This window comes from Rana temporaria, chromosome 4 (genome assembly GCF_905171775.1).
Source record: "Rana temporaria chromosome 4, aRanTem1.1, whole genome shotgun sequence".
Classification (NCBI taxonomy): Eukaryota; Metazoa; Chordata; class Amphibia; order Anura; family Ranidae; genus Rana; species Rana temporaria.
Window position 1 is genome coordinate 106030041 of NC_053492.1, and position 288358 is coordinate 106318398.

The following is a 288358-nucleotide window of genomic DNA, read 5'->3' on the forward strand; positions in this document are numbered from 1 at the left end:
GATACGTAGTCTTCTACATATTTTTGTTAAAAAAATAAAATAAAATTGCAATAAGCGTATAGTGATTGGTTTGCGCAAAAGTTTTAGGGCCAGATTCACAGACATTTGCACTTGCGCCGCGTATCAGTGATACGCTACGCCGCCGTATCTTACCTGGCGGAATTTCGAATCCACAGTGATTTCGCGCCGTAAGTTACGGCGGCATAGTGTTTTTCTGGCAGCGTATTTGAAATTGGGTGGGTTGGGGGCGTAATTCATTTAAATGAAGAGCGTCCCAGCGCCGAATGAACTGCGCATGCTCCGTTTTGAAGATTCCCCCCGTGCTTTGCGCGAAATGACGTCGCACCGACGTAATTTTTTGAACTTAGACGTGAGTTACGTCCTTTCCTATTCACGGACGACTTACGCAAAAAAAATAAATTAAAAATTTGACGCGTCGTTTTTTTTTTTCACTATAACTTTTGCGCAAACCAATCAATAAACGCTTGTTGCGATTTTTTTTAACGAAAAATATGTAGAAGAATACGTATCGGCCTAAACTGAGGAAAAAAAATGTTTTTTTATATATTTTTGGGGGATATTTATTATAGCAAAAAGTAAAAAATATTATTTTTTTTCAAAATTGTCGCTCTATTTTTGTTTATAGCGCAAAAAATAAAAACCGCAGAGGTAATCAAATACCACCAAAAGAAAGCTCTATTTGTGGGGAAAAAAGAACGCCAATTTTGTTTGGGAGTCACGTCGCACGACCGCGCAATTGTCAGCTAAAGCGACGCAGTCCCGAATCGCAAAAAGTGCTCTGGTCTTTGACCAGCAATATGGTCCGGGGGGTAAGTGGTTAAAGCTGCGCAGTGCCGAATCGCAAAAAGCGGCCCGGTCATTTGGCAGCCAAATGGTCTGGGGCTGAAGTGGTTAAAAAAAGGGGAAAAAAAAAAAACGTTCACATCTATGATTTTTTTTCAGCCGCTGTGTTTTTGGAAAGAGTCTTTTTTTTAAAACGCACAACAGTGCGTATTTGGTTCAGTAGACGTAAATGGAGAAGCTTCAGAAAAAAATGTAGTGCATTTTTTTGCCACGATTTACATTTTTTAATCTGTCAAAAAAAAGCCTAAAAAATGCAAAGAGCATAAAAAAAACCCCGAAAAAAACACATAAAAAGCATGCGTGCAAAAACGCACAGCAAAATACTAATCGAAAGCAAACTGCATAGACATGGACCATTCCTTAGGGTTGGTGCACTTTTAGGGTGCATTAACACTCAGGGGATTCCCAAGAGTAGGCAGCCCCATCTCTCAGCTAATTGTGCCCACTGATGTGTAATTGCTCATACCATGTACCCAATAAATCAGCCCTGGCATTTCAACTAAGCAGCCAGACAGAGACAGAGATTGGTATGCACAATGCACTGCACATGACCAGTACTGGGGTTACCTAGGATGTGGCTTGTCATGTAACAGCAGGCGGGAGAGGAGGGATGTGTGGAGGGAAAAGGATCAGGCACTGTATGCACAGACGTACACACCCTACACTGCTAACAGCTGAAAGGACTACAGAGGGACCACTCACTGTGATTGCTGTGCATACTTTACCTGGAAAAGTCCCTATTTTTTCCATACACGTTCCATAAAAGAAGCTCTCCTTTTCGGGAGAGGAGCATCATGCATTTTTTCTAAGCGACTAAATGCACTGCAAAATGTGCGTCTTCTAACCGTGTTTGGGGTGCCATTAACAATTAATGGCACGGCAAGTGCGATGCATGTTGGCAGCACTTTTTTGCGCATTTATGAAACCCGTAGCAAACACGGTTTCCTGTGAATTTTGTCGTGCGTTGAGGAAACGTGAAGTGTAAATGCACCCTAAAAGGAGAAAGCTATTTCTGAGCTCTTTCTTTAGAAAACGCATAATGTTCTACAAATACCTGAACTAAGGATGCACCGATACTGATACCGCTATTGGTGCCGATACCAATTATTCTCACAAGTACTCGAAAAAAGGCCCGATACCCGAAACTAATACTCTGCAGTGTTATTTGCGACCATACAAAATGAATGGGTGCAAATCGCACTGCAAAGAATCGCATGCGTTTTGAACAGGAATGCGGTGCAATTCCTGTTTGAATCGCATGCCGTTTCCTGCACTGCTCCTGTGTGAACCCAGGCTGAAGTCACTATAACACATGCACTGGCCTCCAAGGCTTAAAGGGGTTGTAAACCCTCCTGTTTTTTAACCTTAATGCAATCTATGGTGAAAAAAGATCTGACAGTAACCGGCCCCCCAGCCCCCCCCCCCGTTTTACTTACCTGAGCCCTGGAATGTCCTATGGCGAGGACGCGCTGCATCTTTGCCCAGGGTTCTCGTGTCTTGAATGGATAGATTGATAGCAGCACAGCCGTTGGCTCCCGCTGCTGTCAATCAAATCCAATGACGCGGGCACCAGGGGTGGGGTCAAGTTATACATTTCGGCGACTATGGACGCCAAATGAATGACTCGGGAGTACGCCTGCAACAAATAAATCCCACCCTAAGTCCCTGTTGTGACAGCAGGTCGAGAATCTGTTCCCTGCACCCACTGTTACAATTAGTCAGTAGGGATGAGCCGAACACCCCCCTGTTCGGTTCGCACCAGAACCTTCAAACGGACCGAACGTTCGTGCGAAAATTTAGAACCCCATTGACGTCTATGGGACTCAAACGTTCGAATTCAAAAGTGCTCATTTTAAAGCCTAATATATTATTGTCGTAAAACGTCTTTGAGAACCCGGGTCTTGCCCCAGGGAACATGTATCAATGGAAAAAAAGTTTTAAAAATGGTTGTTTTTCCAGGAGCAGTGATTTTAATGATGCTTAACCACTTAAGGACCGCCTCCTGCACATATACGTCGGCAGAATGGCACGGCTGGGCACATGTACGTACAGGTACGTCCTGTACTAGTACCCAGCCGTGGATCGCGGGCGCGCTCCCGCGACCCGGTCCGAAGCTTCGTGACCGTGGGACCAGCGGACCCGATCGCCGCTGAAGACCCGCAATCGGTCTCCGGAGCTGAAGAACGGGGAGAGCCGTGTGTAAACACGGCTTCCCCGTTCTTCACTGTGGCGGCTGCATCGATCGTGTCATCCCTTTTATAGGGGGACACAATCGATGATGTCACACCTACAGCCACACCCCCTACAGTTGTAAACACACTTCAGGGAACACATAACCCCATCAGCGCCCCCTTGTGGTTAACTCCCAAACTGCAACTGTCATTTTCACAATAAACAATGCATTTTAAATGCATTTTTTGCTGTGAAAATAACAATGGTCCCAAAAATAAACGCTCATTGTGATTTTTTTTTACCAAAAATAGGTAGAAGAATACGTATCAGCCTAAACTGAGTAAAAAAATTGTTTTTTATATATTTTTGGGGGATATTTATTATAGCAAAAAGTTAAAAAAAATAGCATTTTGTTCAAAATTGTCGCTCTATTTTTGTTTATAGCGCAAAAAATAAAAACCGCAGAGGTGATCAAATACCACCAAAAGAAAGCTCTATTTGTGGGAAAAAAAGGACGCCAATTTTGTTTGGGAGTGACGTCGCACGACCGCGCAATTGTCAGTTAAAGCGACGCAGTGCCGAATCGCAAAAAGGGGCACGGTCCTTTAGCTGCATGTTGGTGCGGGTCTTAAGTGGTTAAATAAAAATAAAAAATAAAAAAATGAAAAATTCCTTTATTGTACCTGCTGGGTGTCTATAGTATGCTTGTGAAAACGTCTTTGAGAACCCGGGTCTTGCCCGAGGGAACATGTATCAATGGAAAAAAAGTTTTAAAAACGGTAGTTTTTTCAGGAGTCCTAAAAAAATAACTTTTTTAAAACTTTTTTTCCATTGATACATGTTCCCTCGGGCAAGACCCGGGCTCTCATAGAGGTTTTCACAGGCATACTATAGACACCCAGCAGGTACAATATTTAAAGGAATTTTTCATTTTCTTTTTAATATTTTTTTTATTTAAGCATCATTAAAATCACTGCTCCTGAATCTTTAGGTGCAAACTACAGAGCACACGGCCAGTACACACCAAGTAGCTATAGGTGCAAACTACAGAGCACACGGCCAGTACACACCAAGTAGCTATAGGTGTAAACTACAGAGGATACAGGCAATAAACCACGTAAGAATACTGCAGCTAGCACAATCACCTGCCTGCCAGTAAATTAGGAAGAACTGATCTAGCTAAACTATACAGTGTATAAATATATGTACAACACCTGGGATGTATATATATCCTCTACACACTGTAACATTAACTGACTAGCCTGCCTGCTCTATCAACCTGCAAAAAATGACACTCTCTCTGTGCTCTCTTAACCACCGCAACACACTACACAAGGCCGACCTGCAGGCGGCCTTTTATAGTGTGGGGGGTGTACTAAACCCCCTGAGACATAATTGTATGATGATGGAGGAGGAGGGGAGCACTGACCAGGGGTGGACTGACCATTCGGTGACCGAGGGCCCCAATGCCACTAGGGGGCCCCATAAGGGTGGCCAGCCTCAGTAAAACTTGGGACAGTATGTGAAAATCTGTGTATTTTTACATCTGTTCTTGAAATGTCTGAGACCGACATTATTTTGATGTAAAGATCTCGATGTTATAGCTGCCCCGCCTCTGCACTGCCCCCTCAGCCAATAGGAACACACTGTACACGCCCCTTTCCGCAGCGCGGCTTTTTTGACACAGAAGCAGGAGATGCCGACTGCTGGAGGAGAGAAGAGGAAGGCGGGGATACAGCCTGCAGTGTGGGACGGACTGCTGTCTGATAAGGTAAGCTGGCTGAGCTTTACAAAATGGATTCTTGTCAGTGGATTACCCTGGTGAGCAGAGAGGGAGTGGATTTTTTCTAATTAAAAGCCTTTTCCTGACAGCTGCCTGCCACACCAAGCACTAAGGTGCAAAGGTGTGTGTAAGGGGACACTGATGGAAGGTGGCACACTGTGGGGGGGGGGCTCTGCCATAGGGTGGCAAACTGTGGGGGCTCTGCCATAGGGTGGCACACTGGGGGGCTTCTGCCATAGGGTGGCACACTGGGGGGCTCTCCCATAGGGGGCCATTGCCGTAGGGTGGCACAGTGGGGGCCACTGCCATAGGGTGGCACACTGGGGGCCACTGCCGTAGGTGGGACACTGGGGGCCTTTTCCATAGGGGGCTCTGCCGTAGGGTGGCACACTGGGGGGCTCTGCCGTAGGGTGGCACACTGGGGGACACTGCCGTAGGGTGGCACACTGGGGGCCACTGCCGTAGGGTGGTACACTCGGGGCCACTGCCGTAGGGTGGCACTCTGGAGGGGCTCTGCCATAGGGTGGCATTCTGGAGGGGCTCTGCCATAGGGTGGCACTCTGAAGGGGCTCTGCCAAAGGGTGGCACTCTGGAGGGGCTGTGCCATAGGGTGGCACTCTGGGGGGGCTCTGCCATAGGGTGGCACTCTGGGGGGCTCTGCCATAGGCTGGCGTGGAGCTCATCCTGACTGTTGTGCTCTATATGTTTTTTTGTTTGTTACTTACTCCTGGCGTGACGGCCATCTGTAAACCCGGGGGCCCCATAATCTTTTATTGCCTGGGGGCCCCATGAGTTGTCAGTCTGCCCCTGTGAGGAGCTCTGTATTTGCTAGCAACATTGCTTTAATTACACAACAGTAATTACAGGAAAATGAATCCTCAGAGAATAACACAGCGCTAATGATCTCTTGGAGGCTCTCCATGGAGCACAAAGCTCTCCCAAGTCATTGGGCTGTTCTGTGGTTCCTGCACTCCTGCATCTTATTAATCACATATTGTTTATGTATGGAAGAAAAAAACATAATTTCTCCACCTAAAAACTACGTGCTTTCTGTAGAATCTCACAAGCATCAGGATTTTCAGTCTGATCTTGGCTAGATACCATTTAAAATAATTTCTCCATGTTCTAAAAATTTGTAGAAATAAGCCTTATTAAGTGAGCCCATGAGACTAATGCCGCGTACACACGGTCGGACTATCCAACGGGAAAACCTCCGTCGGAATTTCCTATAAGACCCCTTTCACACTGAGGTACTTGAAAACTGGCTATAAACCGCTGAGTGCTTTTGTGGCACTTTTCAGGCACTTTAGCTGTGCGCTTTTTTGAGGGTCATGTGACTAAAAAAACTGCTGCAAGAACCATTTTGAGGCAAGACTAGTAGAGGAATACTCCCACGCGATCACTGGAAGTGGAAAAAACAATGTATAGCACAACTGCCGTAAACATCGATAGGTGGATCCGTGACCAATACTGTAAGTGTGTGCATATAATAAGTGATGTTGCGCTGTTTTTGTTGAACTGACATGTAACCAATATGTCACAAAATATGTGTATGTCGATCAGCTTGATGAGCATCGATTGACTAACCACCCACATTTGCTATTTATGTAATTTTGTTTGTTGTACGAATCATTTGTTATTTGCTTGATTGTATGGAATCTGTTATTTGAATTTATTTGCACGTTTGGTTTACACAACCACCTTGTGTGCACACCTTTTATCATTGCCTTTTCATTTCAAGTATGTTTATTATTTTGTGACAAATTGGTTACACTTCAGTTCAACAACAGTGCAACATCACTTATTATACACAACCATTTTGAGGCGCTTCCTATTAATTTCAATGGAGAGGGGAGCTTTTGAGGCTTTATTTAGCTCTCCAAACATGCTTCAAAGATGCTGCTTGCATGAGTTTTTTCACCTCCCGGCCAGCGCACCACCCCAGTGTGAAAGCATTCATTAACCTGAAGGGTCTGGTATGGATTTTGCGGGGGACCCCCACGCCCTTTTTTTTTTATTATGGCATGGCGTTCCCCTTAATATCCATACCAAACCTAGTAATGGACTGGAGGGGGGACTTCATGACGTTTTTTTTTTCAATTATTTTTTAAGCGTATTGCTGGGAACCGGCAATACATTACAGCCGCAAGCAATTTTACATGACATTTTTACCTTTAGAAATGTAACTTTGCTGCAGTACTGTTATAAACATTGGAAAGATGTACTACTTTACAGGCAGACTAAGAGGAACCCCCCCCCCCCCCCCCCCCGGAAAAATATTTAAAGGAATATTTCATTTTTATTGTTTAACTTTTAGCATTCTTAAAATCACTGCTCCAGAAAAAAACGGCTGTTTTAAAAACCAAAGGGCATGGTATGGACTGAATCCACGCGGTTTTCAATGTTTTTTTTATGTATATTGCCGGGATCCGGCAATACATTAAGCAATTTTAACCACTTTCCAACCAGCCGCCGCAGTTACACAGCCCAGGGCGAGCTGTCGTAACTATATGTCTGCTTGCTTTCAAACCACTAAGGGGTGGGCTTAAATCCATGCGCATGCCCGGCTGTGGCAATGACCCCTGGGCACTCGCAATCGCTCCACAAAGAGACAGAACGGAGATCTTACAATGTAAACAGACAGATCTCCGTGCTGTTAGGGGAGATGAGACTGATCTGTTGTTCATACTAAGTATGTACAATGAACAGTCTCCTCACCCAGGCAGTCCCTCCTTGATGGCCCCCTAGTGGTTAACCACTTCCCTGTCAGTGTCATTTATACAGCAATCAGTGCAATCAGTGTATTTTTATAGCACTGATAGCTGTATAGATGGTCCAAAAAAACACTCCCAATAAAAATCGCAGATCACCGCCATTACTAGTTAAAAAAAAATATATAGAATCAAAATGACATAAATATAGCCCCTATTTTGAAGACACTATAACTTTTGCGCAAATCAATCAATATACCAGGCACGATATTTGAAGGAATGTTTTAATTTTTATTGTTTCACTAAGCATTCTTAAAATCACTGCTCCTGAAAAAACGGCCATTTTAAAAACTTTTTCTTTTTGCATTGATACATGTCCCCTGGGCCAGTATTTTTATGGAAATGCCTTGCATATAAGCCTCTAAAATGAACACTTTTGATTTTTCACATTCGTGTTCCATAGACTTTAACGGTGTTCGCATGTTCGCACACATTTTTTGTCCGATTGCCTTTTCTGGTGCGAACTGAACTGGGGGTGTTTGGCTCATCCCTGCTGGTCAGTGGCAGGAAAATCCCACTTGCATTGGGGGTCAGTGGCAGGAAGAATAAATGCTCTCATACTTTGCTGGTCAGTAGCAGGAAGAATTTTTCATACATTGGTGGTCTGTGCCAAGTAGAATGCTCTCATATAATGTTGGTCAATAGTAGGAAGAAAGCTTTTATATAGTAATGGTAAGTGGCAGGGAAATGCCATTTTACATACACTTAAAGTGGAGTTCCAATAAAAATAGGAACTTCCACTTTTTGGAATCCCCCCCCCCCCCCCCTCCTCCGATGTCACATTTGGCACCTTTCAGGGGGGAGGGAGGAGCAGATACCTGTGTAATACATGTATTTGCTCCAACTTCCTGGCATAGATCACCGCGGCGATCGCGGTGACCTATGTCATGTCCGGTGCCTACACTGTCCTCCCCCACTGTCTTCTGGGAAACACACAGGTCCCAGAAGACAGCAGGGACCAGTGAGGACGCGCAGCGCGACTAGCGCATGCACAGTAGGGAACTGGGAAGTGAAGCCTCAAGGCTTCACTTCTTGATTCCCTTACCGAGGATGGCAGCGGGATCAGCCGAGAGCCGAGGGATTGATCGGCTTAGGCTGCCGACATCGTGGGCACCCATGACAGGTAAGTGTCTATTTATTAAAAGTCAGCAGCTGCAGTATTTGTACCTGCTGGCTTTTAATATTTTTTTTTTTTGGCGGACCTCCGCTTCAAGGTGATCATCAGTGTAAAGCTGGATACACACTATACAATATTCTGTAGATTTTTTCCTTCAGATTTCACAAAAAACATATAATATGAGGTCAAACCTTAATGCCTTGTACACACGATCGGTTTTTCCGGTGGTAAAAAGTCCGCCAGGAAAACCGAGAACCTGCTCGGTAGCTTTTTCCCCCTGCACACGGCCAGGTTAACCAGCAGGAAACCTACCATGAGAGCTTTGGTCGGGAAACCCGGCCGTGCGTATGCTCCACCGCAGGTTTTCCCCATAGATAAACGTCTGGCTTAGAAAACGGGAAAAAAAGAACATGTTCTAATTTTTCCGGCCAGGATTCCCAGCGGTTTTCCTGTCGAGAAAACTGCGATAGAGCATACACACGGCCGGTTTCCCTGGCCAAAAGCTGTCATGGCAGTTTTCCCGACGGCATAAGAGTTTCAATTTGTATGCAGTCAGGCAGGCCTTTGCACTACATGGTTTTGGTAAATCTAATGATTAAAGTAATGCCCAGACACAAAGTAATGATTACAGTATGCCCAGACACACCTGGCACACCCTCTGCGCATGCATATGGCATAAGTGCTTACTCACCTGAGAGACAATTAAAGATGCTATTGACTTTTTTGAGTGGTGTTGTCACTGGAACTATACAGATATTGCCAGGAGGAAGATTAATCCACCAAAGCTTTGAACCAGTTAGAGCGTTAGATGATGTTACAGTATGTAGACATTACTTAGAGACAGAATAATCTGCCAAATATTTGGGCCAGTCTACCTGTATACTGCATACTGCTGACCCAGGTGGCATGCCCCAAGTGCCTGGCCCCTAGCATCACCCATGACCTCATATTTACTTTATTAACCTTTAGATATTATCAAATCTCAAATTGTAAATGTATACTATGTCAGTCACCTGCATCCTCACACCTTCTCAGATCTGTCTAAAACTGGATTGTAAGTTGCAGCAATGGAAAACTCACTGCATGTCCTTATTATATTATGGGACGGCTCTGTCTTGTCTATTTGCCTGTCATTATGTAGAGTCAAGATGAGAGAAAAAGGGGGGCCCAAATTATGATGTTGCACCCAGGCCCACTTCATTCAGAAAACAGGCCACCTGCTGCGTGTCTATATTCTACCATGCAGCTCTAGCTGTAATGCCGCGTACAGACGGTCATTTTTTGTGATTAAAAAAAAACGACGTTTTAAATCATGAAATAAAACAACGTTTTTAAAAAACATTTTTAAAAACGACATTGCCTACACACCATCGTTTTTTCACAATGCTCTAGCAAAGCGAGGTTACGTTTCACCACTTTTTTCCATTGAAACTAGCTTCTGGGCATGCGCGGGTTTAAAAACGTCGTTTTAAACGTCGTTTTTTGGTACACACGGCCAATTTCTGTGAAACAAAAAAAAATGACGTTTTGAAAAACGACACAAAAAATTCGAGCATGTTCGAATTTTTTTTTGTCGTTTTTCAGAAGACATAAAACAACGTTTTCTCCCACACACGATCATTTTAAATGACGTTTTCAAAAACGTCGTTTTTTTTCATCACAAAAAACGACCGTCTGTATGCGGCATAAGATACGTCACTAAAGAAGCTACAGAACTCACAAAAGGTGGTGTTGCCAGAAACTTAGCAGGAAGGCCAAAGCCAACCATGGCCATTAGATTTTCACCAGCATCAAAACCTGCCACCTGTGTAGAGCTACACCTTCCTTTGAGCAGCATAACCCTTTGATGACTAAGCCTATTTCTGACATTTGGTGTTTACAAGTTAAAATCCGTGGGCCAGATTCAGATAGAATTGCGTACGTTTCGGCGGGCGTAGCGTATCTCAGATACACTACGCCGCCGTAACTTAGAGCGGCAGGTCCCGTATTCAGAAAGAACTTGCGCTCTAAGGGCCAGATTCACGTAGAATCGCGGCGGCATAACGTATCGTAGATACGTTACACCGCCGCAAGTTTTCATCGCAAGTGCCTGATTCACAAAGCACTTGCGATGAAAACTACGCCCGCGGCCTCCGGCGCAAGGCGGGCCAATTCAAATGGGCGTGTGCCATTTAAATTAGGCGCGCTCCCGCGCCGGACCTACTGCGCATGCTCCGTTTCCTAACTCCCGCCGTGACATCATTTTTTCGAACGGCGACGCACGTAGCGTACTTCCGTATTCCCGGACGTGTTATGCAAACGACGTTAAATTTTAAATTTCGACGCGGGAACGACGGCCATACTTTAGACAGCAATACGATTGCTGACTTAAGTTAGGACACCTAAAACGACGACTAACTTTGCGATGGGAAACTAGACTAGCGGCGACGTAGCGAGCGCGAAAATCCGTCTGGGATCCGCCGTAACTCCTAATTTGCATACCCGACGCTGGTTTACGACGCAAACTCCCCCCAGCGGCGGCCGCGGTACTGCATCCTAAGATCCGACAGTGTAAAACTATTACACATGTCGGATCTTCTGGCTATCTATGCGTAACTGATTCTATGAATCAGTCGCATAGATAGAAACAGAGATACGACGGCGTATCAGGAGAAACGCCGTCGTATCCCTTTTGTGAATCTGGCCCTAAGTTACGGCGGCGTAGTGTAACTGGTCTGACGTAAGCCCGCCTAATTCAAAGTAGGCATGTAGTGGGCGTGTTGTATGCTAATGACTCGTGACCCCACGTAATTGACGCTCCTAACGAACGGCGCATGCGCCGTCCGTCAAAGTATCCCAGTGCGCATGCTCCAAATTACGCCGCAAATAGTCAATGCTTTAGACGTGAACATAACTTACGCACAGCCCTATTCGCGTACGACTTACGCAAATGACGTAAATGACGCAAAATTTTACGCTGTCACGACGTCCATACTTAACATTGGCTACGCCTCATATAGCAGGGGTAACTTTACGCCGAAAAAAGCCTTACGTAAACAACGTAAATCAATGCGCCGGGCGCACGTACGTTTCTGAATCGGCGTATCTAGCTCATTTGCATATTCTACGCGGAAATCAACAGAAGCGCCACCTAGCGGCCAGCGTAAATATGCACCCCAAGATACGACGGCGTAGGAGACTTACGCCGCTCGTATCTAGGCAACAGTGAGGCGTATCTGATTCTATGAATCAGGCGCAGAGATGCGACGCCTCACACTCAGAGTTACGACGGCGTATCTGGAGATACGCCGTCATAACTCCTTTCTGAATCTGGGCCCCTATTTTTTGCTAGAAAATTACCTAGAACCCCCAAACATTATATATATATATATATATATATATATATATATATATATATATATATATATATATATATATATATATATATATATATTTTTTTTTAGCAGAGAATCTAGAGAATCAAATGGCAATTGTTGCAATATTTTATGTCACAAGGTATTTGTGCAGCAGTGTTTTAAATGCAACTTTTTTGGAAAAATGTACTTTCATGAATTAAAAAAAAAAATCAAAAGTAAATGTAGCGCCCTCTTGCTTTAAGCATGGATGTTACGCTAAAGTTAGTGGGAATGGGAGAGTTACTTTGCTCCCATTCGTGTTTGTCTAAATTTGGGACTTCTGTCATCCCAGAAATGTCCACTGGGTCAGACTGTGGTCAAGGGGTGCAATGTGGTATTGCACCCCTTGACCACAGTCTGACCCCTTGCCAGCAGTTGGCGCCAGAGGTGTTCTGGCAGAGCAAGTTTTCCCCAGCAGCCAATTGGAGGAGTTTTCCCTCGCGGGGCATGCTGGGGGAGAGTATCTGTGACAGGGGTCATGTGTTAGAAAATCTTTGCGGGGTCCCCGTTCCAGGTGCGGTATCCACCTTCAGGGTACGCGCAATCCATGGACCCTGCCAGCGCGGCCCACCTGGCCAAAGCTGACAGCTGCATCGAACCTCATCCTGAGGAGAAAAGGGACCCCAGTGTTCCACTGGGTCCCATGACTTGAGAGGATCCCAGTCTGGGATCGGGCATCCGGACCACTGACAGGTATGTTTGCTGTCATCTGGGGGGCCCATATAGGAAAAGTCAACTGGGAGGATTCGCTCTCTTTATTCACCTAAGTCCTTTATTGAAACTGGCCTGTGGCAGAGGCCCTAGAGCCGGGTCTGTGAGAGAGACTTGTTCCTCCCAGCTAGTTCAGAGTGATGCTTCGGCTGCCGGGCCTGTTATAGGGGTCTGTCCGGGGGCACTTTACCCACTCCGAGCAGAGTGGCGATGAGTTACTACAATTGGTACTATACAGAGCAGTATTGATTGCTCCATTGAATATCCAGGCCTGATACCGCAAGGTTCTCTTCTCTTTCCTTCATCAACCTTGACTTTCCTAATACGTGTTGATGTTGGCCGTGTTTGGCCTGGGCAATAAAGCATTGAAAACTCTTTTATTGACTGTCTGAACCTTCGCTCATTGCCACTGTTCTCACAATTGCACCCATAGACACCGCCAGGGTAACTTAGCAGGCCGATCCCAAAATCAACCAGCGGCTCCTTCGGGGGTGAGCGCTACATAAAGTTAGCCCTTTTTTTTGTATAATGTGAAAGATGATATTACGCCGAGTAAATAGATACCAAACATGTCATGCTTTATAATTGCACGCACTCGTGGAATGGCGACAGGTTAGGGTTACAGAGGAGGTCTATGGCTAGAATTATTGCTCTTGCTCTAACGATCGCAGTGATACCTCACATGTGTGATTTGAACACTGTTTACATATGCGGGCGCGACTTTGTATGCATTTTTTTGCTGCGTGAGCTCGCGGGGACAGGGGCGCTTTAAAAAAAAAAAAAGCTTATTTATTTTTATAATATAAAATTGTGTTTTTTAAAAAAATAAAAATTGATCACTTTTATTGCTGTCACAAGGAATGTAAACATCCCTTGTGACAGTAATAAGTGGCGACAGGTACTCTTCATGGAGGGATCGGGGGTCTAAAAGACCCCCGATCCCTCCTTTGCACATTAAAGTATTCAGATCGCTGAAAACTGCGATTCTGAATATTGTGTATTTTTTTTAAATCTGGCACCATTGGCAGCCGAAACCGAGGACGCATATCTTCGTACACTCGACGGGAAAGGGTAAAGCATCACTGCATGAGCATGGGACAAAGCAAAAGCTGATCGTGCATGTCAACATTGCCCCCTGCTGGCAGATTGTATCACTGACAGAAGAATGTTACCCTTAGTATGGTTTTGTCTTCAATAGTTCATGTTGCTGGACTGACATACAGAAAAATCAATTAGTGTTTAAAAGTAACATTATTAAAGGGTACCTGTTGCCAACAAAAAAGAGGACTTGAACATACTGTGGCACTGATGAATGATATGTCAGGCGTGACAGTTTACGGATAAATATGTCAATTTAAATCGGCAGTGGCAGCAGAGATTTGGAAAGGCACAGACAACATTCCTCTCATCATAAATTAATATGTAAACCTGATTTTTGTGATCTTTTGGTGGCAAAACAATCATGTATGGCCACTTTAAAGGGGTTGTAAAGAATTTTTTATTTTTTTTTTAAATAACAAACATGTTATACTTACCTCCACTGTGCAGTTCGTTTTGCACAGAGTGGCCCTGATTCACGTCTTCTGGGGTCCCTCGGCGGCTGTCTCTGGTCCTCCCCGCAAGAACTCCACACATCCATGCGAGCCTGGTGTGGAGTCCTTGCGGGCATGCTCCCGTGATACAGTGAGCTGATATAGCCGCTCACTGTATCACTCGGCCACGCCCCCCGGCGTGCCGCGTCATTGGATGTGATTGACAGCAGCGCCAGCCAATGGCTGCGCTGATTTTAATCCATCCGCTCTAGCCAATCAACGGCCAGGCTGAGCGGCGAAGAGGATGTCGGGATCGAGCGCGGGACTTTTGAGGGGCCAGGTAAGTATAACGGGGGGCGGTACTGCCTGATATTTTTTCACCTTAATGCATAGGATGCATTAAGGTGATTTTTTTTACCTTTATAACCCCTTTAAGATACAAGGTACAATACGTTAGGCATCCTCTGCAACAAAAACAAATTCAATTTGATGAGATACTTCTAAAGGGATGCAGACACTGCAACTTTTCTCATCAGAACACTTACAGTACACCAGGTGATTAAAATGATCCAGTCCCTCGATTCAGAATCAGTCTGCAAAGAACATTGAAATAAAGAAAAAGAAGGAACTGAACTGAATTCAGAAGTACCACACAGGGATATCAGATATTATTAAAAATAATGTGATTATTCTACAAATCAGTAAATACAATTTAGAATAAGACCTTAAAAGGTTACAGACTGATACAGAGCAAAATTTCAGTTCCAAATGGTAGGCCTAGCACCATTGCCCAAGTAGGTATTTTCTGAATCATTTATTGAAAGGCATAATGTAATTGCGTATATTTTCCAGTATCATGGCGAATGGTGGAATGGCATCCCATCACAACGCATTTCACAGACTCGGTTTGCTTCTTCTGGAAGGAACAGTAGTATTACTATGAAAATCATGCAAGAAGGAAAGGTATTTTTAGAATTTGATAAGACTTGTCTAAGCAATCTTCATATAACAATATATCAAAGAGGTATCAGTACATACTTGATCGTATTTTTATGCTATCTGTGCATGTGCAGCAAGCGGAACTAGCCTAAAACTACTCTCCAGGTGAAAATATGGGAACAGGGGCCCCCGCACAATGGATCATATATCCTATTAAAAGATCCATATAGGGTATACAAATAGGTAAATCCATAATTTCAACATAAATAAATATAATTTGAAAACGTCTGTTATTGCAAAATATTTAATTATATCATAATATAAAGTACATCCCAGTTCCTCATCTCAAATGCCTATATTCTGCAACTCAACACCTCTTGGTGACACAAATTATTACTTGAACAAAAAAGTGCCCCTGTACATTGTGTTTGCATTAAATCATCAAAAGTAGATAATACCATATAGAACAGGGGTGCCCAACCTTTTGAGGAGAGAGTGCCACTTAAGCGACTTGGTAACTTGTCGCAGGCCACAATGAGCAGAGTGGGCAGAGTACAGGCCCATGTCCACTCCGCATATGCAGAGCATACAGGGGCACAGCCCACTCTACTCTATTGGCCCTCTAATCCGATATTCCCAGATGGAAGGGGACAGATCTGCAGCGCAGTGCACCTGTAGCTTTCCTGCGGGTTAGCTGCACTTTGCCATAGACTTCTATTATATCCTGCAGGTGTGATGCACTTTCTGAAGTGCACCAACCCACAGGTAATAACAGAATTCGATGGCTCAGTGCAGGTAACCCTCAGGTGTTGTGCGTTGCACCTGTAAATCAGTTTGAAAGCAGCCCAGTAACCACTGCAGAACAGATATGCCGATATACTGTGATTTTAGTATTAAACATACCTTTAATAACAGTCTTTCATTCAGGTATCGCCAGCTGTTGCTGTCCCAGGCAGAGAGAATTTGGTATCACGCCACCTGTGACAGGAGTTGGCGCTATACATGTAGCATCAGCTTATGCCAATCCGCTATTCCAAAGCAGGAGGTCGCTGGCCACATCAGAGGGCTCCGCAGGCCACATGTGGCCCCCGGGCAACTGGTTGGGCACCCCTGGCTTATGCCAATCCGCTATTCCAAAGCAGGAGATCGCGGGCCACATCAGAGGGCTCCGCGGGCCACTGGTTGGGCACCCCTGATATATTAGCAAATATACATAAATAATTGAAATATTCACCACATACTCCTACCCAGCATTATAGTCACTTACTCCTATTACAAGTGTCAAAGGACTCCCTTGCATGAAACCACACTGATTGCAGATGGACAAACGCTCCTCTCCTTATATTGCAGCCCAGTATTGCCGATATATTGCATACACACCTGTAATTATGTAAAAAAACACTAGGTGGCAGACAACAATTACAATGATATATGTGGTTTCTACATTTATATGAAAGCTTACCCTCAGCTTCCAAAAAAGCGTATATAGAGATCACACAAAGGGGGGACTGATCACCAATGCTGCTCTACAGGCAGACAATATCAATTCATGAACTTCAACTCCCAAAAAACGATGAAGTCATCTATAAGTTGTCCTTCGCTCGCTCGCACCACTTTTTGCACCTGTCTCTGCAAGGGCACAAAGAAAACACCACAACATTACCCCCACTATCCGAGGCTTTGAAAATAATGGCAGATTCAGGTAGGGGAGGGAAAAACTGCGGCGGCGTAACGTATGACATTTACGTTACGCGGCCGCAAGTTTTACAGGCAAGTGCTTGATTCACAAAGCACTTGCCTGTAAAGGAAAAAGTTTTTAGAGGAAAGATATCAATTGTCAAAAGCACCTCACCCCAATGAATACTGAGAAGAAAAAAAGGCAAAAATAAGGTACCACAAGGACCCAGGGGCTATTGAAATGGTGCAGATAGAGATTCACACAATCAAAGTTTTATAAAAATAGAAAACAATTTATTATAAACAATTATATGACATAAATATATTATTCTTGATTATATACATCTTGTGAAATCAAGACGAGACATTGTTTTGGTCAGCTCTACATGTTTCACTCTTTGAGTTTCCTCAGGAGCTTTAGACAGACAATGCTAGATAACAGAAAACAAGAAAAGCATATAATTAAATGACTGTAAAGAAATTTTTACATGTCAAAACATACCGGTAGATATATACGTTATGATTAATAATATAAACAGGGAAAAAGCAATTGGTCATATTACATAGATTTTAACAGAAAATGCATACTCAGGGGTCTCAATCATAAATAGACAGGGGCACTATGATAAATTTCGAAAAAGAGGACTTACCAAGATAAAAATAAAAATCAGCATGAAAAAACAACAATAGATCACGCAGGAATAGCTGATGCTTCAAACAGAACCTGAAGACACCTTGAGAGAACCATAGCAGAATACTAAGCCCTCAAAGGGTAAATATCTGAAAAATAGATGACACATATGTATACACGTGTGTCCAAATATCTCTCTAAATTAATACAGCAAAGAAGTATAATCCAGAAGGAAGTAGTTTTATAAGAATACCTGTCTGGTTTAGACACAGAGGCTTATTTAAATAGAACCAATTCGAAATATTCCACAGTTGTGAACTAGATTGAGGGAGGGCATTATCACTGCCAGTTGATCTGGTATTCGTCACAGTGGACAATAGCTATATAGAGAAAGGAATATATATGTATATGAATAATGTATAAAAAAGTAGATGTATGCCAAAAAGAATCATACATCAAAAGAATTCTGGATAGCAAAGAATCATAAAACGAGCCAAACCGACTTGTGAATAGATACCTGATTGGGAAAAGTCCAAGGGGAAGGATGCTAGCCTCCTGGATCGCTGAGAGGGATATAACCACTCCTCACACGGCGTGTGTCTGGTCTGACAGCTAGAGCGCCCTAACACGGCGCTGGGCTTTAAATTCGCCACCTCGGCGGTGACTGACAAATCAGACCGCCGCAGATGCGGACACGTGACCACGACGTCAGTGCAAAACAAACTCCCAGCTGATACACTCAGCTGTTCCTGGTGTAGCGAATCGCGGGGCGGCACAGGCGGGGCCACATTACAATGGACTCGATAGGCGGCCTCAACGCGATCCGCGCCATTTTGGATGCTGGAAAAATTGCCAGTACTAGATTTACTGGGAAACAGATGGATAGAAAGCGCGTTAGATAGAAGAAGCGCTGAAAAACCAAGACTGGAAGGCATGCACTGACAGATTAGGTCAAAAAAGAAAAGGGACCTGCAGGGAGGAATAGAAAGGGGATTGATTAACCCTATTAACCCTTACAGGTCCCTACGTGTCCATATGGTTCTCCTAGAGGGATACAGGCCCGGAAGCAAGATAACAGCACTCCTGGATGTCCTTGTCATTCGGCAAAAAAACATTGCCAAAACAATACTGAAAGAAAAAGACCCATAGTGGTCTATATATGCTGTGGTACTGTTGATTTTACATGTTCATATAGGAAAGTATATAAATCCAATGAGGCACCCTGTATTAATGAGATCCATGAATAGGCAGATACTGCATACATATTTTCTAAAAAAAATTGAAAAGCATACATGCATGATTACACAAAATATTCCTGTACAAAATATACAGTAATTATGAGGTCGAAAAATCCTAACAAAGGTTTCTAGAGAAAAGAAAAAAAGGGGATACATCAAGTAAGTAAATGAAAAATAATACAGAGACAAATAACTGTGAATAAATGAAATAAAATATGAGAAATGGCATAATGGATACTGTATAATAAATAATGAAAAAATGAAATGAAAAGAAATGTAGAAAATAAATATAAAAATATAAAATAAAATGCAATGAAAAAGACCTTATAAAAAAGGTTTGAAGCTTAAAGCTTCATTAAGCCCCGGAGCGGTTAAGGCGGACAACGAATATATCCACTTGGCCTCTCTCTGGAGTAATATCTTGTCATAATCACCCGCTCTCTCACCAGGGGTGATATATTCCAGAGCCGAAAATTTCATTTTATGACTGTTAAATTGATGGTGGATGCCTGAATGGCGGCTGATGGGAGTTTCCATTTTTTTCTTTGAGATAATGGAAATGTGATCCCTTATTCTATGAAAAAATGGGCGCTTAGTTTTTCCTACGTAAAAGGCTCCACATTCACATTGCATCAGGTATACTATACCTATAGATTGGCATGTCACAGAAAAGGTAGGTTTTAACAAACGTCCATTTGTTAGCTTCACGATGCTAGAAGCATGAATGTAGCAACAAAAAGGACATTTGTGACAAGGTCTGGATCCCCTGGGTCCACAAGGGCGTGTATTCCCAACGGAATAATGGCTGCGGACCAAACGGTCCCGCAGCGATCTTGATTTCTTGAAGGTGATCTGTGGACGATCCTGTATGTGTTTAGACACAGCATCATCACTGAGCAAAAGGCACCAGTACTTTTGAAGAATAGAGCGCACCTTTTGGTGATGACCAGAGAAGCGCGCAATTACCCGTATGCCAGGGTCAGTTTTAGATGTTTTTTGATCATGAAGCAAAGAGCTTCGTTTATTCTGTTTTGCTCTTAAATAGGCTTTTTTAGGCCCTTTTTACTGTAGCCTCTTTCTTGAAATCTAGTTTGCAGTATCTTTGCTTCATGTTCAAAGTTAGAATCTGTGCTGCAATTGCGACGTAGTCGCAAATACTGTCCATAAGGGATATTGGAGATCAGAGATTTCGGATGTGAACTAGATGCATGCAGAAGTGAGTTGCCTGCCGAGGGTTTGCGGAATAGAGATGTCTCAATCATTCCTGCATCGTCAATTGAAATTTGAATGTCCAGAAAGGTTATAGACAATTGATTCATCTCTGAAGTGAATTTAAGATTGTATTTGTTATTCTCTAGACTTTTCAAAAATAAAACAAGATCGTCTTTGGGGCCTGTCCAAATAAAGAAAATATCGTCTATGAAACGCCGCCAGAGTGGAATGTGCTCAAAAAATGAATGCACATCATCTGTGCGTAACAGGTTCTGCTCCCACCCCCCCAAGTACAAGTTCGCATAGGAGGGGGCACACTTGGTCCCCATTGCTACTCCTTGTACTTGGAGGTAGTGGGAGCTGTCAAAAAGAAAAATATTGTTGGAAAGGGTAAAATCCAAGAGTTCCAAAATAAATTTATTGTATGCCGGTGAAGCCTCGGAATTCTCCGAGATGAAGCCCTCTACAACTCTCAACCCCAATGAATGGGGGATGGAGTTGTAGAGGGCCTCTACGTCCAGAGCCACCAACCAGGAATTCTTAGGGATGTTAATCCCATCCAGAGTCTTTAAAAGATCTGTCGTGTCCTGTATATGCGAAGCCAGATTTTCCACCCAAGGTCGGAGATATTCGTCAATTAATTGACTAGCTTTTTCAGTTAAGGACCCATTGCCCGAAACAATGGGTCTACCCGGAGGATCAGAGGAGTTTTTGTGAATCTTAGGCAACGCATATAGCGTCGGTGTCCGAGGATTCGTTACATTTAAGAATTCCCATGTGGATTTTACAATAAGGCCCTGATGATAAGCCAAATTTATCAGGTTTTGATAGCGCAAGGTAGTATTCCTGAGATGAGTCTCAGATACCTTTTTGTACCACTCTTTATTGTTGAGGATCTTATAGACCATCGACTCATAACTTGATTTATCTTGAATGACAATATTTCCACCTTTGTCAGATGGTTTTATGACAATTGTGTCGTTAGTCTGTAAAGTCACAAGAGCAGATTTTTGTATCTCCGATAAATTAGAGTGGGGCAAATGGGACCAATTTGTCCTACCTATTTCTTTTGTTACCTGATTGGTAAAGGCCCATATGCTGGGGTTACCTTGCAAGGTAGGGAACATTCTTGACTTCGGTTTGTAATCCCTGGGTTTGGAAATCATGGCTGATGTACTTTCTAAAGAGTTAGACTGAGAAACTGGGGGGGTGGCCACATCAAGGAGATCCGCCTCCAGAAGGTCGGTCTCGTCGATGCCTCCCTCCTCCCAGAGCTCTGTCAGTTCCTCCAGAGCTTTAATATCTTTTAAAGTCATCTGTTGCCAAAGGGGATTCTCGAAGTTTGTGGATGAAACTGATGGTTTTGGCTTGTCAAACATGACTTTTAGCATCAATCTACGAGAAAATAAGTGTAAGTCTTTAATTAAATCAAAACTGTCAGTATTCTGCACAGGACAGAATGTCAAACCTAGATTCAAAACATTGATTTGTTCAGTTGATAGTTCAACCGAGGATAGGTTGACTACTTGAAATCCCCTAGAGATGGTATGTGCAGTATCTATCAACTTGACAGTTGTTTCTCGTCCGCCACCGGTTGGGTAAGTACCCGCGTCGGACGAAAATCCAACTGTGTAGGATTCGATACAGGATTGCTCTGAGATGGACCTGCCGAAGGAATTTTCAATGCACTGAACATAGTATTAATCATACCACTAGCTGGATCAGATACTGCCGATACACTTGCTGAGGTGGCTTTGGCAGCTTGTGCCCGCGTATTGATGGTGGTCCTGGACGTTGATTTGGAGGAATTGCCTTTTAAGCTTCCTCTACTTGGTTTAGGCTGAAAAAAACCATGAGGTTTCACCTTCGAGACCTGATCAGTTGTCTGAGTAGAGACAATAGAGGACAGAGAAGAGTCAGAATCAGTGATATCATTGGAAACATCAGAACGTTTAGTTTTAGGTTTGTCCCCCTTCCGTTTACGGTATTTTGAAACAGAGCCCCAGTTATATGCTTGGGAGTTGTCATATGACAACTTCTCTGGTAAATTTTTGTTCTTTATTTTTCAATAATACTGAAACATAGGTCTCCAAATTGCTTTTGAGGGTGGTTTCCCGGGTGGGAAAAATCCCATCCTCAGTAATACTTTTATTCTCACTGTATAGTTTTTCTATGTCCCTATCTAGGGAGTCCAAGTCCAGAGTATATCTCTGGCAAAGGAGTCCCATCATTTTGGAGGAGCAAATTTGAAGATTTGCCTCCCATTCGGTCTTGAACTCTTGGTCCACATTAAAGATAGTAGGAAAAATTTGAATTCTTAGACCCCATGGGGTAATGTTATCGTCTGTATATTTCATGAAGTACCACTTATTCCAGAACAATCTGGACTTTCTCTCCAACATCCTCTGAAGTCTAACAAAGAAACTGTCCATTGACAAACCGCCACTGGTCTTGTTTTGTGACCTGTGGATGTCAGACATTAATCCACTGAAAGCATCCCCACAGTAATTGGCCATGATTAATGGAAAAAAAAGAGAAAAAGAAAGGAAAAAGAGAAGGAGGGGAACATGTAGAGCTGACCAAAACAATGTCTCGTCTTGATTTCACAAGATGTATATAATCAAGAATAATATATTTATGTCATATAATTGTTTATAATAAATTGTTTTCTATTTTTATAAAACTTTGATTGTGTGAATCTCTATCTGCACCATTTCAATAGCCCCTGGGTCCTTGTGGTACCCTATTTTTGCCTTTTTTTCTTCTCACTTGCCTGTAAAGTTGCGGCGGCATAGCGTAAAAGGGGCCGGCGTAAGCGCGCGTAATTCAAATGATCCCGTAGGGGGCGTGGATCATTTAAATTAGGCGCGTTCCCGTACTGCGCATGCTCTGTCTGGAAAATTTCCCGACGTGCATTGTGGTAAATGACGTCGCAAGGACGTCATTGGCTTCGACGTGAACGTAAATGGCGTCCAGCGCCATTCACGAACGACTTACGCAAACGACGTAAAATTTGAAAATCGCGATGCGGGAACGACGTCCATACTTACCATTGGCTGCGCCTCCTATTAGCAGGAGCAGCCTTTTACGGCGAAAACGACGTACGCAAACGACGTAAAAAACGAGCGCCGGCCGCACGTACGTTTGTGATTCGGCGTAAGTATGCAATTTGCATATTCTACGCTGACAACTAAGGGTGCGCCACCTAGCGGCCAGCGTCAGATTGCACCCTAAGATACGACGGCATAAGAGACTTATGCCAGTCGTATCTTAGGCTACAGTCGGCGTATCTAGCTTTCTGAATACAGAAAGTAGATACGCCGGCGCTACTTAGCAATTACGCTGCGTATCTATGGATACGCAGGCGTAATTGCTTTCTGAATCTACCCCAATGTCTTTATTTGATTTGAAATAAATCAGAGCCCTGCATTGTGCATATCATAAATAAAGCTGGAGAAGGTCTCTTATTTAACAACTGTTTCATTTACTTTGTGGCTTGCACTAGGAGTGCCCAGATGTTCGAAATACTTTGTGAAAAAAGGAAACTTTTCTGAATTATTTTTCAACATAAGGACTGCATTTTCCTGATCCTGCCCCAGGTTTCTCCCACCCTGTTCTACCTCTCCATCTCCAGTGTTATCATTTGATAAATGGCCTTCATTTTCTTCCAATAACTGAATCATACCCTGATCCAGATCCTGAATCCAGATCTCTACTAGAGAAACCCTCCCACTGTTCAAGAGTTTCACATCCCTCTTTCCAATCCTTATCAAAGGGCTACAGTATTTATAAGTACATTTATGAAAAAGATTCAAGTCAATTGTTATTGATGAATATAGATTATTACATCCTCTCCTTTTAAATTTTTGGGTTCAAACGCATGGGTATTAAAGCACTATGTAACTATAATTTCTTTGTATTACTAGGTATATGTTGATATATATGCTCCTGAAAAGATGTCCAATTATTCAAAATGCGCTGAGCTGACATGTGGAATGTGATTTCCTATTATGCAATTATGTGAAAAAGAACTGAGAAACCTATACTAAAGTATTAGATATGGTGTTACATGTGTTTTTAATATTTGTATAATAAACTCTATGATGTTATAGTAATACTTTTGTAGTGCCAGTGTCTATATGCCCTTAAAAGTCCTCTGCTACAAACGACTGGTCTACTATGTACGTCACGCACTTCTGAACCCTGCACTTTGTACATCACGCACTCCTGAATAGTTTCGAACATCGGGTGTTCATCTGTTCGCAGATGAACCAAACATATTGTCCGTTCGCGGGAAATTTGAGTGCCGCAGAGCGCCACATAATACACTGTGAGATCGCAGTACATTGACGGCTGCTGATTGGCCATAGCATGCACCCGACCTGCATGCTTTGGCCAATCACAGCGCGATCTGCTGTGAGATCCATGATTGGCCAAATGTAGGGTGCCTTTGGCCAATCGTGGTTTAGGGGGCTAAGTCCATGCCCCACCCTATATAAGGCTGCTTAAACGGCGGCTGTATGTAGTGTGATAAGTGGAGGAGATTGAGAGAGCTAGATTAGGCAGGTATGTTAGTGGCATACAGTGTGTAATATATATATACTGTATATATATATATATATATATATATATATATATAACAGTTAGACGATATATACAGTGCAGGCAGTGTATTAATATATATATATATATTATTGCTGGGAGCAATCCTATTAAATTTTTTCATAAACGATCTAGAGGATGGGGTAAATAGTTTAGTCCCTGTATTTGCGGACGATACTAAGCTAAGCAGGGCAATAACTTCTCCGCAGGATGGGGAAACCTTGCAAAGAGATCTGAACAAATTAATGGGGTGGACAACTACATGGCAAATGAGATTTAATGTCGACATTTTTTAAATAATGCATTTGGGTGGCAAAAATATGAATGCAGTCTATACACTGGGGGGAGAACCTCTGGGGGAATCCAGGATGGAAAAAGACCTGGGGGTTCTAGTAGATGATAGGCTCAGCAAGCTGCTGCTAACAAAGCAAACAGAATGTTGGCATGCATTAAACGGAGATTAACTCCAGAGATAAAACAATAATTCTCCGTAGACTATTCTATTGCAAACATTTACTGCCCAAATAAGAACCCCATGAGATTCCTTAGGGGGGTCATTGGGATGTTTATGGACTTTAGGATAGGCAAGGTAGTTGTGGCGGGTGATATGAATCTCTGCTTGGATCCGGACCTCGATTCTACGTCCCGTGCACAGCGGACTGGAGATGTACAAAGAAAATTACTTAAAAAAAAATTACACCAACTCCAATTGATAGACGTTTGGAGAATTCAGCATCCGAAAATACGAGATTATTCATTCTACTCCGCTGTGCACGGGACGTACTCTAGGATCGATTTTTTTTAGTGGATCATAGCTCACTGGATGTAGTGACAAGTTCGGGAATTGGGATAACGACCCTGTCGGATCATGCGCCAGTTTCAATCAACTTAAAAAACGAGGGAACCCCTAAAAGTAACACCAAATGGAGACTTAACGAGGATTTAATACAGGACGAAGAGGTTGTAGTAAGGATAAAACAGGAATTGGAATGGTATTTCAAGACAAACTGTTCCGAACACATGTCGGAATCATTAGTTTGGGAGGCTCACAAGGCCTATATCAGGGGCATACTGATCGCAATAGGATCAGCGAAAAAAAAAGAAACTAAAAAAAAATATGATGACCTATACAAAACTATCTTGGATCTTGAACAGACCCATAAACTAACAGGAGAGCAGGAAGCGGAGCGCACCATTATCTTAAAAAGAGAGGAATTAAGAGATCTCATTGAACATGATAATAGAGCGGCATTCTACAGACTTAAGAAAGAGAACTATCAATTGGGGGACTTGTCCGGTAAATACCTAGCAAAAAGGTTTCAAAACAAATTTAAGGGTAATTATATAGAAAGTATTCAAACAGGCAAAGGGAGTAAGGTATATACAACATCAGAAATAGCAAGAGAATTTCAAGAATACTATGGGAAGTTGTATTCGATATCACAAGGGGATACCTCAGAAAAAACAAAAAGGAGAAGTGTCAATATAAAAAAATTCTTAAGTAACACATGTTTAAATAAAATATCAGAGGACAAAATTAGTTTTCTAGAAGAACCTATAACGGAAATGGAAATCCGTAATAATTTAAAGGAGTTACCAAAGGGGAAAAGTCCAGGCCCCGATGGGCTAACAACTGCATACTATCAAAAGTTCAGTGACATTCTGATCCCCAGGATGTGCTCCTATATAAACGGTATTGGTTTAAATTGGGATATTCGTCAAGAGGCTTTGGAGGCTGCAATAACAGTAATCCCTAAGATAGGTAAAGACCCCTCCCTATGTTCTAGTTTTAGACCCATTTCGCTATTAAATGCAGATGTAAAATTGTTCGCCAAAATCCTAGCAGGGAGAATGAAAATAATTATGAAAGATTTAGTACATACTGACCAAGTAGGTTTTGTCCCCGGGAGGGAAGGTAGGGACAACAGCATCAGAACACTTCTGTTGACACAGATAATAAAAGATAGTAAATCCCCAGGTCTACTCCTGTCTATAGATGCCGAAAAGGCTTTCGACAGGGTAGACTGGGGATTTCTATTGAACACATTGGAATTTACCGGGATCGGTCCAAAAATGATGGGGTGGATAAGCGCTCTGTATAAACACCCAACGGCAAGAGTCAAGGTGAACGGGACATTGTCAGGGTCATTCGAAATGTTCAATGGGACTAGACAGGGGTGTCCCTTGTCCCCTCTTTTATTTATTTTATCTTTGGAACCATTGTTGGCCGGGATTAGAAATAACCCCGACATCAGGGGGATTCAAACAAATGATGGGGAACATAAACTCGCAGCGTTCGCCGACGATATCTTATTATTTATAACGAATCCAACTATAACACTCCCGAATCTATTAAAAACCCTCAAATTGTACGGAGACGTATCTAATTTCAAAATCAATCCTCTAAAATCAGAAATCCTTAATATTAGCGTGAACGCACAGGATGTACGGAGATATAAGCAAGAGTTCCCATTTATTTGGAAAGATACCGAGATAAAATATTTGGGAGTCAATATTACTTCATCCCCTGACTTAATTTACCTGCAGAATTATATACCATTATTAAATGATATTAAAAAAGACTTAAAGAGAATTGCATTGAGACAAAGATCCCTACTAGGGAGAATAAATTGTTTTAAAATGTTTACACTCCCTAAGATACTATATATAATGCAAATGTTACCAATCGCATTACCGGGTGCCTATTTTAAAATACTAAAACAGTTACTAAACAGGTTCATTTGGCGGAACAAAAAGGTGCGCATAAGTATGGAGGTGTTAATTAGAGATAAGGAACAGGGTGGTCTGGGGGTACCGGATATTTACACATATTATAGGGCTATACACATGGCACGGGTGATCGATTGGGTCAGTGATAACAAAGAGAAAAGGTGGGTGAGAATAGAAAGTTGTTCAAATAAGTCACGGTTAGGAAAAGAGATTTGGATACCACCACATCTTAGACAAATAAATCTGCACATGCACAAAATCACATTGGCTTCCACGTTTATATGGGATAGGGCACATAAAAAACATAGATGGAGTTATAACTCCCCACTAATCCCTCTATATGACACAAATTTTTTTGTACCAGGGAAAGTGGACCTGTTTGGTAATTGGATTAAAAAACCAGATGCACAATTAAAAGACATATTAATAGATGGCAAAATTCTTACCTACCAGGAACTAAGTAAAAAAAAAGATTTGTTTGAGTTGAACAGGTGGCGATACTTGCAGTTGACGCATTTTGTGGATTCCCTCCCCTCCCCCCTGAGATCAGATAGACACTTGCTCCCTCTGGAGCGTTTGTGTTTAGCCCCAGGGGGAAGGGGCGCGATTTCCGCAATTTATAAAATATTGATGGGATTGAAAGACCCCGGCCCCCCTCCTTATATTAAAAAATGGGAAGAGGAATTGGGAACGGGTAAATCTGAGATAGAGGTTAGGAAAATATTAGAAAGAACCCATACGACCTCATTTAATTGTGCACTGATCGAAATGAATTTTAAGTGTTTAGCACGATGGTATATAACCCCGGCCATAGCACACCGTTATCAAGACGACACCTCCAAAAACTGCTGGAGGGGCTGTCTTGAAGTGGGAACTATGTCACATATATGGTGGACCTGCCCAAAAATTAAAACTTACTGGAATAATGTATTATCGGTAATTGAGGAGATAACCGGAATTAAAATACCTCCTGATCCATGGGTCTGCTTGTTCCATGGGACAGAAATGTCAACTAAACAGTACAGGAGTACTTTACTTCCTCACGTACTAGATGCAGCAAAGAGTTTGATTCCCAAACAATGGAAGGACCCTATGAGCCCGACAGAGAAGAGCTGGTTTTGCAGAATCAATGATATATATTATGCTGAACAGCTCAGGTATATGGGAGAGGAAGGAGAAGGCGGATTTAAACGAAAATGGCAGGACTGGGTTAACTTTAAACTTGCACCAAGGTATATTGACAGGATGATATGATGATTTGATATAGTGTAGGAAGATTATTGGGCAAAGAGTGATTCAATAAGAGACTGATTTCCGGAGATAGGGGAGGGCGGGTAGGAGGGGATAAGGGTTGGGGGTGGCTTAAGGGTGGGACGAGGGTTCATTCGGCTAGGGGAAACTAATGTATCTATTTATGTATTTAAGTATTTTTTCCTTTCTCTTCTTTTGTATATTAACCTCTTGCCGACCGCGCTATAGCAAAAATACTGCTACAGCGCGGTCGAGTTACTGTGACAGGACGTCCATGGGACGTCCTCGTGCACTTCCGCGTTTGCGCGTCCCCTGGGGCGCGCTCGCGGAAGTGTCCGTGCTCGCCGGGTCTAGAAGACCCGGCGCATCACGGATCACGGTAAATTGCCGCGAATCGCGGCTGTTTACCACGTGATCGCTCCGTCAAATGACGGAGCGATCACTTGTAAACAAACCGGCGTCATTTGATGACGCCGGTTCCTCCCTCTCCTCTCTGTACCGTTCGGTACAGTGCGAGAGGAGAGGAGAGGAGGGGGGGGGGGGAGCGCGGGGTGTCAGCAGCTGCTGTGGGCTGGATCTGTGACAACTGCAGTCACAGATCCAGCCATCCCTCCCTGTGCAATACTCTGCAGTACCAGCCATACTCTGCAATACCCCATACTCTGCCATCCCTCCCTGTGCAATACTCTGCAGTACCATCAATACTCTGCAATACCCCATACTCTGCCATCCCTCCCTGCGCAATACTCTGCAGTACCATCAATACTCTGCCATCCCTCCCTGCGCAATACTCTGCCATACACCATACTCTGCCATCCCTCCCTGCGCAATACTCTGCCATACCCCATACTCTGCCATCCCTCCCTGCGCAATACTCTGCCATACCCCATACTCTGCCATCCCTCCCTGCGCAATACTCTGCCATACCCCATACTCTGCCATCCCTCCCTGCGCAATACTCTGCCATACCCCATACTCTGCCATCCCTCCCTGCGCAATACTCTGCCATCCCTCCCTGCGCAATACTCTGCCATACCCCATACTCTGCCATCCCTCCCTGCGCAATACTCTGCCATACCCCATACTCTGCCATCCCTCCCTGCGCAATACTCTGCCATACCCCATACTCTGCCATACCCCATACTCTGCCATCCCTCCCTGCGCAATACTCTGCCATCCCTCCCTGCGCAATACTCTGCCATACCCCGATACTCTGCCATACCCCGATACTCTGCCATACCCCGATACTCTGCCATACCCCGATACTCTGCCATACCCCGATACTCTGCAATACCCCATACTCTGCAATACCCCATACTCTGCAATACCCCATACTCTGCAATACCCCATACTCTGCAATACCCCGATACTCTGCAATACCCCAATACCCTGCGCAATACTCTGCAATACCCCAATACCCTGCGCGATACTCTGCAATACCCCAATACTCTGCAATACCCGCAATACTCCGCAATACCCCAATACTCCGCAATACCCCAATACTCCGCAATACCCCAATACTCCGCAATACCCCAATACTCCGCATATATAATGTTTTGGGGTTCTATGTAATTTTCTAGCAAATAAATTGTGATTTTTCCATGTAGGAGAGAAATGTCAGAATTGGCCTGGGTGCTCCAGAACGCCTGATGGCGCTCCCTGCATGTTGGGCCTCTGTATGTGGCCACGCTGTGTAAAAGTTGCACACATGGGGTATCGCCATACTCGGGAGGAATAGCAGAATGTGTTTTGGGGTGTCATTCGTGGTATGCATATGCTGTGTGTGAGAAATAACCTGCGAATATGACAGAAACAAGTTATTTTTTTTTTTTTTTACAGAATTTTCGGTCGTTTTTCTTTTATAGCGCAAAAAATAAAAAACCCAGAGGTGATCTAATACCACCAAAAGAAAGCTCTATTTGTGTGAAAAAAGGACAAAAATTTCAAATGGGTACAATGTTGTATGACGGAGTAATTGTCATTCAAATTGTGAGAGCACCGAAAGCTGAAAATTGGTCTGGTCAGGAAGGGGGTTTAAGTGCCCAGTGGTCAAGAGGTTAACTGATATATATTTAAATTACAAAAAAAAAAAAAAAAAAAAAAGAAAAAAAAAAAAGGGAAGAAAATGAAATGAATAGATTAATAAATTTTCCAACCATGATGCGAACTAAGGAGACTGCGAAATGAACGCAAATTGATTGAATATCCTGATAGTTCTCTGAGGCGGAAAAAAAAAAAGGGGAAGAAAATGAAATGAATAGATTAATAAATTTTCCAACCATGATGCGAACTAAGGAGACTGCGAAATGAACGCAAATTGATTGAATATCCTGATAGTTCTCTGAGGCGAAAAAAAAAAAAAAAAAAAAAAAAAACAATAATTCTCCTGCTCTACAAGACTCTGGTCCGGCCGCACCTGAATTATGCTGTCCAGTTCTGGGCACCAGTCCTCTGAAAGGATGTACTGGAAATGGAACAAGTGCAAAGAAGGGCAACAAAGCTAATAAAGGGTCTGTAGGATATTAGTTATGAGGAAAGGTTGAAAGCACTGAACTTATTCTCTCTGGAGAATAGATGCTTAAAGGGGTTGTAAAGGTACATTTTTTTTCTCCTGAATAGCTTCCTTTACCTTAGTGCAGTCCTCCTTCACTTACCTCATCCTTTGATTTTGCTTTTAAATGTCCTTATTTCTTCTGAGAAATCCTCACTTCCTGTTCCTCTGTCTGTAACTCCACACAGTAATGCAAGTCTTTCTCCCTGGTGTGGAGTGTTGTGCTCGCCCCCTCCCTTGGACTACAGGAGTGTCAGGACACTCTCTACGTTGCAGATAGAGAAAGGAGCTGTGTGTTAGTGGGCATCCTTATGCCGCGTACACACCATCACTTTATGTGATGAAAAAAAACAACGTTTTTAAAAACGTCACTTTAAATGACCGTGTGTGGGGGAAAACGTCGTTTTATGTCTTGTGAAAAACGACAAAAAAAAATTCAAGCATGCTTCAATTTTATGTGTCGTTTTTCAAAACGTCGTTTTTTACTTCACAGAAATTGACCGTGTGTAGCAAAAAAAAACAACGTTTTTACACCCGCGCATGCCCAGAAGCTAGTTATGAAGCAAGCTTCAATGGAAAAAAAAAGTGGTGAACGTAACCTCGCTTTGCTAGAGCATTGTCAAAAAACGACGGTGTGTAGGCAACTTCGTCTTTGAAAATTGAAGTTTCAAAAACGTTGTCTTTTACTTCACAGAAAATTTCGTTTTTTTTCATCAAATAAAGTGATGGTGCGTATGCGGCATTACTCTCCTGTAGTGCAAGGGAGGGGGCGAGCACGACACTCCACACCAGGGAGAAAGACTTGCATTACTGTGTGGAGTTACAGACAGAGGAACAGGAAGTGAGGATTTCTCAGAAGAAATAAGGACATTTAAAAGCAAAATCAAAAGGACTTTTTTGCGGAAGGGAGTTTAACAAGACACGTGGCCACTCATTAAAATTAGAAGAAAAGAGGTTTAACCTTAAACAACGTAGAGGGTTCGTTACTGTAAAGGCCTGTACACGGTCTGACTTTTTGCCAACAAACTTCAAAATGAGCACGTTTTCAAAATAGTCCGACCGTGTGTACGCTCCATCGGACAAACTTTTTTGGGTTTCATCGGACAAAAAGTTCGGTCTGCAAACGGACAAACTTTACGTCAACAAGAGTCCGATGGTGCCTAGTCCGACCGTGTGTACAGCAAGCAATCGGACTTTTGTACAAAAGTACAAACGCGCATGCTCAGAAGCAAAGACCAGCCGGAAGCATTCTGTCTAGTACAACTAGCGTTCGTATTTGAAAGAGCACATTTGTGAAATCAAGAAAAGCAGCGCACATTCTCTTCTTCTTTATAATGTGATAATACTAAAAGTTTCTTTGCTGGTGATACTGACGGAGTAAAAACAAATGTCTTTACTTTGGATTAGTGTATTTTGGTTATATGAATCAAACATATTTCTATATTTTTTGGTGGGTCAAGTTAGCACAACCCCATTGCGCAACATGTCTGCTTGACGAATGGACATTCAGAAACAAACTGAATTGCAGGAAACTGAAAATCGCGAATGCACACAGACGAAACCTCTACTAACTCTCGATTAGCCAGAAGGAGCCCAAAGAGTGACGCCGGAGAATTGAACTTCCTCTTTTAAACTTTCGTCAGTACGTTGAAACGCCACTAGGTTTGTGTTTGTTGACGAAAAAGTCAGAGCGTGTGTATGCTATGGGTGTGACCGGACAACTCCCTTCGGACAAAAATCCAAGGGAAAGTTTGTTTGATGTTCGATCGTGTATACGAGGCTTTAGAGTGGCAAGGATGTGGAATTATTTTCCACAGGTATGTATACACAGTGAAGTCAGTGCAGAGTATATAATACAGTGCATTTAAGTGGTTAAGGGGAACCCTATAACAGACTTAAGAAAAAAAAACAGCATGGGGTCCCCCCAAAATCCATAACAGGCCCTTCGGGTCTGGTATAGATTTTAAGGTGAACTCCACACCAAAATGTTAAAATAAATTGACGTGGGGTGCCCCCCAAAATCAATACCAGACCCTTATCCGAGCAAACAGCCTGGCAAGCCAGGAAAGGGGGGAAGAGCGAGCGCCCCCCAAACCATACCAGACCACTTGCACTCAACATGGGGAGGGTGCTTTGCGGTCTCCCTCAAAGACCCTTCTCCCCATGTTGATGGGGACAAGAACCTCTTCCCGACAACTCTGGCCATTGGTTGTCGGGGTCTGCGGCCAGGGGTTTATCGGAATCTGGAAGCCTAGTTTAACAAGGGGACCCCCAGATCAGCGAAGACCCCCCTCTTAAGGAGAGATGTTGATCTGCTTTCCTCTACCCATGCCTTGTCAGTGCGAATGGAGGAAAGCCGATAAATGGCACTTCCTGGTTACCATGTGATCAGCCATGATTGAACACAGCTAATCACATGGTAAAGAGTCTACATCACATACTTGCCAACAGTCTCGATTTTTCCTGGGACAATCCCAATTTTGGGACCCTCCTGGGACCATCACGATTAATTTCCCAGGATTTTGCTTTTGTCCCAGGAAAATCGGGAATGTTTTACAAAAAGATGGCCACCGCATTTCCCCTTCTGTTCAGTGGAGAGGGGAGGAGCAGCCAATCGGCTTCAGTGGACAATAGAATTGTCCACTGTACACTCAAGAGAGCAGCTGATTGGCTGCCCCAATAGCCCTCCCTCCCCTCTCCATTGAACACACGTGAAAGGAACTGTAGCTGCTGCTGGGAACATACACTGTGAAGGAGATCACCGGTGTGCTGGGGACGCGGATGTGAGGAGGGCTCCACTGCCTGGGGGCACACATGTAAGGAGGGGCTCCGCTGCCTGGTGACACACATGTATGGAGGGGCTCCACTGCCTGGAAACACACATGTATGGAGGGGCTCCACTGCCTGGGGACACACATGTAAGGAGGGGCTCTGCTGCCTGGGGACACACATGTAAGGAGGGGCTCCGCTGCCTGGGGACACACATGTAAGGAGGGGCTGCGCTGCCTGGGGACACACATGTAAGGAGGGGCTCCGCTGCCTGGGGACACACGTGTAAGGAGGGGCTCCGCTGCCTGGGGACACCATATGTAAGGAGGGGCTCCACTGCCTTGGGACACACATGTAAGGAGGGGCTCTGCTGCCTGGGGACACCAGATGTGAGGAGGGCTCCGCTGGGGCACCTGATGTAAGGACAGACTCTGCTGGGGGCACCTGATGTAAGGACGGACTCCGCTGGAGGCACCTGATGGCATCTGGTGGCAGGTGATGTGGCAAGTGACACACTCGGGGGTTAACACTGATTCATTATGGTGAGTTGAACAATTTCATTTTATATTACAATGTAATAATAGAAATAATACGCTTCAATCATCCTGACACCATAACAAACATGGTGCCAGAATGATTGAAGCGCCAACACCAGGTGTTTGGAGTATCTTTATCTGTTGATTGTTGAACTCTAAAATACACATATTTCTATTGTGGTGTAGGATCTGGGCCTGCTGTCCCTCCATCTTTCTTTTTCTCTCCCTCCCTCTTTCCCCCTTTCTTTCTCCCTCCATCTTATTCATCTCAGACTCTAACCACACCCCATTCGAGCCACACCTATATAAGCCACACCCACTATATCATGCAACCATGCCCATTTTTGCAGCGTACCGCCTTTTTTTTTTGCTATGTAATGCCCACAAATGCATGCCCCCCCCCCTAATTATAATAAGATATTCGCCTACAACCAAAAAAGTGTCCCTATAATTTTTTTTACAATATTGGCAACCTCCGATCACCACGCTGTGGCTTATCATGAGTGGCTTATCCTGCTGGACATCATAGGGGTTACTGAATCCCGCTGCGGTCGTCATTCTGCCATCAGACGAGCAGAATTCTGACTTTCAGGCCTCATGCACACTGGACGTTTTTACAGCAGCTGTTTTTGGAAGTAGACTTTTTTTCTACAGTCAATAAACTCTCCATCATGTTATCCTATGTGTCCATGCACACATAGGCTGTTATCAGCAGTTTTGGGCAGTGGAGTTTTTGAGTAGTAAAAAAAAAAAAAAAAAAAACTAGTGGGCTCCGAGAGACGTTTTCAGCTGTAAAAACGCTCTTATGCTGATAAATGCTGTTAAACACTGAAAAACATCACTTACCAGCGTTGTTTTTACATTTTTGATCCAGTAAAAAGTTTTTTTCTTAAAAAAAAATGCTAAAAGACACTTATTAGCGTCTTTTAGCATTAAAAGCTTAAAAACTCTATTACATTTTTTTTTTAAAAAAGTTGAAAAACTCACTGCAAAGCTACTGGCGGTTTTATAACATTATTTTAACGTCCAGTGTGCATGAGGCCTAAAACTCAGAACTAAAATTTTTCTTAGGATGGCCCCATGGCTCTTCCATACCCCGGGTAGTGTTGGTGTGCTGCCCTTAAGCTGGCCCCTGGAGGGCATCCTGCCTCTTTGGAGATGTGCCTGTGCCTCCTCCTCCTCCTCCTCCTCCTCCTCTCTCCTATCAGGCACCCACGTAGAGTCAGTGACCTCATCATCCCCTCCCTCCTCATCACTGTTGAAAACCTGGCAGTATGCTGCAGCTGGGGGAACATGACTGCCAGATTGCTGTCCCTCTCGGGCACCCCCTTTCTCTGGGCTCACATTACTGCCTTCCTCTATCTGTGTTCCATCATCGGAGCCTTCAAAACGCTGCGCATCTTCATGCAGCATGTACCCAACACTGTGTTGAAACAGTTCGGGGGACTCCTCAGGAGGACATGGTGGGGCTGGGGAAGGAGTAAGTGATGCCATTGAGCAGAGGGAAGAGGACGCCTTGGCAGCTAATTTGCCAGACAAAGTACCCTGAGCCTGGGTGAGAGAGGATGAGGACGAGGATGAGGATGGCTTGGTCATCCACTCTACCAATTTGTCTGCATGTTGAGGCTCAACACGGCCAGCTCCCGAAAAAAAGGACGAGCGTGTGCAACGGCCACGTGCTGAAGAGGATGCACCGTGTCCACCACCAGCACTGTTGCCTCTAGATGCAGAGCCTGCTTGCCCTTGTGATGCTCTGCCTCTCTTTGTTGTCCTTCCAGACATTATAATGGCCTGAAGAGAACAAAATCAGTACACACACCTCGTAGCTTTAGGTGCAAACTGCAGAGGACACATGCAGTACACACCAAGTAGCTTTATGTGCAAACTAATAAGCCCACTTGCAGTATACACCAAGTAGGTTTAGGTGCAAACTACAGAGCATACTTGCAGTATACACTAAGTAGGTTTAAGTGCAAACTATACAGCACAAGTGCAGTAAACACCAAGTAGGTTTAGGTGCAAACTATACAGCACAAGTGCAGTAAACACCAAGTACGTTTAAGTGCAAACTATACAGCACAAGTGCAGTAAACACCAAGGGCCATATTCAGAAAGGTCAGCGGATCTTTAGATCCACGTAACCTATCTGATTTACGTTACGCCGCCGCAAATTTAAATCAAATTTAAATCAGGCGCGTCCCTGCGCCGAACGAACTGTGCATGCGCCGTCCGCTAAATTTCCCAACGTGCATTGCTCCAAATGACGTTGCTAGGACGTCATTGGTTTCGACGTGAACGTAAATTACGTCCATCCGTATTCGCGAACGACTTACGCAAACGATGTAAAAAATTCAAAACTTGGCGCGGGAACGACAGCCATACTTAACATGAGCTACTCCTCATATAGCAGGGGTAACTACAGTATACGCCGGAAAAAGCCGAACGCAAACGACGTAAAAAAAAAGCGCCGGGCGGTCGTTTATTTCTGAATCAGCGTAACTCCTCATTTGCATATTCCTCGCGTATACAAACGGAAGCGCCACCTAGCGGCCAGCGTCAGATTGCAGCCCAAGATCCGACGGTGTAAGTCACTTACACCTGGCGGATCTTAGGGAGATCTATGCGTAACTGATTCTATGAATCAGTCGCATAGATACAACGGACGGAACTCAGAGATACGACGGCGTATCAGGAGATACGCCGTCGTATCTCTATCTGAATATGGCCCCAAGTGCGTTTAGGTGCAAACTATACAGCACAAGTGCAGTAAACACCAAGCAGGTTTAAGTGCAAACTTGCAGTAAACACCAAGCAGGTTTAAGTGCAAACTATACAGCACAAGTGCAGTAAACTCCAAGTAGGTTTAAGTGCAAACTATACAGCACAAGTGCAGTAAACTCCAAGTAGGTTTAAGTGCAAACTATACAGCACAAGTGCAGTAAACTCCAAGTAGGTTTAAGTGCAAACTATACAGCACAAGTGCAGTAAACACCAAGTACGTTTAGGTGCAAACTATACAGCACAAGTGCAGTAAACACCAAGTACGTTTAAGTGCAAACTATACAGCACACGAGCAATACAACACGTTAGAACACTGCAGCTAGCACAATCAACTGCCTGACAAATAGGAATAGCTGATCTAGCTAAACTATACAGTGTATAAATATATGTACAACACCTGGGATGTATATATATCCTCTACACACTGTAAATTTAACTAAACTGACTAGCCTGTCTCTCTCTCTCTCTCTCTAGGACTGATCTTTTCATTAACACCGCCGCAACACACTACACAAGGCCGCCCTGCAGGCAGCCTTTTATAGTGTAGGGCGTGTACTAAAGACCTGAGCCATAATTGAGCCGTGGCGCGTCACTCGGATTTGGCGCGAACGACCCGTTTTGTTCGAATTTCGACGAACAATCGAACAGGCAATGTTCGAGTCGAACATGGGTTTGAGTCGAACGTGAAGCTCATCCCTATTCCAGACCCTTAAGGAACAGTTTTCCCTCCCACACCAACTAACATTTAAATACCTGCAGCTCCGTCACGCACTTAGAACCCAGATACCAAACCTAGATGTAGGCATGGAGCCCCCCTGTGCTGGATGTTATTTTTGGGGACGACCCCTCCAAACTCATATCACGCCTGTACTACACGATCAGATGATGGGGTGCAGCTAGTATTATCCATAAGGCCAAAACAGGGAACAGGACATAGGACCCATAGCTGACGATGACTGGGACAAGATTTTGGAGGGAACTAAGACAGTGTCTCCCAAGATGTCCGACAGACTGACACAACTGTATATAGTGCACAAAGCCTACCTGACGCCTATGCGATTGGCAAAGTTTCAGCACACACTGAACCCGACGTGTCGCTTGTGCAGGGCTGACCCTGGCTCGTTCTACCATCTGATATGGACCTGTCCCCATATTCAGACGTATTGGACGCAAGTTGTAAATTTACTACATGACAATATGGGTTCCCCTGTGGTGCTAGACCCTAAGCTATGTATTTTGGGACTACTGCCAGATGTGGAGGTGGACAAATATCACACAATATTTATCTTTGAAACATTATTCTTGGCACGCAAGGTGAAAGCTCAGGGATGGATGCAGAACGTGCCACCCACACTACGGCACTGGAAAAAAGCAGTTAATGACAGCTTGCCCTTCAAGAAGCTGATCTACACACACACACAGAGGGTCTAACCAAAAATATTCCAAGATCTGGGACAGATGGTTGGAGGATGGGAAAACATGTGTGTAGGTGTTCTGCGCCTGGTGCAGAATTCCTATGTATCTGGGGCATACTTTGTTAATATAATATACTTGTGTATGTATTTTCGTTGTCCAATCATATGAAAGACCTTATGAGACTAATGCCCTGTACACACGATTGGTTCGTCTGATGAAAACTGTCCGATGGACCATTTTCATCGGACAAACCGATCGTGTGTGGGCCCCATCGTTTTTTTCCCCCATCTGTGAAAAAAAAATAGAACCTGTTTTAAAATTTTCTGATGGTTAAAAAAACGATAAAAAAAACGATCGTCTGTGGGGAAATCTATCGGTCAAAAATCCATGCATGCTCAGAATCACGTTGACGCATGCGCAGAAGCATTGAACTTCATGTTTCTCTGCACGTCGTTGTGTTTTACGTCACCGCGTTGGACTCGATCGGATTTTTAACTGATGGTGTGTAGACAAGACGAAAGTCAGCTTCATCGGATATCTGATGAAAAAATCCATCTGTCTGTTTTCATCGGATGAACCGATCATGTGTATGTGGCATAAAATGTAACTGAATGGCTTGTAAACTGTGCTTTACATCAATAAAGTTGTTTTTTTCCAAATAAAAAAAAAAAAAACAGGAGATAGCCGACCCCCTAAATGAATGGCAGCCATCGGCGAGTGATATATAGTCTGTAACCATTGGATAAACACCAGGGGGAATCCCATTCTCCATAGAATCTCCCACAGGAAAGGCCATTCTATTGAGTTGAACGCCTTCTCAATATCAAGAGAGGCAACTACTCTGGTACCCTGAGTGTCACGTCATGCATGTAGATTAGTGAACAATCTACAAAGGTTAATATCTGTCGACTTGTGGGTCATGAAACCGGTCTGATCCGAGTCTATGAGGGAGGGAAGTAAAGTATTAAGTCTAGCAGTGAGGAGCTTAACCACTTGACCACTGGGCACGAAAACCCCCTTAATCACCAGACCAATTTTCAGCTTTCGGTGCTCTCACAATTTGAATGACAATTACTCAGTCATACAACATTGTACCCATCTGAAATTTTTGTCCTTTTTTTCCCACAAATAGAGCTTTCTTTTGGTGGTATTTGATCACCTCTGCGGTTTTTATTTTTTGCGCTATAAAAGAAAAAAGACTGAAAATTCTGTAAAAAAAAAAAAAAAAATCTAGTTTCTGTCATATTAGCAGGTTATTTCTCACACACAGCATATGCATACTACAAATTACACCCCAAAACACATTCTGCTATTCCTCCCGAGTATAGCGATACCACATGTTTGCGACTTTTACACAGCGTGGCCACATAGAGAGGCCCAACATGCAGGGAGCACCATCAGGCGTTCTGGAGCACCCAGGCCAATTCTGACATTTCTCTCCTACATGTAAAAATCATCATTTATTTGCTAAAAAAATTACATAGAAACCCAAAACATTATATATGCTTTTTTTTCAAAGACCCTAGAGAATACAATGGCGGTTGTTGCAACTTTTTATCTTGCACGGTATTTTCGCAGCAATTTTTTGAACGCGTGTTTTTAAAAAAAAAACAGTTTTGTGCTTAAAAAAAAAAAAAAACAGTAAAGTTAGCCCAATGTTTTTGCATAATATGAAAGATGAAGTTACGCCGAGTAAATAGATACCCAACATGTCACCCTTCAAAATTGCACACGCTCGTGAAATTGCGCCAAACGTTGCTACTTAAAAATCCCCATAGGCGACGTATTGCAAGGTATTGGAGTATTGAGGGTATTGCGGAGTATTGGGGGGGTATTGCAGAGTATGGGGGGGTATTGCAGAGTATGGGGGGGGGTATTGCAGAGTATGGGGGGGGGGTATTGCAGAGTATGGGGGGGGTATTGCAGAGTATGGGGGGGGTATTGCAGAGTATGGGGGGGGGTATTGCAGAGTATGGGGGGGGGTATTGCAGAGTATGGGGGGGGGTATTGCAGAGTATGGGTGGGTATTGCAGAGTATGGGTGGGTGGGTATTGCAGAGTATGGGGGGGTGGGTATTGCAGAGTAAAATAAAAAAAATGATGAGTGCAATACTCTGCAATACCCCACCCCATACTCTGCAATACCCCACCCCATACTCTGCAATACCCCACCCCATACTCTGCAATACCCCACCCCCCCAGGGTGGGTATTGCAGAGTATGGGGTGGGGTATTGCAGAGTATGGGGTGGGGTATTGCAGAGTATGGGGTGGGGTATTGCAGAGTATTGCACTCATCATTCTTTTTTTTTTACTGCAGAGTATTGCGCAGGGATGGCTGGATCTGTGACTGCAATTGTCACAGATCCAGCCCACAGTGCGGCGGCTGCTGCTGCCGCCCGATCCCCCCCCCCTCCCTCTCCTCTCACACTGTACCGAACGGTACAGAGAGGAGAGGGAGGAACCGGCGTCATTACATGACGCCGGTTTGTTTACAAGTGATCGCGCCGTCATTGGACGGCGCGATCACGTGGTAAGGAGCCGCTTCCATTGGCTCCTTACCGCGAGTGCTGTTGCTGCGGGTCCCGTAGACCCGGCGAGCACCGGCGATCGCGTGTGCGCGCCCGCTCGGGCGCGCACAACGCAGTCTCTGGGAGGACGTACATTGACGCCCTCCTAGAGTACAGGAACCGCTCTGTAGCCGTATTTTGGCTATAGGGCGGTTACCAACTGGTTAATCAGAACTTTACTGATCCAATCTTTAATACCCTTATTTATAGGACATATCTTCTATCCCTGGATGTTTCTAAATTGGGAGTTCTGTTCTATGTGGCACTGAGGCTTTTGATTCACATACTTTTATTCAAGTTTAGATACTAATCATCAAGGTAAGAAAGTTAACTCTCGCTATACCAGGGCTCGACAAAATCCGGGCCCCCGGTCGCAATTGCGACAAGAAATTGTGACCTGGCGCCCGGCCGCAATAGGCTTGCAGAAGGCCGCAAAGCCGCAGCCTCAATTACCGGCTGGTGCGGGCCAGCCACGATCGCGCAGCGGGGGAGGTGAGGGCGCACGGAGACACAGGATTGTGGCACCAAATTCCTGCCACAATCACAGGGCTTCCAGTGACAATGACCCTCCAGAGGCCTCATCCACTGCACTTCATCACATTGTACAAAATGCTTTTGTTCTGGCCTCCAGCAGAGAAAGATAAAAGCCTCTCAGCATGAGGACCGGCCAGGAAAAGCAAGAGCCATCCAGAGAAGACTCACTTAATATCTTTGCAAAACCAGACTGAGGGACCACAAGGACCAGCGTGAGCCCAATGTCAGCTGGGTTACCATAGGTTACCGCAGGAATCAAAGGGGATGGAAAAGTCTTGTGGTCTCCCGAGGAAACAGAAACTCTCGGAAGGGTTCAGGAGGGATGTTGGGATTTGTAGTCCCTCAGCAGCTGTTGAGCTAGCCTTTATGTGAGCCCCCCAAGCACAATGATGGCCTCATACTTACACAGGGCTCAACAAAATCCGGGCGCCCGGTCGCAATTGCGACAAGAAATTGTGACCTGGCGTCCGGGAATGCTTAGGCACACTTTTTTGGGGAAAAAATACAAATGTTTTAATAAAAAAATAAGACAACAGTAAAGTTAGCCCATTTTTTTTTTATATTGTGAAAGATAATGATACACTGAGTAAATTGATACCCAACATGTCACGCTTCAAAATTGCGTCCGCTCGTGGAATGGCGACAAACTTTTACCCTTTAAAATCTCCATAGGCGACGTTTAAAAAGTTCTACATATTGCATGTTTTAAGTTACAGAGGAGGTCTAGGGCTAGAATGATTTCTCTCGCTCTACCAATCGCGGCGATGCCTCACATGTGTGGTTTAAATACCGTTTACATATGCGGGCGCTACTCACGTATGCGTTTGCTTCTGCGCGCGAGCTTGGTGGGGCGGGGCGCGTTTTCTGGCTCCTAGCTTTTTTAGCTGGCTCCTAGATTCCAAGCAAATTTGTCAAACCCTGCTCTATACCCATTAAATAGTGATAAATTTACATGCTGCACGATTAGTGTATGCATAAGGACAGGCGTACATCTGTATAGATGCAGATTATACTTATACACGTACAGTATATGCACAGCCTAAGGAAAAATGTCTCCTAAAAAAGCTACATGTCTTGACTTTCCACATTGTGTGTAAATAATGATATGCCACTCTTTGGAGCTAATAAACATGCTCCTATCTTCCAGATAAAAACCCTTTCTTATAAATAATCTACTGTATTACCCCTTGAGCCTGCAGGTTTGCACAAACAACCCCCCTTAGTTTAAGGTGACCAGATTTTTTAAATGAAATCCGGGGACATATTTTTTTACTAGTAATGGTGGCAATCAGCGACTCATAGCGTGAATACGATACTGCAGCGGACAAATCGGACTAAGTTAAACTTTGTGGGAACCATTGACACTAATACAGTGATCAGTGCTAAGAAAATGCACTGTCACTGTACTAATGACTAGACATGTGCACAGAAAAAAAAAACGTTTTTTTTTGTTCTGTTTCGTATCATTCCGTAGGTTCGTTTCCGTTCGTTTTTCGTAAGACGCCCGTTTTCCTGTTCGTTCCCGTTCGTTTTTCGTACAACGAGATTTTTTCGTATTCCAATCGTTTCGTATTTTCGTTACCGCTTTATTTTCATACATGCGGGATGGTTCGTTATTCTGTTTAATTCATGTTCGTTACTTGTTAGACAATAATTTTCGTGAATTTTCGTCAATGATTTGCATTCTGTATTTTGAATTCCTTTTTCTGTTCGTATTTTCAGTCGTATGTTCATATGACATCTATAACAATTTGTTATAGATGTCATATGAACATGCGACTGAAAATACGAACAGAAAAAGGATTTTCGTCATTTTGTACTTTCGTAAATATATCGCGGGATTCGTGGCACTTTCAACACGCGGCTCATCCATAGTAACGATTGTTAAGCCCCATACACTTGGTCAGACTTTTTTAACAACAAACATAAAAACGATCGTTTTCCGTTCGTTCTCAGAAAATTTGTTTGTTTTTAAACTCCATCAGAAAACCATTTTTGGGTTCAAAAGTCTGGCCAACTGATCTCCCTTCAGATGAAAATCCACAGAAAAGTTTATTTGGCTTTACTGTACTGAGTACTCAGCACAAAAGAGAAGCTGCTAACTACACTCACTGCCCATTCAAAAAAAACGGAAATTACATCTGTGGCAAGGGATTTGCATTCTGTGTTTTGGGTCCTTTTTCTTTTGGTGTTTTCGGTCGTGTGTTCGTGTGACATCTGTGGCAAAAGATTTGCATTCTGTTGAATCCAAAATACGAACAGAAAAAAGGAATTTAAAATACAGGGTGCGGGTCTTTTGTTGTGGATGTCGTGTGAGCATACGACTGGGGATGCGGACAGGGAAAGGATTCAAACAAAATGCAGAGTGCGGGTCTTTTGTTGTGGATGTCATATGAGCATACGACTGAGGGTGCGAACAGAGAAGGGATTCAAACAAGATACAGAGTGCAATTCTTTTGTTGTGGATGTCGTGTGAACATACGGCTGAGGATACGAGCAGAGAGGGGATTCAAACAGGATACAGAATGCAAATCTTTTGTTGTGGATGTTGTGTGAACATACGGCTGAGGATACAAACAGAGAGGGGATTCAAACAGGATACAGAATGCAAATCTTTTGTTATAGATGTCATATTCGTTCTTTTGCAGTTTTCGTCTTGTCGTATTTTCGTCAGATCGTTTGTTCGTATTTGCGGTTGTTCGTTATGCGGCTCATTCGTAATCCCGTCATTTTCGTATTTTTGGTGCTTTAATTTTTTCATATGTACACATTATTCTGCGGGTACGAAAATGAACATTTTCGTACGAAAATAACATTCGTCCAAAAGGGAATGCACATATCTACTAATGACAATGGGGATAACATCTAGGGCAATCAAAGGGTTAAATGTGTGCCTAACAAGTGTGTTCTCACTGTGGGGGAGGTGCTTTTACTAAGGAAAGGCATAGATCCCTGTACTTGCTTTGCAGGAACACAGGATCAATGTCTTCCACACTGACAGAATAGCGATCTGCCTTGTTTACATAGGTAGACCACCAATCTGCCTATGTAAATAACGGAACCGGTGGTCATCGAGTCCGACGGAGCCTCTGATTGGCTCCCATACCCAGAAATGCAGGATCACATATCTACGTGATCCTGCACAGCGCGACCGCCCTGTAGCAGTAAATCTGCTATCAGGCGATCAGCAACTGGTTAACATCATCAGCATTATGATAACACATAGGCAGCAGGCACTCTATCATGGTTCTGGCTGGCTCTGTCACAGTGTGTCACATAACATGGCTGCTGGATATTGATTTTGTTAAAGCGGTTGTAAAGGAAACAATTTTTTCCTTTAAAATAACAAACATGTTATACTTACCTCCACTGTGCAGTTCGTTTTGCACAGAGTGGCCCCGTTTCACATCTTCTGGGGTCCCTTGGCAGCTGTCTCTGGTCCTTCCCGCAATTACTGACCACAGTCATGCGAGAGAGCTTGCATGGTGGTGAGTCCTTGCGGGCGTTCTCCCGTGATACAGCGAGCGGCCATAGCCGCTCACTTTATCACTCGGCCCTGCCCCTCGTCGCGCCACGTCACTGGATGTGATTGACAGCAGCTCGGGGGGGGGGGGGGGGGGAGGGCGCGGCAACATCAGATGTTTTATCACCTTAATGCATAGATTGCATTAAGGTGAAAAAAAAATTAATTTACAACTCCTTTAACTTATGACCAATATGCCAGAGAGACAGACAAAGTGCAATGTAGTCTATTCACAGACACCCCCAAAGCACACCTGTGTTGAAGCCTTGAAGGTACTGTTAGCCCCACAATCAGATCTGCTTCCCCTCCCCTGTTCCTGATGCTGGACATCTTCAGCTGAGCTCAGCCAGTGTTGCCAAGCTACCAGATTGAAATTTACTGGCAGGACACCAAAGATTTACTGGCACAGCCAAGTTTTTACTGGCAGTTTACAAAAGTTACAAAACTACATCTTTAACCGCTTGCCCACCGGGTTAATTTTGGCACTTCTCTCCTTCATGTAAACATCAAATTTTTTTTGCTAGAAAATTAATCAGAACCCCCAAACATTATATATATTTTTTTTAGCAGACACCCTAGGGAATAAAATGACGGTCATTGCAACTTTTTTTCTCGCACGGCATTTGCGCAATAATTTTTTAAACACCTTTTTTTGGGAAAAAAAACGGTTTCATGAATTAAAAAATAACAAAACAGTAAAGTTAGCCCAATTTATTTGTATAATCTGAAAGATTATTTTTACGCCGAGTAAATAGATACCTAACATGTCACACTTTAAAATTGCGCACATTCATGGAATGGCGCCAAACTTCGGTACTTAAAAATCTCCATAGGTGACGCTTTAACATTTTTTACAGGTTACTATTTTCGAGTTTCAGAGTAGGTCTAGTGCTAGAATTGTTGCACACGCTCTAACGCACGCAACAATATGTGGGGTTTGAACGGTGTTTACATATGTGGGCGGGACCTGCATGCGTGTTCGCTTCTGCGCGCGAGATATCGAGGACAGGGGCATTTTTTTTTTTACTTATTTTTTTTATTTTTACACTTAAAAAAAAAATGTGTGGCAGGGGGTGATGCCCTAGCAGACCACCACCAGCAAACAAGGTAAGGAGGCCGTCCAAGTTGGTAAGTAGTGAAGAGACAAAAGAGTGCCGGCCACTAACACTGCATTGTTTTTGCAGTCCCATCAGGCCTAGAGATGCAAGTCCACGGCAAAGAAGGAGATCCAGCCATGCATCTAGCAAACGCTCACGCAGAAGTCGGTCAAGATCACCCTCTCGTCATTATCGATCTAGGCATAGTCGATCACATCGCAGCCGCTCCCGTCGAAGCCGGTCTCTCCGCAGACGGTCACCTTCAGTTCACCGCGAGCATTTTCATACCCGTCCTGCAGCAAATGCTTGCTGGGTGTGCAGTGCTGCTGCATTGCCAGGAAAATTAGCCTGTCGCTCCTGTTTTGCCGAGGCAACCAGAGAAAAGGAAGCAGACGCCAGAATGGCCACGGAAATCTTAAGAGAGTCGGTACGGGAATCGATCATGGAGACCTCGGCCATGCCTAGTAACCCTATTCCGGGTCCTTCATCTGCACACGTCTCGTATGCCCAACTAGCAGAGACCCACTCTGACTTCGGAGAACGCAAGCCAACATCAGGATTTGATTTCAGCTTAGTGGAGCCCTTTGCCCGCTCCGTTAAAGAGGCTATTGGCTGGGAAGAAACCATAGAAGAACCCCAAAAACTTGGGAAATACTTCCCTGAATTGAGAAAAGATCCTGAACTATTTCCATTCATTGAGGAACTGGAGGATCTCATTAAGGACGAATGGGAAAAACCAGACAAGCGGCCCAGCCTGTCCAACAAGCTGGCAAAGCTGTACCCTCTAAAGGAGTCCAAGGTCACCTCATTCATTAATGCTCCTATTGTGGATTCATCCCTTATGCGACTCGCTAGGCATGTCACCTTGCCGATAGAGGATGCGGTCACCTTCCGTGATGTCCTCGACAGAGTCGCTGACTCTGCTTCCAAATCTAATTGGTGTAAAATACCCTATGACGGCACGAACCTGTTCGGTGCGAAGCTGGACTCAGCAATTTCTAAGGTCACTGGGGGAAAGTCTGGACTTATTCCCTCCGACAGAAAACCCAAGCCTCAGAAGGGCCCTGCCTTCAGGCGCAATCTGCCGGACAGGTACAGGGATACTGGATCCTATCGCCCGGGCAAGGATTTCAGAAGGGATTGGAGGTCGACTCGTCCTTCTTTTGCGAGGGTCCAGAAATACAAGGCCTTCACCGCCGGAGACCAGCAGAAGTCCTTTTGAAGGCTCGCCTGCCCACCCAGCTCAGGTGGGCGCCAGGCTCAGGAGTTTTGCACGAATTTGGGCGGAGCACATAAGGGACCCGTGGACACTTTCCACGGTCAGATATGGCCACAAATGGAATTTTATGGGGGCATTTCCAGGAAGTTTCTTTCGTCCTACCAAAGTATCTTCTTCCCCGGACAAGAGGAAACTGCTCCTGCAGTACGTCTTGGAGTTAATTCAGAAAGAGGCAGTTATAGAGGTTCCTCCGCACCTAAGGGGCAGGGGATTTTATTCCCCTTTATTCTTGGTGCGAAAGAAGTCGGGGGATCTTCGCCCCGTTCTGGACCTCAAGCGGCTCAACGCAAGAATCAGAATAGAGGCCTTCAAGATGGAGAGCCTCCAGTCCATCCTTCTGGCAGTGAATCTGGGAGACTGGATGCTGTCCGTAGATTTGTCGGACGCCTATCTCCATGTGCCCATCCATCCAGCCTTCCAGAAATGTCTCAGTTTTTCCATCAACAAGTGCCACTTCCAGTTCCGATGTCTACCATTCGGCATCTCCTCGGCACCCAGAACGTTCACGAAGGTTCTCCTTCCCCTCATTGCACTCCTCAGGGAAAAGGGGCTACGGGTGCACCACTACCTAGACGACATTCTCCTTTTGGCAGAAGATCGGGAGACTCTGCTCCTCCAGCAGGAGACCCTAATATCGACCCTCCAGAACTTTGGCTGGTTGATCAACTGGCGGAAGAGCAGCCTGCAACCTTCACAGGTCATGATATTCCTGGGGGCAGAGCTGGATACCAAACGGAACAGGGTACAGCTCCCGTTAGAGAAGGTAGTACCTTTGGTACAGAAAGTACAAAATCTAATGTCCTCCAGACGTCCGTCAGCCAGAACCTGCCTGAGCATGCTGGGCTCCATGGCGTCAACCATACCCATGGTGCAGTGGTCCCAGTGGCACATGAGAACGTTGCAGAACGCATTCCTCAGACAGTGGAACGGGACCTCAATGTCCCAGTCCATCCGTATTCCTGACTGGGTGAAGCACTCGCTTTGGTGGTGGACTCACCACCCCAACCTCAGAAGATTCAGGCCTATAGCCCCTCCAAGTCCGGAGATAGTGACAACAGACGCCAGTCAGAGAGGTTGGGGGGCTCATTATCAGGACCATGCGGTCCAGGGTCAGTGGCACTTTCCAGCTCAGGGTGTAGTCTTCAACGTATTGAAGCTACGAGCAGCCTTCCAAGCCCTCTTGGCCTTCGCACCTCTACTACGAGGGAAGAGTGTCCTTCTCCGGATAGACAACAAGGTCGTGGTGGCCTACATTCGAAGACAGGGTGGTACCCGGAGTCGCACACTGTTGGAAGAAGTTCGTCCCATAGTGGAGTGGGCTCAGGTACACCTTCTGGACCTGAATGCAGTATATGTCCCGGCGGCGCAGAATGTGCTAGCCGACTATCTGAGCCGGGAATCGCTCTCGAACAACGAGTGGTCTCTGAACCACCGGGCATTCTCCCTCCTAACGAAGGCATGGGGCATCCCAGAGGTCGACTTGGCAGCAACACCAGCGAATGCCAAATGCCCGAGGTTCCTCTCCAGAGCTCCCTTTCGGTCAGCCGAGGGGACGGACTGCCTAGTACACCCGTGGGACTTCAACCTGGGGTACATCTTTCCCCCAACTCCTCTAATAGCGAGGTTCCTAGCCAGGCTCCGGAGGTCCTCAGTCACAGTAATCATGGTGGTGCCATTCTGGCCGAGGAGGCCGTGGTTCACGACCCTCTTGCAGCTCAACACCCGGCCTCCAATCCACCTGCCGCTCTCAGCAGATCTCCTATATCAAGGCCAGTTCCTCCATCCGGCCCCGGACAGACTGCACCTAACAGCATGGAGGTTGAGAGGATTAGGCTGAGAGAACAAGGTTGCTCCCAAGAGGTGATAGCGACACTGATGCAAGCCAGGAAAAATTCCACAAATACCACCTACACTAAGGTTTGGGAAATATTCATTCTGATGGCACAATTAAAAGGCTGGGATCCTGTCTCTCCAGCTCCATCCCAAATTCTGGAGTTCCTGCAGTCGGGCGTTGATAAGGGACTGAATTCAAGTACCCTCAAGGTACAGATATCCGCCCTGTCTGCCAAGACAGGCACTAGATGGGCTATTCACCCTCTGGTTATTCAATTCATGAGAGCTTGTCTGAAGATCAGACCCCCCAGAAGACCATCCTTTCCTACATGGGACCTTTCGGTGGTTCTAGAGGCCCTCTCCTTACCACCCTTTTTTTCGTTTGACTCCATTTCCCTGTGGGACTTGACTCTGAAATTATCCTTCCTCATCGCTATTTCTTCAGCCAGAAGGGTGTCAGAGATCCAGGCTCTGATGGCCAAGGAGCCCTATTTAGTCTTCCTATCCGACAGAGTGGTACTAAGGCCTTCAGACCGTTTCCTACCAAAGGTTGCTTCGGCCTTCCACTACAACCAGGATATCGTCCTTCCACATCTTACGGACAAGAACGGCGAACCTCACGCCTTGGACATTAAAACTACCATATCCAGCTACCTTTCGGCTACCACTCACCTTCGAAAGACAGAGGCTCTCCTGATCATTCCACACGGAGCCAGACGCGGCCAAGCAGCTACTTCTCGTACCATCGCCTCCTGGCTAGTCAAAACTATTGAGAAGGCCTACTCTGTTCAACATCTTGCAGTTCCGGAAGGCATCAGAGCGCACTCGACCAGGGCAGTGGCAACATCCTGGGCAGCATATTGTGGTGTCTCATCAGAATCCGTCTGCAGGGCAGCAACCTGGTCTTCCAGGCATACGTTTATATCCCACTATAGAGTGGACGCTGCTCTTTTGTCTACAGCCGACTTTGGTAGATCCATCATCAGGGCCAATTCTTCCGCTCACTAGGAAATAAATACTATTGCATTAAACCCTCCCGACTGGCGAGTTATTTCCCATTGTGTGCTGCCATGAATGCGTCAGGAAAACGGAAAATTGTATACTCACCTTTCCGTAATTTTCCTTTCCTGACGCATCTTCATGGCAGCACACAGATCCCACCCTGCTGTTTAATGATGATATATACAGAGAATGGTGCGGGGTGTTCCCTCTTCAAATTTATAGGTAACCAATCCTGTCAGGTTGTGGGGGCGGAGTCAAAAACCCATTGTGTGCTGCCATGAAGATGCGTCAGGAAAGGAAAATTGCTGAAAGGTGAGTATACAATTTTCCGTTTTGATGCTGAAGCTAAGTGAACTTTTCGTTTATAGTTTTCCTTGTGTGCTGAGAAAAGCCTTATTTTTTGTGGACCTATGAATAAAAGCCTTTTTATGTTCAGGTCGAACGGTTTGTGCACTTAATCCCACCGAGCTATAGCCCCCGAACGTTACAATATATATATATATATATATATATATATATATATACATATACACACATATACATACATACATACATACATACATACATACAGTTGTATTCAAAATTATTCAACCCCCACTGAAATTGATTGTTTTGCCCAGTTTGACACTGATTTTGATCATCCAGTCATCCTGCTTACAATTAAATCAAAGAGGCACGTGTAGGTCAGACAAATATAACATAACATTTATAATGAAATAACCACAAATGTCTTTTCTGTGCTCACATCATTATCAGTTTTATTCAACCCCCAATTGACATTCAATATTAGTACTTAGTACAACATCCTTTTACAGTTATAACAGCTTTTAAACTTGAAGCATAGCTTGACACAAGTGTCTTGCAGCGATCTACGGGTATCTTCGCCCATTCGTCATGGGCAAAAGCCTCCAGTTCAGTCACATTCTTAGGCTTGCGCACTGCAACTGCTTTCTTTAAGTCCCACCAGAGGTTCTCAATCGGATTTAAGTCTGGTGACTGCGATGGCCACTCCAAAATGTGGCCATCTCCAAAATGTTCCAGCCTTTAATCTGCAACCATGCTCTAGTGGACTTGGAGGTATGCTTGGGATCATTGTCCTGTTGAAAGGTCCAACGTCTCCCAAGCCTCAGGTTTGTGACGGACTGCATCACATTGTTATCCACTATCTCCTGGTACTGAAGAGAATTCATGGTACCTTGCACACGCTGAAGCTTCCTTGTACAGTAGGCAAGGTGTTCTTTTCATCATAGGCCTTGTTCTTCCTCCTCCAAACATAACGTTGATCCATGGGCCCAAACACTTCTAATTTTGTTTCATCAGTCCACAGAACACAATCCCAAAACTTCTGTGGTTTGTCCACATGATTTTTGCATACTGCAGTCGACTCTTCTTATTCTTTGGAGACAGCAAGGGGGTGCGCCTGGGAGTTCTGGCATGGAGGCCTTCATTACGCAGTATGCGCCGTATTGTCTGAGCAGAAACTTCAGTACCCACATCTGACAAATCTTTTGTCAGTTCCTCAGCAGTCACAAGGGGACTTTTCTCCACTCTACGCTTCAGGTAGCGCTCAGCAGTCAAAGTCAGCATCTTCTTTCTGCCACGACCAGGTAGCGTTTCAACAGTGCCCTTTGCCTTGAATTTGCGAATGATGCTTCCTATGGTGTCTCTTGGTATGTTTAACATCTTTGCAATCTTCTTATAGCCATTGCCCTTCCTGTGAAGAGTAATCACCTCTTCTCTTGTCTTCCCGGACCATTCTCTTGACTTCACCATGTTTGTAACCACACCAGTAAATGTCTAGAAGGAGCTGAGTATCACAGTCATTTTAAAGATGCCTGATTGGTGCTTATTAGGCTTTATTGCTGCTCCCTGACATCCACAGGTGTTTTCAATACCTGATTGAAAACACTTCAATGAACCTCTGTTCTTCAGAGTGGTAGTCTTTAAGGGGTTGAATAATTGTGTAAATGAAGAATTCACAAAATAAACATTTACTACTGTATTACAAAACCAATTGATGTCATATTAGTTGCATATGGTTCTTTAAGAAGTCCTTGTAGGATTTCATTCTGAATACAATTACAAATGTACACTAAATTCCCTACAACCCTTTACAGCATTGGGGGGTTGAATAATTTTGAACACAACTGTACATACATACATACAGGTAGTGCAGAATTATTAGGCAAGTTGTATTTTTCTTGTTCATGTTTCTTGTCATTAGTTTTTCTTCTTTTATACCCTTTCTTGCCAGCCACGCTGTGGAGTACTTGGACGCGTGTGATGGAGCATTGTCCTGCATGAAAATCATGTTTTTCTTGAAGGATGCAGACTTCTTCCTGTACCACTGCTTGAAGAAGGCGTCTTCCAGAAACTGGACGCACGGGAGTCGGGGGCGAGCGGGGGGGCGCGCTTGCGCCCCTAGTGGCGGCTGAAAGAGCCGACGTAGTATGACGTGCTCTCGCCAAGAGAGCCAGCTTGCCGACGTAGAATGGTGGTGCGCGGTCGGCAAACGGTTAATGCGAGCGCTTTGTGCCAACATGACCCTTGCACTTTTCTACTGGCCTCTAGAGAGGTCACCTGTGACACTGAATACCCTCTCTGTGTGGGGGAAATGTGGATTTTCTTAGAGCCCTTTCACACTGGAAACCCCTATAGCGGAGCGTTAAAATAGCGGTAAAACACCGCTATTTTACAGCGGTTTTACCGCGTTTTCAATTCATTTCAATGGAGAGGGGCATTTTGGAGCGTTTTAATAGCGCTATTTTTACTGCAAAAACGCACCAGTGTGAAAGGGCTCTTACAGCATACTCCTCTGCCTTTTTAAGCAGTTCCTGAATGTTATTTAAATAAAGTGCAGTGCTAGGACAATAGAGTGCAATTCATGCGAATAGCACAATGCATGTGATATGTGCAAAAACAATCATGTTTATTATAAAGTGCAATCTGTGCAATCATTTAAATATCAACAGTGTAAACATATCTAAATATTGAAATCTATAACATACACAGCATTTACATTGCATGTGAAAAATATTGTGCAAACAGAAAAAAGTTCATATGCAGCTAAATTTCATCAGAAAAAGTCATATGAAGGAAAGGTGCATTGGAAATGATGATCAAAAACTTGACAGTGTGATACCCATCACCACAAACAAAATAAAGGCTTACCGGAAAGCCAGCAACCCCCCCTTACTCAGGAAGGTCGCAAAACTCTTGGTTGGATCTATGATCCACTGAAAAGAAATCCAAAATTCTCTCTCCAGCAGCCTTGGACAGTATACACCAGGAGGTTCACAGCTGATCAGGGCGTGTTAATTAGGAAGTCTCAGAACAGAGTGTGTATAGAAACAAAAAAGACTCCACACTTGGAAGTGCAGTCATTGTAGATCCGAGGAGGACATGTAAGGAAAATAAAAAAACAGCATTTTAGCTTGCACATGATTAGATAATAAAATCAGCAGAGCTTCCCCTCATTTCAGATCTACCCCTCAGATATACAGTGACTGCACTTCCAAGTGCACTTTCAGTGCAATTTCAAGTGGATTTGCCTTTCGTAAATAACCCCCATTGTCTTGTCTCTTCTTTGAAGTTTAATATAAGTAGTGCACCTTGATCAGGTTGTAAAGTTAAAGCTGAGAGCATATCACAATCCAAACGATCCTTTAAAATTCAGACAGCGATCGCGCATGCGCAGTAGCGTGTGTACGTATCTGTCCCGCTGATCGTTTTGTCATAAATGACTTCATCAGGGGTACGTACACACGCCTAGACCAGTGTTTCTCAACTCCAGTCCTCAAGGCGCCCCAACAGGTCATGTTTTCAGTCTTTCCATTATTTTTCACAGGTGATTTGATCAGTTTCACTGTCCTAGTAATTACCACAGCCATTTCATGAAAACATGACCTGTTGGGGCGCCTTGAGGACTGGAGTTGAGAAACCCTGGCCTAGACCTGCGCTATAAATACTCCCGTTGGGAGACAAGGAAGCAATGCCAAAGGGTCAAATAAAATGACTTAAAAACATTAATTGGTGGACAGGACTCAGCCTGCCATAGGTGAAGTGAAGAAGTTGACCTGTGCCATCATTGGTAAAATAGAATGTCCATCATCCTAGATCAGTGTTTCTCAACTCCAGTCCTCGGGGCGCACCAACAGGTCTTGTTTTCAGGCTTTCCATTATTGTGCACAGGTGATTTTATCAGTTTCACTGCCTTAGTAATTACCACAGCAGTTTGATCTGAGGGAAATCCTGAAAACATGACCTGTTGGTGCGCCCCGAGGACTGGAGTTGAGAAACACTGTCCTAGATAAACGAATCATCCATTTCAATTGTAAACAGCACTACGAGAGGTTCTAAAATGCATAACGCCATCTTGTGGGTGATAATGATATACCTCAAATGAAAGTATTGAATTGGTGAAATTAATGGGCATGCTTCCTTATAATCCCAATAAACTATACAGAATATTCAGTTCATAAAATAAAATCAGTACATTTTAGGATGTTAAAAAATGTATTCATCTAGGACAGACCTGGGCAAACTACGGCCCGCGGGCCGTATACGGCCCGGCGGACCTTTTAATCCGGCCCCCGGGCGGAGTGCTAGTTACGGCAATGTAGTAGCTGGCGGCGCAGGGCGAATTACATTGCGCAACGTCTCCTGCATGATGGTCAGTGGCTGGGCCGGCCATCAGCTAGTGGGGGGGCGGGGCTACGGCTTGAGCCGTACGTGCAGACGCACACAGGGAGTTGACATCACGTCAGATGACGTCAGCTCCTTTCCGCGCGCCTGTGAGGAGCGATTGATGCGGCGTGGTGGATGTGACTGGCCCTCCTAGGACGGTGCAGGAAAACTTCACAGTCATCGTACTTTGGATCTGTTGTGATGGTGAGTGATGTTTTGTTGCTGTGCTCACAGACTGATGAATACCATCCATATTATATACTTCTCATATCTATTTTCTGTGGTGTCTGTCCCTTGTCATGCTTTGTGCACATTTTATCTCCTCTTTTTTGAGTTTCTGACATCAGCTGGTTTATGTAATTTTATCAAAAAATGCACTAATATATTGCAAACCATAGCTATGGTTTGCAATATATTGGTGCATTTTCTGCTAAAATTACATAAACCACCTGATGAAAATGGGGGAGATTTATCAAAACCCGTCCAGAGGAAACGTTGCTAAGTTGCCCATAGCAACCAATCAGATTGCTTCTTTCAGTTTTGAAAAGGCCTCTGAGAACTGAAAAAAGCAATCGGATTGGTTGCTATGGGCAACTCAGCAACGTTTCCTCTGGACGGGTTTTGATAAATCTCCCCCATTTTCTTTTCAACTGGTGACAGAAAGTTAGACAGATTTTTAAATTACTTCTATAAAAAATCTTGATCCTTCCAGTACTTTTTAGCCACTTTAGTGACTGCATACTACTGAGGAAATCCCTTTCTTTCTTGGTTTGTGTGATTTGTTTTCCACAGTGTTCTCTGCTGACACCTCATTTAGGAGCTGTCCACAGCACCAATGGTTTGCTGTGGAGATTTTCTCCTGCTCATGCAGTTCCTAAAATGGACAGAGGTGTCAGCAGAGAGCACTGTGGACAACGCATCACGCAAATCAAGAAAGAAAGGTATTTCCTCAGTAGTATACAGCCGCTAAAAAGTTCTGGAAGGATTAATAGAAGTAATTTACAAATCCGTCTAACTTTCTGTCACCAGTTGAAAATAAATATTTTCCAGTTGACTACCCCTTTAAGATTTGGAGTGTCTTTGCATTATGTCTTGAGAATGCTAAGAACCTCTTTCCAACAGTAAATGAAACTCAAAATGTGTTTGAGTGAACGTGATTGGAAATTTTCACTAATATGAGTCACAAATAGTGAAAAATGTTCATTGTTTTGGGAAATTTTGTTTAATAAATTAAAAACTTTTTCTTGTAAGGCAACCTCACTTTTTCATTGTTTAACTATAACAGGTACTCGTACCAGTTGTCCAACAATGATATTTACTGCTTTTTATAAAGAAATACAATTGATTTTATGCAGTATTGAGTTTAGCCTTTTGGCCCGGCCCTCCAAAATATTTTTAGTTTCTCATGTGGCTCCATCGAAAAAATAATTGCCCACCCCTGATCTAGGATGATGGACATTCTATTTCACCAATGAACGCACAGGTCAACTTTCTCACTTCACCTATGGTGGGCTGAGTCCTGTCTACCAATGAATGTTTTTAGGTCACTTTATTTGACCTATGGCAATGCTCCCTTGTCTAACAATGGGGGTATTTATAGCGCAGGTTTAGGCGGGTGTACGTACCTCAGATGACGTCCTTAATGACAAAACGATTGTCTGGACAGATACGTACACACGCTACTAAGCATGCACGATCACTGTCTGAATTTTAAAGATATCGTTTGGATTGTGATATGCTCTCAGCTTGAACTTTACAATCTGATGTAAGTGCACTACTTTTATTAAACTGCAAAGAAGAGTAAAAAATAACAGTACGTGGAGTCTTTTTTGTTTCTATATACACTCTGGTTCTGAGGGTTCCTAATTAACATGTCCTAATCAGCTGTGAACCTCCTGGTGTATACTATCCAAGGCTGCTGGAAAGAGAAGTTTGGATTTCTTTTCAGTGGATCATAGATCCAACCAAGTGCTTTGTGACCTCCCTGAGTAAGGGGGGTTGCTGGCTTTCCGATAAGCCTTGTTCCGCAAAAGGCAGCAGTAGACCATGCAGGGATGTGAGCGTTTGCCATTCACAGTGGTCTGAGGAGGCCTGTAATATTGCACAGTGCTCTGGACGGTGACTGTAATGCTCCACAGTGCTCCAGACAATGGTCTGAGCTGAGGAGGCCTGTAATGCTGCCCAGTGCTCTGGACGGTGGCTGTAATGCTATGTATTTGTTTTCTTTGGCGCACAAGCACAGAGGGATGGGGCACTTTTAAAAAAAAAAACGTATTTCTTTTTTTCTTTTTCTTTACACTGTCCTTTAAAACATAATTATTTCTGATCACTTTTATTGCTGTGACAGTAATAGGCAGTGACAGGTACTCTTTATGGTGGCATCTGGGGTCTAAAAGTCCCCAAACTGCTCCTCTGCACTTTAAAGTATTCGAAACGCCAAGATCTGCATTTTTAAATACTGTGAATTTTTTTTTAACTGGCGCCATTGGCTGCTGAGTAAACCGGAAGTGACCTTGTGACGTCACTTCTGGGTTACTACATCGGAGACCCGATCACAGCCGATTCTGACTTTTTTCAGCACTCTGGCCAGCCAGCGGATGTGAGGGCTGGTGGCATGGGTCTCCCGGTGGGACAGAAGACCAGGGCAGAGTGACGGAAGGCGGCAGGAGGGGGGAGGTCTCCTCCCAGTGCTTGTAATAACAACCAAGCGGCTGATTAGCCGCATCGGTTGTTACTACAAGAAAGCTGACAGTCGGCGCTAAAATACGGTACTGGTGTGATGATAATGATGTAAATGTATCTAATTTTGCGGCAAGTGGTTAAAGTGAATAATGCCTGAAGGTGCTCCTTGGATGTTGCACCACTCTATGTAGTCAGGCTGTGAAAAAGTCTCCCACATGTGGTATTGCCATACCAAGGAGGAGTAGCAGAATGTGTTTTTGGGTGTAGTTGCTAGTATGCCTATGCCGTGTGTGAAAAAAATAGCTGATTAATATGACATTTTTGTGGAAAAGAAAAGTCTTAATTTTGCAAAGAATTGTGGGAAGAAATTACAACTTCAAAAAACTTGCCATGCCTCTTACTAAATACCAAGGACGGTCAAAAAAAGGGGTAATTTGGGAGGGTATTTTTACGGTTTTGGCATGTAATGCCCGCGTACACACGGTCATTTTTCGTGATGAAATAAAACAACATTTTTAAAAACGTCATTTAAAATGACCGTGTGTGGGGAAAACTTTGTTTTATGTCTTCTAAAAAAAACGACAAAAAAAAAAATTCGAACATGCTTAAATTTTTTATGTCGTTTTTCAAAACGTTGTTTTTTGTGTCATTTTAAATGATAGTGTGTGGGTAAAACGACGTTTAAAACCACGTTTTTAAACCCCCGCATGCTCAGAAGCAAGTTATGACGCGAGCTTGAATGGCTGCCGACGTACGTGCTGAACGTAACCGCGCTCTGCTAGAGCATTTTGAAAAAACGATGGTGTGTAGGCAACGTCGTTTTTTAAAATGAAGTTTGAAAAACGTCGTTTTTTTTCATGAGAAAAAACGTTTTTTTTCAAGACAAAAAACGACTGTGTGTACGTGGCATTCGGGCCTTAGGAAGTGAAATAGGCAGTCAGTACATCAGGTGTGATCAATTTTCAGTGATTGGCACCATAGCTTGTAGACTCTATAACTTTTACACAGAATAAATAATATACACTGATTTGGGTTATTTTTTACCAAAGAAATGTAGCAGTATAAATTTTGGTCAAAATTTGGTCGATAAATTATTATTGGATTTTATGGCTAGTTTATTACAACTCGAGCTACAAAACCTGAGCTGTTTTGTTGAATAGTATTTGATTGGTGAAAAGTTATATGTGAATTTTGAAAAGTTATTTATATTGTAACTTATTTATTAATTAAACCAATAAATAAAGTGTCTATTGTTTTAAGTGGATTTTTTTTTTATGTCTGGAATAACCTGTTTGCTATTTCCTGAGACTGTCCTGGCAGTTGAATACAAAGACAGGTGACTCATGGCTCAGTTCCCTCAACAGGTACAGAACATCACATTTAGTAACTCAGAGTGGATGCATATGGTACACAGATAGTTCATGTGCTGTGTTCTCTCCTGCATGGTATGTACATTTATCTTTTTTTTTTTTTTTTATTCATTTTGTTCTTTGTTTTATATGCCACAGATACACATCCTATTTTATTAAAGATATGAAATTGCATAATACAGAAGTAATGCAAATAGTCACATCAAATACTATTGTATTTTTATTTTTTTGTACAATGTATTTTAAATATTAATTTGTTAAATACTCACATTTCAGTAATTTTTGTATTTTTTTTTGTCAGTTTTCTTTGTATTTTTTTTTTTATAAAAAAATAACATATATACAGTTTAAACACAATTTAAATGTATATACGTTCTGCTGTTAAATTGCAATTAGTAGTTAACCATACACAAAGATTATGGGAAGCTTAATCTATATTCTGTGTTTTACTGCTGACTATTAGGTATTGCTCTTTGTTGATGTCTGAGGTTGTCCTTGTGTCCATTTCATCTAGTCTTTTGACCACTACTGACATACCCCCAACTGCCAGCACTGAAACAAAACTGTTTGGGTTATGGGCAATACATGGTTTGAGAATACCAATGCATTTTTGCAGAAAAGTAGCAGTTCTTTGGGATGCAAGCAATAAATAATACTAGCACAAACAATAGTTCATAAACATCACTCAGCACATTGGGGCCCACCACCCCTCTTAACCCAGCTACTCGGCCATGGAAGAGAGCTGCTTTTGAGTCTTCTACATTTTAAACCTAGTCCTTCTTCAGGGAAGATGCAGTATGTCCTATGCAAGCTATAGCCAAATGCCCACATTTGGAGAAGGTGAGTGGCACCTGTGAGTGCTAGGCAATGACTAGTGTGACAAAGCAGAGCAATATCAAGTAATGGTAGCAACATTGCTGAAAAGCTTTTGATGCTGGGGTTTGACAAATCCCCCAAAGAATGTATGCCTCTACATTCAAAACACATATACAAAAGATTGGGGATGCCCATTTCATAAGCTTTTCAGCAATTTTGCTACCATTACTTGATATTGCTCTGCTTTGTCACACCGCCCATTGCCTAGCAATCAAAGGTGCCACTCACCTTCATCAAATGTTGGCATATGGCTGGAGCTTGCATAGGGCATGCTGAAGATAAATGTTTACTATGTAAATATTAACTGTCACTGCATGCACCAGCACCTCGGTGCTTAGCAAACTAAACTACTATTGCATAAAAAAGTTTGCTGTCAAATACTTCTGATAGAAGCAGTCTGGCATGCACTCCCTTAACCACTTGCTTACTGGGCACATAAACCCCCTTCGTGCCCAGGCGAAATTTCAGCTTCCGGCACTGTGTCGCTTTAACTGACATTTGCGCGGTCGTGCGACGTGGCTCCCAAACAAAATTGACGTCCTTTTTCCCCCACAAATAGAGCTTTATTTTGGTGGTATTTGATCACCTCTGCAGTTTTTATTTTTTGCACTATAAACAAAAAAAGAGCGATAATTTAAAAAAATATATATATTTTTTTTACTTGTTGCTATAATAAATATCCCAATATTTTTTTTTTTTTTTAAATATTTCTTTTTCGACTTATTTTTGTAAAAAAAAAAACGCAATAAGCGACTGGTTTGAGCAAAAGTTATAGCGCCTACAAAAATGGGGGATAGATTTATGATTTTTTTTTTTTACTTGTAATGGCGGCGATTTGCGATTTTTTTTTTTGTCAGGCCTGCAATATTGCGGCGGACGTATCGGACACTTTTGACACAATTTTTGCGACCATTCATATTTATACAGTGATCAGTGCTATAAAAAAGCACTAATTACTGTATAAATGTGACTGGCAGTGAAGGGGTTAACACTAGGGGGTGAGGAAGGGGTTAAATGTATTCCCTCATTGTGTTCTTACTGTGTGGCGGGAGGGGACTGACTGGGGGAGGTGACCGATGCTGTGTCCCTATGTAAAAGGACACAGATCGGTCTCCTCTCTCCCTGACAGCACGTGGAGCTCTGTGTTTACACACAGAGCTCCACGTCCTGCTGTGTTACCGACGATCGCGGGTGTCTGGCGGACATCGCGCCCGCCAGGCACTCGCATCGGCTCCCGAGCGATGCGCCGGGCACGTTGTTTCCCCGCTGCGCGCCCCAAGCGGCGCGCACAGGGAACAACAACAACAGGACGTCCAGGGACGTCCACCCGGCACTTGAGAGCCGCGCTGTGGACGTCTTTCGACCATAGCGCGGATCTCAAGTGGTTAAACAATTTAATGAACTCACAAATTTATAACTACCAAAAAATGTTGTAAATTTTTTTTAAGCCTAGGTAAAAAAAAAAAAATAGAACGACATAGATAAACCACTGCATATGAATACAAATGTAATTACAATGTAACGAGCAGATCCAGGCTTGGGGATAAACCATTCAAATACAGCAAAATACAGCAAAATGGAGCAAGCTGGTCAGTAATTTGAGCTGGGAATTTTCTTCGGTTTTGTTTGACATGCGTTGCCCATCCTCGTGCTCCGTGCTGCAATGGCCAGTTATAGGTGGGGCAGTGGCCATTTGTTTGCAACGTTTGGAATACCGGTGAGGCACCTTTGTGCTATTGTGCTATATACTGCGTGTCCAGTGCGCCCCTGTGCCTTTAACCACTTGCCGCCCGCCAATGACAGATTGACGTCGGCAAAGTGGTTTCAATATCTTGAGTGGACGTCATATGATGTCCTCAGGATATTGAGCCACTGCGCGCCCCCGGGGGCGCTCATCGCGGCGATCGTTGTTGCAGGGTGTCATTCTGACACCCCGCAACACTGATCTAGGTAAAGAGTCTCTCACGGAGACTCTTTACCACGTGATCAGCTGATCACAATGTAAACAGGAAAAGCCGGTGTAACGGTCACCACCGTTTACGACCTTCCATCCCAGTCACGACAGCTTATCTTACACACAGACAAACCAGCAGGCCTCCCATTTCCCAGAATAACGAGATTTGCTCCGTGTTCTCTGGTTTCAAATGAAGACAATTTTAATGGTTTCTTCTCAGTCTTATATACAGTACAACCATGTGACAGTATTCAAAGGGACAATGAGATTTCCACCCCCCTAATCACACACTAAGGCTAATTACTTAAACATTCTTTAATCAACAACAAAACACCTTCACCCACTCCGTCTCCGCACACAGCTTGACACCTCTGAGCATCAATAGGCTAGGCTCTAGACAGTGTTATCACACGTAAGCAGTATTTAGTATGCATAATTAGAGTTCTGGGAGCAGACCTGGGATTAACACCTGTCCGTTACAACACCTTTACACAAGGACAATGGAATGTCTTCCAAGCCCTGATGCAATTAGCATGTCACTAGAAATGAGTCACTATTGACTGGTTTGGCCCACATCTTGCAATCTCTCAAGATCCTGCAATATGAATTATTATTGATGTCCTATCTCATGTAATACATGAATTATGATTCCCTTGCCACCCCATGCCCAAAAGGCACAGGGTAGACTCAGACCCAAGAGTTATCAGTGACGCTGACACAGGAGTATCCCCCATCCTCACAAAGTCTCTGGATGTCCCGGGTCATTCCGTTACATCTCTCCCCTTTCGGTGGGAGACTGACACAGGAGGAGACCCCGAACGGGTTGACTCCGAAGTCAGTCAGTAGATCCAGTCCTCCAATGCTGGTATCCATACCGTACCCCAAATAAATGGCTCCAAACAGAGCATTACTCACCCAGCCAACCTCTGTCTCTCTCAGAGAATCTGCCTGCCGCTGGGGAGAGGCCTGGACTGGCCCTTCTCCCTGGAGTCCTTTCAGCCGCTGGAGAGAAGACAGGGTGACTGGGCTCAGTTCCTCATGCTGCTGGAGATCTGGGCCAACTGGCCACCATTCCTGGGGTATACCAGTGGAGACTGAAGTCCCATCCACTGGTCCAGGAACTCCCTCTCCTGCTAGGTGAGAGCAGAGGCTTGTGGCACTCTGCTCTGTTGCCAGCTCTTCTGCTGGGTCGCTTTGAGTGGAGACCACAGTCCCATCCACTGCCCCAGGAACTCCCTCTCCTGCTAGGTGAGAGCAGAGACTTGTGGCACTCTGCTCCGTTGCCAGCCCTTCTGCTGGGTCGCTTTGAGGGGAGACCACAGTCCCATCCCCCGATGTCAGCTCAAGCTGCAGTTGTGTGCCGCAGCCAGTCGCATCCTGCCCTGCTGCCAGGGATTCAGCTGGGGGTAAATGCTTTACCACCACAGCTTGTTGCTGGGGAGAGGGGCCAATTGCCCCGGCTCCCTGGAACTCCACTTCCATGGTGACTGGTCTCTGTACCTCTCCCCTCTCTTCATTTGGTGCTGCTATGACTTCTGCTGCTGCAGCACCTCTTTGCTCTAGCCAAGTGGCATCCACAGCCGCTATAACCCGGTCTATGATCTACGGTGGAGGATTAGGTCCATACTGTGCCAGTCCACGTCTAACAGCCCGGTCCCAAAACTCTTCATCGGGTGTCCTGTCTGTTACGCTGGGCCTCTCAGCTCTATCCATTTCGAAAAGTTGTGCGAAAATGTCCCTTCTCTTACGGTTGCTGGCCGATCTGCCCCGGCTCTCCAGTAAGTCCGTGAGAGAAGAGAGCTTCAGCCGTTCATACAGCGTCTCCATCGTCCTGTGTCCTTGTAGCCGTCCTTTAAGGGATGGAATTATCCCACTGCTGCCACCACTGTAACGGTCACCACCGTTTACGACCTTCCATCCCGTCACGACAGCTTATCTGACACACAGACAAACCAGCAGGCCTCCCATTTCCCAGAATAACGAGATTTGCTCCGTGTTCTCTGGTTTCAAATGAAGACAATTTTAATGGTTTCTTCTCAGTCTTATATACAGTACAACCATGTGACAGTATTCAAAGGGACAATGAGATTTCCACCCCCCTAATCACACACTAAGGCTAATTACTTAAACATTCTTTAATCAACAACAAAACACCTTCACCCACTCCGTCTCCGCACACAGCTTGACACCTCTGAGCATCAATAGGCTAGGCTCTAGACAGTGTTATCACACGTAAGCAGTATTTAGTATGCATAATTAGAGTTCTGGGAGCAGACCTGGGATTAACACCTGGCCGTTACAACACCTTTACACAAGGACAATGGAATGTCTTCCAAGCCCTGATGCAATTAGCATGTCACTAGAAATGAGTCACTATTGACTGGTTTGGCCCACATCTTGCAATCTCTCAAGATCCTGCAATATGAATTATTATTGATGTCCTATCTCATGTAATACATGAATTATGATTCCCTTCCCACCCCATGCCCAAAAGGCACAGGGTGGACTCAGACCCAAGAGTTATCAGTGACGCTGACACAGGAGTATCCCCCATCCTCACAAAGTCTCTGGATGTCCCGGGTCATTCCGTTACAGCCGGTAATCGGCTTTTCCTCACTCGCGTCTGTCAGATGCGAGTAGAGGAGAGCCGATCGGCTGCTCCTCTGACAGGGGGGGTTTGCACAGCCCCCCTGAGGATGCCCACTGAACCACCAGGGATGCCACTAGACCGCCAGGGTTACAAAACCAAAACACAGGTTTGCCATCCTAGACCACCAGGGATGACAATGTCACAAATAATGGATGCCAATCAGTGCCCGCAATGGATGCCAATCAGTGCCCACAATGGGCATCACTGATTGGCAGGCATTGTCATTGACATACAATAGTGCCACCTATCAGTTCCAATCCATACCACCTATCAGTGCCCATCCATGCCGCCTAACCGTGCCCATCCGTGTCGCCCATCCGTGCCGTCTATCCGTGCCGCTTATCAGTGCCCATCAGTGCCGCATATTAGTGCCCATCATCAGTGCCACCACATCAGTGCCGCCTTATCAGTGCCTGTCAGTGCAGTACCATCAGTGCCCATCAGTGAAGGAGAAAACGTACTTATTTACAATGTTTTATAACAGAAACCAAAAAAAAACATGTTTTTTTTTCAAAATTTTCGGTCTTTGTTTTTTTTGCAGAAAATAAAAATCCCAGAGGTGATCAAATACCACCAAAAGAAAGCTCTATTTGTGGGTACAAAATGATAAAAAATTAGTTTGGGTACAGTGTAGCATGACCGCGCAATTGTCATTCAAAGTGCAACAGCACTGAAAGCTAAAAATTGGTCTGGGCGGGAAGGTGTATAAGTGCCCTGTATGGAAGTGGTTAAGAAGGGATGGGCTCCCTCTAGGCCAGTGGTTCTCAACCTGGGGGTTGGGACCCCCTCGGGGGTCAAATGTTGATTTTCCAGGGGTCACCGAATCCTGGGCTGTTCCTGAAGTCCGCACTGCTATCCCAGACTTTTTGCGACCGCCCAGCAGGGCTTTCCCTTGAGCCTGTGGCCGCCCACTCAGCCTCTTTGCAGCCACACATTCAGTTCATGGCATGGCCCTATGCCCTGATTTCGACATAGGTGTCACTGCTGCGAGACACCTCAAAGTTGGAGACACAGTGAAGCCAGAGACACAGTGAGTAACCCTACCTGTGATTATAGTTGCCATTAAAAGTCCCTACTACAATTCTGAGATCAGCAGATGACCTTGATCAAGATCACCTAAGTTGGCAGATCAGAACTCCCCACCAGCACTGCCACTGAACCACCCCCCCCCCCCCCAACAGCACTGCCATTGATCCCAATCCCCACCAGCACTGACACTCATCCTATTCCCTCCATCCCCCCACCAAGGAGTAAAAGAAGGAATAAAAATTGAGAATACATCAAAAGGGAGAAGAAAAACGGAAAGAAAGAATAAGAGAAAGAACAAGAAAGACGGCTATAGAGAGGGATGGGGAAAAAAAGAAATTAGAATAGAGAGACATAAAAGGGAAAGAAAGGAGAAGACAGAGTGGTACATCCTAAAATGTACCATAAGGGGTTTTAATACTGTATGAGGGGAAGGGACTCTGGGAGCGCTAAATGTCCATGGGTTAGGGGAGCAAATTACTCGTCTTGCCTTGGGTGCTGACAATCTAGGCTAAGAAAATCATTTTACTGTCAGGGGTCCCCACAACTTGTGAAATTTTATCAAGGGGTCACAGCACTAGAAAGGTTGAGAACCACTGCTCTAGGCTCACCTGTCCTCTGCCTATCCGTTATAATGCATGTGCTTCTACTATGATGGATCTCAAAATTTTGAGTTAGGACTGAAGATTATACTGGGGTTCCCGTGGCGTGGCTCTGCAGCTTTCGCATGTATTTGCAAATGTGTGCAAACGAAATGATTTTAATGCAAACTGTTAGACAGGATAATTTGGTTTGTTGAAGAATAGTCGGTAAGTTAAGCTGGGAATTATTTTTGATTTTGTTTGAACAGAATCACAGCTTGTAGGCAGCAAGCTGCCATGGGATATGTACTCCTTAGAAATATAAACAGCAGAGGAGAAGGTGCAAAGCATGCAGGGAATCCAGGTAGTTGTAGTAAGAGATAGCCAGTAGAGAGGCAGAAGTGACAACATGAAAGATGATTTTTCAAGTAAGCTTATATTGCATTGTGAAAAATAAGTATTGTTTGTATTGTTATTACAAAGCTGATGTTTTAAAAAGAAAGTGTATTCTGGGATCATAGACCTTCTTTAAAAAGGACAGTTTTTCACAGATTTGTGATGTAGTGCTATGATATTAGCGAAAGTGAATTGGATCTTAAAGTAGAGGTTTGGTTTATCTTTAAATAGAAATATACATAAAACAAGATATATACAAGATAGGGTCTGTAGGTTTGTTCTTAAAGCATTTGTTAAACCCCTACCCCGGAAAAAAAAAATCCTGTTCCTTCAAGGCATGTTATACAGCACAGTGCTTGTGCCGTGTCATTTGGCTCCCTGTATCACCTGAAATACCTGGGTGATCCTGACTGTTTCTACCCACCCCTCTGTAAACTGACCACAGTATATTATGGCTGCTGAGCCCTGATACTGTGGTAACTTTACATGGCTCCGTCATCCGCAGCACTCCTGTCCTCTGTACTCTCCCCCTCCCTCCCTGACAGTGCTAACCCCCCCCCCACAACTCCTGCTGCTCAAATCACATTTATATTGTCATACGATCAGCCCTGTCATAATCCTGTTCCTCCCTGTGTGAGTGATTTATAAAAATAAAGCCGATTATACATACCGTATTTATCGGCGTATATCGCACACTTTTTTCCCCTTAAAATAAGGGGAAAATCGTGGGTGCGCGATATACGCCGATAGCCGCTTCCCGCGCTCAGTTTGAATTCCTGCGCCGACATATACCGAGTGCAGTACACTCTGGTACATTTGGCTAGGCTCGCCTTTACTCGTGCTCACGCATAAACGTCACAGAGCGTGAGCGCGAGCGAAGCCGAGCCTTGCCGAATGTACCCGAGTGTACTGCACTTGGTATATGTCGGCGAAGGCGTTCGAACTGAGCGCGGGAAGCGGGACTCGACTTGAGGCGCGCGCTGGAGAAGCTGGGAGGACACCACCGAGCAGGCGGATCTGCTCGACAGAGTTCGCTTCATGTGAAAGGGGTCTTACCAGAAGCGGCCGGTCCATTATTGGCCACCATGCTCCATGCCAGCGCTTCCCTATGCCCAGCCTCTCCACCCCCCCCCCCCCGCCACTCCCTTCCATCTAAAACTACTCCCCCCACTCTCCTTTCCTATCCCCTTCACCCCCCATCTTCGGCTCTCTCTCTCCTCCTCCTCCCCTCCCAAGTGATGTCAGAGTGGGGATCTTCGTCCCGCTCGCTGCATCTGTCAGACGGGGAAAGGAGAACGCCAGCCGTTCACGTGAGTGCCGTGAATCATTTTGAAATACGGTAAAGAAGGCATTTTCTTTATAAATCACACAGACAGAGGGGCACAGGATATAGGACAGCACTGATAGTATGAATATGTGAAAGTGGCTTAACAACCACTTTAAGTTGAATTTGTATGTAAGTCAGAACAGGTACATGTTTTCAGTGTAGCTCCAGAGAAATATTTTTTTTCCTTTTTTGGATAGCATAGGGATGGGATCGTAGACAGTACTTAATCCATATAATACCCTATAATATAATTAATGATAATAAAAAACATTAGACATACGATAATGGATTGAAATTGGCCGCGGACCTTTAATATTGGCAATAAATTATTATATTTTAATCCAATTTCATAGCACACACATTTGATGTTTTATTACCAAATATTTTCCCACCAAACCAAAATGATTATATCATTTACACACATCTTGAATACATAAATGATAACTCAGCCATTACAGCTCAAGTTATAACTATTTTAACCAAAAAACTGTCCCCTTTCATTTACAGAAAGGCACTGATGCCACCAGTAGTGTATTTAGGTTTTGTGCTGCCCTAGGCCTGACTAAACTCGTGCTCCCCCTAATTTAAATATGACTCACTCCTCTCTGTCAAGGCCACACCCCTTGCTGTTTAAGACCCGCCCTGAAATTTCTGAGTGGGGGCACTAGTTCTGAGGGCCTAGGGGGGGCAATGAATTTCCAAAATTGGCATAGATTTCCTCTCACTTCCTGTTTGGCTATAGGGCAGGAAGTGAAGGGAAATCTCTGCAATGTGACAGGGATGGTAAAAAATAAACTGACAGGGGCTATAACCCTCCCTTACTCTATCCAAAAAAAAAGTGTTGCCTATAGTTTTACTTTAACCACTTACCCCCCGGACCATATTGCTGCCCAAAGACCAGAGTACTTTTTGCGATTCGGGACTGCGTCGCTTTAACAGACAATTGCGCGGTCGTGCGACGTGGCTCCCAAACAAAATTGGCGTCCTTTTTTTCCCACAAATAGAGCTTTCTTTTGGTGGTATTTGATCACCTCTGCGTTTTTTATTTTTTGCGCTATAAACAAAAATAGAACGACAATTTTGAAAAAAATGAATATTTTTTACTTTTTGCTGTAATAAATATCCCCCAAAAATATATAAAAAATCATTTTTTTTCCTCAGTTTAGGCCGATACGTATTCTTCTACATATTTTTCGTAAAAAAAAATCGCAATAAGCGTTTATTGATTGGTTTGCGCAAAAGTTATAGCGTTTACAAAATAGGGGGTATTTTTATGGCATTTTTATTAATATTTTTTTTTACTAGTAATGGCGGCGATCAGCGATTTTTTTTCGGTATTGCGACATTATGGCGGACACTTCGGACATTTTTGACACATTTTTGGGACCATTGGCATTTTTATAGCGATCAGTGCTATAAAAATGCATTGGATTACTATAAAAATGCCACTGGCAGTGAAGGGGTTAACACTAGGGGGCGGGGAAGGGGTTAAGTATGCCTGGGTGTGTTCTTACTGTGGGGGGGGTGGCCTCACTAGGGGAAACACTGATCCTCGGTTCATACATTGTATGAACCGAAGATCAGCATTTCCCCTGCTGACAGGAACGAGAGCTGTGTGTTTACACACACAGCTCCCGTTCCCCGCTCTGTACCGAGCGATCGCGTGTGCCCGGCGGCGATCGCGCCCGCCAGGCACACGCACGGGTCTATTAGCCTAGTGGCGGCTAATAGACAGGACGTCATATTACGTGCTCTCGCCTAGGAGAGCCACCTTGTGGACGTATTTCGGCGGTGCGCGGTCGGCAAGTGGTTAAGCTAAAATTTCTGATACTTTTATGGAGAGGACTAAGAAGATATAACCATGCCAATGGTGCAGCAGAAAACATATAGCACAGTGAGAAAGGTTTGTGGTCCAGGATTAGGGATGAGCTTCGAGTTCGAGTCGAACTCATGTTCGACTCGAACATTGCCTGTTCGGCGAACAACGAACAATTAGGGGTGTTTGCGGCAAATTCGAATAGCCGCGGAACACCCTGTTAAAGGCTATGGGAGAAATCTAAAGTGTTGATTTTAAAGGCTAATATGCATTTTTTTGTCCTAAAAAGTGTTTGGGGACCTGGGTCCTGTCCCAGGAAACATGTATCAATGCAATTTTTTTTTTTTAAAAACGGGCGTTTTTTCAGGAGCAGTGAATTTAATAATGCTAAAAGTGAAACAATAAAAGTGTAATATTACTTTAAATTTCGTACCTAGGGGGGGTGTAAAGTCAGCATGTGAAAAAGCTCATGTTCCCGTACATAGAACTGTCCCTGCACAAAGTGTCATTTCTGAAAGAAAAAAAGGCATTTAAAACCGGCTTTGCGGCTCTAATGAATTGTCGGCTCTTTCAATTACAGAGATGATTCATTCATAAAGAAAAAAAAATGTGTGGGGGTCCCCCAAATTAAATTACCAGGCCCTCCAGGCCTGGAATGGATATTAAGGGGAACCCCGCCGTAAAAAAAAAAGTGACGTGCGGTTCCCCGCAAATATCCATACCAGGCCCTTCAGGTCTGGTGTGGATTTTAAGGGGAACTCCACCCCCAATTAAAAAAAAATGGCGTGGAGTCCCCCTAAAAATCCACACCAGACCCTTATCCGAGCACGTTAACCTGGCCGGCCGCAGAAAAGAGGGGGGGACAGAGTGCGGCCCCCCCCCCTCTCCTGAACCGCACCAGGCCACATGCCTTCAACATGGGGAGGATGTCCCCATGTTGATGGGGACAAGGACCTCATCCCCACAACCCTTGCCCGGTGGTTGTGGGGGTCTGCGGGCGGGGGGCTTATCAGAATCTGGAAGACCCCTTTAACAAAGGGGACCCCCAGATCCTGCCCCCCCCCCTATGTGAATTGGTAATGGGGTACACTGTACCTCTACCATTTCACGAAGGAAGTGTAAATAGTTAAAAAAAAAACACAGACACCGTACAAAAAAATCCTTTATTAATAATAAAAAAAAAAAATCCAGCGATATGAATCCACTGTCTCCTATCCAGCGATGGATGATCTCTCCAGCGACGGATGATCAGCGGTCCGGTCCAGCGATGCAGAAGATCCATCCGTCCAGAGCGCAGCAGGGGAGCTCCACTCTCCGCTGGACACAGCCCAGCGGAATGACGCGAACACGGGTCCGGCTGACTCGATGTCCGCCCGCCACCAACGAGCGTGTCACAGAGTGACCACATGAGGATCTGCCTATGTAAACAAGCCGAATCGCCATTCCGACAGAGGACAAAATGGAGATCAGCTGCTCCTATTGATCAGGAACAGGGAGCCATGTGTTGTCCCAGTGATCTCATCCTCCACACAGTTAGAATAAACCCAGGGAACACAGTTAACCCCTTGAATGCCCCCTAGTGTTGACCCCTACCCTGCCAGTATTATTTATACATTGATCAGTGCAATTTTTTAGCATAGTTCACTTTAACCACTTAAGGACCCCTTCACGGCGATATACGTCGACAGAATGGCACGGCTGGGCACATCCACGTACCTGTACGTGGCCCTTTAAGCTCAGCCGTGGGCTCGCGTGCACGTGACCCGTTTCGAAGCTCTGTGACGGCGGGCGGGACCCGCGGACCCGATCGCCGCCGGTGTCCCGCGATCGGTCCTCCGGAGCTGAAGAACGGGGAGAGGTGTGTGTAAACACACCTTCCCTGTTCTTCACAGTGGCAGTGTCATTGATCGTCTGTTCCCTGATATAGGGAAACACGATCAATGACGTCACAAGTCCAGCCCCGGCCCCCTACAGTTAGAAACACATATGAGGTCACACTTAACCCCTTCAGCGCCCCCTAGTGGTTAACTCCCAAAATTCAATTGTCATTTTCACAGTAAACAATTAATTTTTATAGCACTTTTTGCTGCGAAAATGACAATGGTCCCAAAAATGTGTCAAAATTGTCCGATGTGTCTGCCATAATGTCGCGGTCACGGGAAAAAAAAAAAATCGCTGATCGCCGCCATTAGTAGTAAAAAATTATTAATAAAAATGCAATAAAACTATCCCCTATTTTTTAAACGCTATAAATTTTGCGCAAACCAATCGATAAACGCTTATTGCGATTTTCTTTTACCAAAAATAGGTAGAATAATACATATCGGCCTAAACTGAGAAAAAAATATATATTTTTGGGGGGTATTTATTATAGCAAAAAGTAAAAAATATTGTTTTTTTTTTAAATTGACGCTCTATTTTTGTTTATAGTGCAAAAAATAAAAACCGCAGAGGTGATCAAATACCACCAAAAGAAAGCTCTATTTGTGGGAAAGAAAGGACCCCAATTTTGTGCGGGAGCCACATCGCACGACAGCGCAATTGTCAGTTAAAGCGATGCAGTGCCGAATCGCAAAAACTGGCCAGGTCCTTTACCTGCATAATGGTCTGGGTCTTAAGTGGTTAATAATGGCACTGGTCCCCAAAAAGTTTCACTTGGGGTCAGATTTGTCTGCCGCTATGTCGCAGTCCGCTAAAAATAGCAGATTGCTGCTATTACCAGTAAAAACCTAAAAAAAACAAAAAAAAAGTCAATAAATCTATCCCCTATTTTGTAGATGCTATAACTTTTGCACAAATTAATCAATATTCGCTTATTGCAATTTTTTTATATATTTTTTTTGGGGGGGGGGTTTATTTATTTATTTGGGATATATGTTATAGCAATTAGTTAAAAATATATATTTTTTTTCAAAATTTACAGTCTTTTTTGTTTATAGCACAAAAAAAATCAAAACTGCAGGGGTGATCAAATACCACCAAAAGAAAGGTCTATTTGCGGCGAAAAAAAAAATAACAAATTTTGTTTGGGTACTATGTCGCAGTGCCGTATCACAAATAATGGCATGGAAATTAAAGGGTTAATAAACCCTAATTTTTTTTTTATTTTTAAAATAACAAACATGCCATACTTACCTCCACCGTGCAGTTCGTTTTGCACAGAGTGGCCCCGATCCTTGTCTTCTGGGGTCCCTCAATGGCGCTCGCCCCCTTAAATACCACCAGTTTGCCCCCTCAAATACTGACAGTTTGCCCCATCAAATGCAGCCAGTTTTCCCCCCCGGCTCGGCACGTACCTTTCTCGGGTCAGCCGTCCTCCTCCACGCTCCCTCAATGTCTTCTTTGCTCGCCTGTCGCGTCAGCCAATAAGTTGACTGTTAACCAGACCCGGTGCACCCGATTGGCTGAGAGGCGGGTCAGTGTTAGGGAAGCGATTCCCTAACACAGCACTGTTTAAACAGGGAATGCACAGCCAAGCACCATTTTGAAGTCGATTAGAGCCCACAGGCTCTAATCAGGAGGCCTATTAGAGCCTCTGGCTCTAATCAGGCACTTCCAAAACACACCCACCGCTGTTATTCAGATAGCCGGAGCTCAACAGGGGGCTGGACACCTGAATAGTGGGCGGCAGCGGCGACAATACATAGATTCATGCAATGCATGAATTTATGTATTGTTGATTGACGGTTGCAGGAGAGAAGGGGGCGGCGCTCCTGCGCCCACTATAGACACACTGCCACTGGTGGACACATAGAATAACATGGAGAGGCATTTTGAAGCTGCCTGATGCTGCTAAAAGTGGCAGTAAAAATGCCATGTGTGCATGTGGCCTAAAATCAGTCTGTATATAAAGTCTATAAAAGCATGCTTGTTATACTCACTGTGGAACCTAAGGGGTTAATCCTGCACATTGTATAAAAAGTTTAAAAAATGTATAAAAATGTTTGATGCTGTCTTCTCTGATCCTCCCCTTCTTCCACAGTCCCCAATCAATCTCATGATAGTACAGAGCATTGGGGCACTCTGCACATGCTCAGTTTGATATGTATTGCTAAAGAGTTAATTCTATTTTTTTTTCTTTTGGGGGGGGGGGGGGGGTGCATGTGATCTGCACAGGGACAATCAGCACTGTCCAGACAGAGGGTTAGGGGTCATATAGTCTCATAGGACAGTCACAAGAGAATGAAAACTCCTCCTACAAGCTTTAACCAGTGCTCGGCTGGACACTGATAGAAGTCCCAAGACTATATACTGCTGATATTAAATAGTACTGTATTTAGCAGTTTATATTTAGTAAAATAATTGAATGTCTGTGTTCTGTGTATTGTAGGAGATAGTGAATGTGAATGCAAAGTACCTTAAAGACAATGGAAAAACAGCAGGGCAAGGGGGCTCTCATAGTGTAGTAAGTATAAAAAATAAAAACACATTATAAATTAAAAGCACAATAAGCACACAATGGGAATTGCACTCACAAAAGCTATGATACATATTGCCCCTAATAAAATCAGATTTGTAATCAGTCCAGTGATCCACCACTCTCAAAAGAGGGTGAGGCACCGCCTCTGGCATTTAAAGGGGTCACTTGTCTGTAGCGTGTATACAATTAATCCCAGAAGCTGCTCTCAGTCCTGACAGGAATGCTGCTTTCTTTCACCCTAGCAATGATCAGAACATATTTCAGAGGGAACCTTCTCTTCCTCAGCTTAAAGAGGAGGAAGACTAATGCCCCGTACACACCATCACTTTATGTGATGAAAAAAAACGACACTTTCTGTGAAGTAAAAAATGACGTTTTTGAAACTTCAATTTTCAAAGACGAAGTTGCCTACACACCATCGTTTTTCTCACAATGTTCTTGCAAAGTGAGGTTACGTTCACCACGTTTTACCAGCTTCTGGGCATGCGTGGATGAAAAAACGTCTTAGAAAACGACGTTTTTTGCTACACACGGTCAATTTCTGTGAAGTAAAAAGTGCACTTTTGAAAAACGACACATAAAATTGAAGCATGCTTCAATTTTTTTTGGTCGTTTTTTACAAGACATAAAACGACGTTTTCCCCCACACACAGTCAATTAAAGTGACGTTTTTAAAAACGTCATTTTTTTTCATCACATAAAGTGATGGTGTGCACGCGGCAAAAGAGATTTTGTTCTGACCATTGTTAGAGTGGAGGAAAGAAGTGTTGCCTTGAGGGCTGCCACGTCATCCCTTTTTTCCAGAACGCACATTAATTACACAGGTAACAGATTATGTAAAGGATTAGGGAGGAAATTAAACTCACTTAGTGCCTTAGCCCAGGTTCACATTGGGCTACGGTAGTGAAGCCGTGCAAGGTCAGCTGAACTCGCACGATTTCACTCCCGCTGGCAGTCCCGATTTCGGCCGCGATTATAGAGACATCTGTGCAGGTTTCTGCACAGATGTCAATGTAAATCGCGGGCCGAAATCGCAAAAAGTAGTACAGGAACTACTTTTTGAAATCGGTGCAGCGCCACAGACGCGGCGTCGCACCGATTAGGGCGGTGCCATTGCCGGCAATTTGCGGCAAATACCGTCGTTTTGACATGCTAAATCGCATGTCAAAACGCACCAGTGTGAACCAGGCCTAATATGCATTATAAGTGAAAAAATTCAGTGCGCTACTGTGAGTAAGCAAATATGATAATATAGCAGTGATATAATGATGTGTAGAATGAATCTGAGGCCGCTATATCTAGGAGTGTTCACATAACACAAAATACAAATCAATAAATAAACAAATGATAAGCGCTTCAAATAGGTGATCAAATTCACAGTGGAGGATAATGCCAGTGATGAGTGCACAAACACAATTAGTGATTAAATGTGATAAATACCAACTAAAATTATATTCCAAAATTATCACAAAGGATGTGAACCTGGGAAGGTACAAATAGACCTTGTGCAATTAAATGTCCTTCAGCAATAGATGCAAACAACAATTGATGCAAATAGTGGTTCAAAGAATGAAATGAATCAAAAAGAAAGGAAATGGATGATTCAAAATATGACAGACAGTCTATATGGGATGGATCAGATGGAATCAATTTCTAAATCTCTGCTCTCTTCCCTCAAAAGGTAAGCGGATTATCCTCTTAAGTAATGTAGTTCCCTTACCTGCAGGGTACTATATATGAGCATATAGTATTGTCTCCACAGCGTGATGGTCCTGCTCCTCCAAGTGTGGATAACTCCTATTGCTCCAGCTGCTGGGTCTCTCCAGGCTCCGTGATCCAGAATGAGCGGTGGGATGAGGGAGAAAAGAAAAAGTGCCTCCAATGGTGTAGTGGGTTTGAGCTCAATCCAGTTTATTGTTGTAAAAAAGTATATATATATGCAGATACACTCAGCAAGGATGGGCGCATGCAGGTAACAAATTTAAAATTCCCGGGGACGCGGCGTTCTAAGTACCGCCTGACGTCTGATGGCCTCCGGCTTGTGCGGGTGTGTAAATATCGGTCTGACTCCCTACGGCGTTACGTCACGCACCTCGTGACTTCATCAGGGGACTTCATCAGTCCCCTGATGAAGTCACGAGGTGCGTGACGTAACGCCGCACAAGCCGGAGGCCATCAGACGTCAGGCGGTACTTAGAACGCCGCGTCCCCGGGAATTTTAAATTTGTTACCTGCATGCGCCCATCCTTGCTGAGTGTATCTGCATATATATATACTTTTTTACAACAATAAACTGGATTGAGCTCAAACCCACTACACCATTGGAGGCACTTTTTCTTTTCTCCCTCATCCCACCGCTCATTCTGGATCACGGAGCCTGGAGAGACCCAGCAGCTGGAGCAATAGGAGTTATCCACACTTGGAGGAGCAGGACCATCACGCTGTGGAGACAATACTATATGCTCATATATAGTACCCTGCAGGTAAGGGAACTACATTACTTAAGAGGATAATCCGCTTACCTTTTGAGGGAAGAGAGCAGAGATTTAGAAATTGATTCCATCTGATCCATCCCATATAGACTGTCTGTCATATTTTGAATCATCCATTTCCTTTCTTTTTGATTCATTTCATTCTTTGAACCACTATTTGCATCAATTGTTGTTTGCATCTATTGCTGAAGGACATTTAATTGCACAAGGTCTATTTGTACCTTCCCAGGTTCACATCCTTTGTGATAATTTTGGAATATAATTTTAGTTGGTATTTATCACATTTAATCACTAATTGTGTTTGTGCACTCATCACTGGCATTATCCTCCACTGTGAATTTGATCACCTATTTGAAGCGCTTATCATTTGTTTATTTACTAATATGCATTAAATCAGCCTCAGAACCACTGTAATTAATATGTGACCTAGATTAAAGGGATGATGTGGCAACCTAGGGTAAGGAATGAAGCCTTACCTTACAGCATTCCAGTCAGATCTGAGAGTGGCAACTGGGATCAATTGTGTACAATAGTGATTGTTCATTGGACTGACTACAAATGTGATCCTGTTAAGGCAGATATGTACCACTACTTTTGTGAATGCAATTCCTATTGTGTGTTTATTGTGCTTTTATTTATTAAATAGTTTATGCTTACTACACTATGAGAGCCCTTGTCACCTACCTTGTGGCAGAGCCAGACGTGTAGAGGGAGGCCTCTCATACAGCCCTGGCTCTGGGACCACTGATGTTGTGACAGTGGCTGCGGAAGTGCAGAGAGGTATGAGGGCCTGTAAGATGTTCCGTCAGTCTAGGCAGTGGGTAGTAGGTTAGGGTGACCACGTGTCTCGGATTGCCCGGGACAGTCCCACATTCTGCAGGTCTGTCCCGGGCACCTTCACTCTGGGACAATACAGTGTCTCGGAATGAAACTGACACAGGTCCCATCATGAACCCCTCAGAGCTTAAGATGTGACACCCCCCAACTAGTGACGAACTACAGGTCCCAGCATGAACCCCTCAGAACTGAAGATGTGACCCCCCCACCCCCAAATAGTGAAGAACTACAGGTCACAGCATAGATCTGTGAAATCTATGGGATCACACTCTAGATCTCACAGGTTCATGCTGGGAGTTTCAAATTTGGGGAGGGGGGTTACACCCTTAAATCTCAGGGGTTCATGCTGGGAAAGGTAGTCCTTTTCTTTGGGGGGTGTGACCTCCCCAAAGTTAAGACCTACAGGTCCCAGAATGACCCCCCCCCAAAGCTGAAAATGGGAGCCCCCCCCCCCCCCCCGCACCCCAAATAGTGAAGAACTACAGGTCTTAGCATAAACCTGTGAAATCTATGGTATCACACCCTTAGATCTCAGGGGTTTATGCTGGTGTTGTAGTCCTTCAAATTTGGGGGGGGGTCACATCTTTAGATATTATGTGACCCCCAAAAGTGAATGACTACAGGTCCCACCATGAACCCCTCAGAGCTGAAGATTTGATGCCCCCTTCCCCCCCTCCCAACCAGTGGAGAAATACAGGTCCCAGGATGAACCAGTGAAATCTATGGGGTCACAAAAAATGGTAAAAAATATATATATTTTTTTAGGAGGGGGGTGTCTCTGAATGGCAGTTTGGAAATGTGGTCACCCTATAGTAGGTGCATCGCCAGAGACAGGTCAATTCACTGGAACAGGTGGAAAGGGGAAAAGAAACTGCGCTAAACCACAAAAACAAGAAAGCAGCCAGCACTCAAACAAACAAAGTAAATGGAAATATGGGTAATTAGTGCAGCGCTAGTCGTGTCAGAACACAATACTTATAGTGACAGAAGATCCATAGATAATAGATACAAAAAATGTGACTTAATAAATAATGAAAGAAGATGTGCAAAGACCAGACACCACAAACAATGTGATGTTGGAAAAAAAGTGTACACAAAACACTGTATGTTAAATAGTCCGTGTACAAAAATGAGTATATCTTTCCAATCGCTGATGTAGACTGATAAATATCTAGTTGTCTGCAGGGATCACCAAGGCAACAAGTATGAATAATGAGGTACTCTTACCATGGGGTGTGGACTCAGCTGTTTTGCAACAGTAAGTCTAATACGCTTGATGGCCTCTGTGGACCTGGATCACTGCAACAAGGACTCCAAGGATGATGGTACGTTCTCAATCACACAGGTGGGATGAATGCCAAGAACGACAGGAACCAAACCAATGGGCCTTCAGATGCAGGATAAGTGGAAAAAGACAATTCCAACAGGCTCAGAAAAGCAAAAAGAAAAAGAGTGCTCCAGATGGTGCAGGTCAAAAATAAACCATGACAGGTTTTATTTAAAAGGTCATGAAAAAATGACAAAAATATGTAAGTTAAAAGTGATCACATAAATAAAAGCAGTATAGGGTGCTGTAAAGCGGAACCCAACGCATTTCGGCTTAGAGAGCCGTCACCAGGGGCATGTTACTGCACCCCCATACTGCTTGCTTTTATACATGTACTAAGCCAAGACCGCCCCCACAAGGGGGCGGGAACTAACAGGAAGTGATGTAACACATATCCAAATAAACCAGAAAATGATGTACTACAAATCTTATATATGGCAATAACATCCAGCACAAACATGTTCACATCTTCGCATATGTATTACTTCATATAAGAAAAACAGTCAGTCTGTAGACCATCATATACATTAAATGACATTAGTAAACATCTGCATTGTATTGGAGCCAAATCACATTGATATGATGACCCATATAAAAAGTGAAACCATTGGGGAAAGCATCACTTGGGGACACCTCATAGAACAGCCGTCTCCCAAACATGAAAAAATTTCACTTAGCTGTGCATTCGACTCTAGTTCTCAGCCATGGCGCCATTAAATCCAAATTTTCGATGCGCAATCGTAATATTCGACGCGCGGTGACGTCACGGCGCTCGTGCAATGAATACACAGTCTGGATCTAGCCAATCACCCTCCAGTACGAGCAGTCATGTGACCACCGCAGGCTCATCGCAATCGAAGTATTCGACGCGCGGTGACGTCACAACGCTCGTACATCGAATACACAGTCTGGAGCGCTAGCCAATCGCCCTCCAGTACAAACAACCATGTGACCACCTCAGGTCACACAGTCCATGATGCGGGCCAATCAAGCTCGGGTACAGAAGGTCACATGACCACCGCCTCGAGTCACACGGTCCAGAACGTGGGCCAATCTAAATCTGACACACAATAAACCTAAAGTCCAATAGATCCACCCCTCCTGAGGCCATACACAGGCCATACACAGACAGAGAGACCACAGCCACCATGTCCGTGAAGGGCAAAAGTGTGACAACTTATAAACCGAGGGGCGAAGGAAAAAACCCAAAATAATAATATTGAGTCATGTTCTCCTATTCGCCCAATTATGGGGTATATTTGGAGGTATATGCACAGTTTATTAATATCCCTATCGTGAGGTTGTCTGTATGCCCATATTTTTGTGGACATTTTCATGCAACCTAATTAGCATCCACTAGATTGTGGATATTTCGTACATTTTCGTTTATTTAGTCTTTGGATATTGCCAGCACTGTGTCTTAGTATGTATGCCTGCCCTTCCGTCTATAGACATTTTGTTGATTTTATTAATTATTTCAGCTACCTGTATTTGGGTTTTTTCCTTCGCCCCTCGGTTTATAAGTTGTCACACTTTTGCCCTTCACGGACATGGTGGCTGTGGGCTCTCTGTCTGTGTATGGCCTCAGGAGGGGTGGATCTATCACGTGACCCCGCCCCCTCTGACGCAAGGGGGAAGCAGGCGTCATTCGCCGGGCTGTGCCCAGGGGAGAGAGGAGGCGGGCGATGCTGCGCTTTGGATCCCGGAAGATCTTCTCATCGCTGGAGTGGATTACCATCGCTGGATTTTTTTTCTTTTTTTTTTATTAATAAAGGACTTTTTTCTACGGTGTGTGTGTGTGTGTGTTTTTTACAACTATTTACACTTCCTTTGTGAAATGGTAGAGGTACAATGTACCCCATTACCAATTCTCATGGGGGGGGCCAGGATCTGGGGGTCCACTTTGTTAAAGGGGTCTTCCAGATTCTGATAACCCCCCCGCCCACAGACCCCCACAACCACCGGGCAAGGGTTGTGGGGATGAGGCCTTTGTCCCCATCAACATGGGGACATCCTCCCCATGTTGAGGGCATGTGGCCTGGTACGGTTCAGGAGAGGGGAGGGCCGCACTCTGTCCCCCCTCTTTTTTGCGACCGGCCAGGTTAACGTGCTCGGATAAGGGGTCTGGTGTGGATTTTTGGGGGAACGGCACGCCATTTTTTTTTAAATTTGGGGTGGAGTTCCCCTTAAAATCCACACCAGACCTGAAGGGTCTGGAATGGATATTACCAGGCCAAAGGGCCTGGTAATTGACTGGGAAGGGACCCATGCCGTTTTTTTTAACAACTTTTATCTGTATTGCCGTGAAATCCTATTCATTATAGCCGCGTATAGTTTTAAATTACTTTTTTTCCTTTAGAAATGTAATTTTGTGCAGGGACTGTTCCAAACACGGGAAACATACGCTACTTTACAGGCATACTATATACACCCACCAGGTAAGAAATCTAAAGGAATATTTCACTTTTATTGTTTAACTTTAAGCATCATTAAAATCTTTGCTCCCGAAAAAACTGCTGTTTTTAAAACTTTTTTTGCATTGATACATGTTCCCTGGGGCAGGACCCAGGTCTCCAAACACTTTTTCTGACAATACCATGCATATAAGCCTTTAAAATTAGCACTTTTGATTTCTCCCGTAGACTTTTACAGGGTGTTTTGCGGCTTTCGAATTTTCCACGAACACCCCAAATTGTTCGCTATTCGGCGAACACCTGATGTTCAAATCGAAATTACGTTCGACTCGAACATCGGGCTTATCTCTATTAACAATCTACCACCACTACAACACAAGTGTCCAGAGTTATAAAGTGCCTGTGCATTTACACCAGTGTTAGATACACTGGTGCAACATAAAAAAATGAAATATAAACAGTAAAGTCCAAATATTGATAGTGAAGCCGTAGGTATTATGCAAACATGTAAAACACCTTCAGTGTCCCTCCACCTTCACATATATGCGCTCACCTCCATATATGACCAAAACAGGTCACTGTGCGCCTTCCCCTTTGAGGGGTATATGGATCCTTTGGTGGACGATTATGACCATCTTGAGTTCAAATGAATCCTAAGCAATCCCCAGCAGTAGTGCTCATAGAAGAATAAAGCAAACTAACATACGGCTAAATAGGTTTTAAAACTCTTAATAAAAAATCTAAAGTAAAGACTGTTTCTGTGCACTGACACTGGTGCACTCAGATCGCCTCCCATAGCACATTTTATTTTTTATTGAAGACCAAAGGGCTAGAGAATTGATCTGTTTTAGATAAACAGCCAATGGTCCCAATTATGAAGGAAAAGTAATCTTAGAGGAGTAATGCAGAAAATAAAGAACTGATAGGAGTAAATTTAGCATGCCACAATGTTAATTAACAATATCCAAGTATTATTACAGGATCAGACACCATAACATGATATTACATAGAACCACACCATCTTGTGCTCATACATAAATACTACAATCTGGTATACCTGCTCTTATACCTTGGGTTGCAAACCCCTTTTTTTTTTATAAATAACAAACATGTCATACTTACCTCCACTATGCAGTTTGTTTTGCACAGAGTGGCCCTGATCCTCCTCTTCTGGGGTCTCTCATCTGCACTGGTAGCTCCTCACCCTCATCGAGTGCCCACGTCAGGGGAGCGCTCTCCTTCAGTGGACACCCATGCGGGCGTGCTCACAAGTCCTGCTTTTGCATGCATTGGCACAGAAAGCAGGCCTCTGGCGCCCACATCATTCGATTTGGTTGACAGCAGCGGGATCCAATGGCTGTGCTGCTATCAATCTATCCAATCAGGACACGAGACACCATCTAGAGCTAGTGTGTTTGTAAGAAAACTAGGTTCAGGTAAGTAAAACAGGGGGTCTGCAGCACTACAGAAGGTTTTTCATCTTAATGCATAGAATGCATTAAGGTGAATAACCATGAGGGTTTTGTTACCTGTTTATTATATTTAAGATTTAATATCTCAAAGATATGATGTGGGTTAAATGAAAGTTCTTTGACCAAGAGTGAAAGTTCTAATATAATAACATTTATTAGGAAGAAGTTGAACGCATCTAATACAAAGATCTATCTATAGTCTTACACCAAAAAAATAAATAGTAGGTTAAAATACAAGAATTACATGAAGGAATACAAAGTATATTGCTTAAAACATTAATCTACAAACATATTCAAGCGGAGTTCCACTCAAAAGTAGGGGGGGGAAGTGGGGGCTCCAGGAGGAGTGGGACTTCCTGTCCCACTTCCTCCTTCCGCCCAGGGACCGCTTAGGCGATACATCGTATCGGTGGCCCCTCCCTGTAGGCGATCGCCTGGGACACGTGACAGGTCCCAGGCGATCGCATGTCCAATCAGGCAGTGCAGCGCCACTCGTGCATGTGCAGTGAGTGCCTGGCCGTGAAGCTGAGAGCTGTCACGGCCGATTGCCCACAGTTAGGATGGAGGCGCCGGCGGAGAGGGGGGGAGGAGAGGAGCTCCGGACGTCGCTGGACAGTGGAGCAGGTAAGTGTATGTTTATTAAAAGCCAGCAGCTATGCTTTTTGTAGCTGCTGACTTTTAATAAACATAAAAAAAGCTGGAACTCCGCTTTCAGTTACAAGTAGGAATGAGCCAAACACCCCCCGGTTTCGGTTCGCACCAGAACATGCGAACAGGCAAAAAATTTGTTCGAACACGCGAACACCATTAAAGTCTATGGCCCCATACACACGGGAGGATTTATCCGCGGATACGGTCCAGCGGACCGTTTCCACGGATAAATCCTCTCGAGGATTTCCGCGGATTTAAATGCGATGGAGTGTACTCACCATTGAATCGAAATCCGCGCCGAAATGGCGATGACGTGCGCTACGCTGTCATATAAGGAATTCCACGCATGCGTCGAATCATTACGACGCATGCGGGGGATCCCTTCGGACGGATGGATCCGGTGAGTCTGTACAGACCAGCGGATCCATCCGTTGGGATGGATTCCAGCGGATAGATTTGATAGCATGTCATCAAATATTTATCCGCTGGAAATCCATCCCAGGGGATAAATATCCGCGGAAACAGATCCGCTGGAGTGTACACACCATAGGATCTATCCGCTGAAACCCATTCGCTGGGATTTTTCAGCGGATGGATTCTATCGTGTGTATGGGGCCTACGAGACACTAACATGAAAAATCAAAAGTGCTAATTTTAAAGGTTAATATGCAAGTTATTGTCCTGCCCCAGGGGACATGTATCAATGCAAAAAAAAGTTTTAAAAACGTCCGTTTATTCGGGAGCAGTGATTTTAATAATGCTTAAAGTGAAACAATAAAAGTGAAATATTCCTTTAAATTTCGCACCTGAGGGGTGTGTATAGTATGCCTGTAAAGTAGCGCATGTTTTCCATGTTTAGAACTGTCCCTGCACAAAATGTAATTTCTAAAGGAAAAAAAAATATTTAAAACTACTCGCGGCTATTCATGAATTGTCGGGTCCTGGCAATACAGATCAAAGTAATTGAAAAAAACGTCAGGGGTGCCCCTCCCCAGTCCATTACCAGGCCCTTTGGGTCTGGTATGAATATTAAGGGAAACCCTGCACCATAAAAAAAAAAGCGTGGGTTTCTCCCCAAATTCCATATCAGGCCCTTCATGTCTGGTATGGAAATTAAGAAAGTGTCAAAAAAGTGTTAAAAACCACACAGACACAGTTATTAAAAATAAAAATAAAAAAAACATTCCAGCGATGTAATCCAGTCTGTCCAGCGTTGTTCTCTATGTCCAGCGGTGATCGGATGTCCAGCAATGCTCCAGTCTCCACTCCACACGAAACCCCCATGACGCGTAAGAGAGGGCTTGGTCATCCGTCCACATCATTGGGTAAGCCCCGGCTTTCTCCGGCAAGCAGGAGTTACCCAATGACGTGGGCGGGGGACCTTTTTAATAAACGGTGTCTGTGTGGTTTTTAACACTTTTGTTTTCAATATCTTTTTTATTAATTTTATCAATGTTTACATATTACAAATCATCCAATAAAATCATCTACATTTATAGAACAACAAGATAGCTTGCAGGGTAAAAGATGAGAAAAACATTTCAACATATAAAGCAGAATACAAGTTAGATCCATTTTGCTAATATTTAACAAAATGGATGCTGGCTTACAAGATGGAGTAGAGAAGGTTCATTCTCTTTCAATCCCTTCTTAAATTATATATTTATATATGATTTTTAATAACTATATGCAGAGTGTTTAGAAACCCATTTGAGCATGTTTATAAGCTTTCAGATACATTGCATAAGACAGTATATGCTTCCCCGAAAATAAGCCTGGGTCTTATATTAATTTTGACCACTAAAAACACAGTAGGGCTTATTTTCGGGGTAGGGCTTGCAATGTGCCAAGTGTTAATAGCAAAAGTTCTTGTAAACTGCCAGAATCCTCACCACTACAGCAATATACAATCCAAAAGGTGTATGTCTCACCTTCCTATAGCATTGCTTGACGCTTCCATGACTCGTCTGAGCTGTCTTCCTTGCACCGAGCACTGCATAATGGGGGCCAAGATCATCCCCGCTGATAGGAGGAGAAGAGAAGGGGAGAGCAGTGAAGATGAACGGCACTTTCCATGACCTGCTTCGAGCAATGCAGAGGGAGGGGGGGTGAAGATCCCCCACTGACAGTCAGGAGAAGGGGAGAGCAGCAGAGGTCAGATGAACGGCGCTTTCATTGCCCGCACTGAGCAATGCAGAGGCACTCTAGCAGCCAGGAGAAGATAATGGGAGAGCAGTGAAGATTAGCTAAGCCGCGCTTCCGTGGTTCGCTCTGAGCAATGAAAATAGAGGAGGGGTCGAGATCCCCCACTGACAGCCAGAAGAAGTGAAGGGGAGAGCAGCTGGAGATTATATAGCGGCACTAAAAGAAGGTTCATGATTAAAGCAGACCACAGCAAACACACACACCTTCCACACTATCCAACACTGCATTAGTGAGAATTCTAGCAGTTTACAACCACTTTAAAATAGGGCTTATTTTTGGGGTAGGGCTTATATTTCAGCCCTCCCCTAAAATCCTGCTAGGTCTTATTATCGGGGTAGGTCTTATTTTCGGGGGAAACACGGTATGTTGGGCGATAATGTCAGAATAATCAGGGACCTCAATGGATGTATTATGAACCCAAGTGCAACACTCATAGTCCTCAGTGACTTCACATAGGCCTGTGAGTGCAGCACTCATGCTTTCAATGGCCAGGTCATGGAGTTTCAATTGTTTCCTGATTGCTCTAGTTTCTATATTTAATTTGGAAATATCATCAGAATTATTTTCCAGTACATCATCAATAATACCTGTGTAATTATTGAGCCTCTTCATTAAATCTATTCCCCTGCCTGTACTGGAAGGGAACCATATTATCAATATATTTGAGAGGATACCCGGGGTATAAACTAGCTTTAAGAAGGTGTCCTCCTTTATTATCACCTAATACCCTAATCTAGCATTTCTTTCAGTGTGGCTAGAGTTAGTTCCTTTTCCACAGATGTCTTTTATGACACCTAAATCTTCTGGGTGGTATATACAGTTAGTTATGATCCATGTTGGGGCACACACTGAAAGTGTGGTCACCCCCAGGAGTGTCCAAAGTTTCTCAGAATCCTGAGCAGTAAACAAAGTCATTTTGCTGTATTTCGAGGATATACAACACCTGCTTCACCTCCTTGGTCCGGAACTGAAGCTTTATCTGTGTCTTGTCTTGCTTTGCACAATCCACCTTGACCTTTTTTACTCGACTGGCATGGATCCATGCTTGGGAAGTCTCCACTAGGATGGCTGTCCGGGTCACCACCACTACTAGTGGTAGGAGGTCCAATGGGATATTCATGCTTCTTGGTCCTACTTTGTCCTTTACTCGAAAAGGGATGTGTTGGTTTCTGTGAAGAAAAAGAAGAGATGTGTGAGCTACATTCCTTTCAACTTGGTCTAAAGTTTCAATTAACTTTCTGACATTTTTCCTCCTTTATCTGATCAAGATCTCCTGCTTCTAAGATAAGGGGTGTTCTAGCCCAAGGGGTGGGAAAGGGCCTATCCATAAGAATCTCGAATGGAAACTACTGTGTGGCTTTACTGGGGGTCATTCTGATCTCGGCAAGAACTACTGGTAACATTTTATTCCATTTACGGAAATATCCCCCTGTGGCTTTCCTATTTGCAATGGACATCCCCACCTAGGAATGATTTCCTGTGTGAGTATGCGCACTACTGTCTGTGTGTCTTCTCTTGTGGTTTCGAATGCTTCCACCCATCGTATACATGATGACCAAAAGGTATTCTTGTTTTCTGCCAACCCCTATGACCTACCCCATGGTATTGGGCTATAAACAATGGTGCACTGGGATGCATGGCTTTATGTATGGTCCTTTCCAAGTCATCCCCCGCCCAATCCTTCAAATCTCTCTCTGTGGCATGTGTCTGGAGATCAAATAATGTATGATCTAGCAGTGCTATTTCAGGTATTAGTACTGGCATTTGGGTATGTGCTGGCTGCTCTAGTAGCTAACTCTGCAAATGCACTCTAATAACTGCAGAATCTACAAAATCGTTGTGTGCATCAGGTAAAACAGTGGAAGTCGTAAATGACCTGAGAGAAGTGTCCCATTGAGCAATGTGTATACAGTCATGTTGTGACAATACCTCACCCTGTTCTCCTATTTAATAAATCCTAGCTTTTGGATTTGCTCCATATCCGTCCAATCTTTGAGCAGACATGTGTTGGGTGTGAATATTTTAAGTAACATTGTCACATTGCAAGTGGTGGGTAAAGTAGTAGGTCTGCCCAGGGTAAATGATGTTGCCATCCCCTACCATCATCGCTCAGGGGGCATGCCCTGAACCTGAACTGGGACCACCTTTGGGGGAAAAAAAACACAGGGCACAATTCTCCGCCATGTTTTTTGTCACCTGTGATAGACTTACAATTGTCCCTTGCATAGAAACAAAACGAGGAGGCCAAGTCTGGGTGCTACAACCACAGCACTTTTCAGATACCTTTACTTGGGCCCCCGGATATATCTTTTTATATCTCCAGGAGGGAGGTTCAGCCCTCGGTAACACCTTTGGTAACAGGTAAAACAAGAAGTGGTATATTATAAAAACAACTATGGTGAACCCTGTCTCTATGCCATGTTCATTTACTAGGGCAGCCATAACTGCTTGTGACTGAAGACACGTTCCATGTGTCAGGCTGTAGGGCTGTGGAGGGGTCAGAATGGCTGGCAGACATAAAAGATCACATTGATTCCAAAGTTGCCCCCTGTGGACCACTTGTTCATCTCGTTCTGGGGTCCTTAAAGTTGAATTATTTATCCCAGCTATACTGGGCCAGAACTAGGTGGAATCCGTGAGTTGTACAGACCCATCAAGTGTCCGGGCTGTAATGCAACATCCTTAGCCGCCTGGTCTGCTTCCATATGCGAGTCTCAAATGCTAGGATGGCTACCTCAGCAAGAACCTGGAAAGCTGAAAACAGCCGATCAGTTTAACTTATTGCTTGATGGACTTACCTGCCAAAGAAAAACAAACTTCTGGCCCTTTAAATTAAACCAAAAAACCCTCCTGTCTCTCTATATAAATATATCCACCGACCCCAAAAAAAGGATCCAACGACTCTGAATACAGAGTGTCCTTCTGGGTGCAAACTCAACCCGTCCTTTCAACCGGCCTCCAAAGGGTAACTACATACTGTAGCAGGACCGATCTATGTGTAGGTGTGGTCTCGCAGGTGGGCTCGCAATGTGGTCTGGAGCATAATTGCGTAGACAACAAAGGTACATAACCCTGAGGATATCATCCACCAGGTTAGTCACCGGCCGTGAAGGATATATTTCCAAAAGATGGGCTGTGTCCACAAGGAGGATGCCCTCTCCTTGTCCGCCAGGACGCTAAAACGCATTTGCTAAACCAATCACTATGAAGTGAAGTGGGTAGCATCGGATGGTGTGGCATGGCACATCAGGTAAAACTGGTGCTCTAGGTATAACTAAACTGTTAATTTCCCTCAAGTCCTATATAAAGTGGTAAGAACCATCGGCTTTCTTTACAGTATATCCCCTCTTCTAGAAATGTATAAACTATACATTTTTTTACTATGTCTCAGAACAGGGTGTTATCAGCATCACTACAATCGCTCACTAATAGGGTTGAGCGAACCCGAACTGTAAAGTTCGGGTTCGGTACGGACTTTGGGTTTTTCCTGAACCCGGACCCGAACCCGAATAATTGAAAAAAGTTCGGGTCCGGGATCGGAGTTTGGGAAAAAAAATGCGCGGAAGTCCCCGCAAATTCAATAACCAGACCATTTAGGTCTGGTATGGATATTAAGGGGAACCCCGCCGTCAATTTAAAAAACAAATGACGTGCTGTTCCCCCTAAATATCCATAACCAGACCCTTCAGGTCTGGTATGGATATTAAGGGGAACCCCGCCGTCAATTTAAAACTAAAATGACGTGCGGTTCCCCCTATATATCCATAACCAGACCCTATATCCGAGCACGTTGACCTGGCCGGCCGCAGAAAAGAGGGGGGGACAGAGTGCGCCCCCCCTCTCCTGAACCGCACCAGGCCACATGCCCTCAACATGGGGAGGATGTCCCCATGTTGATGGGAACAAGGGTCTCATCCCCACAACCCTTGCCCGGTGGTTGTGGGGGTATGCGGGCGGGAGGCTTATCAGAATCTGGAAGACCCCTTTAACAAAGGGGACCCCCAGATCCTGACCCCCCCCTGTGTGAAATGGTAATGGGGTGCACTGTACCCCTACCATTTCAAGAAGGAAGTGTAAAGTCTTGTAAAAAAAAAACACACACACACACCGTAGAATAAAGTCCTTTATTAATAAAAAAAAAAAAAACTCCAGCGGTGATAATCCACTCGTTCCCGGCTTCCTGCTCCAACGTTGTCCCGATCCTGCGACGGCTGCGGGTGATCTCCAGCGATGAGAAGATCGAGCGACTACCGGGTGATCTCCGCTCCAGCGATGAGAAGATCCATCCGGAGCGCAGTATCCCCGACCTCCTCTCAGCGCTGGACACAGCCCAGCGAATGACGTGCTGGAGCTGTGACATTACTTATATAGAGGAGGAAGGGCCACCCGTCACGTGACCCCGCACCCTCTGACGTACCCTCTGCTACGTCACTGGGGAAGCCCAGGAAGAGGGAAGCCGGGCTTCCCCAGTGACCTAGCAGAGGGTACGTCAGAGGGTGTGGGGTCACGTGACGGGTGGCCCTGCCCTTCTCTATATAAGTAATGTCACAGCTCCAGCGCGTCATTCGCGGATTGATCTTCTCATCGCTGGAGCGGAGATCACCCGGCCGTCGCTCGATCTTCTCATCGCTGGAGATCACCCGCAGCCGTCGCAGGATCGGGACAACGTTGGAGCAGGAAGCCGGGAACGAGTGGATTATCACCGCTGGAGTTTTTTTTATTTTTTATTAATAAAGGACTTTATTCTACGGTGTGTGTTTTTTTTTTACAAGACTTTACACTTCCTTCTTGAAATGGTAGGGGTACAGTGCACCCCATTACCATTTCACACAGGGGGGGGTCAGGATCTGGGGGTTCCCATTGTTAAAGGGGTCTTCCAGATTCTGATAAGCCTCCCGCCCACATACCCCCACAACCACCGGGCAAGGATTGTGGGGATGAGACCCTTGTCTCCATCAACATGGGGACATCCTCCCCATGTTGAGGGCATGTGGCCTGGTGCGGTTCAGGAGAGGGGGGGGCCGCACTCTGTCCCCCCCTCTTTTCTGCGGCCGGCCAGGTCAACGTGCTCGGATAACGGGTCCGGTTATGGATTTTTAGGGGGAACCGCACGTCATTTTTGTTTTAAATTGACGGTGGGGTTCCCCTTAATATCCATACCAGTAAAGAAAAATTATTCAGCGCTGGAATGTAAATATAAACTAAAAAATGCAAGCCAGCACTAAGGTAAATTCAAATAAAACACCTCACATTGACATCTAATAATAATAGTGCAGCGCAAAACAAACAATTTTAAACTATACATACAGAAAGTTAAAACATATGATATATGATATATAATTAAAAATTATATAATAAAGTCCATATAAAGTGCTCAAGTGCAAAAAGATGATCCAAATCGGAATATAATAGTGCAAAAATCCAAAGGGTGATATCCAGAAGGAACCTCCACCAAATAGCAGGAATGGCCTCTCACCTTACAACTTCGACCTGCAATAGGTCACAAAGCATAATCAGAGAACCACCTGTTCTCAGAGGACAGCAAGCAATGCAGCAGTAGAACCACGATATCAGTCAGACTCAGGATCAGGACATGGCAATCAGGGCATAAAAAACAAAGGAGAGGAAATCTAGTGCTCTCTGAAGCCAAAATACATTTATTTAAGAATAAAAAACGAATACACTCACTGTATAAGCACTCTCAAACGAGTGCAGCGAAACAGCATAAAACATCCATAAGAGCATGGGTTTCAGTCTAGGTCGGAAGGGTCTGGTTATGGATATTTAGGGGGAACCGCACGTCATTTTTTTTTTAAATTGACGGCGGGGTTCCCCTTTAATATCCATACCAGACCTAAAGGATCTGGTTATTGAATTTGCGGGGACCTCCGCGTATTTTTTTTCTAAAAGTCCGTGTCCCATTGACTACAATGGGGTTCGGGTTCCCAAACCCGAACTTTTTTTTTTAAGTTCGGGTTCGGACCCGAACCCGAACATCCAGGTGTCCGCTCAACTCTACTCACTAATACACAGATTAGGCTTAATAAGCGTTTAAAGTGTTATGTTCCTTTAAGATGCGATGTTTATAAAAACTCAGAAATTTTTGGCCAAATGCCAAATGGCAATATTTTGCACAGAGCTACCCTAATATGTGGCTGTTAACCACTTCCCGACCGCCGCATGTATATGTACGTCCACAGAATGGCACGTACAGGCAAATGGGTGTACATGTACGTCCTTGCCTTTCCGCCTTGCCTTTACATAGTTAGTCAGGTTGAAAAAAGACACAAGTCCATCCAGTTCAACCACAAAAAAAAAAAAAAAAACACAGTACAATCCTATACACCCAACTCCATACCCACAGTTGATCCAGAGGAAGGCAAAAAACCCCAGCAGAGCATGATCCAATTTGCCACAGCAGGGGAAAAAATTCCTTCCTGATCCCCTGAGAGGCAATCGGATTTACCCTGGATCAACTTTACCTACAAATCTTAGTACTCAGTTATATTCTGTACATTTAGGAAAGAATCCAGGCCTTTCTTAAAGCAATCTACTAAGCTGGCCAGAACCACCTCTGGAGGGAGTCTGTTCCACATTTTCACAGCCCTTACTGTGAAAAAACCTTTCAGTATTTGGAGGTGAAATCTCTTTTCCTCTAGACGTAAAGAGTGCCCCCTTGTCCTCAGTGTTGACCGTAAAGTGAATAACTCAACACCAAGTTCACTGTATGGACCTCTTATATATTTGTACATGTTGATCATATCCCCCCTTATTCTCCTCTTCTCAAGAGTGAATACATTTAGTTCTTCTAATCTTTCCTCATAGCTGAGCTCCTCCATTCCTCTTATCAGTTTGGTTGCCCTTCTCTGCACTTTCTCCAGTTCTCCGATATCCTTTTTGAGAAATGGTGCCCAAAACTGAACTGCATATTCCAGATGAGGTCTTACTAATGATTTGTACAGGGGCAAAATTATATCTCTGTCCATACCTCTCTTAATACAAGAAAGGACTTTGCTCGCTTTGGAAACCGCAGCTTGGCATTGCATGCCATTATTGAGCTTATGATCAACTAAAACCCCCAAATCCTTCTCCACTACAGATCCCCCCAGTTGTACTCCCCCTAGTATGTATGATGCATGCATATTCTTAGCCCCCAAGTGCATAACTTTACATTTATCTACATTAAACCTCATCTTCCACTTAGTCGCCCAATTAGACAGAGCATTGAGGTTGGCTTGTAAATTGGAGACATCCTGCAAGGACGTTATGCCACTGCATAGCTTGGTGTCATCTGCAAAGACAGAAATGTTACTTTTGATCTCAGACCCAATATCATTTATAAATATATTGAAAAGTAAGGGTCCCAGCACTGAACCTTGGGGTACACCACTGATAACCTTGGACCATGTAGGCCCGGTACACACGAGCAAACATGTACGATGAAAGCGGTCCGTTGGACCGTTTTCACCATACATGCCTGCCAGAGGGCTTCTGTACGATGGTTGTACTAACCATCGTACAGAAGTCCGCACGTAAACAATACGCGGGGCGTGTCCGCGTCGTCGCCGCGACGATGACGCGACGATGACGCGGAGACGTGGGCGGGCCTGCCATTTAAAGGCTTCCACGCATGCGTCGAAGTCATTCGACGCATGCGAGGGACGGCGGGCGCTCGGACATGTACGGTAGGTCTGTACTGACGACCGTACATGTCCGAGCGGGCAGGATTCCAGCGGACGGTTTTAAAACACGTCCAGGAATATTTGCCCGCTGGGAAAAGGCCCGGCGGGCAAATGTTTGCTGGAATTCGGCCCGCTCGCACCTACACACGACCAAACATGTATGCTGAAACTGGCCCGCAGACCAGTTTCAGCATACATGTTTGGTCGTGTGTACGGGGCCTCAGAGTAAGAATCATTAACCACGACTCTCTGAATTCTGTCTTTCAGCCAGTTTTCTATCCATTTACAAACTGATATATCCAATCCTGTAGACCTTACCTTACACATGAGCCGTGTGTGCGGAACTGTATCGAACGCTTTTGCAAAATCCAAATATATCACGTCCACAGCCACGCCTTTGTCCAGGGTTTTACTTACCTCTTCATAAAAGGAAATCGGGTTTGTCTGACAACTTCTGTCTTTCATGAATCCATGTTGTCTGCTGCTTAAATAGTTTGTTTCCAGCAAGAACTCATCCATGTGGCCTTTTATTAAACGTTCCAGTATCTTCCCAACTGTAGAAGTTAAACTAACAGGTTTATAGTTACTTGGTAAAGACTTTGTTCCCTTTTTAAATATGGGCACCACATTGGCCCTGCGCCAATCCAGTGGTACTATTCCTGTCTTTAATGAGTCCCTAAATATTAGATACAGTGGCTTTGAAATGACAGAGCTCAACTCACCTAGGATCCGTGGATGGATGCCATCTGGTCCAGGTGCTTTATCCACCTTTATTCTGTCTAAATATTTCTGGACCATATCACTTTTGAGCCATTGTGGATTTGGGGCTGTGTCACTCCCACCCCCATTTTGGACATGAGCTCCCCCATGCTCCATTGTATACACAGAGCTGAAGAAAGCATTTAATAAATTTGCCTTCTCTTTGTCCCCAGTCACCCACTCTAGATTATTTTGTAAGGGGCCTACATGCTCAGACTTCACCTTTTTACTATTAATATATTTAAATAATTTTTGGGGGTTTGTCCTACTATCTTTTGCAATCTGTCGTTCGTTTTGAATTTTTGCATCCTTGATTTCCTTTTTACATATCCTGTTATATTCTTTGTAACATTTAAACAACACTAGTGTTCCTTCATTTTTATATTTTTTAAAAGCTACTTTCTAATGCCGCGTACACACGGTCGTTTTATGTGATGGAAAAAAATGACGTTTTTAAAAACGTCACTTTAATTGACCGTGTGTGGGGGAAAACGTCGTTTTATGTCTTCTAAAAAACGACCAAAAAAAATTGAAGCATGCTTCAATTTTATGTGTCGTTTTTCAAAACGTCAACTTTTACTTCACAGAAATTGACCGTGTGTAGCAAAAACGTTGTTTAAAACAACGTTTTTTCATCCGCGCATGCCCAGAAGCTACTTATGAAGCGAGCTTCAATGGAAAAACGTGGTGGAACGTAACCTCGCTTTGCTAGAACATTGTGAGAAAAACGATGGTGTGTAGGCAACTTCGTCTTTGAAAATTGAAGTTTCAAAAACGTCGTTTTTTACTTCACAGAAACTGTCATTTTTTTTCATCACATAAAGTGATGGTGTGTATGCGGCATTATTGTTTATAGCTTTTTTTAACTTTGACCGTGAGCCACATAGGTTTTATTTTTAGTCTTTTAAACGTATTGCCCATGGGAACATACTTTGCAGTGAGGTTCCACACAGTCTTTTTGAAGAATTCCCATTTCTGTTCTGTGTTCATCTGTGCCAATAGTCCCTCCCAGTCCAAGTCCTGGAGAGCAGCCCTCATCCTTGGAAAATTTGCTCTCTTAAAATTTAGTGTTTTAATATTTCCTGTATGTATTTCTTGCTTATAGTTAACATTAAATGAAATCATGTTATGATCACTGCTACCCAGGTGTTCCTTTATCTGAACATTAGTAATAAGCTCTGCATGGTTTAAGATTATCAGGTCCAACAGAGCATCAATCCTAGTTGGGGCCTCAGTAAACTGCACCATAAAATTGTCCTGCAATAGGTTTTTAAATTTTTGTCCTTTAACTGTCCCAGAAGTGCCATTAATTGAGTCAATTTCTGGGTAGTTAAAATCCCCCATTATTATCACCGTCCCAGCCCTTGCAGCCCTTTCCATATGTGCAAGGAGCTGAGTCTCCACCTCCTCATTAACATTGGGTGGTTTATAACAAACTCCAATGATTAATTTTGAACTACGCACATCTGTATACAGTTCCACCCATAATGCTTCCCCGTGCTTCACTGTGGCGGCGTATCGATCAAGTGATCCCTTATATAAGGGAGACTCGATCGATGACGTCAGTCCTACAGCCACACCCCCCTACAGTTGTAAACACACACTAGGTGTACCCTAACTCCTACAGCGCCCCCTGTGGTTAACTCCCAAACTTCAACTGTCATTTTCACAATAAACAATGCAATTTAAATGCATTTTTTGCTGTGAAAATGACAATGGTCCCAAAAATGTGTCAAAATTGTCCGAAGTGTCCGCCATAATGTCGCAGTCACGAAAAAAATCGCTGATCGCCGCCATTAGTAGTAAAAAAAAAAAAAATTAATAAAAATGCAATAAAACTATCCCCTATTTTGTAAACGCTATAGATTTTGCGCAAACCAATCGATAAACGCTTATTGCGATTTTTTTTTTACTAAAAATAGGTCGGCCTAAACTGAGAGAATTTTTTTTTTATATATGTTTTTGGGGGATATTTATTATAACGAAATGTAAAAAATATTGCATTTTTTTCAAAATTGTCGCTTTATTTTTGTTTATAGCGCAAAAAATAATAACCGCAGAGGTGGTCAAATACCACCAAAAGAAAGCTCTATTTGTGGGGAAAAAAGGACGCCAATTTTGTTTGGGAGCCACGTCGCACGACCGCGCAATTGTCTGTTAAAGCGACGCAGTGCCGAATCGCAAAACCTGGCCTGGGCATTAGGCTGCCTAAAGGTCCGGGGCTTAAGTAGTTAATGTGCAAAAATCTATTTTTCAAATTAAACTTCCTGTTAAGAGATATACCCATTTGGCATCCTGCCAAATATGTTATTGGACCCCACCCCTGATCCCAGTGTGGCTTTACAGGGTGTACATTGAATGAGTTCTACAAACAGTCAGGTCTCAGCTCATCCTGCCTCTTTTTCCTTTTCCTATTTTCATTGTCCCCCATCTCACTTGGGTGTCCTGTTTCTGTCAGAAACGGGGGGGGGGGGTGTCACTGGGCTGTGGCTTGCCCCTGAGGACTAGGGAAAGTTTGGACTTGGCATCCTTCTTCTTTGTGGTCGGGATGTCCATTGACCCTTACTGTCAGCATTTGTAAGTTTTCACGTTAACTTTTAAAACACCTTGGCACATAGAGACTATTTAAATCTTCTGTTGACACTGAGGAAGCTTCGTCCCCCTGCTGACAATTCTGCTGCCACACTCTTTGCCAATGTTGTTATTGCCTTGGCCACTGATGTTAGTGCCAATAATGGTTTGCAGGTACTTCCTGCCGAGGTGTACATTTTCTTCAGTTCTGCGTCTATTTTCTCTCTGAGATATTTTTGAAGGAAACTGCATCATCCATGGGTAATGTACATCCCTAGCTAATTTAATGACAGCTGCATCCACTAGTGGGGGTACCTCCCAATGAGTGAACTTCTTTCTCCTCAAAGGTAACATCTTCTCAAATCAGTTTCCTGTACACCTTTTTCCTATTCGTCATAGATAATATCCTTCACCTCCTTGATTAATGGGAAGAAGAGCACTTTAGTATTTTCTAGTTTTCGCAGGTTGTGCCATTTCCTCCTCCCAAGCACTTCTCTTATTGCCCTTAGTAGGGGTTGCACTAGGGCAAAGTCAAATCCGGCAAACAACTCTTCTTTTGCCGGGGGCTCATTTTCCGAGTCCGATACTAGTAATGGTTCCCTTGGGGGAACTTTTTTGCACTAGTGGTTGGCTGTCCCTGGTTGGCTGGTTTTAACTTCCATTTGCTGTAGAGAGTCTTTAACTGTTTGCTTAAAGCGGAGTTCCACCCAAAAGTGGAACTTCTGCTTTAAGCACTCCTCACCCCCTTACATGCCACATTTGGCATGTCATTTTTTTTCTTTGGGGGGGGAGTGGGACTTTCTGACGACTCCTCCTCTCGCCTTAGGCGGCTCTCCCTTTAGGCGATCTCCTGGGACATTAGACAGATCCCAGGAGATCGCCTGTCCACTCATAGATCGCAGCGCAACTCGCGCATGCGCAGTGAGTGCCTGGCTGTGAAGCCGAAAGCTGTCACAGCCGGGTGCCCACAATGTGAATGGAGGCGCCGGCGGAGAGGGGGGGAGAGGAGCGACGCTCGCTGGACCGTGTCTGCTTATTACCGTGTCTGTAAGTGTCTGTTGTTTATTAAAAGTCAGCAGCTACACATATTCGTTTTTTTTTTTTAATATTATTATATGCTATTAGTATGCTATTAGTCACATATTAGTTCATTATCAGCCTGTTTTTGACATTTATAATTTTGGTGATTGAATTTCCTTAATTAATATTTACATCACATGGTTAGGGGGAAGCACAATTTATTTTTTCTTTTCCTATGCATATGCCTGGCTGGGAGGGACATTGCGGACAATGAAAACTGGTGTTTCACCTAACTCCACCTTTGCTCCATACCCAAAAAATTTTTGGGGGTGCTTGACCCGTTTATTGCTAAAGTAATACTATCATGTTTGTTACACGCTAATGAATGAAAATGTATATAGCCTAAATATACATGGGCTAGCACAAAGGTATTCCAAAATAAAAGAGACAACACATCATCATAATTCAACACATACCGTATTTATCGCCATATACCGCGTACTTTTTTGCCCTTAAAATCAGGGCAAAATCGTGGGTGTGCGATATACGCCGATACTCGCTTCCCGCACTGTGTTTGAACGCGGCCGCCGACATATACCGAGCGCAGTACACTCGGGTACACCCGGCCATGCTCGGCTCCCCTCGCGGTTATGCGAGAGAAGCCGAGAGGAGCCAAGCATGGCTTAGCGTGCCCGAGTGTACTGCGCTCGGTATATGTCGGTGGCGGCGTTCAAACACAGCACGGGAAGCGGCGATCGGCTCAGAGACCAGCACGGGAGAAGCGGGGAGGACACAACGAAGGCTGCAGACGGACGCCGGACCGGACAAGGCTGCCGATGGATGCCGGGCAAGACACCAAAGCGGTAAGTAATAAAAAAAAATGTTTTTAGGAATTTCAAGGCCACATTAGGGGTGCGCGCTATACGCGGGTGCGCGCAATACCCCGATAAATACAGTATTTATTTAAACTTGGAATTTAAATGGCCACGGTGTTATCCATAAGGGGTTAACATGAATCTTTTTAAATTAAAATAAATAAGCCATCTTGGCTAAAATATATTTAATAAAAATTAAATGGTGTCCATCCAGTCAAAGCTGGATGACTACTCCCCGATTTAGACAACCGCATGACTCTCAGAAGATAAGCAGGGAGGGTGGGCATCGCTGTCTGGTCAATAACGGTCAGTGAGACCACTTCTCCCGATCCTTTTATTGGCTTCCTCCGCGCGGGCTAGTAAGCCACCACATTTGCCCTATCACCTGCTTGCCTGTATCCACCAATCCCATGGCTGTTGCTGCCCAGGGATACTGCAGCAACCATTGGCAACCTGCGAAAATAAAACAAAGCAGGGAGAACTGAAAGCTCTCCTTTTGAGCTAACCCATGGTGGTCCAGCTTATTGCTGTGACATTTCATTAGATTTACTGTATATGCTTAGTTATAAAGTCGATAACAGATAAGGAGGGTATTCAACATATTTTTAAACTGTGTAGTTACAGGAATATATATATATATATATATATATATATATATATATATATATATATATATATATATATATATATATATATACACACACACATGCACACACAGTATATTTGACAATTTTAATATGTATTCATTTGTCCAGTCCATACCCAAATAAAATAAATCATGAATCATGGGATCTATGAAGCGTGGCATCCATTGCGTTCACTGTTTAGAAGTCTAGGTTTACCTGCCTATTGCTAGTCCACCTTATCCCTACATTGAAGATGCTTTTAATTTCCTTAAAGGAATTTGATTTCCAGCTTTAATATTTTTAATTCATTGGTGAAATAGTTTATCTAGCATAATAATTCTACATTATCTTGAAATGTTTGGTGTTATGTGAATAGTCAATTAAATGGACAGTATTCTTTTCTTCAACCCTGTAACTGAAACCAGGGAGAGGGGGTCACGTCATGACACAGGCACTCCAAAGGCCTAAGAGCTCTTTCATACTACACAGTTGAATAAATTCGAATAATATTAAAACATATGCATTTTTGCTGCGTTTCCGATGTGTTTTTTGTGCCATTTACCTGTGAAATTTGGGCATGTGACTCAAACAATGCAACAGAGATGTGTTTTTGCCACATTTTTGTGGGTTTTATTTTCATTTCAATTGCATTTTTGGTTCATTTTTTTCAAAGATGCTGCAAGCAGGACTTTTAAAAATGCACCACACCTGCATCAGTGGTGTGAAGGGTCCCACAGGATTAGCAAGGTAAAAATCCACCAGTGTGAAAGGGTCCTAATCCTTTGAGCACACGTATAGAGAGGGAGAGAACATACGCCCCACTTCCTGACTCCCTAAAAATGCTCACTAATCTAAGCCAGTGTCTGTGCCACTGGATCCTGCAGCAACTCTCAGCTGTGCCAGAATCCTGTCCAATTCACACATCTGATTTACTTTTTAGGGTCAGAAGAACACTGAAAGCCCATGTTCCATAAGTTCGCTTGACTCCGTTCTGTCTCCACTCATTTCCACCAATCTGGTAAGCACTAAGCACCACCAAATTATGCCTCCTTTCCTAAACTGCCCTAACCCCAGGGCTCAAGTCCTGCAGGAACGCGTGGGAAGTCGCTGCACTTTTTTTACAGCACGAACGCAGTTCCATTTGCAGGACTAGAGCAGCCGAGAGCCGCCTGAGCCAATTCTTCACTAAGCGGCGATGCCCAGCTCAAGTCACTGTCAGGGGCAGGCGAACCTTAGTAATCCTTTTGTGTAGCGTTCACCCCCGAAGAAGCCGCTGATTATAGATTGGGATGGCGTGTTACCTCTATGAGTGTCTAGGGTAGACGATGAGAGCCTCAGCAAATGGAATGTCCAAACAGCAGGTGTCTTTTCTTGTGCTTTTATTTTACCAAAACGCTGTAAACAGTAACACTTGAGGTAGATAGCAAAGAAGGTGAGGAGGAGAAACAGCAGATTCAGGCTTTAACTTAAGTTAACAGAAACAGTCCTGCTTTCAATGATACCTTACTTTTGTCGCCACTCCAGCCGGAGTGGGTATAGTGTACCCGGACAGGCCTCTCACACCGACCTGGCAGCCAGAGTATCACTCGGAACTTTGAGGGAAAAGATCTCTGCCACAGACCTTCATTAGAGCTTAGATCATGGAGACAATCCTCCTTGGTAGAATTTGCGCTTGAATCTTCCTCAGGTAGTTTTTAGTTAGGTCACCGACTGACAGGTTGCTGACATCCAACCTCTCAGTGTCCGGTTACCTCGATCCCTGATGGATTTTCTAGGCCCTGTTGGATCGCCAGCCCCTCTTGGCCCTCCTCAGGCGGACTCCCCACCGAACAGCTATCTCGCTTGGGATCCTCTCAGAATTGGGGACCCAGTCGAACACTGGGGCCCCGCAACAGCTTTAAATGTTCCGGGCCAGCATGGTCCCGGAACCAGGAACTCCTCGTGGCATGCGCACCCTGGCCTGGTAGGCCATCTCGCCGGGGAGCCCTGACGTGTGGTCACCCTGAAGATGGGTGCCACCAGGAACAAGACTCCCGCCTCATGGCGTCTGCTCCAGAAGTACCCTCCCCCAGCATGCCCCGCAAGGGAAAACCCCTCGTGATTGGCTGCTGGCAAGCGCCACCTGTCGCTCCGGGGTGGTATAACACCCTAGCAACAACAGAATGGACCCACAGCACAGCCCAGCTAAAGCAGAGGCCCAATTTAGCCAAATCAACTGGATGAGAGCCGACTAACTCTCTCATCCCCCTTTAAATTTAGAATAGCACCTGTACAGAAAATACACAGGCGCTACATTTGTTACTGGCCGCTTCCTGTATATGGATTCATGGGGTAGTGTGCGGCTATTCCGTCACTTCCTCGATGCCGCAATGTCTCCTGGGAGCTTTTGTCATTGTTCCCAGGAGACATTGTGGAGGTCTGCCGCGAGTTATCGTGGGATTTAGAAAGAACTTGCTTAAAGGCAGACCTCCGCAATGTCTCCTGGGAACAATGACAAAAGCTCCCAGGAGACATTGGGGCATCGAGGAAGTGATGGAATACCTGCACACTGCCTGATGAATCCATATACAGGAAGCAGCCAGTAACATAAAGGATTACTAAGGTACAGTGGATCGAAAAAAAAAAACATGCGGTTTAGTAATTATGTGTAGCGCCCCCTTACTTTCAGTACGGGCACTACACTAAAGTTAGTGGGGAATGGGAGAGTTAATTTTTGCTCCCATTCACGATTTACTAAATTTGGGCTGCTGTCATCCCGGAACTGTCCTATGGGCCAGTCTGCATTCCAGGGGTGCGATCCCACCCCTGGGCGACAGTTGGCGCTAGAGAGGTTCTGGCAGAGCCACTTTTCCCCAGCAGACAATAAGAGGAGTTTTCCCTCGCTGGGCATGCTGGGGAGGGGTATATCTGTGGCAGATGCCATTGATTCTGGTTCTCTTTGTGGGGTCCGAGTTCCAGGTGCGGCATCCACCATTGGGGTGCGTGCATCCATGGACTCCGCCACCATGGCCTACCTGGCCGGAGTTGCGCACCATGCGGAGCTCCATCCTGATGTTGAATGGGGCCCCAGCGACTTGCTGGGTCCTGAACTCTACTAGGAAGATCCTAGGCTGAAGGCTGTGAATCGGCTGTGAATCGGCTCAGGGAGAACCCGGAGAGAGGTTATCCAAGAGTTCTGAACGAACCATCGGGAGTCTGGTCACCGAGGTACTGACAGGTACAGTGCAACTGTCTACCGGTGACTCTAACTGAATTTACTGGGAGGATTCACTCAATCCAACCATCGCTCATTTAATTTCTAAGCCTGTGGCAGAGGCCTGTTTCCTCCCAGCGATCTACAAGTGACACTTCGGCTGCCAGGCTTGTGGCAGAAGTCTGTCCAGGGGCACTTCACCCACTCTGGCTAGAGTGGCGACAAACTGATTTCACTGTTACTGAGAGCAGGATTGCTCTCTTCATATCTAAGGCCTGATGCTTCCGTTCTTATGCTTCATCAACCTTTCCTATCCTACCCAGTGTTGTTTATCTTCCTTTAAAAAAGTAACTAGTTACAATTACAAGTTACTTGTCCGAAAAAGTAATTGAGTTAGTGACTCATTGGCAAAGTAACTAGTTACTCAGCAAAGTAACTGATTTTTTTTTTTTTTTATATTCTACAATAATCTATAATTTATTGTATCAACGATAAAATGTACCTTAAGGTACAATATATAAAAATAAAGTATGTTCCCAGAAGCATAATACCCTGCGTATAACCTCACAGCATCCCATATAGATCAATAGCTTTTTCTATCATAACAAATATAACTCCAACCAGTGGCACAGTGGGGACAATGGGCACAGTGGGGACAATGGGCACAGTGGGGACAATTAAAGGGCACAGCGGCGACAATTAAAGGACACCGCGGCGACAATTAAAGGGCACAGCGGCGACAATTAAAGGGCACAGCGGCGACAATTAAAGGGCACAGCGGTGACAATTAAAGGGCACAGTGGCTGCGTTTGATGGCATGGCACAGTGGTGACAATTGATGGCACAGTGGCTGCGTTTGATGGCATGGCACAGTGGTGCCATACCATTGCTGCTTCTATGAGTCACATCGCAGCTGGTGGTCAAATAATATCAATAAATGAGTGGGAACATTTTTGTTCAATAGGATGAGCGATCCAACACACCGCAGGCATTCAAAGGGAGAATACAGAGGATATCAATAATGTAGCCATTATAAGCACAAATATAGGTATGGACTCGGAAGCCTGGAAGTTTTCAAGATGTTACAGATGTATACAGATCTTTTTTAAAGACCGTTTGAAGCCTCAAATCTTTTTATCTCATCATAGCAGCACTGCCCCCCTCCCCTTCCCGTCAGTCCCAGACACTTCTACAACGGTCACCGGTCCTCACCTGCTCCTACTGAAGTTGATCCGGACCGGCGGGTGACGGCGGCATCGGCGGGTGACGGCGGCATCAGCGGGTGACGGCGGCATCTGCGGGCGGGTGACGGCGTCATCTGCGTGCGGGTGACGGCAGCATCTGCGGGCGGGTGACGGCGGCATCGGTGGGTGAAGGCAGCTGAGCGCTCCAGGCGTGTGCATGCGCCACCCGCGATCACAGACAGACAGGCCAGCTCAGGCCTGTGGCCACATGACCCGTCGTGACCCAATCACAGGCCAGCTCAGGCCTGTGGCCACCCAGTCTGCTTCCATCTAGTGGCGGTAGAAGTAATTGCGGTAACGCCGCCAAAGTAATGGGAACGGCGTTGCCGACAGGGTAAAAGTAATCTGGTAGATTACTCGTTACCCTCAGCAGGCCCATCGTTACGTAACGGCGTTTATTTAAACGCCGTTACTTACAACACTGATCCTACCTCATGTTGATGTTGGCCACGTTGGGCCTTGGAATAAAGCATTTAAGAAAATCCATTTGATGACTGGACATTCGCTCACTGTTAACTCTCACTGCTATCACCCTTAGACACACTGCAGGGTAACTTAATACGCCGATCCCAAAAACAATCAGCGGCTCCTTCGGGGTAGCGCTATATATGCATATGAGTGTATCATTTTTTTTTTTTTGGTGGGGGAGTGGATCTTGGGTGGGAGTTCCCACACTTTTTTCCCCAGGACTTGACCCCTGCCTAACCCCACTGTGTGCCAGAACCCTTATAACCCTGCCACGTATCCTTGCGCTTATGCATCAAGTTTTTTTTTCCTCCAAACTTCTCTTTTTTTAGGATGTTCCTTACACAGTGTGCAGATCTCCCCCAGTGCTGCAATGTTTATAAAGAAGCCACATGTGAAATGTCTTGACATTGTACTGCTCTGAGGGGGATGATCAGGGATTTGTTTTTTACACTTTGATTGCTGTTACAATGATGATCATTGTAACAGCAATGTTTCCAACTGTCATAAATGGGTTACTTTCATGACAGTTGTGATTACTAGTGATCTGTGATTTGTTATAGCCATTCACGTGGTACAGGGTGCTGTAATTGGCCCAGGTAGCATGTGATAGCTGTGGGGCAATCAAAGAATAGGAAACAGCTGTTATGAATGAATTCATTCATAGCAGCTTTGTGCAACATTGTGATCATATGATCGCATAGTAATCACATGATCACTGGGCCGAAATTACCGATATCCACAATCTGCAGTGTACAGAGCGCTGCATGCCCCTAACCTGAAGCAGGCTGGATCATGTACATGTAAGTGATCCAGCCTGCCTGTGCCGTAAAAGTACTGTGGGCAGTCGCCAAAGGGGAACCACAACACACCAATATGGATTCTATGCACTTTGCGATGCACTGTGTTGCCTAAAATTTTTATTTTGTTCATTGAGGTGCAATAACACTTTGAATGGGCTGCCTTAACCCACAAAGAAATATGAGTTAATGCGTGTAACGGAACCCCAAATGGGACAGGGGTTAAATCCGTTCACGATATTCCATTCCACCCAAGACAGCTTATCGACACTCCACAATCAGGAAAACGAACACGGCCCATAAGAATTCCCCCCAGACACGAGACACACAGCTCTGTTCTGGTTTCAAATGTCAGACAACTTTAATGGTTCACTCTCAGCTTTTAAGCAGTTACAGCATGTTACAGTACTCAAAGGAACAAAACCACACCCCATCCATACATCACACGATGAGCTTCAATCACATTCTTTTAGATAATTACATAGAGGCGTTAATTATCCCCCAGACGTTACGTCTCCGACAATAAGTCATTCACCTGCACATTGCACAGACGTCTGACCTTTAGAGTCACAACACATCTATCATCAATAGCACACAATGAAAGGTTTTCCAGAAGCCTGACTCAATTAACAACTCACTAGCCAGGGCTAATCATTGAACAGAGTCATTATTGACCGGTAGGTTCAGAACATTCTTTACAGACAATAAAGAATATAGGGCAGATTACTGTCCATGTTAAAACAATCCAATATATGTCTCTTTATATCCTGGCTCAATCTGTGCCCAAAAGTCACTCCTGTTACAATGCGTGTGTGTGTGTGGTAACACAAGCAAACAGGTGAGCATGCTTATACACACACATGTTCATGAATTATTAAATGTCAGTAGTAAATGTAGGTACATGAAAACTCTTTCAGGTTTACTAATAATTTAGGTATACATTATATTACATTCAAGTAACTTCTGCTTCTCTGTCAGTGCGAAATAGATTGTTGTGATATGTTATACATTTATTTATTTGTAATTTAGTGACAAGAAAAAGTATGTGAACCTATTGAAATTAACTGGTTTTCTGAAGTAATTTGCCATAAAATGTGAGATGATCCACATCTTCTGTTAGTCACAACTAGGGATGGGCCAAACCACCCCCCTGTTCGGTTTGCAGGAGAACTCCCAAACAGGGGAAAAGTTCTAACCCGCCCAGCAAACCTCATTGAAGTCTATGGGAGCCGAAAAGGAAAAATCTAAAATAACTTGTTTGAAGGCTTAAATGTAAGTAGTTGGCCATAAAAGGGGTATGGGGGTCTGTGTACTGTCCTGGGGAACATGTATCAATAAAATAAACGATTGTAAAAAGATGAAAAATTCCTTTAAATATTGTGACTAGAGGCCCCCTTAATATGCCTGTAAAATGGCACATCTGTAGCATATACAGAACATGCTACAGCAAAACTGACATTTGTAAATAAAAAATTCCCATTTAAAATGACTCACAGTTACAATTGCCGGCACCCGGCTATTAAAATTTAAAAAATAAAAAATGGTGCCCCCCCCCCCAAATGCATTACCAGACCCTTATCTGAGCATGCAGTCTGGCAGGTCAGAAAAAGAGGGGTGACGAACGAGCGCCTCCCCCCCACCTGAACCATACCATGTTACATGCCTTCAACGTAGGGGAGTGGGAGCTTTGGGGCAGGGGAGGCTCTGTAATTAAACTCACTTAGTGCCCTATCTTAAGTAAAGTAAATTAGCACCAGATCCTGTGTAATTAATATGTATTTGGTTTTAAAAAGGGATGAGGTGGCAACCCTACTGACGTATGATAGGCTCATGAACAGGGATGTTTGCCAGTTCCAGTGATGTATTCAAGCCTTCAGCTGCTACTCATGGGTTCTTCTTTAACTCATTGAGGATTTTGCAATATGCCTTGGGAGTCATCTTGGCTGGGCACCCACTTCTAGGAAGAGTAGGTAATGTACTAAATTATCTCCATTTATAGAAAATGTGTCTGTCAACTGATGGATGTCAAAACCCGTTTCTATTGCTTTGTATCCCTTTCCAATCTTATGTAGATCAACTACTTTTTATTGTGTTTTCAGAGAGCTCCTTGTTAGGAGGCATGGTTCACATCAGCTGAGGCTTCTGAGCAATCTTAAAATGTTTGAGCGACTTTTACCAATCAAATTAGCTCTAAACTACACCTCCAAACTCATTTTGCTAATTGGACTCCAAATGTGCAAACTACTGACTCCAATTAGCATATGGGTTCACTTACTTTTCCCTCCATCACTGTGAATGTTTAATGGGTGCGTGTGCGATTAGCTTAAACACTTTAGGGTTGATTTACTAAAACTGGAGAGTGCAACATCTGGTGCAGCTCTCAATGCTGTATTCTGGCCTACTGACAGCTCTGCTTGGAAATCAGCTTCTGTTTTTTTTTTTTGTCAAAGCTTAATTGAACAAGCAGACCTTGGAAACTGATTGGCTACCATGCACAGCTGCACCAGATTTTGCACTCTCCATTTTTATTAAATCAATCCCGTTGTGTTTGTCTATTGTTGTGAATTAGGATCAGATCACATTTTATGGAAAATTACGGCATACTTTATTTCAATGGGTTCACATACTTTTTCTTGCCATTTCTATGTTTAAGGTTCCATGTTTCATCCCATATGTTATATGTGGAAAGTTTAAACCTATAGTTCATTTTTAGCTTGTAATTTATTTTCAATTTAAACATGTTTTCTTTCTTTCTAGCCTGACATCCATACAATACAATGATAATGAGATACCTGAGGATATTGATCTTCGTGCTGTTCTTAACAGCTGTCAGTTACATCTACAGATTTACCTTAAAAAAAAGTACCATGCGCTACCTATATTTGACAGGAAATGAAATCAAAGTTTTAAGCGGAAAGCTGATATCATCTCAGGAAAATGGTAACGGTTTGCTAAAAACGACCACAGAAGGAATGAAAACACAAGCTTCCTCCAGTCATTTAAACCCAGTGAATGTTTTACGAGACAATGGTATCATTTTTGTGGAGGTCACAGACAGGATGAAACCACTTTCATTGGCGCTATGTGCCATTGAGTCAGCAGCTCGAGTTTACAAGGACAGACCAGTGGCCTACTTTATGAAAGGACTAAATGGGACAAACTCAGAGACAGTTAAAATGAAATACTTCCCAACATTAATGCCTCATAACAATGTTTACTTCTTCCCTCTGAAAATGGAGGAAGTATTGGCAGAAACACCACTTCTCTCATGGTATCAAAAAGTAAGTTGTTTGGTAGAATATTTCTAAGCAGTAGATGAGCAAAATCAATACTTGTTTTGTGGTTTCAAGGTACCAGTTGTCTTTAAATGGGCTCCTGAGGCCTACAGTAGCTTATTTAAACTATCTTGGTCCATTTCTTGTGTCAAAAAAAAATGACATTATACTAGCCTAAAAAAAAATAAAAAAAAGATACTGAATAAAAACTAAAATAATGCAATGTGACGGTATATAAATAAATGATCATATATAGGTAAAAAAAAAAAAACACACAAATACACAGAATGCTAAAATTTAGCTAAACTACCCAAAAAATAAAAGGAAAAACAGGATTTTTAAAACAGCTTAATGTAAAATCCTTTTCTTGGAATACACCACGTGTACTCCAAGAAAAGCATTTTACAGGTAAGCCGTTTTAAATATCCTGTTTTCCTGACGCATTCATGGCAGCACACACTGGGTTGTGACTCCGCCCCCACAACCTGACAGGATTGGTTAGCTATACATTTGAAGAGTAGACATCCCACGCCATTCTCTTTTTTTATCCTCACCTGACAAGATTGGACGACCGCAGCATGCCTCTTACCGCAATCGCCCCAGCAGGTTCAAGCCTCTCCTGTTTGGAAGTCCCTCCTGTACAGTCTCTAAAGGAGCTTTTACGGAGGGAGCCCCGTTCTGGTGGTCTCAGGGGCACAAAGACTATTCTGGCACATATGTGGTAAGCTTTAAAGAAGCTTCATGTTTTGCAGTGGCTCACAACTTTTTTTCTTCTTGCTTGGCTGTTAGCTAAAGAGCTTTACATTTGTCATACAGTGCTTTGCTTTTCGTCTAGTACCCTTATGCATGAAGTTTGAGCTCCCCCTGAGCTCTATGGTCCTTCTGGCACCCCCAAATTGTTCCATCGCCGCCGCGTCCCCTACCGCCGCTATGCGCATGCACGCAGCACAATGATGACGCCGCCGTTCCTTTCGCCCTCTTCCAAGATGGCGCTGGGGCGAGCGGGATGCTTCCGGCGGACCGTTTCCAGCGGAGATCCTCGTGTGTACAGGGCCATAGGGCTAGATTCAGAAAGAATTTACGTTGGCGTATCTATTGATATGCCATGTAAATTCAAAGCTGCGCTGGCGTATCTTCTTTCTGTATTCAGAAAGCAAGATACGCTGAAATTAGGCTAAGATCCGACTGGCGTAAGTGTCTTACACCGTCGTATCTTAGGCTGCATTTTTACGCTGGCCGCTAGGTGGTGCTTCCGTCGATTTCAGCATGGAATATGCAAATAAGCTGGATACGCCGATTCAGAAACGTACGTTACTCCTGCTATATGAGGCATAGCCAATGTTATGTATGGACGTCGTTCCCGCGTTGAATTTAGAAAATTTTACGTCGTTTGCGTAAGTCGTTTGCAAATAGGGCTTTGCGTAAATTATGTTCACTTCGACAGCATTGACTATTTGCGACGTGATTAGGAGCATGCACACTGGGATACGTTCACGGCCTGCGCATGCGCCGTTCGTGAGAAATGTCATTTACGTGGGGTCATGTTTTATTTAAGTAAAACACGCCCACCTCTTCTCAATTTGAATTTGGCGCGCTTACGCCAACAGATGTACGCTACGCCACCGTAACTTAGGGCGCAGGTTCTTTGTGAATCCAGCCCCAGCCTCACTAAGTTACGGCCGCCCGCACAAACTTACGGCGGGCTATATGAATCTAGCCCTTAGTCTTTTTCCAATGCTTTTATTAACAAAACTTCAGATAGAGGGATGGAGGGTTAGGAGAGATTCAGATACCTTGTTTTGTGGATCACGGGTACTCTCTCTCGGATGCAGAGGACAAACAGTTTCCACACTGGATCTAGCAACCACCAGATAGGCCTCTCTCACTGACCTAGCAGCCGGTGCGATGCTCCGTCAAAAGTCTCTGCCACAAACTTGATGGATGTAATAGAGTTGTTGTACAATCCTCTGCCACAGAACTGTATAACCACACAACTTTTGCAAAGTCCAAGAACAGCTACACAGTACCAGTTTTTCAGCCTTGCGGCGATACTGTGAGGTAAAAATGGCCAGCATGCATCCTCCAATTGAGTGTCCAGGCTCTTCTTGAGATACCAGCCTTTTTGCTCGGTCCTCTGAGAAAAGTCCTCCCCTGGTTTCTCCAATTACTCGGCTTCTCCCCACAGGCAAGACAGCACAGGACCACCCACAGACCAGTAGACCCCAGAAACTGGTGGGCCTACTCTCAGTAACGCAGCCTCGGGCCAGCAGGCCCCGAGGCAGAAGAACTGCTACGACATACCTTAGGCCAGGAGGGCCATCAGGTCAGAGAGACCTAGAAAACGGTGTCTGTCCCTTAAGTACCCTCTCCCAGAATGCACAACAGCAAGGACACTCCCACTGGGCTGCTTCTGGGAAAGGGGTACTTAATGCACCCAGCATGCTGCATTTCCAACCTTGACCTGTGATGACAGCGACACCTATGGTCAAGTGGAAAAATGTACAACACAGCTGAACTGGAACAGAAACCAGCAATTAACACAATCACTCTGAGCTAACTAATGCTCAGATAACTCTAAATTTGTCAGGTGTCACTTCCTGATGCCGCGTACACATGGTCGTTTTTCGGCATGAAAAAAAACGACGTTTTTCAGCATGTCCAAAAAACGAAGGGCCAGATCCTCAGCCAGCGGTGCAAATTTAGTTTGTCCTAACTTATGTCATTTAAGTTACGTTGCCCTAAGTTGGTGTCGTAAGTGCCGTATCCACAGCGCATTTGCGTCTAAATTTGTGCCAGCGTAACTTAAATTCAGAGGCGTAAGGCGGGGTTTTTGCAAGTGGGAAGGAAGTGGGCGTGCTTCATTGTAATGAGCCGTGACCCCATGCAAATGAGGCGCCGGCCGTACTGCGCATGCGCGCACGAATCGGGACCTCACTGGGCATGTGCAGAACTGGTCTCGGCGCAATCAGTGAGATAGGTAAAAGGCCAAGTGTACTTAGTTTGAGGATCGCCCTGTGTCTAAAAAGCCCCCCACACACACACTTCCCTTGCAAAAGTATATCCCATTGTTTCCCTTCCATGAGCAATTTGCTTCTGCTCTGTTTGTTTGTGTGTTGGTAAGTTGTGTTTGTGAGAAAAGTGTTTGAGGAGTTGGAGAGTCTAGTTGTTGTTTGTTTTTGCGAAGTGTCTTTATTTAATTTGTTTGTTAGTGTTTTTGCTGATTGTTTTTTGGTGTTTGTTTTTTGTTTTTTTGTTTGTGCGTGTTTGTTTTTGAATTACTATTAGCTGTGTCCTTGTGTGTTTAGATTTTTGTTAGTTTTTTGTGGTGTATATTTTTGTCTTGTTTTTGGGTGTGTATTCTAGATTGATTGTCGGGTGTGTTTGTTGTTGCTGGGTGGTGTATGTGATGCCCCCCAAACGCAGGAAGCTTAATTTCACCCTGGGAGAGAAGCAAATTCTTGCTCGGGGCATTGTGAAATATGGGCGATTTCTGCATGGCCCTGAGAGCCAGAACACCACCCCGGCCAGGAGGAGGCAGCTTATTAAAAAAATCACGGACCAGATCAATGCAGCGGGGGGGGGGGGAGACCAGGACCCCCGCTGGCATACAGAAAAAAATAAATGATCTGAGGAGCGTCGTCCGGAATAAGATGGCAAGGATCGACGCCCATACCAGGGGCACTGGAGGAGGGGGACCCTGCCCAGTCAGACTGACGGAGGAGGAATGGGCAGTGGCCCAGTGTTTCCACCCACAGCAGGTGGTGGGCCTGCCTGGCTATACGTCAGATGTTCCTAGGAGGACAGGTAGGTTTTTTTGTTTATTCTCTGTTGATTAGCATGTGTGGGTGGGGGAAGGGAGATGTGCCAAGTGTGTGGTTCCTCAAACATGTGATTGTTTTGTGTCCTCCACAGATGGCCAGGAGGTTGCAGGCCAGGAGGTTGCAGGCCAGGAGGTTGCAGGGCCATCGGGCCAGGCTGCTGCACCACCCCCAAGACAGGCTGATGATGAGTCCCAAGAAGGGCAGGATTCCCCAGGGGAGGGGATTGGCCAAACCTCCCCTCATGAGGAGGTTGAGGGGGAGGAGGTTGAGGGGGAGGAGGATGAGTGGGAGGAGGATGATGAGGTGGAGGAGGACGAAAATATGCAGATTGGCCGGGAAGTCCTCCTGGCCACTGATATGATGACCTTTGAGTCTTCCCCTGAGGCTACCCCTGAGGCTGGCACCAGTCAGGCCACCATCAGGGGTAGCCCCTCCCACTTCTCCCCCAACAGGCCTCCAGTCACAAGGGTCACTCTCTCCCCTCCTCCAGGCCCGCAAGACTCAGCGGCAGCCAGGGGGCCAACCCAGGAGACCGTGGCTGTGGGCGAGCGTCTGTCGGCCAGTGTGGTGAAGGACAATGCCCGGCAGACCCGCACTCTTGGGAAAATACTTGAAAAAATTACCCAGATGGAGCACAGCCAGGGTGAAATGATGGAGGCACTCGGTGATGTGGCCACCAACTCAACGGCGGTCATTACATGTTTGAACGACATACAGACCGCCACAACACGCGTGGCCCATGAGCTGAGTGCCCTGACCCAGGCTGTGCAGGACAATACTAGGTCTGGCCAGCAGGGGCGGCTCCTCCTTCCCCAGCTCACCCCCCCAGGAGGCTCCTTCTTCCCCAGCTCACCCCCCCCAGGAGGCTCCTCCTTCCCCAGCTCACCCCCCCCAATGGACATCCTCCGCGACGGCGTGGCCGTGGCCGTGCCCCTGCCCGTGCCCGTGCCCCTGCCCAGCCAAGGCGTAGCAATCGCCGCCGCTAAATAATTAGCAGGGATACTTTTGTTTTTTTGTTTATGCATTTTTTTTTTTTTATTATTATTTAATTTGGTCTTCTGTACTTATGATTTGATTTATGTGTGTGAATGATGTGTGAATGTGGGGGGGTGGCATTCCTGATAAATTAAGGGTGTCACCCTCAGTTTTGGTGGAGTAGGGATCCCCAGGACCAGGGAGAAGTGCAATCCCAGGTTCCTGAATGGTGTATGAATGCACAGTGACATAATTGGAGCCGTGGCGTGGCGTTACTGCTCCCAAGTCCCAAAGGGGGGGGGACTTGGATCTAATCCAATTCGATGTGCATGTGATGTGTCTGTGCTAGGGACCACAGTGGTGTGCATTCATGCATTATCATTGTGACTTTATTGATGTGCATTTACAGGGAAAAGATACATTCTTATTGTGACATTATTCATGTACGTTTACTGGGAAAAAATGCCTTCTGCAAGGCGTCTCCTGGCTGCTGTGCCCTCAGCAGACCGGGTAGAGTTGGTTGGGGGGGTATTGCCTGGGTCGGGGGTCAGGTCATCACATAAGTCAATATGCAGTCCCCTTCTCAGGGCAAAGTTGTGGAGTATACAACATGCCCCAATTATTTGGCACACAAAGTCTGGGGAATACAGCAGTGTACCCCCAGACTTATCCAGGCATCTGAAGCGGGACTTCATAAGCCCAAATGTACGTTCAACCACTCCCCGGGTACGTATGTGCGCCTGGTTGTAGCGTTGCTCTCCTGGGGTTTGGGGGTTTCTGAATGGGGTCATCATGTGAGGTCCCAGGGCATATCCAGAGTCACCTGTAAGGGAAAAGACAGGAGGATATTAGTCATGCATGTGCCCCTTGTGATGTCAGCATCACATGTCACTCACCAATCAGCCAGCTGTCTCCATACATGTTCTGGTCCAAATCTCTGGAGATCTGGGTCTGCCGGAAAATATAGCTGTCATGGCAGGATCCCGGAAATTTAGCACAGACGTGCCAGATGAGGCCATGGGCATCTACGATCACCTGCACATTTATGGAATGCCAGCCTTTACGATTCCGGAACATGTGCTCAGTATCATGGGGGGGTTGTACAATCAATGGCCCCGATGGTGCGTGGGAATCTGGCAATGTGATAGAAGTCTGTCATGGTCATGGTCTTCAAACGCTGGTCCTCCTGGGTGGGTTTTTGAAATTGATTTCCCATGCGCCGCAGGATTGCAGGGACCACTTGGTGCACACACCTGCTCATGGAGGATTGTGCCATCCCAGCCACGCCTCCACTTGTGCGTTGGAAAGAGCCAGTGGCAAGAAAATGCAGAGTTGCCAGTACTTTGATGAGTGGCTGCAGTGCATGGGAGCGTTGTGTTGGGCTGGTGAGATCATCCTGAAGTATTGTGGTTAATTCCAGGATGGCCTCACGGTTAAATCTGAAGTTGCGGAATACCTCAGAAGCAGGCATGCCAAACACATCTTGGCGTGGGCGGTATACCCTCTCATGTGCCCTCCTCCTCCTCCTCCTCTGTGCCCTCCTCCTTCTTTGCGCCTCTAAAGACACTAATGCAGCTAGGATCATTGATGGTCCTGGCATTTTGGCAGACAGATTGTAGTCCTGAAAGTGTGTGTGTGCTGAGCTCTTCCTCAATGGTGTTGCTTCAGCAGACATTCAGACGGCATGTGTAAAATTAGGGCTGCTTTTATAAAGTGTAAATTCCCACCGGGAAACTAACAGGTGTGCACAGGGCGTAATCTACGGCGCACACACTTAATTCTGTGGATCGCCCTATCTCCCTCATTTGCATCTTTGCCTATCAAAAAAAGCGGCGTGCCTAGCGTAATTTGCGTCCGAGAATGCGCCGGTGTAATTATTTTAGGTAGGACGGAAAAGCCGGAATTTCAGGCGCTTCTCATTTTGAGGATCGGGCGCAAAGATACACGCCGTGTAAATTTAGAAAACTCGAGTTAAGTCGGCGTATCTCTTTTGTGGATCTGGCCCGAAGTTTTTCCAACTTCATCATTAAAAATGATGTTGCCCACACACCATTGTTTTTGAAAAATGATGAACAAAGCTTGGTGACGTACAACACGTACGACGGCACTCTGAAGGGGAAGTTCTATTCGCCTTTGGGCTGCTTTTAGCTGATTCCTTGTCAAGCTTTTTTGTCTGTTACAGCGTGATGAATGTGCTTACTCCATTATGAATGGTAGTTTTACCAGAACGAGCGCTCCCATCTCATAACTCGCTTCTGGGCATGCACGGGTTTAAAACGTCGTTTTAGCCCACACACGATCATTTTTTACAACCCGAAAAACGACATTTTTAAAAACGACGTTAAAAAATGCCGCATGTTCGAATTTTTTTTTGCCGTTTTTCAGAAGCCGAAAAACGATGTGAAGCCCACACACGATGATTTTAAATGACGTTTTTAAAAACGTAATTTTTTTTCATGCAGAAAAACGACCGTGTGTACGCGGCATTAGTCTCTGCCTGAACAAGAGAGACTGTATTAATGGTGGGCTCCTGTTCATCCATCTCCAATGGATATCAATAAAGAAGGATGCAATATCGTTTACTTCCAAATCTCTCTCTCACCCCATCAGTGCTACATATCAGTGCCACCCATCAGTGCTGCCTACCAGTGCCTATCAGCCCATCATGAAGACCAAGGAACACACCAGACAGGTCAGGAATAAAGTTGTGGAGAAGTTTAAGGTTAGGTTTTATAAAAATATCCCAAGCTTTAAACATCTCATGGAGCACTATTCAATCTATCATCCGAAAATGGAAAGAGTATGGCACAACTGCAAACCTACCAAGACATGTCTGTCCACCTAAATTGACAGGCTAGGCAAGGAGAGCATTAATCAGAGAAGCAGCCAAGAGGCCTATGGTAACTCTGGAGGAGCTACAGAGATCCACAGCTCAGGTTGGAGAATTTGTCCACAGGACAACTATTAGTCGTGCACTCCACAAATCTGGCCTTTATGGAAGAGTGGCAAGAAGAAGGCCATTGTTATAAGAAAGCCATAAATGTCCTGTTTGCAGTTTGTAAGAAGCCACGGGGGACACAGAAAACATGTGGAAGAAGGTGCTCTTGTCAGATGAGATCAAAATGTAACTTTTTGGCCTAAAAGCAAAACACTATGGGCCATCTCATATGCGCATCTCATATGCACATCTCATATGCGCTACGCCGACGTATCCCAGAGAGGCAAGCAGAGTATTCACAAAGCACTCGCTCCCTACGTTGCGCCAGCGTAATGTAAATTGGCCGGCGTAAGCCCGCTTAATTCAAAGTAGGAAGGTAGTGGGCGTGATACATTTAAATTAACCGTGACCCCATGCAAATGAAGGGCCGAACGAACGGCGCATGCGCCGTCCCGTGGATACTTCCCAGTGTGCATGCTCAGAATCACGTCGGAGCGAACGCCTAAGATACGTCAAATCACTGAACGTAACCTACGCCCAGCCCTATTCACGTAGTACTACGTAAACGACGTAAAATACGACGGCTGTTCCTTCGTCTATACCTTTGCATGGGATGCGCCTCCTATAGGTGGAATAACTTTACGCCGGACGTATGCCTTACGTAAACGGCGTATACTACTGCGACGGGCGCAAGTACGTTCGTGAATCGGCGTATCTCGGTCATTTGCATATTCGACACGTAAATCAATGGAAGCGCCCCTTGCGGCCAGCGTAAATATGCGCCCATGATCCGACGGCGTAGGAAACTTACGTTGGTCCGATAAAGCCACATTTCAGGCATATCTTGCATTGAGATTTAGGCGCATAGATACGACGGCGCATCTGTGCACTTACGCGGCGTATATAGAGATACGTCAGCGTAAGTGTTTCAAGAATCCGGGCCTATGTGTGGCAAAAAACTGCACATCACCCTGAACACACTATCCCCACCGTAAAACATGGTGGTGGCAGCATCATGTTGTGGGGATGCTTTTATTCAGCAGGGACAGGGAAGCTATTCAGAGTTGATAGAAAGATGGATGGAGCCAAACACAGGGCAATCTTAGAAGAAAACCTGTTAGAGACTGGGGTGGAAGTTCACCTTCCAGCAGGACAATAACCCTAAACATACAGCCAGAGCTGCAATGAAATGGTTTAGATCAAAGCATATTCATGTGTTACAATGGCCAGTCAATGTTCAGACCTAAATCCAATTGAGAGAAAGTTCCCCAGCTCCCCTTCCCTTTTTATGGCCAATAACTTACATCTGAGCCTTCAAATAGGGGACTTTTGATTTTTTAAATTAGGGTCCCATAGACTTTAATGGGGTTCAGAGACCGGGTCCGCACTTTTGCTATGTTCAGTGGCCACGTCACCTGCCACAAGTTGGGGATTGTCCACTGTCCACATCACCTGCCACAAGTTGTGGATTGTCCACTTGTGGATTGTCCACTTGCCATGTCACCTGCCACAAGTTGTGAATTGTCCACTTGCCACAAGTTGTGAATTGTCCACTTGCCACAAATTGTGGATTGTCCACCTGCCACAAGTTGTGGAGTGTCCACAATGCAATGCAAGCAATTACAGTTGGTACAGCGCTGATGTGAATGAAATAAGTTATGAATAAACCAAATAAATTATGAAAAATACTCAGTGACTTGATGAACAAAACAAATTAATGATGTGATGAAAAAGTTCAAAAAAATGTCCAAAAGTGAAAGGTGAATATGCTGATCCTCCACCAACCAATAATTGAATGTGATTGATAAAAAATAGCAAATATAAATCAGTGAAAAAGAGAGTCCAATGGTAAAAGCAAACGAAATTCTTAATCTTCCACCAAGAGAAAACCCGTGTGATGGTATTCCAATCTGCTTACCAGATTCACTGACCGTAATTGCGGTCAGATAGAGCCCAGAGATCTTTTAAAGTCCTCTCAAGTGGACTATATGACTGCAGGTTACACAGATCGAATCGTCTACTGCTCCAAAACTCCAGATAAAATAAGGATGCGCTCATATGTTCAAAGAGAAAAAACGAGAAATAGCTCCATGGTGAAGTACTGTATGTAAGGATGGTTTATTAAGGAAATAATTGCACTTACAATTCAGTTGATATAAACAGGCTTGTCATGGATCCCAGCGCATGCAGCGCGTACTGGCAATCGAATCCTGGTGGCTGTGTTCAGTGTGTATAGCTCTCTCCGTACGAGCGATGACAAGGTACGCTTTAGGCCACTCCTACGTACGTTTCGTCGTAAGACGTCGTCGGGGAAGGACCAATAGCGCGCCGGCCATCGCTAGAGCATTATATAGTGCATTATATAATGCTCTAGCGATGGCCGGCGCGCTATTGGTCCTTCCCCGACGACGTCTTACGACGAAACGTACGTAGGAGTGGCCTAAAGCGTACCTTGTCATCGCTCGTACGGAGAGAGCTATACACACTGAACACAGCCACCAGGATTCGATTGCCAGTACGCGCTGCATGCGCTGGGATCCATGACAAGCCTGTTTATATCAACTGAATTGTAAGTGCAATTATTTCCTTAATAAACCATCCTTACATACAGTACTTCACCATGGAGCTATTTCTCGTTTTTTCTCTTTGAACATATGAGCGCATCCTTATTTTATCTGGAGTTTTGGAGCAGTAGACGATTCGATCTGTGTAACCTGCAGTCATATAGTCCACTTGAGAAGACTTTAAAAGATCTCTGGGCTCTATCTGACCGCAATTACGGTCAGTGAATCTGGTAAGCAGATTGGAATACCATCACACGGGTGTTTTCTCTTGGTGGAAGATTAAGAATTTTGTTTGCTTTTACCATTGGACTCTCTTTTTCACTGATTTATATTTGCTATTTTTTATCAATCACATTCAATTATTGGTTGGTGGAGGATCAGCATATTCACCTTTCACTTTTGGACATTTTTTTGAACTTTTTCATCACATCATTAATTTGTTTTGTTCATCAAGTCACTGAGTATTTTTCATAATTTATTTGGTTTATTCATAACTTATTTCATTCACATCAGCGCTGTACCTTCTTTTTTTGTTGTACGTTTTTTTGCTTTGGGTATTTAGAGCAATAGGTACCAGCTGCTTTTGTCACTTACCACTATATATATTTTTCATCAATTATTAGCGCAGTGTTTTCCTCTGGTTTTTCCTTAGGATTTTTTACAAGCAATTACAGTTGTTTTATATATTTGTTTAATGGTTTTTCATCATTTGCCATCATTTTTGAGATTTCTAATGTAAAAAAATAGGTCACCTTTAAAAAAGCTTATAAACGAAATTGCGAAAAAACACCGGTACATTTTGCTGCGTTTAGCCGTGTTTTGCGTCTGAAATGTGGACATTTTTGCGTCTGAACCCATTTTTTTGGGGTCAGGAAAGGTGGGAACATATTTTTAATACACAGCAGTGTGCCATAGTACTGGCATATAGGCAAAAAGCCACCCCAACAAAAGTAGCCAAACTCTCTCCCAAAGTAAGCAAAATCTCCCCCAGTCAAAGGCATTCCATCTGTAAAAATTGGACTCTTAAAAATAAAAAAAACTCCCTATCTTAAAGGACAAGTTCACCTTTTAGGAAAAAATATATAATTGTGCATATTTATACAGAGCCTGCAAAGCCTTGCACTTGCAATCAGTGGATTGCGGGTGCAATGTCAGGCTCCTGTACACTCCCTATCCAGCTTTCTGCTCGTATCTCTGCATGTTTGAAAGCTGTCAGAAGAGTGAATGGACTATGAGCATCCTTTTTCTGTACTCACGCAGTTCATTGAAAACTATAAGCTATCTGCAGCGGTGGTAGATAGGATTGCAGTTTCTTCATTCACAGATAGCTGTAAAGTAATTATACGGATGTTTGTGTGGATTTTAAATGTGACAGGGGTGGTGTGGGAAAGGATTCCTCACCTGCTGTCACAGTGGAAGGTAGTCAGGGAAAGATGGGGGCAGGAGCTGGAGCATGTTACATGTTATGTCCTAAATACAGGTGTAACATGTAACATGTTCCAAAAGGTGAACTTAGCCCTTAAGGAAAAACTCCCCTTTCCCCCCTTTTCTACTGTTCACCTGTGCACCCCTAGCTCACCTGTTACATTTTCACCTCCTTGGCTCACCTTTGCATTTCCTCATCCACTGCTCACCACTTTCACCACCTCCTTCACCACTCATCTCTGAACCTCCTTTTTCACCGTTCACCACCTTGTCCATTACTCAAAATTGCATCCCTTCATCCACCACTCACCTCTGCACCCCCTTTTCCACTGCTCACAAAGGTGCCCCTTGTCCACTGCTAATCACTAAACCCCCTCATTGGCTGCATCTCTTGCTCACTAGTGTTGAGCAGAATATGCCATATTCGATTTCGCGATATATCTCGAATATATATTCGAATATTCGAGATATATTCGCTAAATTCGAATATTCGTGATATTTTATCGAAATTAATTGATTGCGATTTTTCGCTATTGCGAATGCGAAAATAATTGCGATTTTTTTATAACTGCGGTAGGAGCGCTCTGATTGGCTCAGAATATTCGTGATATTTTATCGAAATATGGCAACATGCGAATGCGATATTTATTGCGCAATTTCGAGATATGCTGGAGGAGCGCTCTGATTGGCTCAGAATATTCGTGATATTTTATCGAAATATCGCAACATGCGAATGCGATATTTATTGCGCAATTTCGAGATATGCTGGAGGAGCACTCTGATTGGCTCAGAATATTCGTGATATTTTATCGAAATATCGCAACATGCGAATGCGATATTTATTGCGCAATTTCGAGATATGCTGGAGGAGCGCTCTGATTGGCTCAGAATATTCCTGATATTTTATCGAAATATCGCAACATGCGAATGCGATATTTATTGCGCAATTTCGAGATATGCTGGAGGAGCGCTCTGATTGGCTCACTCTGAAATCGAATATTCGAGATATTTTAACGCAATTTCACAAAATGCGAATGCGATTGCAGATATTTCGAAAACTGCTGTAGCAGCACTCTGAAATCGAATATGTATGATATTTTAACCAAAAAACATATTGCGATTTTTCGATCGCGCATGCGCGCGAACAACACGCGACCATTTCCTGGAGCCTTGCCAGTTTCCAACTTATGATCGCAGCGCAATCACACAGCAACATGGTTGGAAGCAATTTCACTAAGTCTGAGGAAAAGTTGCTGATTTGTGTAAGTATTTTGACCACTGTTATTTCATCATCTTCAACTGCATTTTATTCTAGTTTAAAAGTTAGTATATATGTTCAGATATTAGTATTTCACAAAAAATGTGTCTCCTGCTTTTACAAAACTACAAGTCCCAGCATGCCTGGACAGCTGCAGACACCCTGGTTGGCAAATGTGTATTTAGGCACTTTTCCTTGTTATTTAGCATAATGAATTTAACATTTTTTTGGACATAGGACGTATGCGAACGTCCTGACTTCAGTGTCCTCAAGGCCCAAGGACGTTCGAATACATATTGCCCTTTAGATGTTGCAGAACTACAACTTCCAGCATGCCTGGGAATGCTGGCACTTCTAGTATTGTAAGTTCTGCAGGCCCACATTTTTCAGGCCTTTATGCACGGGTCTCTAAACTGTGGCACCCTAGATGCAGCAAAAGTAAAATTCTTAGCATGCACTGACAGACCGTGGCTGATGGGAGTAGTAGTTTTGCAACAGCTGGAGGTGGACTGGTCTTGAAACCCAGAGTTAGGTAACAAACCCGTAGTGTTTTGCAACCATTCTGCCTCCAGCTGGTTATTTTCTGTTGAAAAGCCTGTGGCGTGCAAAACACAACCCAAAAACTCCACCCGGTGCAAGGAAAAATTTGCACACACCTAAAGAGTGACATCACAAAAAACTGCGACGGTTGCATACGTCAGTGGTCCTCCGAAAAGGTCCCGTCTCTGACCCCCCGGGGCGTTAGGCTCCTGACAGGGAAAAGAGTTACTGTGGTCCATACAGCCGAAGCCATATGGACCCATCTCGGTCCAAGCAGCGCAATCAACACGCGAACAACACGCGACCATTTCCTGGACCCTTGCCAGTTTCCAACTTTATGATCGCAACGCAATCGCAGAGCAAGATGGTTGGAAGTAATTTCACTGTATCTGAGGAAAAGTTGCTGATTTGTGTAAGTATTTTGACCACTGTTATTTCATTATCTTCAACTGCATTTTAGTCTAGTTTAAAAGTTAGTATATATGATCAGATATTAGTATTTCACAAAAAATGTGTCTCCTGCTTTTACAAAACTACAAGTCCCAGCATGCCTGGACAGCTGCAGACACCCTGGTTGGCAAATGTGTATTTAGGCACTTTTCCTTGTTATTTAGCATAATGAATTTAACATTTTATTGGACATAGGACGTATGCGAACGTCCTGACTTCAGTGTCCTCAAGGCCCAAGGACGTTCGAATACATATTGCCCTTTAGATGTTGCAGAACTACAACTTCCAGCATGCCTGGGAATGCTGGCACTTCTAGTATTGTAAGTTCTGCAGGCCCACATTTTTCAGGCCTTTATGCACGGGTCTCTAAACTGTGGCACCCTAGATGCAGCAAAAGTAAAATTCTTAGCATGCACTGACAGACCGTGGCTGATGGGAGTAGTAGTTTTGCAACAGCTGGAGGTGGACTGGTCTTGAAACCCAGAGTTAGGTAACAAACCCGTAGTGTTTTGCAACCATTCTGCCTCCAGCTGGTTATTTTCTGTTGAAAAGCCTGTGGCGTGCAAAACACAACCCAAAAACTCCACCCGGTGCAAGGAAAAATTTGCACACACCTAAAGAGTGACATCACAAAAAACTGCGACGGTTGCATACGTCAGTGGTCCTCCGAAAAGGTCCCGTCTCTGACCCCCCGGGGCGTTAGGCTCCTGACAGGGAAAAGAGTTAGCAACGCATATCTCCCCTATACGTGTATCCTGTGTTGTTAATAATATATTCATAATTATGCAAATGATAATGGCTGCTATATTTATGTAAAAAAGGTGGCGACCGAAATGGCAGGATATAAAATCTGTCATGTTACCCCTGTCATTGATTAATAAGGCGAGAATGCTTCCAATTGTTGAATAGCATACATTTACGTCATATATCCATAAGGCTGTCAACAAAAGTATTACAATATACTGTGTTCTTCATCTTGCAGAAGTTCCTGGAAACAGGATACGATGAGCTGCGGAGGCAGCAAGAAAAACAGGGAGTTATAAGCTCCCTGATTGAGGAACTAGGCGAAGAACACACTCGCATGGCGATCCTCAAAAAGTGGTCCGACCTGAAGAGGCGCCAGATGAACCGGGTCAGGCGTATCCGGAATAAATATCATCCTGGTAAGTTATTGGTCACAGTTATGTTTTTTTTCCCCTAAAGTGTATTTTGTGCGTGTACTCGAGAGAGGAGCCGGACTGCAGGAGTTGGGAGTAGGCAGGCCTCCCCCAGAGGTAATCTGCCACCTTTCTCCATGCCCCGGGTGGCAATGGCGGGTGTGAGGGGGTCCTCCCACACAAACCGTCCTACCTGCTCCGCTTCGAAGCCCAACGGGGCAGAGGGACTCCCTATAAGGGAGTGAGAGGATTTGCCCGCTCAACCAGCCCCGTTAGTCCTTCGCCTCTCTTTTTAGAGACCGCATGGTCAGAGTGCGTGTGTAAGTGTGGTGGTTTTTGTGGGAGGGAGGTGGGCATACTAAGCGCAGGCTTACCTCGCATAGCACACCCACCGGGGGCCGAGCTGAGACCACCAAACTCAATTCACATGTAGCCGAGAGCGGGATCCGAACCCCTAGCTGCAGAGGTGAATGGCTTGTCAGCGCAGTGGCAATCGCGTTGAGCCAGCCCGGGTCCCTTGGGGACAGTTATGTAAGGTCATATGTAATTAATGTAAGGTCAGATGTTGTTAACCAAGACGCCATGTTGTTGTAACATATATCACCACCAGCCAAGGTATTCATAGTACTGTTGGAAAAAAACATGGGACAGCAGACAGGAACACAGAAGTTATGTGGGAACATACTTTTCCCATTGCTTTGCATGGGACTTTAAACAAAAAGCCCGACCCTCACCAATGGGGTTAGTTAAGGGATAAATTAACGATCCTATACTTTAAGTGGACGTATAGATAACATGTGACCAAGTGTTATCGAAATATCTACAGCTGTTATGAAATAACATGTATTTCCCATAGAGTTGAATGGGACTTTAAAGAAAAACCCTGACCAAGGCAAATGGGGGTGGGTAAGGGTTAAACCACCAATCCTATATTTGTGGCTGACATATAAGTAACCTGTGTGCCAAGTTTCATGTAAATATCTTTAGCCATTTGGACGTGATGGTGGAACATACATACATACATGCACACACACGTTGAGTTTTATATATATAGATTCCCACTAAATTCCTGTGTTAGGCGTGGGGTTGTTATAGTAATCCTGTGTACTCCATCAAGTCCTTTTTTTTAACATGAGATCGTCTGAACAAAACAAAGGAGACAAAAACAGCTCATTTTACCATGGTGGCAGCCCAGCTCACGCTCAGTCCCCTGTAGTGCCCACAAGACCCTTTAATATAACATTGTCCCATTGGTTAACTGTCTATATAAATTAATTTGTATTCATATACAATACAGTAGAGTACACAGAATTTGCATACGTCATTAGAAAACATTTTTATAATATATGAACATTGTGTTATTATAAGAGCTCCGCTACCAACTGTGCGCCCCAAGCGCACAAGGCGACAGGCCGCAGAGGAGGAGCAGGAGGAGGATGTGGAAGAGGAGGAGAGGGATGAGGAGGAGCAGCCAGGGCCATCCACATCACCACCCCCAGTTCCTGTGGAGGAGCAAGAGGAGGAGCTGCACCCCCCCCCCCCGAAACTTCTGGTGGAGTAGTGGGTGACGAGGAAGAGGAGCAGGATGAGACGGTTAATTTTACCATCAATCAGGAGGGTAAATATGTGCACAGAGATTAATAAAATTTCAACAATAAAATGTAGCTCTAAAAATGGACAGCATTTAAAGCAGGGCTGTGGAGTCGGTAGATAAATTTTTCGACTCCGACTCCTCAGTTTTATGTACTTCAGACTCCGACTCCCCGACTCCCCGACTCAGACTCCTCTGTATTAATATGCGAATGTATTTTATAGATTCCTTGAGGGAAAGAAACGCAAACTACCACAGGACTACTGGCTGGGAAGCCAACAGTCTACTGTATTGCACAGTTTAAGCAAAAGACAAACACAATGAAAACAATCAAGTGACTGGATAGTAGCAGCAGGCTTAAACATCAGGAACATGATCTTTAACAGTTCAAAAATACAGACCACATTATTTGTCTGTTTTAGAACAAAAACAAAGCTTATCTATAATGAACCAAAAAAAAAATATGAAAAACCTAGAAATGGTTTATATTAATCTTGAAATGTAGTTCTAGGCTTAGCAAATGCAAATAAATGCAATGTAGAGTTCTAAGGAAGAGAATTGCCTCTGCCAGATCCTCTTTCATAGAGTCTCTTAAGTCAGACTTTATTATTTTTATGGCTGAAAATAATCTTTCGTAACGGTCTTTGAAATCCAAATGTTTTTTTCTTATATCCTAACAGTTCTAAAAAAGCTAGAGGTGAAACAAGCTGCCATGAAAAACCTGACGCAGAGAGTAATGGCAAATGGATGAGGTGACAGAGCTTCAGAAGTTAATGTCCTAATTTTTTTTTTTTTTAATAAAAAATGTTATATTTTGCAAAGGTTTCATTTCTTATTGAAATTGTTAGTTTTTTAAACACATCTAACTTCACATCTAACACATCAACATCAACATCAACATCAACACATCTAGCTTAATAATAACCGAAAACATTTTATACTATTACTAGCTGAATACCCGGCGTTGCCCGGTCTTCCTATCTTAACCTTTTGGGGAGGAAAATCATAGTAATATAAATATACCCATCTTTTATATAAGGGTGTTGGTAAGGGTTAATTTAACTGTTATATATTTTTATTTGGCATATAAGTAATATGTATAGCGGGTATTATTGAAATATCTCCAGGCGTACAGAAGTTATGTGGGAACATACATTTTCCATTGATTTGCATGGGACTTTAAAGGAAAACCCCGACCCTCACAAATGGGGGTAGTTAAGGGATAAATTAACTATCAGTGGTATCAGTGAACAGCAGTGGTAATAGGAGTATATATAGAGTGGGAATTAACTTTTTACATAGGTGTCTTGACTGAGCAGCAGCAGCAGTAGTAGTAGTAGTAGATACAGAGTCATATCACTTGGGCAGGAGGTGCCATGATGAACAGCAGTGGTAATAGGAGTATATAGAGTGGGAAATTACTTTTGACATAGTTGTCTTGACTGAGCAGCAGCAGCAGCAGCAGCAGCAGTAGTAGTATTAACAGTAGTAGTTGATACAGAGTCATATCACATGGGCAGGAGGTGCCATGATGAACATCAGTAGGAATAAGAGTATATAGAGTGTGAAACAACTGCTGACATAGGTGTATTGACTGGGCGGCAGCAGCAGCAGAAGCAGCAGTAGTAGTATTAACAGTAGTAGTTGATACAGAGTCATATCACATGGGCAGGAGGTGCCATGATGAACAGCAGTAGGAATAGGAGTATATAGAGTGTCAACTGCTGACATAGGTGTCTTGACTGGGCAGCAGAAGCAGCAGTAGTAGTATTAACAGTAGTAGTTGATACAGAGTCATATCACATGGGCAGGAGGTGCCATGATGAACAGCAGTAGGAATAGGAGTATATAGAGTGTCAAATAACTGCTGACATAGGTGTCTTGACTGGGCAGCAGAAGCAGCAGTAGTAGTATTAACAGTAGTACTTGATACAGAGTCATATCACATGGGCAGGAGGTGCCATGATGAACAGCAGTAGGAATAGGAGTATATAGAGTGTCAAATAACTGCTGACATAGGTGTCTTGACTGGGCAGCAGCAGCAGCAGAAGCAGCAGTAGTAGTATTAACAGTAGTAGTTGATACAGAGTCATATCACATGGGCAGGAGGTGCCATGATGAACAGCAGTAGGAATAGGAGTATATAGAGTGTCAAATAACTGCTGACATAGGTGTCTTGACTGGGCAGCAGCAGCAGCAGAAGCAGCAGTAGTAGTATTAACAGTAGTAGTTGATACAGAGTCATATCACATGGGCAGGAGGTGCCATGATGAACAGCAGTAGGAATAGGAGTATATAGAGTGTCAAATAACTGCTGACATAGGTGTCTTGACTGGGCAGCAGAAGCAGCAGTAGTAGTATTAACAGTAGTAGTTGATACAGAGTCATATCACATGGGCAGGAGGTGCCATGATGAACAGCAGTAGGAATAGGAGTATATAGAGTGTCAAATAACTGCTGACATAGGTGTCTTGACTGGGCAGCAGAAGCAGCAGTAGTAGTATTAACAGTAGTAGTTGATACAGAGTCATATCACATGGGCAGGAGGTGCCATGATGAACAGCAGTATTAATAAGAGTATATAGGGTGTGAAATAACTGCTGACATAGGTGTCTTGACTGATCCAGAGGAGTCATGGGAGAAAATCATGTGGTCAGATGAGACTATAATATAACTTTTTGATCATAATTTCACTAACCGTGTTCGGAGGAAGAATAATGATGAGTACCATGCCAAGAACGCCATCCCTAATGTGAAGCATGGGGGTGGTAGCATCATGCTTTGGTGGTGTTTTTCTGCACATGGGACAGGGTGACTGCACTGTATTAAGGAGAGGATGACCGTGGCCATGTATTGCGAGATTTTGGGCAACAACCTCCTTCCCTGAGTTAGAGCTTTGAAGATGGGTCGAGGCTGGGTCTTCCAACATGACAATGACCCAAAGCACACAGCCAGGATAACCAAGGATTGGCTCTGTAAGGAGCATATCAAGGTTCTGGCGTGGCCTAGCCAGTCTCCAGACCTAAACCCAATAGAGAATCTTTGGAGGGAGCTCAAACTCCGTGTTTCTCAGCGAGAGCCCAGAAACATGACTGATGTAGAGAAGATCTGTGTGGAGGAGTGGGCCAAAATCCCTCCTCCAGTGTGTGCAAAGCTGGTGTAAAACTACAAGAAAGGTTTGACCGCTGTAATTGCAAAGAAAGCCTACTGTACCAAATATTAACATTGATTTTCTCTGATGTTAAAATAGTTATATTCAGCACTGTAAATACATCAGGTCCGGGGCTTTATCAGGGAATGCATGACAAGGGACCCTTCAGCGCCCTGAACCGACGACGGGTGCCAGAAAGTCACCGCCGATCCAGGACTCATTCATCTTTATGAATGTGAGTCTGTCCACGGAGTCTGTGGACAGACGGGTCCTCTTGTCCGTGACCACCCCACCTGAATGTCCGCTCAGATAGTACGCTGGAGGGGGGGCAAGACAATAACTCCAGCGCATACTGAGCGAGCTCGCGGCAGGTGTCCAATCTGGCAACCCAGTACTCCATGGGGTCGTCGGTGCTCATACTGTCAGAAGCACCGACGGACGCCATGTAGTCTGCCACCATGTGGGCCAGCCGCTGGTGGTGACTGCTGCTGGTGCTGGTACTGGGTCGCTCGGTTTGGAAGAACATCCTCATCTCTTCCATTAGGTCCCCTGCTCGGCTGCAGCTGGGTGCAGCCACCTGCTGGGTGAGATGAGGGGGGACAACTGGAGGCCGGGGAGTTGCCTGCTCCAACCGTCTGACAATGCCTGCCTGCAGTTCCTCCATCCGGTGCTGCCTCCGGCTGGCTGGGATGAACTGCTCCAGTTTCCCCTTGCACCTGGGATCCAAAAGGGTGGCCATCCAGAAATCATCCCTCGTCTTGATGGTCTTAACCCGGGGGTCCCTCCTGAGGCATCTCAGCATGTGGGCAGCCATGGGGAAGAGCACAGCCCGCTGTGACTCCTCAATGCTGGCCAGGTGAATGAGGTGCGACTCTTCATCCCTGAGGCGCTGCTGGTCAAACTCAGACATGCCCAACCCCCGGACTATCGGTGCCCCCAACACCGGCTCTCCCTCCTGACCAGGCCCTGACTCCGGGACGACACCAGCAACCACCTCCTCCTCCTCTTCATCATCATCCTCCTCCTCCTCCTCCTCGTCCTGGCCCTGGTCTCGGTGGAGCATTGCTGACTCCTCCTGCTCCACCAAGGCACTCTCCCCAGCCTCGAGCAGGCGATCTAGTGTCCTCTCCAGCATGAACACTATTGGCAGCACGCTATTGAGGCCGATTTGCTCACTGCTGACCATCTTGGTCGCCTGCTCGAAGGAGGACAACACTTGGCAGACCTGGTTTATCTGCCCCCACTCCGCACAGGCGATGAAAGGGAGTTGTGGTGAAGTCCTCTCAGTGCCTAGTTCCATCAGGTACTCCCTCACCGCCCTTTGCTGCTCCCACAACCTCTTCAGCATGTGGAGGGTGGAGTTCCACCGCGTCACACTGTCCACAATCAGCCTGTGAAGGGGCAGATTGTACTCCCGCTGCAACTTGGACAGGGACGCGGTAGCGGTTGGGGAGCGCCTGAAGTGGCTGGCAATCCTACGCGCCTTTGCCACAATGTCACTCAACCCTGGATAAGTGCGCAGGAACTTCTGCACCACCAGGTTGAGGACATGTGCCAGACAGGGCACGTGGGTCAGACTGCCAGCACTAAGGGCGGCGAGTAGGTTGCTGCCGTTATCGCAGACAACCATACCTGCCTGGAGCCTTCGGGGTGTCAGCCACTTCTGGACCTGAGCCTGAAGTGCTTTCAGCACTTCTTCTCCAGTGTGTCTCCGGTCCCCTAAACTAACAAGCTGGAGCACGGCCTGACAGCGCACGTGCCCCACACTTGAGTAGCTACGGGGGCGCTTGCTGGGAGGCTCAGCAGCTGCGGAGACAGTGGCTTGAGGGAGACCAGCAGTTCTCCCCTGGACACCCCGGGGCGGCACCACAAGATCGGTTGCCGCCGATCCCTCACCGACGCCTCGGAGGGAAACCCAATGGGCCGTGAAGCTGATGTAGCGCCCCTGCCCATGCCTGCTGGTCCAGCCATCCATTGTCAGATGAACCCTGTCGCTGACAGCGTGATCCAGCGACAGGGTTACATTCTGCACAATGTGCTGGTGTAGGGCAGGGACACCAGTCCTGGCAAAGAAATGGCGGCTGGGGACACGCCATTGGGGTTGGGCCTGCTCCAACATCTGCCTGAAGGGGTTGCTGTCAACTATGTTGAAGGGCAGCAGATGTTGGGCAATAACCCTTGCCAGGAGCCCATTGAGGGAACGCACACGTCGGTCTCCAGGGGGGAAGGGAGTGGTGCGGTCAAAGGTGTCTGAAATCGACGCCTGGCGCCGGACGGCAGTGCGGGACACAGACGTGGAGGGTGCTGTGGAAGTAGAGGTCTGGCTGCCGGTACCAGTACCTCTACTAGAGGGAGCGGGGGGGCATGACCTGCTGGAAAGAGATGAAGATGTGGCAGGGGCTGCTGTACCCTGCTCACTTGTGGTGGTGGCGCTGCTACCACCACCACGCTTCATCTCGTCATACACCGCCCAGTGGTTTATCCTCAGGTGCTGGTTCAGGGCTGTGGTACCCACCCGAGCCAAACACTTCCCTCTCTTCACCCTCACTTTACAAATCCGGCAGATGGCCACGGTAGGGTTGTCTGCCACCAGGGTAAAGTAATTCCAGACAGGTGACTTCAGCACCACCCTCCTGTCAGATGGGGTGACGCTTACTTGCACCTGCTGGGACTCGGTGCGCACAGGTGGAGCTGCCTGCTGCTGCTGCTGCTGCTGCTCCTCCTCCTGACACCTCCTGCTGCCATCACCAGTGGAGACCCTGACGATGGTCTCCCTGGTGGTGACCTGGCGCACCGTTTCACCAGGGTGCCTACCTTCCCCGTCGTCACTGACGATGCCGCTCATTATTGCTGATATGTGTGTGGGGGGGGTAAACTTTATTGGGGGGGGGAAATGTGAACAAAATGTGTTTTTGTGTATTTTTTACAAGACAGGCACGCAGACAAAGACGTACACAGACAGCTACTAAACTATAAGAAAAGTAGTACACCAGACAAGGACTACAAAATTAAAGAAAAAAAAAAAAGCACTAAACAAACACTAACTTTTTTTTTTTTTTTTTTTAAACACAAAACACAGACACTAAACACACACTAAGCTAAGCTAGATTAAATAAATGTACACTAACAGTGTGTACACTTACTACACAAAATTTAACTAAACTGAACACAAAACTTAGCTTTTAGAAAAGCTCTTTAGGAAAAACTAACCAAAATGTGAACTGAGATGCCTAGCAAATATCACTGAACAGCGAACCTGCAAGATCTAACAGTAACACAAGATGAACAAAACTTAGCTTTTAGAAAAGCTCTTTTAGAAAGCTCAGCAAAATGTGTTCTGAAATCTCTAGCAAATATCACTGAACAGCGAGGATTGCAGGATCAAACAGTAACACAAATGAACAAAACAGCACAAAACAGCACAAAACGTAGCTTTGAAAAAAGCTCTTGGGTCTATTGCTTTGAAAAAAGCAGTTGATATACTGGAAAAGATCCACTGGAATCACTAAATAGCAATGCTGGTGATGATCTAAATCAATCAGGAACAAAGACACAGGAAAACAGGAACACAGAAACAGCCTCCACACTCTCTAGCCAGCTTCTGAATCTGCAATGAAATGGTGCTGGGAGTGAGCTTATATAATGTCCATGCAGGCAGGTTCCTATTGGTTGCTAACCTCTGACGAGTGTGGAAGGAGAACTCTGATTGGCTCTGATGCAAAAGGGCGGAGCAAATAATCGCGCAATATTCCTATTGCCGAATATTCGCATTGCGAATATTCGGCAATATAAAATGATCGCTTCAGCTACTCGGCCCAAGGTCTCTAATCATACCAGCAATGCTTTTAGACGTCTATGGAGATCACTAGGATGTGATCTGTTTTAAAAATGAAACTGTAAAAATCGCTCTGATGCGGAAGATCGGGGCGAGGAAAATAATCGCGCGATATTGCGTTTGCCGAATAATCGCATTGCGATCTTTCTGGAAAATTCAATGAACGCTTCAGCTACTCGGCCCAGGGTCTCTAATGATACCAGCAATGCTTTTAGACGTCGATGGAGATATCTAGGATGTGATCTGTTTTAAAAAAAAAATTGTAAAAAATCGAATATTCGGAATTGCGAATATTCACCGCGAATTTCGAAATATAGCGCGATTTCTCGAATATGCTATATTCGAGTCGAATATTCGCAAAGCGAATATTCGTGAGCAACACTATTGCTCACCTTGGCACTCTCTCTTCCAACACTTACCTTTGCACAACCCTCCTCCACTGCTCACTACTGCACCCCTGATCACCTCTTCACCCTATTCCCCTTTTTTCACCAATGCTAACTGCTGCATGCCCCTCCCCTCTTTCACCAAAACCCACTGCTGCATCCCCCTTTTTCAACCAATGCTCATCTCTGCACCCCCTCCTATTCCTCTTGCATCACTGATCACCCCTTTATTTCCTGAATGCCCCCAACCACTTCATCTCTTTCCATCACTAAGTGTCACACATTTGTTGTGAAAGTGTTAGGGTAGGACTCTGGCTCCTGCTGGCAGGAGTTTATTCGGCTATGGGCAGTACTGGAGCCAAATGACACGATCAACATCTAAACTGACCCGAACTGCAGGGAAAGACAGATAAAAGTTTTCTGGCTGGTGGGCGGCCAGATATCACACAGAGGTGGTAGTAGGAAAATCTGAAAAAAATATACTGTATTTTTCGACCCATAAGACGCACCTGACCATAAGATGCACCTTGGTTTTAGAGGTGAAAAAAAAGAAAAAAATATTCTGAAACCAAATGGTGTACCAAAATATTTACCAGTGCCCATGAAATGCAGCCTTACCAGTCCCATAAAATGCAGCCTGACTTGTGCCCATTAAATGCAGCCTGACTTGTGCCAATTAAATCCAACCTGACTTGCAGCCTTACCTGTGTCCATTAAATGCAGCATGTTCTGTTCCTGGCGACTGGCAAGGACGCCATCACAGTCGCCTGTCCACCTGTCACTCAAAAGACAGAGCAGCCCGAGCGGCAGTACTCCAATCGGCCACTGGGGCTGCTCAGTTTTCTTTTTACTGTGAGTGACATTAGATCGCCCAGCGCTCGAGGGGGATGGCCGCCCTGTATAGTGAGATGGCGGCTGCAGCAGCGGCAACGATGGGTGGGGGTTTTGTTAGTATTCACTCCATAAGACGCACAGGTATTTCTCTCAATTTTTTAGGGGGAAAAAATTGCGTCTCATGGAGCGAAAAATACGGTATATAGTGGGCCATTGCAGAACTGGAACAAGACCTGATGCACCTAGAAGGGAAAGTGTAGTGTCAGCAGATGCAAAATTGATCTTTGAGGTTAGTGTGCACTACATTAAAGATATGCCACTGAATTCATAGCTAAAGTGTTAATGCTTATGACTACGGGTGGTCTCAGGAGTGTTCGGATCCTAGTCCAAACCTGCCTAAACTATCCCACTATTAAGCTGTCACTGCGCTCCGCCAATCCTAAGCAGTTGTGGCATTAATCACCCTGCAGCCACACATATACAAGGGGAATATATATGTGGTGTTCTGGAGTGAGCAATGCCTTGGCCACTTGGTGGTGCACAGTGACAGCTACCTGGCGCAACAGCTCAGGGGGTTCAGACTAGAATCTGAACACACAATAGCTCATTCCTATTGATGACAATAGATTAATGTGAATAATTAATGTCTCATATTTAATCAATAGTACTACACTCATCTTACAAAAAATCATTGACCTGAAGTCCACTAAAATTAAGAATATTGTAAAAGCTGCCTCAAGTTTTTTATAAAAAAAGCACAATGATCACATGTACTGTCCCTGATGCCGCACTGGCACATAAGTTGTACAATGTTTGTTGTATTTGTAAAATAGCCAAGAGAGAGAGGAAAACATATACCATTGAGAGTATATTAACGTATTGTATTCTAGTGTGGTACCTTAAGTTGTTACGCAGGCAGATGAAAATGCTCTAAAGAGAGTGGTTCGAACAGCGCAGAAAATTGTAGTGTGTGAACTTGTTTCTCTAGATGAAATATATGAGACTGGTTGCCTTTGTAGATCAGGAAAACTAGTGAGAGACCAGACTCATCCTGGTTGTTATTTGAATTATTGCCATCTGGGAGACGTTTTAGGGTGATTAAAACAAGGACAAAAAGATTTAAAGAGGGCTTCTTTCCCTGGGCTGTTAAGGCTATCAATGCATGAATGAAATGAAAGGGGGTCACATAGTCTTATTTTATTGTCTTGTTTAGTTTTTAATATGAGGGTACTTTTTATACTTTTATAATATGGGGATACTTTTATATATAAATCCTGTGTGGTAAATGCATGGTTGATAATTGTGATGTATGAATAATGTGTGGAGTAGAAATGTAATTTCATTGTGAATTTGTTTTTACAATAACAATAAATCTTATCTTATCTTAACAGCAGATTGAGTGCAAATATCTTGCTTACTGCTAAGTGCTTTTGCATTATATTTACAGATTGACCCATCACGGGAAAAATTTTGGATTCATGTTAGTTCTGATGCAATGAGACTGGCTCTTATCTGGAAGTATGGTGGCATTTGGATGGATTCTGATATTATTTCAAGGCAGCAGATACCACATCAGAATTTTCTGGCAGCAGAATCCAATCAGCGTTCCAGTAATGGTGTTTTTGGGTTCCCTTCCCATCATGACTTTATATGGAGAAGCATGGAAGATTTTACTAGCAAATATAATAGTGAAATATGGGGCTATCAAGGACCTTGGCTGTTTACTCGTATTTTAAACACATTCTGTTCAATCCCTCCATTTAAAAGTGTTGAAGATGTCATGTGTGGAAACATCACGTTCTTGAATCCTCAACGGTTCTATCCTGTTTTTTACACAGACTGGCAACGATACTTTGAAGTCTGGACCAAAGAACCGACTTTTAATGATTCCTATGCTTTGCATCTCTGGAACCACTTTAATAATGGTGAGTTTAAAAAAATGGTTCCTGGGAGCAATACATTGGTGGAGCATCTCTATCAGCAGTATTGTCCTTCCACATATATGGATGTAGCTAAAAAGAAGAGTACTGTTTAAATCATTGCTAATTTTTACTGTTTGTTGTTAGAGAAGAAAAACATAAGTATACTAAAGTTTTTTTATTCGGCCAAGTCTAACTCTAGGTACACTGGATGGATGGATGGTGGATGGGAGGATGAATGAATGGATGGATTAGACTGTATGTGTAGGCACATTAATGTGGATATATATTTTTTTAAATATATAAGTTAACAACAAAGCCTGGGACTTGGGACTGCAAAGTCGTACCCCATGATTACCATTCATATTTGTGTGACTTCAAGTGGCATAGTTTTTAAAGTAGTCCCTGCCCTACTTTAGTCCGACTTTGATGCGACTTGAGGTCCATAGAACTCAAGATTACACAGGCATTGCCTCAAATGGCATCAAAATTGCAGCAAAATCGAAGTGAAAAATTGCAGCAAAATCACACGACTTTCAGGTGTGAAAGGGGCCTAATACAAAGTCTTGATTTGAGTCTGGTAAACATATGAAAATGCACCTAAGGTTTTTGTGAGTCACACCCTATCATTTGGCTACTCCCTATCATTATATAAAGATTTATGCTTCCAAAGACTGTAATGCCGCGTACACACGACCATTTTTAATGTTCTAGAAAAAACAACGTTTTTTTCAACGTGATTCTTGTCAAGCCTGCCTTGCATACACACGATCGTGAAAAAAAATGCTTGAGTAAAGCGCGGTGACGTACCACACGTACGACGGCACTAAAAAGGGGAAGTTACATTTGGATGGCGCCACCCTTGGGGCTGCTTTTGCTGATTTTTTGTTAGTAAAAGTTTGGTGAGAGACGATTCGTGCTTTTCCTTCTTCGTGCTTTTCAGTCTGTTACAGCGTGACGAACGTGCTATCTCCATTACAAATGCTAATTTTACCAGAACGAGAGCTCCCGTCTCATAACTTGCTTCTGAGCATGTGCATTTTTTTCACGTCATTAAAGCCTACTCACGACCGTTTTTTAACAATGTGAAGTTAGAGCATGTTCTACATTTTTAATGCCCATTTTTCACATCATGAAAAATGCTCTGGAGCCTACACACGATTGTTTTTAATGACCATTTAAAAAAAATATATATATATTTTTCTCGTCATGAAAAACGGTCATGTGTACGCGGCATCAGCCTCTGTCAGAATTTACATGAAAAAAAGAGACAATGGATGGAATTTTTAAGGCACAGCTTATAAAACTATGACTAATAATTTATATTCATAAAGGCATTCCCAATTTTATTTATACAAAAAAATCTTAAAAGACAGACCAAATGGTAACAGTAATTGTTTAAAAGAAACCCATCACATCAATACAGATGTAAATCAAGTTCATCAATCCATATAAAAAGTCACAAACAGGCCTAAATGAATGAAAATAAACCCCAACACATTTCAACTTTCAGGTTCATAGTTACATAGTTAGTCTGGTTGAAAAAAGACACAAGTCCATCTAGTTCAACCAATAAAAGGGGAAAAAAATCATACAATCTTATATACATAATCCAAACCCCCCCCCCCCCCCCCAGAAAAGCATGATCCAATTTGCTCCAGCGGGGGAAAAAATTGGGGGGAAAAATCTTTCCTGATCCCCCAAGAGGCAATCTGATATCCCCTGGATTTTACCTATAAATGTAAGTATCTAGTTATATTACCGTATTTATCGCATTAAGAGGGAATTTTCTGGAAAAAAATATTTTTTTAAATAAACAACTTTGAAGAAGCAATCTAAGGGTCAGTTCCCATGAATGTCCATCTGCAGCCTGATTAATTAAATTAAACAGTAAACATTTTACTACATGATGGATATCTGGTAAGCAGATCTGTGTATTGGTGGTTGAGAAGGAAGCACCTTGCATGCAAGATCACACACATACATAGTGAAAAGCCACATGCACTTTGGCATATTATGGATGAATATATGTTTCATGACAACATATTGATTTAGACACTGCACTTTCCCTATGTACCGTATGCTGCGATCACACACATACCTCAGAAGGGAAGGAGGAAGACGAGCGCCTGCCGGAAAAATCACAGCGCCGTCTCGGCTGTCACGTCACACATGCACAGTCCCACCTCCGCCATCGGCATTGGACTATCTCTGGTCCAATGCTGGTGGCAGAGGCGGGACTGTGCGTGTGTGACGCGACAGCCGAGTGAGAGCTGAGAGGAGATGACGGCTAGGTGATTTCCGGCGGGCGCTCGTCCCCCTCCTCCCCCTCCGAGGTATGCTATCAGCATTTATCGCGCACCCACGATTTTCCCCTGATTTTATGTGGAAAAAAGTGAGCGGTATACGCCGATAAATACGGTATGTACATTTAGGTAAGAATCTTTACATTTATCAACATTAAACCTCATTTGCCACATAGTTTCCCAATTAAATAGCACTGCATAGCTTAGTGTCATCTGCAAAGACTGAATTGCACTTTTAATCCCAGACCCCATATCATTTATAAATATATTAAAAAGTAAGGGTTCCAACACTGAACCTTGGGGTAAACCACTAATAACCCTAGACCATTAGATTATGGATCATTAACCACTACTCTCTGATTACAGACTTTTTGCCAGTTTGCTATCCATTTACAAACTGATTTTTTCAAGCCTGTAGACCAGGGTTGCCAACTTTCAGTAAATTAACAAACAGTTTGTAAAATCCGTAATTTTTGCATCTGTCCATTATGGACGTGTAGTAGTATATGTTTGTAATGGACATTTATGAACCGATGCAAAAATTACCGATTTTACAAACTGTTTGTAAATTTACTGACGGTTGAAATCTCTGCTGTAGACTTTACCTCACACATGAGCCGTGTGTGGGGAACTGTGTCAAACGAATTGGAAAATCCAAGTATACCACGTCCACCGTCACCCCTCTGTCTAAGGTTTTACTTACCTCCTCATAAAAAGAAATCGGGTTTGTCTGACAATTTCTGCATTTCATGAATCCATGCTGTCTGTTGCTTGACCACTTCAGCCCCAGACCATTTGGCTGGCCAAAGACCAGGCTACTTTTTGCGATTCAACACTGCGTAGTTTTAACTGACAATTGCATGGTCGTGCGACGTGGCTCCCAAACAAAATTGACGTCCTTTTTTCCCCACAAATAGAGCTTTTTTTTGGTGGTATTTGATCACCCCTGTGGGTTTTTTTTTTTGCACTATAAACAAAAATAGAGCGTCAATTTTGAAAAAAATCATTTTTACTTAATTTTTACTTTTTGCTATAATAAATCTACTCAAAAAATATATATAAAAAAATTCTCAGTTTAGGCCGATATGTATTCTTCTACATATTTTTGGTAAGAAAATCGCAATAAGCGTTTATTGATTGGTTTGCGCAAAAGTTATACCGTCTACAAAATAGGGGATAGTTTTATGGAATTTTTATTAATAATTGTTTTTTTTTTACTAGTAATGGCGGCGATCAGCGATTTTTATCGTGACTGTGACATTATGGCGGACACATCGGACACTTTTGACACCATTTTGGGACCATTGTCATTTTTACAGCGATCAGTGCTATAAAAATGCATTGATTACTGTAAAAATTACACTGGCAGCCCTGTAGGGGGCGCTGAAGGGGTTAAGTGTGACCTAGGGAGTGCTTCTAACTGCTAGGGGGCATGGCTTGCCGTGACACCTCACTGATCGCTGGTCCCAATGACAGGGAACAGACGATCAGTGACATGTCACTAGAAAGAATGGTGAGATGTTGTGTTTACACTAACATCTCCCCATTCATCAGCTCTGTGAATCTATTGGACATTGCGTGCCGGCACGCGTGATGTGACCACACGGCTGGCAAATTAAAGGGGACGTATATATACGCCCATTTGCGCAACCGTGCCATTCTGTCAATGTAAATACTTGTGCGGCGGTCGGCAAGCAGTTAAAATATTTTTTACAGCAAGAACTCATGTATTGTGGTCTTTTATTAAACTCTCCAGGATGTTCTCGAATATAGAAGTAAAACCAACAAGTCTATAGTTTCTTAATAAAGACTTTGATCCCTTTTTAAATATAGGCACCACATTGGCCTTATATCAATCCAGTGATACTATTTCAGTAATATGTGTCTTCTTCAGGGTGTCAATGAATTCTGGGTTCTGAAATAAACATACAAAGTATATATCCACACATAAAAAATAAATAAACAATAATATAGGCTAATTACACAAGGAGTTATATCTAACAACTCACAATACTTGGAGAACAGATGGAGTAGATGTGTATGCCTGGTATCAGCTCCATGATGTAAACTGGACTGGGACACAAGGGACACCACTATTGCTACAATTAGCTGGATTAAAAAAGAATAACAAATTATAATAATTAAATACTAGACTATTGTTAGAGAAATTAGAATTATACTTTAAATGTCAGCTATTTAAATGCCACCTTATATAGTCTTATAAATGTATATAGTCTTTTAACCTTATATAGTCTCATAACCATAATATGATGCATAATTGTCATAAAACTATGAATATGCTTGCATTTGCAGAATTTGAAACATAGGCTTACAACAGTGAAATGTTAAGAAATACATTTTTAAAATATCCTGTTGGCCAGGGAGTTGTCTTACTAATCTCCTCTGCAGTTTGTAACGGATTCACCTTTTTCCTGTTCTGCTTTGAAATAAAGTTGAAAGATACATGTGACCGTAAAGTTACGCATAGGAAAGGGGAGGGTCTGAGGGCCATAAAAAGAGGCATGTAATACATTTTGTGGCAGAGATGTTGACTATAAGCCTGTATGTACATGTAACATTTCTCTTGCATATGCAATAAATATCTTAACTTGACTCGAGGACGGTCTAAGACTGCAGTTTGTTCCGTAACATTTTGGTCCTTCGAAAAGAAGCCGGAAGTCCACGTTCCTGGAACGCATTAGAATAATTCAGTGGTCGACGACCGTGCGGCAAAACTGTAAGTCCTCCGTGTCAAATTAGACATTAAAGAGAGGCCGGCCTGCTGAACTAGTGCCTCCCAGGCAACGACTTACCGGACCAGCACAAGAGACCGCTCTCGGGACAAGGTAATATATTTTCACTTTATCATATTATTACCTTTTGGGTTAAATGTGATTAGGAATTTGAGGAACTCATTAGTATTTCCCAAGAAAGAATTACTAAATTCTATGCAACCTGGTCTAACTGGTCAACATTCAAAGACTCTCAACACTACAAATCTATTATAAAATAAAGGTATAGATAGGAATAGATATTTAAATATTTTAGGACTTCTAACTTTTTTTCCCCCTCCCCCTCCCCCTCCTGTCCCCATCCCCCCCCCCCCTTCACAAATTTGCTTGACCAAGCACCTATATTCTCTCATCTTAGTTCTAAAATGAAGGCACTTTTGCTACATATATGCCTATATGAAACTTATTATTTGCAACCTCTTTATGATTGTTCATTTTTTGATGTATACAATCCTTCACAGTTATTGTGCTTCTGTAAGTATACGATGTATTATGCTTTATTATTCACCCAATAAAGACTCTTTGTGAAAAAAAAAAATGTGATTAGGAATTTAATGAATTAAGGGATTTGAATACATACACATAATATAGAGATTGATCGAATGTTTATCTGTTTCTGTTCTATTTTTGCTTTACCCTTGTTGAGGAGAAATAAGTAGATCCATCCGTAGTTTAATTGCCATTTAATATAGGGGTATGGTCCCATACTAATATCCGGGTGCAGATAAAGGAAATTTGTTGATTGGATCTTAGATCCTGACAGCCTTGTAAGCTGCAGAAATCCCGTGGGGACATATAAATCCTCTATATCAAAAAAGAAACCCTGTTGATACAAGGGTATGCCCTGATATATTTCCAGGTAACAAATATAGGTCATTTGACGGACCCTAGTGTCCAAGCCAACCTCATATGTTGTATAAATCCTGTACAGGCATAAATACCCTTGAATAAAGAACTGAAATATTAATGTTTTGATAAGGTGTGGGGAGAACAGTCAGGAGAAATAAGTCTCCTTGTAATTCTGTTCATGTTCTCTACAAGTTACTGAAATATTAATGTTTTGATAAGGTGTGGGGAGAACATTCAGGAGAAATAAGTCTCCTTGCAATTCTGTTCATGCTTTCTACAAATTAATGAAGCATGAAGTAAGAAGACACCAGTTTTTTAGCAGGTTACGAGATCAGTAATCTAGAAGTGATATGTCAGGGCTAGAAAGTCTGTGAATAGCAGCAAGTGATCAGATACTGTGTGCTGTGTGGTGTCATTGTGAGAAGACCTTATGGTGTGGTCCATGGAAAATCTGTTGGTATAAATGAAAATGCAAAGTATATGTGTGGTCTAGTAAAAAGAGAATGTGACGTTTCTTAAGATGTGGGAAACAAAGTATGGTTTTGATGCATCTTTAACCACTTAAAGCGGTTGTAAACCGCATAAACTTTTTTTTTTTTCCCCCAAACCTGCAATGCAAAAGGCATAATAGGCTAGTATGCACCGCATACTAGCCTATTATGAAATACTTACCTCGGAACGAGGTGTGTACCACTTACCTGGTCCACGCCGAGCAGGATGTCATCTTGCTCCGGCGTGTCTTCCGGGTATCGCCGCTCCAGCGCTGTGATTGGCTGGAGCGGCGATGACGTCACTCCCGCGCGTGCGCGCGGGAGATTTAAAATCGGCAGGGTCCGGCGATGCCGGTCCTTCAGCCGTGGAGTCCCCCCTGCGCATGCGCCGCCCGCATTGCGGGGGTAATATCTCCTAAACCGTGCAGGTTTAGGAGATATTCTCCTTACCTACAGGTAAGCCTTGTTGTAGGCTTACCTGTAGGTAAAAGTCCAAATAGTGGGTTTACAACCACTTTAAGCCCCGGACCAATATGCTGGCTAAAGACCCAAGGGGTTTTTACAGTTCGGGACTGCGTCGCTTTAACAGACAATTGGCTCCCAAACAAAATTGGCGTCCTTTTTTCCCCACAAATAGAGCTTTCTTTTGGTGGTATTTGATCACCTCTGCGGTTTTTATTTTTTGCGCTATAAACAAAAATAGAGCGACAATTTTGAAAAAAAATGCAATATGTTTTACTTTTTGCTGTAATAAATATCCCACAAAAACATATATAAAAAATGTATTTTTCCTCAGTTTAGGCCGATACGTATTCTTCTACCTATTTTTGGTAAAAAAAATCGCAATAATCCTTTATCGGTTGGTTTGCGCAAAATTTATAGCGTTTACAAAATAGGGGATAGTTTTTTTGCATTTTTATTTTTTTACTAGTAATGGCGGCGATCAGCAATTTTTTTCGTGACTGCGACATTATGGCGGACACTTCGGACAATTTTGACACATTTTTGGGATCATTTTCACAGCAAAAAATGCATTTAAATTGCATTGTTTATTGTGAAAATGACAGTTGCAGTTTGGGAGTTAAACACAGGGGGCGCTGTAACATTTAGGGATCACTGTGTATGTGTTTACTAGTGTAGGGGGGTGTGGCTGTAGGACTGACATCATCGATCGAGTCTCCCTAATAAAAGGGATCACTCGATCGATGCGCCGCCACAGTGAAGCACGGGGAAGCCGTGTTTACACACGGCTCTCCCCGTTTTTCAGCTCCGGGGAGCGATCGCGACGGAGTGGCTATAAACAAATAGCCGCGCCGTCGTCCCGGATCGCTCCCCGAGCGGACCCGACCTCCGCATGTACCGGGGAGGGTCCCGATCGGACCCCCCACCCACGTCTAGGCAGGCACGTACAGGTACGTGATTGTGCCTGTCCGTGCCATTCTGCCGACGTAAATGTACATGAGGAGGTCGGGAAGTGGTTAAGTAAGCTTAAAAATAAGTCTGGCGCTTCATGGCATGTTCCGGGGATGACGTGCACGCGCACGTGAGGAGACGGGGCGCTCGCAGGTGGGGGGAGTGATCAGCTGGGAGACGATCGGGGGATGAAGACGGACCGCGCCAAGTGAAGGAGGAGACGACAGCGTCCAGCCGTATGCTGCACGCCGCATACCGCACACCGCACACCGCCTCCCGGAGGCTATCTCCTGGACAACATTGCGGCGTAGCAGTAGAGTAGATCGTGGCGTCCCATGATACCGATCCGCTCTGGAGTACACAGCAACTAGAGATCAGCAGCTAGAGATCTGGTGATGGACGGGAGAAGAGGGGAGCGGATCATGCGGCAGGAGGTTTGAAATAAGACGGAGCACTTGGAGGACGGTAGAGTACATCAACCCTCACTCACCGCCACGGGAGATAAGGTTGGCTGTTGATTTTCTGTTTTACCCCAAAAGTATCTAGAGGAAGCAAGATATGTGGAGGTAAGGTAAAAGTAACCCCCAAAAGAGAGATGACAAGGAGGCTGTGAAAAAGAGATCAAAACGATATTGATGCTGTAAAAGTAATGGTCAAAGGTCTGACTTCATTCAGAGACATAGCTCTATCTACCTATATTGAGAGTAAGGACATGTAAAGATATTGCTAAGGTGCATTCAGGAGGTGGTAAAACTAACCATAAGCACTAGCTGATAAACCTTTTCACTTGAATGCACTAGAGCAAACGGGACCGTTGTACCCAATAGATTTGGAGCACGGTGAGATATAGTGCGGCAGGGGGGTGCGACGCAGGGGCTTAAGAGGGGGGGAAAGGCCTTTCTGTGTCGCCATCTCTCTCGCACAAGAGGAAAAGTGAAAGACCTCTAAGGGAAGAGGGTCAAGCGTTTGCATGGTCAATGAGGTAAAATACAGCGAGGGACTGGGCTTTGCGTAGCTACTATTGTTTACCAGGAGAAGCAATGTCTGTACAAAATGTTCCCTGTACTAAAGGATAAATTGTAAATGAATAACTTCCCATTTTTACCATAAGAGACTGTCTCACCTAAGGGATAGTGTAAAAATTGGTGGAAAGGGGACTACATGTTTTTTTTTTTTTTTGAAAGGATACCCCCCAGTGTATATAGAGGCATTTTACAAGGTACAGATAAGGGGACCCAAAGAAGCCGGACACCTATAGGAACGCCATACATACCCCATATCCCCGGCTGTACCACACTATGTTTTGACCGGGCCAGGGTCCACAGTAGCTGAAGACCTATAAACGAAGGGGCGAGGTGGAGAGTGGAACAGGCGGCAGGAAGTTCTGAAAACTTGAACAGATCACACGAAGGGCCGGTAAAACTTTTGTACCCGAATAAATCCATCACCACAGGGGATAAGGTCGCATCTCTCTTTATAGTCCCCTATTCTCTCGGAAGTATTCCTCGTAAAGAGGGACTTATAGAATGTAGGTAGAAGAAACCCCTAGAGGATCCTGATAAAACCACTGTTGGAGGAGTGGGGGGTATCTCTCCTCTCTTCTCCTTGTTTTTCTTTTTTTCTTTCTTTTTTTCCCGCTTCTCTGAGTATTTTTAACCCTTCTTTGACCCAACAACCTCCTTTCACAGTACACATAAAGTGACTTGTAGAAATTGAATAAATATAGGACGAGATCCCAAATATCCAGAGGACTACTCCAAGTCTCCTCGGAGGAGGCGGATAATTAGACACACAACAACGTCAGGGACAGTCTCCCCCTTGGGTGGAGGGAAACTTTAAGACTCGACACCTATCATACCAGTCTCCACCCAGTATCTCGCCCCTCGCCATCTGGAAGGAAGGGGGGACTGGGTGGAAAACTGAGAGAGGATCAGGGGGGTAGGAGAGAGGCAGTAGGAGATCAAACTGGGGAAAAGAATCAGGAAAAGAGAGAACAATATGAGCAGAATGACGAGTAGATCCACAAGGGGGGGCCCCCCGACAACTCCGAGTAATATATCAACAACAAGCTCTATTAGACCTTTTATGACCAAAGGTGCTAGCCCACAAACACAAGGAGCCCAGGGAGGAACAAAACAGCAACAATCTAACAAAGATCCAAAGTCTGTAAATAAGAAACCCCAGGGAGGAAATACAAGTGAAACATCAATAGAGACAAGAGAAGAAAGCAATACAGAATATGGGCCTGAAGGTAATGGGAACAAGGGACACCGACCAGATATGCAGTACCCCTTAAACGGAGAAATCGCAGAGATGCTGCGAAGGATGGAAACGGCGATCAAGGAGGAAATTAAAGGGGAAATACAGAACCTACGCACAGACCTAGGACACTTTATGTCCAGAATCGTAACAATAGAAGAACAAACAGAGACGGTAGAACAAGAAGTTAAAGGAATAAAAGATCAAATAGACCAGACACAACGACAGCAGAGACTTATCCTCTATAAAATAGAAGATCAAGAAAATAGAAACCGTAGACAAAATCTGAGGATAAGGTCAATCCCAGAGGAAAGGGGAGAAGATCTCAGGAAAATAATGCGGAAGATTTTCAACCCCCTCCTGGAAAAACCAATAGAAGACCCCATCAGGATTGAAAGGGTCCATAGAGTGGGGAACCCACAAAGAGCCAGTTCAGAGCGAACAAGAGATGTCATAGTCAGGTTCCGACTCTATGAGGACAAAGAAAAAGTGTGGAAGAAACTGAGGGGCCAACCCCCGATAGTCCTTGAGGGGATAGAGTTACAGATATTCTCGGATCTATCGGCTGAGACTCTGGCAAGGCGACGAGTACTGAAACCACTGTTAAAGCATATGATAGATCTAAACATTAAATATACTTGGGGACATCCGGCATGTCTAATTGGTACAAAAGACGGAAGATCGACGATACTTAGATTCCCGGAGGACCTAGAAGAATTCTGTAAAAAAAATGGATATCCAGATCCCTGATCTACCAGGATGGGAATAGAGGAGAGGGAGAAAGGGAGGGAGAAAGATGAGTGAATTTATAATGACTTATTTTTCAGAGAATCCCGTTTTCTGTTTTTTTTTCCCTTCCCTTTTCCTTTTCGTTTTTTTCTTTTTTTTCTCCTTTTCCCAGCGGTGATGCCCGGTGAGTTGGGGATTTACCCATCCCCCCTCTCCCCCGCTCTAGAATTGGAGCGGAGGGGAGGTAACCCCAGGACCCCACCTAGAGGAAACTGGACCAGACATGGAGGACGGTTCAGTGGCCAATAATTGGCCGAAAGGGGAGGGAGGGGGGAGGGAGTGGGGGGGAGGGGATGGGGGAGGAAGGGAGTGGGAGGGGAGGGAGGGGAGGGGAAGGATGGGACCTATCTCACCAAAATAATCAGAAAAAAGGAGAAGATCAAAGATGCCACAAATCAAATGTATATCCTATAATGTGAAAGGTCTCAATAGCCCAACCAAGAGACATAAGGTTCTCAAGGAATTGAAGGGATATAAAGCAGACATCTCCTTTTTACAGGAAACGCATATCACCCTAGGTTCAAATATCAGATTACATGCACCAGACCTCCCTATTTGGTACTATGGGGACACCATCTCCAAAAGAGCTAGAGGGATAGCAATCGGAATCTCAAAAAGGATACGGTTTGAATTAACCGATAGACTGACAGACCCAGAGGGGAGATTCCTTTTTCTGAGAGGTAGATTGGAGGGTTTGGAATGTACTCTAGTAAATGTCTATGCCCCGAATGTCTTACCTATAAAATTTCTTTTGGGAATACTAGGGAAACTAACAGATTTTAGGAGAGGAAGAGTAATCATGGGAGGAGACTTTAATCTATGCATCAACCCAAAAATAGATAAGTCATCCCAGACATCGAGTGTTCGGTGCGTACAGTTAAGAAAGCTTAGGGATGCTTTGTTTAGGAGTCAGTTGATTGACGCTTGGAGAGTCTTTAACCCTGACCAACGGGATTACACATTTTACTCCCCGGTCCATGGGACCTATTCAAGGATCGACCACATATTGGTAGATCACAGGACCTTAGATATAGTGGTGGAGACAAAAATAGAAACCATGACGATCTCCGATCATGCACCAGTAAGTATTATAATAGACATTTCAGGAAATCAGAGACCTAAACAAAATTGGAGGCTAGATGAACACTTGTTGATAGAGGAGACCAGTTTAACAAGGGTAAAAAAGGAGCTGGAAGAGTATTTCACGCTAAACGAGATAGAGGAAGTCTCAGCGGCAACATTATGGGATGCCCATAAGGCAGTGATAAGAGGAACCCTGATCTCGGAAGGAGCAAGGAAAAAAATGAAAAAAATAGGAAAAAAGAAGAATTAATAAAAGAGATCTTCCTCTTAGAACAGGAACACAAAAAAATAGGGAAACAATGCGACCTGTATTTGAAACTGGTCAATAAACGAAACGAATTGAAGGATATTATGGAACAAGAAACCCAAAAGGAATTTAACTCAATTGCTAGGGAAAGATATATATGGGGAAATAAAACTAATAAACATTTAGCAAGAATAGTACAGAAAAAGAAATCAAAAAACTATATAGAAAAAATCAAAAACGAAAAAGGAGAGATGATGCATACAACAAAGGAAATCGCGGAGACTTTCAGGCTATATTATGAGAGACTCTATTCGGTAGAACAAAAGAAGGGGCAGGAGGGAGAAAAAATAAATAAAACTGTAAATTTCCTGAAGGAAGCTGGGCTGCCAAAAATAAACAGAAGCGAGGCATCAGTTATGGATAGACCAATATCGGAAAAAGAGATTAATATAGCATTAGCCGGTACAGCAACAGGTAAAAGTCCGGGGCCCGACGGCTTCACTATTTTGTATTATAAAAAATGTAGGGAGATCCTTCTACCAAAATTATGTCAATATTTTAACGGACTGGGTAAAGACTTTTGTTTGAGCCGGGAGGCCTCAGAGGCCATTATAACAGTTATTCACAAGGAGGGCAAGGATAAAGGAGATTGCTCAGGGTATCGACCAATATCTCTGTTAAACACAGATGTAAAACTGTTCGCAAAAGTCTTGGCCGAGAGAGTAAAACAAGAAATGGCAAAGATGGTACATCCAGACCAGACAGGGTTTATCCAGGGAAGAGAGGGGAAGAATAATGGAGTCAGAGCATTATTGATAATGCAAAAAATGAAAATGACCGGATTCCCCAGTCTACTCCTGTCGATAGATGCTGAAAAGGTATTCGACAGGGTAGACTGGGGATTCATGTTACGCACCCTGGAGGAAATGGGGTTTGGACAAAGGATGAGAGAGTGGATAACAACTCTTTATCAGGAACCGAGGGCAAAAATAAAAATAAATGGTAGTCTATCTCAAGATCTGATAATGAAAAACGGTACTAGACAGGGATGTCCCCTGTCTCCACTCCTGTTTGTGCTCTCTTTGGAGCCACTATTGGCCAGGATACGCAGGTGCCCCGATATAAGAGGAATTAAAATAGGAGAGGACGAACACAAACTTTCGGCATTTGCAGATGACGTCCTCTTCTATTTGTCGGACCCTAAAACCTCAATTCCAAATTTATTAGACCTATGCACGCTATACGGAGAAATATCAAACTTTAAAATTAACGTAGCCAAAACCGAGATCTTAAGTATTAATGTCGACGGACGAGAGGAAAGGGACTTAAAATTGAAATACCGATTTTCCTGGGTAAAAGCACTCAGGTACCTCGGTATTTTTCTAGTAAAATCAACCAAAAAAATGTATGTGAAAAACTTCATTCCTTTGCTAAATGAAATCAGGGAGGAAATTGGGAGGATAAAAAATAGACCATTATCCTGGATATGACGAATAAACTTCTGTAAAATGGTAATTTTACCAAAGATTACCTATAAGTTCCAGATGATACCTATAAGTTTGCCTGAAATACTCTTCTCAGCTCTTAAAAAACAGATTATGAATTTCATTTGGAGAAACAAGAAACACAGAATATCCTTCCAGACCCTAAGACAACCTAAAATAAAGGGGGGACTAGCAGTACCAGACATTAAAACATACTACGAGGTGGTGATCTTGTCAAGGGTAGTGGAGTGGGCTAGGGCCAGCAAGGAAAAGAGGTGGGTTAACATTGAAAATGAAATGTCAAAGGCAAGTCTTAATAAGATTATATTGAACCCACCTCAATATAGGACACTTGATAAGAATACACACGAGATTACTAAAAATGCACTAAAAATTTGGAATACTATGTATAAAAAAACAGAAAAGAAATTTAATTCACCACTATTAGCACTAAAAAACAATGATTATTTTGCACCGGGCAAATCACAGATTGGAGGAAACTGGATAAAAAAAGACACGACCCAATTAAGAGACGTAATAAAAGATGGGCACTTTTTTTTTAGAAATTGACGAATGGAGATACCATCAGCTGGCCCACTTTATAAAAAGATTGCCGCACCCACTGAGGTCAGGGGAGCAGCTATCCGATTTGGAAAAACTATGTACATCAGAGAAGGTCAAGGGAACCACCTCAAAATTATATAAGATTCTGCTAAAGGTGGACGAGCGGATGGTCCCCCCTTTCGTCAAAAAATGGGAGAGGGAATTAGGATCTAAACGGGATAGGATCACAATAGAAAAAATGCTGACACTAGCTCATTCCTCGGCAGTAGATAGCCGTACAGCCGAGATGAGCTATAAATGCCTGACTGGATGGTACATGACCCCGGATAAATTATCCAAATTTAACGACGAACAAACGGGAGAGTGTTGGAGGGGATGTAAGACCCCGGGAACCATGGCTCATCTGTGGTGGAAATGTCCTAAAGTAGAGGAATTCTGGAAAAAAAAATTGGGATGCATAGAAGAGATTACAAAAGGAAAAATTAAACTGGATCCTTGGGTGTTACTGTTCCATGGGGGAGAGGAAAAAATCAAAAATTATAAGAAAACACTAGTCCCACATCTATTAAATGCCGCTAAAAGGATTTTACCGAGAAAATGGCAGGAGGTAGAATGTCCCTCAATTTGGGAATGGATAGATTCCGTGGAAGAGACCTATAGAATGGAAGAAATGAGAGAAGGAGTAGAAGGCAATAACATAGCTCAAGATAAGAAGTGGGATAACTGGAGGGAATTTAAGAGATCATGGAGTTATGTAGAAAAACTTAGGGCTGAGACCTAAAGACAAATTAAAATTAGACAAAGGCATCAGGAGGCATTTTGGATTGTCTATGGTGAGATAGGGGGAGGGGGGGGCGGGGGGAGGGAGGAACTGGGATAAGGTGAAGGAATTGCAAAATTACTTTTTTTTCTGGGACCATATATCTTAAAAAAAAACAAAAAAAAAAACATGTATATATAAAAATATATAATATTTTCGTAAGAGAAAAAGCAACTTATGAAAAATGACCACACTAATGATGCGAAACCCGATTAGAGACGCTAAGGGCTGGCAAACGGAACATGAGCGTATAAACGCACACTCTATAAGGTTGAAGTCTGAAGTGAAAAAAAAAAAAAAAAAAATAAGTCTGGCACAAAAATAAGGAAACAGAAGAAAGTAGATCTTCCCCAGGCAACGAAATGGCTTGAGGAGGCTAACCTTAGGTTAAATTCAGAAAACCATAAAAAGACTATGGGCCAGATTCTCAGAGCAAGTACGCCGGCGTATCTACTGATACTCAGGCGTACTTTCAAATTTGCCGCGTCGTATTTTTAGTTTGAATCCTCAAACCAAGATACGACGGCTTCTGGCTTCGATCCGACAGGCGTACGGCTTCGTACGCCTTCGGATCGTAGGTGCAATACTTCAGGGCCCACTGGGTGGAGTTTGCGTCGTTTTCCGCGTTGGGTATGCTAATTAGCTTTTTCCGTCGATCCACAAACGTACGCGCGGCCGTTGCATTCTCTTACGTCGTCGCTAGTCGGCTTTTCCCGGCGTATAGTTAAAGCTGCTATTTTGTGGCGTATAGATAGACTTGCCATGTTAAAGTTTGGCCGTCGTTCCCGCGTCAAATTTAATTTTTTTTTTTCGTAACTCGTCCGTGAATAGGAAAGAACGTAACTCACGTCTAAGTTCAAAAAATTACGTTGGTGCGACGTCATTTCGCGCAAAGCACGGCGGGAAATTTCAAAACGAAGCATGCACAGTTCATTCGGCGCGGGGATGCACTTCATTTAAATGAATCACGCCCCCAACCCGCCCAATTTCAAATACGCCGCCAGAAAAACACTACACTGCCGTATCTTACGGCGCAAAATCGCTGTGGATTCGAAATTCCGCCAGGTAAGATACGGCGGCTTAGCGTATCACTGATACGCTGCGCCAGGGCAAATGTATGTGAATCTGGTCCTATGTTTTTGGACAAAGAGGAGGACAGTAATATGACCGTCCTCCGAAGTTTAGTTCAGCAAGTATTCACTGAACAAAATGCAACAAACCAGATGTACCCGACAGCCCCCGCACATCCTTTAGAGGCCTCCCCAACCCCACTGACAGTTGCTGCTCCCCCTCCGACTTCAGCACCCGCTCCCAATTCCCTATATCCTATTGCAGACCTACTATCCCCACCACCATATGGGACAGAGGCATGTATAATGAGCCCCGATTCTGGTACAGCTTGGATTTGCAAACAGAGGGATTAAAGATGCCCAAATCCCTGACAGAAATAATTGAAGAAGCACCCGCTGACTTCCGCCCACAGGGGGTGTGGTTGAGCATGGATGAGTGAACTGTGAGTGCAGTCTTAGAGATTCGAAGGTGCTATCCTGTGCAGTAAGCAGATCAGACCGAGAGTGAAGTAGTCCATGCCGGGTCAGACAAGCAGGACAAGGGGAGCAAGCACCATCATGCAGCGCTACTCTCCCGCTACTCACTCGTACGCGACCCGTTTACGGGAATGGAGTGAGAGCAGTATCGCTTCATGTCCGGTGAGTCACAGAGCTGGTGAGAGAGCGGGCTCTGAGTGCGGCACTGAACGTTCGGGTGCCGCCATACCCTCACATCTATACCCACACTCATATCAACCAGAGTCAGAGGAGCTACAGACGCGGCAAATACAAATGCAAATGCAGATGCAGCAGGTTAAAAAGATGGAAGAGGGGGAGGCATGGGAGAAGTAGAAGGAGCCAGCAGCCACAGAGTTAATCTCCCCCAACTGAAAAGGGTGTGGAGCTGGTTGTACTGCCTCTGGACCCTGGATACAACGCAGATGCAGAGACAAGGATTGCCTGTAAGCAAATCACAGGTATGTGTGTCACACTCACAGGACGCAGAGAAAAGTGATTTGGGGGGGGGGGGAGCAGGACATTAAGAAACTGATATGTGCTCTCCCCACCAAAGAGCACATTCAAGCAATGATGAGTAGGTGGTTGGGTCCTCTGCGAGAGGAAATTGGGAGAGATACGTCAAAACACAGAGATGTTAGATAAAAAGTTACACACTTGTGTAGCATCACAAGATCTGTTTAATACACGCTTAGAATTAATGGAGGATAAGATTAAGGAACAACAGCAGAGGCTGATATCAATGCAATTGCAGGCAGAAGAAAATGAAAACAGGTGCCGAAGGAACAACGTACGTATTAAGGGGGTCCCAGAAACCGTCACAACAGTGGAATTAAGAGAGACAGTGATGGCTATTTTTAATAAAATATTGGACAACCCGCCTGACACCCAGATCGAGCTGGATCGAGTGCATAGGATCTCCACAATACGTAACTCTAAGCAGATGGCCCCAAGAGATATTCTATGCAGAGTGCATTTTTTTAGGATTAAGGAGGAGATAATGCGATTTGCTTGGCAAAAGTGATCAATAGAATTTAATAAAGAGGAGATTAAAGTGTTTCCGGATTTATGCCGTCAAACAAAAGATAGTCAACGGATGTTGAGACCCTTACTGGATCATATACGCTCAAAAGGGGGATCATACAGTTGGGGGTATCCGATTTCCATTATGATTAAAAAAGAAGATGACACCTTTAATCTGTATGATCCAGAACAGCTGCCAGAGCTATTTCATTTCTTGGGGTCGGAGACTTTTGCAGTACCTAATTGGAGGGACTTACCTACAGTATAGTATCAGAGAAAAGATATGCTTTGCAGAGGAAATATCAGAAACATCAGAAGAAAGAGCCAGCTCATTCAGTAAACAATTCCATAGACTTGGTCATTAAATAGAAAAAACTTTTATTTCTCTCTCCAGCTGTTTTTTTTATATCCATCATAGGAGAGAAAGTAGCGTGCTCATATACACGTTTTTCTCGGCAAAATACAAAATGAATACCAGAATAGATTATATTTTAATATCTCAAAACATAATCTCATCCCTTTTAGATGCCTCTATTGGGTCATTTACCCTCTCAGATCATGCTCCGACAAGCTGTACAATAAAATTGGGGGATATTAAAGAATGGCATTGGAAGATCAATGAGACTCTGTTAAAAAGATAGCGAGAGTGAGGGGAAACTAAGAGCAGAATTAGAATCCTTTTTTTAATAAATGACACAGGAGAAACGACTCCATTCTGTCTGTGGGAAACACATAAATGTGTCATGAGAGGGAATTTCATTTCTATGGGGACGCATTGGAAACGGAAGCTTAACGAACAGATAGACCAGTTACTCAAGCGGATAAGGGAACTGGAAACAGTACATAAATAAATCACAGGCACAATTAATAGAACAAGAATTAGACGTCATACGGGAGAAACTGAATCTACTGTTAATCGACAGAGCCAAAGCTAAACTAACCAAAGGGGGAGAACATTTTATGAATTTGGAAATAAGCCAGGAAGAATGTTAGCAAATGCTCTTAGAGAAACTTGCTCACGTAACCATATTACACAAATTAAAAAGCAAAAAGATGGTTAGTACCCCACAAAGAATCGCTCAATGATTTAAAGAGTATTATGAAGGTTTATATCAATTAGAAGAAAACCCCACCCCAGAAAATGCTCAAAAGAAATGGGAAAGAGCTAGGGAACATATTAGGGAAACAGAGATGCCAAAATTGCCAAAATTGATGGAAGTAATTAAAAAAGTAGACAAACCAATTACAAAAGAGGAGTTTGTGGGAGCAATAAAACTCCAGAAATTAGGGAAAGTGCCGGGCCCAGATGGATATTCCCTATCATATTACAGAGTGTTTGCAGAGGAACTGGCTCAGAGATTCATAGCAGCATATAACTCACTGCGCGAATGAAAACAAATACCAAATACCAAACGAGACACTGTTAGCAGTGCACATATAACCAGGGCCGCTGATAGGGTAGTACAGCCAGTCCTCCTGTAGGGGGCCCGAGCTCTGTCACTTCAGAAGAGGAGCCAGCCTAGAACTCGGGTAGCTGCCACTGCAGTACTAAGCTAGGAACCAGTGTACACATCTCTCCCTCCAGCTAACAGACATCTCTGCCAAAACATTTCTATAAACCACCCCTAAGGCCCCCTTTATATTTCATGTAGCAGGAACACACATTCCTGCATGTGTTTTATTTTGTTTATTTGCTTGTTTTTCGCATATAGAGTAGCCCATTCTCTTGAATGGGTTGCCATTTGTGTGACAAACACAACATAGAGGCTCTAGAACCTTTTAAAGCATTCAGATTTGCCACATGACACAACGCAGGTCTGCTAATTGTATTCAGGGTGCCATCAACAATTAATGGCATCACAAGCACTATGTGCATTTGCAGTGCATTTTCAAAATGCACTGAAAAACGCCCGCTACCTGTGCACTTTGTCCCACATTCATGAAACGTCAAATGTGAATACGGCCTAATGCCTAGTATACACTGCTAGTTTTTTTTTTATTCATTCAACCCCGCAGGCTGTACGAAACAAACCTAACACCCCAGTCTGGGGCCACTGTACTAACAATCCGATGTTAGTGCTGAAATCTCCCTTGTTGTTCTATTGTGTTCTGACAAGGGGATGCCCCCCACCCCACCAGAACACTCTGGTCAGCACTCTCAGCCATTGGCTGACAGCACTGTTTGGGTTGACAGACCTTTTTTGGTCATGCCTCTTCAACAGGAGCCAGCTGTCATATCGTCAGACAGGGTTGTATACATGCCATTGCTGCAATGCTTTACTTCAAAGCTGCAGCATTTTTAGAGCAGGCTGCAGAGTTTGACAGGCAGCACCACCTGTCAAATTTCTCATCGAGTTCAATGGGGCCACTCTGCACCTTGAAGCCAAAAAATTATTTTACAGTTGCAATGCGGTCTTGCAATGTAAAATTGCCATTCAGCAATTTAAAAAAGCAAAAAAAAAAACAGGAGTCATGAGGTGGCAGTAGCATGGCTTTAATTTCTGCCATGGCTGCAAAGCACATGGTATTTTAGCAACTTGATATTTCCAGGGGAGCCCTGTCAGGTAAGTTGTCCGGGGCCCCGTGATTTCTAACAGCGGCCCTGCATATAACAGTTATCCCAAAAGAGGGTAAAGACCCGTCACAATGCGCCAGCTACCGTCCCATATCATTGCTGAATGTGGACCTTAAAGTTTTTACAAAGATCATAAAGCCACAAGATTAATAGACCATATCCCAGTCTTAATATATCCAGATCAGGTGGGATTTACCCCAGGGAGAGAGGTAAGAGAAAATACACAATGAGTGATGAGTGCAATTTATTTAGCACAGAAAATACGGAAGCCAATGGTATTGGTATCTGCTGACGCAGAAAAAGCTTTTGATAGGGTAGATTTGATGTTTTTAAAAGCCATCCTACAGCACACGGCCTGGGAGAATTATATTCAGTACCGAGCGCGAGGGTTAAAATAGATGATAGAATCTCTGAGCCATTTCTTATTCAAAATGGGACAAGACAGGGCTGTCCACTGTTGCCCGTTGTTCTTATTCTGACTATGAAACCTTTTTTAAGGAAGATACGGGCAAACCTGAATATTAAGGGGATAATAATGGGAGGGGAAGAACAGAAATTAGCGGCTTAAGCGGGTGATTTTTTTATAACTTCCCCGATAATAGCTTTGCCCTCCCTATTAGCAGAACTAAGAGACTATGCAAAGTTATCCAAGGTCAATTATGGAAAATCAGAGGCGATGGGAATATAAATAAATTCATCTTTAATGCACCAGATAACCACGCATTTTGTATAATTTTTATTTTCATTTTCAAATTATATTGACAGTTGAACAGTACAACATAGCCAAGACAAACGGCAGATGAAGGAAGAGGAACAAAAGGCAGATGAAGGAAGGGGGAAAGGGAAGGGAAGGGAAGGGAAGGGGAGGGATGCCGGGGAAAATGTATAACATAGTCGGGATACGGACAACCGTCTCAGCAGGGAGTAACAACTCTTGACAATATATGAACAAGGGGGCACCCCGCTGGCCCCGGATATTCGATCCTCAAACTAGTGAAGGGTAGGGTGACCCCAAGCTCCAACCCTTAGGTAGGTGCAGATATGACTCCCCTACTGATAGGCATCTTTGATGAATCAGAGGTACCAAGGACAGTCAAAAAACCTGGAGACCGTCCCGGTAGCTCGAAAACAAGGCAGGACATGGGCCAAGAGTCTCTACTTCCAAAGAGCACGAGCCAACAGCCGGTCACACTTGCAGAAAAGCGTGAGAATGGGTAGACTTGTTCGCCGAGGTATCCAATAGGGGGTCCAGACTGACGTTAAAGTCCCCACCCAAGATCAGTCTACCCTCACGGAAGTCTGCCAGCTGGGCAAGGGTCTGGTCAATAAATGTAATTTGTACGTTGGGAGCGTACAGTTTTGCGAAGGTGTATTTCTGGCCCATTATTGTGACTTTTAAGAACACGTAGTGTCCCTGAGGGTCCACTCTGTGGTCTGAAGGTTAAAACTGGCAGTGTCTGTGGATGGTGATGGCCCTACCCCTGGATTTGGGCTTTGGGGAATTGCTAAGGTACCATTGCGGGAATGGGTAACTTCGGGAGGGAGGAGTCAGTGACATGAGTCTCCTGTAGGAAGATCACCTGAGCCCCCAGTCTTTTTAATTCTAACCAGAGTCTATTCCGCTTGTTAGGGGAGCACAGACCACATACATTGTATGATACTACCTTAATCGTAGCCATGGTGAAGCAAGGAGGGTCGTCCAGGCGTCAACCCCCGGTCTGCAAGGGCTGGCAAGGGCTGATCCGCTTTCCTAGCATTAAAAGGAGTAAGAGAGAGAAGGTAAAAAAAGAGAGAGAAGAGGAGAGGAGGAGAAAAAAAGAATGTTAGAAACACAAAAAATACACATCGTGGGTCCTCAAAGGCAAAAAAAGGTGGTACCCTATACTGTTCACCCGACCCGGGTAGTCCTCCCGAGATTGAAGGACCACCAAGGTGAGGCAAAGTGCCCATATCCGGGCTAATACCTGTGATGGGTAGTCCTAAGTGGGAATCGTGACCTGACATGGGAAGTCAGGAGGTTCCTGCTCCCCACATAGATAACAGGGACAAATGTCCAGTGGACCAGTGCCCAGAAGGTGCGGTCGTTTCGCAGCGAACTTTGGTCGTTCGCGGTCCGCCAAAACGGCGGACATCTGGCGATGTTCGCAGCGGTCCGCAATGTTACATGGGTAAGAACTTTGACCTATGACACATCCATCAGTTGGTGCAGGACAGCCAATTGAGACATTTCAGCACATGGACATACCCCCTACCTTATAAATAGACCTGATCTGGTGGCCATCTTACATTCTGCTTTTTGTCAGTGTAGGGAGAGGTTGCTGTTTGGAGCAGGGAAAGTCTGTATTCATTCAAATAGCTATCTAAAAGGTCCACAAAAGTCCTTCTAAGGACTGGTATAGGTGTGCTACTTGCTCTGCAGTATATAGGTGTCTAATACATTCATACACTTTTTGTCAGTGTAGGGCGAGGGTTCTGTTTGGCGCAGGGACAGGCTGTATTCTATCAAATAGCTATCTAAAAGGTCCACAAAAGTCCTTCTAAAGGACTGGTATAGGTGTGCTACAAATCGCTACCTAACAGGTCTACAAAAGTCCTTTCAAGCACTGGTATAGGTGTGCTACTTGCTCTGCAGTACATGATAGTGTCTAATACATTCATATACTTTTTGTCAGTGTAGGGCAAGGTTGGCATTTCCAGCAGGGACAGAGTTTAGCGACACAAATCACTACCTAACAGGTCCACAAAATGACAGATTGAAGCGGGGTGTTATATACCTTCTTCCGCATATACTGCGCTTCTCTAGAGACTTTTGTTGTCACAGGGTCATTTAAAAAATGACAGGCAGAGGAAGAGGTAGGCCCTTCCACAGGGGTGGTATTGGTAGGGCAGGAGCACCAGGCCGGAGCCAAAGTGGGAAGTGGCACAAGGTGCATTCGATTACGTCAAAGGACGCACCAGACTTGGTTGACTGGCTCGCCACCAACACCACTACCACCACCATATACCCTCCGCTTGAGTCATAGGAATTATTTTCCGAGGCATCAGAAGACTGTAGCGCTACCCCCTCAGGAGCCGCTGGTTAGATTTGGGATCGGCCTAATTATGTTACCTCTATGATGTGTCTAGGGATGAGGATGATGAGAGTAGTGATGGAATGTCCAGACAACAGGGTGACGTTTTCAATGCTTTTATTTCTGGCCCAACACAACTAACAATCAACTTGAGGTAGACAGGATAGGTCGGTGAAAGGAGAGAACATGCAGATTCAGGCCTATGGATAGATTGAAGCAGTCCTGCTTCTAGTAGCAACTTTTACTTCGTCGCCACTCCAGCCAGAGTGGGTATAGTGCCCCCGGACAGGTCCCTCTCACAGGCCTGGCAGCCAGAGTGTCACTAGAACTTCTGGGAAGGAACAAGTCTCTGCCACCGACTTGGCTCTGGTAGAACTAGGATTAGCAACGAGACCTCTGCCACAGGCCCAGTACTCAGGAACATTAACGTTAGAGCGAATCCTCCCAGTAACACAATCTTGCCTGAATCTTCCCCAGGTAGACTTGATAGTTTGGGGTCACCGACTGACAGTTTGCAGCGTACAACCTGTCAGTGTCCGGTCACCCAGATCCCCGATGGTTCGTCTAAGCCCTATTGGATCACCTGCCTCCGGGCTCACCTCAGACCGACTCCCCACCGAACAGCACAACTCGCTTGGAATCTTCTCAATAAAGGTGGGGGACCCAGTAAGTCACTGGGTCCCCTTGGCAGCATCAGTTGCTCTGGGCCATGAGGGCCCAGAGTCGGGAACTCCGCGTGGCACGTGCGCCCCGGCAGGCATTATATCGCCGGGGCCCGTGATGTGCGCACACCCTAAAGGTGGGTGCCGCATCTGGAACACTCCTCCAATTGGCTTCTGGGGAAAGGTGGCTCCTCCCGGACCCCTCTGGCGCCACCTGCCATCCACAGATGGAACTACATCTCTGGAGCACAGAATGACCCACAGGACAGTCCAGAACCGACAGAAACCCAATTTAGCAAAACAGCACGGATGAGAGCAAGGTAACTCTCTCATCCCCCTCCAAATTTATAATAGCACCTGTACTGAAAAGTACACAGGCGCTACAAGACATTTCGGATGTGCAGCCATTCTTGGCATTGGATCAGGAAGAGGAGGTAGCAACAGCCGGAACTCTGACGACAGTACTCAGATCAGCCCAAGGAGGTTGGTGCCTGCTGTTGCTGCCTACTCTGAGATCTCTACTGTTAGTGATGGAGAAGGTGACATCGATGATGACGTGTCTACAGATGTCACGTGGGTGCCCACAAGAGAGGAAGAGGAGGGGAGTTCAGAGGGAGAGATGGACCAGCAGATAGGGAGAAGAAGCAGGCCGAACTTACATTGCACAGGAGGGACAAACCAGACTCCTAATGTATCAGGAGCAAGCCATCAACCATATAGGGTCACATCTGGCGCTCCCAGGACGCCGGCCCATGGCTCCGCAGTGTGGGCTTTTTTTAACGAGTCCGCTGCAGACAATAGTGTTGCCATCTGCAGCCTTTGCAGTCAAACGCATAAGTAAGCCCAACACTCACCTAGGGACGACTGCCTTAAGAAGGCACCTGGCCTCCCATCACCGAGCCCAGTGGGAGCAACGCCATCAGAACCCACAAAGCCACACTCCAGGCTCTCACCATCCAGCCTCTTCACCTTCCCCTCTATGCTCACAATTGTCCTCCACTCCACCTTCCATCATGCCTTCCTCACATTTTTCTGCAAAAAGGCAGGCTTCTGTGACCCAAATGTTCGATCGCAAAAAAACTATGACGCCGGATAACCCTCTTGCCCAACGGTTGACCGCTGGCTTGTCGGAACTGATAGCCCGCCAACTACTGCCATATAAACTGGTGGACTCGGAGGCCTTTCGAAAATTTGTGGCCATTGGAACACCACAATGGAAGGTCCCAGGAAGGAAAAAAAATTCACAGAAGGGCACCCCAGAGCTATATGGCCATGTTCAGCGGCAAGTGAATGTATCTCTGGCACACAGTGTCGGTGCCAAGATACATCTGACGACAGACACGTGGTCTAGCAAACACAGGCAGGGAAGGTATATAACTTTCACTGCCCACTGGGTGAACCTTCTGACGACCGTCAAGCATGTAACCCGTGGCACCCATGTAGATTTGGTTTTACCGTCACGGATTACATGCAGGTCTGCCTCTTCTTCTCCTCCTCCTCCTACTCCATCCTCCCTCTCCTCCTCGGGTGACTCCTCATTTTCCGGTGCTACCGTCTCTTCCGCTGCGCCGCCCAAGATCCCCAGAACCTATTCAACATGCCAGGTGAGACGTTGCCATGCTGTGCTGCGTCTGTTGTGCCTGGAAGACAAGAGTCACACTGGTCCTGCACTCCTTTCAGCTTTGCGTTCACAGGCAGATCAGTGGCTAACACCGCTCAATTTGACAGTTGGTAAAGTGGCTTGCGACAACGGTGCCAATCTGCTGAGCACGCTGAAACAGGGAAAAATTACACACGTGCCATGCATGGCACACATCTTGAACTTGGTCGTGCAGCGATTCTTTGCCAAATACCCTGGGCTCCAGGACGTCTTGTGGGAGGCCAGGAAAATCTTGGCCCATTTCAGAAGATCTTACACGGCCATGGCTCGCCTTGCTGACATTCAACGGCGACACAACCTGCCCGTCAGACGTCTTATTTGTGACTGCCCGACACGATGGAACTCAACATTGTATATGCTTGATAGGCTGCTCCAGCAGAAACGTGCAGTTAACGACTACCTGTACGAACTCTGCGGTAGGACAGGTTCTTGGGAGCTTGTTTTTTTTTTTCACAGAGCCAGTGGCTGCTAATGCGTGACTCATGCAGACTTCTGTGGCCATTTAATGAGATCACCAAACTGGTCAGTCACACCCAGGGCGCCATCAGTGACATTGTACCTTACGCCTTCTTTCTGGAGCGTGCATTGCATCTTGTCATTGATCAAGCCGTTGAGGAGCAGGAGCAGGAAGATGAGGAAGTCGCAATGCTGGATTAATTCCCAGGGGGGGCTACTCCACCTGAGACAAGTCAACAGCGGGAGTCTGAAGAGAAGTCAGAGCAGGATGGTGCCGGGGCAGAGGAGGAGGAGCAAGAAGAGCATGCTTTAAACCTTTCTGGGATTCCCTGGTGTTGTCTGTGGATGGGGGGAGGAGAACGAGGATGACATTATCCTGGATGATGAGCAGGAGCCAGGCCGGTACAGCGCTTCCAGTTTAGTGCATGCTCAAGTGTTTTAAGAGGGACCCCTGTATAAAAAGCATAAAGGGCAAGGACCAGTACTGGGTGGCAACGTACTTGGATCCCCGGTACAAACAAAACATGGTGGAAATGTTACCACCATCACAGAGGGCTATCAGAATGCAGCACTTCCAAGCCTTGCTTTGAGAAATGCTGCATTCTGCTTTTGCGTCCGCTGGCAGAGGAATTTCCATATACAGAGAAACAGTTTTGGGTACCAATCCAACAGCGCCTGCAAGAAGAGGGAGATTTGAAGATGTCTTGGTCACTAATGATATGAGATCATTCTTTCAGCCGACCCATCGACAGCTGTCCTCCGGATCCAACATCAGGGAACGCCTAGACCGACAGGTGTCCGACTACATCGGGTTAATAGACTATGTGGACGCACTGAGAAGTGATGAACCCCTGGATTACTGGGTGGGCAGGCTTGACCTCTGGCCAGAGCTTGCACAATTTGCAATGGAACTGTTGGCTTGCCCCTCATCTAGTGTCCTGTCCGAAAGGACGTTCAGCGCAGCAGGGGGGGTTGTGACCGATAAGAGCACTCGCCTAGCTCACAACAGTGTTGACTCACATTTATAAAAATGAATGAAGCATGGATCGGAGGAATTCAACACATGTGACCAGAAGACCATGTTTCATTCAAATTCAGGTGAATGCCTGTGGGGTAATTTTTTGCGCCTGTACTGGCCGACACTTTTTTCTGTATCTGGTGAATGCCTAATGTACCACCAGCCACAGAATACAAGGTTGTTTGCTGTCCAGTGAACGCCTGTGGCCGCGGGCTAATTTTCGGAGCCTGTAAAGCAACGGCGGATCCAGGGGGAGGGGGGAACAGGGCAATTGCCCCCCCCCCCCCCGTCGAGACAATCATGTCACATTGGCTTTAAAAAAAAAAAAAAAAATTATATAAAAAAAAAAAAAACTGCTTTGCAGTGCCTGCAGCTGCCACTGCCGAGTCTCTCACTCTCTCTCTGTCATCACCAGGGCCGATCTGGCGCAGCCCGGTAGGCTGCCTGTCCTGAGGCTGCTTTGAGCTGTAGCTGACTGCAGTGCTCCCCCTCTCTCCTGCGTGTATGACACCGGGCATCTCTCGCTGTGTGTGAGAGCTGGGTCTGTGTTCGGCTGTGCTAGACCTGCTCATGTGATAGTAGATGGAGATGGAACACTGATTGAATCAGTGTTTTGTCTATCACACAAGCCCGTCTAGTGTGCTAGAGCACACTGCCCTGCCAAACACAGACCTACAGCTCCTGTTTGTTCCATGACACACGTCGGGAGAGGAGATACCTGCTGTGTGTGATCGAGGCAATGCCATGAGTGCCATGCACAGTGAGGCTTCATTCATATACAAAGTGGGGCTGCATTCATATACAAAGTGGGGCTGCATTCATATACAAAGTGGGGCTGCATTAATATACAAAAGTAGGACTACATTCATAGACAAAAGTGGGACTGCATTCATAGACAAAATGGGGCTGCATTCATAGACAAAAGTGGGACTGCATTCATATACAAAAGTGGGGCTGCATTTATATACAAAAGTGGGGCTGCATTTATATACAAAAGTGGGACTGCATTAATATAAAAAAGTGGGGCTGCATTTATATACAAAAGTGGGGCTGCATTTATATACAAAAGTGGGACTGCATTAATATACAAAAGTGGGGCTTCATTTATATACAAAAGTGGGGCTTTATTTATATACAAAAGTGGGGCTGCATTTATATACAAAAGTGGGGCTGCATTTATATACACAAGTGGGACTGCATTTATATAGAAAAGTGGGGCTGCATTTATATAGAAAAGTGGGACTGCATTTATATATACAGTGGGGTGGCATTTATATACAAAAGTGGGACTGCATTAGTATACAAACGTGGGACTGAATTTATATACAAAAGTGTGACTGAATTCTTATACAAAAGTGGGACTGAATTTATATACAAAAGTGGGACTGCATTTATATACAAAAGTGGGACTGCATTTATATACAAAAGTGGGACTGAATTTATTTTTTTGTTTACAAAAGTTTTTATTGTAGAAAAATAATTTGCATACAAGCAATGTTAAAACATGTAAATGGAGGAAGAAGATCATCACAGATGTTCATAAAAGAAGATACATAGAATGGTCAATGATGGGTAGTCAAATTGGTGCTGTGTTGAGGCCTAGATCAGCCAGCCAGAGCAATATAGAACATGGTAATATCTATAGGGGGAATAGTACAGTTAGTCAGAGAGTGTCCAGTATGCCCACTTTGCTTCGAAAATATGACGGGTATCATTAAGTATATGGTAAATTCTTTCCGTGAGCATCAGGAGATCCATCCTATCTAGCACTTGAGGCCATAATATAACATCAGTTTTCCAGTTGAATGCAATCATCCACTGAATAGAGCTACAGAGTGAATGGAAGAGTCTAGAACATGGAAGGGGCACATTAGGGATGTTGTCATAGAGGAGGCAAATTTGAGGTGTGAGATGGAATCTGTGTTTGGAGGATTTTTCAAATCTATTGGCTGCCTCCAGCCATAAGGGAGACAAGTGTGGGCAGCTCCAGAATATGTGTAGTAGTGTGCCCTCTGTCTGGCAACCTCTGAAACAATGTGGGGAGAGTGTAGGGTAAAAGGTGTGAATCTTGGATGGGGTAAGGTACCATCTGGCGAACAATTTCATCGGGGTTTCTCTGAGGGAGATTGCTCTATTACTTTTCCGAAGATTCGCCGACATGGTCAGCCAGGTATCCAGGGGGATGGTGACATTCAGTTCTGTCTCCCATTGGAGCATAGGGTGGGATTTTTCAGGGATGGAGTGAGTGTTAAGGTAGTTATATAATCTAGATATCATACCCCTGTCCCTGGAGGAAGATAGGCACACTCTCTCGAAAACAGTGGTTGTGGGAGTGGTGGAAAGTGAAAAGTGTTTTTGATAGAAGGATTTGATCAGTAGAAATTTTCCGTGTTCAGATGAGGGAATATTATGTTCGTTTTGTAGGGATTCAAATGTTTTAAATTTCCATCTGGATTGTAGTGAACTTAATGTGACTAGATTACATTTTATCCAGATGGAAAATGAGGGTCTATCCTGGTAAGCTGATATAAGTCTAGGGTCACCCAGAAATGATGTGAGTGGGGAGATCTCTGAGGATAACTGAAAAAGATCTCTAGTGTTAAGCCAGAGTTGGTATAGATGGGCTACTATGATATTACGTTTGATAAGGTCACGGTATAGGACCTTATCAGGGGATGTTTCTAACCGGAGAGAACCACTGGGTCAGTTGTGATAGTCTCGCAGCCAGGAAGTACTTCCAAATATTCGGGAGGCCCAGGCCGCCGGAAGATTGGGATCTATGTTGTAGGGCGTAGCTGTATCTGGGTCTTTTGTTTGCCCATATAAATTTGTTTATAAGTATCTGTATGGCTTCCAGCCTGGATCTCGAGATGTTAATTGGAAGTGAGCGGAAATAATATAGGAGTTTAGGAAGAATGGTCATCTTTATAGCGCACACTCTGCCCAGGAGGGAGATATGATAGGGGGACCAGGTATTCAAAAGTGTGTTGATCTGTGTAAAGAGGGGAGTGTAGTTAGCTTTGTATAGTTCTCGGTGATTAGGGGTAATGTTGACTCCTAAATACTTAATCGAAGAAGTGACCCATGTAAAGGGGAAGTTAGATTGGAGTAGATTAAGGGTGTTTATGGGAATATTAATAGGCATGGCGGAACATTTATTAAGATTAATTTTAAGACCAGATATTTTATGGAATAGGTCTAGTTCTTTAAGAAGGACAGGTATGGAGGTGTGGGGGTTCGTGATGAAAACTAGGGCGTCGTCTGCATATAAGCTGATTTTATATTCATGGTCATCTTTTAAGTATCCTGATATGTCGTGGTTTGATCTTATGGCCTGTGCCAGGGGCTCTATGGCCAGGGCAAACAGGAGTGGGGACAGTGGGCAACCCTGTCTGGTGCCTCTACCAAGGGGGAAAAAAGCCGAGTTAACTCCTGGGAGCCTAATGCGGGTTTGGGGGGAGCTATATAGTGCGTTGAAACCCTGTAGGAATTGACCTGAGATACCAAATCTGGGCAAAATATGGTTTATATATAATGCTGTCGAAAGCCTTGTGTATATCAAGGCTAAGAAGACAAGTTTGGCGTGAGTGGAGATTGGCGTCTTGGATAATGTTTGTGACCAGCCTTATGTTATCAGTGATCTGCCTATTGGGAATAAACCCGGACTGGTCGATGTGTATTAAGGGTGAGATGACTTTGGCAAGTCTGTCAGCCAAAATGCGACCGAAAATGTTGAGGTCATTGTTAAGTACTGAAATAGGACGGAAGTTTTGGGGGAGTGAGTGGTCCTTATTGGGTTTGGGGATCAATGACAGGTTGGCAAGAAGCATCTCACTTGGGAAGGTGTTACCCTCTAAGATATGGTTAAAGAGATTTTTTAAGTGTGGGGCTAGGAGTGGAGCGAATTTTTTATAGTATAATGAGGAGTAACCATCAGGGCCGGGGGCAGTGGAGGTTTTCAGAGATTTAATTATATGGGAGATTTCGGGACTGAATTTATATATACAGTGTGACTGAATTTATATATAAAAGTGGGGCTGCATTTATATACAAAAGTGGGACTGAATTTATATACAAAAGTGGGACTGAATTTATATACAAAAGTGGGACTGCATTTATATACAAAAGTGGGACTGCATTAATATACAAAAGTGGGGCTGCGTTCATATGTACAGTGAGGCTGCAATGATGGGCACTGATGAGGCTGCATTGATCTCTTGTACCATGTATTCAGTCTCTGACCATCCCTTGTACCATGTCTGCAGTCTCTGACGATCCCTTGTACCATGTCTGCAGTCTCTGACGATCCCTTGTACCATGTCTGCAGTCTCTGACGATCCCTTGTACCATGTCTGCAGTCTCTGACCATCTCTTGTACCATGTCTGCAGTCTCTGACCATATCTTGTACCATGTCTTCAGTCTCTGACCATCCCTTTTACCATGTCTGCAGTCTCTGACCATCTCTTGTACCATGTCTGCAGTGTCTGACCATCTCTTGTACCATGTCTGCAGTCTCTGACCATCTCTTGTACCATGTCTGCAGTCTCTGACCATCTCTTGTACCATGTCTACAGTCTCTGACCATCTCTTGTACCATGTCTGCAGTCTCTGACCATCCCTTGTACCACGTCTGCAGTCTCTGACCATCTCCTGTATCATGTCTGCATTCTCTGACCATCTCTTGTACCACGTCTGCAGTCTCTGACCATCTCTTGTACCATGTCTGCAGTTCCTGACAATCGTCTACAAACTATGGGATAGATTTATGGCATTTATATTTAAATATTTTTTACTAGTAATGGCGGCGATCATTGATTTTTTAGCGGTACTGCAACATTGCAGCGGACACACCGGACACCTAATTGAGTTCTGTAAGCAACACCTTATTTTCTGGCAGTGCCCCTCCCGAGACTAGACTCTGGATCCGCCCTTGCTGTAATGGCCGACACTTACTTCTGTATCCGTTGAATGCCTAATGTACCACCAGCCACAGAATACAAAGTTGTTTGCTGTCCGGTGAACGCCTGTGGCAGTGGGCTAATTTGTGGGGCCTGTAATGGCCGACACTTACTTCTGTCAGCTGACAGTTCCCGTGTGACGTGCTGATGCATTTCAACAGCCAATGAGCGCTTTTTTTCCTCAGAGCGGGGAGGAGACTGAGAGGTGAGCTTAAATAGCCATATATGCATGTAGTTCCACATTTTCACCACAAGATGTCAGCCAAGTCTCCTCATCAACATTCAGCAATGGATTTAGAAGGGTAAAAATGGCATACAGATCGTGATTGAAAGAATAGTTTTTGTGAAGAGGGGAAAGTGAAGTATACATATACATATATGCATATATGTATATATACATGCCTACATATATATTTTATCCACTTTAGAAGCATTAACGGCAACATACTAAGAGAACATAACCACCAGACAGGGTAGATAATTAGATCAAATAAATCACCAGTAACAAGAAAAAAGAATAGGATAATAAGATAATAAGAATTAATCAAAAATTAAATATGTTGACAAAAATAATAACGGAGCATATACCACCATATCATGCAGGCATTTGCCCGTTAAATGGTGGTTTATTAAGGTTATTTCTCTATTCTGGGAATTTATTAGAAAGAAAATAGAGTTATATTTAGTAGTAGCGCATAGATTAGAACAAAGCAGTAAATCACCTGTTTTTGAGTAGCAATAAGGATATATAAATTGACAAATCAAATATAAATATTATGATTCACCTTTCTAGGAATGTCTGTAAATTACACTCTGTGTTCAAGCCTAGGGGCAACATAGAACCCAGATAGTAAATCCACATTTTTTCCTTCTGAAGAAGGATGGTGTAACGGAATGGCCTGTGATACCCAGAGACTTTTGAAGGATGCAGGGTACTCCTGTGCCAGCTTCACTAATGACTCTTGGGTCTAGGGTCATCCTTTGTCTAATAGGGGCATAGGATGACTGAGAATTGATATCATGAATTACATGAGACGGGACAATAATGATAATTCATGTATTGCAGGATATCTTGAAATATTACAAGTGGTTTATTCTGACCCCAACAGGTCAATAGGACAGTATTCATTCATGTGGGGACACATAGACTGTTGAGGTGCTAATTAAGTCTACCTGGCTGTAATGATAAAAACTTGCTGTGAGTGTGCTAACTAAGTCTGCCTCTCAAGAACCTTTCATTGTGTATGCTAATGACACTGCATTGTGTAAAATGTCTATTGATGATAGATTTGTGTTGGCAGTCTGAAAGGTCAGATGTCTGACCTTTCAGGTGTAGTGGATTAGCATGTCAATTATGTTTACTAAAGGAATGTGTTTTATGTAGCAGGTGGGAATAGCTTATCGCAGAGTCAGAAAGTCTGTCTAAGATGTGGATTGAGGGGGACTCGTTAGCACCCCTTTGTGTGATGTTGTGGGTGGAGTGAGGCATTGTCCAGATTTGGTTTCTAACTGTATTTAACCAGCTGAGTTTACCATTAAAGTATCCTATCTGTTTGGAACCAGAGACAGAGCTGTGTGTGTCTCGTTTCTGGGGGAAATCCAATGGGTCCTGTCTGCCGGATTGTGGAGTGTCGGATAAGCTGTCTTGGGTTGGTCGAATGGAATATCGTAAACAGTGTTAACCCCTGACCATTACAATTGTTGGCTAGCAGTGGGATGATTCCATCGCCAGAAGAACAGCTACAAGGACACAGGACAATGGAGACACAGTATGAACGGCTGAAGCTCTCTTCCCCCAAGGACTTGCTGGAGAGCCGGGGCAGACTGGCCAGCAACCGTAAGAAAAGGGACATTATCGCAGAACTTGTCGAAATGGATAGAGCTGAAAGGCCCAGCGTAACAGACAGGACACCCGAGGAAGAAAGTTTTGATCGGGCTGTTAAACGAGGACTGACACAGTATGGTCCTAACCCTCCACCGGAGATCATAGACCTGGTTATAGCGGCTGTGGATGCCACTTGGCTACATCAAAGAGGTGCTACAGCAGCAGAAGTCACAGCAGCACCAACTGAAGAGAGAGGAGAGGTACATATACCAGTCGCCATGGAAGAGGAATTCAGAAGGAGGTTACAAGAGATGTGGATACAGCACAGAGGACCAGTATCAGAGGAGGTCCTGCTGGGATTGTCAGATTTGATCCGTTGCCAACTCTGGAAGGAAGCACTAGCTCTTGAGCAGCAACACCAGGGAAAGGTCCTCCCCTCCATCCATGTAAGGTACTGGCCGCAGTATGATGTACGAATGCCGTTGTTGGGGGAACAACCTAAGCAGGAGTGGACAGCAGAGTTAAGCAGGCTGATCCGGGCAGAGATGCGGTTGGACGAGAGCTACAGAGCCCTCCGGTGGTATGTAGCCCAAGAGTGCCCATGGTCAGTGGATGACAGCCCCACGGAAGGCTATGACTATGATGGCCTGGGATTGTTGTATTGGAGGATGTCCAGTGATCCTGACTTTGGGAGTGATCAGGAGTGGCACTTGGAGGAAATAATGGAGCACAGAGAGCAAAAATTTAATGTTTTGGAAGGGCACTGGTTACAGGAAGATTTGGAGTTTCTGGCCGTCCATGTATGGGAGCTGGAGATTGCCTACAGACAGCTGCTAGACTCTGCACAGTAGCAGGGTGGGGCTCCCGTTGCCTGGGACTATGAGGAAATTTCAGATGACAACTGTGAAATCCTGGCTGATGAATCGGCAGTGGAAAATATGGAGATTGCCATCCCTAAAGCTGAAGCGGATGATGTGGAGTTCCAGGGGGCTAGGGCAGTTGGCTAATCTCCCCAGCCACAGATTACAGAATGCATGGATTGAATGGACTGTTCAGAGGATGTTATGGATTATGCATCGCCTGCTCAAGTACTGACAGCAGGACAGAGTACGGCAGACCCCTGCTCTACACCCATTGCAGTTTTGGAGGCCCGAGGTGATAAGGTGATGGTCCCTCTCTACCAGTGGATTTCAGAGATGCAGGGAGGAGAAGCAGCCATTTTCCCTCCCCAACTGTTAGCCAGAGCAGATGGTGTGGAATCCCTAGCAGAAGAGCTGGCAACAGAGCAGAGTGCCAGAAACCTCTGCTCTCAACTAGCAGGAGAGAGAGTTCCCGGGGTAGTGGATGGGACTTCAGTCTCCACTTGTATACCCCAGGGATGGGGGCAGTTGGCCCAGATCCCCAACAGCATGATGAACTGAGCCCAGTCACCCTGTCTTCTCTCCAGCGGCTGAAAGGACTCCAGGGAGAAGGGCCAGTCCAGGCCTCTCCCCAGCGGCAGGCATGTTCTCTGAGAGAGGCAGAGGTTGGCTGGGTAAGTAATGCTCTGTTTGAAGAAATGCATTTGGGGTACTGTATGGATACCAGCATTGGAGGAATGGAACTATGGACTAACTTCGGAGTCAACCTGTCTGGGGTCCCCTCCTGTGTTAGTCTCCCACCGAAAGGGAGACCTGTGATACCCAGAGACTTTTGATGGATGTGGGGTACTCCTGTGCCAGCTTCACTAATGACTCTTGGGTCTAGGGTCATCCTATGTCCAATAGGGGCATAGGATGACTGAGAAATTATATCATTAATTACATGAGATGGGACAATAATGATAATTCATGTATTGCAGGATATCTTGAAATATTACAAGTGGTTTATTCTGACCCCGAAAGGTCAATAGGACAGTATTCATTCATGTGGGGACACATAGACTGTTGAGGTGCTAATTAAGTCTACCTGGCTGTAATGATAAAAGCTTGCTGTGATTGCATTCTATTGTCTATTGTGCTAATTAATTCTGCCTCTCACGAACCTTTCATTGTGTATGCTAATGACACTGTATTGTGTGAAAGTTCTATTGATGATAGATATGTGTTGGCAGTCTGAAAGGTCAGATGTCTGACCTTTCAGGTGTAGTGGATTAGCATGTCAATTATGTTTACTAAAGAAATGTGTTTTATGTAGCAGGTGGGAATAGCTTATTGCAGAGTCAGAAAGTCTGTCTAAGATGTGGATTGAGGGGGACTCGTTAGCACCCCTTTGTGTAATGTTGTGGATGGAGTGAGGCATTGTCCAGATTTGGTTTCTAACTGTATTTAACCAGCTGAGTTTACCATTAAAGTATCCTATCTGGTTGGAACCAGAGACAGAGCTGTGTGTGTCTCGTTTCTGGGGGAAATCCAATGGGTCCTATCTGCCAGATTGTGGAGTGTCGGATAAGCTGTCTTGGGTTGGTGGAATGGAATATCGTAAACGGCGTTAACCCCTGACCGTTACAGATGGTATCATAGTCCCCTCTTCTAGGGGGCAGGTTCAGTACATAGATCCCCTTGATGGTAAGATCTTTCACCTTCGTGGAACCTAGCGAAGTGCAGGGGGATTGGATCTTTTTAATGCTTGCGATGTGTTTGCCAATTCTGACGCATAGTTGTCGTTTAGTTTTACCTATATATATATTATTGCAAGGACATGTAAGCATGTAAATTACTTTTGTAGTTGAACAACTTATAAATTGTTTAATTTTGTAGTTGTTATCAGCGCAGGAATTGGCGAACACATCGGTTTTATGAACAAACTTGCATATAGTACAGTGCCCACATGGATGTATACCAGGGGGAAATTTTTGCCCAGTAAAACAGTTTTTATTCTCTGTCCGTTTGTACTCAGAATGTACTAGGGCATCATTTAAATTACGTGTCCATCTAGCTGTAAGTAGCGGTCTAGGCCCCACTTTATCAGCAATTTAGGGGGCAGAACTGAGAATATGCCAGTGTTTGTTCAAAATGCTTTGAACTTCAGACCATTGAGACCCGAATCTAGTAATGATCCTGGGAAAGGATTCCATATTATTTGGTACCATGTTTTGGGGGCCTTTTTGGGGTACTAAAAGATTTTGTTCTGTACTCCTAAGGGCTCTATTTTTAGCCTTTTGTAGAGGACGGTGTGGGTACCCTCTTTCTCTAAAACTTTGGTACATATCATCAGCTTCTTGTAGGACATTTTTATCCTCAGAACAGTTTCTACAAATCCTAAGAAACTGTCTTGTGGGTATCCCATGGATAAGGGATTTGGAGTGATGGCTCTGAGCTAGGAGGAGCGTGTTTGCTGCAGTTTCTATTCGGAAAGTACAGGTGGTAATCTTGTCACCCACCTTTGTCAATTGTAAATGCAGAAATGGTAGTGTTTCCACATGGTATGAGAACGTCAGTTTGATATTCCTTTGATTTAGGTTGAGTTAAGACATAAATTCCTCCAGTTGTTCAGCTGTGCCGTCCCATACCATGAGGACATCATCGATGTACCCCAGTCACAGACAACTGTGGCCGAGGTACATCGAGGATTTAAACATCACCTCAAGCTCTACAACAAATTAGTTATGTGGCCCCATTTGGGGATGATGTTGTTCAAGTAAAAACATAGTGGCCGCTAGGCCCCATTGGTGTGGGATCGATGTATACAGACTCTCTACATCGACCCCAACAAGGAGAGCATCATCAGGGAGGGAAATATGTAGCAATTTAAGAAATACATCCCTGCTATCACTGACAAAGGAGGGTAGTGTGTTAACCAAATCCTTTATCAGGGAGTCTACATATTTACCAACTCTTTCAAGTGGTCCTTTAATTGCTGAGACAATTGGTCTTCCGGGGGGTAGAGTAATTGATTTATACAACTTAGGAATAATGTAAAATGTAGGGATGGTGATGTCTTCTGCTTTAAGAAAATGATATTCCTTTTTGGGGAAACAAGTATGTCGGTGAATGAATGACTTCCTCTTGAGCAGCAGTCACTCACAATCCCATCAAAATTGTAGAAAATAAAAAGGTTGGCTTATATAAGGGGAAGGAATAAATTTCCTCTCCAAATATAGGGATTTTTACGTGAGATGTGTTGCTCTTAGTATCGAAGGTAGGCGCACAAAACACAAGGTTTTTTAGATATCAAAAATAATTTAATTATATAAAAATATAAAGTTTCACATTTCATAAAATAAGTTAGCAAAGTGAAATATACATGATCACGACCAATTTTACATGATTTATACAAAAAGGAAATCAGGATTATGATTAGAAGAAAAGCAGATGCGATATTGCCAACTAGTTTCGCACTAGATGTGCTTCATCAGGGCTTGCATGATACTTCTGTTCCTTAATTACATGTGATGGTCTGTGTATGACACAAAGGTTCATTATTAATGCAGGTATGGTCAATGTAGTATCTTTAAACTTTGTAAATAAGTGTTCAACACATATACAATTAATAAAATAAGAGAATATAGTGCGCTTACCAATTATGTTTAAAAAGCTCAAAGAACCTGGCGGAACCAAAAGGAGCTGCCAAGAAAATAGCGAAGGCGAACCTGATGCGGACAGGAGATATTAGATGCTGCACTTTCAATCAGTGGAGGCCAGATCCACTTGATTTTAGCAGGTGCGGACAATGAGATGTATAGAGGGGGTTCACCACAGTTAAGGAGGAAGAGATACAGGTATATATACGTTGTATCTATTTCTCTCCTAAAGAAGAGGACACAGAATTAAAATTGAAAGTATGAAAAAAATGATATTGATTGAAAAAATGAATGAAAGAATGATAATAATACGACAGATTAAGGATGTATCCATATATATTTTTATAGACATTTTTTAAGTAAAGCAGATATCTTATATTTAAATGGACATAGACAGAGTAAATATCTATGCATTAAATGAGTATGGATAAAGTCTAAAGAATATGTATAAATCTAGAGAGTATTACCTCAATAGTAGTGAAGTTTGGATATAGGCTTAATACTGCTAATAGAGTCCAGCAGAGTTCATACTGAATTCATAGTGAGTTCTATAAGTAAATAAAGTACAGAATGTGTATGCATATAGGTATATAGATGAATTCAATTTAATATGAAAAGCATGAATTCAGTAAAAATGACTATTGCAACGCAACATAGTAACCGTCTATTAGAGAAGAATATAATTGAAAAAGAAGAGAGTTTACCTTAGATGGTTAATGACATGGAGTATATAGTAATATATGCTGTTGTCCTAGGGGGATATAATATCCCAGTAGCATTATAATCAAAGACAATGCTGTAGGATAGTCCAAGGGCAGTTATATATGTTGTTTATACTGCGATTCTATAAACAGAATAATAGATAGGTTAAGTTCGTGCATATGGCAAGGAAAACCTGCGTAGAGCACTAGATCTTATATCTGGACGGCTTGAGGGAGGATATCACACCACACGTGTAACGCTGCTTTACTTAGCCTTGTGGTGTCACGACACAGATAAGGTAATTACCTTCCAGTCTATCTTCTTAAGATCTAGTGCTCTACGCAGGTTTTCCTTGCCATATGCACAAACTTAACCTATCTATTATTCTGTTTATAGAATCGCAGTATAAACAACATATATAACTGCCCTTGGACTATCCTACAGCATTGTCTTTGATTATAATGCTACTGGGATATTATATCCCCCTAGGACAACAGCATATATTACTATATACTCCATGTCATTAACCATCTAAGGTAAACTCTCTTCTTTTTCAATTATATTCTTCTCTAATAGACGGTTACTATGTTGCGTTGCAATAGTCATTTTTACTGAATTCATGCTTTTCATATTAAATTGAATTCATCTATATACCTATATGCATACACATTCTGTACTTTATTTACTTATAGAACTCACTATGAATTCAGTATGAACTCTGCTGGACTCTATTAGCAGTATTAAGCCTATATCCAAACTTCACTACTATTGAGGTAATACTCTCTAGATTTATACATATTCTTTAGACTTTATCCATACTCATGTAATGCATAGATATTTACTCTGTCTATGTCCATTTAAATATAAGATATCTGCTTTACTTAAAAAATGTCTATAAAAATATATATGGATACATCCTTAATCTGTCGTATTATTATCATTCTTTCATTCATTTTTTCAATCAATATCATTTTTTTCATACTTTCAATTTTAATTCTGTGTCCTCTTCTTTAGGAGAGAAATAGATACAACGTATATATACCTGTATCTCTTCCTCCTTAACTGTGGTGAACCCCCTCTACACATCTCATTGTCCGCACCTGCTAAAATCAAGTGGATCTGGCCTCCACTGATTGAAAGTGCAGCATCTAATATCTCCTGTCCGCATCAGGTTCGCCTTCACTATTTTCTTGGCAGCTCCTTTTGGTTCCGCCAGGTTCTTTGAGCTTTTTAAACATAATTGGTAAGCGCACTATATTCTCTTATTTTATTAATTGTATATGTGTTGAACACTTATTTACAAAGTTTAAAGATACTACATTGACCATACCTGCATTAATAATGAACCTTTGTGTCATACACAGACCATCACATGTAATTAAGGAACAGAAGTATCATGCAAGCCCTGATGAAGCACATCTAGTGCGAAACTAGTTGGCAATATCGCATCTGCTTTTCTTCTAATCATAATCCTGATTTCCTTTTTGTATAAATCATGTAAAATTGGTCGTGATCATGTATATTTCACTTTGCTAACTTATTTTATGAAATGTGAAACTTTATATTTATATAATTAAATTATTTTTGATATCTAAAAAACCTTGTGTTTTGTGCGCCTACCTTCGATACTAAGAGCAACACATCTCACGTAAAAATCCCTATATTTGGAGAGGAAATGTATTCCTTCCCCTTATATAAGCTAACCTTTTGATATTCCTTTTTGGTCAAAAGGCAAGCTTCAAGTCATAGTTTAAGTTTATTATTCAGAGTGGCAACAAGTGGGGGAAATGGGGTTTGTGATAGTTTTTTGTATGTGGATTTATCACCGAGAAGCCTTCAGGTTTCGTTTTCATATAGGGTTTACTCAATAAAACCACATTGCGCCCTGTCAATTCTTTTGATCACATGATTGGATGCTTCTTCAAGTTTACGTACAGCTTTTCTCTCGGCTTCAGTCAGGTTATTTGGTCCAACCCCGTTCCAATTAACCCTACTGAGGTCCTGTTGAACCAAATCTAAAACTAATTTGAGCCATTTATGTTTGGATAAGGGGGGATTTTGGTGGATCTGATTCGTATATTGGCATTTCTCCTTGTTGGATGACTTGATTCACCTTCAGAATCGCCATCCATAATTTCGTATAGTAGAGACATAAGGTTTTCAATTGCCTTGGTTTCTTGTTTATCAAAGGTTTCCTCATGGGATTTTGGGTGACTATCTTCTTTTCTAGAGTGCCAGAGTTTAAATAGTACTTTCCTTAAAAAAAGGCTGACATCCTTAAAGACTTCAAACTCATTCATAGGAGAGGTGGGAGAAAAGGAGAGTGCTTTCTTCAAGAGTTTTATATGGTCCTCAATAAGTGTGAACTCAGATAGGTTCACAATCATAAAGCGGATGTTCTGCTTTTTTTTTTTTTAAAGTCAGCAGCTACAAATACAGCAGCTGCTGACTTTTAAAAAATGAGCACTTACCTGTCCAGTGTGCCCGCAATGTCAGCAGCCGAGGCTGAACAATCGCTCAGTCCTCGGCTGCTTCCGCCGCCATCCTCGGTAAGGGAATCAGGAAGTAAAGCCTGATGGCTTCACTGCCCGATTCCCTACTGCGCATGTGCGAGGATCGCGGCGCGCCGTCACTGGTCCCCGCTCTCTCCTGGGAACAGTGTTTTCCAGAAGACAGCGGGGGGAGTGACGTCACAGGCTGGATTCCACGCCGGGATCAGACCCGGGAAGTGGTGCAAATACCTGTCTCAGACAGGTATCTGCACCCCCCTCCCCCTGAAAGGTGCCAAATGTGTCACCGGAGGGGGGGATCCAAAAAGCTGAGGTTCATTTTTTGTGTGAACCTCCGCTTTAAGGTCATCAGTTTGGTTAGAAGATTGAATGTTCAGTACCTCTTTTGACTCCTCAGTCTCCCACTTCTCCTGCTTTGCTCTGATTCCCTGTCCTTTCCTTTTCCTTCTGTGTTTTTTTTTGTTCGGTATGTGATTGGGATCTAGGGATGGTGTCACATTCCCTAGTTTCAGAGGATGATCCTGTCCTTGTTTTATGGGGACGTTGTCTCTGTCTAAAATTTCTTGGCTGGCTCCTACTTCTAATTTGTTTTGTTGGATCAAAGATATCACCACTTTACCAGTCTAGTAAGTTCTGTTTACATTTTTCCTGTTTAGTGTATTTTATATTTTTCTGAATTCTCTCTATTTCTTTTTTTAATGAATCCGTTGTTTTTCTCAAAGTCTGAATCGTCTTTATAAGGTTCTAGTAGCTTAGCGCTGCTTTCAAGTTCCACGCGTAGTTTGTCTAACTGGAGTTACTCTTCAGCGACAATAAGTCGCATCAGATTCAGACCCCTGTTTAGGCATTCATTCTTCCAAATTTCGAGAAACCTGGGAGTATGAAGGTGTTCAGCAGGGATTACTCTTTCACGTAGTCCTCGTGGAGTGACTTTGTTGGAGATAGAGAAGAGATGTCCCATTTCCTTTTCAGAAATGTAATCATTAATTTTTTATGGTTTTTAAATACCGTATTTATCGGCGTATAACGAGTGCCGACGTATAACGCACACCCCAATTTCAGAGGGATGTTTCAGGAATTTTTTTTTTTTTTTAAATTTTGTGGTCAGTGTCCATCTGCAGCCTCAATGCAGCCTAATCTGTGCCTAAATGCAGCTTGAATTAGGAGTGAGAAGTGTCTGTCAGAATTAGTTCATTTAGCTTTGTTCTAGGTGCAGTAAGTACACAGCATTGCTGCTAACGCATCAAAATAACCATCAGAGAAGAAACTGTTATTAAAGAAACTCAGTAATCGCAGCCTCTATATTTTTAAGGACAGTACATGCATCTCAATCAAACTTCACAAAATATCAAAGTATTGCACCATAGGCGAGCATGAAGGATGATGTAAAATTGAAGCCTTGTTACATTGCACGTGTGTGGCTTCTCTGTGCCCATTTGCAGCCTCACCTTCTTTTGTGGAGTGAGGGAATCACCGGGCTGTCATCTCCTGTTCATTCGGCGGCAGTCACATACACAGTCCTGCCTCCGCCATCGGCATTGGACCAGCTGCTGTGATTGATAGAACACTGGTCCAATGCCGGTGGCGGAAGCGGGACTGTGTGTGTGACGTTAGAGCCGAGTAAACAGGAGAGATAGCACTTGAATTCTGGCGGCGCTCGGCGGCACATTTGGCAGCGCTCGTCCCCCTCCTTCCCCCGAGCCCAAGGTACACTATCGGCGTATAACGCGCACCCGTGATTTCCCCCCTATTTTCAGGGGAAAAAAGTGTGCGGTATATGCCGATAAATACGGTAGTTTTTTAATGGGTTCTCTCTCTGAATCCTGATTTTCTCCACCAAAAGAGAAAGCTGGTTCAATCTCGTTATCCAAATCGTCATTGATCATGTATGCCATTTATATATCCAAACAATATGTTCAAATCAACCTATCAATCTTAAGCCACATATAGAAAAAGGCAATAGCCAAAGGCTGCGACAGGATCACAAGGCAGGAACAGGACAAAGAAAAAGTCGAAAAACATAAACAAAAAATATGGGGTAATGCCTGGATCAACCGATTTTAACCGCTTCCCGACCGCCGCATGTACATATACGTTGGCAGAATGGCACGTACAGGCACATTGGCGTACCTGTACGTCCCTGCCTTTCCGCGGGTCGGGGGTCCGATCGGGACCCCCCCCCCCGCTACATGCGGCGGTCGGATTCCCTCGGGGAGCGATCCGGGACGACGGCGCGGCTATTCGGTTATAGCCACTCCGTCGCGATCGCTCCCCGGAGCTGAAGAACGGGGAGAGCCGTATGTTAACACAGCTTCCCCGTGCTTCACTGTGGCGGCATATCGAACGAGTCATCCCTTTTATAGGGAGACTCGATCGATGATGTCAGTCCTACAGCCACACCCCCCTACAGTTGTAAACACACACTAGGTGAACACTAATTCCTACAGCGCCACCTGTGGTTAACTCCCAAACTGCAACTGTCATTTTCACACTAAAGAATGCAATTTAAATGCATTTTTTGCTGTGAAAATGACAATTGTCCCAAAAATGTGTCAAAATTGTCCGAAGTGTCCGCCATAATGTCGCAGTCACGAAAAAAAACACTGATCGCCGCCATTAGTAGTAAAAAAAAAAATGTATAAAAATGCAATAAAACTATCCCCTATTTTGTAAATGCTATAAATTTTGCGCAAACCAACCGATAAACGATTATTGCGATTTTTTTTTTACCAAAAATAAGTAGAAGAATACGTATCGGCCTAAACTGAGGAAAAAAACATTTTTATATATGTTTTTGGGGGGTATTTATTATAGCAAAAAGTAAAAAATATTGTTTTTTTTTAAAAATTGTCGATCTATTTTTGTTTATAGCGCAAAAAATAAAAACCGCAGAGATGATCAAATATCACCAAAATAAATCTCTATTTGTGGGGAAAAAAGAACGCCAATTTTGTTTGGGAGCCACGTCGCACGACCGCGCAATTGTCTGTTAAAGCGACGCAGTGCCGAATTGTAAAAACCCCTTGGGTCATTTAGCAGCATATTGGTCCGGTCCTTAAGTGGTTAAATACCTTACAAAGAGGTATTATATATAAATCTACATATTGTTCAGTATAGTTGACCTTAATAAACCACCATTCAACAGGAAAACGCCTGCTTGATATGGTGGTATATGCTCAGTTATTATTTTTGTCAATATATTTCATTTTTGATTAATTCTTCTTCTTATCCTATATTTAATATGCAAATTTTTATTTTATTTTATTTTTTCTTGTTACTGGTGATTTATTTGATCTAATTGATCTACCCTGCCTGGTGGTTAGGTTCACTAAGTATGTTGCCGTTAATGCTTCTAAAGTGGATAAAATATATATGTAGGCATGTATATATACATATATGTATGTGTATACTTCACTTTCCCCTCTTCACAAAAACTATTCTTTCAATCGCGATCTGTATGCCATTTTTACCCTTCTAAATCCATTGCTGAATGTTGATGAGGAGACTTGCCTGACATCTTGTGATGAAAATGTGGAACTACATGCATATATGGCTATTTTAGCTCACCTCTCAGGCCACGTACACACGATCGGTTAAACCGATGAGAACGGTCTGATGGACCGTTTTCATCGGTCCAAACCGATCGTGTGTGGGCGCCATCGGTTATTTATCCATCGGTTAAAAAAAAGCCAACTTGTTTTAAATTTAACCGATGGATACCTAACCGATAGAAAAAAAACGATTGTTTGTAGGCACGTCCATCTGTTAAAAATCCACGCATACTCAGAATCAAGTCGACGCATGCTTGGAAGCATTAAACTTCGTTTTTTTCAGCATGTCGTTGTGTTTTATGTCACCACATTCTGACGCGATCTGTTTTTTAACTGATGGTGTGTAGGCACGACTCTCTCTCATTGGATGGATGGATCGTGTGTACAGGGCTTCAGTCTCCTCCCCGCTCTGAGGAAAACAGTACTCATTGGCTGTTGAAACGCGTCAGCACGTTACACGGGAACTGTCAGCTGACTACACAAGGGTAATATTCCCTGCAATTGCACGCTCCTTGGGGAGCCTGTTCAACAAGCGGACCACACGTGAAGCTACCAGCACGGCACTCTGACGGCACGGACCGCACAGCAAGGAAGTTCCTTCTCCTTGCGTGCGCAACATACAGTCCATGGGAAACGTCCTTTTCATCTGTATGTAGTGTGGGGTAGAGAGAAGCTTCAAGGAAGACTGCACCCGAGGATTTGGTGAGAGTGCACACACCTGCCCACTGATTTGTGATGGATGCATTCAGTCTGACCCTCTAACAGTCTCCCCCACACATACATTTATGTATATGTGCCATTATGCAAGCTGATTCATGTGTATAGCTATACCGCACCAAGCTATTTAGTTGATGCAATTGCAGAGATTAGTTCCTATTACATATGCGGCACCTTTTGGACTTTTCCATCTGAAGTGCTCTTATTACCAATATAAGTATTCTTTCATTTAGGTCTACCTTACCCTCACGCATTCACCCAGCTATCCATTTTCAAGAATATACATACCTGGAAAATAGCACATATTATCCATCTGAAAGTGGCAAACTTCGCCCTGTGCTCCATAACCAAATGTATTTGAACATGTTGATTGTTTGATTGGGTTATGTATGTGATGTGTGCAGCTGCGATTCCCCTGTTTTTAAGCTAATTAGACAACGTTGTCTTATTTTTTTTATTGTATAAACCAATCTATCTATCTGTCACCTTTTTTGATTAATTATTGCTGTGTATTTTTCTATGATTAAAGTTCATTGTACCATCCATAGCGGTCTGTTTTGGTCTACTTTGAGAGATCTTTCTTTTTTTACTCTTTTGTTTGGTTTATATTTGGGCCTACCGTTACCTTACTGTTCCATACGCTCGTTTTAGGGGTTCTCCTTGAAGAGTTGTCCATAAGAATGTCTGCACCAAACACAAAGGGGCAGATCCACGTACCTCTGCGCCAGGAGCAGCGTATCTAAGATACACTACGCCGCCGTAACTTATTTATTTTATTTAGAATCCTCAAAGAATTTGCGCCGTAAGTTACGGCGGCGTAGTGTATCTCTGGCGGCGTAAGGGCGCGGAATTCAAATGGATGTAATGGGGGCGTGTTTTATGTAAATACGTTGTGACCCGACGTAAACAATGTTTTTTTTTAACTGCGCATGCGCCGTTCGTGGGGGTATCCCAGTGCGTATGCTCGAAATTAAACCGGAACCAGCCATTGCTTACGACGGTGACGTCATTCTACGCAAATTCCTATTCGCGAACGACTTACGCAAACAACGTAAAAAATTCAAAATTGTACGCGGGAACGACGGCAATACTTAACATTGAGTACGCCTTAGAATAGCAGCTTTAACTATACGCCGGAAAAAGCTGAACGCAAACGACGTAAAAACAATGCGCCGGCCGGACGTACGTTCGTGGATCGCCGTAACTAGCTAATTTGCATACTCGACGCGGAATTAGACGGAAACGCCACCTAGTGGCCGCCGAAAAATCGCAGCTTAGATCCGACGGCATACTAAGACGTACGCCTGTCGGATCTAGCCGAGATGCCGTCGTATCTTGTTTTGTGGATACAAAACAAAGATACGACGAGCAAAATTTGAAATTACGCGGCGTATCAAGAGATACCCCAGCGTAATACCTTTGTGGATCTGCCCCAAAGTCTCTTTCAAGGGTTTTATTAAACAAAGTTCTCCAACAGAGGGGTAGAGGGATAGGGAAAGGTATGTTTGCTTTGCGGATCACGGTTACAACTTAGATCCAGAGGATTAACTCAGCTCCACACTGTATTTCAGCAACCACCAGATAAGCCTACTCTCACTGGCCTAGTAGCTGGTGCAAAGCTCATCAAAGTCTCTGCCACAGACTTGATAAGTGTCGTCCCACGATCTTCTGCCACAAGATCTTGTAACCAACTGCACACTTGGTATAGTTCCAACAAAAGTTACACAACTCACGGTGCCAAGAATCTTTCAGCCGAACCGGCAGCACAGTGAGGCAAATACGCCTCCCACTGGTTCAGCTTCCTTCCGTAGATAAGGTAGCGAAGGACCGTCCCTGGATTAGTAGGCCCCAGAAACTCCTGGGCCTACTCTCAGTTGCGAGGCCTCGGGCCAGCTGGCCCAGAGGCTACGAAACAGCTCACACGTCCCTGAGGCCAGGATGGCCATCAGGTCCGGATCGAAAGATGAACCCCGCCAAAACCGTGTCCATACCTCCCAACTTTTCAACTTCATAATGAGGGACAAATACCTCCCAATGGAGTTGTTGAGCGGGGGGGGGGGGCGCGGATCAGAGTTGATGAGCAAGGGGGGGGTTGCGCGGGTCACAGTTGTTGAGCGGGGGGGGTCCGCGGAGGATCAGAGTTGTTAAGCGGGGGGGGGTTAACAAAGTTGGTGAGCGGGGTTTTATCAACAACCACGGGATTTGCCGCGATACGCGGGATTGACCGCGAATCGCGTTAATCGCGGGGGGGCGCGGGATCACGGGACTATATAGTACTGATCGCTGGACCGCAGCATTTGACGCGGATCACGGGACATTTTTGCGAAATCAGGGATGGTTGCGTGTCTGCCCCTTAAGTACCCCTCCCCAGAATGTACAATGGGTTGAACAAGCCCTCTGAGCCACTGCTGGGAGAGAGATACCCAATACATCCAGCCTGTGGCCTTTACAACCTTGACCTGTGGTAACAGCGACACCCACCATCAAGGGGAAACTTGTGCAACCCAGCTGAACTGAAACAGAACCAACAATTTAGAATAATCCTTCCGAGCCAAACTACTGCTCAGACAACTATAATTTAACATATAGCGCCTACTCAATGGGAGCATGGTGCTATACTTGCATATGCAATAAATATCTTAACTTGACTTGAAGATGGTCTAAGACGGCAGTTTGTAACAACTATCCAAATCTACAATCAGGGCAGGGCTCAGAGGACCAAACAAACATTACTGTTGTTACAAAAGTAAAAATGACCGCACAGCAGGTGCCGGACACAATCTCCCACCAAAATCTATTTAAAAAAAAGCCCAATGAAACTTTAAGCTTCCAAACATAGGGCAACAATTACATTTGTATTATACAGTACATCTAAACACATAAAATTCCTTTTGTTAAAACAGATTACCTGATTACATCTCTTATGCCGCGTACACACGGTCAGATTTTCCGATTGGAGCTTTTCATCGGATATTCCGACCGTGTGTATGCCCGTTTTAAATTCTGACGGACTTAGATAGAGAACATGTTCTCTATTTTTCAGACGGGGAAAATTCCTAAATCGGAAAATCCGCTCGTCCGTATGCTTGTCCGATGCACCAAAAACCACGCATGCTCAGAATCAAGTACGAGACGGAAGCGCTCGGTCTGGTAAAATTGGCGTTCGTAATGGAGGTAGCACATATGTCACACTGCAAATTCTGGGATCTTGTAATGCAGCGTATTCTTGTGTTCTTTATAATGCTAGAATAATTAAGTTGTTTTGCTGCTGATATTCACACAGAGTTCTGACAAACGTATTTCTTTAATATTTCTCGTGATCTCATGAATAACATTTTTTGTTTTTAAAGCCAGATCTCCATAATAATGTTTAGAATTTGTTTTTAGAATATATATATATATATATATATATATATATATATATATATATATATATATATATATATATATATATATATGTATATATATATATATATATATATATATAAATTAGGGCTGTTACTGATCAAAATTTTTGTGTTCGATTAATCGATTTTTTTTTAATCGATTAATCAACTAATTTCAATTAATTAAAACGCACATACAGATCCAACTACTTTTAGCTGATCTCCTTGCAGGCTGATTCCCAGTGCAGCTACCAACCACAGGGAAAATGGATAGCAGGATACAAAAAACACACAAAGGCAGCGCTTGATGGGAATAGCATTAAAACTTTTATAGTCTTCAAATAGGTAACAAAATAAATATTGCACTGGAGATAAAATCGATGTAGCTACATAGGGCCGGATTCAAAAAAGAGATACCCCGGCGTATCTCCTGATACGCCGGCGTATCTGAGTCCAGCCGTCGTATCTATGCGACTGATTCATAGAATCAGTTACGCATAGATCTCCCTAAGATCCGCCAGGTGTAAGTGACTTACACCGTCGGATCTTAGGCTGCAATTCCAGGCCGGTCGCTAGGTGGCGCTTCTGTAACTTTTACGCAACGAATATGCAAATGAGGAGTTACGCCGATTCAGAAACGAACGACCGCCCAGCGTTTTTTTTTTACGTTGTTTGCGTTTGGCTTTTTACGTATAGTTACCCCTGCTATATGAGGCGTAGCTAATGTTAAGTATCGCCGTCTTTCCCGCGCCGAGTTTTGAATTTTTTACGCCGTTTGCGAATACGGATGGACGTAATTTACGTTCACGTCGAAAGCATGACGATTTGCCGACATCATTTGGAGCATGCGCACTGGGATTCAGTGAGCATTCATTCCATAAACTGTAAAAATGGTGCGAGTAATACCAAACGGTAGCAAAAGCAGTCATAAAAACATGTAGCCAAGTATGATACTTGTATACTAGTATAAAAAGATGTACAACGATGCCACTGCTGAATCCAGATGAGGAGGAGTTAACAGTCCGTCGGCATGTAGATGTCCCGTGAAGGGAACTATCACAACTCCCAGTGGATAGTTGTAGAATCCCAGGGTGATAGAGGGAAGTGTAACAGCCCTTGCGTGTAGCAGATAGTAAGGTCCCGCCGACATGCAGATATGAAGGCACAGCAAAAGAGCCCTTCAGATGGACACGGCGAGCCCCGTCGGTGTCCGTGACGTCACCGAATCTCCGACGGAACTCCCTGAAGGTCCAGAAGCCGGCGGATAGGTGAGTATCAATCAAAAGAATTTTGATCGATCAAAAAAATTAAAGATTAATCGATGAATTAATAGTTAATTTCCACAGCCCTAATATATATATATATATATATATATATATATATATATATATATATATATATATATATATATATATATATATATATATATATATATATATATATATATATTTTAATCCAGATCTCCTTATTTTTTTATTATTTTAAAATTATTTTCTAGTGATCTCTCTCTCTCTCTCTCTCTCTCTCTATATATATATATATATATATATATATATATATATATATATATATATATATATATATATATATTTGTGTGTCAAGTTCCCACGAGAACATTATTATCTTGTATTTTGTAACCTGAAGGAGGTTGGTTGGTGTCCCTTGTTAATTTGACATTGTATTTATGAAATGTACCTGTCTACTCACAAACTGTCATATTTGAATAAAAACACATAGGCAAGTATTTTATTTTCACTGGGAAAGCCTGGGTTTTCCCTTTGCGTCAGAGGGGGACGGGGTCATGTGACGGGTGGCCCCACCCTCACCTACATAAGAGCTGTCACTGGCTCTCGCCGCATCATTCCTGGGTTGTCTCCGGTGGAGACAGGTGATGTGCTGTGCTGCGGACATCTTATCGCTGGATCCTGGACCTGGATGAAGAGGAGATCGTCTCATCACTGGACCCCGGAGAGGAGATCACCCATCACAGGATACCGACAGCGTTGGAGCGGAGACCGAGAGTGGATTACCACCGCTGGAATCTTTTTTTTATTTTTATTTTTAACAAGGACTGTGACGGTATTAGAATGATATCCCCGTCAAAGTCTTCCCTTCTCCCCATAAAGAAAATCACCCAATATTCCACCTAGATCAATTACCCTTTGAAATAGGACTGGCTGAGGAAGGGTCAATAACATTTCAATCAGCCTGTTAGCAGAGGAGTGAGTCACACCTGAAATCACCTTCCCTCTAACACACACACACAGCATTAAACAAGCAGGGAGAATTACACTGAAGCATATGCTTCACAAGGACTTTTCCAACGGTGTCTGTGTTTTTTTTACAATTTGTTACACTTTCTTTGTGAAATGGTAGGATTACCAATTCACATAGGGGGGCCGGGACCCGGGGGTCCCCTTTGTTAAAGGGGTCTTCCAGATTCCGATAAGCCCCCCGCCCGCAGACCCCCACAACCACCGGGCAAGGGTTGTGGGGATGAGGTCCTTGTCCCCATCAACATGGGGACATGGTGCTTTGAGGGGTCACAGACCCCCAAAGCATCCTCCCCATGTTGAGGGCGTGTGGCCTGGTATGGTTCAGGAGGGGGGGCGCTCTCTCGTTCCCTACCTCTTTTCCTGCGGCCTGCCAGGTTGCGTGCTCAGATAAAGGGTCTGGTATGGATTTTTTGGGGGAACTCCACGCCATTTTTTTCTTATTTGGCGTGGAGTTCCCCTTAAAATCCATACCAGACCTGAAGGGCCTGGTAATTGAATTTGGGGGGACCCCCACACATTATTATTTTTTTTATCAATGACTTTCAATGACTTTTCTCTGTATTGCCAGGAGCCGACAATTCATTATAGCCGCAAAGTTTTAAATTACTTTTTTTTCCTTCAGAAATGTCATTTTGTACAGGGACAGTTCTAAGTATGGGAAACAAGCACTACTTTACAGGCATACTAGGTTCAAAATTTAAAGGAATATTTCACTTTTATTGTTTCGCTTTAAGCATACAATCACTGATCCCAAAAAAACTTCAGTTTTTAAAACTTTTTTTTGCATTGATACATGTCCCCTGGGGCATATAAGCCTTTAAAAATAGCACTTTAGATTTTTCATGTTCAAATCCCATAGACCTTAACAGTGTTCGGATGTTCGAACAAATTTATTGCCTGTTCGCATGTTCTGATGCAAACCGAACTGGGGGGTGTTCGAGTCATCCCTAATGTGGTCCCTTCCACGAGTGATTCAAGCCTCGCTTTTAGATTGCTCTACTGAAGGGTAGTCTTCCCAGTCATGATTTCAGACAGACAGCGGTGAGAGCCAGCGGTGCGGAGGACGGGCTATGTGGATTGCTTTACCCCGGATGCCTGCATACTTAGATGTGCCTCTTTTAATCATCAACCATGTGAGTTGCTAAATGTTATACCTTCATTAAATGTAACCATATTTCTACACTTAGGCCCCATACACACGGGAGGATTTATCCGCGGATACGGTCCAGCGGACCGTTTCCGCGGATAAATCCTCTCGAGGATTTCAGCAGATTTTAATGCGATGGAGTGTACTCACCATCGCATTGAAATCCGCGCCGAAATCCTCTGGCGATGACGTGTCGCGCCGTCGCCGCGATTATGACGTGGCGACGTGCGCGACGCTATCATATAAGGAATTCCACGCATGCGTCGAATCATTACAACGCATGCGGGGGATCCCTTCGGACGGATGGATCCGGTGAGTCTATACAGACCAGCGGATCCATCCGTTGGGATGGATTCCAGCAGATGGATTTGTTTGGCATGTCAGCAAATATTCGATCTGCTGGAATCCATCCCAGGGGAGAAATATCCGCGGAAACAGATCCGCTGGAGTGTACACACCATAGGATCTATCCGCTGAAACCCATTTGCTGGGATTTTTCAGCGGATGGATTCTATGGTGTGTACAGGGCCTAAGGCTGGATTCCAGCAGATCGAATATTTGCTGACATGCCAAGCAAATCCATCTGCTGGAATCCATCCCAACGGATGGATCCGCTGGTCTGAATAGACTCACCGGATCCATCCGTCCGAAGGGATCCCCCGCATGCGTCGTAATGATTCGACGCATGCGTGGAATTCCTTATATGACAGCGTCGCGCACGTCGCCGCGTCATAATCACGGCGACGGCGCGACACGTCATCGCCAGAGGATTTCGGCGCGGATTTCAATGCGATGGTGTGTACACACCATCGCATAGAAATCCGCGGAAATCCTCGAGAGGATTTATCCGTGGAAACGGTCCGCTGGACCGTATCCGCGGATAAATCCTCTCGTGTGTATGGGGCCTTAGAGTAGGCTCTCATCTCTTTTATACTCTGTAGCCCCTGCTGAATTTTGCTTAAAATCCCCTTGTGGAGGCTTCTATTTGTGGATGGACATTTTATGATTACACAACTTATCACATTGCTATAATCTTTTTATATGGACTATAGACTGAAGGACTTATGAATAAATGGTTGTGAAACAAATCATTTGAGTTGCCATAATTTTTTTATGGGAACATTTTGATATACAAGTGCTTTGGATTACAAGCATGCTTCCGGAACGAATTATGCTCGTAATCCAAGGTTTTACCATATATATATATATATATATATATATATATATATATATATATATATATATATATATATATATATATATATATATACATACACACATATACATATACAGTATATATATATATATATATATATATATATATATATATATATATATATATATATATATATATATACAGTATATATATATACACAGTACATATACATAGACACACACATACACACACACACACTTTTTTATTTTTGAGGTGGGGGGGTTGGGTGAGTTCCAACACTTTTTTCCCAGGACTTGACCCCTGAATACAGCTAAAAATAAAACATTCCACGTGACTAAAATACAAAAAAAAGTAAAATTACGCTTTACTCAAAAGACTATGACTAAAATGTTATTGAAATTTGAAGTCAAAATTAACACTGTTACATTCACCAGGCAACAAATAGAAACTAATATTACACATATTACAAACATTACGGATATTAATTGTGAATTTTGTGCATTTTCTTTATATACAGTCTATAAACTCTTTTGATTGAGAGCTATATACTGTGATAGGGTGTTTATAATTAGTTTACAAGGGATTTGCAGCATGTTGTGTTGGTAAGACATATTTTATGTACATTATGTAGCAGCTAGTACGTTTGTTTACAGTACGGTTCCTGGTTTAACAAACCTAATAGGATGTGGTTATCTCATGTTTTGTTACTGAAGCTGATTATGAAAAGAATTGAACAATACATTTGACCACAGACCTAAGATAACACAACATTAATTGTCTCGACACTGATAACTTGACACATTTAAATTCTACACATGGTGTAAGTGTTTCTGTGAAGAAGTGTTAGGAAAAACAAAGAACATGATTTTTGCAGCATTTAATTGATAAATTGTATCCAAACTCACAACCAAAAATGAACAGTCCTTAAATGTGGTGGCTGCATTTGTTTTCCTTTTTCATGCTTTGCTTTCTTTATTTACATCTGGTGATACTGCCAGTAACATTTTCTGTCCAGGGGTGGCAACACTCACTAAGAGACGGTTCACACTGGGGCGATCTGCTATCCGACTTCAGGTCACCTCAAGTCTCCCCAAGTCGCGCTGTCCAGAAAAGCAATGGAAGTGAATGGGAGACGTCTTAATACACACTACTGAAGTCGCTCCGACTTCAGAAAAGGTTCCTGTACTACTTCAATCAGACTTCTAGGCGACTTGTACCCATTGATTTCAATGCAAGTCGTCTCCAAGTCTGATCACTGTACATAGTGAGGCAACTTAGAAGCAACTTTTCAGGAAGCAGAGAGGAATTTACCCAGAAGCACCCAGGTACTCCCCTGTCCCCAGGCAGCCCCCACCTTCCTAGACACTGATTACTTTCAGTTTAGACACCTCTATACACCATGTCTACCAGGGATGGACTGGCCATTGGGACTACACAGAGTTTCCCGGTGGGCCGATGGCTCAGTGGGCCGGCTTCAGTGACAGCAGACCGCCGCCCCCCTACGCTCCTCTGTCTCTCCCTTCCCGCAGCGCTCACCTCCTCTCCCTCCCCGCAGCACTCAACTGGGGGGAACAGAGAAGCAGGGGGAGGACCAGAGGAGCAGGGGGGACGACAGGGGAGCATGGGGAAGGGGACAGACAGCTGACTCAACAGCTAGCTATGGCCTGGGAGTTTCTCACTTTTGCCTAATCTTGTCCCATAAGGGGGGGCACCGAACTGATTCTTTGCCCTGGGTGAAATAATGTCTAACTTCCCCACTGGTACTGCCTATAAGAGTACCAGTACCAGCCGTTCTACTCTAATAAAGTAGAACGGCTAGTGAAAGGGGGCTTGGGTGGCCGGGGAGGGAGCGGGAGTTGTCCGGCCGCCATGGGACCTGTTAAAGTGGGCCTGTCTGGATGAAGTCCAGGGCCAAATTTTTGTCCCAGTCCAGCCCTGCGACATCAGAGCCAGGGAAGGGAATAGAAGAGAGGCTGTGGATAATGAGTCTCTTATAAGGTTCATCAAGGAGAGACCATGTTTGTATGACAGGACAGACAGACATTACAAGGACTAACTGAAGACTGAAGAGGGACAATGCCTGGCTGGATATCTGTCGCCTGTCCTTTGAGGATTGGGATGTATTGTCCCAGACCGACCGCACTGCCAAATGCAAGTGTAACCTTTATTATATGTCTGTTTTCCTTGACTAGGCATGATGGTTGTAGTTCCATACAGGAGTTCCATACAGGCCACTTGTTTTCACAGAGAATGGGTGCATGAACTCCCCCCTTGTCTACATCCCTACCCAGCTCTGAGCACCATGCCTTGGTTCCAACCCCTACTCATCTCCAAAGACCACCCCTTCTGGCCATTTGTGGTACTAACAGTTTTGTATAGAACTTTTTACCAAGACAAGCAGTATGATAGATACCTTGCAGACTGCAACAATAGAAAACAATAGAAAACACCAGCAACAGTAGATCCCCTGCCAGCAATAGTAGATCACCTGCCAGGAACAATAGATCCCTGACAGGAACAATAGATCCCCATACAACAACAGTAGATCCCTAACAGGAACACTATTTCACATGACAACAACAATAGATCATTGACAACAGTATATCCCTACCAGGATCAATAGATCCCCTTACAACATCAGTATATTCCTGACAGGAACAATAGATCCCCACTAGTTCCCCTCACAACAATAGATCCCTGACAACAGTAGATCCCTGACAGGAACAACAGATCCCCCTTCCAACATCAGTAGATCCCTGACTGGAACAATAGATCCACTGACAACAAAAATAGATCACTGAAAACAGTAGATCTCTGACAGGAACAATACATCCCCTTACAACAACAGTAGATCCCTAACAGGAACACTAGTTTCCCTTACAACAACAATAGATCCCTGACAACAGTAGATCCCTAACAGGAACAATAGTTCCTGTGACAACAACAATAGATCCCTGACAACAGTAGATCCCTGACAGGAACACTAGTTCCCCTGACAACAACAATAGATCCCTAACAACAGTATATCCCTGGCAGGATCAATAGATCCTTATTGATCAATAGATCAATATACTGCCAAACCAGCTGCTATGACAGCTGACATTACTTAACGCACAGAGAGCATTTTGGACACAGAAAAACAGGGAACAGGGAAGAAGAAATGAAACAGGAAGAAGAATCATGTCAAAATAGCTTAGAAGCTCTGATTGGCCACTTCTAACATTCCCTTTCCTGGAGGCAACTTTAAGTCGTGTTGTAAATCACCCCAGATCGCCCCAAGATGCCTGGTGGTTCATGCTGAAGTCGTGTTGGAGTTGCCTCTGAAAGTCGTGTCGCCCCAGTGTGAACCGACTCTTATGCCGCGTACACACCATCACTTTATGCGATGGAAAAAAACGACGTTTTTAAAAAAGTCAATTTCATTGACCGTGTGTGGGGGAAAACGTTGTTTTGTCTTGTGAAAAACGACAAAAAAAAATTGAAGCATGCTTCAATTTTATGTGTCGTTTTTCCCAAACGTCGTTTTTTGTGTCATAAATATTGACCGTGTGTAGGCAAAAACGACGTTTTAAGCCTGCGCATGCTCAGAAGCAAGTTAGGAGACGGCAGCGCTCGTTCTGGTAAAACTACTGTTCAGAATGGATTAAGCACATTCGTTAGGTCGTTTTCAACTTGTATAGAAGAAAAGAATGCGCTGCATTACACCCTGCTTTTAAAGCTACACTAAAATGGTCGTGTGTTGCGGCTGATCTTGTTACATAGTTATGACAAGCTTTTTACTTGATTGTTTCTTGTTATATAATGTTTTGTTTTGTGTTGTGTTTTTTTAGGTGTATCTTCCATCTCCAAAATTCTAAATATATATATTAAAAATATTTTTTTTTTGTTTTTTTTTTGGCCAAAACTTTTTCTAAAATCTATATTTTGGGTTGATTTTGGAGTGTGTGAAGTGGCCGCAACAACATAATTATTTATTTGAAGTTACCCACAAGGAGTTTTTTTTACTTTGTTAATGTTAACAAAAATGTTTGGGAAATGGGTCTGCCCACTCACTAATGATCTCTCTATTTTGTAAAAAATACACATGGTCAAATTTGTATGAGAAAACAAAAATGCATTTATTCTGCCAAAATTGGAAATAATAAAATGGTGGCAAACAAAAAACCCAACTTAATAAAAACAAAGATGCCAAGGAAGGCAGCACTTGAGAGCGTGCTTGAAATTATTAACACAAGGGTCTACCAAGCCACCAATCCAGGCTGTGAGGCAAAAAAAAATCCCATCAGGGGCACCGTCTCATTTTTTGGTCTTTTTCTTCCCAGCAGCCTTCCCAGCAGCCTTCCCTGCAGTCTTCCCTGTAGCCTTCCCTGTAGCCCAAGTCCTCGGGGGCTGGGTTCCTGGAGACGATGTAGTGCCAGGAGCCAGAGCAGCCTCAGGAAGAGGAGGAGCAGGAGAAGGAGAAGGAGCAGGAGGAGTGGCAAGGACAGGAGGAGCAATACGCACAATGTTGGTGTCGTCATTGAGCTGCCCCAGGGATGCCATGCTTATGGCTTTGAAGATGAGGAGTTTGCAGCGCACACGCTGGCCCTGCTCCAGATTTTGGAGCTTGGCTGCAATGAGCGCTGCGAACCCCTCTACTTCACTGGGTCTCTCGGATGGCCGCAGTTGCTTCGCGAAGCAGGGCCTGGGTCTCCTCCTCCATTTGGCGAAGCCTCCTGACCCTTTTTGTGGGAGTGCGGAGTGGAGGGATCCGGGAGATGGTATCACGCCGGCGTGCCTCCTGGCTCCCACTGGGGCCTGCCACCTCCTGGCTCCCAGTGGGTTCTGCCACCTCCTGCCTTGCAGTTGGCCCTGCCTCCTCCTGGCTCCCTGTGGGGCCTGCCTCCCCCTGGCTCCTTGTAGGGCCTGCCTCCCCCTGGCTCCCTGTGGGGCCTGCCTCCTCCTGGCTTTGCTCTGCCTGTGTATAAAAAAAGGGACATAGTTTATTTGTTGTTTTCATTAATCACACACATTTTTAAAATAATGACAGATGCAAATTGAATGCTAATATATATTACACACAGGGTTGCCATCCATAATGATGTGGCCCCTTACACAGCTTCAGACAAGGTCCCCCTGGAGTTGGGGGGGTTGTTGCAGGCTGAAATAGGGAAGTAGGGGGCCTTTACCCAAAAAAGAAAAGTAGTCTATTTTGTGACAAATTGATTTGGGGCAAAAAGGGTGTTTGACATCCGGGACCCCTTCCAGGTGTATTGCGTTACCCCCCCCCCTAATGGCGTACCAGAAAATGACACACAATCATTCTGAGCCCTTCATTTTTCTATCTTGTCCCCATCCTGTTTTGCCACTACTGTCTATTGATATGATCCACATTTTTTGTACATTCCCTTTGAATTTATAACACTAGTAACATCAATTTGACATCATTATTATACTTTGATTATACAAATTTGCTAGCAAAATGCAATACATGGCTCCATGGGTCACAATCGGGGTCCTCCAGGAACTCTGGCTCTTCCTCCGAGCTTGCCTGCTCTTGCCTGCAGGGAAGACTGGAGGATTGGCTGCTGGGAAGCTGGGAGCTACCTCTTGGGGGAAGGGTAGACAGGGATGCCCTGGCCTCAATGTGGTCATCCAGGAACTGCAGCTGACTGTAGAACCACAGGGTAGGCTTGTATATGGACTCAGCTGCAGCCCCAGACCTCATTGAGGCCAGGACTTGGACCCATTGGGCCCTGTAGGTGCCCCTGATAGAATTGATTTTTGCCTTCACAGTGTCTGTTGTGGCGTTGGGGACCCTTGTCTTAACAAATTCAAGCACGCTCTTCCTTGCTTTATTCCTGGCATCTTTGTTTTTATTAACTGGGTTTTTTGTTTGCCACAGAACAGGATGTTCCTTCCATTTTTGTATGAACTCAATCATAAAGTCAGCATCCTTGAAGGGATCCATTATTTCTGCAAAGATATAAACAAAAACCTAATGTCAGTCAAGCCACTACTACTAATAAGCTTTATCACCATATCTAGCCCACAAACTCATCCACTGTTCACTATAATAAAGACAAAAATAGTTACGTACCATCGTTTGAAACGATCGTGACTTTCGCCTTCTTCCACAGACTCTGAACGTCGCTTTCAAACACGTCGGATCACTTTTTACAATACGCACGCGTGACGCTCCGCACGATACCCCGCCCCTGGCGTTTGGATTCGCCCTCTCCCCGCCCCTTCTCTCTCGTTTTGTGAAGAATTATGGATGACATGCAGGACATGCAGAGCAATGTGGCTTCTAGCTCAAGCCAGGAGGCAGGCCAGGCCCAACCAACCAGAAGAACCAGGCGGAGGTACAAAGCCTCCAACATGGCCTTCCAGGAAATGGTGGAGATGGTCAGCATCTTAAGGAGGGAGGACTATGATGCCAACCATGGCCCGCACAGGCATCCCAATAAAGTGAAGGCCGCAATAAAGGAGAAGGTGATCAGGAGGCTCCATAAGAAATTTGGGGAACGCAGGAGCAGAGAGCAACTGCGAAAAAGGTGGTCAGACCTCAAGTTGAGAGAGCCCCAGCAACTTGAGAAAATAAAAAGAGATTAGAAGAAGAAGTAAGTAATTTTCATGTGTATTCATTATTTGGGTGTGTTCTTTGTGCCATGTGGTTTTTCATTCAGGTAGAAGTGAAATGTGTTGATTGGCGGGCACAATATTTGGTCGTCGGAGTCGTCGTTCATTCGATGACTTTAACTAATTAAATTTGATATTTGTGAGAAATGGCATCGTGCTTATTTCGCATGGGCTAATGGGATTTAAAACAATGTATCAGACAAAAAGTTTGTCTTTTTATTATTTTTGATGGAACGAACGACAACTCATACGACCAATTATTGGACCCACAAACATGAAAGTAGCAACATATTTGTGGGTTGAGGTGACATCAATTGTGGAATTGATGTAGATGTGTTCCTAACTCGATTTTAAGATTAAATACTACCTTAATATACAGAAAAAAGAGTGTCTGCACAGCAGTTGGTTACACATGTGGACTCAGTAGCACAATTCTTTGTCACACGAACAACCTATGTAGGGTGTCACACAGAGGTGAGCTAATCCAGTTAGCTTCCATGTAGAAAAATACACCAAATCTCCAAAGAATTTAAAGTGCATTGGGAATGTCTACATTTTTTTTTTAGGGATTTAGAAGGGTTTTTCGAACCAACTATCGTCCCATAATATTAGTAAAAAATATTTTTTTAATTTCTTTCAGGCCTCTATAATCTTTTAACCTCATGTTTACCTTTTCTTCAATCTCGTAGGGCACAATGAAGCAGCAAGGCAGGAGGCACAACAAACCCAGGGCACACCCCCGAGGGATGTTGACGAAGGGGAACCCGCCACAACATCCGGTAAAGTATCATATACCACAGCTTCAGGTAATGTAGATGTAGGCCTACATAATTTTAATACATGTTTTGGTCCCACATTTCAGGAACAAGTCGTGCTGGTGAGGGATTTGACACATATAGTGCTCAGCTCTTCATCACAGATGTGTTGTTGTGCAGGGCACAGGTAGAAGACATCCGTCTTGCATCAAGAGAAATTCGGAACAAAGCAAAAACGCTGGAACGACAGCTAAAAAATGTAATAGATGTTTTGGGGAGGGTGTGATTTTTATTTGGAAAAATGATTTCTTTAGGTTTGATTTTGTTTAGTAAAAAACATGATTTAAGATGTGTCAAAAAAAAATATATATATATATATATATATATATATATATATATATATATATATATATAAAAATTTGATTTTATGTGTCAAAATTAAAAAAAAAAATACCTTGATTGTATTTTTGTATAAATGAAAAAAAATACCTTGATTGTATTTTTGTATAAATAAAAAACCAAAAAAACTATAAAAAAAAAACTTGATTGTATTTTTGTATAAATAATAATAATAAAAAAACCTTGATTGTATTTTTGTATACTATAAAAAAAACTATACTATAAAAAAAACCTTGAGTGTATTTTTGTATAAATGAAAAAAAAAAAAAAAAAAAAAAACCTTGATTGTATTTTTATATAAAAAAAAACAAAAAAAACCCTTGATTGTATTTTTGTACAAATGAAAAAAAAAAAAAAAAAAAAACCTTGATTGTATTTTTGTACAAATGAAAAAAAAAAAATAAAAAACCTTGATTGTATTTTTGTATAAATGAAAAACAAAAAAAAACTTGATTGTATTTTTGTATAAATGAAAAACCCCAAAAATTGGAAAAAAAACCTTGATTGTATTTTTGTATAAATGAATTTTTTTTTTTAAAAAAAAACCTGGATTTTAGCTCAGTTAAACAATAAACATATTTGTATGATCAAAAAGGTGTGGCTAGTTCTTTGTATCAATGCTGACTAATAAAAGAACTCAGGTATATTTGGGGTGGTAAGATTGACAATGATGGGTATTTAAAAAATAGAGAACAATTCCCCTAATTGGACTTTAGGGGAATTGTTCTCTATTTTTTGATTTGTATCTGGATGCGGCACTTACAAGATAGACACCGATAACATTTTTCTCTGCAATGATGGGTATTTAAGTACATACCAAACACATGGCTCTATGAGAACCTAGGAAAAAGCTACAATACACAAAACTAAACAATTACAAAAAAAAAAAAAAAATCAGACTGTTTCTTTCAGAAAAACAAAGATTTTATTTAGCCAAGATCTGGCATTGCAATGGCCCCCCTCCCCATAAAATAATCCACATAGGATTGCCGCACTGCACGTGCGTTTTGGGGGGCCAAGCCTGTATGGCTAGCCTCACGGGCCTCCTCCAGAGCAACATCAACTGCCTCATCAGGCAATACAGTTAAATAGTTTGTTGAATGTCTTTTTAAGAAATTATGTAGAATGCAGCAGCATAATATAACGTGGTTCCACTTGTGAGGTTTATTGCAGTCAAAAACAATCGGAATCGGCTGGCCAGGATTCCAAAGGCATTCTCTACCACCCGTCTTGCCCTGGCCAGCCGATAATAAAAAAAACGCTCCTTTCAGGGGTGAGGGTGCGTTGGGGAAATGGCCTCATGAGGTGGGGACCCAATCCGAAAGCCTCATCTGCTAAAAACACGAAGGGCAGACCCTCTTCGTTTTCCTCCGCATGGGGGCAATCCAAGGTCCTCCGACTTAAGCCGTTGGGCGAACTCGGTCTCTGCAAAGACCCAGCCGTCCGACATCCGGCCATTTTTCACAACATCCAGGTACAAAAACTCATAGTTGGCAGACACCACCGCCATCAGCACAACGCTGTGGAACCCCTTGTAATTAAAATAATGGGATCCAGAATGGGGTGGGGGCACGATGCGGACGTGCTTGCCATCAATGGCTCCTCCGCAGTTCGGAAAGTTCCAACGCTGGGAGAAGTCCGCTGCCACAGTCTGCCATTCCTGTGGCGTGGTGGGGAACTGTATAGAAAAAGAAACAAAAAATGTATTCAAACAAACATTGTGAACAGAATATCACAAAACATTCAGGGATCCAAAAAAAAAAAAATACCATTTCAAATGTTATTTTAAGATACCTAAATAATAAGGGATCACTAAGCAGATTAATCACCACCTCTGATGTGAAAAATAACAGCTTAGGGGGAGTTAAAAAAAAAAAAAAACATTGGGGGGTGGGGGGTTGGGCTTGGACTACAATGGTGGCTACAAATAAAGGGGGATATAGGGACACACAAAATGCTGCACTACAATGGTGGCCACAAATAAAGGGGGATATAGAGACACACAAAATGCAGCACTACAATGGAGGCCACAAATAAAGGGGCATATAGGGACACACAAAATGCAGCACTACAATGGAGGCCACAAATAAAGGGGGATATAGGGACTAGCCTAGGTGTGTTTGGCCACACAATCGCATGCTTGACAGGTTGGCTAAATAAAAGATGCATGTAGGGCAAACAATAATTAAAAAACCAGCATACATGAAGACAAAGGGAACATTCACAGCATATTACAAACAGGTTAATTAGGGAGTGTTTGGAAAAAAATTAAAAGCAGACAATATATACATAGTTTGTGCATTGAAAGGACACCACTTACCTTAACATAGTCCTCCTGCAGAACCTGAATGATGGCAGAACAGGTCTCCGGGATTATGAGGCCCAGAGCCTTGGGGGAGATGCCCGTCGAGAACTTCAAGTCCTGCAGACTTGCAGACTCCCTGTTGCAAGGTAGCGCAATGTAGCAACTAGCCGCTGCTCAGCAGTGATGGCTTCCCACATAACGGTGTCCTGCCTGGTGATATAAGGCGACACCGAAGCCAAAAGCTGCTGAAATACGGGGTCAGACATCCTGAGAAAATTCCTGAAATCATCAGGGTTGTTTTCTCAGATCTCCCGCAGCAGAGGCATATGAGAGAACTGGTCCCTGCGAAGCAACCAGTTCTTGGTCCACAACCTCCTCCTCACCCTGTTCATGGACCGTTCATGCAGCACAAATGCAGCACACATCCGAACAACAAGTACAGCACGATCTCGGCGACGAGAACGTACCCGCAACATGGCTAGAAAACGGTCGTCAAATCAGATCGAACTAAAAATTACGCCCTGAAGGCCTCTGAAGAACGACCTGCAAAACAGCACCGTGCACACAACAACGCACTGCCAAAACAAATACGTCCTGAATACAAGCACTGTAACACAGATCCGACCACAAATACACAAACTGTGCAACAGAAAACAAAATTTAAAGCACAAACACTGAAAAGCGCGAATCGTCTCTCACCAAAATTTTACTAACACGCAGCAACACGATATCAGCAAAAAAGGCCAATTTCCGCATGGAAATGACCCTTTATAGTGCCGTTGTACGTGCTGGACGTAACCACGCTTTGCTAGAGCTTTTTGCAAAAACGATGGTGTGTATGCTACGTCGTTTTTGAAAATGACGTTTCAAAAACGTTGTTTTTTTTCATCACAGAAAACGTCGTTTTTTTCCATCGCATAAAGTGATGGTGTGTACGCGGCATTACTCTGCTGTATTAGGAAAACAAAAAACAGTCCACACTATAGAACTTCATCTTCTCCATAACATAGAGGGGTATAATACTCAGCGATAACTGACAACAATGTAATTAAAAATGATGCAGCACAGGCAGAGAGTAGAGGAAGGTTTATCAACTGACAAGATTTATGGCAGGATCAACAGGTATGGTTTCCACTTATCTAGCAAATATTACAAAACACTTTCCATGGTATTTTTAACTTCTTACCCCGGCCAATTCTGAGATTTTTCTCCTACAGTATTTTTAATTGTGCTGCACGTTTGTGTGAGGAGATTGATCTATGTTGAGCCCATCAAACCAGGTACTATGGGCCAGATCCACATACATGTAGAACAGCGCAGTGTATCAGAGATACACTACGCCGCCGTACCTTACCTGGCGTTGATTCGAATCCTCAGTGAGTTTGCGCCGTAAGTTACGGAGGCGTAGTGTATTTCTGGCGGTGGATTTCAAATTGGGTGGGTTGGGGGCGGGTTTCATTTAAATGAAGCGTGTCCCCACGCCGAATGAAATGCACATGCGTCGTCGCGAAATTTCCTGCCGTGCGTTGTGCTAAATGACGTCACTAGGACATAATTTTTTTAACTTAGACGTGAGTTACGTCCATCCCTATTCACGGACGACTTACGCAAAAAAAAAAAAATCGAATTTCGACGCAGGAACGATGGCCAAACTAAACATGGCAAGTCTATGTATACGCCGCAAAATACCAGCTTTATCTATACGCCGGAAAAAGCCGACTACAGACGACGTTAGAAAATGCGACGGCCGCGCGTACGTTCGTGGATCGTCGTAAATCGCTAATTTGCATATCCGACGCGGAAAACGACGCAAACTCCACCCAGCGGGCGCCAAAGTATTGCACCTACTATCCGAAGGCGTACGAAGCCGTATGCCTGTCGGATCGAACCCAGAAGCTGTCGTATCTTGGTTTGAGGATTCAAACTAAATATACGACGCGGGAAATTTAAAAGTACGCCGGCCTATCAGTAGATACGCCGGCGTACTTGCTCTGTGAATCTGGCCCTATAGTGTTTATTTATAATTGCTCTATTTTCGAAACAATGTTTCCTTTGTTGTGGTTTTCTGCTCTAGACTAATAGGTGCCTGGCTCATGGTGAATTTAGTATAACTTAGATGAACTAGTCTATTCAAACTGATGTAAATGTTGCTAATATGGATCTGGTGTGTCCTACAGGTCCAGACTAAAATAACACCTATTTATTTGCTGTGCCTCCCCTGTTTTTCTTATTTCTTATCTGAATTTTCTTACTGGCCTTGTTTAGGACCTGTGCTGAATCCAGCACTTGGGCTCTTCTTGCTCATCCTCACAGGTGCTTTCTGCGCTTTTCTGAACCCAGTAAGTGAACTTTATATTCATTATTTATGTATATGCCTGTTAAGTGATTTTCATATTTTGTAATATTATATTCAAAGGGTTTTTTATATATTCTTTTTAGTTGGTTCTCCTTTCCCTCTCCCCTCCTGTGGATGGGCTTTTGGCCTCTATACGCGGCACGGACTGGTCCAGGGCCCCGTACCACTCTCCATCGTGTGGTCACGGCTCCATGCTATATAGCCAATTTTGGCAGGATCGGGGAAAGTTTTTCTTTTGTCTCTCTTTTCATTGGTCCCCTCCCCCCTCCGTTCTGGGACAGCAGGTTAGCATGCTTTTCACACACACTGGCAAAATGACACTATACTTACCCATTAATTTTTGTATAATGATGTATAATATGTATTTTTCTATCACTAATAGAACTGGCAGATTTCTGATCTCAACTATACCCCTGAAGAAGCCACAAACAGGCGAAATATATTTGGTCTTATCATCTGAGTTGTGATTTTCTCCTATATAGTCTGCTGTTCATACAATTAACGGGACTTACATCCTGTAAATGCATGTTTAACCATATGTGTTCTTATCAAACCATCTGGTTTCACAATGTACAATGTACTGTGATATATTTTTAATAAATGATTAAACATACTTTTGTTATACTGTTTTATATATTGCACCGTTATAGTCCCACCATTGTGCATATTTTATTCTCCCTTTAGGGTATGTTGCCAAGATATATAGTTATTCTGGTTCGGAGTCATTACAGATATGGTTTCCCGTGCTTTAGCCTGATCCTCCAACTGTCTGAGAGACTGCACAGATCGTCTTTTCCTCGCAGCAATTCTAGTGATATATTCCCCCCCTTAGCCAAGATTTAAATGCATCCCATAGCACCAAGGGCCCAAAGGAGTCTACATTACTTAACAAAAAACTTTATTTAATCTCAGGGTCCATTATCCAGTATTTGGACCGTGAAGACTGTGGGATTGTCACCCTCTACCCCCTCCAGGAGGCCCACGACACAGAGACTGTTTCTCTGGCTCTGATTTTCGGCATTCTCAGTTCTGTATTCAAGGGCCCGTACCTCCGGATGGAGGCAGCATGGTCAGTCACAGTGTCCTCCACATGCTGCTCAGCCACCGTTAGCCTGGAGCAGGTCTTGTCTAAGTCTTGTCACAGTAGTCTGATTTGTCCATTTGAAATGCTTCAACCTTGGAATTCCAGGTGGCAGGCAGAGCTGTTGGAGCTGCTGGGAGTGGTGAGTTGTCACCTGTAACAGAAAAGACAGGCTTCTGTGTTTACAAGTGACAGTAAATAGCAGGTCACACAGGACCACTGACAAATGTGGTGAAACTCTGTTCTGCTAAAAATATGTAATCGGATCTATAGGTACATGTACTGTATATCACTGTTAAAAGTCTGTCTGTTTGAATTTGTAACCATTTGCAGTTGTATAACTTTTGGATAAAAAACACCTAAAAAAAGGAAATAACAAAAAAAAACTGTTATAGTTCTAAATATGTGCGTGTCAGGAACCCAATGAATGAATGGTTGGACAATTGTACATTTTATTTGAAATTTTTGTAATGCATTTTTATTTTCGCTAAAAAGTTATGATCAACCAGCTGTAATGTGTGAGACCATCATAAAAATAATGTTTGTAATCTCTCTAAATCTATATACCTTACCATAATTGGATACAATAGAAAGTCGACATATCTGAACAAAGTGCATTCCAAATCTGCCTTAAATTCAGTACTTTTTTTATTAGAAGCTGCATGTATTAATATGTTAGGTTTATTGAATAAAGAGACTTTGTATCATTGTTCCTGTTTGTGTAAATGTAATCCTGTGGTTTTACAATTGTTAGGCTTTTATTCACACAAGGTTTCTCAGTTTGTTTAACTATTTCTTATGTAATCAATTTCCATTTATACACACACATTTAGCTTGATGGTCTGGCACAGTTAAACAGGTGGAGCTCTGTTAGAGATCAAACAGAAGATGGAAAAATAGAGTTAGTAATATGTGGGAAAGACAGATATCAGACTACAGAGAAATACCACTGAGTCTATATTTTCTGAACAATGACAGGGAAAGATTTAACTTACACTGGTAACATTATATTCAAAACAGTTGATTTTCTAATGGTTTATGTAGTCAAACTATTTTTGACTTCTGTCGATCCAGAAATAAAATGTTAAAATTTGCAAAATGATCATGACAATTGAATACATTTTTTCAGGACTTTCATACAAAATGTGTATATTCGTCAATGTTTTTATTTGAGATGAGCCAAACACCCCTCGGTTCGGTTCGCAGCAGAACAAGCAAATAGGCAAAAAATTTGTGCGAACATGCAAACACTGTTAAAGGCTATGGGACACAAACATGAAAAATCTATGATCATGAATGCTAATTTTAAAGGCTTATATGCAAGTTATTGACATAAAAAGTGTATGGGGACCTACGTACTGCCCTAGGGGACGTGTATCAATGCAAAAAAAAGTTTTAAAAATTGAAGTTTTTTCAGGAGCAGTGATTTTATTAATGCTTAAAGTGAAACAATAAAAATTAAATACTCCTTTTATTATCGTGCCTGGGGGTCCCCGTAGTCTGCCTGTAAAGTAACACATCTGTCCCATGTTCATAACAGTCCTGCAGCAATATTACATTTCTAAAGGAAAAAATGTCATTTAAAATTGGCTGTAATGTGTTGCCGGATCCCGACAATATACATAAAAAATCATTGAAAAAAATGGTGTGGGTCCCCCCCAGTCCAATACCAGGCCATTTGGGTCTGGGATAGATATTAAGGGGAACCCCGCACAAAAAAAAAAAAGCACGTGGCCCCAAAAATACATACAAGGTCCAATTATATTTTTTAATAGCGTGGGGGTCATCCAGGCCACTGGATATACTATACTGACTGCACTATATACGCTGCGGAAAAATTGGGCCTTAGGTGTTGGTGGTGCCAGAACACTGTAACCCCTCACAGTTACTCTTGTTGGGTGCAGGAATGGGGTCTGCTGTTAAATATTATTAAAAAAAAATGTAATTACATGCCCCTGTTAAACAGGGACAGACAAATTTGGCCTTGGGTGGTGGTGCTACAACACTGTAACCCCTCACAGTTACTCTTGTTGGACGCAGGAATGGGCCCTGCTGTTTAATATTATATCAAAAATTGTAATTGCATGCCCCTGTTAAACAGGGGCAGAAAAATTGGGCCTTGGGTGGAGGTGGTGCCCTAAACCAAAAATATTGTTGGAAGCTAGAATCATCATGATTGAGGAGGAATAGGATAGGCAGCATAGGCAGTCTTCAAAGGATCCCAGATCCATAGCAAATTAAAATCAGTTACATCAGCATCGGGTGCTTGATAGCTACTGATCCAGGGCTGATTCATTTTTATAAATGTGAGCTTATCAGCAGAGTCTGTGGACAGGCGCACTGTTTTGTCTGTTACAGACCCTCCAGCAGCGCTGAATGTGCATTCAGAAAGCACGCTGGATGCAGGGGAGGGCTGGCAGCCTTAGGCCTAGGGGGCAAGTCTAGTCAAGTGGCCTATTGAACCACCGAACCAGCTCACCATCCATCTGATCCACATTGCCCGCACAGAGAGAGAGAGACTTATCCACATTGCCTGCACAGAGAGAGAAAGAGACTGCTCCGCATTGCCTGCACAGAGAGAGAGAAAGACTGCTCCACATTGCCTGCAGAGAGAGAGAGAGACTGCTCCACATTGCCTGCACAGAGAGAGAGAGACTGCTCCACATTGCCCGCACAGAGAGAGACTGCTCCACATTGCCCACAGAGAGAGAGAGACTGCTCCACATTGCCCGCACAGAGAGAGTGAGACAGAGGCTGCTCCATATTGCCCGCACAGAGAGAGAGACTGCTCCACGTTGCCCCCAAAGAGAGAGAGGGAGACTGCTCCTCATTGCCCGCACAGAGAGAGAGAGACTGCTCCACATTACCCGCACAGAGAGAGAGAGACTGCTCCACATTGCCCCCACAGAGATAGAGAGAGACTGCTCCACATTGCCCGCACAGAGAGAGAGAGACTGCTCCACATTGCCCGCACAGAGAGAGAGAGGCTGCTCCACATTGCCCGCACAGAGAGAGAGAGAGAGGGAGACTGCTCCACATTGCCCACAGAGAGAGAGAGAAATTGATCCACATTTCTGGCACAGAGAAAGACTGCTCCACGTCGCCTAAACAGAGAGAGAAACCGCTCCACATTGCCGGAATAGAGAGATAAATTGCTCCACATTGCTGGAACAGAGAGAAAATCGCTCCACGTTACCGGCACAGAGAGAAAAATCGCTCCACATTACCGGCACAGAGAGAAAAATCGCTCCACATTGCCGCTTCTCTCTGGAAGCAATGTTGCGCAGTCTCTCCTTCTGTGCAGTCAATGTGAAGTGGTCCCTCTCTCTGTGTGGGCAGTGCTGTGCATGTGCAGGCACAGGCCTGTGCACTGGTCCCCAGGACCAGATTAAAGGCATTGTGGGCCTGTTGCGGCAGTGGAGCAGGTTTAGGAGCGGAAGGGATATGATGTAAGTAACCCGGCTTTCCTCTTACTGGCCACCCTCCTGCGTTTCCAGGAGCCTGTGCTGGCTTGTGCCCAGACTTGGTTGCAGCCACACAGGTGTAATGCTAGGCCTGGCATTTGATTTACCAAGCTTCCGTAAGAGAAATGTGTCAGTGTGTGCTCTGAGGTGAATGTTTCCCAACCATCAGAATACAGTGATCATTGCCGGCAGCTATAGCAGCCAGCAGTGATCGACAAAAAAAAAAATGACACGCTGGTTGTACTGAAGTCAGTTGATAGATCGGATTTTATATAACCAGTCTGCACATAGATAGATTGACATTTCTGCTGAACTGGCAGAATTTCAATCTGTCTATGGTGGCCTAAGTCCACCAGTCTCTGGGTTTAATAATATCTTCAAATCTTCTGAAAGGGGTGCTCCACTTAGGTGTAGAAATTCACTTTGAACTCATATGCAGCCACTGTGCCCATCATATGCAGCCACTGTGCCCCATCATGTGCAGCCACTGTGCCAATCAAATGCAGCCACTGTACCCTATCAAATGCAGCCACTGTGCCAATCAAAATGCAGCCACTGTGCCAATCAAATGCAGCCACTGTACCCCATCAAACGCAGCCACTGTGCCATCAAACGCAGCCACCATGCCCATCAAAAGCAGCCACTGTGCGCCATCAAATGCAACCACTGTGCCCCATAAAATGCAGCCACTGCGCCTCATCAAACGCAGCCACTGTGCCATCAAACAAAGTCACTGTGCCCATCAAACGCAGCCACTGTGCCCCATCAAATGCAGCCACTGTGCCCCAACAAATGCAGCTGCTGTGCCCATCATATGCAGCCACTGTGCCGCATCAAATGCAGCCACGGTGCCCCATGATATTCAGCCACTGTGCCCCATCATATGCAGCCACTGTGCCCCATCATATGCAGCCACTGTGCCAATCAAATGCAGCCACTGTACCCCATCAAATGCAGCCACTGTGCCCATTAAATGCAGCCACTGTGCCAATCAAATGCAGCCACTGTACCCCATCAAACACAGCCAATGTTGCCCATCAAACTCAGCCACTGTTGCCCATCAAACTTAGCCACTGTTGCCCATCAAAGGCAGCCACTGTGCCCCATCAAATGCAGCCACTGTGCCCAATCAAATGCAGCCACCATGCCCCATCAAATGCAGCCACTGTACCCCATCAAATGCAGCCACTGTGCCAATTAAATGTAGCCACTGTACCCCATTAAATGCAGCTACTGTGCTCATCAAATGCAGCCACTGTGCCAATAAAATGCAGCCACTGTGCCCCATCAATTGCAGCCACTGTGTCAATCATATGCAGCCACTGTGCCAATCATATGCAGCCACTGTGCCCTATCATATGCAGCCACTGTGCCCATCAAATACAGCCACTGTGACACCCCCTCCGGACACCTAAATAGGGGGTGGGCACTGTTGCGATGGATAGATTCATGCAAGGCAGGAATCTATCAATTTTACATATAGGGGGTGGCATGATGGAGGGGGCAGCGCCCCTGCACCCTTAATGGACAGGCCACCACTGCACTGTTGTGCTGGCGGTTTTCCATAGCTGCAGTCCCTCAGACTTCTTTTAGGTTGTGCGTTTTTGCTGCATTTTCTGGAATTGCACCAAAGATGTAGCTTGCAGGACTTTTTGTGCACTTTCAGAACATGCAGCAAAAAATGTACAACCTAATAGAAGTCTATGGGACCAGGGGTAACATGCAGAAAGACAGTGCCAGTACACCAGCATTGCGGCCAAACTGCAGCATGCCAGCGTGAACCAACATCAAAAAACATAGAAGGGCAAGAAACTGTCACAGGCTGCAGTGATAGTAATAACAGGCTACTGACCTCAATATCATTGAGCCACTCTGGGGAGATCTCAAACGTGCAGCCCAAGAATTTACAAGAACCAAAGGATTTTTGCCAAGAGGAATGGAAAGATTTACCATCTGAGAGCATAAAGAGCCTCATCCACAAATACCACAAAAGACATCAAGCTGTCATTGATGTTAAAGGGGGGCAATACACTGTATTAAGAACTGGGGTATGTAAACTTTTGATCAGGATCATTTGGGTAGTTTCTGTTGTCATTGCAAATAAAGGGGGGGAGGTTTTAGACTTTAAATGAGCCACATGAGTGGAGAACACATTGGATCAAAAACACAGGTTTATTGAGAATATATATAAACAGGTTTATTGAGAATATATATAACATAACGCATATACAAGAACAAATAATTGGTCGAATGATCGTCATAACCAATAGCCCAGTATTGGGTAATAACGTGTGGATATGAATCATAGAGAAATCATAGAGAAAGTTATACAAACATCTTGGCCGGTTGGCTCCATATAAATATATAATTTAACATTAAAATTGAATGAAACATCATATATATCTATGTAGCATTACCCCCGGAGGAGCTGCTGGTTGTTTTGGGTGGCACATTTACCTCATGGCTCCTCCGAATTCCTAGGGGTGAATGATGCGTATTGCATTTGGTAGAAGTAAAGGAATGTCCGCAACAGGTGTTCTTTGCTGTGCTCTTTATTACCCAGCCGGGTAAAAACAACAAACTTGTGGTGAGGAAAGTAAAGTTGAAGAAGAGAAGAGAGCAGCAGATTCAGGCGTGATGGTAGGGAAACAGTCCTGCTCCCAAGCGTAACACTTCTCTGCGCCACTCCTATGCGAGTGGGTTTAGCGTACCCGGACAGGCCTCTTTCACTGACCTGGCAACCGGAGTATAAAGTCCCTGTCACAGACCCTCCTTGGTGAACTTGAACTTGAGGAAAAGTCTCTGCCACAGACCCTCCTTGGTGAAACACAGAGAGATACCTCTGCCACAGGCCCTCTCTGATTTGTGGTTACGAGGATGATCCTCCTTGCCCCCTCAGCTCCAGGGAGAAATACATGATGCTCACCACCAGTACAGCACCACTTGCACATACTGTGTACCAACATGTAAGTAGGGGGTTGGATATTTTCCTTCCTCCGCACCCCAATTTGTTTCTCCCCTTTTGTTTTGTTTTCAACCTTCATTAGCAGGGCTATGAATAGATTATAATGGCCCTAATACATATGTACAATGTCATTACAGATTACATGCATTTTCTCTTGATGAGGCGATATAGTCGTCAAAGCGTGTTGAGCCAACAGGCCATCCTAGATGCAATGTTATTATATATGAAGTGATTCATTCAATTTTATTGTTAACTTATATCTTTATATGGATGTCTGTACTTGTAACTTGTAACTTTCTCTATGATTCATATCCACACATACTGGTTTATTGGTTATGACAATCATTCGACCAATTATTTGTCCTTGTATATGCGTTATGTTATGGACGGTTGATTGTTAATAAATGGCTTCAGTCAAACACTAACCATGAGTGAAAGAAATGTTTTTGTGTTATCATTCATATTCTCTGAAAAATGGCCAAGAATTTATCAATTCTGCCAGGGTATGTATATATATATATATATATATATATATATATATATATATATATATATATATATATACAAAGAAATTGAGTAGAACTTCACACGGTATACAACCAGTGCCAGCAAACAGGTCTTCCCACCGACCATATATATAAGAGAAAAAGTTCAAGAGTTGCTGCACTTAAAATGGTTTTATTTTTCCAAATATTCTCGTAAAGGTTACATACCAAAGAAGTATACAAAATATTCAGACATGGATGTCCGTTTCGGGCTTACATGCTACCGCCCTTCTTCAGATCAAGTCAGAACAAGATAAGACAGAACAAGATATGTTCTGACTTGATCTGAAGAAGGGCAGTAGCATGTAAGCCCGAAACGGACATCCATGTCTGAATATTTTGTATACTTCTTTGGTATGTAACCTTTACGAGAATATTTGGAAAAATAAAACCATTTAAGTGCAGCAACTCTTGAACTTTTTCTCATATATATATATATATATATATATATATATATATATATATATATATATATATATATATATATATATAAATACACCGCCTGAAGTGTATTAGAAACTTTACACACTGTATTAGATACTGTGTACACCGCCTGCACTGTATTAGAAAACTGTACAGCTGTTGCACTGTATTATATACTGTGTACACCACCTGAAGTGTAATAGAAACTGTACACACTGTATTAGATACTGTGTACATCACCTGCACTGTGTTAGAAACTGTACAGCATCTACACTGTATTATATACTGTGTACACAACCTGAAGTGTACTAGAAACTGTACACACTGTATTAGATACTGTGTACACCGCCTGCACTGTATTAGAAACTGTACAACGGCTGCACTGTATTATATACTGTTTACACCATCATATTTGCCCTGCCCCCTTTCTTTTTTTTTGCATATTTGTCACACTTAAATGACTCAGATCATCGAAAATATTTTATTATTACACAAAGATAACCAGAGTAAATACAAAATGCATTTTTTTTTTATTCTTTATTTAATGATGCGTCACAGGTACAACAAAAAGGCAACTTCTCAGAACAAGCAATCAATGCAAAATATTTGAACTACAACCATTACCCCGTACTATATTATGAAATATCAAAACAAATATTAAAGGCAATAAGAAATACAAAACATTCTTATCTTCATGTAGAAAACCCCTCAGGCAGGTCATACCGAAGGCGAGCCCGTCCGAGGTGGAAAACCTCTAGATTGCTATGGAAATCCGTCACATCATCGAGGGAAGTCTAAAATGGGGTAGAAAACGCTAACCTGTATACACCATATTTTCATTTACTTATTTGAAAAGCATTCGAGAAGAAACAGAAAAAAGTGAAGAAGGGGTAGGAAAATGAAAAAAGAGGGGGTGGGTGGGTGGAGGGGCGTGCCTCTTAGGGGAAGGCATCAGCAACATCAGTCAGGCAGCAGAAACATCCTCTAAAGGATCTTAATTAGGTATATTGGAGGAATTCGAGAAGCGGGAAGCGGAAGAGGTCCCAATGTATCCAAATAATATGTAATAAAGGAGTGTATTACTGCGCTGTCAGTTGAATAATTCCTGTGAATGAACTATAAAGTGTGATGTGGAAAATTGCTGCAACTATATATGTGAGACACACACAAATTAAAATCCTATCAAAAAATAAGATGCGCAATACATATGAGTGAATGTATCCTAATAGGCTTGGTACTAAATGCAACTCATTGGCAGTCGAAATGCACAATAGAAAGAATGCAATATCCAATATGAGTTGAAACTACACCTCTCTTCTAAGTTATAACACCAGTTGTTGCACAAATGCAAATTATAGTCCAAAAAGTCCCAATAGATGATTATTAACAAATAGGTAAACAAACTGAGTGTTTCAAAACATGTGAGAATGAAAATAAAATATGATATATGAAGCCGGTAGGTTGATATTGAAGAGTCCTCCTACAAATATGTTGGTGACATCAAACCACAGGACACCCAAGAACAGTGCTGTGTGATAGAAAAGAGATCTCCCACCTTTAAAGCAACTGCCGCTTACCGGAAATATAGATCCCAACTTGAGATCTTTCTTCGCTGATGGCCAGATGAGGGAAAATAAACCATCATAGCGTAACCCAGTTTAAAACGTTTTAATAAAATGATAAAAATTATACTTACAATGTGAAGATAAATTTGCGTGTGAAATAGTATGTGTAGCCGGCCGACTCTCACAGCTCGTTCCCTCTGGAACCTTGCATTTGTTGTTGTGGTGACGTCAGAACGCCACTCCCCCCTACTCTGTTTCGTCAAACCTGACTTCGTCCAGGGGCACGAGCGGCGTGCTGACTCACCGCTATTTATAATTCCAATGCGACAGGACCGCCCTGATCTGAGCTCCCAGCGTCCCTGTAGCATAAATCGCCATATTGACTAGGGGCATTAGCCTTAACATAGTGGTGCAAACGAGCGGAATGTCAGCTCGTCCAGCCTGGAAAAAACCCTAATTGCATTAGCATCAGTAGAAACGAGAGAACCGGAAGTTCCCCCGAGATGGGCTGCAACCTGTACCACCGTATTTGCTAAAGGCAACTGCCCATCCAAACTAAATGAGCGGATTATATGCTCATTCGGGCTTAAGGATCTTAATGGTTGCATTCGAACTAACAAATACTGAAAGTAAAAACAGTTATACTTTGTTAAGCAACTGGCCAAATGCTCCATGAGGTATAAATGTACACCTGTACACTGTGTACACTTGCACCATAACTGTTCACCAGCTAACTCTCAGGTCCTCGTGACAATATACACCTTCTCTATGTCTGCATTTGGGAGGAACACACTGAGCCTTGTCCACATCCACCTGTCCAGCATATCACAGCCACCTCACTCCCAGTAATGGTATGGGTTCCCACCATATACATAGCGTAAACTCCATGAGGGCACTTCCCTTAACTTAACTCTTCTGTACCTGGGCACAGACTGGGGACCTCTGTGGTGTGACTCTGCTCCGATTGCTATGGGAGACAGACTGCTCACGAAGACAATGCCAACAACAACTCCATCCTGTAAAAGGCTGTCCCACCAATCCCAGGCACACGCTTAATGACAGGCTGCTTGTAACTTCCGTTACCCTAGGTAACCCACGTGTCTTCACATTGTATTTCTCTAGTACTGATGGCTTCATACCCTAAAGTATCTTAGTGACCTGAACTATGGATTGGTGCCTGTTATCTGCATTACACCCGTTTAAGTAACTTCAGACCAGGCAGGAACAAGGATTTAAAACTTTATTAGAAAGTGCAAAAGGCATTGCAGAGTCCAACATGCAGAAACATTATTTCTGCCTACATCCCTAATCCTCATGTGCTGCTCCAGCATACCTACAAAGGTAAAGTCAATGGATAGTGCAGAGACTATGAGTGGCATAGTGAACAGAAAGTGACATAAAGTTCAATAAATCAAATGTCCCGCCACAAAGGCAAGTCATTGAATCTCCCAGGTGATAAACTCAATCCACAAGGAAAAGTGCTGGACAGAAAGAACCTCCACCAACGATAAAAAAGCCTCTTACCGAATCAAATTGATCTCTGGTTTAAGAGAGATCGAACTGCGCATAAGAGGCATGGATGGATATCCTAAAGGCAGCAATGAACAGCAAACAGCGGTGAAATCCTGGTCAGTAATCTTGACAGATGCATCTCTCGATGGGACATCCAAGGATATAAGGAAGCAGAAAGACTCCACATAGCGTAATAACGTCTGGATTTATTATCAAATCAGTAAAATAACACTTACATGTCAATGTAGGTATAGCGAATAAAATATGAGCCGGCCCGCTCGATACACAGCCTGTATCAGGTAAAACAATACGCGGTGACGTCAGCACGTCGCCTCCCAACGTTTGCGACGAAACGTTGGGAGGCGACGTGCTGACGTCACCGCGTATTGTTTTACCTGATACAGGCTGTGTATCGAGCGGGCCGGCTCATATTTTATTCGCTATACCTACATTGACATGTAAGTGTTATTTTACTGATTTGATAATAAATCCAGACGTTATTACGCTATGTGGAGTCTTTCTGCTTCCTTATATCCTTGGATGTCCCATCGAGAGATGCATCTGTCAAGATTACTGACCAGGATTTCACCGCTGTTTGCTGTTCATTGCTGCCTTTAGGATATCCATCAATGCCTCTTATGCGCAGTTCGATCTCTCTTAAACCAGAGATCAATTTGATTCGGTAAGAGGCTTTTTTATCGTTGGTGGAGGTTCTTTCTGTCCAGCACTTTTCCTTGTGGATTGAGTTTATCACCTGGGAGATTCAATTACTTGCCTTTGTGGCGGGACATTTGATTTATTGAACTTTATGTCACTTTCTGTTCACTTGTCACTCATTTAGCGCGATCTCTTATTTTTTGCATATTTGACAGTGTAGTATAACACTTTTTGATCGCTGCTTCCCCTTTGTTTTTTCTTTGTCACTGTTTAACAAGCGCAATATTTTTTTCCACATATGAGTGGCATACTTCAGTAGCCGATGTCTCCCAAGCAAACCACAAGTTCTAATGACCTTTTCATCTTGGCACTGCTAAGCAGCATTTTTTTGCTCCTTGAGGGTGCTATTCTCTGTCTCTTTCACTTTTGGGTGCTGGCCCTCAGGTCTCAAGGGAAATTTTCAGCTCTATCCACACGGGCCCCCTCCTGGTCTCTCTATCTCCGGACCATTTTCCAACCTTTATATCACAGGATTAGTAAATCGGACCTAGAGAAAAACCCGCCAAAAGCCAAAGAACTGGGAAAGTATTACAGTTGTGCTCATAAGTTTACATACCCTGGCAGAATTTATGATTTCTTGGCAATTTTTCAGAGAATATGAATTATAACACAAAAAAATCTTTCACTCATGGTTAATGTTTGATTGAATCCATTTATTATCAATCAACTGTGTTTACTCTTTTTAAATCATATGGCAACAGAAACTACCCAAATGACCCTGATAACATGCACACAAGTGGACACAAAGGGGTTTGAATTGTTATTAAAGGTAACCATCCTCATTTGTGATCTGTTTGCTTGTAATTAGTGTGTTTGTAAAAAAGGTCAATGAGTTTCTGGACTCCTGACAGACACTTGCATCTTTCATCCAGTGCTGAACTGACGGGGAAAGCAAAAGAATTGTCAAAGAATCTGCAGGAAAAGGAAGTTGAACTGTATAAAACAGGAAAGAGATTTAAAATGATATCCAAGGAATTGAGAATGCCAATCAGCAGTGTTCAAATTCTAATCAAAAAGTGGAAAATGAGGGGTTCTGTTGAAACCAAACCACGATCAGGTAGACCAACTAAAATTTCAGCCACAACTGCCAGGAAAATTGTTTGGGATGCAAAGAAAAACTCACAAATAACTTCAGGTGAAATAAAGGACTCTCTAAAAACATGTGGTGTGGCTGTTTCAAGATGCACAATAAGTAGGCATTTGAAGAATGATGGGCTGCATGGTTGAGTCGCCTGAAGAAAGCCAATACTATGCAAATGCCACAAACTATCCCACTTACAATACGCCAAACAGCACAGAGACAAGCCTCAAATCTTTTGGCACAAAGTCATTCGGCGTGAACAGACCAAAATGTAGCTTTTTGGTTACAACCATAAATGCTTCATTTGCAAAGGAGTCAACAAAGCCAATGATGAAAGGTACGGGGGTGGATCGATGATTTTTTAGGGATATGTGAGCTTCAAAGGCACAGGAAATTTGGTCAAAATTGTTGGCAAGATGAATGCAGTATGTTATCAAAAAGGAGGGACATTTGCATTCATCAGCCAGGAAGCTGCACACGTGACGTACTTGGACATTCCAACATGACAGTGTTCCAAAACACCAAGGCCAAGTTGACCTGTCATTGGCTACAGAAGAAAAAAGTGAAGGTTCTGGAGTGGACATCTCAGTCTCCTGACCTCAATATCATTGAGCTACTCTGAAGAGATCTCAAACGTGAAGTTCATGCAAGACAGTCCGAGAATTTGCAGGAAGTGGAGCTTTTTTGGCAAGAGGAATGGGCAGCTTTACCATCTGAGAAGATAAAGAGCCTCATCCACAAATACCACAAAAGACTTCAAGCTGTCATTGATGTTAAAGGGGGCAATGCATGATATTATGAAATAGGGGGGTATGTAAGCTTTTGATGAAGGTCATGTGAGTCGTTTCTGTTATCATTATGATTTAAAAAGAGTAAACACAGTTGATTGATAATAAATGGCTGCAGCCAAACATTAAACATGAGTGAAAGAAAAGTTTTAGTGTTATTATTCATATTCTCTGAAAAATGGCCAAGAAATCATAAATTCTACCACGGTATATGTAAACCTATGAGCACAACTGTAACTCTTACCCCCATCCCGGGGCAGCGTCTAACTCACTATTTCCAACCTGTTTACTGGGGTGTCAGATGGTTCTCACCACAGACTACTACCCTCAGCCAAAAAGGGTACAGCATTGCATACAAAACATTCAGCTGTCGAAGGCATGCTTCAATATCTACACATGTGGCTCCCTGTTTCTGTAGGTCAGCAGTGAAGTCTGCCATCGTATCAGATATCCTTCAATCCTCTAGCTTTCTGCATGATAATTTATCTGTCCTTATAATGGAGGAGTTTCATCGGGATAGATCTGGGTGGGGCCCCAGGTGGTGGAATTCTGAAGGGCACTCTATGAAACCTTTCATAGCAAATAAAGGGGTGAAGCATGACAGTAAAATTGATTGGCTGTTTTCAGCCTTTCAGCCTTCCAATTTCTTGCTGAGGTAGCCATACTAACATTAAAACTCACATATGGAAGCAGACCAGGCGACTAATGATGCTGCATTACAGCCCCGGACACTTGATGGGTCTGTGCAACTCACAGATTCCACCCTAGTTCTGGCCCAGTATAGCTGGGATTGATAATTCAACTTTAAGGACCCCAGAACGAGAAGAACAAGTGGTCCACAGGGGGCAACTTCTTATGAAACAGGACTTTGGAAAAATGTTATCTTTTATGTCTGCCAGACACTCTTTTCCCCTCCAGCTTGACACATGGAACGTGTCTTCAGTCACAAGCAGTTATGGCTGCTTTAGTAAATGAGCATGGGATAGAGACAGGGTTCACCACAGTTGTTTTTATAATATAACACTTCTTGTTTTACCTGTTACCAAAAGCTGAACATCCCTTCCAGAGATTACAAAAAGATATATCCAGATGCCCAAGTCAGGATCTTATGAGTATGCATTTTGTCTGTATGGAAATGTTTTCTGGATGTCCAGTGGCAAATGCTACTGTAAATATCCCAGTAAAAAGTGTTATCAGAAGTAGTTTAAAGTGGAGGGTAACCCAAAAGTGAACCTCCCCTTTTCGGAACCCTCTTCCCCTCCGGTGTCACATTTGACACCTTTCAGGGGGGAGGGGGTGCAGATATCTGTATAAAACAGGTATTTGCACCACTTCTGGGTATAGACTCCCGCGGGATTCCGGCCCCTCCGCGTCACCCCCCCCATTGTGTTCTGGGAAACACTCGGCTCCCAGAACACAACGGGGACCAGTGGGAACTGCACAGCATGACTCGCACATGCCGCAGCGCTTCACTTCCCGATTCCCTTACCGAGGATGGCGGCGGGGGAAGCCAAGCTACCACTCGGCTTCGGCTGCCGACGTCACAGGCGACTTGGACAGGTAAGTGTTAATTTTTTAAAAGTCAGCAGCTGCTGTATTTGTAGCTGCTGGCTTTTTAAAAAAACATTTTCAGGTGAACCCCCGCTTTAAGTACAGAGGGCCAGATTCACAGAATCGTATCGTATCTCTGAGAGTATCTATGCGGCTGATTCATAGAATCAGTTAAGCATAGATAGCCCTAATATCCGACAGGTGTAATTGACTTACACCGTCGGATCTTAGGCTGCAATACTTCGGCCGCCGCTGGGTGGATTTTGCATCGTTTTCCAGCGTCGGGTATGCAAATTAGCTTTTACGGCAATCCACAAAGGTTTTCGTGTTCGTTACGTCGTCGCTAGTAATTTTTTCCCGTCGCAAAGTTAAGCATGCTTTTACATGGCTTAACTTTAGATGAGCCATGTTAAAGTATGGCCGTCGTTCCCGCATCGAATTTCAAATTTTTTTTTTTTTGCGTAAGACGTCCGGGAATACGTTGCTGTTCAAAAAAATTACGTCACTTCGCGCAAAGCACGGGGGGAATTTCAAAACGGAGCATGCGCAGTACGTCCGGCGCGGGATCGCGCCTAATTTAAATAGTACACGCCCCATTTGAATTAGGCGGGCTTGTGCCGGACGTCTTAACGATACACCGTCGCAAGTTTACAGGTAAGTGCTTTGTAAATGAGGCACTTACGCTGAAAACTTGCGGCGGTGTAACGTAAAGACGATATGTTATGCTGCCGGAGTTTTCTGTGAATCTGGCCCAGAGTGCCAGAATCTACAGAGAGTAACAAAGGGAATAATTTTTATAGGAGAGTCCTTACTAGAAGTTTTAAGGTTTTATTTTTACACCCCCCTACTGTGTAGCGAAAAAAGTAGAGTAAGAAACTAAAAAAACTTTTGCCTGAATGTTTCTTTTTTTATATTTTATTAAGCCCCTAAGGGGATGTTGAACTCTCTCCCTATGGGATTTTGTTTGGGACTGTGTTACTCACTTGCTTGTATTTTTTGTCTCAGCAGATGAAGTCCTCCTTTCGGATCTCACAGAGAATGTTGCTATTTTAAGGTTTTTGACAAACTCATGTGTTTTCTCCCCAATTCCAGATCCTAAAAGTTTAGAAGGATCTAAAACTAAAGCGACTTGTGGATTGCTAAGAGACATTTATATATGGGAATGTTTGGAGACTCAATACAGCAACTATTTCATGCCCAGTTGTGCAAAACTTGAAGGAAAAGTCACCTGAAAAGACACCAGACACTGCAAAAATTATTAAATTAAATACATCTCTGTTTGATTTGTTTCCCTCTTGGAATCACAGTCTAGGGTACTATTTATTCAAATTCTTTAATTGTAAATGATATTAATGAAAAGTAGTTTAGCCATGTTGAAGTCATATTTGTCTTTTGCACGTCTTCCATTTTATGTAGAATTGTCTGTGTTTACATATATATGCTGATAAGTCAGCATTCCAACAATTAAGCTAGAAAGCCATTCTGGCCACAGGAGTGTACAGCCAGTACTCTGTAAATATGTCTTATCAATCATTTGTTTTTCACAATAAAAAGTCATTTTGTAATGAAAAAAGCTGCTCAGCTATTATATTCTCCACAATGGAGTTTTGCCTCTTTGGCCAGGACTACCTCCACCTGAGCGTGCGAAGGTTCCAGGTTAAAGCTTATAGCAGGTATGGTTAGTGATCAAAATATTGATCAAAAGAGATGAGACTGTAAGTCCTGCATATAACTGTATTACACGGCACTAATAATGTTTTCATTACATGTTTTGCATTCTTTCGAGTCCAGATTAGAACTAGTCTGCCTATGTTACGCCCCTTGTTACCATACATGTACAATTGTAATATTAATGTGATACCTACGTAATCATGTGTTTAAAAACCTTAAATTTTGTCATAATAAAGCAGAACAGTTATTTGGAAAGATGCTGAGTGTATCTTTTGTGTCTGTTCTAAAAAGGCGTTGCCTATCTATAAAATGGCCAGGTCACTATCATCTAATGTCTATGCGTATTTCTAAAATAAGAGAACAGGCTTGTGTTACTCTAGTTAAAACTATACCTATATCCAAAACTCTTTTTTTAAGTAAGTTTGAAGGCAAATTAAAAAAAAAATGCAGCTTTTCTCAGTTAGGGCTTGCTTAGACCTGCAGTTGGGGGCCATACAAATATGGGATTGAGCTGTGTTTAAGTGCCGCCCCCCCAACCACCCCCTCTAAATTGTAAAGGCAGCAGACTGGGGTGTTCACATGCCATGGTCATAATGTTTTGCTTTGTGGCCATAGTAAAAATCATCTCATCTTGCATTAGTGGGCAGGTTGCACCAAGCTTGAACCATTCAAGCGAATAGGGATGCACTGCAAACACCCCACAAGGCACACAGTTGCAGCATGTTTGTGTGACATTTAAGGAGTTAAAACACGTGGTGAGGAGGAGTCGTATCAGCTTCTAATTTCCTTTGGTGGGCTGACAACAAATAGCATTTTGGTGCTTTAAATGGTGCCAGCTTTCCTAGTTGTTTTTTTCCCCCTAAACTGCTGAATCCCTCCCCCATCCTCATCTCTACAACATAGAGACTAATTATTTTGCAGTCAAAGATAAGAATTGGAAGGACAAATTTGTCTCTTTAAGATAAAGAGCCTGATGATTTTCAGGGGACGATGTCCGTTGCTCTGAGAAAGAGGGCTTATCCCTCAAAACACATCAGCATATGTGTCTGAGTGATTCCTAGTTCTCTGTGCAATATATCTAGACGTGACTGTCACGTGGGTTTTGGTTTTCTCAACACCTTTAGTTATTGGCTGTTTGTGAGTATATTTTTGCCATTTGTCTTTTAAAAAATGTTCACTTGGTAATACACTACACCTCTGTGCTATTTTGTTGTTGTTTTTTTGTTCAGAGAAAGATTTCCCAAGTCAGAAGAGGGCAGCATCGGTGAAGCATTAACTGTGAATGAGTGTAATGATGTCCCTATATGAAGACAAGTCTCAATCTCTGAAATACCTTAGGGTTAGTACCATGGATTCATGGTGGATTCAGCATGTCTGAAATTTGTTGTCAAAGCTTAACTCCTTGATGCCGCACAGCACGCTCCCAGTACAGAGGCCCCATTCTAACGATTGTGAACCAGAACTCCAAATTCCAGGTCACCTAATCACTGTGGTACTGTAGCTTCTGATTGGCTACCACAGTAATCAGTCACTGTGAAGCCTGTCCCTGTGTTTCTTTTTCTGTGAATGTAGAAGAAAATACATTATATCTGTGTCTTTCTTTGCAGAGAGAAAATAAATGAATAAATAAATAGATACAGTATATTAAAAATAAAATTAAAAACAAAGACAAAATACCTGGTACAAGGTTTGATCTAGGTCAGTGTAAGGCCTCGTACACACGACAGAGTTTCTCGGCAGAATTCACCGAGAAACTCTGTCAAAACCCGGATTCTGCCGAGAAACTCTGTCGTCTGTACAGTTTTGGCTCGATGGAGCCGCCGAGGAACTCGACGAGAAAATAGAGAACATGTTCTCTATTTTCTCGTTGTCCTCGTTGTTCTATGGGAGAAGGCGGCCCGCCGAGCTCCTCGGCGGCTTCATCCCAAAACTCGACGAGGAACTCGACGTGCCAAGCACGTCGAGTTCCTCTGTCGTGTGTACGGGGCCTTAGCGTTAGTGTTTGGGTCAAATAAGGGTCAAAGGTCAGGGGCAGTATTTATTTTTATTTTTGTAATTAGTATTAGTGTCAGTGTGTTTAGGTTGGACAAAAAAAAAGCAGAATGAGCACTATTGTTTTTGGGCTGTACTATGGGTATAAAACAACAAATAACATACACATATGGGTTATCGCTGCAATGGTCAGGAGCAGGAGAATTTATTTTGGGTTAGTAGGTTATGGTAGTAACAAGAAATATACAGCTATATAAAAACATTTTAGACCAGTTTTGATAATATAATAATTGATAATGAATAAAAAAATCAGGAGATATCTATAACAATTTACCCCCAAATGACAGTCCAATTTGCCCTGAAAAAAACAAAGTATAATTCACCTGGATGTTCAAAGTAGTTGTGATAATATTTATGGTTTTACCAACACATGTCAAAGTTGCAAACTTTTGCTTAGGCATTAGGATTTGTTTTACCCTTAGGCCCGGTACACACGAGCAAACATGTACGGTGAAACCGGTCCGTCGGACCGTTTTCACCGTACATGCCTGCCAGAGGGCTTCTGTACGATGGTTGTACTAACCATCGTACAGAAGTCCGCGCGTAAACAATATGCGGGGCGTGTCCGCGTCGTCGCCGCGACGATGACGCGACGATGACGCGGAGACGTGGGCGGGCCTGCCATTTAAAGGCTTCCATGCATGCGTCGAAGTCATTCGACGCATGCGAGGGACGGCGGGCGCTCGGACATGTACGGTAGGTCTGTACTGACGACCGTACATGTCCGAGCGGGCAGGATTCCAGCGGACGGTTTTAAAACACGTCCAGGAATATTTGCCCGCTGGGAAAAGGCCCGGCGGGCAAATGTTTGCTGGAATTCGGCCCGCTCGCGCCTACACACGACCGAACATGTATGCTGAAACTGGCCCGCGGACCAGTTTCAGCATACATGTTTGGTCGTGTGTACGGGGCCTTAGGCATGAAGGGGTTAATTGACTGGGAAGTAAAAATTAAAATGGTAAGTGCTTACATCCAGGCCAAAAATGTATGTAAAAAAAAAAAAAAAGACAACAAATCCAAACAAAGCACATATTCTTCCTCTTATATGACCTATTAATATATAAATGGGACAGAGGAATTCAGAAAATATTTGTATGACAAATATAAAACTATAAATATCTAGGAGGAACAAAGTTGCTACCATAGAATCACATCAAGTGCACATACCAAAGTATATTAGGTAAACTAAACATACTTAAGAATTGTCAATAAAGGCATTGAGGTCCACCTCTACGTTCAACCCAAAAGGAGTATAGCATTTCAATCTATGGATCCAGGCCATCTCGAGTCTGGATATGCTACGTATCATAGAATCTCCTCTCCATTGTGGAGTGTACCTATCTATACCCAGAAAGATGGTCTAAGCAGGGTTTTTATTGTGGATTTCTAAATAGTGCCAAGAAAAAGGATGCTTGGGGAAACCAGTGAGTATATTAGTAATATGCTTGTTTAATCTCACACGAAAAGGTTGTTTGGTCTTGCCCACATACTGCAGCCCACAAGGGCACTGGAGCAGGTAAACGGCCCTCTCCGTGGAGCATGTAATAAAAGAGGTAATCTCGAACACTGCTGCAGTACATAATGTGAAACTATTGGTGTGCCTATGCATGCACCCACTGAATGAACACTCCCTACACCTCCTACATTGGTAGAAACCTACCAAATATTCGAAGAAACTCCTCCTAATGGGGGGAGGTTCCAGAATATTGGGTGCGACTCTCCCTCTAAGGGATGGTGCACCCTTGTAGATGACCTGTGACCACACAGTGTGGAGCCACATGATCTGAAGGATCATAGCATATTACTGATTTTTATGATACACCTTTATTTAAATTTAATGTTTTTCAGGCTTGTTCTCTGATCCTAGCGATTACATATGGGCGGCTTGTTAGTTATTTAAAATAGAATTAGGGAGTTCACAATTCCGCTGCCAGAGGTTCACATCGAGGCTTGGTTTTGTATGTTTACTATATAGAATAATGCATCAGTGCGTCGCCTGTTCCCCATTGACGACGTGTATCTGACACGAAACGTACTTCGGGAGGCTGGCGTACTGACGTCATTAGGGTTGCAACTAACGATTATTTTCATAATTGATTAGTTGTTAGTCGATTATTGTTTCGACTAATCGATTAAGCGGATAATAGCCTTAAAAAAAAAATTAGCATTTTTTTTTGGGCTAATTTGTTGTTGGGCAAAAAAGCACAGTTTTGCACTAAAAAGTCCTTGCCCTTTCCAAATACGCAGCAGCTGAAAAAAAATCATAGATGTGAACGTGTCCCATAGGAAAACATATAAATAAACTGTAGTGTATTTCTGCAAAAAGCACCAAAAAAACGGTGTAAACCCAGGCCTGAGATGTTTAGTAACATAATGGGGTTAAAAAAACAAAAATAAGTACAAAAAGAGCAAATAATCACTACTGTAAGGGGTTCATTTTTTTTACTGTGGGACAGTGAAAGTAATATTTACAGTAGCGATTTGCTTTTTTGTACTATAAAGGACTAATTTTAGTTTTTTTAACCCCATTATGTCACTGGCCGATTAATCGATTATGAAAATTGTAATCGATTAATTTTATAATCGATTAGTTGTCGATTAATCGATTAGTTGTTTCGGTCCTAGACGTTATCACCAGTGGACAGGCGCCTGCAGGCCGGCCAGTTTTTTTATGGATACGATTTATCGTTTCTGTTGTAAGTGTGATTTTATGTTTTTTAATAAACCTTTTGGTACTGTATTACACTATTGAGTATTTTTTTTTGAATTTCGATCGAATTTCATCCGCGGGTTTTCGATTTGGAATTCGAATTATTATTATTTTTTTTCGAATTCCGATCGAATTTCGAAATTATATTTGAAAAGAGACTATTTGTTGTCGAATCCAGTCGAAATACTTTCGAATTCGACCGGATTTTTCGAAATTCGGTCGAAAACGAACAAATTCTGAAAACGGTCGAAATATTTTCGAATTCGACCGGATTTTTCGAAATTCGGTCGAAAACGAACGAGTTCCGAAAACGAATTTAACACATGTAACGAACCTAACTTAACAAAATTAATTAAATAACGAATTAAAACGAAACGAAACGAAACAAAATTTTCCCTTTTGCACATGCCTACTGTTTATTCAGACGGTATCTCAGAAAAGTGAGTACAACCCTCACATTTTTGTAAATATTTGTAAATATTTTATTATATCTTTTCATGTGACAACACTGAAGAAATTACACTTTGCTAAGTGTAAACAAACCTTTCCCCATTCTTCCTAGTGGCAGTGGCAGTGATCGTCTGTCCCCTGCCATAGGGAACAACGATCAGTGACGTGTCACGCCAGGCCACGCCCCCTACAGTAAGAATCATACACTAGGGCACACTTAACCCCTACAGCCCCACCTAGTGGTTAACCCCTTCACTGCCAGTGTAAGTTTCACAGTAATCAGTGCATTTTTATAGCATATTTTTATATGGTCCCAAAAATGTGTCAAAAGTGTCCGATGTGTCCGCCATAATGTCACAGTCACGATAAAAATCGCTGATCACGTCATTACTAGTAAAGCAAAATATTAATAAAAATGCCATAAAACTATCCCCTATTTTGTAGATGCTATAACTTTTGCGCAAACCGATCAATAAGCGCTTATTGCGATTTTTTTTACCAAAAATATGTAGAAGAATACATATCGGCCTAAACTGAGAAAAAAAATTGATTTTTTTTTATATATTTTTTGGGGATATTTATTATAGCAAAAAGTAAAAAATACTGAATTTTGTTCAAAATTGTCGCTCTATTTTTGTTTATAGTGCAAAAAAATAAAAACCGCAGAGGTGATCCAATACCACCAAAAGAAAGCTCTATGTGTGGGAAAAAAAGGACGGCAATTTTGGTTGGGAGCCACGTCGCATGACAGCGCAATTGTCAGTTAAAGCAACGCAACGCCAAATTGCAAAAAGTGACCTGGTCCTTTAGCTACAAAATAGTCTGGGGCTTCAGTGGTTAAGGTAGTGAGCGTACAGTTTGTATAACAGTGTACATTTGCTGTCTCCTCAAAATAACTCAACACACAGCCATTAATGTCAAAATCGCTGGCCAAAAAAGTGAGTACATGAGTGAAAATTTCCAAATTGGGCCCAATTATCCATTTTCCTTCCCCGGCATCATGTGACTCATCAGTGTTAAAAGGTCTCAGGTGTGAATGGGTAGCAGGTGCGTTAAATTTGATGTTATCACTTTCATTCTCTCAGGCCTCATACACACGACCGTTTTCCTCAACAAAATCCATCAAGAAACTTGGTGGCAGAGCTTTTTTGCTGAGGAAAACGGTCGTGTGTACAGTGGGTGACCGCGATATTGTGTCAATCTCGCTCCCTTCCTTAGCGAGATTGACCACCTACGAGCCCTATCGTGGGAGCCAGCACCGAGCTGGCTTGCCGCGATGGAGACAAAGCCGTCATAGAAGCGACTGGGATCCGACTTGGATTCCCGCCAATTCTAGCTGCGGCTTTTGGTATGCATCCTGAGAGGGAGAACTCCACGCCAAATTTTAAATAAAAAGACGGCATGGGTCCCCCCCCCAGGAGCATACCAGGCCCTTAGGTCTGGTATGGGTTGTAAGGAGACCCCCCTACGCCGAAAAACTGACGTGGGGGGTCCCCCCACAATCCATACCAGACCCGTATCCAAAGCACGCTGCCCCCCTCCTGACCTGTACCAGGTCGCATGCCCTCAACATGGGGGGGTTGGGTGCTCTGGGGCAGGGGGGGTGCACTGCGCCCCCCCCTACCCCAGAGCACCCTGTTCCCATGTTGATAAGGACAGGGCCTCTTCCCGACAACCCTGGCCGTTGGTTGTCGGGGTCTGCGGGCGGGGGGCTTATCGGAATCTGGGAGCCCCCTTAAATAAGGTGGCCCCCAGATACCGGCCCCCACCCTAAGTGAATGAATATGGGGTACATCGTACCCCTACCCATTCACCTGGAGGCAAAGTCTAAAAGTAAATAAACACACGACACAGGGTTTTTAAAATAATGTATTAGTCTGCTCCAGGGGCCCCCCCTGTCTTCTTTTAGCAGCTCTTTTAGCAGGGGGGCTTTTTCTTCAGTGCCGTCTGGTTCTCTTCCACTCTCCGGGGGTCTTCTCCGCTCTCCGGGGGGTCTTCTCCGCTCTCCGGGGGGTCTTCTCCGCTCTCGGGGGTCTTCTCCGCTCTCCGGAGGGTCTTCTCCACTCTCTCCAGGGGGTCTTCTCCACTCTCCGTGGGTCTTCTTCTATCTCCTCCGCTCTCCGCTGTTGACTCAGCACTCCCCGGCTCACTCTCCGCTGCCTTTTCCTTCAGTGCTGGCCGCCGCTATCTTCGTGTGTTAGCTCAATTACTAGCGGTGGCCAGCACGCTCTTCTGTGACGTCTTCTTCTGCCTTCTTCCGATGTTGACACGCCGCCTCTTCTCGCTGCAATGACGGGTGCACGGTTTGCATCCGATTTATATAGGCCTCTCTTATGATGTCACGGTCCCATCATGCTCCGGTACCTACCCACGTCTTCTGCCTTCTTCTTTTCTTCTTATGTTGACGCGACGCTTCCTCCCGCTGTAATGCCGGGTGCGTGGCTCGCACCGATTTATATAGGCCTCTTATGATGTTACAGTCCCATCATGCTCCTGGATCCACGCAGTTTTTTCGGCGTAGGGGGTTCTCCTTACAATCCATACCAGACCTAAGGGCCTGGTATGCCCCTGGGGGGAACCCATGCCGTTTTTTTATTTAAAATTTGGTGTGGAGTTCCCCCTCATGATTCATACCAAACGCCGTGGCTAGAATTGGCGGGAATCCAAGTCGGATCCCCGTCGCTTCTATGACGGCTTTTTCCCATCGCGGCTCGGCGCTGGCTCCCGTGACGGGGCTCGTAGGTGGTCAATCTCGCCGAGAAAGGGAGGGAGATTGACACAATATCACGGTCACCTACTGTAGCACATTTGTCACGCTGTAACAAACAGAAAAGCGCAAATCGTCTCTCACCAAACTTTTACTTAACATGCAGTAACATGAGATTAGTAAAAGCAGCCCCAAGGGTGGCGCCAGTGGAATCAAACTTCCCCTTTATAGTGCAGTCGTACGTGTTGTACGTCACCGCGTTTGAGAATGACGAGATTTTGTCTTGTGTAAGCAAAAAAAACTTGACAAGATTCTCGACAAGCCTGACAAGGAACTCGTCGAGGAAAACGATGTTTCTTTTACGACAAGTTTCTCGGCCTCATACTGGTAACTGGAAGTTCAACATGGCATCTCATGGCAAAGAATTGAGAATCTAAAAAAAATTGAATTGTTGCTCTACATAAAGATGGCCTAGTCTATAAGAAGATTGCCAAGACCCTAAAACTGAGCTGCAGCACGGTGGCCAAGACCATTCAGTGGTTTAAAGGGACACTAAAGGTTCGTTTTGTATTGCCTAAATTCATTGGTGTAAGCTAGTGCATTACAGTGTCACTTACCTCGTCCTTCCATTTGCGCTCCAAATGTGAGCAATCCAGCTTTCAAAAAGTCATTTCCTGTCTCTCCTCATATTGCTTTCCACCAGCATCTGAGCCGTTTTGCATGGTGGAAAGCTGAACGTGCTCGCCCCCTCCCTATGACTACAGCTCTGCGTGAGCTGCGTGAAGACTGTCTACAATTCACAGGCAGGGCATAAGTGGGCGTCTCTATAATGTGGCTTAGTTTGCTGGGGAGGCGGGAATGTGTGTAAACTGGGCAGACATGAATGTGTGTAGGCTGGGGAGGCGGGAATGGGTGTATACTAGGGGCGGTAGTGGCGGCGTGTGTCCACGAGAACTTTACTCGTTCTCGTTCAGTGATTAAAGGCTCTGTGCATGCGTGATGCTGCTAAGCCTAATGGAAAGTGCAGTTCCCATTAAGCTGTGACGTAGCTATTATGCATGCGCACCACAAACCAGCGAATGAGTGGCAATAAAGATTCAGGAATGACAGAGGATGAGAAACAAGCTCTATTTTAACAGGTATATAAGGATTTATAATGGCAATCATTCGTTTTTTCTTTATCAGCACCTCTCAGACGTTAGTTTAACTGGAAAATATTTTTAACTTTACAACCCCTTTAACAGGACAGGTTCCACTCAGAACAGCCCTGGTCGACAAAAGAAGTTGAGTGCACATGCTCAGCATCATATCGAGAGGTTGTCTTTGGGAAATATACGTATAAGTGCTGCTAGCATTGCTGCAGAGGTTGAAGGGGTAGGGGATCAGCCTGTCAGTGCACAGACCATATGCCGCACACTGCATCAATTTGGTCTGCATGACCAGAAAGAAGCCTCTTCTAAAGATGATTCACAAGAAAGCCTGCCAACAGTTTGCTGAAGACATGCAAACTAAGGACAGAGATTACTGGAACCATGTCTTGTGTTCTGATGAGATCAAGATAAACTTATTCTGATCAGATGGTGTCAAGCATGTGTGTGGCAGCAACCAGGTGAGGAGTGCAAAGTCAAGTGAGTCTTGCCTACAGATAAGCATGGAGGTGGTCTGGGGCTGCATAAGTGCTGCCGGCACTGGGGAGCTACAGTTCATTAAGGGAACCATGAATGCCAACATGTACTGTGACATACTGAAGCAGAGCATGATTCCTTCCCTTCGGAGACTAGGCCGCAGGGCAGTCTTCCAACATGATCACGACCCCAAACACACCTTCAAGACGACCACTGCCTTGCTAAAGAAGCTGAAGGTAAAGGCGATGGACTGGCCAAGCATGTCTCCAGACCTAAACCCTATTGAGCATCTGTGGGGCATCCTCAAACGGAAGGTGTAGGAGCGCAAGGTCTCTAACATCCACCAGCTCCGTGATGTTGTCATGGAGGAATGGAAGAGGACTACAGTAGCAACCTGTGAAGCTCTGGTGAGCTCGATGCCCAAGAGGGTTAAGGCAGTGCTGGAAAAAAATGGTGGCCACACAAAATATTGACACTTTGGGCCCAATTTGGAAATTTTCCCTTATGGGTGTGCTCATTTTTGTTGCCAGCGGTTTAGACATTAATGGCTGTGTGTTGAGTTATTTTGAGGGGACAGCAAATTTACACTGTTATGCAAGTTGTACACGCACTAATTTACATTGTAGCAAAGTGTAATTTCTTCAGTGTTGTCACATGGATCAATACAATAAACCTAGGAACCTAACACCCAATTACATTATTCACTGTTACCACACACTATTTTGGGAAAGAGATACCTAGTGGCAGACTAGCTAAAAGTGGCACCTAGTGGCAGTCTGCTTACACAGTAGAGTGTATATATACTACTGGAGGTTACAGGCCTTGCTAGCCTTTGGTGATTTGGTCTCTAGCTGCCCCAAACACTTACTGATCCACTAGTGACAACCAATGACAGACATGCAATTTTATTTTTTTAGACCTTATTTACTCAGTATCCAGGGAAAAGAGGTTTAGTGGTTACAGGATACCCAAAAGAAATAGAAGGTTCTACTGAGTGAAGAAAATTTGGGCTATCAACCTTATATCAAAGTCATCCACAACTCAGCCCCTAGCTACATCACTAGCCTAGTTTCAAAATAGAAACTTATAGCCAGATTCATAAAGACTTATGACGGCGTATCAGTAGATACGCCGTTGTAAGTCCGAATGAGCGCCGTTGTATGTTTAAGCGTATTCTGGAAACCAGATACGCTTAAATTTGGCCATTTCCATACAACACGCCCACTACCAGCCTACTTTGAATTATGCAGGCTTACGCCGGCCCATTTACACTACGCCGCCGTAACTTAGGATGCAAGTTCTTTGTGAATACGGTACCTGCCTCTCTAAGTTACGGCGGCGTAGTGTATCTGAGATACGATACGCCCGCACAAACTTAAGCCAGTCTTTCTGAATCTGACTACAAATCATTCTCTTCATTCCTTCCATAACCTCCTGCTCCCTATCTTGCGGATTGGGAGACTCCAGTTAATGGCAACGTCCCTACAACTGTTTGCCCCAACACAGGACCCTTAAAGGATAACTTCACTTTTGTGGGCAAAAAAATTGCAAATAAAAAAAGAATAACATAACAAAAACAGAGACACAAAGCTCACAGACAGCAAAAAATACAGAATTAATCAACTGGATATATAAAAAATATTTTTTATTGATATACAATTACATAAAGTTTCAAGAAGAAAGTGAAATTATAAAAACATGAGCTCTGGTATATGTGCCCTCTATACTACACAGGATGTCCTAGTGGCATGGATAAATAACATTATATACATGAACATTTTTCAAACTTGATATACTGTACTGCTGTCATGAACGCAGTGCTCACAGTTCTACAACTGGTCTAAGGCACACATGTTTACAGAGGCGCAGTCCGGCTAACAGGCATCCAGCGGTGAACAGACGTGAGCCAATGCTCATGCGCGTGCACAGATTGCGGAGATTGCGCACGTGGGCACAGTGACATTGCCTTGGCGCCCAGTAGTGTTTAAAAGGACTCCAGCTGCATTGGTTCTTTGCTGTTTGATCTGCATCTTTTCCCTGTGACCTGATCGTGAATCTGCATCTGCTCCAATACTGACCTGGCTTCCTGACCTTGCTGCTGTCTCCAGTCCTGACCCTTGGCTTCCTTGACCTTGCTCTGTTTACTTGTCTGCCTGATCCTCTGTTACCAACTCAGCCTGAACTCTGACCATTCCTTGCCTGCTGTCTCTGCCTGACTGATCGGTTGTGTATTACCTGGCTTGTCTGACCTTGCTCCTGCCTGCTGTCTTGCATCAGAGTGCATCTACATTCACTGTCCCTCAGCACACCTGCCTCCGCTGACCTGCATCCACAGTGTACCTGCGTCCGTTGAACTGCATCCGCAGCGTTTTCGCATCCGCAGCGCACCTTCATCATGTATCCTGCTTCCACAGCACCTAAGCCGGTTCCTGTCTCTATCAGCTGCCATCACCTCCAGCCAAGAGAACTCTGTAAGGACTCATACCTCACTGTGCTCCTATGGTGCTCCAGTGACTCCAGAGCCAGGGCTGTACGAGAGGTCTCCCTCTGCACCTCAGGCTCAACTCCAAGGTACCTGTCAACCGCTTAAAAAGCGCCAACGCGTTTCGATTTATGCTAGTTCAAATCTTCCTCAGGGGGATAAGGACATCTAAATCGTGAAACATAAAGTTAAAATATGTTTGCGCATAGAGAAACCAACAACATATGTGTCCATACTATATTGTATCAACATTTATGCAGTGACCATCAATAATAAAACCTTTAATGGAGAGGTTACAGGTGACCAGAGCATATTAAAAAACAACCAAGCGGGTGGGTTTCAGAACAGGCGCCCAACAAGGAGACACACCGGGGCCCAAATTGAGTTTCCTGCTGGGCTTCCTGATTTTGCACTAATGTACAAGTCAGATTTCACAAAATCCCCTGCAACAAAAATTAAATTTTTGGTGAGATACTCCCAATAGGAAATCACATCTAAAGGAATGCAGACCCTGCAATTTTCCTCATTGGAGCCCTGCAGGTGCAGCAGCTGGTTGATAATTATAAAACCACTCTCATTAGATTCACTTGACACATGGACACAGACAAACAAACACACATGGATTTCTTCAGAGTAATAAAAAGGTTGTTAAAATCCTTGCAATGTATACAGATCACCCAGAGGGGAATGTTTTTTTCTCAACAAAAGAGTTACTCTTTAATTTTAAAAATGAACCCTAAACAATCTAATTTCATGTAGATTGCCTCTTATATATCTACAATATGTGTGGCTTTCTTTTGATGAAATACCTGAAAGTCTAGCAGCATGGCACTTTAAAATTAGAACAATATCAACAAACAATAATTATACTAATTTACAGTTACATTTCTTGGTAGAAATGAGTGGAAGCTTCCACTTATTTATAAATGTAGACATTCCACATTATAAAATATGTTCACAAGCTCAACATTTCACACGGCATTACAATCTGATATTTGCATTGTAGTCTTTAGAAGTTATTTGTAAAGTAAATAAATTGGAATCCTGCTGCAGCCACGAGTCAATTGACGACGTGTTAGCTTGATGCGAGGTACCGATTGACTAATTAGAGTGACTGAACACGACAACATACAAGACATTCTCTTCCACGGGGTATGAATTTAATTCTTTGTATTCCTTTTTTATACATAGTTATAATGAATAACTGTATTCGCTGTGAGATTTGCTTTGAAGAGAATATTTGTTATGAAACATCTCATGTTCATTTAGTTTTTTTATTGTTATTATTATAATGTGTTTTTTTTTGCAATTTTGTTTGTACTTTTGTTCTTTTATGGCTTTTAGCTCTATACATAGCAACACAAAGTTTTGTTCACAAGAGTGATAATTGTTTGTTTTGTTACTTTTTACAATTTGCCAGTTTGTTTAAATGGAGTTCAAACATACATTTTGCATGGTTAATATGGCATACCAATATATTTGTAATGAGCTTTTGCTTCTTTCTCTATCTATTTCTGTTCATGTCTGGTACATTTGTATGTCATTCTTCCCATAAATATGCAACTTTTGTCCTAAAAATCCATAGACCACTTTAGAAGTTTCTCCTGGTTAATCCTGGTTAGTTGCACTTTTTTTTTATTGCTTCAATAACTTTCAATTCAGATACTGCTGCCTGTCACACAAAAACAAAACGATAAGTGTTCATAATGTTACATAAAGTTTACTGTTCATTTTTATCCTGACTGTATTTGTCCTTTAAACAGTCCATGATATGGTGCGTTATAGACTTGCTTATCTTATGCCATGTACATACGCTCGTAATTTCCGACAACAAATGTTCAATGGGAGCTTGTTGTTGGAAATTCCGACCGTGTGTAGGCTCCATCGGACATTTGCTGTCTGAATTTCCGACAACAAAAATTTGAGAGCTGGATCTCAAATTTTCCGACAACAAAATCCGTTCTCGTAAATTCCGAGCATGTGTAGACAATTCCGATGCACACAATTCCACCCATGCTCTGAATCAAGTACAAGACAGAAGCGCTGGGTCTGGTAAAACTAACGTTCGTAATGGAGATTGCATATTCGTCACGCTGCAAATTTTTTAATCTTTTAATGCAGCGCATTCTCTTCTTCTTTATAATACTAGAATAATTAAGTTGTTTTGCTGCTGATATTCACACAGAGATCTGACAAACGGATTTCTTTATTATTTCTCGTGATCTCCTGAATAATCTTTTTTTTTTTTTTTTTTTTTTAAGCAAGATCTCCATAATAATGTTTAGAAATTATTTTTATAGTGATCTTTTTTTCCTTTTTTTTTATCAAGATCTCCTGTTTTTTTATTAAAATGTATTTTATAGTGATCTTTTTTTCATTTTTTTTTTAATCAAGATCTCCTGTTTTTTTTTTATTAAAAAAAAATCCTAGTGATCTCCATAATATTTTTTTTTTCGTTTGGGTGTCAAGTTTCCACAATAACATTATTATCTTGTATTTTTAACTTCAAGGAAGTTGGTTGGTGTTGGTGTCCCTTGTTAATTTGACATTGTATTTTTGAAATGTACCTGCCTACTCACAAACTAACTGTCCTTTTTGAAGTAAAACACATAGGCAAGTATTTGTGGGGGAAAAAATAGACATTTATTAGGGGTCATAACAAAATAAAGAGAAAGGCAACACTGGATAAACTGGTGAAATTGGCAAAGCCTTTGTACCCCAGGGCACACATCAACTATTTGACAGGCAAAATTAGTAGCCTGAGGAGTCCATATAATAGGGAGCACAATCTGGTCCATGACTCTGAGAGATCGGGAACAGCAGCAGATGACATATAAGCGTGAATCGTCTCTCACCAAACTTCTACTAACACGAGATTAGCAGAAGGAGCCCAAAAGGTGGCCACTTGGTATTGAACTTCCCTTTTATAGTGCTGTCCTATGTGTTGTACGTGACCGCGTTCTTGGCGATCAGAATTTCCAACAACATTTGTGCGACCGTGTGTATGCAAGACAAGTTTGAGCCAACATCTGTCGGAAAAAAAATCAATGTTTTTGTTGTCGAAATGTCCGATCGTGTCACGTACAACATTATGACAAGCTGGGAAAAATGAAGTTCAATGATTCTGAGCATGCGTCAAATTGATTGTGAGCATGCATAGGATTTTTGTGCGTCGTAATTGTATACAGGTGATCAGAATTTCAGACATGAACTTTAGCCGTTGGAAAAATAGAGAACCAGCTCTCAAACATTTGTTGTCGGAAATTCTGACAGCAAATGTCCGATGGAGTGTACACACCGGACCACTCATCCACACCCGCACAAGTGTTGCCAACCTACCAGATTGAAATTTAGACAACACCTAAAATTGACTGGTACAGCCAAGTTTTTACTGACATTTCCAAAAGTTACAAAATTACAGTTTTAAGTGCAAATTAAAGTACTTAAAGGCTATAATCAAATACAATATGCAATTAGCAATATGATTTAAGGTAGATAATAAGGTAAAAAACATACACTGCTCAAAAACATTAAATGAACACCTTTGAATCAGAACTCCTGGGATATTGATCTGGTCAGTTAAGTAGCAGAGGGGGAGGGGTGTATACAGAGGGAGATGTTAATCAGTTTCAACTGCTTTGCTGTTAATTGAAATTAACGACAGGTGCACTAGATGGGAAACAACGAGACAACCTCCAAAACAGGAATGTTTTTTCAGGTGGAGGTGTCTGACATTTTTTTTCCCTACTCATCTTTTCTAACTGTTTTTCACTAGTTTTGCATTTGGCTAGGGTCAGTGTCACTACTGGTAGCACAAGTCGATACTTGGACCCTATAAAGGTTGCACAGGCAGTCCAATTCCTCCAGGATGGCACATCAATACGTGTCATTGCCAGAAAGTTTGCTGTGTCTCCCAGCACAGTCTCAAGAGCATGGAGGAGATTCCAGGAGACAGGCAGTTACTCTAGGAGAGCTGGACAGAGCCATAGAAGGTCCTTAACCCATCAGTAGAACCGGTATCTGCTCTTTTGTGCAAGAAGGAACAAGATGAGCACTGCCAGAGCCCTAGAATATGACCTCCAGCAGGCCACTGGTGTGAATGTCTCTGACCAAACAATCAGAAACAGACTTCATGGGGGTGGCCTGAGGGCCCAATGTCTTCTAGTGTGCTCTATGCTCACTGCCGGACACTGTGGAGCTCGATTGGCATTTTCCATTGAACACCAGAATTGGCAGGTCCGCCACTGGTGCCCCATGCTTTTCACAGATGAGAGCAGGTTCACCCTAAGCATATGTGACATACGTGAAAGGGTCTGGAGAAGCCGCAGAGAACTTTATGCTGCCTGTAACATCATTCAGCATGACCGGTTTGGTAGTGGGTCAGTGATGGTCTGGGGAGGCATATCCATGGTGGGACGCACAGACCTCTACAGGCTACACAATGGCACCCTGACTGCCATTAGGTATCGGGATGAAATCCTTGGACCCATTGTCAGACCCTACGCTGGTGCAGTGGGACCTGGGATCCTCCTGGTGCACAACAATGCCCGGCCTCATGTCGCGACAGTATGCAGTCAGTTCCTGGAGGATGAAGAAATTGATATCATTGAATGGCCCCCACGCTCAACTGACCTAAATCCAAAAGAACACCTCTGGAACATTATGTTTCAGTCCATCCAGTGCCGCCATTTTGCACCTCAGTCTGTTCAGGAGCTTGGTGATTCTCTGGTCCAGATCTGGGAGGAAATACCCCAGGACACCATCCATCATTACAGAGAATGCCCTGATGTTGTCAGGCATGCATATAAGCACTTGGGGCCCATTTTGAGTTGTTGCAATGAAATTTTCAGCAAAATGGACTAGCTTGCTGCATACTTTTTTCACTTTGATTTTCGGGGTGTCTTTGAATTCAGCCCTCTGTAGGTGGATAATTTTCATTTCCAAATGATGTGCCACCCTTTCATTCCTAACACATTACCCAGTCCATATTAGTATAGATATCCAGCATGAGATTTTTGCCTGTTGAGATCTGATATGTTTTCAAAGTGTTCCTTAAATTTTTTGGAGCAGTGTATTTTTTATTTTATTTTCAATATAGTAATTAAGTAGGTCAGGGACAGGACTCAGGGGGGCAAGAAATCAGAATGTGGGTGGGGGGGGGCACACACACATAAAATTGACTCTCACAGTGAAACTGATAGCAGTGTGAAGATGCACAGATGATGAGACCTCACCAATACAACATGCCCCCTCCTGCCCCTCCTGACTCACAGTGACAGTCTCTCTCCAAGCCTAGTGGTCCCTTCAATTTAAACAGCACTGACGGTCGCGGTCCCAGCCTGCCTTTCTCCCATACAGGAGGCTCTGGCTACTCTGCCTGGCTCCATTGCACCATGACATCACATGACATGCTCAGGCACTGCCTCCCCCAGAGCCGCATCGATCACAATGTAGCAGGCACTCAGATTTTCTCAGCCTGCTCCCGACCAAGCAGAGTGTCAGACATATTTTTTACTGGCAACCTTTTATTTTTACTGGCGGGAGAAAATTGCCTCTTATTTACTGGCTGGCAGTAAAAATACTGACGGTTGGCAACACCTGTCAGATTGGAACTAGAAGCTGTGTTGATACAGCTCCTACATCCCCATAGAGATTAACAGGAGGCTCCAGCCACACAGACAAACTGCTCATTCACACTGTATAGGCCAGAGAACTGTGTGAATGAGCGCTTAAAGTTTTTAAAATATTTTTCAAATTTTTCATTTTTTTGTTTTGTTTTTTTACAATGCTACAATAGGGGGGAGGGGGGTGCTTTGGTGAAATAGCAGGGGTCTAAATACTCCCCTAAAGTCTCACTTTTGAAATAGAGAAAGGTACAGAGGAAATACATTTCATATAACATTCCATGACATATTTAGCCACCCCTTACACGCTCTTTATCCATGGGTATCCGCGCGTAGGGGCAAAGAGGGGCAAGTGCCCCCCACTGGAATCAGGGATCGGCAAGGTGTCCGCCATTGGCGTGCGCACGGGTTGTGCACAGGCACGCACACCATAATCATGGGTGTCGGGTACAGGAATGCTCTCCATGTACCAGAAAACAGCACATACAAACCCCTTCCTCCTCTTGCAGCTCTGTATATATCAGTGGCAGTGTCTCTGATCATCTGTTCCCTGATATAGGGAACGACAATCAGTGACGTCACACGTCCAGCCACGCCCCCCTACAGTAATAATCACCCTCTTAGGGCGCACTTAACCCCATAGCGCCCCCTAGTGGTTAACCCCTTCACTGCCATTGCATTTTCACAGTAATCAGTGCATTTTTATACCACTTTTCACTGTGAAAATTACAATGGTCCCAAAAATGTATCAAAAGTTTACAATGTTTTTTGTTTACCAAAAATAAGTAGAAGAATACGTATCGGCTTAAACTGAGGAAAAAAAATTATATCTTTTTTGGGGATATTTATTTTAGCAAAAAGTAAAAAATATTGTTTTTTTTTCAAAATTGTCGCTCTATTTTTGTTTATAGCGCAAAAAATAAAAACCGCATAGGTGATCAAATACCACCAAGAGAGAGCTATATTTGTTGTAAAAAAAGGACACCAATTTTGTTTGGGAGCCACGTCGCGCGATTTTTTCCGTGACTGTGACATTATGGCGGACACTTCGGACAATTTTGACACATTTTTGGGACCATTGTAATTTTCACAGCAAAAAATGCATTTAAAATGCATTGTTTACTGTGAAAATGACAATTGCAGTTTGGGAGTTAACCACAAGGGGGCGCTGAAGGGGTTATGTGTGACCTTATTTGTGTTTCTAACTGTAGGGGGTGTGGCTGTAGGTGTGAGGTCATCGATTGTGTTTCCCTATAAAAGGGAACACACGATCGATGACAGCGCCATAGTGAAGAACGGGGAAGCTGTGTTTACACACAGCTCTCCCTGTTCTTCAGCTCCGGGGACTGATCGCGGGACTCTAGCGGCAATCGGGTCCGCGGGTCCTGCGGTCACAATCTTCGGACCGGGCCGCAGGAGCGCGCCGCAGGAGCGCGCCGCAGGCGCGTGCCCGCGACCCACGGCTGGGCACTTAAAGAGGACGTACATGTACATGCTTGTGCCCAGCCGTGCCATTCTGCCGACGTAAATGTGCAGGAGGCGGTCCTCAAGTGGTTAAGCTAGTGCATTGTTGGTTCACTAACCTTTTCCTTCAATTTCCCTTCTAAATTTTGTTTTCTTTGTCTGAATGTCTCACTTCCTGTATCTCCTCAGTAAGCTTGGCTGGGGGTTAATCAGCATGCTCGCCCCCTCCCTTGGGACTACATCCCTGCTGTGAACACAACATCTGGGTGATCTATGTACATTAAAAGGATTATAACAACCTTTGTTGCAGATTCCTACCTTTTGTTATTTTGAAGTAATCATTGTAAGTTCCTCTGAACCTCAGTGATGAGTGGGTCAAACGGGAGTGGTTTCAGAATTATCTATCAGGTGTGCACCTGCAGGGCTCTAATGAGGAAAGCTGCTGGGCCTGCATCTCTTTAGATGTGTTCCTACTGGGAGTATCTCTCCAAAATGAAATTTTTGTTGCAGGGAATTCCTGAAATCTGACTTGTATCTTAGGCATACAAACATATTCGCCAGCACACCGCGCATCGTTACAAAACGTCCAAAAGTTTAATGCAGTGAAAACATCACAAGGATTGCCAATCCTTTTGATGTTTTCACTGCATTAAACTTTTGGACATTTTGCACGATCCGCGGTGTGCTGGCGAATATGTTGGTATGATTGCTGTTCCAGTTCCCAGCTGGTGATCGCTTCAGCACCCATTTTTGCATTTGTGCCCGTTTTTCCAGGAAGGTGTGCGATTGGAATATTATTGACTAAGATTGTATCTTAGGCAGACTTCTGGGAAAATTTGTGAGCCAATCACACAAGCAGGAAATTATGTTTCTGGGAGTAGTCAGTACACACTCTGTACAGAACACCTCTAGGTAGCCATATTGTAATGCATTCTCAGAAATCTACAGTGGCTGCAGTTTAAAAAGGAAAGGTCATTTTTAATAACATTCAATTACAATATGACTTGTATCGCAATTGTATACGCCATATATATTTTTTTTTATTGGGTTACATGACAGGCCTTGAGGATTAAAATAACTATTGTACTTAAATCTAATTTAAATAATTTAACAGTTAAAATGTATTATTAATTAATGCATTCATTAGTTAATTTTAATTTAATATTGGCAATAATATGGGCACCGTTAAAGTTCTAATATCTATGTTATAAAAAAAATAGCAACGTTGTTTATTTATTACGGTTAATGTTTTTCATGTTTTCGTTGAATTTTTTTCTCTTGCAGATTTATGTTTACATACAGTGACAATGATAAAAACCTTAAGGATTTTTTTAGTAATGCTATTTATGACAGCTGCTGGATTTTTCTATAAGGTCACATACAAGGGCAACAACATTCCTTACTTTTACCAGTCAGATGGTGCCACGACTGTGGGGACAACTAAACATTCCAAAGTCACAGCAGAAGATTTCCTGAGTGGTGGAAACAACATCATATTTTTAGAGACCAGTGAAAGGCTACAACTCCCATCTTTGGTTTTATGTGCAATTGAGTCAGCAGCTCAAGTCTACCCTGACAGGTCAGTTGTGGTTTTCATGAAAGGATTAAATCATACAAACGCAGAAGATCAGGAAAAAGTTCTTAGTCATTACCCAAGCCTTTTATCTCTGGATAATATTCACATCTTTCCTCTTATAATGGAAGATATTTTCAACAATACTCCTCTTTTCAACTGGTATAAGAAGGTAAGAATTAGATGACTTCAAAGACTAAAATAAAAAAAGAAGAACTACACATTCCAAAGTTTCCCTTTCACAAACAAAAGATTTCCCAGCACACTGACTGACCAGCCTGAAAAACAACCAAATTGGTCCTGTCTAATGCCCCGTACACACGACTGGTTTTCCCGTCAGAAAAAAACAAAAAACTATGGTTTTCCCGAAGGAATTCCTCTTAAGCCTGCCTCTCAAGCCAGTCCGGTGAACTTTTGACTTCCAAGAACGCGGTGACATAAATAACCACGACCAAAATTAAGTTCTCTGCTTCCGAGCATGCGTCAGATTGTTTCCGAGCATGCATGTTTTTTTACCGTCGGAAAAGCATATGCACGAACGGTTTTCCCGCTAGGATTTTTTCCTGACGGGAAAAAAGACATCCTGCTCTCTCTTTTTTTTAGGCAGTTTTCCTGTGGGAAAATACACACAGTCGGGATTCCCAATGAAAAGCTCTCATCACAGTTTTTCCAATGAGAAAACGGGTCGTGTGTACGGGGCATAACAGTTTAATGTGGGTGTAAACCCTCTCCTATACCTGGGATATTGGGCGCTACAAAACATGTACAGAGAAAATTGAGTACTTACGTCCTATAAATTCAGATAAAGTATAGCAAATTGAGTTGAGGCTTTGAGGACTTTCATGGTACGGTATAAACTCACAATACAAAAATATTTATTTAAAAATATACTAATTTATTATATCAGTTAACATTAAAAATCAACCCACAATGAAGGGTTATAATACAAAATGGTCGAATAAGTACAATCAGACAATACTAGTAGAACATTGGTATTAGTAGGTTATTGATTCATGTGTTTGGAAGCTTGTTGAAGACAGAGAATGCTTTACTTTCATGGAGGATTAGCAATGCATGTCTTACAGCATTAGGAAACATGACACAGGAATTGAATAACAAACAAGTACACACTTAGATATTGAAGGTACATCCTGTTATATCACAGAATGCATGAACTATACACTTTAATACTACAGCACCACCTGCTGCATAGATAAGTATAATGCATACAGTATTGTCAGTTTATAAATTGGTTCCTCTCATAGACATTGGACATTGGTATAGATATCATTTTAGTCATAAATTACCTTGATTCAAATCCAATTTTGAATTAGTTCCAATCTCGAACGCTACATGTCTTTGACAGTGTTTTTGTTACAGACAGCCTCCTAAATTTCTGATGACTGGGTTGGATGGGAAGATTATCAGCTAACCAACTTCTGCGAGTAGTTAAAACCCCAGATCAAGCATTATCTGCCACAATGATTTAACAGCCATTTTAGTGGTTTGGAATATATCCGCAGGTGCATCTGCAAGTGAGCTTGTGCAATCATTGTTAGAGCCTTCTAAATGAACCAGTGTTCAGGGGGCTTGCCTGTGTATATTACCGCCTTGGTCACCTTCCTTTTCAATATATTAGAAAACAATGGTACCTAACTTTTATACTTCTACCTGATTCCTGCACTCGCCCGGGACACAGCCCACAGCCCACTATACTCTTTTTTTTTTTTTTTTCGTGGATCGGAGGTAGGATACAAGTTGGTTTATGTCTGCCACTACTTAGAGATGAATGAAGGGTCCAATTGGTTGGACTGACCATGTGAAAGGGGCCCAAGGCTGCTTTCACACTGATGCGATGCGGTTTACCCGCACCGCAGGTGCAGCCCAGTGTACCTTTGGCTTTCCTGAACTTTGCAATAGACTTTTATTTTATTCTGCAGGTTTGGTGCATTTTCAGAAAGCTCCCCAAACTCGCAGGTAATAACAGAAGTCTATGGCTCAGGCAGGTAACCCGCAGGTAAATTGCTCTGCACCTGTGGATCAGTTTAAAAGCAGCCCAGTAACCACTGCAGAACAGATATGCCCATATATACAGTGGGCCGGATTCAGAAAAGAGATACGCCGGCGTATCTCCTGATACGCCGTCGTATCTCTGAGTCCGGCCGTCGTATCTATGCGCCTGATTCATAGAATCAGGTTATGCATAGATCTCCCTAATATCCGCCAGGTGTAAGTGTCTTACACCGTCAGATCTTAGGCTGCAATTCCAGGCTGGCCGCTAGGTGGCGCTCCCGTATGTTTTACGCGAGGAATATGCAAATGAGAGTTACGCTGATTCAGAAACGAAAGACCGCCCGAAGGACCGTTCTCATCGGTTAACCGATGAAGCTGACTGATGGTCTGATGTGCCTACACACCATCAGTTAAAAAAACAATCGAGTCCAACGCCGCAACGTAAAACACAACGACATGCAGAGAAAAATGAAGTTCAATGCTTCCAAGCATGTGTTGACTTGATTCTAAGCATGCGCAGGTTTTTAACCAATGCTTTTGCGTACTAACCATCGGTTTTGACCTATCGGTTAGGCGTCCATCGGTTGAATTTTAAAGCAAGTTCTACATTTTTAGGACCGAAGGATAACTGACCAATGGGGCCCACACGCGGTCCTTTTGGACCGATGAAACGGTCCTTCAGTCCGTTTTCATCGGTTTAGACTGATCGTGTGTATGCGGCCTAATAGGGTTGAAATCCCTTGAGGTGTCTGTAATAGGGATGAGCTTCGTATTGGCTTTGGCCAATTATGGCTCAGGGGGTTTAGTACACGCCCCACACTATAAAAGGCCACCTGCAGGTCGGCCTTGTGTAGTGTGTTGCGGTGGTTAAAAGAGAGAAGACAGAGAGAGAGTCATTTTTAGTAGGTAGATAGAGCAGGCAGGCAGGCAGGCTAGTCAGTTAAAGTTACAGTGTGTAGAGGATATATATGCATCCCAGGTGTTGTATATATATTTATATACATCTCTATGACCATCGGAGGACCCGGGTGTGATGTTATGACGTCACGCCCGGGTCCCCGTAAGTAAACAAAGTCACAATTGCGGCTGCTAAGCAACAGTACGCATGAGATCGGTGAATTTTTTTTCACCGATTTCATGCTTTCCAGCCTGGAGGAGAGATGTGGGGTCTTATTGACCCCGCATCTCTCCATAAAGAGTACCTGTCACACACATTCCTATTACAAGGGATGTTTACATTCCTTGTAATAGGAATAAAAGTGATAATAAAAAAAATAAAATTAAAAAAAAAAGTGTAAAAAAATAAATAAATATGTAAACAAAAAAAAAAAAATTGTAACGCTCCTGTCCCCAGTAGCTTGCGCGCAGAAGTGAACGCACACGCAAGTCCCGCCGTCATATGTAAACACCGTTTAAACCACATACAGTATGTGAGGTATCGCCGTGTGCGTTAGAGTGCCAGCAACAATTCTAGCACTAGATTTCCTCTGTAAATCTAAACTGGTAACCTGTAAACATTTTCAAAGCGTTGCCTATGGAGATTTTTAAGTACCGAAGTTTGGCGCCATTCCATGAGTGTGCGCAATTTTAAAGCGTGACATGTTAGGTATCTATTTACTCGGTGTAACATCATCTTTCATATTTTACAAAAAAATTGGGCTAACTTTACTGTTTTGTTGTTTTTTTAATTCATGAAACAATTTTTTTCCAAAAAAAAGGCGTTTGAAAAATTATTGCGCAAATACCATGCAAGATAAAATGTTTCAATGACCGTCGTTTTATTCCCTATGGTGTCTGCTAAAAAATCATACATAATGTTTGGGGGTTCTGCGTAATTTTCTAACAAAAAAAATATGATTTGTACATGTAGGAGAGAAGTGCCAGAATAGGCCTCGTATGGAGGTGTGTATAAAAGCCCTGTATGGAAGTGGTTAAGATAGAATGGCCCGGATTCACAAAGCACTTACGCCGACGTATCTCGATATACGCCGTGTAAGTGTAAGTATGCGCCGTCGTAACAGAACTAGATACGCCTGAAAATAGGCTTCATCCGACCGACGTAACTTTCCTACGCCAACGTATCGTGGGCGCATATTTACGCTGGCTGTCTCATTGCAAATATGCAAATGAGGGAGATACGTCGATTCACGAATGTAGTTGCGCCCGGCGCATAATATACGCGGTTTGCGTAAGGCTTACGTCCGGCGTATAGTTATTCCCCATCTATGAGGCGCAACTCATGCAAAGGTATGGACCAGGGAACAGCCGCCGTATTTTACGTTGTTTACGTAGTAATACATGAATAGGGCTGGGCGTAGGTTACGTTCACGTCGTAGGCAGTGATTCGACGTATCTTAGGCAGTTGTTTTGACGTGATTTTGAGCATGCACACTGGGATACGGCCACGGGACGGCGCATGCGCCGTACGTTATTTGTATCTTTATGACGATCAGTCCATCATTTACATGGGGTCACGCCTTATTAACATGGCTCACGCCCACTTCCACCTACGCTGGCTTACGCCGAAGAAATCCAGCGTAGATTTGGGGGCGAGTGCTTTGTGAATACTGTGCTTGGCGCTCTGCGCTACGCTGACGTAGCCTAAAAAAGATACGCTACGCCGGCATAACTATGCGCCAATGTATGTGAATCCGGGCCAATGAGTCCAAAGACAAGTAAAAAAAATGGTGACAGGTCTGGAGGATAAAACATATCAGGAGTAGGGATGAGCCCGAACACCCCCCTGTTCGGTTCGCACCAGAACCTTCGAACAGACCGAACGTTCGCGCAAACATTTAGAACCCCATTGACGTCTATGGGACTCGAACGTTCGAATTCAAAAGTGCTCATTTTAAAGCCTAATATGCAAGTTATTGTCGTAAAACGTCATTGAGAACCCGGGTCTTGCCCCAGGGAACATGTTTTAATGGAATTTTTTTTTTTTAAAACGGTCATTTTTTTCAGGACTCCTGAAAAAACGACCGTTTTTAAAACTTTTTTTCCATGGATACATGTTTCCTCAGGCAAGACCCGGGTTCTCAAAGACGTTTTCACAGGCATACTATAGACACCCAGCAGGTAAAATCTTTAAAGGAATTTTTCATTATTTTTTTTTATTTTTTTTTTAACTTAAGTATCATTAAAATCACTGCTCCTTAGGATAGATTATAATCCAAACGGAAAATAGTAAACTGGTGAAAATTCCCTGAACAGTCAAACCGCAAAGATGGATATCAGCAATCCGCCATCCCGCAAGACAGTCAGTACTCTCAGGCAAGTGCTCGTCTCACCCGACCGGTTCAGGCCTCGTCCTTCTGTGGCACTCCGTCCCCGATCTCCAGTCACAGTCCTGTTAGCCAGGAGCCTCCGGTTCTCAGACAGGTCTCAGGGATGCTAAAAGCCCGTCCGATCACTCCGACGGAGGTTCCGTCTCTTCTTCTACAAAGGCACTCCTCCCGGGAGTATGTAGGCCTCAGCTGCGGACTACTCCCCGTGGAGACACTTCTGGCAGTGTCCTCCTGGGCTAAAGAGGCGGTCCCGAGAGAGCGCGCCAAACAAGTCCACTCCCTTAAATTACCTTCCCCAGCAGGCGGCGCTGAAGGCAAAGCATCTTGGGGTTATCCAGCTGGTCTCTGGGTAATGTCGTTTATTACAGGCCAGGGCAAATGGAGTCTCTTCTCCTCCTGAACTTAATTCCTCAATGTCCTCTGCGGTACCAGAACAAAATGTAAACAACAGGTGGCTCTAACCCATTTCGGCCACAAGAGGGAGCTGAGATCTTTCACGATCAGCAATGGTAGTCTTTTATATCACTTCGAAAGGGTGATACCCCGCTACATTTGTGTTTTTTTGGGGGGGATATTTATTATAGCAAAAAGTAAAAAAAAAAATTCCCAAAATTGTCGCTCTTTTTCTGTTTATAGCGCAAAAAATAAAAACCGCAGAGGTGATCAAATACCACCAAAAGAAAGCTCTATTTGTGGAGAAAAAAAAAGAACATCAATTTTGTTTGCACAGTGTTGCACTACTGTCAGTTAAAGTGGCGCAGTGCCGTATTGCAAAAAACGCCCTGGTCATTAAGGGGGTAAATCCTTCCAGGGTGAAGTGGTTAAATATAAGCTGGCACACGCTGTTTGCAGCAGACAGAGAGGATGAGCTCACAGTGCCTCTCCTCACTTCTTGTCAGAGTCTCTGAACTCAATGGACAGCTTGGAGTCCTGGACCAATGGTAAATCATCATTGGCCCCAGCTGTCCAATAAAAGACACATGCTCACTTCCAGTAGTATAGTCAAGTATAGTCATTTCTACATCCATCATTCTTTGGTTTATCAGCCAAAAGTACACTTCTATCCAGTTTTTCTACTTCTGAGACTTGTAGTTCCAAATCTCCAATAGAATATCCTTTCTACAAGAATCTATTGGTCATAACCTTTGCCTGCTCTTTAAAGTTGTCAACTTTAGTGCAATTACGCCACAAGCGTACATATTGGAAGGGACCGAGGGATTCGCTTGATTCCTTCATGGAATCCCTGAATAATAATTAGGGTTGTCCCGATACCACTTTTTTAGGACCGAGTACAAGTACCGATACTTTTTTTCAAGTAGTCGCCGATACCGAATACCGATACTTTTTTTTAATGTCATGTGACCGTTTTCAAACCACAATACAGACCAAAGATATTTTCTTTAGAATTATGAAGAACTGGTACATCATGGTGTGGGGCTGTTTTTTAGCATACGGTACTGGAAAACTACATATCATTGAAGGAGTGATCACTGTCAGTGCAGCTCATCGGTGCCAGTGCCCAAAAGTGCAGCTAGCCAGTGCCACCTATCAGTGCAGATCAGTGCCCATTAGTGCATCAGTGCAGGGAGGCAGCTTATTAGTGCATCTCATCAGTGCCACCCAATCAATGCCAGTGCCACCTATCAGTGCCATCCATTTATGAGTGCCATTCAATCAATGCCAGTGCCACCTATCAGTGCCATCCAGTGGTGCCATCCAATTTGTGTTCGATGTCACAAAAAAAAAAAAAAAGTATTCTATTTTGGTATCGGGAGTATTTGCGCGAGTACGAGTACTAGCGCAAATACTCGGTATCGGTCCCGATACCGATACTGGTATCGGTATCTGGACAACCCTAATAATAATGATAGGGGTATACATTTCAAATACGAGGCAGATGAATATTTTATCCTCTTTTTGGACTTGCAGATACGAGTAGAGGAGGGACAATTCCTTACCTCAACATATTTCAAGTCCACTGATAGAAATGCCTTTATTCCCCGAGAAAGCTGCCACCACCATCTGTGGCTGGACTCCCGAAAAGCCAATATGTATGCTTGCGGCGTAATTGCACTAAAGTTGACGACTTTAAAGAGCAGGCGAATGTTATGACCAATAGATTCTTGGAGAAAGGATATTCTATCGGATATTTGGAACTACAAGTCGTAGAAGTAAAAAAACTGGATAGAAGTGTACTTTTGGCTGAAAAAACAAAGAATGATGGAGGTCGAAATTACTATACTTGGCCATTTGTTACAGGGTTTTCAGACCAACATTTTCTGGTGAGAAAACTAGTAAGTAGACATTGGCACTTTATTAAAGAGGATGCCATCCTAGGACCTATCCTCCCTGAAAAAACACAGGATATATTCAAGGGAGTGCCTTCTCTAAAAGATCCCCTGGCACCAAGTGCCTGCGACCCCCCCCAGTAATAAACCCATGTTCTTGCAAAAAGGGACTGTCGTCTCTCTGTCAGAAAGTCGCACTGCATGGGTTCATCACCCGCTGGGCAAACCGCTGCTAAATGTCCCTCTTTCCGGCAACGGTAACAAATCAACCTTCTGGTCCTCTCCTGTGGGATGGGTCTTCCAGGCTGCTCTCGCCAAACATTAGCAGTAGTCCTGATAATTCCTCTAGTTGCTCCTTGGTCCCTCTCTCCACCCCGATCCCTTGATGCAGTCTTACCTATAGGTGGGGAAGGTCTGGTCTTAGGGTGGAAAGTCTGTGCGTCTCTGGTGGAAGAGGACAAATTCTCTGTTGTTAGGTACCTTTCGACCAGGTCTACAAGTTTGTCTGCGGTTTCTGGACCACCATGGTTCACCCATTTCTGCAGGGTGTTAGGAAGAGACCTAAGAAATTGGTCCATGACTACTCGCTCCAAAATTTTTGGTCCGGACAGAGTTTCTGGCTGCAGCCATTTCCTAGCCAAATGGATGAGGTCATACATCTGCGACCGAGGTGGCTTCCTCTGCTGATAACTCCAATTGTGGACCCGCTGAGCACGGACATCCAGGGTTACACCGAAACGTGCCAATATTTCCTCTTTTAATTGATCATAGTTTTTTGCGTCTGCAAGCTCCAAATCAAAATATGCCTTTTGGGCTTCTCCAGAAAATAGGGGGGCCTACTAGTCCAGCCCACTGGTCTTTAGGCCAACTCTCTCTTTCCGCTGCTCTCTCAAACGTGGTCAGAAACATCTCAGGGTCCTCATCTGCAGTCATCTTTGGAAATAAGTGTTTTACCAGAAAAGTCGGTATGTTACTGGCCCGACTCCCAGCCTCGGTCTGCTGTCTCTGAAGCTGTTTCACGATGGCCTCCATTTGCTGCTGGTGTCTCTGTTCCAAGCCTGTAATACTCTCTCGGTGAGCTGCAAGGCTCTCTTGGTGAACCTGTTGTTGAGCTGCCATGCTCTCTTGGTGAGCCTGTTGTTGAGCTGCGTGAGCCTGTTGTTGAGCTGCGTGAGCCTGTTGTTGAGCTGCCATGCTCTCTTGATAAACCTTTTGTTGAGCTGCCATGCTCTCTTGGTGAGCCTGTTGTTGAGCTACGTGAGCCTGTTGTTGAGCTGCAAGGCTCCGCTGCAAACCTGCATTCGTGTGCTGTTGATTTGCATTTGCTATAGCCAGCTGTTTCAGTATCTCCTCCATTTTGGGTTTACTTTAACTGCCCACGGCACTCCACCATGTGTAAGGGGTTAGCTCGTTAGTGGGGTGTGTGACCCCCTGGATGGGTTCACTACACATTCAATTTATACAGACAGGCAGTCGAAGATTTTGGTTTATTCTTCCATCTTGCTGGAAACAAGTGCAAAGCATCCAAACAGCATAAACAAAATCAAACATAAAATAAACCCTGGCCACTTGGGGCGTCTACCTTCACCACACATGAACCTATCTAGGGAGTCTGGCATAGCCTAGTGCTGGGCAGACACTGCTGGTCATACAGCAGAAAAACAATAGTCTCTTTTTGATTTTTATCACACAGAAAAATCAATCACCTCCTCACCTCCTCAGAAGACTTTCAGCTCCTGCTCTCCTTACTCACAAAGCCTCAGGATGCAGCAAATCAGTGGTAATCCTCTGGATTACTTATAGAGGCCTTAGTTGCCTCATTCTGAACAGCTGAAGTTTTCCAACGCCCTAAACCTTTTCTGGCTACTTCTGCAGCCGACGCCTAATAACAATTGGTGTATTGTCTAAACAAGGCAGAAATGTATCTCCCGTTTGTGACAACACCAACAGATTTACCTGACTTCCTGTCACAATATCTGATTTGGCAGTGGATGATTTTGAGATGTTATGTATTACAACTCCTTTTGTATTCATTTATTGTTTTGTGCATCTCACTGAATGGTTATTGATTTCAACTTAAATATCATCCCTCATTTTATTCATCTTGTTTTTGCACTTCAATTTGGGTTAGAAGGAATGTTGTAAAGGGATTGGTGGTATTGTTCAAATTGTTTGTCTATTTCTTCATTGGACGAGTGTATTTTTCCATGTTTGTCTCTGATTTGGTGTACTGTGGTGGCGCTTTTTTTGTTTTGTACAGACTTTGCTAACAATTTCCCACTCTTGTTGCCTTGCTCATAATATATTTTATGTCTGAGGATGTATTGCCTCTTTGTTTTCATATTTAGTTCTTCTGCTAGTTGCGTTCTAGCTTGGGTTAGCTCATTTAATGTTGAGTTAGCTAAAGGGAGTTTGAGTATTCTTTCAAGTTTATGGATACATGCTATGAAGGAGTTCATTTTAGTTTGTTGTTCTTTTTTCATTTTGGCAGTCTTGGCTATGAATTCCCCTCTGATAACACATTTGTGGGCTTCCCACTGATTAAGGAGGGATGTCTCTTGGTTGTCATTTCGTGTGAAGTAATCTCTCAGGCATTCATTGAAATATTGTATGTCAGTAGGGTCTTTGAGGATAGAAGTGTTCAGCCTCCAAGACTTTGTTTTAGACACTTTTTCCGGGAATATTAGAGACATGGTTATCGGATGGTGATCCGATAAAATCATTGGTTCAATTGTGATTTTCCCTAGTACATTAAGATCGGATTGGGATAAAACAAAGTAATCTATCCTAGAATATTTTTGGTGCAGAGGTGAATAGTAAGTGTAGTCTTTCTCTTGGGGGTTTTGAATTTGCCATACATCATGTAACATGAGACCTTGGATTTGTAGTTTAATTTGTTTTAGTGCTCTGAATGTAAGGGTTGATGTGCCATTTGAGGTGTCCAAACTAGGATGCATGTGGAGAATGAGGTTAGCAGATCTCCTATTTGGATCTCCTATTTGGCGGAAGAATGTGACTTGCTTATTGTTGGTCGCATAGATGTTAGCTATCGTGATAGGGTGGGAGCCTATTTTACCTTTCAGGAAAATATATCTCCCCAGTGGGTTGTACATGGAGTCTATTAGTTGGAAGGGAGTCTGATTAGAAATTAGAACAGTTACTCCTTTGCTTTTTGATTCAGAGTTTGGAGCATGGTATGCTAATGGGAATTGCTTATCAGTGAATTTTTGAGTTTTGTCAGCTTTGAAATGTGTTTCCTGGATGCATATGATATTGGCCTTCAAGTTTTTAAATTCTTTGAGAAATGTATATCTTTTTTTTTTCAGGGATGTTAAGTCCCTTTGCATTGACAGAAACTAGTTTAATCGATAATGAGGAGGTTTGGGGTTTATGGTTAGACATTGTGCTGGTGTACAGTGATATCTTGTTAAGTTTTGTATAGAATAAGCGGAGGATTGGAGTGAAGGGTTGTGACTGGTGGGATAAGGGGTGAGTAGAAGATAAAAAAAAAAACAAGAAAGGGGAGGGGGGGACTTCTAAATGTACTGTACCGGAGGTAGGATTAGATTATTGAAATAATAGAGAAATAAAGGGTACTGGTTAGAGATATAGGGCCTGATCCACAAAAACCCGGCGTAACTTAATTTTTCCCGTTTAAGTTACACCGCCGCAAAATCTCTACCTAAGTGCCCGATCCACAAAGCACTTACCTAGAAATTTTGAGCGATGTAACTTAAATCCGTCCGGCGCAAGGCGTTCCTAATCTAATGGGGCGAGTCCCATTTAAATTAGGCGCGCTCCTGCGCCGGATGTACTGCACATGCTCCCGACGTTATTTTCCTGACGTGCTTTGCACGGTTTTACGTTGTGCCGGGTTTTGAGAATCGCAACGGGCGTAAAAAAAAAAAAAAGAGTTGCGGGGGAAAAAAAAAAAATTTTTAAAAAAAGGACAGCGACGCGGGATAGAAGGGTATACTTTTACAAGGTGTACTAACTTTACACCTTGTAAAAGCAGCCCTAATTTTGCTACGGCAAACTAATACTTACGAAGAAAAAACGAAGCGTAAAAGCTTTGTGGATCTCCGTAAGTGCTAATTTGCATACCCGACGCTGGATTTCGAAGAGAAATGCCCCCAGCCGCGGCTGCGGTACTGCATCCTAAGATCCGACAGTGTAAGTCCCTTACACATGTCGGATCTTCTGCCTATCTATGAGAAACTGATTCTGTGGATCAGTTCCATAGATAGAAACAGGGATACGACGGCGTATCAGTAGATACGCCGGCGTATCCCTTTTGTGGATCAGGCCCTAAGGGTCCGGAAAGTTCAGAGGGAATGAAAAATGTCCCTCTGTTGGGGATCGTAGTCAATGAGTTCTACTGGGATATGTGTTTCTGCCACCGGAGGGCAGTATGTTACTGAATTTTTTTAAAAGTAAAATGAAAATGCCTGTCTAAGTATTCAGAATATGAGATGTCCTAGATAGTGAATATCATAGGCTAAATATTGGTTGTGGGGTGTTATTTGTTTGTAACGAGGAAAGAATCATTTTTTTATAAATTGTGTTCCATAAATGTGTAACCACAGGGATCCTACTAAAATCGTTAGGTTAAAAACTAAAAGTCGTCTCTTACTCTGTATATCATTTTAGTCTATCTTATCCCTTTTTCTGCCTTCTATAGTTAATCTTTTCCTATGCAACCTTATTATTTCTATCTTTTACTCTATTTTCCTATTCTAGAACATTTCTACAACTTTCTAGTAGTGGTAGACATAACAAACTTTTCAAATATTAACCATTAGGAACCATTAAGAACTTAGGTAATGAAAAACGTAATCTGTTTATAAGTCTTCTATTCTGGTGGTCGTGAGGAATTTGATTCTCTGTAAGAGAAATAGTGCTGTTCTGAACTTTGATATCATATTGTTTTGCATTAGAGGATGCAGATGTCCATCCACATGGGACAGAGTGAGGGTGTTGTGGGACATATCAGAATAGTGCATGTCTGAAGGCTTTAACGACCACCAGAATTTTTTATTGACTGGTGATATCTACATTGTACATTAAATTTTAAAACAACTGTACAATAACTACCGTTTTATATAGGTCATATATGTATCTTACAAGACTGGCCCAGGTAAAGTTCAAGAGAAGAGCCTAACAATATTGTAAAGGCAAACCATTCTAATGACAGGCGTCATTGCTTGAGCTGTACTGAGCATGTTGCTTTGTGCATTATATGAATTCTGAGCAAACAAGAGGGCAGGGGTCCTCTCATGTTGGAATTCCAGGATAGAAATATATTACTCACGATTGTCCACTGTTTGAGTGTTACAGCGCATGTGGTTTCTGGAAGTCCATACTCCTCTGCAGTCTTCAGCATAGATCATCTAGTAGGCACTGTGGGTATAAGATGCAGGATGTAAAACACAGAACAAAAGCAGTTAGTATGAAGTGAGGTCTGATAGTTGCGGAACTATAGTAAGTAAAGCAGTGTGAGTTTGGGATTTTAAAGATCTCACTTAGGTATCTGTTAGGGTAGAAATTATCAGATTATGAGCAAGGGGTGTTCGAAAGCATAACATGAGTTTATCATTCATGTTGTTTAAGTGTCCATCTGATCAACGTAATCCATCCGATCCCTGCGACGTGAAGCGGATAAACCAGGGCTTCCTTGAGCTTCTCCTCTCTGACCTGCGGCATCGGTCTCTGTGTCTCTGGACTTGCGGTGTGCAATTCTTGGTCATGTCGATCCATGCGTTTTTGAGCGAGAATGAACTGTACCATTCCAGGACTTCTGTGTAAGGTATATTTAGTGACTCACAAAAATCTTGGAGATCATCCAGCGTGCGTAACAAGGCAGTGTGATCCCCCATGTTCATAGGCATGCGCACAGGGTGTGCCAGGTGTGCCTGGGCACACCCTAATCACCCTGTGCTGCACAGATTCCCCCTGCTGCTTTGCTGCAGCAGAGAGAAAGACTGGGGAATCTCTGTCCTTAGTTCCTTTCGCTATCACAAAAGTGAGACATCAGGGGTCTGTTTAGACCCCTGATATTTCCCCAAAGCCCCCCAATGGGGCTCCTTAAAATTTGTTTAAAAAATAATAATAATAATATATATATATATATTTTTTTTTTTTAAATAATAAAAAAATGTAATTGAGAAAAAAAAAGTGAACTACTGACACCAATATCTGCCCTACTGACACCATCCACTGCTCTACTGACACTGTATATTGCCCTACTGCTATATATATATATATATATATATATATATATATATATATATATATATATATATATATATATATATATATATATATATATATAAACGCTAGTGTGCTTTGGGGTGCACACCCTAATGCAATAGGCTGCGCACACCTATGCCCATGTTGCTGATAGGCAAAACGGGAATTTCCACCTATATGGAATTCCTCTGTTACTTAGTACATCTAGCAGAGGGCGCAAAGCTCTGTGCTGTTGTAGTGTTTTTTATTAGTTGGATCTTTGAAGCCCCGAGCATTGTCTACAGGAAAGGTCAGGTTTTTGTTTACACAAGAAATAGCCGCGTCTATAGCCGGCACCCCCCATTTCTTGGTGAAACCTTCCTCCATGGGGTAAAGGAGGGAAAACTTTTTAGGATGAGAAAACAGTTTATCTGGGTGAACATCAACTTCTCCAACAAGGGATGAATTGGAAAGGTACACACAGCCTGTGGGGATTTCCGAGACCCCAAGGAGGAAACAGAGGACATGGCAGCCACAGCAGGGGGCAACTTGTATGTGGTATGTACCATCTCTGCATAATATTGCACCTGCATTTTAAGTACCTGAGAGGTAGAAGGAATCTTCTCATCCTCTAAGTCCTCAGACTGCACCTGATCCTCATCTCCAGATAGGGATTTTTCAGTGGATGGTGTTAGCCCGTAAAGCAGTGGATGGTGTCAGTAGGACAGTGAATGGGGTCAGTAGGGCAGTGGAAGAGGTCAGTAGGGTGGTGAACGATATTAGTCAGTGGGGCAGTGGACGGGGTCAGTAGGGCAGTGGACGGGGTCAGTAGAGCAGTGGACGGGGTCAGTAGAGCAGTGGACAGGGTGATGTTGGTACGGTAGTGAACGTGGTCATTATGGCAGAGGACAGTGTCAGTAGTTTTTGAATTGTTTGACAATTTCATTTTTTAGTATTTTTTGCAATATATTTTCACATTATCTTTTTTAGGAGCCCCATTTGGGGTCTAAACAGACCTCTGATGTTTCACTTTTGAGACAGAGTAAGGGACTGAGTAAACATTCCCTAGTCCTTTTTTCTGTGCTGCAGATGAATGAACAGGAAACAGAGGCTCCTTTCCCACTCTCCATCCTGAAACTATCCCCCCTCCCCCTGCAGCAGCTGGAGGATGAGGAGAGCAGCCAGAACAGGGCTCAAGTCCTGCGGGAACGCGCGGGAACGGAGTTCCTGCACTTTTTTCACAGCAGGAACGCAGTTCCCTTTGCAGGACTAGAGCGGCAGAGCCAATCCTTCACCAAGCGGCGATGCCCAGCTCGAGTCACTGTCAGGGGCAGGCGAACCTTAGTAATCCTTTGTTACTGGCCGCTTCCTGTATATGGATTCATCGGGTAGTGTGCGAGTATTCCGTCACTTCCTCGATGCCGCAATGTCTCCTGGGAGCTTTTGTCATTGTTCCCAGGAGACATTGCAGAGATCTGCTGCGAGTTATCGCAGGAATTAGAAAGAACTTGCTTATAGTTAACTTGCACACTATCCGATGAATCCATATACAGGAAGCGGCCAGTAACATAAAGGATTACTAAGGTACAGTGGACCCAAAAAAATGCGGTTTAGTAATTATGCATATGAGCGTATCATTTTTTTTTTTTGGGTGGGAGTTCCCACACTTTTTTCCCCAGGACTTGACCCCTGAGCCAGAAGCGCTGTGAGGAGCAATCACGGTTGAATGTTGGACAAGCTGCTGTTACCCCAGCACCTGGTCCAGTCGTCTTCATTTACCTGGGGCCCTGGGTAGATCGCTTTTTCTTCAGGATCGAGTGTCCCTTCCACCTGGGAAACAAGCTGTGCAACAAGGTCAATGGCAATTGTACCACTTTCGGGTACAGGCGGAGTGATCTACTGCACTGCAGTTCTGATAAGTAAATTAAAGCCCCAGCCTTCCTCGGTGGATTGATATAGAATTGGCTGAGACTTTACTTAAATTGTCAGAACTGCAGTGCAGTAGATCACACTCCCGGCACCTGAAAGGTTCCTTAGCTGAACAATGGGACCTGGGATTTTTTTTTTTTTTTAAATAGCTGCAGAGCAAGGGTTCAAGTTCAAAACTAATCTTAGAAAGCACAATATTTCTGAAAGGGTAGTTGATGATTGGAATAAACTTCCAGCAGAGATAGTGAGCCAATCAACAGTAAATGGATTCAAACATGTTTGGGACCAACATAGATCTATACTCAGACAAAAAAGTTAACGAAAAAGAAAAAGAATATACAAAACATATATAAAAAAATAAATAAAAAAAAAACGGGCAGATTCGATGGACGTCACTTTTCTATGTTTCTTTGTCACCACCTTTCTGCCCAGGCCAACTTTCAGCTTTCAGTGCTGTTACACTTTGAATGACAATTGCGAGGTCATGCAACACTGTACCAATATGACATTTTTTTAGACAGAGCTTTCTTTTGGTGGTACTGTATTTGCCAAAGAAATGAAAAAAGACAGAAAATTTTGAAAAAAAAAAGTTTCTCATACAACTTTGCAAATAAGTAATTTTTCTTCCTAACTGATGGGGACTGATAATCAGCACTGATGGGCACTGATCCGCTACACCGATGGGCACTGATGGGGCTGCACTGATAACAAAGACACAGGATCAGTGCCCTGATTATCAGTGTAAACTTGTGTGCTGACAGCCTTGCAGGTTATCAGCAGCACTTTTTTCCTCACACAGACTATGGCCCGGATTCACATACCTTGGCGCATAGTTATGCCGGCGTAGCGTATCGAATATACGCTACACCGACGTAGCGCAGAGCGGCGAGCACAGTATTCACAAAACACTCGCTCCCTAATCTACGCTGGGTTCCCTCGGCGCAACACGTCGTAAGTGGCATTGTGCGTGAGCCATGCTAATGAGGCGTGACCCCATGTAAATGATGGGCCGAGCGCCATCAAGATACGAATAACGCCGTGCCATGGGCGCTTCCCAGTGCGCATGCTCAGAATCACGTCGAAACAACTGTCTAAGTTACGTCGAATCACTGCCTAGGACTTGAACGCAACCTACGACTAGCCCTATTCACGTACTACGTAAACAACGTAAAAAACGGCGGCTGTGTTCCCTGGTGCAGCCATTTGCATTGATGCTGCTGACTTACACCTGCTTTATGAGGCATAACTTTACGCCAGACATACAACTTACGTAAACCGCGTATATTAATGCGCCGGGCGCAAGTACGTTCGTGAATCGGCGTATCTCACTCATTTGCATATTGGAATCGTAAATCAATGGGTGCGCCCCTTGCGGCCAGCGTAAATATGCGCCCACGATACGACGGCGTAGGTAACTTACGTCGGTCGGATGTAGCCTATTTTCAGGCGTATCTTGCTTTCAGAGTCAGGCGCATAGATACGACGGCGCATATGTGCACTTACGCGGCGTATCTCGAGATATGTCGGCGTAAGTGCTACGTGAATCTGGGCCACAGTGTTTAAGGAAAGGACTTCTGATAATCATCAAGTCTGCTTACATGTGATCAGCTGATCACACGGTAAAGGGCCGCTGTAAGTTGGCCCTTTACTGCGTGCCGCAGGAGGTGGGGTTTTGGGGGGATGTCTATGAACTATAAACCCAGAACTATAGTACCTGTCTAATAGCTGTCTTTTGGCTATTAAAATGTACTGAAGTGGTAAAGAGGGATATGATTGAAATCTTTCAATGGTGGCTTCAGTATTGGGAGAAAACTGTTTAATCTATTCTAAGGTCTGTGAAGAAGACACGCAACCACACAATGAAGTTGAATGAGAAGCAGTTCAATCCTAAAAAGGGGTTATTTTCTGTTAGCAAGATAAAGATGTAGAACTCTGTTCCACAGTTAATGGTACCAGCAGAGAGTGTAAATAAATGTAAAAAAAATATTTGCTTTCTAGAGCTTATAATCTAAGAGGGGGGGTCAAGTTTATACAAAAGGTAATAGCTGTGGGGTATGAGCTAATGGAAAAAATAAAAGTACAGTTGTTAGGTGGAGGCGGGTTAGACTTCTCTGAAGAGAAACATTTTCAGGGATCGTCTAAAAGTGGACAGCCAAGGAGATATTGTGGTAGGGAATTCCAGAGGATGGGAGAAGTTCAGGAGAAGTCCTGGAGGTAAGCACGAGAGGAGGCAACAATGGAGCTAGAATGCAGAAGGTTTTTGGGAGGAACAAAAAGAATGATTAGGTTGCTATTTATACTATATGTAGTTGGTCACAATCAACTAAGCTTGTTCTGTTATGAAGAAGATGTTTCACCACTTGGGGCAAGTACCGTATTTATTGGGGTATAGCACGCTCCCGCGTATAGTGCGCACCCCTAAAGTTGCCCCCGAAATTCCTGTGAAAAAAAGATTTTTGTACTTACAGTTTGGTGTCTTGCACAGCGTCTATCGGCGGCCTCGTCGGGTCCGGCGTCCGTCTGCGGCATCGGGTGTCCTCTTCGTCGGGTCCGGCGTCCTTCTGTGGCGTCCTCCTCGCTCGTTTCCCGCTTTCCCGCGCCTCGTTTGAATACTGCGCTGGCATATACCGAGCGCAGTACACTCGCGTATAGTCGGCAATGCTCGCGCTGACGTCCTGGACGTACAGGACGTGAGCGTGAGTGTAGCCGAGACTGCCCGACTATACACGAGTGTACTGCGCTCGGTATATGTCGGCGCAGTATTCAAACTCGGCGGGGGAAAGCGGGTATCGGCGTATATCGCGCACCCACGATTTTGCCAAAATAGTGCGCGATATACGCCGATAAATACGGTAGCTTCCTCAGTTCAAAACAGAACTTAAATCTTTGAACTTAGAACTAAAGAAGCTACTTTATTATAACAGAACAAGTACAGTTGAATGTGAAACATGATTACTAGCCATACCATGACCTGTGTAAATGAGAATCTGTGAGCATAATGATTGAATCCATGCTTTTTTTACCTGTTCTTTCTAGATTAATACCACTTTGGAAACACATTGGTTCCATGTCAGTTCAGACGGATGCAGACTAGCACTGATCTGGAAATATGGAGGCATATATATGGACACAGACATCATCTCAATGCGGCCTATACCCCATATGCACTTTCTGGCAGGCGAATCAAATCAGTATTCCAGCAATGGTGTTTTTGGATTTTCTGCCCAGCATAACTACACCTGGACATGCATGGAGAATTTTGTTCAAAATTATAATGGCAATAGATGGGGACATCAAGGACCTCATCTTTTTACTCGTGTTTTGAAAACAATGTGTACTTTACCAGACTTTAACAATACGGAAGATATCATGTGTGGCAAGATTTATTTTTTAAATCCTGACCGATTTTATCCTATTAAGTATTACTCTTGGCAAAAGTACTATACGGTTTGGAGGAAGTTGCCAACTTTCAATGAATCCTATGCTTTGCACCTTTGGAATTATATGAATCGTAACCACAAATCTATGCTACCAGGGAGCAACACTTTGGTGGAACATCTCTATCAACAGCATTGCCCTAATACATATGCATTACTTCAGAGGAATGAAAGTATTTATATCTAGGGATGGCATTGAGGAGAAAGTATAATGCTATTTGTATCAACTTTGTTTTAAATTATAGTATGCTTTAGCCCTGGTTCACATTGATGCTAATTTGAAATTGCGCTACTTCACTTGCCACTTCAGCCCCGGAAGAATTTACCCCCTTCCTTACCAGAGCACTTTTTGCGATTCAGCACTGCGTCGCTTTAACTGACAATTGCGCGGTCCTGCAACGTGGCTCCCAAACTTACGGCAGGCTTTCTGAATCTAGCCCATAGCGTCTACAAAATAGGGGATAGTTTTATTGCATTTACATTTTTTTACTAGTAATGGCTGCGATCTGCGATTTTTATTGTGACCGCGACATTGCGACGAACATATCATACACTTTTGACACATTTTTGGGACCATTCACATTTATACAGCGATTAGTGGTATAAAACTGCACTGATTACTGTATAAATGTAACTGGCAGGGAAGGGGTTAACACTAGGTGGTGCTGAAGGGTGTGTGTGTGATTCTAACTGTAGGGGGAGGGGACTCACAAGGGGAGGAGATCGATCTGTGTTTCTTTGTACTGGGAACACAACATTGGTCTCCTCTGACAGGACGTGGATCTGTGTGTTTACACACACAGATCCACGGTCCTGCTGTGATTGCGGGCAATCGCGGGTGCCCGGCGAACATCGCGGCTGCCGAGCATTCACACCAGGTCACATCAGGAAGCCCAGGACATCATATGACGTCCACCCAGGATGGGAGATCCCATCTGTGGACGTCATATTACAATGGGCGGGTAGGGAAGTGGTTAAAGTAGCAGGATTTCAAAGTAGCAAGGTCAGCACAATTTAAGCCTAGGTTCACATTGGAGCGATTTGTCATGTGATTTAGGAGATCAAATCGCATTACAAGTTGCAGCCTATTAGAGGCAATGGCACTGTTCCAATCAGTGCAACAACGATTTTGCGGCGCCACACCGATTGCAAAAGTAGTTCCTGCCCTACTTTTGCCGATTTCAGGTACGACTTTAATCAACATCTGTGCATGAAGCCACACAGATTTCTATCAAGTAGAAGCTGAAATTGCGCTGACCTTGCTACTTTGAAATCACGCTACTTCAAGTGAAGTTGCGCGATTTCAAAGTAGCATCAATGTGAACCAGGGCTAAAGTGTGTAAGTTCTCAAGCTGCTGTTTTATATCACATTTTAATTGTTTGTCTCATTTTGTTTCCTTTTCCAATAAACACATTGCATTAAACGCAGTTTGAGTGTTGGTAGCCCTGTTTTGTTGGCAGCTCCCGCCAACATGGCCGGGGACACCTCCCATCTTCTTCATGCTCAGAAACGAAATCTGATGATACATGGATTGAAATTGGGCCAGTTTAGCAGGGGTTGGCTGAAGTTTTAACTATCTATGACCATTGTAATTGAACAGAAGTTGATTTGCGAAAATTCGTATTTAATCCAAATAGAATTTTGGACACGAATTACGAAATATGAACTAATGGGCTACAAACAAACCTGACAGGAACTCAGCACAGAACAGGGATGGTGGGAGCCCCTCATAATGAGCAGAGCCCCTCATAATGAGCACAGCAGGGGCAAAGCCTTAGGAGGAAGTCAGCACAGCATAGGGATGGTGGGAGCCCCTCATAATGAGTATAATGAGTTGGCGCCATATTGAGAAAGGTATTGTAGCCCGGGCTGGAGATAATTTGTGTTCGAAATTCAGTTTGGATTGAATACGAATTTTCGTCGAAGATTCGTTAACTTTTCGTAACAATTGCAAGCATTTGTTATGATGAGGGGCTGACTTCCTCCTGGGGCCGTACCCCTGCTGTGCCTAATATGAGGGGCTCCCACCATCCCTGTGCTGTGCTCATTATGAGGGGCTCCCACCATTCCTGTGCTGTGCTCACTTCCTCCTAGGGCTGTGCTCCTGCTGTGCTCATTATGAGGGGCTCCCATCATCCCTGTGATGTGCTCATTATGAGGGGCTCCCACCATCGCTGTGCTGTGCTGACTTCCTCCTGGGGCTGTACCATTTGCTGTGCTCATTATGAGGGGCTCCCACCATCCCTGTGCTGTGCTCATTATGAGGGGCTCCCACCATCCCTGTGCTGTGCTCATTATGAGGGGCTACCAGTGTAGTGCCGTTTTCTCCCCGGGGCTGCGATGCATTAAGCTTTCTCTCCCTTGCCCATCTCATGCATGGGAGCTTTATCTCGACCCATCAGCGTCATATGCACGTGCCCCACCCTCCGGTGTCTAAGACACCATTGGACGGGAGTACGTTGTCAACACACTCCCCGTTTTGATGATTAGGGGCGGGCATCCACCATTGCGTTAAACCAACACCTGTGGAGCCCTGCCATTCCTCCCATATGCTTATTATGGGAGGTATATATGACGCTGGCGGGGAATACACACCCAGAGCTTGGGGATCTCCAGCTGGGAACAAATCAGCGGTTCACCTTTTCATGTCTCCATCTGACAACTAGATTTTTTCAACTCTTATCCCTGTACACAGGTAATTGAGGATTGTACCTCATCCATCCTTTTTCTCATTCCTCTTCCCTCGCTGACACACTCACACACATTTGTATACACTCATGTCTGTTTATTTACATACACACTTTCACCATTTTCACTACACCCACACCTTGGTTAGCCATATTCACTTTCTTTACACGCATCCTTTCAACTCACCCCCATTATTCACATTTATTTATTATCTCGGTTTACCTCTATTATTGTTATAATTTTTACTAGGATATTCCTGGTAAGCACACCTATCTGTAAGGCCTCGTACACACCACCGGATCTATCCGCTGGAATTGATCCACGGATCAGTTCCAGCGGATAAATCCGGTCGTCTGTACGGCCTAGCGGATATTTATCCGCGGAGATTTGTCGGCCGGATCGATTTCAAGCGGATATAAATTTCTTAGCATGCTAAGAAATGTATCCGCTTGAATCGGGTCCAGCGGATTGATCCGGTGGTCTGTACAGACTCACCGGATCAATCCGTCCGCTCCCCTCCCTCGCATGTGTCGTAATGATTCGATGCATGCGTGGAAGTACTTACCTTCCAGCGTCGCGCACGTCGCCGAGTCATCATCGCGGCGACGGCGCGACACGTCACCGCGGAAGAATTCCGTGCGGATTTTGATCCGATGGTGAGTACAAGCCATCGGATCCAAATCCGGAGGAGGAATCTCCGCTGGAAACGGTCCGGCGGACCGTTTCCAGCGGAGATCCCCTCGTGTGTACGGGGCCTAGGTGTATCGATAATTATGCCATATCCCAGCTGTTTACCTTTAATATACTTTCACATAGACACTCATACATCTTTCAAATCCATTCAGTTATATTACATACCGCCCTCATACAACTTCCCAACCTTTTCATTTTTTTTACCACCCCCCCTTTTCTCTGTCTGTTTCTCTATTTTATGTTTTACAGATTTTATATCATCCTGCATCCAGTATGCATTATACATATACATTCAAACTTGGTATTTGTTGGCCCGCCCCTGCTGCATATCCGCTTTGGATCACACCTGTTCTTTCCCCGCCTCAGTCCCGGGTGAGACCATTCCTACCGGATTCCCGCACACCTCCACCTTTGGAATTGCTTCCCATTTCTGGGTTACTCTGTGAGTAATATAGCAACTATTTCTTCTATATATTTTTCCATCTTGGAGCATAATACCTAGATAACCACTAAAATCATTTCACATCCTATTTAGAGTACAACGCATTCATCAGACTCCTGATGAGTGGCGGAAGGACATGAAACGCGTAGAGTGTCCATCTAATGATGCCCAATCATGTTTTTTCTAATATATCTTACTAATCATGTTCTTTGCTTGTACTAATTTTATGAATTTGTATATATTATTTATGTCTGAATTGTAATTATTTGATGTCATGAATTTTACTGCCTGACGTTAATTATGCCCTAGTGATCAATTTTCTATTATTATTACATTTATATAATTATATCAACTTATGTTGAATTTGTGCGATTGTATTTTTACATCACAAATGCTTTATTATTATATGGTCGTATTATGTTTTCCAATTGTACTATCATGTACTGTTCCTAGGGATCTTTGGCAATCAGTTTCCTTTTAGGATAGTCACATTTAAATTCTTAATCCTACCCCTTCTGGTCTTTACACATATATATATATGCAGGGATGGAGGCCTGTGGGTGTATAATCCCAGGTACAGATAGGTCTTACCTCCTGTGCAAACTTTCTCAATATGGCAGTCGTCGACTCATTATGCTCATTGTGAGGGGCTCCCACCATCCCTGTGCTGTGCTGACTTCCTCCTGGGGCTGTACCCCTTGATGTGCTCATTATGAGGGGATTCCACCATCCCCGTGCTGTGCTCATTATAAAGGGGCGCCCACCATCCCTGTGCTGTGCTGACTTTGGCCATTTTGGAGAGATCGGCATCGGCTGATTATTCTCCAAATTAGGCCGATATAACACTGACTGCAGTTACCGCAGCTCTGCCTGCAGAGTGTAGAGAATGCTTCTCCCTTCTCCACACTGTTGGCAGAGCAGCACCGCGGTGTGTGTACCTGTAGGGAGAGAAAAAGGACCTGTCATAATTGAGGTTGAATGTCGGGGTGGGCGGGACCCGGGGTGGGCGGGACCATGCTATCCAATACCTGCCAATAGGATGGGATCTGGGCGGGCCGCTAAGTGTATGTGGCCCCGCCCGTTTCTCAAACAGACCAATCATTGGCTGGATAGCTGCTGGGTCCTGCCCACCCCGGGTCCCACCCACCTCCGAAATTACGCTGAATGCTTCAGCTTGCCTCTCTCCATGCAGTTTCATACACACGGCTTAGCAGAGAGCAGTTTCACAGTTACACCATCGGCTGTGAAACCTGCCAGTGCAATCTGCCAATGCCAACCTGTGTAATCTGATAATGTCAACCAGTGCATTCTGCCAATGCCAACCAGTGCCTGCCGGTGCGATCTGCCAATGCCAACCAGTGCAATCTGCCAATGCCAACCAGTGCCCGCCAGAGCAATCTGCCAATGCCAACCAGTGCCTGCCAGTGCAATCTGCCAATGCCAACCAGTTCAATCTGCCAATGCCAACCAGTGCAATCTGCCAGTGCAATCTGCCAATGCCAACCAGTGTCTGCCAGTGCAATCTGCCAATGCCAACCAGTGCAATCTGCCAATGCCAACCAGTGCCTGCCAGTGCAATCTGCCAATGCCAACCAGTGCAATCTGCCAATGCCAACCAGTGCCATCTGCCAATGCCAACCAGTGCCTGCCAGTGCCATCTGCCAATGCCAATCAGTGCCTGCCAGTGCCATCTGCCAATGCCAACCAGTGCCACCTCCCAGTGCCTGCCAGTGACATCTACCAATCAGTGCCACCTGCCAGTGCCAACCAGTGCCACCTGCCAGTGCCAATTAGTGCCACCTGCCAATTGGTGCCAACCAGTGCCACCTGCCAGTGCCAATCTGTGCTTGCCAGTGCCCTCTGCCAGTGCCAATCAGTGCCATCTGTCAGTGCCACCTGCCCAAAAAAAATAGAAATCGGCCTAAAATATCGGCCGCAAAAATCTGCATTATATATCGGCCATCGGCCACCCCAATTTTCTAAATATCGGCATTGGCATCGGCCAGATAAAACTCCATATCGTCGACCTCTGGTTATAACTAGGGATGAGCTTCGAGTTCGAGTCGAACTCATGTTCGACTCGAACATTGCCTGTTCGCCTGTTCGGCAAACAATGAACAATTAGGGGTGTTCGCGGCAAATTCGAAAAGCCGCGGAACACCCTGTTAAAGTCTATGGGAGAAATCTAAAGTGTTAATTTTAACGGCTAATATTCAATTTATTGTCCTAAAAAGTTTGGGGACCTGGGTCCTGTCCCAGGAAACATGTATCAATGCAAAAAAAGTTTTAAAAACGGCCGTTTTTTCAGGAGCAGTGAATTCAATAATGCTAAAAGTGAAACAATAAAAGTGTAATATTACTTTAAATTTCGTACCTAGGGGGGGTGTAAAGTCAGCATGTGAAATAGCGCATGTTTCCCGTACATAGAACTGTCCCTGCACAAAGTGTCATTTCTGAAAGAAAAAAAGGCATTTAAAACCGGCTTTGGCAATTCAGAGATGATTCATTCATAAAAAATAAAAATAAAAAAGCTGGAGGTCCCCCCAAATTCCATTAACAGGCCCTTCAGGTCTGATATGGATATTAAGGGGAACCCTGCCGTCAATTTAAAAAAAAATGACGTGGGGTTCCCCCCAAATATCCATACAAGACCCTTCAGGTCTGGTGTGGATTATAAGGGGAACTCCACCCCAAATTTAAAAAAAAAATGGCGTGAAGTTCCCCCAAAAATCCACACTAGACCCTTATCCGAGCACGTTAACCTGGCCAGCCGCAGAAAAGAGGGGGGGACAGAGTGCGGCCCCCCCTCTCCTGAACCGCACCAGGCCACATGCCCTCAACATGGGGAGGATGTCCCCATGTTGATGGGGACAAGGGCCCCATCCCCACAACCCTTGCCCGGTGGTTGTGGGGGTCTGCGGGCGGGGGGCTTATCAGAATCTGGAAGACCCCTTTAACAAAGGGGACCCCCAGATCCTGCCCCCCCCTATGTGAATTGGTAATGGGGTACACTGTACCTCTACCATTTCAGGAAGGAAGTGTAAATAGTTAAAAAAAACACACAGACACCGTAGAAAAAAATCCTTTATTAATAATAATAAAAAAAAAATCCAGCGATGTGAATCCACTCTCGGCCCGGCCCCGGAAAGACCGGGCTTTCCCAGTGACGTACGAGGGTGCGTCAGAGGGGGCGAGGTCACGTGACGGGTGGCCGCTTCCCCTATATAAGAAATGTCACAGCTCCAGCGGAGAGTCGAGCTTGCCTGCTGCTCTCTGGACGGATGGATCTTCTCATTGCTGGACCGGACCGCTGATCAACCGTTGCTGGAGAGATCATCCATCGCTGGATAGAAGACCACGTTGGAGCGGGGGCCGGGCCAAGAGTGGATTCACATCGCTGGATTTTTTTTTTTTTATTAATAAAGGATTTTTTTTCTACGGTGTCTGTGTGTTTTTTTTTTAACTATTTACACTTCCTTTGTGAAATGGTAGAGGTACAGTGTACCCCATTACCAATTCACATAGGGGGGGGCCAGGATCTGGGGGTCCCCTTTGTTAAAGGGGTCTTCCAGATTCTGATAAGCCCCCCGCCCGCAGACCCCCACAACCACCGGGCAAGGGTTGAGGGCATGTGGCCTGGTGCGGTTCAGGAGAGGGGGGGCCGCACTCTGTCCCCCCCTCTTTTCTGCGGCCGGCCAGGTTAACGTGCTCGGATAAGGGTCTGGTGTGGATTTTTGGGGGAACTCCACGTCATTTTTTTTTTTAAATTGACGGCGGGGTTCCCCTTAATATCCATATCAGACCTGAAGGGCCTGTTAATGGAATTTGGGGGGACCTCCAGCTTTTTTTTTTTTTTTTTTTATGAATGAATCATCTCTGTAATTGCCAGAGCCGACAATTCATTAGAGCCGCAAAGCCGGTTTTAAATGCCTTTTTTCCTTTCAGAAATGACAGGGACAGTTCTATGTACGGGAAACATGCGCTTTTTCACATGCTGACTTTACACCGCCCCCGGTACGAAATTTAAAGTAATATTACACTTTTATTGTTTCACTTTTAGCATTATTAAATTCACTGCTCCTGAAAAAACGGCCGTTTTTAAAACTTTTTTTTTGCATTGATACATGTTTCCTGGGACAGGACCCAGGTCCCCAAACACTTTTTAGGACAATAACTTGCCTATTAGCCTTTAAAATTAACACTTTCGATTTCAAATGTTCGAGTCCCATAGACTTTAACGGGGTTCTAAAGTTCACACGAACATTTGGTGTGTTCGCAAGTTCTGATGCAAACCGAACAGGGGGGTGTTTGGCTCATCCTTAGTTATAACCCTTCTTTACTCTATTCGAAATGGGGAAAAAAAGAGAATTTTTTGCTTATAGTTCTACTTTAACCACTTAAACCCCGGACCATATTGCTGGTCAATGACCGGGCCACTTTTTGCGATTCGGCACTGTTTGGGGGTTCTAAGTAATTTTCTAGCAAAAAAAAAAAACTGTTATAAACTTGTAAATACTGAGTCTGAAAAACAGGCAATGTCCTTAAGTGGTTAAGAGAGATTTCCTATTGAACTGGGGACTGCATAGCTACTAGTCACTTTTACTGATTAATGTATTCTTAAGTTCATGGAAAATATTGTAACAGGATCTAACAGCAGTTCACAGGATCTATTCTTTCATGTGTTGAAGTGTGTTCTCAGGCCCCGTACACACGTCCGAGGAACTCGACGTGCCAAACACATCGAGTTCCTCGTCGAGTTCTGTGTTGAAGCCGCCGAGGATCTCGGCGGGCCAACTTTCCTCATTGAACAACGAGGAAATAGAGAACATGTTCTCTATTTGGCCCGACGAGTTCCTCGTCGGCTTCCTCGGTGAAAACTGTACACACGACCGAGTTTCTCAGCAGAATACAGTTCCGATCGATTTTCTGGCTGAATTCTGCCGAGAAACTCGGTCGTGTGTACGGGGCCTCAGCCCTTTTATAATGAGCTACATATGACCCAACATGCCTGAATGGACAGAAAACATGTACGTTAAAGCACATTGTGGAATGAATGGGCCCTAACTAGATGACGTTTATTTACTAAACAATTGCTAAGGTTTTTTTCTCATCAAATTCTGTTGTAACTTTTTTATCCTTATTTTGCATCTGCTCTTAAGCTGGCCATACACCTATAGATTATTTGCAGATTTTCTATGGTTAGATGGAAAAAGCACAACAGATTTCTCCATGTATGCTAAACTGCGTGGATGGAGGAATCTTCCACTTTTTCCATCTGAAGTCTCGTACACACGACCAGTTTTCCCATCGGGAAAACTACCAGGAGAGCTTTTGGCGGGGAAAACCGTGTGTGTGTATGCTTCCTCACAGTTTTCCCGTCAGGAAAACAGATGGGAATCACAATAGAGAACCTGCTCTCTATTTTCCCATCGGCATTCCCAGCGGCTTTTTTTCCGCCAGATTTACTAATACTCTATGGGAAACACTGCAAGGCAGTGCCCATGGAGCATACACACAACCGGGATTCCTGGCTAAAGCTCCATGGCAGTTTTCCTGTCGGGTTCTTGGCTTTCCCCTCAGTTTTCACGGCAGACTTTTTACCGCCGTGAAAACCGAGCGTGTGTACAGGGCTTCACCGTAGAAAATCTGCAGATAATCTATAGGTGTATGGCCAGTCTAATGCTGGCCATACACTATATTTTTGAGCCGAAAAAACGAAGGACAAGTCTGGAAATTTTCTGACGAACGTACGATAAATTGAAAGGTTAACGTGTTTCCCGTCCGAACTGTCTGCACTAGGTATATGTAAAAAAAACTAACCAATTTTTTTTTTATTTATGTCCTCTGAACGATTTATCGGCCATTACATGTTGGCACCATTGTTTGCACTCACGGCCAAATGTTCGTTTTTCGAAAATGGGTTTGGCCGTTTTATTTTATAGTGTATGGCCAGCATTACTCTCTTCCAGCATCTTTCAGCTACTTCTTGTCTATATGCACTCACTTCAGTATCAGCTGCACATGATTGCTCTGGACCAGCTTTCTGATATTGATAACCGTGACCATGCCAATCTAATGTGCTCTAATACAGCTCATTGTTGTCTCAACTAGGGTTAAATGTTTAACTACTTTAAGTGGTTGTAAACCCTTGTTTACAACTTTATGCTACAGGTAAGCCTATATTAAGGCTTACCTGTAGCTAACAATGATGTCTCCTAAACCTGCACTGTTTAGGAGATATCCCTGTATTTGTATGCGCCGATGTCATGCGGCACATGCACACATAAGCCAATTGAAACAATGGCACTATGTGCCATTGCTTCAGTTGTACTCTGCCGTTCCCACGCGCATGCTAGAGAGTGACGTCATCGTGGCTGCGGCCAATCACAGTGCCGGAGCCGCGATACCCGGACAACATGTCGGCGACCGGTGGGGGAGACGTGGAACGCTGCGGGGACTTTGATCTGAGGTAAGTAATACATAATCAGCTAGTATGCTATGCATACTAGCTGCTTATGCCTTTGTCTTGCAGGGTTTATTTTTTTTTTGTTTGCTTTCTGAGGGTTTACTTCCTCTTTAACCACTTCATTACTGGGCACTTAAACCCCCTTCGTGCCCAGACCAATTTTCAGCTTTCACCGCTGACGCATTTTGAATGACAATTGCACGGTCATACAACACTGTACCCAAATTATATTTTTATCATTTTTTTCCCACAAAGAGAGCTTTCTTTTAGTGGTATTTGATTATCTCTGCGATTTTTTTTTTTGCACTATAAACATTAAAAGACAGAAAATTTTGAAAAAAACACAATATTTTTAACTTTTTGTTATAATAATATCCCAATTTAAAAAAAAAAAAAAAAATTTCCCTCGGTTTAGGCCGATACATATTCTTCTACATATTTTTGTTAAAAAAAATCTCAATAAGCGTTTATTGATTGGTTTGCGCAAAAGTTATAGTGCCTACAAAATAGGGGATAGATTTATGTTTTTTTTTTTTTTTTTTTTTTTTTACTGCGATTTTTTTTGTCAGGCCTGCGATATTGTGGCGGACGTATCGGACACTTTTGACACAATTTTGGGACCATTCACATTTATACAGCGATCAGTGCTATAAAAATGCACTAATTACTGTATAAATGTGACTGGCAGTGAATGGGTTAACACTGGGGGGTGAGGAACGGGTTAAATGTGTATCCTGGGTGTGTTCTAACTGTGTGGGGGGAGGGGACTGACTGGGGGAGGTGACCGATGCTGTGTCCCTATGTACAAGGGACACAGATTGGTCTCCTCTTTCCCTGACAGGACGTGGAGCTCTGTGTTTACACACAGAGCTCCACGTCCCTGCTGTCACTGCCGATCGCGGGTACCTGGAGGACATCGCGGCCGCCAGGCACATGCATCAGCTTCCCACCGATGCGCCGGGCACGTTGTTTTCCTGCTGCACTCCCCCAGCGGCGCGCACAGGGAATGTCAACAACAGGACGTCCACTCGGCACTTGAGAGCCGCGCTGTGGATGTCTTTCGTCCATAGCGCGGAATACCAAGTGGTCAAGGACCGAGCCTCTTTTTCAGATGTGGTGTTTACAAGTTAAAAACATGTTTTTTTTGCTAGGAAATTACTTAGAACCCCCCAAACATTATACTTTTTCTCTAACACCCTAGAGAATAAAATGGCGGTCATTGCAATACTTTTTGCGCAGCGGTCTTACACGCGCACTTTTTTTGGAAAAAATAAGACAAAAGTAAAGTTAGCCCAATTTGTTTTTATATTGTGAAAGATAATGTTACGCCGAGTAAATTGATACCCAACATGTCACGCTTCAAATTTATATATTCATATATACATCCACATACCTGGATAAAGTGCTTCCTGGACTAGGATTGCATTTTCCATAACAGACAGTTGGAGTTGGAGTGATGCAGTTAAGGATGTTCATCTTCATCACAAATGCGGTCCCTACAGCCTCGTACACACGACCGGTTTTCCTGCCAGGAAAACTGCGGGGAGAGCATTTGGCTAGGAAAACCGTCCGTGTGTATGCTACCTCACAGTTTTCCCCGACAGGAAAACTGCCGGGAATCCCCGCGGGAAAATAGAGAACCTGCTCTCTATTTTCCCGCCGGGATTCCCGGCGGTTTTAAACCCGGCAGTTTTCCTATGGGGAAACACTGCGAGAGAACATACACACAGCCGGGTTCCCCGGCCAAAGCTCTCCCCGCAGTTTTCCCGACGGGAAACCCGGCCAAGTGTACACGGAGGAAACTTACCGGTTCTCGGTTTTCCCGTCGGGATTCCTGGTGGACTTTATACCTGTCGTGTGTTCATGGCTTGACTCTTTATAATTTGAGAGTCAACTTTCTCTGGTAAGCAGGATTGCCTCTACACACTAGCGGTGACGTGTGCATTCAACCCCTTTCACACTGCTGGTGCTGGGACTTCTTTACCAACTTGTCATCCATCATTGTTGGCAGTTTTTGAATAGGACTGTTCATCACAGAGCTTACTGTATATTGCAACTTTTTACTATTGATGTTGCACCCTTATATATTTATTCCTTTATATTGGCTTTTGGAATTTACAAATAAAGTAATTTAGATATCAGATGGTTTAGCACTGGAAAACACCTTTTAATAGATAAAACGTGCATTTTATATACAACTATATATAGATTAGACCAAATTGAGGGACACATGAGGAGAATGAGAGACAGAGGGACATTGCTACAAATCAGGGACAGTCCCTCAAAATCAGGGACAGTTGGGAGCTATGCCTTTAACACAGGGGTCTCAAACTCAAATTACCTGAGGGCCACAAGACAAGTTTTCATATGCCATGGGGGGCCGCATGCAAACTTTCAAACTCCAAAACAACAGTACTGGTGTCAGCGAACACATTATTAACCCCCAGCACTGGTGTCAGCGAGCGCATTATTACCACCAGCACTGGTGTAAGTCAGGGTTTGACAAATTTGCTTGGAATCTAGGAGCCAGCTAAAAAAGTTAGGAGCCAGAAAACGCACCCCGTCCCGACGAGCTTGCGCGCAGAAGCGAACACATACGCGAGCAGCGCCCGCATATGTAAACGGTGTTCAAACCACACATGTGAGGTATCGCCGCGATTGGTAGAGCGAGAGCAATCATTCTAGCATTAGACCCCCTCTGTAACTTAAAACATGCAACCTGTAGATTTTTTTTAACGTCGCCTATGAAGATTTTAAAGGGTAAAAAAGTTTGTCGGCATTCCACAAGCGGACGCAATTTTGAAGCGTGACATGTTGGGTATGAATTTACTCGGCGTAACATTATCTTTCATAATATTAAAAAAAATGGGGATAACTTTACTGTTGTCTTATTTTTTAATTAAAAAAAGTGTAATTTTTTCCCAAAAAAGTGCGCTTGTAAGACCGCTGCGCAAATACGGCGTAACAGAAAGTATTGCAACGATCGTCATTTTATTCTCTAGGGTGTTAGGATAAAAAATATATATAATGTTTGGGGGTTCTAATTAGAGGGAAGAAGATGGCAGTGAAAATAGTGAAAAATGACATTAGAATTGCTGTTTAACTTGTAATGCTTAACTTGTAATACCAACAGCCACCACCAGATGACGCCAGCTCACATCTGGTGGTAGTAACTTGTAATACCAACGGCTCACCACCAGATGGCGCCAGCTCACAAAAAAAAATAAAAAAATTCCTCTTTGCTACCACCACTTCCGCCCTGCCTGCGGGCCATTTATAACTGGTCCGCGGGCCGCAAATGGCCCGCGGGCCGGTACTTTGAGACCACTGCTTTAACATTTAGTGTTCACTTAGACAAACCTCTGCTTTTAGGGCCAGTTCACACCAGATGCAGTTCCATACAGTTTTGTGTGCATTTTTCAATGGCTCTAGTTGGCTCTAGTTCACACCATGCAAACTGACTGCATGGTGTGAACTAAAGCCAACTTGAGCCATTGGAATACATGGAAAACACTGTGCATGCATTTTGTGCAGAAAAAAAGCACACAGAATGGAATGAAACTGCATCTGGTGTGAACTGGCCCTTATATTTTATTTTATTTTAATTGTTCCGGTGTGCAATGGGCTGTCTTAAAAGTAAACTTTGTTCAACACACATTGGCTGTGATCCATGAAGCCATCTTATAATGTGTTAGTTTTCAATGTTTACTGTTTGCTTCATGTATACTTCTTTGTCACTTTCTGAAAAGAATATGACCACAGAAACTGCAGTTTCAATATTTGAGCAGTTACAAGGATATACCTTCACCATACCTTCACCATATGATACACAAAGGCTTATTAAAACAAACATACTAATTTTACAGGTCTTAGACAATATAAATAACCATCAGGCTACAAAAAGTAAATGGGATTCAAGGGATATACTAAAACATACGCCGTCGTATCTCTGTGTGTGCAGCGTCGTATCTATGCACCTGATTCATCAGTTACGCATAGATTTGACTAAGATCCGACCGGCGTAGGTCTTTTACGCCGTCGTATCTTAGTTGCAATTTTAGGCTGGCCGCTAGGTGGCGCTTCCGTATATTTACGCATAGAATATGCAAATTAGGTAGATACGCCGATTCAGAAACGTACGTTTGCCCGGCGCATTTTCTTACGTCGTTTACGTTAGGCTTTTTCCGGCATAAAGTTACCCCTGCTATATGAGGCGTATCCTATGTTAAGTATGGACATCGTACCCGCGTCGAATTTTGAAAATTTTACGTAGTTTGCGTAAGTCGTTTGCGAATAGGGATTTGCGTAATTTACGTTCACGTCGAAAGCATTGGCTTTTTGCGGGTTCATTTGGAGTATGCGCACTGGGTTACATTCACGGACGGCGCATGCGCCGTTAGTCAAAAACGTAATTTACGTGGGGTCATGTTTTATTTTCATAAAACATGCCCACCTCTTCACAATTTGAATTAGGCGCGATTACGCCAGCAGATTTACGCCACGCCGCCGTAACTTAGGGCGCAGGTTCTTGGTGAATACAGAACCTGCCTCACTAAGTTATGGCGGCGTAGCGTATCTGAGATACGCTACGCCCGCACAAAGATAAGCAATTCTACCTGAATCTACCCCTTAATGTGAAAATGGCTTAATGTAGCTTAACGAGTAATAAAGTGCCTTAACCTCAATCAATTGCCCTGAAACTTTGCACAGCCTAAGATCTCAACATCCCAAACCTATCCTATACGTTTTGTGCTATTTGGTGTTCCACAAGGCAAACTAGGGACATTAAGCTTGTTTTTTGGGAGCTTAATGTAGCTTAACGTACAAAAAAAACTTAAATGTTATCTAATCTCCCCCAAACTTCACACAATAGAAGATCATATCCATGTCAACATATTATGAAAATTTAAACAAAGGAAGAAAAATACCGCGCTAGAAAATATTAAAAAACACTAACAATAAATTACTAATAAAGCTGCAACAGCGGAGTGTTAATACAGAACACAACAGTATAGAACAGAGGAGAAAAAGTTGTTGCGCTAAAAATAATAAATCTAAGCAATATTTTAAATTTATGAAATTCTGAAGCCAATATCTCAAATCGATGTGATATTAAAAAGGAGAATAGTTGCAGTCCTAATGCATCCACAGAAATAAAGTTCGTATAGGAGTGGCAATGTTGAGAAACAAGTAAAGAAAAAACACCTCGAACCAGTAAAAAATTGGAGGCTTACCAGATGGCAAGCAGTGTGTGCTTGCGACTGCAAACCCCAGTCAAGGCCTTTAAAATAGTCCTCACAAGGGAAGATGGTAAAGGAAGAGGATTCTTGAAGTCTCCACCGGAAGCCAAAATAATGAGCCGTATCATAGGAAAAAATATTGCAATGGTGAAGTACGTTTGATCAGCACACATATAGGAAAAAAGTGACTTAAAGTACCACCATCACCAGCACCCTATAAATAGGAGGCTTACCAGAACGGATAAAAACAACAGCAAGTGGCTAAAACCCTAGCCTGGGCCTTTAATTCCTGGGCTGTAATGATAGTCCTATGTGTTCTCCGTGTTCAGTGGGTACATAAAAGAAGTGATAGAGCCCACATAGTGAAGTATGTTTAAACAATGCGTTTAATAATAAAAAGATTGCACTTACAGAGTCAATGAAAGTAAAAACAGAGAGAAGCCGGCCGGCTCGGAACAAACGCCCGTCCACTCTACACAACACGTCCTGCGTCAGCACGCTACCTTCCCGACGCGCGTTTCGTCATAAAATGACGTCAATTTAAGCTCATTTGGGTTATCACACCAAAAATGTATTCACAATAAGCTATATTTTACAATGCTAAAACAGAGCTTAACGTACCATAATGTACCTTAACCTCAATCAATTGTACATTAAAGCGGATGTGCCATGGGAACAAAATATTAAAAGTCAGCAGCTACAAATACTGCAGCTGCTGACTTTTAATATTAGGACACTTACCTGTCCTGGAGTCCAGCGCCGATCGCAGCAGAGCACGAGCGATCGCTCGTCACTCTGCTGCTCCCCCCGCCATCCACGCTGAGGGAACCAGGAAGTGAAGCGCTGCGGCTTCACTGCCCGGTTCCCTACGGCGCATGCGCGAGTCGCGCTGCGCCTGCCGATTGGCTCACACGCTGTGTGCTGGGAGCCGAGTGTTCCCAGCACACAACGGGCGACAGACGGGATGTGACGGAATGCCCGTCTTTCGCCCGTATCGTGTGGCCGGAAGTGGGTGCAAATACCTGTCTTTAGACAGGTGTCTGCACCCCCCTCCCCCCTGAAAGGTGTCAAATGTGACACCGGAGGGGGGGAGGGTTCCGATCAGCGGGACTCCACTTTAGGGTGGAGGACCGCTTTAAGCCAATTTTACATTAACAGTAAAATTGGCTTAATGTGAATAACTTTTGGTGTGATTAACCAAGTGAGCTGAAATTTTCTGAATATGTTGGCATAGATAGAGCCTTCTATAGGGTGAAGTTTTGGGGAAATTGGTTAACATTTAAGGTCTTTTTTGTACATTAAGCTCTCAAAAAAACAAGCTTAATGTCCCTAGTTTGCCCTGTGGAACACCAAATCGCACCAAACGCATAGGATAGGTTTGGAATGTTGAGATCTTAAGCTGTGCAAAGTTTCAGGGCAATTAATTGAGGTTTAGGCACTTTTTTGCTCATTAAGCTACATTAAGCCAATTTCACATTAAGGCCCAGATCCACAAAGAAATTACGCCGGCGTATCTATTGATACGCTGCATAATTTCTACGATGCCCCGTCGTATCTTTGTTTTGTATCCACAAAACAAGATACGACTGAATGTGGGCTTGATCCGACTGGCGTACATCTCAGTACGCCGTCGGATCTTAGTTGCATATTTACGCAGGCCGCTAGGGGGCGCTTCCGTTGATTTCCGCGTAGAGTATGCAAATGAGCTAGATACGGCGATCCACAAACGTACATACGCCCGGCGCATTTTTTTACGTCGTTTATGTAAGGCTTTTTTCGGCGTAACGTTACCCCTGCTCTATGAGGCGTACGCAATTATAAGTATGGACGTCGGGCCAGCGTCGAATTTTCCGTTGTTTACGTCATCTGCGTAAAACGTTCGCGAATAGGGCTTTGCGTAAATTATGTTCACGTCGAAAGCATTGACTATTTGCGACGTGATTTCGAGCATGCCCACTGGGATTCCCCCACGGACGGCGCATGCGCCGTTAAAAAACCCCGTCATTTACGTGGGGTCAAGATGAATTACCATAAAACACGCCCACATCTTATCCATTTGAATTGCGCGCCCTTACGCCGACACAGTTACACTAAGCCGCCATAACTTACGGTGAAAATTCTTTGTGGATACGAAAAATACGCTACGCCGGCCTTATATATGCGCCAAGGTACGTGGATCTGGCCCTAAATGTTTTAGCATTGTAAAATATAGCTTAATGTGAATAACTTTTAGTGTGATTAACCAAATAAGCTGAAATTTTCAGAATATGTTGGCATGGATAGAGTCTTCTATTGTGTGAAGTTTGTTAACATTTAAGGTCTTTTATGTACGTTAAGCCACAATAACCTCCCTAGCGGAATGATTATTTCAGAAAAAAAGTGCTGAAAGCGGTACCATTATTTGCAAGGAAATTTGGCGTTTTATACTGTAGGCCTGTAATTCTAATGCCCCGTACACACCATCACTTTATGTGATGAAAGAAAACGACACTTTCTGTGAAGTAAAAAATGACGTTTTTGAAACTTCAATTTTCAAAGACGAAGTTGCCTACACACCATCGTTTTCTCACAATGATCTTGCAAAGTGAGGTTACGTTCCACCACGTTTTACCATTGAAGCTTGCTTCATAAGTAGCTTCTGGGCATGCGTGGATGAAAAAACGTCTTAGAAAACGACGTTTTTTGCTACACACGGTCAATTTCTGTGAAGTAAAAAGTGCACTTTTGAAAAACGACACATAAAATTGAAGCATGCTTCAATTTTTTTTGGTCGTTTTTTACAAGACATAAAACGATGTTTTCCCCCACACACAGTCAATTAAAGTGACGTTTTTAAAAACGTAATTTTTTTTCATCACATAAAGTGATGGTGTGTACGCGGCATTAGGAATAACTCACTTAAATCTGTCCAAACAAGAGTCTAGTAGGCATCCCGGGTACGATTTTCTTTTAAAAACAAAATTATAAATTATAATATAATAAATAATTATAAATAATTAACAAATAATAATATAATTATAATAAAAATTATTCAATAATGGAATTAACTCAAAACACTGACATTTCTCAGTTGCAGAATTGTCGCTGTCATTACTTTTATTTTTTTATGACGAATTTCCCCACAAATCGCTATCGCACAATTCTGCAAGTGATTATAATTTATTATCGCTGTTTTCTAGCTGCTCTAAAACCATTTTTGACATTAAGGGACACTTTTGGTTGCTATGGACAATCTACAGTTTGCAGGCAGAAATAACAGTTTTCATTATATAAAAGTACATGTAGGGCACTGGGCAGACCACTAGGGACAAGGGGGGTGTGTTTTTTTTACATACAGTACTGTACTCTATAAGATTACAGTATACTGTATGTAAGGTGTTTGTTTACCTTTTTGAATTTGGCGCCGTTCTCCGCCCCTGTGCGTCGTAACATCGCAGGGAATGGAGATCGGCGGCACACAGAGGCACTGTGTGAATCGAGCGAGGACCCGCTCGCTCACACAGCGCGGTGGCATCGCTGGATCCAGGGACAAGGTAAGTAAACCAAGCCTGTGGATTCTGCGAGGCGAGCCCGAGTCTGATTTGGGGTTACCGATCGCAGCACAAAAATGTAACCCTGAGTCAGACTGGGGAATACCGCCAGGGGGGTTAAGCTCCCCAAAAAACAAGCTTAATGTCCCTAGTTTGCCTTCTGGGACTAGTGTTGCTCACGAATATTTGCATTGCGAATATTCGACTCGAATATAGCATATTCGAGAAATCGCGCTATATTTCGAATTTCGCGGTGAATATTCGCAATTCCGAATATTCGATTTTTTACAATTTTTTTTTTAAAACAGATCACATCCTAGATATCTCCATCGACGTCTAAAAGCATTGCTGGTATGATTAGAGACCCTGGGCCGAGTAGCTGAAGCGTTCATTGAATTTTGCCGAAAAATCGCAATGTGATTATTCGGCAAACGCAATATCGCGCGATTATTTTCTTCGCCCCTATCTTCCGCATCAGAGCGATTTTTACAGTTTCATTTTTAAAACAGATCACATCCTAGTGATCTCCATAGACGTCTAAAAGCATTGCTGGTATGATTAGAGACCTTGGGCCGAGTAGCTGAAGCGATCATTTTATATTGCCGAATATTCGCAATGCGAATATTCGGCAATAGGAATATTGCGCGATTATTTTCTCCGCCCTTTTGCATCAGAGCCAATCAGAGTTCTCCTTCCACACTCGTCAGAGGTTAGCAACCAATAGGAACCTGCCTGCACGGACATTATATAAGCTCACTCCCAGCACCATTTCATTGCAGATTCAGAAGCTGGCTAGAGAGTGTGGAGGCTGTTTCTGTGTTCCTGTGTCTGTTCCTGATTGATTTATATCATCACCAGCATAGTGCTGCATTGCTATTTAGTGATTCCAGTGCATCTTTTCCAGTATATCAACTGCTTTTTTCAAAGCAATAGACCCAAGAGCTTTTTTCAAAGCTACGTTTTGTGCTGTTTTGTGCTGTTTTGTTCATCTTGTGTTACTGTTTGATCTTGCATCTTCGCTGTTCAGTGATATTTGCTAGTGATTTCAGTGCACATTTTGCTTAGTTTTTCCTAAAGAGCTTTTCTAAAAGCTAAGTTTTGTGTTGTTCAGTTTAGTTAAATTTTGTGTAGTAAGTGTACACACTGTTAGTGTACATTTATTTCATCTAGCTTAGCTTAGTGTGTGTTTAGTGTCTGTGTTTTGTGTTAAAAAAAAAAAAAAAAAAAAAAAAGTTAGTGTTTGTTTAGTGCTTTTTTTTTTTTTTTAATTTTGTAGTCCTTGTCTTTGGTGTACTACTTTTATTATAGTTTAGTAGCTGTCTGTGTACGTCTTTGTCTGCGTGCCTGTCTTGTAAAAAAAACACATAAAAACACATTTCCCCCCCCCCCAATAAAGTTTACCCCCCCACACACATCAGCAATAATGAGCGGCATCCGTGGCCGTGGCAGCAGGGGTAGGGGAGTTACTCCCAGTGCTGGGTCGCTGCCAGCACGGGGTACCTCTCGTGCCCCTACTAGTGGTAGAGGATCGGGTGCAAGGGGAGTCCGCCTGATCCGGGAGTTCTTCCCATCGGGCAGCCGCCCGATATTGCCATCTCAGGCTGAAGTAGTGGTGGATTACATGGGGCACAGCAGTGCCACTGAGTCGTCGGTCCCGACTCACAGTAGTACCACCATTACACCGGTGCCTGTAGTACCCCCCCCCCAGCCCCCAAGAGTCCAGCATCTTACTGTTCGACAGCGACAGTGAGAGGGATATCTTGGGGGAGGCCATGCATCAGGCAGACCTCCAGCTCTGTCCTGATGGTCAGGACCTTTTTGAAGGGATGGATGAGGAGGATGGGATACCTGCTGGCAGTATCCCAGAGACATCCCTTCAAACTGGTGCTGCTGTTTTGGTGCAGGAAACAGCAGCACCTAGTCAGACCCAGGCGTGGGTGAGGGGACAGCGGAGCCAGGCTAGAGGCTCCATGTCAGTTGGTTCCCTCAGACCAACACATCTCAGCCCTTGGTCTGACATCTCTGGGGGCGAAGAGGGTGACCCATCATGGTTGCCATCTGACGCGTCGGCTCACTACGTCAGTGACGACGGGGAAGGTAGGCACCCTGGTGAAACGGTGCGCCAGGTCACCACCAGGGAGACCATCGTCAGGGTCTCCACTGGTGATGGCAGCAGGAGGTGTCAGGAGGAGCAGCAGCAGCAGCAGCAGCAGCAGCAGGCAGCTCCACCTGTGCGCACCGAGTCCCAGCAGGTGCAAGTAAGCGTCACCCCATCTGACAGGAGGGCGGTGCTGAAGTCACCTGTCTGGAACTACTTTACCCTGGTGGCAGACAACCCTACCGTGGCCATCTGCCGGATTTGTAAAGTGAGGGTGAAGAGAGGGAAGTGTTTGGCTCGGGTGGGTACCACAGCCCTGAACCAGCACCTGAGGATAAACCACTGGGCGGTGTTTGACGAGATGAAGCGTGGTGGTGGTAGCAGCGCCACCACCACAAGTGAGCAGGGTACAGCAGCCCCTGCCACATCTTCATCTCTTTCCAGCAGGTTATGCCCCCCCGCTCCCTCTAGTAGAGGTACTGGTACCGGCAGCCAGACCTCTACTTCCACAGGACCCTCCGCGTCTGTGTCCCGCACTGCCGTCCGGCGCCAGGCGTCAATTTCAGACGCCTTTGACCGCACCACTCCCTTCCCCCCTGGAGACCGACGTGTGCGTTCCCTCAATGGGCTCCTGGCAAGGGTTATTGCCCAACATCTGCTGCCCTTCAACATAGTTGACAGCAACCCCTTCAGGCAGATGTTGGAGCAGGCCCAACCCCAATGGCGTGTCCCCAGCCGCCATTTCTTTGCCAGGACTGGTGTCCCTGCCCTACACCAGCACATTGTGCAGAATGTAACCCTGTCGCTGGATCACGCTGTCAGCGACAGGGTTCATCTGACAATGGATGGCTGGACCAGCAGGCATGGGCAGGGGCGCTACATCAGCTTCACGGCCCATTGGGTTTCCCTCCGAGGCGTCGGTGAGGGATCGGCGGCAACCGATCTTGTGGTGCCGCCCCGGGGTGTCCAGGGGAGAACTGCTGGTCTCCCTCAAGCCACTGTCTCCGCAGCTGCTGAGCCTCCCAGCAAGCGCCCCCGTAGCTACTCAAGTGTGGGGCACGTGCGCTGTCAGGCCGTGCTCCAGCTTGTTAGTTTAGGGGACCGGAGACACACTGGACAAGAAGTGCTGAAAGCACTTCAGGCTCAGGTCCAGAAGTGGCTGACACCCCGAAGGCTCCAGGCAGGTATGGTTGTGTGCGATAACGGCAGCAACCTACTCGCCGCCCTCAGTGCTGGCAGTCTGACCCACGTGCCCTGTCTGGCACATGTCCTCAACCTGGTGGTGCAGAAGTTCCTGCGCACTTATCCCGGGTTGAGTGACATTGTGCCAAAGGCGCGTAGGATTGCCAGCCACTTCAGGCGCTCCCCAACCGCTACCGCGTCCCTGTCCGAGTTGCAGCGGATCAACAGGCTGCCCCTTCACAGGCTGATTGTGGACAGTGTGACGCGGTGGAACTCCACCCTCCACATGCTGAAGAGGTTGTGGGAGCAGCGAAGGGCGGTGAAGGAGTACCTGATGGACCTAGGCACTGAGAGGACTTCACTACAACTCCCTTTCATCACCTGTGCGGAGTGGGGGCAGATACACCAGGTCTGCCAAGTGTTGTCCTCCTTCGAGCAGGCGACCAAGATGGTCAGCAGTGAGCATGTCGGCCTCAATAACGTGCTGCCAATAGTGTTCATGCTGGAGAGGACACTAGATCGCCTGCTCGAAGCTGGGGAGAGTGCCTTGGTGGAGCAGGAGGAGTCAGCAATGCTCCACCGAGACCAGGGCCAGGACGAGGAGGAGGAGGAAGATGATGATGATGAGGAGGAGGTGGTTGCTGGTGTCGTCCCGGAGTCAGGGCCTGGTCAGGAGGGAGAGCCGGTGTTGGGGGCACCGATAGTCCGGGGGTTGGGCATCTCTGAGCGTGACCAGCAGCGCCTCAGGGATGAAGAGTCGGACCTCATTGACCTGGGCAGCAGTGAGGAGTCTTCCCCATGGCTGCCCACATGCTGAGATGCCTCAGGAGGGACCCCCGGGTTAAGACCATCAAGGCGAGGGATGATTTCTGGATGGCCACCCTTTTGGATCCCAGGTGCAAGGGGAAACTGGAGCAGTTCATCCCAGCCAGCCGGAGGCAGCGCCGGATGGAGGAACTGCAGGCAGGCATTGTCAGCCGGTTGGAGCAGGCAACTCCCCGGCCTCCAGTTGTCCCCCCTCATCTCACCCAGCAGGTGGCTGCACCCAGCAGCAGCCGAGCAGGGGACCTAATGGATGAGATGAGGATGTTCTTCCAAACCGAGCGACCCAGTACCAGCACCAGCAGCAGCAGCAGTCACCACCAGCGGCTGGCCCACATGGTGGCAGACTACATGGCGTCCGTCGGTGCTTCTGACAGTATGAGCACCGACGACCCCATGGAGTACTGGGTTGCCAGATTGGACACCTGCCGCGAGCTCGCTCAGTATGCGCTGGAGTTATTGTCTTGCCCCCCCTCCAGCGTACTATCTGAGCGGACATTCAGCGCGGCAGGTGGGGTGGTCACGGACAAGAGGACCCGTCTGTCCACAGACTCCGTGGACAGACTCACATTCATAAAGATGAATGAGTCCTGGATCGGCGGTGACTTTCTGGCACCCGTCGTCGGTTCAGGGCGCTGAAGGGTCCCTTGTCATGCATTCCCTGATGGAGCCCCGGACCTGATGTATTTACAGTGCTGAATATGACTATTTTAACACCTGAGAAAATCAATGTTAATATTTGGTACAGTAGGCTTTCTTTGCAATTACAGCGGTCAAACCTTTCTTGTAGTTTTACACCAGCTTTGCACACACTGGAGGAGGGATTTTGGCCCACTCCTCCACACAGATCTTCTCTACATCAGTCAGGTTTCTGTGCTCTCGCTGAGAAACACGGAGTTTGAGCTCCCTCCAAAGATTCTCTATTGGGTTTAGGTCTGTAGACTGGCTAGGCCACGCCAGAACCTTGATATGCTCCTTACAGAGCCAATCCTTGGTTATCCTGGCTGTGTGCTTTGGGTCATTGTCATGTTGGAAGACCCAGCCTCGACCCATCTTCAAAGCTCTAACTCAGGGAAGGAGGTTGTTGCCCAAAATCTCGCAATACATGGCCACGGTCATCCTCTCCTTAATACAGTGCAGTCACCCTGTCCCATGTGCAGAAAAACACCACCAAAGCATGATGCTACCACCCCAATGCTTCACATTAGGGATGGCGTTCTTGGCATGGTACTCATCATTATTCTTCCTCCGAACACGGTTAGTGAAATTATGATCAAAAAGTTATATTATGGTCTCATCTGACCACATGATTTTCTCCCATGACTCCTCTGGATCAGTCAAGACACCTATGTCAGCAGTTATTTCACAACCTATATACTCTTATTAACACTGCTGTTCATCATGGCACCTCCTGCCCAAGTGATATGACTCTGTATCAACTACTACTGCTAATACTACTACTGCTGCTTCTGCTGCCCAGTCAAGACACCTATGTCAGCAGTTATTTCACACCCTATATACTCTTATTAACACTGCTGTTCATCATGGCACCTCCTGCCCAAGTGATATGACTCTGTATCAACTACTACTGTTAATACTACTACTACTGCTGCTGCTCAGTCAAGACACCTATGTCAGCAGTTATTTCACACTCTATATACTCTTATTACCACTGCTGTTCATCATGGCACCTCCTGCCCAAGTGATATGACTCTGTATCAACTACTACTGCTAATACTACTACTGCTGCTTCTGCTGCCCAGTCAAGACACCTATGTCAGCAGTTATTTCACACCCTATATACTCTTATTAACACTGCTGTTCATCATGGCACCTCCTGCCCAAGTGATATGACTCTGTATCAACTACTACTGTTAATACTACTACTGCTGCTGCCCAGTCAAGACACCTATGTCATCAGTTATTTCACACCCTATATACTCTTATTACCACTGCTGTTCATCATGGCACCTCCTGCCCAAGTGATATGACTCTGTATCAACTACTACTGGTAATACTACTACTGCTGCTTCTGCTGCCCAGTCAAGACATCTATGTCAGCAGTTATTTCACACCCTATATACTCTTATTAACACTGCTGTTCATCATGGTACCTCTTGCCCAAGTGATATGACTCTGTATCAACTACTACTGCTAATACTACTACTGCTGCTTCTGCTGCTGCTGCCCAGTCAAGACACCTATGTCAGCAGTTATTTCACACCCTATATACTCTTATTACTACTGCTGTTCATCATGGCACCTCCTGCCCAAGTGATATGACTCTGTATCAACTACTACTGCTAATACTACTACTGCTGCTTCTGCTGCTGCTGCTGCTGCCCAGTCAAGACACCTATGTCAGCAGTTATTTCACACCCTATATACTCTTATTACCACTGCTGTTCATCATGGCACCTCCTGCCCAAGTGATATGACTCTGTATCAACTACTACTGGTAATACTACTACTGCTGCTTCTGCTGCCCAGTCAAGACATCTATGTCAGCAGTTATTTCACACCCTATATACTCTTATTAACACTGCTGTTCATCATGGTACCTCTTGCCCTAGTGATATGACTCTGTATCAACTACTACTGCTAATACTACTACTGCTGCTGCTCAGTCAAGACACCTATGTCAGCAGTTATTTCACACCCTATATACTCTTATTAACACTGCTGTTCATCATGGTACCTCTTGCCCTAGTGATATGACTCTGTATCAACTACTACTGGTAATACTACTACTGCTGCTTCTGCTGCCCAGTCAAGACATCTATGTCAGCAGTTATTTCACACCCTATATACTCTTATTAACACTGCTGTTCATCATGGTACCTCTTGCCCTAGTGATATGACTCTGTATCAACTACTACTGCTAATACTACTACTGCTGCTGCTCAGTCAAGACACCTATGTCAGCAGTTATTTCACACCCTATATACTCTTATTAACACTGCTGTTCATCATGGTACCTCTTTCCCTAGTGATATGACTCTGTATCAACTACTACTGCTAATACTACTACTGCTGCTGCTCAGTCAAGACACCTATGTCAGCAGTTATTTCACACCCTATATACTCTTATTAACACTGCTGTTCATCATGGCACCTCCTGCCCAAGTGATATGACTCTGTATCAACTACTACTGCTAATACTACTACTGCTGCTTCTGCTGCTGCTGCTGCTGCTGCTGCCCAGTCAAGACACCTATGTCAGCAGTTATTTCACACCCTATATACTCTTATTACCACTGCTGTTCATCATGGCACCTCCTGCCCAAGTGATATGACTCTGTATCAACTACTACTGCTAATACTACTACTGCTGCTTCTGCTGCTCAGTCAATACACCTATGTCAGCAGTTAATTCACACTCTATATACTCCTATTACCACTGCTGTTCATCATGGCACCTCCTGCCCAAGTGATATGACTCTGTATTGTCAATGTCTACTACTACTACTACTGCTCAATCAAGACACCTATGTCACTAGTTATTTGCCACTCTATACTACTATTACCACTACTGATGCTGCTGCTGCTGTTCATCATGGCACCTCTTGCCCGAGTGATTTGACACTGTATTGTCAATGTCTACTACTACTATTACAGCTCAGTCAAGACACCTGTGTCCCAATTTTTTGGTACACTATTGACTACTATGACCACTACTGATGCTGTAAAGTCTTCCCCAAGTGTTTTTATGCTATCTAGTACTATTACCACTACTGCTTGTAAATCCTGCCTGTGTGATACTTAGTGGGAATGCTTTAACCACTTAAGCCCCGGACCAATATGCAGCCTAAAGACCCAAGGTGTTTTTACAGTTCGGGACTGCGTCGCTTTAACAGACAATTGCGCGGTCGTGCGACGTGGCTCCCAAACAAAATTGGCGTCCTTTTTTCCCCACAAATAGAGCTTTCTTTTGGTGGTATTTGATCACATCTGCGGTTTTTAGTTTTTGCGCTATAAACAAAAATAGAGCGACAATTTTGAAAAAAAAGCAATATTTTTTACTTTTTGCTGTAATAAATATCCCCCAAAAACATATATAAAAACATTTTTTTTCCTCAGTTTAGGCCGATACGTATTCTTCTACCTATTTTTAGTAAAAAAAATCGCAATAAGCGTTTATCGATTGGTTTGCGCAAAATTTATAGTGTTTACAAAATAGGGGATAGTTTTATTGCATTTTTATTTTTTATTTTTTTTTTACTACTAATGGCGGCGATCAGCAATTTTTTTCGTGACTGCGACATTATGGCGGACACTTCGGACAATTTTGACACATTTTTGGGACCATTGTCATTTTCACAGCAAAAAATGCATTTAAATTGCATTCTTTATTGTGAAAATGACAGTTGCAGTTTGGGAGTTAACCACAGGTGGCGCTGTAGGAGTTAGGGTGCACCTAGTATGTGTTTACAACTGTTTGGGGGTGTGGCTGTAGGAATGACGTCATCGATCGTGTCTTCCCTATAAAGGGAATGACGCGATCGATGCGCCGCCATAGTGAAGGACGGGGAAGCCGTGTTTACACACGGCTCTCCTCGTTCTTCAGCTCCGGGGAGCGATCGCGACGGAGCGGCTATAAACAAATAGCCGCGCCGTGGTCCCGGATCGCTCCCCGAGCGGACCCGACCTCCGCATGTAGCGGGGGGGGTCCCGATCGGACCCCCCACCCGCTAATAGGCGAGGACGTACCTATACGCCCATGTGCCTGTACGTGCCATATTGTGGACGTATATGTACATGGGGTGGTCCTTAAGTGGTTAATAAGCATTCCCAGTATGGATACCCGTAAATGTATTAATCTTAATTAGTGTGAATGCTTTAATAAACATTTCCAGTATTGATATCCGTAAATTTAGTAATCTTATTATTCCTTAAGTTTTTTGGTTCTGCGTAACTTCGGCATACTTTCAGCTATTGAGACCATTCAACTGTAAAAATGTTTGTCTCGTTCAGCTAATGATGGGACTTCTTCAAGTTTTTTTCGACTATTTACACTTTTATAAATTTTAAGCTTTTAGACCCTTTTTTTTAACATTGAAGTCAATGAGAACATCCTTTTCCCCTTTGAATTCACATGCCCTGCCAAAAGTTTCAGCTACTTCATACTTTCACTTACAGACACTAAACAAACTTTAAAGCGGTCACAAAATATTTAGCTATCCGGCTATGACTTTTCAGATCGTTATCGTTTACAATTTTTTGGTGAAAACGCAATTTACGTTTGGCGAATTTTTTACAAAAATGCAATCGGTTATAATGTAATCCTATGGAGGGGATTTAGAGTCTGTCATGTGACCTTAACATTGGAGATCTTTGTAATTAAAAATATCTTTAGAAAAAGGGGAAACAAATTGCTCTCACGCCCACAAGATCTACTTTTCATACACAATTTTTATATCAAAACGTAGCTATGCTTGTCTGGTTTCTGGCAATGTGATCAATTCTGCGATACGTATTTTAGTTTTAGTTATTGGAGCAACAGCCAGAAATTATGTCTCATAGACTCTCATGTTAAATTATCTAAAAAATGTTGCTGCAGAACTCACAAAGACGCTCTTTTCTAAATCGCAGACATGGCCACATTTTTAAGTTTATCAACATAAATTTCATATCGATGCGTTCACAAGGGCCGTGTATTTCAAACGGTGTAGTCGTTGTATCGATCGCATGTACGGTTGAGGATTTATTAAGCTTTGTTTGGAGGCTTAAATCATGTATTAGATCTGTGAATTAAAAGCGTTTGTAATGTTATTTCTTTCCATAAATAACTTTCCTGACCTCAGTGCAATATTCCTCCTCACTGACCTGGGGGGAGGGGAAACCTATTGAGGGGGGAGGGGTGACCAGGAAGTCAGCATACTCTATACTTTGCAGATAGAGAAAGAAGCTGTGTGTCCTAAAGATAGTGTAGTGGTTATGGTGAATGTCTTTGGCAAGGGGCTCAGCAATTAAGCTATTCAGCATTCCCACTCGCATTTTCCTCATGAAATGCATTGTCTAGTTATATTATATTTTAATACTACTGCTGCTGCCTCCATGCTGAGTAAAGCTTCATGACCTCTCTGGCACAGCGGATCCACCAACAGCCTCCGCTACAAGCTACCAGACCGGATCTAAACAGCAAGTGTAACTATAACAATGAACCTTATGTTAAACCCTGTTTTGCGGCATTTATACTGCAACCATTGGGCTGTCTGCAAGAGCTCATCTGCATTCTCTCTCTCTTTCTTGCTCTCCCTCTCTCTCTCTTTGTATATATATATATATTGTTGCTTTTGTTATGTTCATTTTTCAACAGTTTATTTTGTGTTCGTCGTGTCTGTGTCGTGTGCTTTAGTTTGTCCTAGGTTACTGTTAAATAAAATAATAGTATAAAATGTTTTTGCTTATTATGAAGTTAAATGTGTTGATGTTGATTTGTTTGATGTGAAGTTAGATGTGTTGAAAAACCTACAAATCTATCTCAAAAAGAAATGAAACTTTTCCAAAAAATAAGATTTTTTAATAAAAAAATAAATTCAGATATAACTCTGATTGCGTTTATGAAGCCGTTCCATTTCCGCAATATTTTCGGATTGCT

At 43.8% G+C, this 288358-nt stretch overlaps 2 protein-coding genes and 1 long non-coding RNA gene across 3 annotated transcripts; 2 read left to right on the top strand and 1 right to left on the bottom strand.

Annotated features, from left to right (window-relative positions):
* Positions 1 to 17193: 17193 nt before the first annotated feature.
* On the bottom strand, positions 17194 to 18243 carry LOC120935312. Its single transcript, XR_005748408.1, has 4 exons — positions 18110 to 18243; positions 17846 to 17972; positions 17612 to 17741; positions 17194 to 17392 (listed from the first exon to the last, which is right to left on the bottom strand). It is a non-coding gene; the product is annotated as an uncharacterized LOC120935312 (long non-coding RNA).
* Positions 18244 to 59216: 40973 nt separating this feature from the next.
* On the top strand, positions 59217 to 201424 carry LOC120936415 (alpha-1,4-N-acetylglucosaminyltransferase-like). The gene is made up of 4 exons (XM_040348724.1): positions 59217 to 59326; positions 107688 to 108211; positions 134578 to 135055; positions 201273 to 201424. The coding sequence occupies exons 2-4, from the start codon at positions 107708 to 107710 to the stop codon at positions 201407 to 201409; spliced, it is 1119 nt and encodes a 372-aa protein (XP_040204658.1). The 5' UTR covers positions 59217 to 59326; positions 107688 to 107707; the 3' UTR covers positions 201410 to 201424.
* Positions 201425 to 231841: 30417 nt separating this feature from the next.
* Positions 231842 to 258915, top strand: LOC120935313 (alpha-1,4-N-acetylglucosaminyltransferase-like). Its single transcript, XM_040347445.1, has 3 exons — positions 231842 to 231904; positions 239125 to 239585; positions 258195 to 258915. The coding sequence occupies exons 2-3, from the start codon at positions 239148 to 239150 to the stop codon at positions 258780 to 258782; spliced, it is 1026 nt and encodes a 341-aa protein (XP_040203379.1). The 5' UTR covers positions 231842 to 231904; positions 239125 to 239147; the 3' UTR covers positions 258783 to 258915.
* The last annotated feature ends 29443 nt before the right edge of the window (positions 258916 to 288358 follow it).

Excerpts from the sequence above, each read along its gene's own strand:
- LOC120936415 (XM_040348724.1), top strand. The coding sequence starts at position 107,708 with ATGATAATGAGATACCTGAGGATATTGATCTTCGTGCTGTTCTTAACA. Across the intron at positions 108,212-134,577 it reads TTCTCTCATGGTATCAAAAA|ATTGACCCATCACGGGAAAA; the intron begins GTAAGTTGTTTG and ends TTATATTTACAG. Across the intron at positions 135,056-201,272 it reads CTGGAACCACTTTAATAATG|GACCTGTGCTGAATCCAGCA; the intron begins GTGAGTTTAAAA and ends GGCCTTGTTTAG.
- LOC120935313 (XM_040347445.1), top strand. The coding sequence starts at position 239,148 with ATGATAAAAACCTTAAGGATTTTTTTAGTAATGCTATTTATGACAGCT. Across the intron at positions 239,586-258,194 it reads TTTTCAACTGGTATAAGAAG|ATTAATACCACTTTGGAAAC; the intron begins GTAAGAATTAGA and ends TGTTCTTTCTAG.